General features: G+C 40.9%; 6 protein-coding genes, 1 long non-coding RNA gene and 1 other non-coding gene across 11 annotated transcripts; 4 read left to right on the forward strand and 4 right to left on the reverse strand.

Moving 5' to 3' along the window:
- Positions 1-1,928: 1,928 nt before the first annotated feature.
- LOC103177485 (lysosome membrane protein 2-like) lies at positions 1,929-17,915 on the reverse strand. 2 transcript variants are annotated; one of them, XM_007891662.2, is made up of 12 exons: positions 17,552-17,915; positions 15,193-15,356; positions 13,935-14,079; positions 12,903-13,103; positions 11,894-11,985; positions 9,959-10,078; positions 7,431-7,609; positions 6,515-6,633; positions 5,313-5,386; positions 3,443-3,494; positions 2,764-2,925; positions 1,929-2,453 (listed from the first exon to the last, which is right to left on the reverse strand). In XM_007891662.2, the coding sequence occupies exons 1-12, from the start codon at positions 17,672-17,674 to the stop codon at positions 2,412-2,414; spliced, it is 1,473 nt and encodes a 490-aa protein (XP_007889853.1). In that variant the 5' UTR covers positions 17,675-17,915; the 3' UTR covers positions 1,929-2,411.
- A 3,585-nt stretch (positions 17,916-21,500) lies between these two features.
- On the forward strand, positions 21,501-59,151 carry LOC103177487 (phosphorylase b kinase regulatory subunit alpha, liver isoform). Of its 3 annotated transcripts, none has more exons than XM_007891669.2 (34): positions 21,501-21,819; positions 22,532-22,736; positions 25,842-26,000; positions 27,569-27,616; positions 28,174-28,342; positions 30,454-30,536; positions 30,655-30,735; positions 32,992-33,090; positions 33,203-33,349; positions 34,698-34,751; positions 35,864-35,986; positions 37,810-37,905; positions 38,755-38,862; positions 39,511-39,589; positions 40,325-40,459; positions 40,778-40,887; positions 41,565-41,709; positions 41,823-41,901; positions 42,410-42,588; positions 43,171-43,350; positions 44,029-44,111; positions 44,351-44,484; positions 45,546-45,702; positions 46,563-46,642; positions 47,750-47,828; positions 47,940-48,069; positions 48,220-48,321; positions 48,515-48,633; positions 49,880-49,918; positions 51,751-51,804; positions 54,017-54,190; positions 55,001-55,054; positions 56,225-56,425; positions 57,144-59,151. In XM_007891669.2, the coding sequence occupies exons 2-34, from the start codon at positions 22,659-22,661 to the stop codon at positions 57,315-57,317; spliced, it is 3,732 nt and encodes a 1,243-aa protein (XP_007889860.2). In that variant the 5' UTR covers positions 21,501-21,819; positions 22,532-22,658; the 3' UTR covers positions 57,318-59,151. The 3 variants fall into 3 exon arrangements, with proteins under 3 accessions (XP_007889860.2, XP_007889863.2, XP_007889861.2); XM_007891670.2 differs by lacking the exon at positions 21,501-21,819 and adding an exon at positions 21,940-22,059; XM_007891672.2 differs by lacking the exon at positions 51,751-51,804.
- A 1,520-nt stretch (positions 59,152-60,671) lies between these two features.
- Positions 60,672-65,090, forward strand: LOC103177489. The gene is made up of 3 exons (XR_487734.2): positions 60,672-60,830; positions 61,419-61,478; positions 65,028-65,090. It is a non-coding gene; the product is annotated as an uncharacterized LOC103177489 (long non-coding RNA).
- On the reverse strand, positions 64,868-73,653 carry LOC103177488. The gene is made up of 6 exons (XM_007891674.2): positions 72,548-73,653; positions 70,786-70,908; positions 69,975-70,103; positions 68,944-69,150; positions 66,512-66,643; positions 64,868-65,291 (listed from the first exon to the last, which is right to left on the reverse strand). The coding sequence occupies exons 1-6, from the start codon at positions 73,632-73,634 to the stop codon at positions 65,152-65,154; spliced, it is 1,818 nt and encodes a 605-aa protein (XP_007889865.2). The 5' UTR covers positions 73,635-73,653; the 3' UTR covers positions 64,868-65,151.
- A 7,590-nt stretch (positions 73,654-81,243) lies between these two features.
- ppef1 (protein phosphatase, EF-hand calcium binding domain 1) lies at positions 81,244-101,308 on the reverse strand. Its single transcript, XM_042334367.1, is given in 16 exon segments — positions 81,244-81,573; positions 83,528-83,612; positions 84,570-84,733; positions 87,167-87,273; positions 87,922-88,064; positions 88,200-88,385; positions 88,942-89,346; positions 90,253-90,402; positions 91,995-92,031; positions 93,184-93,350; positions 94,210-94,256; positions 95,593-95,707; positions 96,158-96,333; positions 97,483-97,489; positions 97,606-97,826; positions 101,220-101,308. Coding segments are annotated over 16 exon segments (2,259 nt in total). The 5' UTR covers positions 101,275-101,308; the 3' UTR covers positions 81,244-81,379.
- Positions 101,309-112,510: 11,202 nt separating this feature from the next.
- Positions 112,511-112,583, forward strand: trnav-uac. The gene has a single exon. It is a non-coding gene; the product is annotated as a tRNA-Val (tRNA).
- A 618-nt stretch (positions 112,584-113,201) lies between these two features.
- Positions 113,202-125,562, forward strand: rs1a (retinoschisin 1a). Its single transcript, XM_007891831.1, has 7 exons — positions 113,202-113,321; positions 114,857-114,973; positions 116,311-116,354; positions 118,327-118,343; positions 120,673-120,814; positions 122,960-123,155; positions 125,407-125,562. Exons 1-7 carry the CDS (start codon positions 113,202-113,204, stop codon positions 125,560-125,562), a joined length of 792 nt encoding a protein of 263 aa, XP_007890022.1.
- An 8,734-nt stretch (positions 125,563-134,296) lies between these two features.
- On the reverse strand, positions 134,297-190,698 carry cdkl5 (cyclin-dependent kinase-like 5). The gene is made up of 19 exons (XM_042334363.1): positions 190,606-190,698; positions 179,681-179,914; positions 175,085-175,119; positions 154,867-154,912; positions 153,229-153,365; positions 152,272-152,392; positions 151,606-151,665; positions 150,742-150,832; positions 149,784-149,973; positions 148,913-148,993; positions 148,389-148,552; positions 146,183-147,200; positions 144,967-145,068; positions 144,242-144,353; positions 144,016-144,121; positions 140,083-140,185; positions 138,773-138,895; positions 136,878-136,988; positions 134,297-135,986 (listed from the first exon to the last, which is right to left on the reverse strand). Exons 2-19 carry the CDS (start codon positions 179,742-179,744, stop codon positions 135,603-135,605), a joined length of 3,048 nt encoding a protein of 1,015 aa, XP_042190297.1. The 5' UTR covers positions 179,745-179,914; positions 190,606-190,698; the 3' UTR covers positions 134,297-135,602.
- Positions 190,699-230,767: the final 40,069 nt, after the last annotated feature.

Consider the following 230,767-nt stretch of genomic DNA (forward strand, 5'->3'; position numbering starts at 1 on the left):
CAACAACAACAGCAGAATGACATCTGTAAAACGGCTTTCACGTTGGGAGGACGTCCCAAGGTCCGGGACAGGCAGTGTTGTTGTTGTTGTTGTGGCGGTGTTTGCTTTTTTGTTTGTTTATTTGTTAGTTGTTGTTTTTGTTTGTTGTTTTGTTCTTGTTGTTGTTTCGGACCCGAGCTGGGGGCCGGGGCCGGGCCGGGCCGGGCTTGGGGAGGGGTGGAGGGCAGTGGGGGGGGGGAGAGCAGGGAGATCGAAAGCACGGTCGAAGAGGAGGGTCTTGAGACAGGTCTTGAATGGTGGCGAGGAAGGGGGCGAGGCGGAGGGACTGCGGGATGGAGTTCCAGAGGGTGGGGGCAGAGTGGCAGAAGGCTCGCCCGCCGATAGTGGGGCAAGTGAGGCGGGGGACGTGAAAGGCGCTCTATAAATGCAATCTTGTTGTTGTTGTTCTTGTTGTTGTGAAGCAGGCCGGAGCCCGCTGAGCAAAGGGAGCGAGCAGGGTGGTAGGGGGTTTAGGAGGTGGGAGAGGTAGGGGGGAGCAAGACCATGGAGGGCTTTGAAGATGAGGACCAGGATCTTGAACTGTATCCTCTGTGTGATGGGAAGCCAGTGAAGTTGAGCGAGGATGGGGCTGATAGGGCCGCGGAGCCTGGTGCAGGAGAGGACACGGGCTAAGGGTTCTGGATGATCTGTGGAGGGAGGAGTTGGGGAGGCCGACAAGCAGGGAGTTTGTGTAGTCAAGCCTGGATGTTATGAGTCCATGTATGAGGGTTTCCGCAGCCTGCGGTGTGGGATAATGGTGGAGCCGGGCGATGTTGCGGAGGTGGGGGAAGGAAGAGCGAAGGCACAACAATAATTATTGCATTTGACATCAAGTCCAAGTGCTTCACAGGGAATTCTTGTAAAGTGTAGCAATTGTAGATTTTTAGACAAAGTTGACCACCAATCTGTCCACAGTAGGTTCCACAAAGAATCATCAAGTGAATGACCATTTTATCTGCAGAATTATTGGCTGGACAAAATTCCTTTCTTCTTTTCAAACAGTGTCATGGGATCTTTAACGCCTGTCAACACACGCAAACTGGAGTTCGGTTTAATATCATATCCAAGGAACATTTAATGTGGGTCTGAGAATGTTGTGCTCTCGCAGTCCTACACTGGAGTGCCAGTCTAGTCTGTAAACTTTCTGACTCAGAGGCAAATGTTGACAACTAAATCTGGTTGGCATGCCTGTTAATGCTCAACATTTTTACAGAACGAATGTCCATTTAGATAAGGATAGTCAGCACACTTGAATCTGAACACCAGCAAAATCAATACCTTCTTCAAATGATAACGATTATCAAATCATTTGACCTTAACATGATTATGGTGTTCTGAGAATGAGTACCTAATCCATAGTTTTTCTTGTACGTCCTGTATCACCGTTCCTATATTCACATGTGGGCTGCCACTCCACTCGTTGGTTATTTGGTTTTCTTGCGATTAAATTGAACTTTATTTCAAAATCTGATTCATTTTTATTTGACAATGTAAAACATTAAGCTTAAATTACCTTTCCTCTTTAAAAGTCCAACAGTCTCCACTAATGAAAAAAAGAAAACTCCCATATTTTTGGGGTTGGGCTTCATGTGGGTTTCATCATTAAGGAGTCTAATCCAGCACCAGCCACAGGACTGTAATTGTACTTTTCAGTCATTAACACCAAGACAACAACAAATTACACTTGTATAGCGCCCTTCACGTCGGAAAGACGTCGGTCAGGTGCTGGACAATCAGGGGTTTGGGACATGTTCACGTTGACAATGTTACCTCATGTGCCTTAAGGCAATGTTGAGAGCTGAAGAATGTTATGATAAAACTCCCCTAACAATGAATCTGTAGTTCATCATTGATCTTTAGATCAATAAACATATTCTCTTAAAGAAATGTAATGATAAATAATTTATTTTAAAAACACAAACATAAATCGAAAATAACTTGCACCATGGGGCATCAGTGAGAATAAGGTGAATTTACAAGGAATGATTCAAATAAAAAAATAAACATTTTGATTATCTTGCCAATGTTTTGCAACACTGTAGTCACAATGATCGCAATATTATTTTTCAGCCTTGACTGGATTGTACTTCTTGGTAGCTGGGTTGCCTCCCCTACTCCCTCCCACTACTGGTACATTTGAAAGATGACTTTACCTGATGTATCATTGACTAGAAAAGTCTTATTCAAAAATGATAAGAATTATATTTTAATATTGCTGGCAACACAAATCGTTTAGTAATTTTAGATCGCAGAGAGCTTTGTTATTACTTGTTACACTGTATGGCTATTCCGGACAACCACAGATGAAGAGAGAAAATTAATAAAATATGGTTTACGAAAGCAATGCCTGTGTCTGAAACACCTCTTTTGTATCAGTTTGTCTCTTTCAGTTTTGAAAGTATTGGTATGGATTCCTAAAGGAAAATGAGAAGAAATGACATTACTTTAAAAATAAATTCAGCAAACAAGAAATGCAGAAATGAGAACTTAATTGTTAATATTTAAATTAAAACGTTGCTAGCAAAATATAATATAAGACATTTGTATTCAATATAAATCAACAGTTCTAAACCAATGAAGATCACTCTTGTGAACTTTAACATTTTCTTTTACACCCAAACTGATAGTTACGCAATTGATTATTCAATAGTTTTCAAGTAAAATGCAGTGCATTGTTGAATTGCATCACATTCTGAAATAAGCACACAATAAATATAAACATACCTCACTCCTGTTGCATCTGACTGCGACAAAGAAAAGGATAATGCAAATCAGACAAAGTAGTCCTCCTATCGACAGGATAATATAAGGAACACTGAGCAGGATATTCATTTCATGAATTTTGGTTTTAAGTCTTGTTGCTGAATTGTCATCAATTAAGGCGCTCTAATAGAAATATGGGAGAAATACAGTCATTAAGATCCTTCGCCTTCTCCTGTCCTGGGGTAAATATATTTTGAATGAAAGAATTACAATAATAATAAACAGGAATTTCACAGTGTAGTTGCCAAAATAAAATCTTCACTAACACCATAAGAGCAATACCTTAACCATTATAGATGTTTGAAGTTTATTGGTTAATTTCTAAAGAACATGAGAAAGTAACTATTTATCTAAATCCAAATCAGATGTTACATAGCTTTACATAATGTAACTTGTGTGATACACACTGCAGTATGTGTCATATAGGTTACTGATACTTTTCATATACCGCTTTTTCCCCTAGATTTAGCAAGCGTTTGTTTTACCAGCTGTAGAGGTGTGGTGTGGAGAGCAACACGTGAAATGTTTTCACAAAATGAGTCACGTAATTTGAATTGAATATTGGGGGTCATTTCAAGTATTTGTTAGAGTCATATTCATAATGTTGGACATGCATAATCTAAACCAAAATGTGACCTACCTCATTTAAAAACAAAACTGGTAAAAACATTGTTCTAATTTTACCGGTTTGGCTGTAAAGAAATGAATTGAAGAAGATGACATTAGAATCCCTTCTATTAAACTGTTCAACTTTGCTACAAATAAAATGTTCACTTTCATTCAGAATTATTATTAATGAAATTCTCCTGATCACATCATGTTTGAGATTTGATCCCCATAATCATCTACTTTTTTCAAGATGTCCTGGCAATAATCCTTCTGATAAATTAGTCATTTACTTCATAGCTCTATGTGGGACCTCTTTGTGTACAAATTGGCATCTAAACTGCCTACAATACACAGTTACTACACATGGCAGCAATTATCTGTGGAGAACTTTGAGAAGTTTTCACTATTAAATGAAGACTGTTTATTTTTACAATATCAACTTACAATTATATAGCACCCTTCACGTGGGGTAGCGTCCCAGAGCACTTGACAGTCTCAGAGTCTGATGCCGTGTCTGGGGGAGTTTGAAGGTGACCATAAGAACAATCAAACAGGAAAGACGGGGTTTGAAAATGAGGAGGGAGGGGCAATGTGGAGAGATTGAGGGAGAGTTCCAGAGTTTTGGGGCGTAATGGCTGAAGGATGGCCACTAATGGTGGAGCGGAGGGGACGAGGGACAAACAGGAGGCCGGAGACAGCTGAGTGAAGGCAGTGGGGACAGGTAGGGAGCAAATCGGACAGGTAAGGAGGTGCGAGGGCATGAAGGGATTTGAAAATGAGTGAGAGGATCTTGAAATCAATCCATTTGGTAATTAGGGAGACAGTAGAGCCTGGCAAGGACTGGTGTTGTGATGATTTTTATTATTATAGAGGCCTGGGGCAGAGATTTAGTTTTTTATTGTAACATGGAGGCTTGCTTATAATGGCACAAATTTATTTGTTTGGGTGGGGGAGTGGGGGGCAGTCAGCGTCAATCAGTGTCAACTTTAAACATTCCCACGTCAGATGAAAGTGGGTCACCAATTTGACTCTAGACTTCCACTGCTGGACAGTGGAGCTGCAGCTTTTTTATTGTTTTATTGTTATTTACGAAAGCAATGATCCAGAAAACTAATGTGTGACCTGGCTTGGGAGTGCTGTGGAGGGGGGGGGGGGGGGAGAGGGAGAATGTTCCACCTATTACACATTCTCGTAATTCATATTCAGTATAAAAAATTGTGCCTTTATAAGGATATAAGGTGTAGTGTGGCCAGATGCAGAGTAAAATTGTTTTTACAATCATAATGTAAATTTATCGATTTGGGTTGACTGTCTGATTCTCATCATTAGCAGTGTAACCAGTCACTCTGCCTTGCCCCCTCCTTAGCCTCCTTCAAGTCCCGCCTCAAGACCCTCCTCTTCGACCATGCCATCGGCCGCCCCCCTTCTCCTCCACTCCCTTATCCCCCCCAAACCCAGCTCAGGTCTAAAATGCTGTAGTCTGTTCAACGCCTTGGGATGTCCTCTTGACATGAAAGGCGCTATACAAATGTAATCTTGTTGTTGTAAGGTTGAAAGAGGTCAGTATATTTGACATACAAGTCATAACACTTTGATAGGCATGGGGTTCAGTTCGGCATATTACAGTATGACTTGGAGGGGTATGGGCTTACAGCAGGGCAGTTGGTTTGATTGAACAGCTTGCTCTGAAAGTCAGTGCAGACATTTGTTTCAAAACAGTTGCAAGACATTATATCCATTTGACCGAAAAGCATCTCAGGATCAAAGCAGGAATTCAGGCAGCCTCAGTAACAAATCCTCAGACACACGACGCAAACCTAATCCTAAAAAAAGTGCGTACATTCATTCTAAACCAAGTGGCAACAGATCAACTATCTCCATGGATGAGGTGAGTAACTTACACAATGTTCGGCACAGTCTCGACATGAATATTGAGTTGAAGTCTTTTAGCTATTCTGACAGGTATTCCAGTCCTCTGTAATAACAAAGCGATAAGATAATCCAGTTGCTGTCATCTCTTTGTCCTGCACTCCCCCAGCCTCAAAGATATTCAAACATTCCTGTGAATTCCCACTCTTTTGTGTATGTAACCTGCTTCCTCCCCCCAGATCAGGCCCTCTTCAAGCCTGGTCTGGGACACTACCCTGCGCGAGGGGAACTATGTAAATGCAAGTTGTTGTTGTTGCTCCCCCAAAATTACAAAATGTACGTAAGTAGTATCATAATTTATGCATGGAATATCTACAGATTAATTATTTTCTAATTATTTTCAACACCCACCTGCAATTATCATTTACCATTGCATGGATGGTGTTAATTTAAGATGCAGAGAAGCAGTAAATCTCACATTAAAACTTTGGTAGCAATTGCAGGCAAATAGCCCAAACTACACAAAACGAATAGTTTTAGCAGCCACATGTACAATTCTTCCTTATGTGTTCTGAAGTTATCAATACTTGGTGTTGGAAGTAATTCTACTGCAGAACAGTTTGTACTTTTTAATCTGTGCGTCTCCCTCATATTATTGTTAGGCGTGCAAGTTTAAAAAAAATGCGAAGAGTCTAATGAGTATTATTTGTCAACCTACTAGACACAGGTTTAATTAAAAACCCATTGAAATGAAGATTACATTTTTGCATCAAAATTAATGACTGTTATTGCAAATGCAAATAACAGTGATGGCACATATTTATTGGTAAACTTAATCTTATTTACAAATACATAAATCAGGAAATTGATGAAAAGTATTTCCTGATGCATTGGAAAATATAAAGAACAAAGGTTCCAACGATTCAGTCAGCTGAAAGGATCTGGTTTCACTGAGTTTCTGTTACTTATTAACATGACCAAGTATAGATGTATTCAAGTAACAGCTACACTGGAAACTCTCAATTAAAGACAGTTGATTGACTCTTGTATTTTTCCCTTATTAGTAACGTGCACTTATTAGTGAGTTTGGGTTTTTGGTCACAGTTAGTTTGAAATGAAGAAAATCCAAGATTGTAAAAATGTGTCCATAAAGTGAGGTTGTACTGATTCTTCAATGGTAGGTTTCTAAGAGGTCATTTGTATAAAACAACACAGACTTTTCTTTTTTACTTACCGGCTCTATATCAAGAAAGGTCTGGTGAGCTTCCTTACTGGGGTTCAATCCATCTATGTCCTCTACCAGCTTCTGGTCCCCATTATAAAAATGAGGAGATGAAATGAAAATAGGAGCTCCTGTGGTACCAAATCAATAAAAGAAAGTTAAACACAAAATACCTCAGATGCTGGAAATATGAAAACAACATTTTTTTAAGAAAAAATAGCTGACGTTTAGAAGAAAGAAATGAATCAGATTCTTTTTTCAATGTCCACTCAGCAAGAATTTTATTTTGTCACTTATCAATGCCACAGATGTATCAGTTTGTGTCCAATTAACAACACGCTCACTGTCAATGCATGCATTAACTTTACCTTAAAGTCTGCAATGCAATAATGTGGCTTATTTTTAAATTATCTGGAAAGAAATGATGGAAAGCGGCCATTCAAAACTGCCAAAACCTGTATCCGCATAGATATTGACAACAAATGTAGCGATTATAATAATAACAATCCTTGCATTTGATATAGCGCCTTATCACATATTTGAGACGTCTCAAAGCGCTTCATAGAATATATTGTAAAGTGAATTGACTGTATATTTTGAGGAGCACAGCTATGTCACACAAACAGTGGGATTTAGTAACAAATTATTAGTTAATAAATCAATAATGCATCTGCTGTATTGACTAAATAAGAAATAGCTGATCAAACAGTTCACATCCATTGCAGCTTAAGAGCACTCAATTCCAGTTTCTGAATTTAACTAGAATAGAAATCCTGTGCAAAGTGACCTCAGCAGTGCTTCCTGAACATAGTGCAGGGAGTGATCTAATGGTCTTAGCCTTAAAACCATTGTCTTAGCATTTAAGATGATGCAGATAAATGATCTTAAGAGTGTTGTGGTAAGAAGTACAAGACTGTCTTTGCTTCACCTTGTTTGCAGATGCTGACATTCTGCACACCTCCTGGCTGGCAGTTCCCTGGTGGTGTGCAGAACCCTTTATTATCAGGATTTTCGGTGGCATTTGCAAAAATCTCTTTAGGAATAATAAATCGATAAGCACGGATCCCTTGAACTTCCAGCTCCTTTTCAAACACTGCGTACATAGATCTGTGTAAGAAGTAAAGTGAACGATTTAAATTAAACAGTTGTTTTTCTTTTTCTTTCCTGTTTCCCCAACCCACCCCAAGGCATTGACTCATGCTTGGATAAGGTCCTCAGGAATCAGGTGTCTGACACATTCTTTATACATGAGGTGAAGCATTGGTCAACCCTGCGCTCACATGCACACTATCTAGTGGGGGACACTGGGTAGTAATCATGGAAGGAAACCCTAACTATTATTTGCTATGACTAGCCTGAGAATGGATACTGAGGGCAATCATAAAGTTTTAACTATTAACTCAGGCACAAACTGAGGCTTTGTCCTCTCTCCAAATGGTACACCATTCCTTTCTTCAACAGAGGAGTCGAGAGGCAAGCAGTTTCTCCAAGCCTCTGTCAATCCACTCAATAACTGAACAACAGCTTACTTCCTTATCTTCTATGTCCCGCCCCCCCCACTCCCTTTAAAAACTGTTTCCTCATATCCCACTACTTGTTCCAAACTCAGTTTCATTTCTGTTGCAGTTCACAAACTCATCATTTGGGGGACAGATAGGATCAAATTTACATGCATCTATTCTACTGTGTGGAAACAATCTGTGGTTTACCCTGTAATTATTGAATTGGTTACATAAGCTTAGAGAAGCCAGACAGCCTGTGGTCTGTGAATTAACTGTTTCATCCACCTGACAAACCCATTTGCAATTTTGTACAAGTACAGCAGGTGCCTTCTGAATACAATTTGGTCAATCAATCCATAACTGTTTGTGGGACATCACTGTGTGCAATTGGCCAATGCATTTTGTCCCCAAATATACAGCCAATTCACTTTACAGTATATTCTGTGAAGTACTTTGAGATGTCTCGAAGACGTGACAAGGCACAATATCAAATGCAAGGATTGTTATTATTAATTTAACACCATCTAAACTTAAACTGCATTATAGCATTTTTACAAGTCACAGGAATGAATGTAGGAAACAGAGGATAATTCAAAGAGAGATGTTCTGCTCAATCATTAGGCCTTTCAATAAGCTCATTGCATAACAATAGTTTAAGCTGAAGCATTTGCTTGTTTCCATTGAGAAAACTAAGTGAAGTGTCAAGGTCATCAGTGGAGTACCAAGCTTGAAAGATAGCAGAGAAAAACGTTTTTAAAAAGCCTGTACGTTTTAGGGGGATTGGAAACCTGAGGAGTGTAAGAGTTTCACAATTTTGAATTCTTGGAAAAGAAGTAGTTAGATTAGGAAATAGTGCATTGAATTTCATTCACCAATGGAAAGAACAGTTGGGGAGGAATTTCATCGTTGTCTACAACTACTATGTAGCATTTCATAGCACTCAGAATTTGTTGAATTGACAAACTAAATCCATACCCAGGTGGATAAATGCCCCCACCCTGCCGACTCCACTATCAGTGGTTGGGCCATCAACCTTTCTACCCCTACCCTCTGGAACTCCATCCCGTGCCCCTCCGCCTCGCCCCCTCCCTTGCCTCCTTCAAGGCCAGTTTCAAGACCTTCTGTTGTGATCATGTCTTCAATCATCTTTCCTCCTCTACCCCCACTTGCTATCCACTTCTCGTTGATCCCAATCTGCAACTTGGGTGCAAACCCCTTAATGTTCAGCACCTTGGCATGTCCTCCTGACATGAAAGGCACTATAGAAATGCAATTTCTTGTTGTTGGCAATGGATTTGAAGCTTGAGAGGAAACAAGAGTGGAAGTTTGGGGAGGCAAAAGCCATAGTGATAGTAATAACCAAAAAAGGGAAGATGTGAAAAAGTACAATGAAGAAATAATGGAAACTAGAGGTGTAGAAAGAATCCCTATTAGATTTACCTTATAGCCTATAAGCCATAACACAACTAAATGCTCCATCTGAACTTTCACCAGAGTTCAGCGGCAGTGCTTTCTGACTAGTACCATTTTAAGTACCAGTGGCCAGCTTAATATTTATGGTAAGATGTGATATTTTGCGCTTATTTCCTATAATGTTAAATTCAATTATCCAATCTCGCTGAACTGAGTGGAGTCAAGATACTTCCTTGCAGCAAAAAGTGAATGAAAAGACAAAGTGAAGTAGCAAGGTACTATCGCATACCTCCTTAGAGATAACCATTGCAAATGGCAGTTAGCATTTGGTGGGGTGGGGGGGAGTGATACAGTGACTTAAAGGGAATAAGAGACAAAATAATCAAAGTAAGACTAAATGGGTCTGTTACAATTTACTGAAAAGATTTAATTTCTTCAACAGGACAAGCTATCCTAGATTACTGCATTGAATAAGATAACTTTTGTACAGGATAGATTATAAACTACAATTCATATGTTTCCTACTGCCATGTGAAATTACCTGCAAATATCAGATGTAAATAAATAGAGAATTTTGCTTTTGCTCAGCAGTGGGTGGAAGGATCCTCCATCTGTCCCATTTATCATATTACATGTATCTGATGTCCACCAGTTTAGGGATCTATCCAACGGAGAACATTGATCATGGTTACAATTATTGAATCAATACATTACAAATCACATTTGTATAGGGCCTTTCACATCAGGAGGAGGTGCCAAGGCGCAGGATAGTCAGGTATTTGGACCCCAGCTGGGGGTCGGGATTGGGGAGGGTGAGGGCAGGGAGGGTAGGAGGGCGGCTGAAGGCTCGTTCGAAGAAGAAGGTTTTGAGACACTGCTTGAAAGAGGCAAAGGAGGGAGCAAAGCAAAGGAAAGTGGGATGGAATTCCATAGGTTGGGGGCAGAAAGGCTGAAGGCTCTGCCACCGATAGTGGAGCAGGCCGGGGTGGGGGTGGCCAGAGCCTGCTGAGCGGAGGAACGGACAGGTTGATATGAGGTCAGCAGGTCGCAGAGGTAGGGAGGGGGCAAGGCTGTGGAGGGCCTTGATATGGGATAGAAACAACAGTTGAGGGTCAAACAAGGTTCCGGACTGGCTCAGAGAGGTGGAGTTTGATTCCTTGGATGGTGACGCTGTCAGTGCCTGAGGTGTGGAGGCACTGACGGAGAGCCTCAGTCTTGTTGACGTTCAGCTGTAGAAAGTTAGCTCTCATCCAGGCCTTGATGTCTGACAGACATTCTGTCAGGACAACAGTGGTCCTGGAGTTGAGGGTGGAGGCAGAGAGATAGAGTTGGATGTCATCTGCATACATATGGCAGTTGACCCCATGTCTCCAGATGATATAGATAAGTATAGTTATTTAATATAAGTATAGTTAAATATCTATACTTATAAATAAGTATAGATATTTAAGACGAGGGAAAAATATAAAGCAACATTAATCTTCCTGTTATTAAATACTCAGCACTACATTCAACATTGCTCCAACTGCAAATGCAAACTAAACCCCAAGTGTAGACCTGTTGGCAGAATATTGCTTTCAACTTTGCCAATAGGAGAGAAACTTTCCCAAAGTGGGGGGTATTACTCTGGGCTTGGTTTCTTGAGTCAGATGTAACAGGCAGAGCAGTAGCTTTGAATTAACTGTGCATCATCACAGCAAGACATGTCTCAATGCTGCCATTTATATTTTTACTGTATGAGCAGTGAAGACCCTTTACCAGTAATTACATTAAACGTCTTCAGAGTGCATATAACTGGGCCTCCACCAGTGCTGATCACCAGTGTGCACATATGTTGCTTGAGGCCACAATGCTCCACTTGTGTGTCAACGTGCTCACCCTGATGCCTTGAAGTATGCAAGAAAATGGAACTTGTCTTGTAAATTTGGCAACCATGACAGTGTAAATGTATAATACTGTAGTATGAGCTTACTGTGAAACTGTCAATATTAGATCATGTTACCAATGTTGTAAATTTACTGACTTATGGAAACTATAGACTCACTGAATCCCTAGATCAGTAAGTATTCTGGTCAATAAAGAATTACCCCTCCAGTGTGTGCATGATCAGCATTACCTGGCTGGCAGAACTCTTAGGTATTGAAAAATATAATTTTCTCCAGGAAATGAAACTCATGTTGCAAAGCAAGTATACTCAGTGTCAGCCTGCCTCAGTTGGTAGCACTCTTGCCTCTGAGTTAGAGATGTTGTAGGTTCAAGCCCTGCATTGGCACTTTGAACCGACATCGTGTAGGGCAGATGTCACACTCGTGGAGTAGTGGCCAATACTCGTTGGTCATTTCACATCTGACAAGCATAGGGTTCAGGCCCTCACTAAGTATCTAACAGGTAGCAGGAAATTACTGCAAGCCTCCCAATAAATTAGCATCAATATTCATCAGTGCAGATGTCTGAATAGTTCAGAAAAGTTACTTACTTCTGTCCTTTCCATAATATTATTTTGGTAAATTTCATGTAATCATTTTTGCCAGTGTTGAATAAATACTCTCCATCACTTGTTCCATTCACCTGAAAATAGAAAAAAAAACCTGTTAAAGCTTTTTTTTTGCAAAAACCCTGAGATAAAGGGCCAAGGACACAGTCCAGGACATCGTCAAAGTCAAGTCAATAAGCAGTAGATAGGCAATACCCAAATTGGTTTTTAAAATCCTGTAGAAGAACATTCAGAGAGGCAAGAAATTACAGCCGTGAGACCCTGGAAAATAATGAGTAAATAACAGCAATATATTGAGGATGAAGGAAAGGTGTGTAAGACATTATACTTGGAACTTAGAAAAAACAACAGAGCAATAACCACCACCACCACCACAACAAGAAAAACAGCAATAAATTACATTTGTATAACGACTTTCACGTCAGGAGGATGTCCCAACCCACAGTAATATTAATAAAATAAAAGAGTCTGCTTAGATATGTGAACAGTATTTAGGTCTTGAACAAATTACATTTCAGTGTAGCCTAGACTGAAGGATGGAGGCAATGCTCTCACACATTTAATGCTAAGTTGTGCTATAAAGGAGTAAGCTCCTGGGGAGTTCCTGATACCCACTGAGCAAGAGCTCAGACCTGCACAAATCTTTTCTTTCTATGGTATTTTGTTTGTGAATGTCAACTTTCTATTTTTGTTGCTCTCTGTTATCTGAAAAGAGAAACCTGCTGAGATTGAAAATTACCCTGCAGGAATCAACTTCACAATCTTAACTCTGAACAGGCAGACTCCAGAGTCCCACAAACCTTCACAGAGTATTTTGAAATATTTCTGTGGATATCAACTTCAAATATACACTGACATAGAATCACCTAATAGCCCACAGTCCACCCAAGGCTGCACTACACCAGGCTATACTATAATGGGATTCTCCTTTAACTGAGACTACTTAAATTCTCTTTCACATAAAAAATGCAATTCTGCGCACATTACTCACTCCGTAAAAAAGTCCAAATCGGCTGTGTGGGATAATGCTTGGGAAGAATTTGTGGCCAAGCTTCAGCAATGGATCCTCATAACCCCATAGTAATTCATCCACAGTGCGAGTCTGAAAGAGCATCTCACTCTTTAAGATAGAGATCAATGATGCAATGACATGTTCAGATGGTCCAGTGTACTTTAGCATTTGTAGTAGAGTCTGGAAAAAGAAATGAGTTAAGCTGTCAGAATTCTGCTCACAAACACACAGCACAAAAAACTTACAGAATTCATCTCAGATACAATGTAGTTCAATAAACCTTTATACGGTGCATTCACATTGGGAACATGTCCCAAAACTTTAAGATGCCACATCCAACAAATTTGAAAACAATGTAACAAATTTGAAAACAATGCTATGAAAACAAAATGTTTAAAATCAATAACAAGGCAAAGACTATTCTGTTCGTATCAGTAAATATGAGTCTAGGATTAGAAAGGTCACACGGACTGCACTTCAGTGTAGATTCACAACTTTATCCCTTCCCTACCTGATACGAAGGAAGTGACGTCAGCAGTGACACAACGACCCAGAAAGTTGTCATTTTTACATGCTTTATTTTAATGCAGGGTCTAAGTTTCCAGATCCAGACCACCATGTTATAACAGGGTCATCTTGTATTCAGATAACTTCTTCTATGTACCTGGTTCTTTCTTGAAGGTGTAAATCAACACAGCTTCAATTATTTTTTCTGTGTGACTTTGCAACACAAATAGTGCCTAGAGACATTCTGAAAATATGGCTACAAATTGCACTGCATTTCATAAGTTGAACAACACAGTACAAATTTACATTTATATATTGTCTTTCACGTCGGGAAGACTCCCCAAGTTAAACCGTACAGAGTCATGAAATAAACCTATAAAAATGACCAGTGCTTTTGTCCTGCCCATTCTCATCTTATTGCTTTGCCAAATTACCTACATGTAATATTAACATGTTAATATTCCATATGAAAAATGTCAAATATAGTTTAAGTATCTTACTTACAACAAAAGGGATGTTGATTGTTGTAATCCTGTCTTTTTTGGGGTCTCCTACTGACATTGTCAGGTCAAGTATATAGGTCCTGGATGTCGAAGCTGATATAGTTGCATTTTCAAACAATGAAATATTAACCCTGGGTCTGAGCTCTCTGTTTGCAATGAGATCAATTGAGGTGTATTAATATTAATATTTCTGATGCCAGAAATGGTAAAAACTGAGAATACAAGGAGAATATCACAACCAGTCAATGTTTTCCACTCATAGTCAAAAATGGTAGCAGTAACAGATCCACCAAACACATCTGAAAACCTTTTGTTCAAGAATATCTTTGTGATGCTCAATTGCTAAAGCCATTGCCCAGTATTAAACTGAACCATACCGACAAGAAGGTCTAGGGTTTGATCCCTGTATATGGTGAGGAGTAGGACATTGGAACATAACAAATGGCTTAGCTCCCTATAGTAGGGTGGAGAGAAAAAATAGTCAGGGCTTCCGCTCCTGATCATTGTCCAAAGACTCCTGCTAGAAACCTCACGTGCATTATCATCAGATGAGAATAGGATCAAGCTTGCCTGTCAGGCTGACACTTCCCCTTCCACTAGGTAAATGATGATATTCACAGTCTAGACTCACACAAAGAACGGTGATACACCAATTGAACAACAACTAGTTCTAGTGGATCAACAATTAGAATTAGTGGAACAACAACCAAACTTGTGGAATGACAGTTGACGCTTTAAAGAACTCATGTCACTATTCAAAAAGAGTAGGAAGTTTCTGGGGTATTACTGTCCACAAATTAGCTGCCTGGTTTGCCTACAAATATGCAATCACTGCCCTTAATAGCAAATATTTTGAGATATTTGACACAAGGCACTATATCAGAAGCAAGGATTATATTGTTATTATATTTGATCATTACCAAATTGCATGCAGTGTGTGTGATATAGAAATCATTACAAATGGAATTTAGTGAACTGTGAAATAAATGTCATAACTAGACATTGGGCATTAAGTTTGAAAGATACCAACAGAAAATCACATCTGTTCACCTATGAAGAAAAAAATGTTTTTCCAAAACAGCCAGAAATACAGCCCTGGATTTTTAAAAAATCATAGTCATATCTACCTTAAAATTATTCAAAAGACACATTAATTATATTAAGTATATTGAAATGAAATATTGGCCTATACTTAGGAATAGATTAAATTGACAGGTAATGAAATTATAGTCAAATAACATTAGAAATGCAGTCTTTACTTGTATGTGTACGGTCCAATTTGTCTCACATAGGGTCTTTCACCCTGAAGTACTTCTAGTCGGTTTTCAATGTGGAAAAAAAAGAACTGAATGTACACTGGAATGGGCGGTTCCTTCCAGTTCTGATAAACCTCATCGGGTTTTGAAAACTTTAGCACCATTTGCTGCAAAGAAAAGTTGGACACTTTTAAACAAAATTACAATTTCCTACAAAGTTGGAAAGAAAAACGATCTCCCATTTTTACACATTCTTTGTAGGTTCCATACACAAAGGTCAAAACTCCATGCATAGAGTGTGTGTATTACCAAAAGTCATTTAATTTGGGGAGTTCATATGCACGGTGTGCATAGTTATACATACCAAATTTCTCTGAACGTTTTGTTTCACTAATTTCGCGACTAACACCAAATCAATCAACTCCCCGTAGATAAGCCATGAGCCGGATGCAACATTTGTTCATATACCAAAGGTATATAACAAAGGTTCATATACCAAAGGTCCATCATTTTGACCACTACTGAGCAGTGCACATCTATGGCTGACAAGAAGCAGTATACACATTAGTTTTGGCGATAGGGAGATGAGGCACTGAGCTGCCTGCAAACACAAGCGTTGAGGAGTTTTCCTAGAGTTCATCATTTGGGGAAGCAAGGGTGGTACGAAATTGCAGAACTATGAAACTTAGAAAAATGCCTACAGGCACTCAAGATGTACAGTTTGCCTACAGAATACTTAGAATTCTGTGAAGTACTTTGAGACATTCTCCCAATGTGAGAAATGCCATATCAAAGGCAAAGATTTATTTCCTATTAGTAAAACCCCCAAGATCTTGGGCACATGAAATCCCATCCCTAATCACTTCTTCTCTGAGAAAGAGTTGGCAGTTGACAGGTGCCACAAGCAGTTTATGAGGTATTTGCATCAGTCCGCAATAGTCACAGAGGACACGTTTCGGACTCCCTTTTGAAACAGAATTTCTGTTGTTATTTTACAGTAACAGCTCGGGATGGCAGCAAACAATGTTATGGTCTGTAGCACTTTTTAAATAATAATAAATAATAATCTTTGGGTTTGATATAGCACATTTCAATTTGGGAGGATGTCTCAAAGTGTTTCACAGGGTTCACTGTAAAGTTTAATGACTGTGTATTTGCAAGCAACTGTAACAGTCAACTTGCACACAGCAATGTCCCACAAAGATGAAATGAGTGACTATTTTTTTCTGGAGGATTGTTGGCCAGGACATGAGGAGAAACTCCCTTCTCTTTCCAAATAGTACCATGGGATCTTTAATGTCTGTCTGAACAAGCAGACTGGAACTTGGTTTAACGTCTCATCCAAAGGTTGGCACCTCCAGCAAAGCAGCACGCCCTAGCACTGTATTGAAGTCTCAGCCTAGACTATGAGATTCCAAGTCCTGACATGGGGCCGAAACCCACCAACTTCTGATTCAAATGCAAGAGTGCAGCCAACTGAACCAGGCTGACATATTCTGATCATGTGGCAAAAAGGCTGAGTCATTCCTAATCCTCACAATGAGGAAGAATGTTGAGAGTTTGTGTCTCGGTGGATATAATAATATATCGTATGGTATAGCACCTTTCACATCAGAAGCATGTCCTAAGGTGCTTCACAGCTATAATGTAAAATTAGTCACTGTGTGTTTTGTGCAGCCAATTTGCGTGCAACAATGAGGGCAATTATTATGAATCTCCTGAGCAATCAGTGCACATCATTTGAGTGCACTGGACAAATACATTTTAAATAATTCTACATTTTAAATATTGTTCTCCCCTTCACCATGAAAAATCCATTCTACGTAAATACATACAATATAACAACAACTTGCATTTATATAATCATAATAATCTTTGCAATTGATATAGCTTTTTATCACGTCTTTGAAACGACTCAAAGCGCTTCACAGAATATATTGTAAAGTGAATTGATTGTATATTTTGTGGCAAAATGCAGCAGTCAATTGCGCACAGCAGTGTCCCACAGACAGTCGTGGATTGAGTGACCAAATTATTATTATTATTTATTTTTTTGGAAGGGATTATTACCCCAGGAATAGCAATCCACCAATCGACTAACAACCGTGTCCCTATTTACTGCTAGGCGAACAGAAGCATGTGGAGTACGGAAACTTGTGCAATGTTAGCCCTGCCAGGAATCGAACCAAGGTCCTCTCCCTTGCGAAGCGAGCGCTCTAACCACTAAGCTACAGGAACACCCTTCAAGCAGGGCAGCGTCTCGGAGCTCTTAGAAAAATACCCATTAACACAAACAATATTTTTAACAAAAGCAACATCTAGTATTTACAAAGAAAAACATCAAAGTAATGCTGTTTCTTACCTCTTTGATCTGGTCATCAACTAGCTTCTTAAAAAGATCTTTAACAATTGACACCACAAATACGATGAAGCAGCATAAACCAAGCACACCAACCAATTTGACTTTACATTGTAGATTCATCATAACTGCCTCAAAGATAACTAATAAAAGAACCCAATGAAAATGAGCAAATGACTCTTTTTTTTCCCCCCCAGATTGATTTGTTTGCTTGAAACTCTTTGAAAATTAAAATCTCCCTGAGATCCAATCTTAAATTCTGAGGAATTCCTGTTACCGAAGGAGGTTGTACTGAACACAATGTACTGCTGCAAAATGCTGTATCTGCCGCTGACTGATGTTGGTCAGGCGGACCAAAGTTCTAACTATCACATGCAGATAGACGTAACAGTCAAGAGAACACGCACAGACACACGCAATGAACCAACTTCCTCATTTCTCATGTAACCATTTGTAAACTGACTATTTGCTTACATCTCTATTTTGAGTTGGGGGAGGGGAGAGAACAGCACGGCAGTGTTCCTCCTTTGAAAGGGTCCCAAATGCCCACAGTCGTTTTGCCGGCATGTTGGAATGATAGGGTGTGGGAGGGAGAGAGTAAAAGAACAGCATGGAAAAGAAATATGCCATTTGCAAAGTACTGGTGTGACCGCATTTGGAATACTGTGTGCAGTTCTGTCACTGCAATATAAAAAGGATATTGTAGCGATTGAGAGGATACAGAGGAGGGCAACCAAAATGATTGAGGGGATGGAGGGACTGGACACCGGGAAGCAATTAGATAAACTGGGTATGTTTACACTGGAGAAGAGAAGATTGAGGGGCGAAATGATTACGGGCTTTACGATTCTGAAGGAACTTCATAATGTAGACCATGACAAGCTGCTTTATCTTCTACTCAACAGTAGAACCACATGGCCTATGACTGAAGGGGGTTAAGTTCAGAACAAATCTGCGGAAACACTATTTCAGTGAGTGAGTTGTAAACTTATGGAACAGGCTCCCTAGGGAGACAGTGGGAATCAGAAAATGTCATCTGTTTCAAGAACAAATTAGATATATTTCTGCTTGAAAATAATATCTCAGGATATAGTTTGGGAAATGACATGTCAAGCGCTTGCCAGAATGGTGGAACGTGAACTGGATGAACATAACATAACATGTAGGAGCAGGTGTAGGCCATTCGGCCCTTCGAACCTACCCGCCATTCAATCATGGCTGATCTTCTAATCTAACGCCACCTAATAACCCGATTCTGCCTTATCCCCATATCCCTTAATCCCTTTTGCAATAAGAAATCTATCTATCTCAGTCTTGAATATGTTCAAGGACTGACCATCAACAGCCCTTTGGGGTAGTGAGTTCCATACATTCACCACCCTTTGAGTGAAGAAGTTCTTCCTCAACTCAGTGCGAAAGGGCTGGCCTCTGATTTTAAGGTTGTGACCCCTGGTTTTAGTTTCTCCAACCAGGGGAAACAATCTCCCACTATCTACTCTATCATGCCCTTTGATGATCTTATAGGTTTCTATAAGATCCCCTCTAATTCTTCTATATTCTAGAGAATATAGGCCCAAATTGGTCAGCCTATCCTCGTAACTCATCCCCTTCATCCCTGGTACTAACCTCGTAAATCTACGCTGCACCCCCTCCAAGGAAAGTACATCCTTCCTTAAATAAGGAGACTGCACACAGTATTCCAGGTGTGGTCTCACCAGGGCCCTATACAGTTGCAGCAAGACTTCCCTACTCTTACACTCTAATCCTTTCATAATGAATGCTAACATACCGTTCGCCTTCCTAATTGCTGCTGCACCTGCAGACTAACTTTCTGTGATTGGTGTACAAGGACACCCAAGTCCCTCTGGACGCTAACACATTCCAATCTCTCCCCTTCTAAAAAATAACCCGCTCTACTGTTTTTGCTACCTAGGTGGATGACTTCACACTTCCCTACATTATACTTCATCTGCCACCTACCTGCCCAATCACCTAACCTATCTATGTCTCGCTGCATTTTTTTAATGTTGTCCTCTGTGTTGACGCTTCCTCCTAGTTTTGTGTCATCCGCGAATTTAGATATATTAGCTTCGATGTCCTCATCTAGATCGTTGACGTAGATAGTAAATAGCTCAGGCCCAAGGATTGATCCTTGTGGCACTCCACTAGTCACATCCCACCAATCTGAAAAGGACCCGTTTATCGCTACTCTTTGTTTCCTACCCGTTAACCATTCCCCAATCCACATTAATATGCTCCCCCCAATTCCATGGGCCCTTATCTTTGGACTAACCTTTTATGCAGCACCTTATCGAATGCCTTCTGGAAGTCCAAATAGACCACATCCACTGATTCACCCTTATCTAGTTTACTTGAAATATCCTCAAAAAATTCTATGAAATTTGTCAAACATGACTTTCCTTTTGTAAAACCACGTTAACGTGGCCTAATTATATTGTGCTCCTCTAAATACTGCACTACTACCAATGATTCTAAAATGTTTCCTTCTTTCGCTTAGCAAATTCTTATGTTCTTATGTACTGGCAGACGCCTGGTGCATATAACCCATTCAGTCACCCAGCAGGAAAGTTGCAGAGAATGAAAGAGAACTGCAGAAAATAGCATATCTTGTAGCAGTTATTCAGTGTAATTCACACAGTGACAAGTTTGGAGATATTTTATTCAGTGACTTGTGCAATTCACACTATATCATTTAGTTAGGTGGATATGTGAATCGGCTCCAAGCATAGTCTTGCCTTTCTTGAAATTCTGATAAAGAAAGAATTACGTGAATTCTAAAATTGAATAAATCTTTCCTGATAAAACAAATTCTAACCAATAATCGCACAAAATTGTTGGATCGCCTGCTTCTAGAACAAGTTCACTTATTGGATAAATATATCAAAAGGCTTCAACCATGTATCTTCTGTTGATACTTTGAAAGTATCTACTTTGATTTGACAAAATGTTTTATCTATTGTATCTCAAAACAGCAGCTAAGACTGTGAAAAAGTGTCACCTTGTGCTGTGTAATGAAACTACAGTCTCAATTTATGACTGGAAGCCCAGAACAAACAATGGATGTGTAAAAGGGCCGCAACTCATGTAATTTTACCTGTAGGCATGACTTCAATTCTAGCTTAAAATCGTATATTTTAAAAAACATCGGAGCCACTAAATCTAGTTTTGTTTGCTGTCTATCTGTCGCTGACTCCACCACGGCTGTTTGTGGAACATTGCCGTGGGCACACAGGCCGCCGCCTTTGCCGACAGAATGCACACGGTCGCAGCGCGTTGCAGTTTCTCCCGCGAAGCACCTTGAGACAAAATCCGACGCCGTGATAAGGCGCTGTATCAAACGCGAGGATTATTATTGTTTTCGCTTGTCGTCGAACGACTCGGTCCTTCCAACTCTGCATCTCCCCCTCCTGGAGCTTCACCCCCCAGCAGGTCCTGGTAGATGCAAACACTGACAATAATAATGCAATACTACAGATTGCCATCTTTGGGAAGATCGGAAGCGGTACAGATATAGGGATGAATACGTGCGTGGCTCTGGCTGCTCTATTCCTGTCTCTCTCTCTGTGTGTGTGTGTGTGTGTGTGAGTAAGAGCTGCAGAGAGAGGTATGTCCTGTCCAGGACCCATCGGTTCACTTGAGTCTCCATTGCTTTGGCTGCTGTTAGTGCTGCGCTGACAGTGAGAGCAGTGGAGGGAGGGAGGGGTTGGGGGGAGGGAGGGGTTGGGGAGAGGGGAGGGGTTGGGGAGGGGAGTTGGGGGGGAGGGGGGGGAGGGTTGGGGGGAGGGAGGGGGGGTTGAGGAGGGGGGGGAGGGGTTGGGGGAGGGGAGGGGGGGAGGGGTTGGGGGGGGTGAGGGGAGGGGTTGGGGGGGAGGGAGGGTTGGGGGGGAGGAGGGGTTGGGGGGGGGGGAGGGGTTGGGGGGGAGGGGAGGGGTTGGGGGGGAGGGGAGGGGGTGCAGCTCGGGGTCTGGCTGCTCCCATGTGAGGCTGGAAAGCAACTGAGTGAATAAGGAATCGGCGTTTATGTCTCCGGAACCCGACTGCACAACGCGCTGCGGAACGCAAACGCGCAGTGTTGCCGCAAACCGCAGCAACGTCAGAGGCAGTGAGTGCCGGAGCGGCGAGGACCCGCCGCAGTCCCGCTCCCACTGCAAAGCCTCGGGGGGGAGTTCCTCTCTTTCGCTCGTGGTTTGGGCTTTTACTTGTTGCTCGTTTGTTTGCGGAGTGACGGCTCTCTGACTGCGGAGACTGCAGTAAGTGGTGGGGGTGGGATTTCTGCTTTTGCTAACATGGACATGTTATTGTTAGCGGGTGGGGGTGGGGGTGAGTTGTTGACTCGTGTGTGTGTGTGTGTGTGTGTGAGAGAGAGAGAGAGAGAGAGTGTGTGGGGAGGGCTCTTTGCTGCAACACACTTACTTACAGCATCCGCTCCGCATAATGGCTGCGGGATCTCACTCAAGTCCATTGACTCCGCAAACTGGTGTTTGCAAACGGTGTGTGTGTGTGTTGGGGGAGGTGGGGGGGGGGGGGGGGTGCGTTTTGTTGGCTGGATAAAAGCAACGTGTGTGTAACATTTGATCAGGTTATTTACTACCTATTTATTTATGTATGTTTTTTTATGCATTTGTTTGTGTCTGCATTTGTTTGTGTCTGCATTTGTTTGTGTATGCATTTGTTTGTGTATGCATTTGTTTGTGCATGCATTTGTTTGTGTATGCATTTGTTTGTGCATGCATTTGTTTGTGCATGCATTTGTTTGTGTATGCATTTGTTTGTGTATGCATTTGTTTGTGTATGCATTTGTTTGTGCATGCATTTGTTTGTGCATGCATTTGTTTGTGTATGCATTTGTTTGTGCATGCATTTGTTTGTGTATGCATTTGTTTGTCTATGCATTTATTTATGTATGCATTTATTTTGTGTATGTATGCCTGTATTTATTTATTTATGTGTGCATTTTGACAGCTGAGCAATGACAGCCTGATCACAAGCGTCAGCTGCCCGAGTCAGTGGAAACTTTTGACTGCTGCTGGTCTGGGATCTCAATGAGCGGCTTCTCCATTCCGAACATAAACCAGATCCGATTAAAGCTATGAGGAGCAGAAGCAATTCCGGTGTTAGGTTAGATGGCTACGCCAATCTTGTGCAGAGAACAATTCTATGCCACCAGGTGGGTATTTCTCTTTGCTATTTACATTTGCGCTCAATTTTGCAGCCGCTGCGGTACGACTTTCGGCCGATCAGGGTCCGACATACATAATAGGGGCTTTGTTTCATTTGATCTTGGTCAGAGAGTCGTGTTCAGGGATGTGGAAAGGTTAAACCACTCTCTTCCGTGTACTGAGGACCCAGCTGTACATTTGCAACTTGTATTTTCTACGCCTTTTGATTCAGATTTCCAGCATTTGGAAGTTTATTTCTGACTTGTGGCATCTGATGTTTATTTCCCAGGCCCTAAACAGTTTGCAGTGTAAAGGGATACAGAATTGCCAATGTTGCTCAAAATGTAGAGAGTTGGCTCCAAATAAGGAACTAAAATTGACTTTATTTCCACCTCTAACTTCAGGCGTTTCCGCAAAATATTTATTAAAAAATATATAAAAAAATAAACTGTGCTAACGGTCTAGATTGGTGCGAATCAGTAGCTGAGAATTATTTTGGTTACTCACTTAAATGTAAAAAGTTAAAATAAGTTTGCACTTCCTCCTACAACTTCCCCGGTTGTTCACTCCAACTCAAGGAGACAATCAGGAACCTCTGTGTTTTGTTCATAGAAACATTGGAGAACAGCAACATGAGGTTGTCATTTCAACCTATCGAGCCTGCTCCATCAGTTTATTAGATCTTGTCAGATATTTTAACTAACTCTTGTATTTATGGTGCTATATAAGTGCAACAATTTACAGATTTAAAAAAATAACTTTCATTGATATTATGCATGTGGAGATTTGCAACAAATATGAGTGAGACTCGACAAAGTTTGGCAAGTAGGTTGGCGTATGTTTTTGACGATGAAAACACCTTTCTGAATAGCATCACAATAAAGATGTCTTCAATAACAGAGATGAGGGACAATGACTTATGTGCTGCAGGAGCTGGGCACTGTGAGTGGAAGAGGGGTGGAAGAGGAGGGATGTTGTCATTAGAACGTTTCAGACTAGGGCTGAGTAAGGGAGATGGTAAGGTCAAGTGCATCTGTTCCAGTTTTTCCTTGATCACCATTGTGGAACAGAGAGTGTATCTACAGATTATTACATCACCATCTCAATTTCACCCTGGCACCTGTTGGGTTGTAGCTGCCAATATGTTTTGCAGAGTTTAGAATTGAGTTTACTAAAACTGATTTCAAATACCACACAATTTTCCCTCCATTCACCACACCTTAGAGCACAGCGTATGTGTGTGCTGTGGATTGCAGATGAAGATCACGCAATTTATGCCAAATATGTTATAGTTATGTCGTGGAGAATCTGTGACTGTCCACTGCCTCTCAGTAATTTTGTCGGAGACAATGGTTCACATGAGTTGCATTCCTATTATGCTTAACCTGTATTCAGAGGAATGTGATATTGATCTGAAAATATCTGTGTTCCTGTTCAGTGCAGACACAGGGATGTATGCCAAGGAAAGAGAGAATGCAGAAGACCAGACTAGTAAAATTATCAGAACGTAATGCACAAGGGATTAAAATTCTGGTACCGAAGCAGATATTAGAATGATATATCTATTTGGGAGAACAGACACGTGCTAGGGGCTTGGAATTGGCTGCACACTCAACCTCACTAAGCCAGTCAGGAACCTGGGTATCTTGTTTGACCCTGAACTGTCCTTTCTTCCCCACATCCGTGCCATGACCGGCACTGCCTACCACCACCTCCGCAATATTGCCAGACTCCGCCACTGCCTCACCCCTCAGGCTACCGAAACCCTCACCCACGCATTCGTCACATCAAGGCTTGATTACGGTAACTCCCTCCTCATCGGCCTTTCCAACACTTCCCTTCACAACCTGCAGATCATCCAAAACTCTGCAGCTCGTGTACTCTCGTGCACCGGGCTCCGTGACCCCATCACTCCCACCCTCGCCCGACTCCACTGGCTCCCCATCCCCCAAAGGATCGAGTTCAAGATCCTCGTCCTCACCTTTAAAGCCATCCATGGCCTTACCCCCTCCTACCTCGCTGATCTGATCTGCTACCAACCTGCCCACTCCCTCAGTTCAGTGGGCTCCAGCCTGCACCATGTCTCCTGCCCAACCCACCCTACCATCAGTGGCCGGGCTTTCAGCCTCTCTGCCCCCACACACTGGAACTCCATCCCACGGTCCCTTCGCTTTGCTTCCTCTCTTGCCTCCTTCAAGCCGGTCTCAAGACCCTTCTCTACGATCATGCCTTTGGTCACCCTCCCACTTCTCTGCCTTCCCTCACCCCTACACCACCCCTCCCCCATGCTCAGACCCGACACCTGACTGTTCAGTGCTTTGGGACGTCCTCCCGACGTGAAAGGCGCTCTATAAATGTCAGTTTGTTGTTGTTGTTGATCAAGCAATGCCTATAGTGTGTTTAAGAGTGTTTGAAAGTAATAAAATAAATATAATTAGGTGCAGGATAATTTTGCAGTAATTGTCAAAAAGGATGTGAAGCTAATGAAATGGAAATATTTTCTCCCTGTGGATGTTGTTGGTAGATTTGAAATTTAACCCCTTTGTTGTTCTACCCTCCTACCATTAAATTATCGAGACTGCACTATAGTACCATGTGATCTTTAATGTTTTCCTGAAGAGGCATAGAGTACCTCAGTTCAATGTCTGATCTGAAGGATAGCAGAATGTGCTCCTTTGAGTGCATTGTAGTGTCAGCCTACATTATGAGCTTGAAGTCCTGGCTTGGGAGTCAAACCCACAACATTCTGACAGAGGCAAGAGTGGCAGCATCTAAACCAGCCTGGTACTTGTGCATCTAGAATCCACTGAATTGTTTTTGGTTTCTGTAAATCGATGAATTCAGTAGACCCAGGCTGCTTAGCAATGATGCCCAAATGAAACAGCACAACATAGCTGTGCAAGTAGTAATAAAAAGTGTAGGCTAATTCCAAAACCAAGCACTGAATGTGCACAAAATGTAAAATCTGACTGACCGTGTGTATTGCTTTGTGAAAAACAGGCACTTTTGTACATTGCTCAGGACAACAATGCAGTGCTCAAGGCCCTTTTTCCTTCATTTGGAGTTCACCAACTTATCAACCTTTCCAATTGATATTTTCATTTATCTTTCAGAACCCAGTCACGGGATTGCTGCCGGCAAGCACAGAGCAGACGGATGCTTGGGTGCGTGATAACGTCTATAGCATACTGGCTGTATGGGGTCTGGGATTAGCCTACCGTAAGAATGCAGACCGAGATGAAGACAAAGCAAAAGCGTATGAACTTGAGCAGGTCAGTAAATAGAAACACAATGGGATTGAAAAAGTGCTTGAAAAGATAAACCAGAACTTAAATAATACTTCACTTGGAAAAGCACTGTTGGACGTAAAGTGGTCTCCTGCACTAATTCTGCTCAGACTCAAGATTACCTCAGTGAAGAGATTTTTTAGGCCAACATGATGTACCCAATGGGTCACTGTACGAGTCTCACTTTACTTCCCAAGGTGCTTTTTCCGGCACTTAGTTTTTCCTTTCGAGAGCTTTTTCATGCCAAACCAAACGATTTTTTCACCTAATACCTGAACCCGGCGTTCACTAAAGGAACAAAAGGAACAGCAGGATTATTATCCAATTTTCCCTTATATTGTGTTACATTTGTTTTCAAATCACCAGGGAGGATATTCATTCAGCAAAACACATAATTGTCAAGAAACAAAAGGGAAGAAAAAAGCAAATTTTTTCACAGCACATATTTATGAGATACCTTTGCTGATATCAGGATTATATTTGTGGCATCCACTACAATGTTTCATTTGCTCAAATCGCACATGTTTCAAGAAATACAATATTCATTAGAGAAACATTGAAGGTGACTCTTTCTGCAACATAACAAATCAGCCACTTTTTACATTAGCTACTTCTGTAACTTTTTGATGATATTGGGTACTATATTTCATTGCAAAGTCACTATCCATTTCCCTTTTGAATTTGGTGACAGTTTGCTTCTACCGCTTCCCTAAGTAAGGTCCTCTACATATATTTACCTCTTTCTGATTTAGAGTCCTCGGGATAATTAGAAAGTTAGGCCATGGTAGATGATTTGAGCAATTTCTTATGATTAGTTTTCATATACAATATAAATAGAAGTATACCGGAGCACTAACTAAATCACATGGATACTAATGGTCTATCTACCAAAAATTACAATGATCGTGGAAGTGGTTCACTAGAAGCAATAGTGAAAGTGCAAGGAGCAGTAGTATGACAGCCTGGCGCAATTGGTAGTGTTCTCGCTCACTTTATGGCTGTTTGTGGGACATTGCTGTGCACAGAGTGTATTTGCTGCATTAGTCTACAGAATGCACACACCACTTTGCCATATAGCCTGTGAAGTGCTTTGTGATGTCTTGATGATGTGATAAGGGGCTGTGTCAATTATTATTATTATTAGAATTATTATTATTATTGAAGTGGACAAGGCTTAACATTTGTATATCACCCAGTAATATTAGAGAAGGAGATAAACAGAACACTGCAAACATAAAAGATACTCAAGATTTAGAAATGCAGATATTAAAGCAACTTTTTATAGGGATTAAGGAAGATAATAATCTAGAGACTTGTGAGCAGTGAAATTAATATCAGATGCAAGAATGCTTCAGAGACATTTTTAAGAGAAGCATATTATAAGAATATTTAGATAATTCAGATTCGATAATCAGAAGCCAAGGGAAATCATGCCTTGCAAACTTGCTGAACTCTTTCCAGAGTATTGAGAATTGAATTTATAGGTGAGAGTCAGGACCTTGAATGAGTGACTGATCTTAATTGTGAACTATTGAAAGTGTTTCTTTCCACAGAACGTTGTGAAGCTGATGAGGGGCCTTCTTCAGTGCATGATCAGACAGGTATAGTACACTTTGAAAATTGAGAAAATCACGGTATTGCCATGATGGTTAACAATTATTTAATATCAATTTGTGGTTTCTTTCTGTGATAATGACTGTTTAAAATGTATTGGTTAGGCCGCAACTGGAATATTATATACAGTTTTGAGCACCACGTTATGTGGAAAGCATAATCAAGTTACCAATGCATGTGAAGGCAGTGTATATATCACTCAAATTGGTCAACAATCCTGGCCCCCAAAAAATAATGGGTCAATTATTCCATGGCTGTTGTGGGACATTTCTCTGAGTAAACTGGCTGCTGCATCCGCCCGCAAAACACACACAGTCACAATACTTTACAGTAAATCCTGTAAAGTGCTTTGAGACTCCTTCACAATATGATCAGGCATATCAAATGCAAGGATTATTATTAAATTAACTGTCAAAAGGAAATCCAAAATAGTATTTCATGTAATTTTGCAATTGCTATAATTAACTGGTACTTTACTATTGTTGAAGTATTCTCAATATATCAATTCATGTTTAGTGACTTGTTGCATATAATTTATTTATAGATGGATAAGGTTGAAAGATTTAAACATACTCAGAGCACGAAGGACGCTCTCCATGCCAAATACAGCACCACCACATGCTGTACAGTTGTTGGTGATGACCAATGGGGTCACCTTCAGGTTGATGCTACTTCTCTCTACTTGTTGTTTTTGGCACAGATGACAGCTTCAGGTGAGAAAATTGTTGCATGTTATTATTTTCCAACCTGCATTTTTCCTCTCCGTATTTGAAGTGTAATATCTATCAGTTTGTCATTTTGATCATAATGGTGAAGAGTGTATTTCTGTAATTTCTGTAGGAGTCCTGTAATTAGTGGTTAGCACACTCACTTCGCAAGCGAGAGACCTGGGTTTGATTCCTGGCAGGGAAAAACCTTGGACAAGTTTCCTTATCCACACACCTGATAATAATCCCTCAAGAAAAAAAAACAATAATTTGGTCACTCAGTCCACGACTGTTTGTGGGACACTGCTGTGTGCAATTGGCTGCTGTGTTTTGCTCACAAATATATACAGTCAATTCACTTTACAGTATATTCTGTGAAGCGCTTTGAGACGTCTAGAAGACGTGAAAAGCGCTATATCAAATGCAAAGATTATAATTTCTCCTTGTAGAATCTTGGTGTCATCTTGGCACAGTTGGTAGTTGAATCAGATGGTTCTGGTTCAAGCCCCACATTGGACTTTGAATTCATAGGCTGGGGTAGCGCTATATTAACCTCATTTGAATCTTGATTCAAAGCACTAGAATTGCTGAGCAAGAATCAGATTGGAGTAAATGACAGTCTAGAAAGAAGACTGTTAAAGTGCGACAGTAATTAGCATGTCATTTTTAAAATCACTGTTGATAAGATAAAGTCGGTCTATTAATGTCAAAGAGAAGAAAATTGGACCAGTGACTTAACTAAATTGAGCACAAAAGTATACTTTGAACATGTATCAGGAACAACAACTTGCATTTATATAATGCCCTTCATCCAGGGTAGCATCCCGGAGCGCTTGACAGTGGGGGATTCTTGATGCCGAGCCAGGAGAAGAGGGAGTGGGGAGGAGACTGTAAGCATGATCAAAAAGGAGGTCTTTAGGCGGGATTTGAAGGTGGGGAGGGAGGAGGCAAAGTGGAAGGATTAAGCAAGAGAGTTCCAGAATTTCGGGCATAGTGGCTGAAGGCACGGCCACCGATGGTAGAACGGAGGGGACGAGGGACAACCAGGAAGCCGGAGCTAGCTGGGCAGAGGCAGAAGGTGGTGGAGTGGGGGGTAAGCAGGTCGGATAGGTAGGGAGGGCATTAAGGCATTTGAAAATGAGTGAGAGGAACTTGAAATCGATTTGTTCAATAATTGGGAGCTGGTGGAGCCTGGTGAGGACTGGTGTGATGAGGGTATGCAGTTTGGTGTGGGTGAGTATCGGGCGGCGGTGTTTTGGATTAATTGAATTCTGTGTATGGTGGAGCTGAGGAGACCAGTGAGGAGGGCATTGGAATAGTCCAGGCAGGAAGAGACAAAGGTGTGGGCAAGGATTTTGGCTGCATTGGTTGTGAGGTACGGATGGAGGTGGGCAATGTGACGTAGGTGGAAAAAAGGGGTCCTCGTCAGGGAATGGATGTGTGGTAGAAAGGAAAGCTGGGAATGAACCTGACGCCTAAGTTGTGCACAGGTTCGTTGAGTCTGAGGGAGAGCCTGGGGAGGTTGAGGATTTCAGACCAGCAGGGGAGAAGACGTTGACGGGAGCATGGCTTCTGTCTTGCAAACATACGACATATTCACTCAGAGCGATAAATATTTGGTAAAGTTTCCTAAAATTACTTAATATTTAAGTTATTTAATACTTATTTTATATGGCACCATATCACTTTCGAGACATGTTAAATACTTCACATGTGGCATTATTTGTTAGCATAGTGACTGGAAAGCAAATAGTCAAAAACATTAGCTATTTTAAAAAAAAGAGCTGCCAAATGTGACTGGAGGGTTAATTTTCTGGAGAGATGAGATCAATAACATTCTTTGCATTTGCAATTTTTACTGGGTAAAGGTTTTATTTTATGTTCTTGCCAGCTACTCAGTTGTAGATTCAATCAAGTTATTGGTCTTTCAAATGCAAGTTGTTGTTCCTGTGCACAACACAGTTTGTTCCATTGTACTTTTCGTAGCTAATGAACTTGCTGAAATCTCCATGACTGGCTGCAATGTCCTCATTTGTCTAACCGGCCAACAGACGTGCATGGAATTAGTTCAGTTTGGTTTCTCGGACTTTCATTAACTCAGTATTTTTTCTCCTTAGGTTTACGCATCATTTTCACCCTTGATGAAGTGTCGTTTATACAGAACCTTGTATTTTACATAGAAGCTGCTTATAAAGTTGCTGTGAGTATTCGCAGATTTAAGTACTATTAAGGAGGTAAAACTGAGAGGCATTTTTCTGTGTTCTACGTTTGAAACTAAATTGAAGAAGGCTGATTTCTCTTTCTCTGTTTGGGTTTAGGATTATGGTATGTGGGAGCGTGGAGACAAAACAAACCAGGGAATAGCAGAGCTTAATGCAAGTTCTGTGGGTATGGCTAAGGTAAATACACATAACGCATCACAAAATAATCAAAATTCTGTTTAAATCTGGATAACTAAACAATAAGTGATGCATTTAATATTTATCACCTTGGATGTGCCAGAGGATTCCTCTAACTGTATCATTGTCAGTGGGACATTTGTGAATATTGGATTTCTGGTTAAGGGATTGCAGTTTTCAACAGCTGGTGAGTGGCCTTTTACTAAAGAACGTCTGAGTAGCTGGCGTTCTCTAACCAGCAGTCGAAAGCTGTGTTTCATGTGCCAAGAGTTCAATTTATTGGCCTGGCTCCACATCCAGCACATCTGATAAGTACTGAATGTACTTTTAAATTGGCTCCACTATTATTCTTATGATCATAGTCACATATTCTGCAGTGAAGCTGGTTAGGGATGTGGAAATGCACCCTTCAGGCCAATGCCTGCCTCACTTCTTTCATTTTGGGAAAAAATCTTAATGGGTCAGTTATACAACAAGCATTGTACTGAACTAGTTCTTTAGCAGAACAATTTAAGTCAGCAGCCTAGAGCATTCTACTGCTGTGTTTGTATTGCTTCTGCTAAGAAGGGAGTTTCAAGAGGGATTTGGGTGATTAATGCCTTTCTGTTCGGGTGTAACACTGTGTCTCTAAATTAGAACTGGGTTGCTGATACTGCAATTGATATGAAAATTGCATTCGCTCACAAACTCTGTAGTGAAAAGCTGATTTATCAAATAATTTAGCCTTGTTGGTGTCCAGTCCAGTGATGACATGAGACAGAAACTGCAAGAGGTAAAGTCACATGATTATCTTGAGTGCTGTTACCTGCCTTGTTACAAAGCAGTTTACCCCAATCACTCCATTACTTTGGGAACATTATTGTTTGTTTAGAAATGCGTCAGAATTAAATGTTTGAAGCCAAATGCGTTCAGAGGTAAAGTGTAACCTTTTGTTCCCATTCACAGAAGATATGTGGCCCTAAACAACATGCCTTATTATCTCATATCCAATACTAATATGCCCATATCCCATGGAAAGGTATGACTGCCCATAAATCATGTAGTGATTGATATTGCAACAAACAATATTATATTAATTTGATTTATTAACAATAATTGATTTTATCAACCGCTCAGGATATTAAAACCCGACACATAGATTAGTTATGTTCGTAACATCCTAAGGATTACATACTGCAATGAAACCTATTCCTAAGGAATCTATATATAGTGACATCTTCCCCCTCCTGTTAGTCCTAAAATACATGCATGAATTCAGAATGGATCTATGTTGCAACAATATCTGTCCAATTGAGGTTATTGTAGCTTTTTTTCAGAGGATGTGTTGTGGGGGTAGCTATGAAATCTACGAAAGCAGTTTCCATAGCCTTCCAGGGATTCAGAAGTTAATCCAGTATGATACCAAAAATAGTAGTTCCTCTGCTCCTCAGCCCAAGTGAACCCATTGCATGAACTGTCAACAGGATAATGGAATAAACTGATTTGTAGTATCACAGCTGAGGCTGATCTTAGAACTATGGGGCAATAGATTTCTTGAACATCTCAAGTGGGTGGAGAAACAGGACAAGATATTTTGTATTTGGTTTGGCAAGTTACTTCCAGCTTTGGGCACTTCATTGATAGAAACATTATCACAGCCGTGGCAAAGGAACAGCGGAGGTTCACTCGGGTTATATATCAGGACTTGAGTTCATATTGCAAGCTGACACCCCAATGCAGTACTGGGAGAAACATTATATTATAGGTGCTGTCTTTTGAATTACACCTTAAGCTGAGGTCCCATCCGTCTGTTCAGGTGAAGTTAAAGAGAGTTCTACCAATGTCCTAGGCAACAATTCTCCAAATTAATTGGCCATTCACTTTATGATATTTTGTGAGTCCTTATACTTGATAGTCACTACACTTGATTTCTTGTGAAGCACTTTGAAACATTTCAGTGGGGTCTATTTCAATCTGATCACTAAAGAAAGATCGTTTTGCTACATCTTTATATTGAAATTCTCAATAATATAGAACATAGGGATATCTTCAGCTCCTCTCTCCCCCCACCACCCCCCCCCACCCCGCCATACACACACCAACATCAGTCCTGAAATGCATGAACGAATGCAGAATTCATACATACCTTTCCAACTGAGATTATTTTTGTGATCAGGATGAAATGGACTGTTTGATATTGAACACACTAGTCAAAGTTCAACAGAATTGTACTGCATGTTGATTTGATGGTTAATTAATGGTTAGATGTTATTGCAGGCAGCACTTGAAGCCATCGATGAACTTGATCTGTTTGGAGCACATGGAGGCCCAAAGTCAGTCATTCACGTTCTACCTGATGAAGTGGAACATTGTCAGGTAAACCAGAAATCCTAATGTTACATTATTAGGTGGAGATGCTATCAATTTTCACTGTTTCTCTGTAAAGAAGTTGGTTACTTTTGTAAAACGTTTGATTCATTTCTTTCAGTCTATTCTTCATTCCATGTTACCAAGAGCGTCAACATCCAAAGAAATTGATGCTGGCCTTCTTTCGGTTATCTCGTACCCCGCTTTTGCTGTGGAGGACATTGAGCTTGTGACTTTGACAAAGAATGAAATCATTACAAAATTGCAGGTATGTTTTTACAAAGAAGTTGATACCTCTGGTTACACAGTCATTACAATTTACAGTGAATCCAATGAAATGCTTTGCGGTGCCCTCCTGGCGTGAAAGGCGCTAAATCAAATGCAATGATTATTATATTATGTATACCTGACTGTCCAGTGCCTTGGGACTTCCTTCTGATGTGAAAGGCGCTGTACAAATGTAATTTGTCGTTGTTATCCAGTCAGTAAAAGTAACAGAAACTGATGAGCCTCCGTTAATGCGCTGCGAGTCCCATAGAAAGGGCAACAAAGAGATAACTGAGTAGTTATCGGCAGACAACAGCAATCTCACATTAGGAACCCTGATCTTCCCAAACCATTATTGTCGAATTGCAGGATTCCATAATTGTACTAAAGCATTTCTTACGTGTTCCTTTCCCTTTAACTGCTTTAATTGTTCTTTGGAGAATAGCTGAGTTGAAAGAGCTGAGTTGAATGCAGCAAAACATTTAGGACAATTACTCCCCCTCTTATATGTAATTAAACTCGCCCACAAAATATGCAGTCAATTCACTTTACAGTATATTCTGTGAAATGCTTTGAGACGTCTCGGAAGACTTGATAAGGCACTACATCAAATGGAAAGATGATTATATAACTGCTCAATAGAGGGGTATTCAGTCTTGCCAGATATCCTGAAATTAATGGTGCCTTAACTTTTAACACACCAGAGGCAGCAGTAATTCCTGACTCTTATTCCATGCTGCTGAAACATCTGGGTTTAACACAATTTCTTTCTTCATACTTTTCAGACGAACAATGGGACAACTTCCCCCAAAATCTTTGGATTGTAATCAATTGTAGTCTCATGACATTCCCTCGGCCTTTATCTGAGTGGATGTAGACTGCTCCATGGCCTTCGATACCACTATTAGATTCCATGTCGGAGCATTGATTTCACTAGGAACTCAAGGATTTTTATCAGCTTTACCTCCCTCCTAAGAAGGAATATATTACTATTTTGATCTGTTCTCTCTAGTAAACTGGCCAAGAGTTAGAAAATGGACCAGTGGCAAAGATTGGGAATTTGAGCTCATAGTCCAGTCATTGGCTAATTCTTCAATGCTGGCGGAAAGTTACATTGTTGGAGGTGCCGTCTTTTAAATGAGACATTAAATCAACTCCCATACGCCTGTTCAGGTGGACTTTAGAGATCTCACAGCAATATTCAACAGAGAAGGGAGTTTCCTCCATGCCTGAATTTAACATTGAATTATCCCAGTGCATTGAATTATCCCTTCATTTTATATTTTACTTGCAATTCTGTGATGTAGTTTTGCTTATGGGTATTAATGTAAAGTGTTTCTTCTGTATAGGGACGGTACGGCTGCTGTAGATTTTTGAGAGATGGCTACAAAACTCCAAAAGAGGTATTGACTTTGTTTCACATCTACATACAATCTAATCGACACAACACGTAATAATATCATAAATGTAATATCAGGCAGAAATAGAAGGCATCAGCCGCCTGGCTCAGCCGCATTAGCCTGGCTTAATTGGCAGTAGTCTTGATCTTGAGTCATACAGTTAAGGGTTAAAGACCCACATCAGGACTTTGAACTCTTGGCCTAGGCTGACACCCTCATGCAATGCTGGGGATTGCTGTATTGTCAGAGGTGCTGTCTTTCACCTCAGGTGATTCATTAACCTGAGGTCCTTTTGGCCTGTACAAGTGGACATTGAAAGATCTCACACCACTCTTTGAAAAAAGAATGTTTCTTGCCAACAGACCTTGCCGACAATCCTCCAGATAAAATTGGTCATCCATTTCATGGCTGTTTGTAGGACATTATGTGTACAATTAGCTGGTTCATTCACCTACAAATACACAGTCACAACACCTCTTAATAAATGGAAAACTAAAAGGTTGCTAGTATAGGCAAGTAATGAACAAGCGATAGACTTCAGTGAGCTTTTATCTTCTACAAATTGGAACAATATGTAGAAATTTCTCAAAGAGCTACATAATGAATTATCAAATAAGGTAATAGAGCATGATTCACCATCAACATCTCGTAAAAAGCTACAATAATAATTAACTTCAAAGTTTAGTTGTGTTTCTCTCATGCTGTTATCCTCAGTACATGGCCCAAACCTGTTCTTTAATGAGGTCACCAGTATTTAGAAATGTAAGCAAGTAATCAAGACGTCAGTAGAAATAGAAAAAATATAGTAGTTTTATGAGTAAAAAAAATCCATCCAACACTATGTGCAGCAATTTTGGCAATTTGCGACTATACTGGGAAATCTCATTGAAAGCAGACATCGCCAAATGCGGTGAATAGAACTTTTATCCCACAATTTTGAAATGTGTTTCGATGCTGAGAGCTTCTTCAAAACCAATGTCTTTTTTTTCTGTATTAATTGTAACTTTTTTTTGATGCAAGCCTCTGGGCATACTCAGTACTTTGTTCTCAATTTGGAAATTCTGACATTGAATAAATGTGAGTAATTGAGTAAAGTCGGTGCTTTCTGCTTTTAGGATCCCAATAGACTACATTATGATTCAGCTGAACTGAAATTGTTTGAGAACATTGAATGTGAATGGCCGGTATTTTGGACATACCTCATCATTGATGGGTTGTTTAAAGGAGACCATGCTCAGGTAGGATACTATTCTGGGTTTTATTGTATTTTACCATCCAATTTGAATTATGTTGTCCATTGTTTTTTAACCTTCTCTGTGCTGCTGGGAGACTCCACTGTGGATCTGATACACTTCCTGCACCATCTTGAACATTGGGCCACTCAGTGGGACTTGTTGGTTGGTGCCGTCAAATGTCAAATCATGGTTCTGCACAGTTCGAGGGTATATCAAGGGGATACAAAATACACGATGGAAGATACAAGGGGGATCGGTCCCAATTATTGATCCTTATTGGTATCTGGGGGGTTGTGTTGGACATCAGCTTCTGCATGGACACTATCCTGAGGGACTGTGCTGAGAAGGGATGAAGGACACTCTGGTCATGCTCATCTCTATGCAAGGAAAGCAAGGTCCTACTGCAGGTCAAGTTTATAGCATTCTGAGCTCCTGGGGATGCAGTGAAGAGGCTTCCTCTGACCCATTTACTAAGTTCAGAATCAAGCAGTGGCAAACATGTGAAGTGACTGCTGGGAAGAGTGCTCTGGCCTACACTGACCTGTCGCTCAGCACCTTGGAGCAGGAATCATTTTCACAGCCGTACAACTATTTGCCAAGTGCCCTCACAAGAGGACCTGGGTTAAGCAGCTTGTGGCTCATGTTAGAAGCTGTGCTGTAAAGGTCCTTCCACCATGCTGAAGGCAGATGTCAGATGGCTAATGAGGAATCTTTGAGGCTTACGGTGACAGCTGCTGGAAGGCACTAACTAGAGTTTGAGATCATGAGCATGTATTCATTCATCCAGGGCTTGGAATCCACATTGACTGGTATCTATAGATATAAACAACGACTGCTCATGCACTTCACCTCCAACTGGTGGCAGCATTGTCCATGTTTGTCCAATGTCAAATGCCCTACTAGTGACTTTCCTCGTGTGAAAAAAGGCTAAGTAGGTTCTCCTTGGAGCTGAACTGGCTCCAAGGTGACATGTTTGGCAATGGAATGTAAGAATCAAGTCAAACCTCTGTGGTAGTCTCGGGAATCTGGTTCCTGAGCCAGGTGGGTCCACAGTACTCTTAGCGCACTGCCGATGACACCACAGCCAGCCTGACTCATCAGTAAGACTTGGAGGGGCAGAGCAGTCACTGTTTCAAAAATCACTTTTATGAGAGAATCCAAACAAGGTGCTGATCAAAATAAACATAGTACTGTATATGCTGGTTTAGATTATCTGTCCAGCTTAAAGTGATTCTTCAAACAAAAATCTCTTGAAGTACTGGTAGTATCTCTTAGTACAATGTATCTGTGAGCAGTTCTCCTTTCGGGCAGCAAGTGGTGCTGCAGACCAGAGATGGACCTTCTTAAACCACTATTGACAACTGCAGAGACCTTTCCTGCATTAACTATATCTTTTATTTCAAACTGAAATCCGGAAATGTCGGTAATTATACTAATCACTCTCCCTCCATTGCACAGGGTGCCTTGACTACTTAGACTTTTAGAAGATGCACAGCAAGTCTTTATTGATTTCAGTAGACCGCAGAGAAATCAAAATAGTCGGGAAACAAATCACTAAGTCCTTCTGTTTAACTCGGTTCTGAACATGTTTGTCAATTGGTCAAGAGGATCCATTTGGAAAATCTGTTATTTTATGTGAGACTAGATTTTGGCTTAGAAAAAAACCTGTTTAATTGTGGGCCTATTTTGCCAGTGACCATGCAGCGGTTAAAGTGCTAGAGCCCCTCTTAGACGCCTTTATCAAGGAATCTAAGAGGAAAGTCACCATGTGTGACCATTTTTCAAAACTTACTCACCCATGTTATGTGTATTATGTGTTGTTCCAGGTTGAAGAGTACCGGGAGGCCTTGGAAGGAGTTCTTATTAGAGGAAAGAATGGAGTTCGACTGGTTCCAGAGCTTTATGCTGTTTCGATTGAAAAGGTCATTCAATGCATTCAGTTGATTAATGATCTGAAAACACATAGATCAATTTATGGTCGGATGTCATTGCCTTTATTCAATGAGATAATGTAGAATCCTAAAAGATAAATTATGTGGACAGACTTTGGTACCTAAATCACAAAATCTAAAGTAAGAGAACTGTAAATAATCCTAGTTACAGAATTTAAATCCTTTAAAACATTTTGATTTCTAAATACTGTAGTAACATTTCTATGTACAGTTGATCCCTGTTGGATCCATAGGGGGCGAGTGAAAAGAGTGATTTTATGGATCCAGACCACTGATTATAATGGGGTCTGACTCTAATCATTGATAATTCAATGTGTTGTCCTTTAATAATCTCACCCAATAGTATTGATGTTTCTGTCAACAGACCGATATCCAGCTGTTTGATGAATTTTAACCAAATTTGCCATATCAATTGATCCGATTGACAAAATTGTCACAAAATAAATCACTAGGTCTGCCAGTTTAACTTGGTTCTGAACATTTTGTCTCTTGATCAAATGGATCAATTTGGAAAATCTGTCATTTTACTTAAAAAATAAATACACGAGCTTGATATAAGCCTTTATTTTATTTGCAGTAAAATAAAATGGTGTGTTTGTCGTGAACATTCATGTTTTGCTGCTGCGTTGGATATTGCTATGTAAACAGTGATCTTTCCAATGGAGCTTATCCTTTATGATCCATTTATGAAGTACTGTAGGAAATCAGTTTCTATGGGAACCTTTCAACGTTGTTTTAAAATGCAGGCATCATTGGTGGATCACAGTTAACTGGTGAATTTGGGCCATTGATTAATAAATGTACACTGTTTATTACCAGGTGGATGAAGAGTATAAGAACCCTCATTCTGTGGACAGAATTCCGAAAGGAAAATTACCTCACATGTGGGGACAGTCTTTATACATCCTGGGGTCTCTGCTGGCTGAAGTAAGAACTGATCAGAGCCGCTTTCACATTACAACCCTGACTGCACTTGAGCAGGTGTTGATACTTTGAAGGTGGCCTTAGCGCAATCACAGCTTTTACATATACAAACCTGGAGGGGGGGTCAATTTTCTGATCCGTGGATGCACTGAAATGCTATCCAGCAGGAAGGGCACAATATAAATTCAAGCTGTTGCATGGAACATATGTTATCTTGTTTATGACATGAATGCATTATATGATTTGAGCATGTGTGGAAACTAGGATAGAATATTTTTCCTACTGTTGACGACCACCAGAAAAATGACAATTTCAGTAGCTATCAATAGCCTCAAAATGTTGCTGCAATCCTTTGTTACTGGTTCTCCTATTGTTGGTTAGATCAGGAAATGAAGTGTGCAAAGGTACTGCGCATATGTGAAAAAATAGAGGGTTGGGGAGTAAGGAGGATTCATGAAGCAAACGCTAGACATAGTGGATAGACTGGCCTGACACAGAGATTACTGTTTCCTGCAGTGCTGCTTTTGAAGTTGCAGAGCAAAGCACCTCCCTGGTCGAACTCTATGCAGTCAGCATTGCTGTAAGGTTAATGTGGCATGTCTTTTAAGAATTGTAGTATGCTTTCTGCAGTGATGACTGTTTCTCTTCCAGGGATTTCTTGCTCCTGGGGAAATTGACCCTATAAGCCGAAGATTTTCGACAATCAGAAGACCTGATGTCGTTGTACAAGGTTTGTTATGTAGACCTACTCTAATCTGCTATAGCTCACGGTAAATAATAATAATCCTTACATTTAAACTATAAATGCATTAAAATTAGCTTTCCCAAACTAAAATCCATTCTTCTGACACTTTTTTTCAAGAAATTTCACTGACATCTTGTCAGCAGTATTCACAAACTGAATTAATTCCAACATTTGTAGCTTCTGGTTTACAGTCTATGAATTGTAAATGCAAAGTCTGCAAAGCCCGAAAAAGATTTGCAAACAAAATGCCGTCTGGAAGTCAGAAATTGGAATTAATGGAACTAATGCAGATTGCAAATATTGTAATTTATACTGTAATATCTTTTGTTGCTGATGTTGCTGAAGATTTTATCAGTTTGCTTTTAAACTCTACATCAGACAAACTGGAAACCGGTGTTGGTTCCTTTAAATTAAAAGTCTGTATTGTGGGGAGGGTATTCACAGGTACTTCCTAATGATTAGTCTTTCACTTGTGATATAAACAACTTATTTCAATGGGGTGGTTCTCTGATGTCAGAAAATTCATGTTATTTTGTACTAAATTATTCAATTTGCTGGCCTTGGAAATGTGAACTTTCAAAGTGAAGTATTATTATAAATGCACACTGATCAATATTCAAGGAATCATCCCTATTGTTTTTAAGGAAGGGTTTAACACCCAGAAATTAAGATGACCCATTTCCATTATCAGAGGTAACGCTTCCTGTGTTTTCATTGCAGTGTCAATATTGGCAGAAACGGAAAAGATAAAGAAAATGTTAGCACACCACAACTTTGAAGTAGAAACTATTTGTGATGTTCTACCTATCAGGGTGCAACCAGCAAAGATTCTAAGCCACATATATGCAAAACTAGGTGAGTGTTTGCCATGTGTAAGTAAACATGTTCTTTAAAATAATAGATCAGTCAAAAAGAAAATGGCTCCCAGTCCCCTTGTAACTCCCCCTGCTGCCTTTTTCTCTCCCCGCTCTCTACTTTTATCGCACACAAATTGCTGCTGAAACCATCCCGTGTGAAGGTGCTGCGTAAATACAAGTTGGTGTTGGTAGTAATGGTGGTGGTGTGGTGGGTATCTACTGGATAAAGTTGCCATACAGTATCAAAGGCAAGTTGGGTGATAAGGTAATATATTGGGCTTTTTTAAAAATAAATTGTTCCTTTGCCTTTTCTCAGGATATAACAGTAGGCTGAAACTTAGTGGGCGGCCGTATAGGCACATTGGTGTTCTCGGCACATCCAAGTTGTACATGATAAGAAATCAAATCTTTACGTTCACTCCACAGGTAAGCAGTTTAAGCTTGTGTCCCAACTTTTGGAACTGATTTTAAACACATGCAGCAAAAGATCTATTCTAATATTAAGCCCAGCTAATAAAGGAGCGCATATTTCAGAACTTATTGACTTATCTACTCCCACTCTCTGGAACTCCATCCCAAAATCTCTCCGACTCCCTCCTTCCTTCACCTTTTTAAAGATCCATCTCAAAACTTACCTTTTCGATCGTGCCTTCGGTCACCTTTTCCTCCCCATCCCCCCCACCTCCAATTTGGAAGCCGAGCCAGGACTATTAAGCCCATTGGAACATCCTCCCTCCCTGAAGCTAAGATGACCCACTTCCATTATTAGAGGTAACTCTTCCCGTGTACATTTTTATTGTATTATTGTTGTTATGGTTACTTTAAAAACACATAGAAAACAAAAAATAATGTGTATTTTTCAGGACTGTTTGGCACTCAAATAGATGCCTCAAGCAGAGAGTACAGGATTTAATTGATGATATTTCTTTCTATTGGCCCCTGTTAGAAATTCCGTGGGAACTCTTATAGTGTTAGAAGCCGTTTCCGTGGGTCAGTGTGGTAAACTTGGCTTGGCTGTTACCATATTGAAAATGTAAACATGTGCGAGGAATTTCTGGAGTTCTGGTTAAGGGTCTTATTGTCTTCTGTTTTTTTTTGAATAGTTTCTTGATCAGCATCAGTTTTATTTGGCACTGGACAATCACATGATTGTGGAAATGCTCCGAACTGATGTTTCTTACCTCTTCTCACACTGGAAGATGACGGGACGTCCCACAGTCACATTTCCGATCACTACAAGCATGCTGTGTAAGAGCTCTCTCTGCTCATTCTGGGCTCCTGACGGAGACAGGAGATTGTGCATTGATTTCAACATCAGCCATAGAAAATCTGTTAGTACCTTGATCACTTGTCTTTTGCAGGCGAAGACGGATCAGACATCGATTCATCTATTCTGTCTACACTTCGAAAACTCCAGGATGGTTATTTTGGTGGAGCCAGGTACGCAGATTGATAAAGACGTGCATCTATATAGCACATGCAATTTCAATCCAGTATTTTTAATGTGGACACTTTAGATTCCTTCCTGATTAGATAGATGATTTGGGGGTAGATAAAGCTACTTCAGTGCAGGATCCAAGGTTGTCTGTATTGTCAGAAGTGCCATGCTTTGGGTAATAAGTTAAACCAAGATCCCGATTCCCTTTTGTTCAGGTGTACGTTAAAAATCTCATGACATTGTTCAAGTAGAGAAGGAAGTTTCCTCCCGGTGTCGTGGCAAATAATCCTGCATTTGAATTTGTTATTCACTTTACGGCAGTTTGTGTGACCTTGCTGTATGCCAATTGATTGCCGCATGAAAAACAGTCTACACTTGACAGCAGTTATTGTAAAACGCTTTGTGACATTTCGATGTAATAAGACATTATAAAAATGCAAGTTCTTTCTTTAAGTGTCAGGATTGGTGCTTGTAATTAATTGTGATCATGATACAATATTTATCTTTTAGGGTGAAAACAGGCAAAATATCAGACTTCCTGATCACCTCTTGCTACACACACCTGAGTTTCATGGACCGTGGATCTGATGGTGTACTGTTTGATGACTCTTTAAATGAAAGCGATTTTAGTCCCTGTAATGAGGTAGAGGAGGCTCCTTCTATGCCTGATTCATGCGATTGTAATGATGGTAAGAGTTTTCAACATTACTTAATTCAGTTTGTGGATGGGTTGTTCTTGTTAAGCTTGTACTTCATGTAATGAAATGCCAAAGTGATAGTGTAAGGAATTTCCCCAGTTACCTCTGGTAGTTTTGAGATATCAGCATCAAAGTGGACAAAATTTATAGAAAAACTGACCATTTCAGAACTTTTTAACTCCCATGACAAAAAAAGCTTGAACCATTTCTAAAAATATAATATATAAAACATGGTACCATTTTCCGTAAACTGTACAGCACAAAAATAGGCATTCAGCTCAACTCAACATGAACCCCAATCTCTCCTTTTCCCAAAACCCTGCTATTCTCTTCTCCCTTAAGGATGTATTGTGTTTCCTTTTAAGTACATTGAAGCTGTGGCTGAAGCAGAAAGTGATGCTTTCTGCCTCAGCCAAGCATCCGGTGGTGAGTTCCACATTCTCACCATTCTCTGCATAAAACATGTTCTTCCTAAACTCCCGTTTGGATCTGCTACTGGCTATCATGTAGTTGTGCCCCCTTGTAATACTTGTTTGAGATGCTGTCTGAAAGCAGCTTGTTATTGGCTTACAGTTGATGATCAAGATGAACTCGTACACTATATAAATCACCTGCTTCGAAGTACGACTCCAGTATCAAAGCGACTGCCTCCGACATCCCAGAATTCAGGAACGCATTCCATATTTGAGACTGAGCACACAACAAGGGATGTAATATCAATGATGGCCAAAGAAAAAGGCCTGGATTTACCAAGTAAGCAAACGTTTGTCTTTTGTAACTTTGCAATACTTTATTAAGATCGTTTTGGTAATGGGAACAGTTGGAAACTGGCAAATTAGGTAATTTGATTCAAAATGGTGTAATTTTAGTCAGAGCTCCAACCATCTTAATCTTTTGATATGAAAATTGCAGCAAGCCAGGAGTCATAAAGTAGCTAACTTGTATGTAGATTCCACAGAGAGATTAGGCCCTCATGAGCAAACTCATTCATGAAGCTTTTAAGCGTAAATTATTTCTAAATTTATAATAGTTTATTTTTGAAAATGATTTTGCCAATGGGAGACATTTGGAAATGACAAATGAAACAATTAGAATTAAAGTCAAATGGAATGAAGTACTATATATAGAAACATTTCAGTTTCACTGTCAATTAGTTAATTGCTAATGCAACAACTGTCATTCTTTTCTATAAGAATTATAATATGCATATGTGGTCCTCAATAGTGTTATGGAAAAAATTAATTTACAATGAATGAGAAAATCTCCTTAGTATTACACTATCTGAGTAGTGGATAGCATTAAAATCCATACGAGACACTTGAAATGTGCAACATAGTGGGTAATATATCAACATGGCATTAATATCACAGCACTAATGGTTAGGTATCACTTATCAATTACTTTCATTCTGACATTTATTTTTTCATGAAGGTTTTGCCATGTCTCTACCTACAAAAGTTCTGCTTACTCATCGAAAATCTCTGAACTTATTGGAAGGACCACTTCAAGTCAAGGTCAGTGTTACAAGGCACTAGTACAAAAGATCTTGAAGATGAAAGGTATGTTTTTGTTTCTCTGGACTCACCACCATCTCTGTTTATTATTTTTACAGGCTTTTTAAGATTTGTATTTAAATTGATTTGTAGTTGCAGTTCACGAAGGAGGACTATGTGCCTTGTGAGGTTGAAGTGCATCCTCTTTCAAGTACTAAAAACTTCTACAGGAAAATACTGATTTCTTTTTCAACAAGTAGGATAATGGAGTGGATCTCAGCTTACCCACGGATGACCAGGGAAATATTGACTGTGCTTCATTAGTTGAACGTCTAAAGGAATGTCACACTCTACAAGACCAAGCAGATATATTGTACATCTTGTATGTAATCAAGTAAGTATTAATCAATCACTGGAGATGACTCAGTTTAGATCATAGCACAAGCTACAAATGATTTTTATTTGCGTGAGCTTTAATTTGTGGTAGCTCTTAAAAGGATTACTTAATAAAGAAAACAAGTAGCACAAATGAGGAATCGTTTCAATAATTGCAAGTACAACATGATGATGTGCAGAAACTCTGCTTCAATGAAGAGTTTGCTTGGGCCAAATCTAATGGATAATTCTATTAAGAATTATCACTCATGAACAACTTTATTTTCAGTGGGGCAAGAGTAGCAAGGTATTTCTGTAGCCAAATTGTTCCCTCCCCAAATTTCATACCAGGTTGTGAAGCTCTTTCAAAAACTACAGCATTTTTGCTGTTGCGATGAAAGTAAATCTAGCCAGTGTCTTTTAAAAGAAAATTACTGTACTTTACAGTATTTTGTAACCTCAGGCAGATTGTTCCAGACCATATTATACCTGGTCTAATGCCAACATCTGTTCTCAGTCTTCGGTAACAATATAGTACACTTACTTTAGAGTGCAGTAACCTGTTACTATTATGTGAAGGTAATGATAATAATTATTCATGAAGATTTGTTAGTTCTTTGAAGTGGCTGATTTTGTGTTCTGTCAATGCTGAGGTATGTTGCTTAACTGGAGCAGTTATTTACAATTGAGCACGATCCTGTTCGCATCCAATGTCCACACACAGTTATTTTTTAGTCGTTACTGGATATCAGTTGGAGGCACAAAAATCTTTTGGTTCAGCCTTAAGACCACTCTCATGCAGAAGTTTGCAAATTTTTGAATTAAGTCTTCATTTGGAAGCTGCTTTTTCACAGTTCTTAAAAAGATCTGCACAATTTAAAATTTTAAGACTATGGTCTTAAGGCTTCAGGGGTGCAAACCCTTGACTTCTCAGTGCCTTGGGATGTTCTCCCATCATGAAAGGCACCATATAAATTCAATTTGATGTTGTTGTTCACCATATGAAGGAAATACTCCAGCTGAAGTGGTTGAAGTTTCCCTTAAGTGTTTATTTGATTCTTCTTCACTCTTGTAACATAGAGGCCCTGACTGGGATACCAATCTGGATGGACTGCAAGGTGCGCAGGTCTGTAGCCTCTTGAACGAACTATACAATAAGGCTGGCCAGAACTGTGACTGGGGATTGATTCGCTATATATCAGGCATGCTGAGAAAGAAAGTTGAAGTCCTTGCTGAGGTATGTAAAACAACCAATGCCGTTATTTTTGCTGGGGAGTGGGAGGAGGGAATAGTACAAGAACATCAATCTAGAATGATATACTTAAACGTCTAGGGACTGGAATAATAGCCATTCCAAAGAGGTAGAACAAACTGCATGGAAGTCATGTAACAGTAACCAGCCTCAATCCCAGAATCTACAAAGTCAATTCTCACAGGCTTCAAATCACTGGCACAAAACAGACTGGAATTGAATCAATCCGAGGTCTGAAACTCCAGTCGAATCAGTGTAGCACTTGGACGATGCTCGATTACAATGGGGAAATCCAATTTGAGGCTGATATCACCAAAATCGCTTAAACAGAATCCTGTTCGGAATTTCAGACTGCAATGGCATGTCTGACACAAGTCAATATCCAAATCTTCAAAAAAATATTCGTCCTCCCTCAATGGGTTATGGGGGTGGGAGGGGTAGAAGGTGATTTTTCCAGTCGATTATAATTCTGCACATGATCAGCTAAACACATCTTCAGAACTAGGATAAGGATGTTTGTGTTTTTAATATTAAAGAACTTGACAGGCTTTTTAATAAGATGAAAATTGATCCCTTGACAGTTCTTGGAAAAATATCAATATAACGTCTGCAATGTCTAAGTATTACTTAGGTCTGAGTTGAAATAACATCTCAGTTAACCATATTTTTAATCGTTTCACTTTGGATACCAGTAGTCCATCACCAAACGTAGAGGAAGCATACACAATTGTTTTAAACTGCTTTGATTTTCATCATATGAGACTTTTATTCATGCATTGATTTATATTTCCCATTTAAGACCAAGTTGTTTTTCTGAACATTAGTGGTATGTGTTTCATGTGTAGGCCTGCACAGACCTGTTATCACACCAAAAGCAACTAACAGTGGGTCTTCCCCCAGAACCACGTGAGAGGACCATCGTAACGTAAGTACGAGACAATACGATTCTGCATTTTCCAAATTGATATTAATTATAATTACTTTTCTTGGCGCTAAGATAACAGAACTTTTATATTGACCTGAATAATGAAATATCTTTTTCCAGTATGCTATTTTATACTTATCTTACCTACTGAATAGCTAATATTTAAGCATCGGTGGCCGGGCTTTCAGCCTCTTTGCCCCCACAGTCTGGAACTCCATCCCACGGTCCCTTCACCTCGCTTCCTCCCTTGCCTCCTTCAAGGCCAGTTTCAAGACCCTTCTCTTCGGCCGTGCCTTTGGTCTCCCTCCCACCTCTCTGCCTTCCCTCACCCCTACACCACCCCTCCCCCATGCTCGGGCCCCGACATCTGACTGTTCAATGCTTTGGGACGTCCTCCCGATATGAAAAGCGCTCTATAAATGTCATTGTTGTTGTATCGACTTAAGCTTGGCTCAGTTGGTAGCACCCATCTCTGAGTCAGAAGGATGTAGATTTTGATGATGCATTAAACCAAGGTCCCACCTGCGTGTTCAGATGGATGTTAAAGATCTTGTGCTACTATTTAAAAGGAGCATATTTTTCTCATTACTTCTATGACAAATCCCTCCAAATTAATTGGTCATTAATTTCCTTGTAGAATATTGCTGTCCTCAAATTTGTTTTGTTACCTACATAGTACAGTCCCCACACAACGGCAGTACCTCATGAATCGCTTTAAAGTGTTTTACTGTTTACAGGCGCTATAGCAAATGCAAGGATTATTTATTTATTGAAAAACTGTCCTTTTTTGTTCAAGACTGGGTATATTACATGGTGACTGATAATATTGGCAAACATCTTATTAAATTTCTAAATGTAGTAATCTCCGCCTGGATTTGAAAATAATGATATCCTGAAAGTAATCTGATTAACACCAACCTGCGGGAACTCCAGTCTGACTTGTCCAGAAGTAGATGACATCAGAGCAGAGTAGGCTTCCCGTTACTATTTACCAGGTTATGGCTCCCACCTTTTTGACTGTTGTCAAACAGTTTAGGATTTCGGGAGGTACAATATAGAAAAGTTATTTTTAAAAGTGACAATACGTCTACACCTTTCTTTTTCTAGTCCTTTGCCACCTGATGAACTAACACAGCTTATTTACGAAGCAAGTGGGCAAGACATAAGCATGGCAGTTCTTACCCAGGTAAAGCCCAGTCACTTAATACACCTGAATGTTTTAAATCAGAGTTAATACCAAGTTTCTAACAATTGTTTTACATTCTGTTTTTTCTGTGGCTTGTCTATTTTCTCTTAGGAAATCATGGTTTATCTTGCCATGTATGTGAGGACACAACCGAGCCTCTTTGCAGAAATGCTTAGGTTAAGAATTGGACTCATCATTCAGGTGATGGCCACGGAATTAGCTCGTAGTCTGAATTGCTCAGGTATAAATTTATAATGATACAGAGTGGAGAGTAGATCTTTGCATTCATTTCCATTGTAAAGACCATATTTACTCTCATCCTGTCTCACAGTCATTTAACACACTCGAACCTTCTGTTTTTCTCTCAGTGATGCATTTGTTCTTTAAACAGGGGAAGAAGCGTCAGAGAATTTGATGAATCTCAGCCCTTTTTATATGAAGAATCTCCTGCATCATATTCTAAGTGGAAAGGAGTTCGGTGTAGAAAAAAGTGGTCAGTATTACTCTTGCTTTCTCATATTAGCTGAGGGTATTTTGAAAAAAATGTGAATTCAATCATTATAACTCAATTGCAAATAAAATACTTATTTTTATGCATTTTGCTAATTTTTCTGATGTTGTGAAATAATTCCAACTTCAATCATTGTCGTGATTACAACTTCAATCAAAGCAGTGTATTTTTTTAGTTCGTTCCATTGATGACTCCAGTGGGAATCCAGTTGTTGCTATTCATGAAGTTGATCATGCAGGAGCAACAAAAACTGAGAGAACTGGTATCAGTAGACTGAAGAGTGAGATGAAGCAGGTATGTCACTCATAAATTACATTCACGTTAGCCCCTGCTGGGGTTACTGGGAAACAGTGATACCTGAAAGCCTCTAAACTGCCAAACAAGGCTGGAGAGTGAAACAGACATCATGGGGAGATCGCATATGACAATGAGAGATATATCATTGGTTGATACATTTTGCAAAGGCAGTATTATGTTGGATTATCACTAAAAGAATTAAGGGAGAGGTTAGAAGATTTTCTTTCATGGTCTTTTTTTAGTTTCACTTTTGCAACTATCCTGTTTGACTCCTAACTATCCTGAAATCTGGGCTCTCACTCGCTTGGCTTTCTTTCACTTCCACAACATTGCCCACCTCCACCACTACCTCTCCCTTCAGGCTTGACTATTTGATTGTCCTCACTGGATTCCCCAGCTCCGCCCTACACAAGCTGCAAACCATTCACAACTCTGTAGGCCATGACCTCTCCCGTATCAGGATCTAGAAACCATCATCTCACTCAGCTCTTCTGGCTCCCAATCCTCCAGTGGCAAGATTTTTGTTTTTAAATCCCTCCATTGCTTCACACCACCCAACCTCTGTGACTTCTTTTGGCCACATTGCCACTCCATCCACTCAGAAAACACCAGCCTGCTTCATGTCCCTCCCTGCCTGATCTGTTCCAGCATTGGTAGGTGAGCTTTCAGCTATTATACCCCCGTTCACTGGAACTCATTTGCCTTGCCCCTTCCATCCTGTCTTCAAAAGCCACCTTAAGATCTATCTTTTGGATCATGCTTTCAATTACCTCACACACGCACAGACACACACATATCATTAGCTTCTCCCTCCCCCAGCACCCAGCCCCCACGCCCCTGTGGCTTCAGTTCTCTCCCTAAAAGTAACATATTTGTGTTTGCAATCTGTTCACAGTCAGAGAGTGGGAGCCATTTTATGTTCACTTTACTGCCTAGTCCTGCACTGTTCTGCACTGGGAGAGAGTGATAGAAAATGTAAGTCTCTAGGGTGGGATTGGATAGAGTTTCCCACCATGTGAGAGGACCCCCTCTATTGGTAATGAGACACTCCACTGAGGAATCTCACTGGCAATATATCAAATGGATTTATTGGTCAGTTTCAATTCATCCCTGAAGAGAGAGAAATTTCTCTGCAGATAAATTTGACACTCTCTTTCTAAAACCATTTGGTAGCAGGAAGAACCTTAACAATGAGATGTTGTTCAAATACAGTATTTGTAATATTAAAAAAATCTTTTTTTAGATGGATAAAAGTGTGGCAGGAAGCTTCATTGATGATCAGGTGATGCATGCAGTTAATCCCCTCCTAAAGTTATCCTTTTTATTCTCTTCTAAAGTTATGCTTTTGCATGTTTGATTAAAAGCTCCAAACATTTAACAATCCTCAACTAAACACTAAAAGAAGGATTTAGATGATCGAAACCCAGAGAACTTTATTAACTTGAATAGAACTCTGTTCTGTATCTGCATTCCCAACTTTCTAACTCAACTCCTCCCTTTTTTTTCCTCTGAAATACTGGCATTGGCATAATTGTTTTAGATACGCAACATCAAATGGAATTTGGATTGTGGGGAGATTCAGTTAGCAGGTTAATTAATATGAAATATGATGCATCAAGGCAAAGCTTTGGTGTATGTTGGTTGGCTATGGGCTTTGTATTGCATTTACAACTAATTGAAGATTGATAAATCCTATAATCCTGGAATTTACAGTGGAAATTTCTTGGAAATTAATGTTAATTTTAGGTATTAATTTGATGTTTTCAAATCTATATGAAGTTGCAATTTTTGTCTTCTCTCTATTATCAACATCCTTATAAGAAATTTGCAACTTTCATGTCTATCCCTTATATTATCCCCTATTTTCCTTTCTCTATCTCATTTTTCTCCATATTTTTACGAGGCTGCTGTTACGTGCATTGTGTTCAATAATCATTTTCTTCCCTTTATCTCCCACCTTTTCTTTCCAAAAGGTTTACTCTCCTGCTGCTTGATGATGATCTAGTGGGTAAAAGCACCACCCAATACAGCGCTAGGCCATACAAATTGCAAGTTCCCATTCTGTACAGTGTTAACTGATTGCCGGCAGGGCACCAGTTGGGTGTTGCAGTTGTGCTTTGCCAACTGAGTCTTCTTGGGAGCAGGCATCACTATTTCAACACACCTGACTTCATATATTGACAGCCTTCCACACTATAGTAAGGCTCTTGTCACTGCACATCACAGAATATGAATATTCTTAACTTCCTTATTCTCTTTGTACCTCAAGTACTGAATTTAAGCTATTTAGTCGCTCTTCACTTTACCATTTTCAATACAAAGATGCCCTTACAGAAATATAGAAACCAAAGTAGACATCCAGTTATCTAGATAGGACCGAACCTGTGCTTCTTTGTAAGCTAATCGTCACATCTGTGGTTTACATTCTGTTTAGCTATTCATCTCTTAATCTCATTTACCCTCTTATCTGCTACCATGTTGCGATTATGAGATTCATGCATCAATCTGTCCACAAGTGCCTCTAAATCGGTCTGCGTTGTATTCTACAGAATAATATTTAGCTTGTATGCCCACTGTTTATTCTCTTTCTCCATACTCCTCTTTCTCCACTTTTCCTCATTAACTTTCATGTTGATAGTGACCTAACGAGCTGGAAATTGTTCATTTTACCACAAAAGCCAACCGGCGGCGTCCATTTGCAGAAAATGTGGTCCACATTGCAACAACGATAACACTGAATTGGGTCATAAAGATGTGTGTCAAAATGGGGCTGCACTGTACTTCCAGGATGGGATCAATAGCAAGCTTAGCTTTGTTTTTGTCAAGATTTGCAAATAATTTAAGTGTAAATAGCATTAGCCTGAGTACAGATCCTTGAGGCACCCCGCGAGTTACCTAGTTCCATACCATTGCAGCCACATATATAACTACCCATTGTTTCCTACAATTTAGCCAACTGGCTCATAAAAGAACGGCACCATCTGGTTTAGTGAATATGACTGTACTATTATCTTCATTTAAAAGCTATTACTCCTACCACATGCCATGATCTTGTTACTTTGATTGTTTTTTGTGGCATTATTTATGTCTGTTTTTCTTTTTATCCCCCGCTAGTTCTTTTTCAGTGTCCATTCATTAAGCAGCGGCTTTCTTTCTCCCCGATCCATGGTAAATACATGTTACAGTATAAACTAATATTCTAGCACATATGGGACTAATGTTTGTAGACATTACTACCGCTACTAGAATGAAAATCTTAAGGTTGAGAACTAAACATCTGCTGTTGAGTTGTTCCTAGCAGCCAAAGATAGTCAGGTTTTCTAATGTTACAGATGTTTTCTAAACTATTTACATGAAAGCAATGATTATATTGCTAAATTGAAACAGCTGGTGCTGGGATTCAAGTGTCTTCAGGCGTCACCCTGTTTAAATGTTCAAAATTTACTGCCTTAAAAATAAGGATGGAGGAATATATGAAACTGTCAGTTTAAATTTGATCTAGAATCATTTTTTTTTCTTAAAACCAAACATTGAAATCAAACATAAAGGTTCAATGTGCACGTGAATGAATTGAGCTTGACTGTATAATGTAATTTGCCACAGGTGTTGAAATGTTACCTTCTTGGAACATAAAGGGCAAAATGCATGTTACGCTCCATTTAACCATGCTTATCATGTGGTGTGTAGAAGACACTCACTAATACTGCTCTGGAAAACTATTTAAAATCCATCTGCTGACAGATTGTGTTGCTAAACACACCCCGATACAGCACCAACATTTGCAATTTTGTTCTTGATTTGGGTTAGATTGTATACCCATTTTTTAAAAAAAGTGCTATGTAATGAACAGCGATTGCTTAAAAAATATTTTTTGAGATGTCTTAACTTCATTCCTATTCCACTTAATATAGTATAATTCTCTGGTGATTTATAATTCATCATTTGCAATGCATTTTCCAGGTGTAAACCATTCTGCAATTGATTTGCTGTGTAGAACTAACTGCAAACAGTGGGTTTTGTATTCATCAACAAGAGCATATAATCTGTTTCAAAATTAAGAGCTGCTTCCTATGGACAGGAACTATTGAAGAATTTGGCAAATTCTGGGTCCTCTAAACGCAGTATAAATAGAGTAATTCTAGACCCATAGGGTGTTAACCACGGACTAGAGAAAAATAGCGTAAAACTACAGTTTGAGAAAAAGGACTAGCAGTGGGTCCTGCCTTAAAAGAGCTGATGCCCGATGCACTTTCTGTGAGGCATTGTTGGGAGGCCTCAGGATCATATATTATCAACCACAGTCCTGATTGCCTGAATGGGCATGATTTTTTTCTTCTAACTGGCTAGTAAGCTGACTTTAGAATGTAATTTTCCAATTGGACACAAGGCACTGTTGTATTATTCATGAACTGTTTTTTTCATTTACAAAGGGCCCGTTGTTGTTTTGGGTTCTGCTGTTATTGACTGATCTAATTGGTTTTTGGGTCCGAAACATGCAGAAACCCATCACCAGGGCTTAAGAGTTTCTGAACCAACTGACCACCAGAGAGGTTCAGATGAAGGTTCTTCAACTCATTAGATCTCAGCTTTCCAATATACCCACTGCACCAACTTCCCATGATAATTTTTTTTAAATGAGCCCAGTTGAAAATACTCTATGCTGTTTGTGGATATGTGCACAAGACTTTTTAATCAAAATGTTGGAATAAATTACTCTTCACAATGTTGGTGGAGAGGTCCCTATTACTTTTTGAACTGGGCAGCTGCAAATTGCTAGAAAAGCAGCATAATAATCTAACAATAATAATAATAATAATAATTTACAGTATTGTGACTGTTCAGGCGATCGCAGCATTGTCTCACAAACAGTCAGTAAGCGAGTGACCAATTTTATGTGAGTGTGGTGTACAACTGAGAACCAATGGTAATGAAATGACTCCCAAAAGGTCTGCAGCTTCTTGGATTGATTTCCCTGCCCTCAATTTCCTATTTGGGTTGGTGTGCACATTAATGATTCTCAACAGAACATTAAAGGTTACTGAACTGTCCTCTTTATGTTGAATTGAGGTTCCATCTACCTGTTCTTCAGTGGACATTCAAAATCCCATGAGACTATAAGAGAAAGGAGTTCTGGCCAGTTAATCACTTCATGACTGCTTTGCTTTGATCCTACCAGTGTTGAATGCCTGCTTTGTTTGCCGACAAAAATTGTTACATTTCATAGTAAATTTAAAGCACTTTAGGTCATTTTGATGCAAATTAAGGACACTATAAAACCTCTAAGGTCTTCCTTTTGCATTTCAAAGGAAACACAAATCTCACTATTAATAATGTAGTGTTTTTTGGTTTATAGTTTGATCTTTTCCTCTGATTTTTGCAGAGATGCAGTAGCCCTTCCTCTCCCATAAGGACTGTGTCTCCTGTTGGTTCTGTTTGTGGGCCTTTGGGTTGGGATGACCGCCAGGGTCAGTGGCTGCGCAGACGACGCCTAGATGGAGCCATTAACAGAGTGCCAGTGGGCTTCTATCAGAAAGTGTGGAATATTTTAGAGAAGGTGAGCATTCGACAGTGAAAAGGAAAATGATTTCATTCAAACAGAAATCGGTATTAATGTCAATTGCACATTCTTCTTCAGAATTGGAAACTGTCAGGCTTATATAAAGTTGCATTCTGTAGTCTTGAACGGAACAGTTGACGGAAAGTAGATGAATTTTGTGTTCTGATAAGCTGTACAAACTTTAATACCACTCCAGAAATTATAGCCCAAACTTGATATATAAAATGCATGATATTGGAAACAAGTCGACTGAAAGCATAAATGTATATATAGCCAATGAAGGTCTTCTTCTCTATTCTTAAAAAAAGACCTTGTAAAATGACATTTGAAAGCCACAATTGAACTATTATTTTGTGAATGTGGGTGGAGGTTGTGTGTAACTTTTGACCAATATAGGAAGAATGTATTTCAATGGCAGCACAGAGCAGCTACGCAAATAGTAAAGAGATTATTTGAATTAAAAGTTCACTTACTCCCTGACCCTGTCACTGAAATGCTGGGATCTGTGGAGTACTGGGACAAAAGCACAGTCGGCCACCCGAGTAGCTGCAGAAACCCGCTTTTGGGTAAAACAATTTACATGACATCTTTTATGTGCATGTGTGTTGGAATTCATCAGAATTTATTACCGAGAAACCTCTGGGAGCATAATATTCCATTTGTGATAATCACATCCAGCTGTTAATATGATACCGTTCGAATGAAACAGAATATTGCTTTGCGCTTTGATATAAATAAACATTTTGAAACCATTTGTGCATTTTCTGAATCCAAATCAACTGATTGTCCTGCTTTATTTATTTTTAGTGCCATGGACTTTCTGTTGATGGCTACGTTCTTCCTTCTTCAACCACAAAAGAGGTAAGCCACAAGCAATTAGTGAATTCAACAACTATTTAGCACTGGTTACCAAGTACTGTAGAGTCCTGTGTATAGGTTCCCCACATTCCACGATACAGTTTTTTTTAGTAAGTCGCAAGTCAGTAACTAATCTATACTTCTGTATATATAGGACTTCAAATACCTACAATGTTATTACTGTACCAGAATTTGATACAAACTTTTAAAATTTCAAAATATAATTTGCCTGGAAGTAATCAGGTTTGGGATGATAATTTTTGATGTCTGCATGTTACATTTTGAACATTTCTCTCAATTTAAGGGGTTTTAAATTCTTAGTGATTTACGTAGTTAATTGAGCTCAAGATTCTCATCCTCACTTTTAAATCCCTTCCTGGTCTTGTCCCGCCTTATCCCTGTGAGCTTCTTAAACACTCCGTCTGTTTGGCATACACTGGCCTACTACTCTTCCCTTGCTCATCCCGTCCCACCATCGACAGTCAGGCTTTCATACTTTCGTGCCCCCACTCTCTGCAACCGAATCCCAGAGTCCCTATTGCTCGTCCTTTCATTTATTTCCTTCAAGGTCCATCTCGAGACCTTACTCTTTGACCAGCTTGTGAAAGCCTTTGAATGTTTATTTTCATTTAGTCTTCCTTTAACCATTTGCCTCCTCAGCCCCACCTTTTGTTTCATTTCCCAGTTAAATAACACTTTTGAATTAATTTTAAATTCAGCAGATTATAAATTGTTCTCCAACTCTTTTTCTCATTAGGACACAGTTCCTGCTTCTCTTGCCCAGTCTTTTGCAAGACCTCAAAAAGTGAAATGTAACAACTAATATTTACTATAATTATAAGTTCTCTGGAGTAACTATGACCCCAGCAATTTTTATTTTCATTTTCCAGCCTGTGAATACCTTTGTGTATTTGGTTTAATTTCAACTTCCTGTAATCTAAAAATTCTTAAAACCCAATCTCCATCTCAGCTGAACACCTCTTGAATTATCTTTTTACATCTACGTTTTCTCTCCTCTTTTAAAACTGTGACTCATTGGTACCATTTTCATCTGAATCAGAAGATTGCCATTTTAAAACCCATGTTGGGATCTCAGCATGTTGAGACACAATATCAAATGCAAGGATTATTATTATTTATTATTGAATGAACCATTTCTTTCTTTCCTTTAAGATGACATCCCATGAGATTAAATTTGCTCTTCATGTGGAATCTGTTTTGAACCACATTCCTCAGCCCGAATACAGACAGTTAATGGTTGAAGCTATCGTGGTTCTGACTATATTAGCAGACGTGGAAGTTAACAGCATCGGTGGCATAATCTATGTGGACCGCATAGTGCATATGGCCAATGAGCTTTTCTTACAGGATCAGGTATTGATTCTTACGCACACTTCTCTTTTATATGGTGTAGATGAGCAAGTGCAGTATATTTTTGCAACAAAATAGCCAAATTTTAAATTCCACCCCCATCCTCTCCGATTTTATCAAAGCTTACAGTGAATGATCTGAGCACCACTCTTCCATTGTTTAAACTCACATCACACAGTGGAACTTGTCCATAATTTAATGCAAGTCACTCCTTGCAATGTTGAGACACTGAAGGGTTTATTTTTTGCTTATCAATCACATCTGGTGATGTGCTGATATAATAGGATTACCCTATTAATGCACCATGGCAAGTGAAAATACGGCATATCTGTCCATTAGAAATATAATTCCTACTCAACAGATTCCTGGACACAGACTTAAGGACATTGGGATGGATAAAGCACTGTAAGGACAGTGGTTATATTACTTGTTGCTCACCACCAGAAACAGTGCCTCTCAATGTAAACTGCGCTTTCTGCAGGGAAACCCCTGTACATCACGTCAACTTGTGAGATATTGTCTCTGACCCAATATATTCTCAGAGCCCAAATCAAATGACCTTCACCTACACCCCTTCACTGATCTTGTGATGCTGTTTATATTTTGAGATTATGCTGCAGTTGCCTTTGAAGTCAGAACCATATGTGCGTGCTTGCATGTATGTATGTGTGGCACTGGTTTTGTTCCAATGTTTCTGTAAGACTTCTATTTTTTGTTACAGAAATCATTAGGTGCAAGTGACACCTTTTTAGAACGGGATCCAGGCACAGGAATTTGCATTCTGTTCTATGACAGTGCACCAAGTGGCAGCTACGGAACCATTACTTATTTGTCTAAAGCTGTTTCAACTTACGTACAGGACTTCTTGCCAATTACTGGCTGTTTTGTTCAATAATGGCAAAAGCTGAGAAGCAGATCATAGAATGATGCAGCACATCGTCTTGATGTCATTCCTGTATTCTGAATCATTTTAAGACTGTTCAGTTGATATAATCATGATAACTGTGTGTTTCCCTGTCTGTGAAATGATAAATGTGTGTTAATCAAATTTTCCCACTATTGAAAATTGAGCTTAGTTTATTATTTATTTGAAACAGATTTATATCAAATTTCACATTAAATTATTGATCGTGGCATAGTCTAACCGCTTGGAATGGGAACTTTAAAACTTCACTCAAAATATATTTAACTTTTTGTTTGGAAGGCAAAATCATGTGGTCAAAAAAATAATAGTTCAGTAACACAGCTACAACATTAAATAATGTTGGTATTTAGTTCCCTTCCAGACCTTGTCAAACTTCCTATGTTGGCATAAACTACAAGTATATCTTATTTTTAGTGGTGAATAGTTATTACTGAAAGCACTTATTTGCTATTAGTATGTTTGATAAGTTGCATTTATGTGTTTATTTAGTGTTGCTTTATTGATATTTCCATAGTTTCAGTTTCACACTGGTCAAAATAGACAATTTGCACATCTGCGATGCTTGACAAATTCAATTTGTCTGTTATAATTCAGTTGTTTTTTGCTGTCTGCTATGGGTAATACTAAACTGATGTGGAGTGAGGGATAAAGGAAAAGAATATCTAGAATGTGTATGAGATGGGAATTGAGTTGACACTGTATGGGGCAAAAAGGAGGCTTTGCATTGTCTGGACTTAGAAGAGGGGAAACGTATTTGGAAAAATAATTAGGAAGTATAGATAAAGGCAGAGCTAATGGGGCAATACAGGGCAATCCCTGTTATATTACCCACAGTTTTAGCATGGCTTACAGTGTTTGTGTGGACCAGTGCTAACCCACATATCACATACTGGCTTCCAGAAACCACATTAGAAAATGGAACAAGATGGATGAGCTGACACCTTTTCCACCATCCTACATACTGACATATTTGCTTCTCGTAGGGCTCAGTTTCAGTGCAAAATTCCAGTACACATCAGCAACCGACAAACAGGGAAGTTGATGTGTACATTTCTGAATAGTGAACTGAGTATTTAAATTAGTGATGCTAAGCCTATGAAAATAGTGACTTAGTGCTTAAGATTCCTTTAAGCCTAAGTGCTCAAATCTTTCCTTGGTGTGAGCCAAGGATGCAGTATAATATTGTGTGTGTATCATTGAAAGCCACTTGTCAACATGGAACTAGAGAAGCTTTATGTTGGAAATAATTAGGCTGTTAACTCTCACTTTTTAAATCTATTGTTCCAAGTATTTAATTCACATTAGCAAATAAACCAATGGCATCAGACTGCTTAATATATTCTCTTCCTTCATTAATGAATGGTTTTAAATTATGTGTTGAAATACCCACTTCCAACTTCTGAATAATGGGAGTGCCCTAACCTGGCTGTGAGGAGTCCTGGATACCATATTCTTGGGTTCCCAAGCAGGGATCATTCTCAACTATCAAAATAGCCCTCTAGGTTTATTCATTGGATATCTGTCTAACTGAAATTGAGGTAGCTCAATACTCCTTGAATAAGTGCGGAGAGGTTGCTTTCTGTGCTGTGGCCCATCCCAATTTTGACTCCAGTGTAACGGTTTAAGCAATGTTTTTTTGTTCAAGTCAATGAACATTCAATATAACTATGAGGAAAATAAAATGCACTTAAGGAAGTAACTTTTAATGGAATCATATTGTGCCTACATGTACTCAGAATGTGTGCTAGTATCACCAATCACTGTGTTGTACTTATGTGTGAATAAATTCAGAAGTTCGATGAAATGAGTTTGGTAACAAAGGACATTAGTGTTATTTCATTCCAAAATGGTGTTCAGAATACATTTTTTAATATGTTTTTTTACTTGATGCATACTGTAGGTTAATAGAATATTCAACCAATGCTATTTTCTTGTAATCTTATTGAATTATACAACACAGAAGGAGGCCATTTGACCCATCGTGTCTCTGTCGGCTCTTTGAAAGAGCTGTCCAAATCAGTCCCACTCCTGTGCTCTTTCCCCATAGCCCTGCAAATTTGTCCTCCCCAAATATCTATCGATGCTGCAACTAAAATGATAGTTTGTTCTGAATCAGCAGAAAACTGTAGAAGAGGTGACAGGTGTGTCAGTCTGACGCAGTGGTTGCTCTCTTGCCTCTGAGTCAGTAGGTTGTGGGTTCAAGCCCCAAATGCAAAGATTATTATTTTATTATTAACTCAGTAGATGGCACGCTGCACTCTGGGTCATGAGGTTGTGGATTCAATCCCTGTGTGGGGACTTTGATTCCAGGCTCACACTCCAATGCGGTCGAAGGTGCCTCACAAGCTGGGACGATAACTTTCAGGTGGTGATCCTGTTATGTGTTCTTGATTAACACAACAAATGTCATTAAAAGGCAATTGGACATTGATCTGGCATAGCATCGACTGGCAAGTCAAACCTTGTTTGCCACCCTGTTTGGGCTGTACCACTTCATTAAAATGTTCATGGAGCTCTAGCCACCTGTCAGCACCTTATGGATAAAGGCAACATTCAACTGTATCTACAAAAGCTTGTGGAAGGCACCAATGTTAAAATTCTTCAGAGAGGAAGTGTTTTTTTGATGTTCCCCAGACAGGAAAGGTGCTCAGTAAATTGTTGCATCTTATTGGAGTTGGGTTAGCAACTGAGTGGTTCTTGGATAAAAGGCTATTTTATTCATAAATTGTATTGAGCTTTGAGACAATTGATGTTGTGGAGGGAGAGATAGGAGCATCTTAACACCACAAAACTCTAAATTTAATGAAAATTAAGATTTATGTGTTGAAGAGAGGCTCCTTAAAATCCACGTGGCTGTATGGCCAGTTCCACCTTCCATTATTTAGGAGCTGGCAATGCAGCCATGTGGGTTTGGATGAAGGAGCAGGAATTATAATTGGCTTTTATGCGCGTGAAGCCGCTGGTGCAGATTCTGAACCAATTCCCAAATTTGTTGAAGAAATGCAGAACAAGCTATTCTGCAACAGGAATTGATAGCTCATATCCTGTTTGCTCCCTCTGCTCAGTAGGTTCTGGCCTGTCCCGCCCCTCCATCTCTTTGCCCCTGTCCTACAGTTCCATTGCCTACCTTACCTCCTTCAAAACCACCTCAAGACTCTCCTCTTCAACTGTGCCTTTGGTGACCCTCCTACCTCTAGTCTCCCTGTCCTCCTGATCCCAATCCTAATTGTCCAGCGTGTTAGGATGTCCTCCACATGTGAAGGGCACCATACAAATGTAACTCGTTATTGTTGAAGTGAAGCTTGAAATGGAAAATGACCCAAGCTCAGGGCCGCTGAAGCCAATTGTGCTCTGCTTATAATTCTTATCTCATTGCAATCAGGAGGGTTATTTCCTGTCGCATCTTCTTAATTGGTGAAAACAAAGGCGATTATCGCTGGTGAAATGTCCAGGGAACCTACTGAAGACTATTTGAACATTCAGGTGCGTGACCCTTCATGTTCTCACTGGTATTAATGTTGTGAGTGTTTTTATTGACCAAAGGAGATTCTTATTCGTGCACTTTAGCTTTGAAATTATTGAGCAGCCACCAGACTGCAGCAGAAAACACAATACTGCAGATGCTGGAAATCTTTTGTTTCAGACTGCAGCAGAACACTAATTGAACATTAAGGTCATTGACTACATTCCCTTACTCTGCAATGTGGGCACAGGCCTGCAAAATACTGACAAAACTGTTGTGTGCAGCAGCGAGAGCTTGTTGCTGATGTGATTTAATGCTCCTGACTGAAACAGATCTTTACCCAAGTCCTGTGCACAAAAAGCTTCCAGGCATACAAGTTCTCTAGTCTTGTATTTAGAGCTGCCTCACTTCTTCCAATATTTTTTGTTCACTTTCAAATGCGCTCCTTGCTCAGCTCCCAGCTGGCCCTAACCTACAACTTCATGTGTAGAGTTCACTATTAAATGATGTTGGGAATAGACCTTGTCATTTTTTGCATGCATTCACTCAGACATGGAATACAAGGATGATTATTCACAATTCAGCCTATTTTATTTCTAATTATTCAGGGAATTAATCTCTGCAAGCTACTCTGGAAACGATCAAGTGGATGGAGAGGCAGCAAGGAGGTATGTGGAAGCTTTGGGAGGCATTTAAGGGTTCAAATATTTTTCCACTTTACAAAAAAGCAATAACATCTTGTTCAGTTGTGGGTTTGCAAGACAAATGCGGTGGATTTTTTGAAAGCATGTGAAGGTTTCCAACATGGTGGCTGGTGTCAAAAGCAGCTTCCACATTCCTGCTGCAAGTTAATTTGTACTTCTTCATGTAGGAATGTTTTTCTTTTTCAGTTTTGCAAATCCAAGGGACCCACCATTAATCTCAGCTGCTAGACATGAGGGGGATATATGTCTCTGCATTCAACTTGAAATATCCTGATCAATACAAACTAGCTTATGTTCATATTTTGTCACCCCATATGAGGCTAGCCACACTTAAGACAACCACCTTGGTGGTCATTTGTACTTTTTTCATCACTAGCCTTCCCTGAAGGCTAAACAAGACACACTTCAAGTTGCCTTCACAGAAAAAACATTTTTTNCCTCCTCATTTAGAGAGAACACACCCTTTCACCTGCAAGGAAACAAAAATCATGTAATGAAACATTGGAAGCAGTTTGAGCCATTAGCATGCTCAAACCTTTGGCTGCTGAGGGCCAGATTGATAAAACAGGCACATCATTTGTTTCCCTTCCAGAAATATAGCCTCTAAGAATCATAGAAATCCTGTTTTGGATGTTCGCATTAAAATTCATACCATTATTGGCAGCAGCATTCTCTCCTGTTGCTGATTTGAACATTCTACTGTTAATTTATTTCATAACAAATGAAATCAAGTTTGAGACACAACTGCCAGAGATGGTAGAAGGCAAACTGATGGATCTTGGTCGTCTTTAGCCTAGCAAATCCTATGTTCCAAGTGTGGGTTGTAGCCATATTACATTGCTCTAACTTACACACTTTCTCTGGCCTTTCCCCCAGCAATTAAACAAAAACATTTTCCTGGACAAATTTCTGGATGTCAGACACCTTGTACACCCAAAACACAAATCAGAAACATTACAAAAGCTGTCAAAACTATTTTCTTGTTACCTCCTAACTCAATCACTGCCAATTATTAAAAAAACAAACACCACAGGCACATTTTGGAACTGAACTCACCTGAAAAGACTTACAACCCAAATCTTACACAAAAATACTCCCACGTCACAACTTTAGCCCAAAACAGCAAACCTCTTATATTCTCAATTATCTACATTTCACCTGTCTGTCTATGTCCTCCTGCAGTCTGCTACCATCCTCCTCATGGTTTACCACATTCCCAAGTTTTGTGTCATCTACAAACTTTAAATTGTTGCTCTCTATACCTGTCCAAGTCATTCACATATATCAAAAAGTGCAGTGGACCTAATGACGACCCTTAGGGGACACCACTGTATACTTCCCTCCAGTCTGAAAAACAACCATTCACTGCTACCCTCTGTTTTCTATCTCCCAGCCAATTTTGTATCCTTGCTGCCACTGTCCCTTTTATCCCATGGGCTTTAATTTTGCTAACTAGTCCAGTATGTGGCACCTTATCAAACACCTTCTGAAAGTTCATACACAATACATCAATTGCACTACCTTCATCAATCCTCTCTGTTATATCATCAAAAAACTCAATTAAGTTTGTCAGACACGATTTGCCTTTAACAAATCCGTGTTGACTGTCATTAGTTAATTTACGTTTTTAAGTGAAAATTTATTTTGTCCCAGATTACAGTCTCTAGAAGTTTCCCCACCACCGATGTTAGGCTGACTAACCTGTAGTTGCCAGGTTATTCCCTCTCCCCTTTTTTGAACAGGGGTGTAACAACATTTGCAATGTAAATTCTGTTTTTTAAATCCGATTCAGTTCATCAAAATAATTAAATTTATTCTGATCTTCATTTAGAGCTTCTAAAAAGGTCTTCGACCATTTTAAATTAACACTGAAAATTAGAGTCTTTCAGAATCCAAAATTAAACTGAATTGCTCTGATATTGCAAGATTCAATATTCCAATTTTTCAATTTCATTAAGGTCCATTCATTGATTTCATTCAATTTCATCAATGCTCACAAAATAGACCACATTCACACTACCGAGTGGTGGTGGGGAGGGGGAAGGAAAAGTTATTTAAGAAAAATAATAACCAAAGAACTTGCATCTTGTATTCATAATTAAGTGACACTGTAAGAAGCAGCAGCCAAGAATGTTGATGCAGAGGTGAGAACAGTGACCATTCTTATAGGCGCACTTATTAACATCTGGCCAGGCATTGACTTCACTGATTTCAGTGTTGGGCAAGTGTACTGGAGTAGTCAATGTTAGTCTATAAATGGCTTTCAACAAAAGTTGAATATGTTGAATTGATTGTGATAAAATGCTTGTTAGTAATTTATGCATTGGATTTAACTGGAACCAGGTGTATAGGTGCTTTTAACCCTTTAAAACTCCTTCAAAACCACTGTAAAAACTGCATTTTCTCTGAAGACACGAAACTTAGAGGTTGAAGCAATGTTATTTTTGTGCACGTGTTGCTATTTACAGTACCTGAGGCACGCTAGAACATACTAAAACAGTTGGATATTCAAAGAGTGAAAAGAATTATATTATTTATTAAAATCCAAAGCAAAATGAAAGGGTCTTAAGTGCACAATGTCGAGGTACCACTAAAGGACATGAATAAAATCAAGGAATATGAAATTAAAATATTTTCTTACAGAAGCTTTCATTTGTGGCATGCTGGTGTCATAAGGTTTCATTCTCAGTTTGATTGTATTAATTGATTTTATTCACGTTTTCTACGAAAAGTGAAATTTTCATCAGGGCGAACTATTTTTCATTTTCATTGATTTTGATAGAAAAGAGTTATCAAATTATCCTCTTTTTCTTTAAAAAGTAATAATAATCCTTCCATTTGATATAGTACCTTTTACACGTCAGGAGGACATCTCAAAGCGCTTAAGGGGATTCACTGTAAAGTGTAGTAACTGTATATTTCTAGGTGAATGCAGCAGCCGATTTGCACCCAGCAATGTACCACAAACAACAATGAATTCCTTTCTCTCTATTTTTAATGTCTCATCCAAGGGACGCCACCTCGATAACAATGCAGCACGCCCCCAGCGCTGCACTGGAGTGTCAAGTTGGATGACTTGAGTCCAACATTAGATTAAAACAGAGGTATTAATAGAGTCATGTCTTCTGTTCTATTGTACTCCTAGCTTCTGCTTAGCTCCAAATTAAGTCAGCGTATTGGGATATGCTTTGTACAGTTAGCAAATAGAAAGTACAGATATGATCCTGAGCTTAAAAAAATGTTGGATCATTGCAGGAGTTCACTTTACAGATTAGGAATAATTATATTCCATTTTTATTGAGGAATTTGTGCAATACACCAAAATACAAATAGACTGTATATTGCACAAAATACTGATTTATTGTACATACAAAGTTGTGATTTGTTATCAAAAGAGTTCTTTACGATGTGTAAGCCATATGCAGTGAAAAAGATCATGTTAATTAAACAATTTTCATTCGAAAAACCCTAACCAATAGATTTGCATAATGTATCCATTTACACAATACAAAGGATCAATACAAAGGACACTGAAACTCCCTGAAAGTAGCACAGTTTCAACACAGCTACTGTGTGGATCGAGGAACTCCAGATTTGAAGGAAGATGTCTATGTGACTGTAAATGTCACTGAAAACTCTATATTCCAATTGCCTGACAAGTCTTCCTGCTATAAGGACTGAAGGAGTGACCTTCTGGACATTCACACCGGTATCCACCATTAGTGTTGATGCAGAGGTGAGAACAGCCACCATTCGTATAGCTGCACTCATTAACATCTGCAATTTTAACAGAAAACCATTACTTCAAAATAAAAACACTTTTCATGATGTGTAGAAAACATGAATTTCTATTATAATAATAATAATCCTTGGGTAGAGTCGGGGGTGGGGGGGTGGGGGAGAGTGTTGAGGGGTGAAAGAGTGTTGGGAGGAGGGAAGAGTGTGGGGGAAGAGCATCAGGAGGGGGAAAAAGTGTGTGGGGGGAAGAGTGTTGGGGGGTGAAAAAATGTTGTGAGAGGGGAAGAGTGTGGGGATGGGGAAAGAGTGTAGGGAAGGAAAGAGTGTCGGAGGAGGAAAGGTGTTGGGGGAGGGGGGGAAGGGAGGGTGGCGGGGAGGAGAAAAACATATCCCAGGTCAAGCCAGGCCACAATTTGTTGAAATCGAAATTCTGGCCAGGTTAGGCAACAATGACAACATCTTGTATTTATATAGCGCACCTCATTACAGGGTAGCATCCCAGAGCGCTTGACAGTGGTGGAGCATGATACCAAACCAGGGGGATGGGGAGGTAACCGTAGGCACGGTCAAAGAGGAAGGTCTTCAGGCACGATCTGAAGAAGGGGAAGGAAGAAGCAAGGCAGATGGATAGAGGAAAAGTGCTTCAGAGTTTCAGGGGCAAACATCACCTATTACATTCCCATTGGGATGGTAATAAGAAATATAGAGAACAGTTGGGCAATGGTGCTAAAAGATCTGACACAATCCAATAAACTGAATAAACTGGCGGATCAGGTTTGATGAACTGAGTGGTCCTAAGAGTCAGGATGTTAAAAGAGAGGAAACTTTAGAGCAGGAGAAAAAAAATAAAAAATTGGTGCAATAATGTCAAAAGAAAAGTGCCTGAAAGGGTGGTGGAAACAGATTCATTAATAACTTGCAAAAGGGAATTAGATAGGTAATTGAAAAGTAAACATTTGCAAAGATTTGGGGAAAGAGTGGGAGGGGAGTGGGACTGAGTGGGTAGCTCTTCCAAAGAGCATGATGGGCCAATTGGTCTCTCTCTGTGCTGCAATATTCTATGATTTTATGAAAAGTCTTTTTTCTTGGCAAATCCTTTGGCATTACAGGACAATTTTTTCAGCAATTCCTATTTTGAGCGGCTCAGAATATTTTTCTTCGAGCAACCTGAGATTTTTGTCCTGAGAAGTCGTCACTCATGATAAAGGTAATAAGGAGGACAGCGATAGAACAGTCATTAAACTAACCACTGTGCTCACCTTCACAGTGATGCTTATCGTCATTCAGCCTGTACCCACGAGGACAAATACAACGGTAAGAGCCTGGAAGATTCAAGCATTTCCATTCACAAGGACGATGTTCACTGAAACCATCAAGGCATTCATTAATATCTGTAGGAATAGAATCATAACAACTGCATGTGAGCAGATTGAGGCCTGGTGTAAACAAAGAACAACAACAACAACAAGATTCCATTTATAAAGCGCCTTTCACGTCAGGAGGACGTCCCAAGGCGCTGCACAGTTGGGTTATGACCCGAGCAGGGGGGAAATGGTCAGGGGAGGGGAGGGAGCGAGGAGGGGGGAAATGGTCAGGGTGAGGGGAGGGATGGGAGGGAGCGAGAAGGGGGAAGAGTCGAGAGGGGAGCTGAAGGCTCGGTCAAAGAGAAAGGTTTTGAGACCGGCCTTGAAGGAGGAAAGGGAGGAAGCAAGGCGAAGGCACTGGGGGATAGAGTTCCAGAGCCTCGGGGCTGAAGGCCCGACCACCAATGGTAGGGCGGTTGGGGCGGGGGACGTGGAGCAGACCGGAGCCAGAGGAACGGAGGGTACGGGCTGGTAGGTAGGGGGATAGTAGGTTGGAGAGGTAGGAGGGAGCAAGGCCGTGAATGGCCTTGTAGGTGAGGATGAGGATCTTGAAATCAAGAGGCCCCCCCAGTGGTCTAATAGTTAAAGGCATGGCTGTAGCACTAACCCATACAAACCTAAAACTAAGTGCTAAGTTACCTTATCCCTTATCTAGAAGAGCAATGGGGTTGCTGCAATTGCTAGTAATGCCACTAGTAACGCTATCCTCCTCCACCGCTTGTCCTCCCACCTCAACCTTCAAGGCCCTGTCCTTGAGTGATTTAGGTCGTACCGCTCCCACCGTCTTCATTTTCTTTCCACAAACGGCTTTTCCTCTGGCCCCCGCACTGTCTCGTGTGGTGTCCCTCAGGGCTCTGTCCTCGGTCCCCTCCTCTTCACCCTCTATATGCTCCCCCTTGGTGACATCATCCGCAGACATGGGGTTAACTTCCACATGTATGCGGATGACACCCAACTCTACCTTTCCTCCTCTACCCTCAACTCCATAACCACCGATGTCCTGACAGCTGCCTGTCCGACATCGAGTCCTGGATGAGAGACAACTTTCTTCAGCTCAACGTGCGCAAAACTGAGGCCCTCCTGATTGGCTCACGTCAGCGCCTCCGCACCTCAGGCGCTGACAGCATCAGCATCCAAGGCTGCACTCTCCACCTCTCAAAGCCAGTCAGGAACCTCGGGGTTCTGTTCGACCCTGAGCTGTCCTTCCTCATATCCGCGCCACAACTGGCACCGCCTTCCATCACCTCCGAAATATCGCCAGACTACGGCACTACCTCACCCCTCACGCTGCTGAAACTCTGGTCCACGCCTTTATCACCTCAAGGCTGGACTATGGGAACTCTCTCCTCGCCGGCCTTCCCGGCACCTCCCTCCACAAGCTGCAGGTCATTCAGAACTCTGCAGCTCGTGTACTGTCCCGCACCAGGCTTCGGGACCACATCACTTCCACCCTCGCTCGCCTCCACTGGCTCCCCATCCCCCAGAGGATCGAATTCAAGATCCTCATCCTCACCTACAAGGCCATTCACGGCCTTGCTCCCTCCTACCTCTCTGACCTACTATCCCCCTACTTACTTGCCCGTACCCTCCGTTCCTCTGGCTCCAGTCTGCTCCACGTCCCCCGCCCCAACCGCCCTACCATCGGTGGCCGGGCCTTCAGCCTCTCAGTCCCTAGGCTCTGGAACTCCATCCCCCAGTGCCTTCGTCGCCTCCTCCCTTTCCTCCTTCAAGGCCAGTCTCAAGACCTTTCTCTTTGACCGTGCCTTCAGCTCCCCTCTCGACTCTCTACCCCCTCCTCGCTCCCTCCCTTCCCTCCCCTCACCCTGACCATTTCCCCTCCTGATCGGGTCCCGACCCAACTGTCCAGCACCTTGGGACATCCTCCCGACGTGAAAGGCGCTCTATAAATGAAATCTTGTTGTTGTTGTTGTTGTTGTATGTTTGAGTAGCCTACCAGCATTCATTGTCAAGACTCAGCTTGAATAGTGCCCACTTGGGTCTCCAGAGGCTGACTTGCAATCATAGAACTGGACCTCAGTGCAAGAAAAAAGGAGTAAAGACGTCCAAAGGAGAGGAGGGGTGGAGGAAACGGAATGAAAAACACATTTTCTTTAATATCCTTGTTTATGCACAGTGGGAGATTGGAGCGAGTTATAATCACTGACCAGGCAATTCATTGAAGTGAGCATGTAGTTTGAAGCCTGGAGCTTGCAAAGAAATATTTCATCCAGTATGTCCTGCTGATTTTAAATATTGAAAATTGATTGAAGGAAGGACAGAGAATGCAATGGCAAACAGAAAGAACCCAGATAGCCTGAGATACGTACCCAAACATTGTTGAATCTCTCTGTGCCAGTTAGGTCTCTCTATGTGGTTCTCTTTCCTATAGCCAGAGGGACATTCTGCGATACAAGAGTGTCCATCCCCTGCTAGTTTATATCCATATGAGCAAGAACAGCTGAAGGAACCGGGAGTGTTCTGGCATTCCATGGCACAAGAGCCTCTCCCATTATTCTCTGCACATTCATCAATATCTACATGTTTCAAAAGAGAATCGAGACAGACATTTTCAATGTAATACACCAACAACAACTTACTTTCTTTTTGTATAGCGCCATTCACTGCTGGAGGACATCCCAGTGTTCGGCAGAGAAAAATTGAAAGTGAAAACAATCCAATTATTTGGGTTATATAAAACAGTTGCATTTTTGGTATGAATAAATATCACAAGTTTTTTGAGGGGGTGGGGGAAATTTCAGAGCTCACTAACACTGGTGCAGTTATATTGCACTTTAGGCAACGAATTGTAATTTTGACAGTGATTTAATGCATTACAAATAGGGATTGAGTCACCGTGAATCACACTTCAACCCTACTCTTGACACCACCTGGTGTTAAGTTTAAATGTTTGACAAATATTACAGGGTGATAACTACTAGCCTATTATCTAAAAAAATCATAATTTCTTTGAGACTTATTAAACATTGCAATGGTACCACAACTTTTTGGTCACTCTGTTTTAAAAGGTATTAGGGTCTGGGTTAAGTAAGATAATGGGATATTCAAGTTAACCTTTTTTTTAAAAAAATGATTTTTTGAAATGATGAGACAAAATATTTGCAAAAAAAAGTTGTGTTTTACATTTCCCAATTAAGAAATCCCATTAAGAAATACCACAAAATTGACAACAATCTTTTAAATTCCCCTAATGTTAACTCTATAAATGTGTAACTCCTGTCAGAACGTTAAGAAAATTATAAACAAACGATTGCACAATGCTGGTACATTACTTCTGCTCAATTTTCCAATTGTCCCTTTAAGAGCATTTAATAATATTTAAGTTGTGTCTGACACCCACCTTTGCAGTGCCCATTGTTGGTGCTCAACTGGTATCCCTCTGGGCAATGGCACATGAAACTCCCTGCAGTGTTGATGCAGCCAAACAGACAGCTGGCAATTCCAACTGGAAGGATACATTCATCAATATCTGCAAAAAAGATATCTCACATGTTAATGTTATCATGCTATTATTCCTATGTTGTCATATCCAAATACATGAATATTCAATCTCTGATGTACCAATTCCCAGTTTAGCCCTTATTTGTAAATGGTCCCAATTCCTAAAAAATCTATTTCTTAAACAAATATTTGCAGAATCACTGGAAAAGATATTCTAAAACAGATTTTTAAAAATAAATTCTGAACAGCTTTAGGAATATGGATCTCTGTCAGCACATTATTGCTTAGTGCAAGTCTATGTATTTGTAGGCAAATTGCAACAGCCAACGAACGGGTCCTTAAACAGATCCTATAAACAGTGATCCCACAAAATCCACATCATATTCCTTTAACGTATTCCCTGTGTAACATATTCCCTAATGTATTCCCTAACAAATTGCCCAACATATTCACTAATGAATTTGTTGAAATTAAGAATAACTTTGCAATCCTGAGCACTGGCAAAGTCTGACATTTATTTTTCCAATCTTCTGTTGGAATCTTTCAGCCCTTTTTCTCAGCTGAAAAATGTCTTGAAAGTAAATAAAACAGCCACGATCACAAATCAGAAGACACCATTTTTCCATGATTCTTTTTAGCAAATCCTGCAATCTTGCAAATGGTATATGTTTGACTATTGTTTAGTATCATTAGGACCATATATAAACTACCTGCACATGTCTTTCCATCATGTGAAAGGAGAAAGCCTGTCTGGCAGTTGCACTTGTAAGACCCAAAGGTGTTGACACAGATCTGCTGACAGTCATTCAGTCCAATGATGCATTCATTCACATCTTTAAAAAGAACAAGGCTCAAGTTAACAATGAATACCCAGACACTACTTTGGATTACGTTCTGCTACTATGATCAAAGTAGACTATTATTTTACCGCTTGTTTCTCATATCTCCTGTAACTGGATTCATATGTGACATTTTACTCCAAAATAAACAAGTGAAAAGTTATTGGTCCCCAACTAGAAACTGTATATTTGATGAAACATTTATAACAGACACGGGCAGGACAACTAAAGGTGATTCTTTCATGAAAAACAGTTTACAAAAATGCCGAGGTTCAATACCATTAAAAATAGTATATTTTAAGATCTGGGGCAACCTATTGGGCTGTCTGAGATATGTTAAGGGATAATTTCTGAATGGTGACTGAATCAATCGCACAGCATTTAGAATATGCATATGGCTCTGGGTCATGCTTCAGTCCTGTGAAACTGAGTCTGCACTGTACTGAGGATCAATGCCAACCATTCTGGTGGGGTCCAGTCTAAAGAGCACTGGTCAGACCTCATTTGGGGAATTGTGTTCAACTTTGGGCACCTAATCTGAGAATAGAATATTCCAGTCTAGGAGGATATCCAGCAACTGTTCACCAGATTAATACACGGATTAACATAGAATGCCACAGCACAGAAACGGGCCATTTAGCTCACTGAGTCCTTAAGGTATTTATACTCCATCCGTATGCTCAGGTTTTGTCTTAAATACATTTATACTTTATGCGTCAACCACAGCTTCTATTGAAGAGTTCCAAATTCTCATCACTCTCTGGTGAAGAAGCTACCCCTAAACTTTAAGATCTCTAAGATGTTATCCTATGTGAAGGGTGCTATGTAATGCAAGTATTGTAATAATAATAATAATAATCCTTGCATTATTGTTGTTCTAAACTCCCTTTTAGATTTCCTACGGGCTACCTTATAATTATGCCCCTCGTTTTCGGCAATACATAGCTGAAGGGGCTTAGCTATGATGAGAGGCTGGGTAGACTGAGTATTCTTAAGGATAAGTTGATCTTAAGGGGTGATTTGATTGAGGTATCTCTAATAATGAAAAGAACTAATAAATCAGAGAGTGGTCAACTCTTCCCCTCGGTAGTAAGCGATCATGGCCTTAAAAGTAGTGCCAAGTCAGTTAGATCTGAAGTCAGGAGACATTTTGTCACACAGAGTTGTGGAGGTACTATAAATACAATATACTTTACATTTATATAGCGCCTTTCACGTCAGGAGGACATCCAGATATGTAGATTTTGGAATGCTCTGCACCAGAAAGCTGAAGAGGCAGAATCAATAGGCATGCTTAAAAGAGATAGATAGGCAATTGGCTAGTAGAGGTTTAAGGCTTTGGTGCAAGGTCAGGGCATTGGAATGAAAAGAATGCCAAGAACCAGTACAACAGACACGATGGGCAAAATGGCCTCCTCCTGTTCCTACGTTCCAATATCTGTGGAATGTTACTGTGCACCAATTGGCTGCCACATTTGCCCACCAAACTTCATCTTACAGTATATCATGTGAAGCGCTTTGAGATGTCCTCCTGACACTATACCAAATGTAAGCATTATTAGCATTATTATTTAAAGAGTAATTGGGAGCCCAAGAAACTGTGGCTGGCTTTTTGGATTCCATGTACACTCACCAGCACAAGTGGGCACCTGCCCGCTCCATACTCCATTGTGTTGACAAAAGCTGAACTGATCTCCGTGGGTCAAAGTGTAACCAGAGTTACATGAATACTGCACATAGTATTTGTATTGTGAGGGTGAAGGCCCAACCAGGCCTCGGAAATTAAATATCCCGTGATCTGGTATGAGTGGTGAGGGGCAAGCATTTCTCCCTTCTAGATAAGTGTGTGTCATTTCCATTTCCTCCAAAGCAATTTCAACTAGGTTGCTTTGGGGTATTGGGGCAATTAGTCTATCACCAGGTCCATTAGATGGAGTATCACTGGTATCATTTGATCTGGTGCCTGAATCGCTTCCACTTAATACGATTTGACTGTCCTGTTGTTGGATAATTGCTTTAGCATTGGAAGCCTGTGGTTCTTTCCTGAGGTTTGATTCACTTTGTATCACTGTTAGCATGTTTACATGTTCTAAGCCAATTTCAGTTCCCTTTGATGAGTTGGCAGTCTGATGGTTAGTTCCTCTGTTTATTTTTTGGCCGGAAGTATCCCACAGCGAGAGGATATGATCTGTAGACATGCCCCATGACTTTATCGGAAGCTCAGTCTTATCATGTCTGTTTATATCCATCTTTGATTTATTTTCTTTACCAGTGGCAAAGCTCCTTGTACTAGCATCATGCACGGTAATATCTCTGTTTGTTTGGGAATGTGACGTGCCAGTGCTTGGTGACATCGTGGTGGTGATGGAATTTAACCAAGGATTTGGATTTGCCAATTTGAGGTCTCCATGGTTTTCTCTTGTTTGCGGTGACACAATTTTAGTCGCTGGAAAAGGAGCAATAGGGACGCTGGAAAAGGATATCTCCATATTAACATTCGGAAAAGTGTCCTTCTTATCATATTGCTCCAAAAGTGAATAGAAAGGAGAGGGCACGGTGCTGGTCTCATTTGCTGTAGTAAAGGTATATTTATCAGTCCGATCTTTGGAAGAAGAAAGTGACAACATATTGCTTGCTGAGCCTGTAGACATTAATGGGGTCAGCACAACTTCATCCAGTGAGGTTCCTGGCTTCGAATGACCCGCATTGGTTGTAACCATTTCAGGAAAACTCCAACGAAACAGTAGTTGCTTAGGATTATATTTGGAAGATAATTGCTTCCCCTGGGATTTTTCTGTAACTGTTTCGCCACCTTCATCTCCACCAGTAGAGCTGTGCTTTTCAGCTGCAAGCTTCTTTGTTTTTCTGAACCATTCATTTGGGTGGGGTCTGGCTGAAGCTAAATTGGCAGCACTTTGAGTAAAGGATGAGGTTGTCTGGTACTGCGCAAGGGCAAGATTTGTTTCTCAAGGAATGACAATGGTACCGATATCCCTAAGGAAGATATTTTGGTAGATGGATGTGCTGTTGGGGTTGAGTCCCTTAGAAAAGGAGTTGAAAGTTGTTGGAGTAAAGATGTTGGGGGTGAGAAGGATGTTGGTGATGATGAGGGCAGTTCTGTTACAATGGAGGGATTTGGCTGTAGTGATGATGTTGAAAGTTCTTGGAGTGAAGATCTGAGAGACAGAGGTAGCCCTGATGAAGGTGATAGTGATAATAACTCTGTTGTAGTGGAAGGTATTGGCATTGGGTTTGATGTTGATGATGATAGTGTCAATGGTGATGAGAAGGGTGTCAATATTGTTGGTACTAATGGGGAAGGTGGATTCCCTGATATGGAAAGCATTTGTGGCAGTCCTGGCATTACTGGGAATGATAAATATGAAGGAGAAGATGCTGATGGCAGCAAGGCTGGAGATTTCAGTTTTGTTTGAATTCGTACATGGTTAAATCTTTCCTTTGTTGATTCTTTGTTCAAAAACTTCTCCCTAGATGTAAAAAATGGAGTCTTTCCAGCCAAATTAGATTTTTCCTGCACCTCCCTCACTGGGCTATTTTTGCGAGTATTCTTGTTGACTACAAGGTGATATAAAGTGGCATTCTTTCTGCCCAGTATACTTCTTGTACCTGCATCAAACGCTTGCCCTGGCGGGAAGTCATGTTTAATAAAATTAGTTTGTGTAGCAGTGTCACCAAGCCGCCTTTTAAGTAGATTTTCCGATATTTTCTTCAAGGACGATGGTCTATTTCGGTTCGGCAAGAAAGTGGATCTAGTTGTTTCAAAACGTGTCTCCTGTTGGGACTGCAGATCAGATTCTGAAATGAAAAATGTAAGCATATTCATCAATCGCAAAAAATGCAGCTAATAATAAATGCAAGTTGTTGTTATAGTTGTATTACCGTGGAACTTTGGTAATCCGCCATAATATAGGGAGGCTGCAAATATATCATTGCAACTATTATAGAGTTTACATTTACATGCTTGCAGGAACATTAAGTGTAATATTATTTCTGGAGAAAGAAGACTGCATGTGAAGCCCATTCTTTTTTTAAAAAAATACAGTAATTAGATATAGCTGTAGTATAATCACCTACTGCTTCTATATTATAATATGCTGTGCCATTTCCCATCATAGATAAGAATCTAATACTCTATCATACATATAATATAACACGCCATCATAGACATGAGTCTAACACTCTTCAGGTAAAAAGGTTTGAATCACATAATTCTGGACCTCAGCAAAACAACATGTGAATGTCAAGAAATTGTTGCCACCTTTGCAACCAGGTTTGGTACCATTCCACCTTTTGCCATTGCAGTAGAGCATTGGCGTTCCAAACAGTTCAAATCCATAATCGCAAGTGAATCTGGCAACAGAGCTGTCTTTGTTCAAAGTTCTGCTTCCATGCAGAATAGTCCCAAGTTCTGGGCATCCAGAAGCTGCAATGAGATAAACATTCTATGGTTTTCAATGGAAAATTTCACAATGATCTGTAGCTCACAAATGTTGTGGGTACCCAGTTGGAGGCTGAATCACAATGCTTATCTCAGTTCTAACCTCTATGAGCTACAGTGCAGGCAAAGGAGGTTCCGAGCTCTCAGCAGGGTACTATCATCAGTCAATGTCTGAGACACGGTCCAGGGAGTCAGCCTCAAGTTCTGTAGCTCAGTGATTAGAACACTCGCTTTGCAAGCGAGAGACCTGGGTTCAATTCCCGGCAGGGTGAAACCTTGGGCAAGTTTCCTTACTCCACACGCCTGATAATAATCTCTCAAAGAAAAATTGGTCATTTCAATCCACAACTGTTTGTGGGACCTGCTGTGCGCAATAGGCTGCTGCATTTTGCCCACAAATATACAGTCTATTCACTTTACAGTCTATTCTGTGAAGCACTTTCAGACATCTAGAAGATGTGAAAAGCGCTATATCAAATGCAAGGGTTATTATTATTAGTGAGGTCTATTTAATAAAGATTCCACTGCCTTTGGCGATATCAGCCATCAATGGGATCTCCCATTATTATCATGGATTGTCAGAGGTGCTGCCATAATGCTCACTGGAATTTGTATTCCTTGATTTTGTGTGTTTAAGGGCTGTGGAGAGAAAGACTGAATTATCATTAGAACTCTTTGCAGTTGTTTTGGTTTAACACCAAACAACCACTAGGTGACAGCCCACCCTGGTAAATCTTTATTTTCATTCAGGCCCAAACACAAAAAATGAATGAAGGGAAGGATAATAGGAAGAAAAAGAAACAAATAAGTGTTAATGGAAAGTGAAAGCAGTTAGGAATAAAAGAACACTAAAACTTTTATTATCTCAAATGGAACGAGGTAGCCAAGGAAAATAGTCCACTTGGCAATGGAGGCTGAGGAAAGCAGCCTCTCTTTACTTACCTGCACATACTGGAGGAGCTCGGGTCCACCTGCCAGTCACACAACTGCTAGTCTGATATCCGTAGCGTTGAAAGCCAGGATTGCAAAAGTAGGTCACGTATATCCCACCATATCGAAAAAACAGACGGCCATTAGATAATTGCCGCAGTCCTGGGCAAGTGCGTAGAGGCAGCCCTGGGGAAGAATCAACTCATTTACAAAAACAACAAATTATAATATATAGCGCCCTTCGTGTCGGAAAGGCATCCCAGGGCACTGGACAGTGAGGGGATTTTGGACCCAAACTGGGAGTTGGGGTCAGGAGGGGTGAAGGGCAGGAGGGTTGGAGATGGAGGGTGGTCGAAGGCACGGTTGAAGAAGGAGGTCTTTAGATGGAGTTGAAGGAGGCAAGAGTGGGGGTGAGGCAGAGGGTTTGCAGGATAGGGTTCCAGAGTGGGGGCAGAGATGCTGAATGCCCGACCTTTTGCTTGACCCAACTGTCCAGCGCCTTGGGACGCCCTCCCGGCGTGAAAGGCGCTCTATAAATGGAATCTTGTTGTTGCTTGCGAGGCGAGTGCTTTAACCAATATGCTACAGGATTCCAGTAATTTACTAATTAATCACTGCAATTCAAATTCCATTTGAACAAGCCATCTAGGCAAATGTAACCCACCATACTGACGGCATCAAAACACCTTTAGCTTTTGCTCTGAACTGTATCACATACTTACTCAGATGCAGCCTCTTTGCACCTCCATCTATATTGGTTTAATTTAATTTGCCCATAGAAATTGTGAGATTAATGGAGGGAATTTTTTTTACCTAGATCTAGATTCCAGGCAGGGCGAAACCTTGGGCAAGTTTCCTTACTCCACACGCCTAATAATAATCCCTCCAAAAACAAAAAAAAAAAACAATAATAAATTGGTCATTTTCAATCTACGACTGTTTGTGGGACATTGCTGTGCGCAATTGGCTGCCGCGTTCGCCCACAAATATACAGTCAATTCACTTTACAGTCTATTCTGTGAAGCGCTTTGGGACGTCCTCCCGACGTGAAAAGCGCTATATCAAATGCAAGGATTATTATTATTATTATTATTATTATTATTTACTTTATTTTCTTAGTTTTTCAGAATAGGTTGAATTTAGCAAATTGTTGAATTCAATTTTACCTTTGAGACTGTGTTTTTGAACTTCTTAAAAAGTACTTACAGAAAACCATCTTAAAAATCAAGGTTGTATAGTAAGAACTTGCCAAATTCTGGTTAGCCTGAAATTCTACATAAATAGGGTAAATCTAGACTCAGGTGGAATATCTCTATTTCCCTAGATATCTCCATCAATGTTAAAATCTGTGGAACAAATTCTCTCAACCACTGTCCCAAGATCAGGAAGTCTTTTACGTCTAAGAGTTGTTTTTTNAATATTGCTTTTAACGGACATATATGTCAGAAATAGGGTTATCATATGTTCATGAAAAATGTATTATCCTCCTCGCTTCTGGCTGATGCGTAAAAAAAGGTTTAATGTAGTTTCAACATTTTAGGAGGGTACTTTTCAGCTGTGTTGGCAAACATTGTTATCCTGATCTTAAGCAGCTTTTAAAAACGTGCAGATTAAAACAAAGAGGACTTACCCCTGTCAAAGAAGAAAAAGATAAAAATCAACACAATTCGGATTGACCCCATCAGGGAAATTTGAGACCCGAATAATAGAGCAAATTCTTAGAGATGGAGGATTTTCTGTTGAAACAAAATCCGAAGAAGAGTTTGTACGTATTTGCAGGACATCAGGAGCACTCTGTAAAGGGTCAACACGCCTGGAGATCGCTTGCCTCCTTTCTGCTTGCAGATCTAAACCTTCAAGGTTCAAACCGCAGCGACCTTCACACAGCTGCTTTTGGTCTGTGCAGATGTGTCTGTGCAATAAAAGAAAACATGCCCAGCACCTCCCAGCACTCTCCCCCCTGGGTCGCATGTTTTTTTAGGAACCTCCTATGGTCATACTTATCTACGCAAGTACCATCCTTCTCGTCGATTGAAGATCCCGAGGCTTTATTACGTAACTGAGGCTGGGAGCAAAGTGATCTTTAACTTTTCCACCAAATTCAGAGAAGTTGCTAGATTTCAGTGCAATGCAGACCATCAACAGGGAAAAGGAGAAAGAGAGAGAGAGTGAACGAGGCAAATACAGACACAAAATAAGAGAGAAATGGGCAAAGACAAACAACAGATTAAAATAGAAACGGCCAGAGAATGTTACTATCAGAAAGAAGAACATAGAAGATAACACTAAGTAGTATTAACTGAAAGAGGGGAAAGGCAAATGTAATCAAAAACAAAATTGATATAGTTGATATATTAGCCTGGACGCATAGTCTAGCTGGAATACTTGGATGGCTGCATTAATGGATGTGTTGACCTTCAGGCAAATCTAGGCCTGAGATTCTAACCAACTTTCTGCCTGTAAGACCATTTTGTAGTAATATTTAAAATATTTATTTGCAGAACTGTGGAAAATTCTTCAATTCAGACTTAATTTGGAAGTCAATTTTCACAGTCCCGGGTTCTAAAATAACACTCAATTTAAGAGTTTTCTATAATTCTGCATAATTTTAATTGTTAAGACAAAATGGTGTTTGTGTGATAAAACTAAATGGAATTTCAGGCTAAAACCCTGAGGCTCCATCTGCCTGTTCAGATGGGTATTAAACATCTCATTTGAAGCTAAACGAAAGAAGAGCAAGGTGTTGCCTGATCTCCTGCTTGTTGGACCTCTGTGAACTGTTGTTACTCTGTGTTGTTAATAAAAAGTTGGTCACACTCCTGGCTATTTAATAATATTGAATAAAAATACAACAATTATAAAAAAAACTGGTCTTCAGGCCTATGTAGTGAAGCTCTGCACACGAATAGAACTCTCTAATACAGCTCACATATTTTTGATCGGCCAGCTGTCTAATACATGCATAAATCTACCATCACTCATGCTTAAGAGTATCCAACCAGACTGAGAGTTCCACATTATGGATGCCAAGTACAAGTGGAAAATTCCCTCTAAGTTCAACAACAGCGACTTGGCACAGCAAATATAAATCTGGCTTCCTGCTTTAGTCACTCTACCATAGGAAGGGGATGTCACATTAGCTCTAGGAGCTAATGAAAACCAAACTTGCCAGGCAGTACTCTCAATGGCAAACTGTGCTCCTTTAGATGGTTAACTGCCAGCAGTACCCCAACACACACTCTATGAGAAAATGTATTTAAATATTCACCAGTATTCAGATACCAGTGAGAAGAGCTATGCACAAGTATTTGAGTGCACATCTACTGCCCAGTTTTGACTGAGCATAGGGTAGTTCAGAGCTGACAGTATCACTGGTGCTACATGTTTGCACTGCTTTATAACTGAGGGATAATGAAAGAACAAACAGTACAGGGATAACCATGTCAGTGTAACTGAATTTTGGATTTTAAATAGAGCCTCCACTTAAAGGGTTAACACTGAACCAGTCTACAAGAGGAACTGACAACAAGTTACATTACATTACCAGCAAACCAGATTTATATTGCAACTGGAATAACTCATTAATGCAGCAAAGAAAAAAATGGACATTCATTGTATGACTGTGGGACATTTCTATGTACAAATTGGTTGCTGTGTTCACCCACAGTATCCACACAGTCATGCCACGTTACTGTATATCTTGTGAAGCGCTTTGGGACATCCTCCCGATGTGAAAGGTGAACTAGCAAATGTAGTGTTATCATTATTATTTTTATGTTATACACAAGTTCTAAATTTCTACCTTCTTCGGTGATTCACCAAAAGTCAGTATTTAAAATAAGAATTTAATTCCTTGCAGTCCTAATCTTGACTTTCCTTTGTAATATATTTTATTTTTAAATGTTATATAGTTCCCTTTGGTTTCAACAAAGTCAATTTCTCTGTCAGAAAGAGATGCCCACTTAACCTATGTGTTAAATCACACCACCTAATTTTTGCTTTCTCAGCACTGCAATTCACTGGATCCCTTGGTTGCAGCGCCTATTAATCTTTCTATTCATTATTTCCGATTGTGTTTATAGTTTCTTTCAGGTTCGTGTAACACCTTCTAATTAAGTGTGATCAGCATTGCCTGATCCATCTGGATTTTCGGTACCCATTACTGTAATATGTGAAAAACCTATCCTGAGTGAAAGGAGGAATAATAATGTATTTTTTATAGCACCTTGTCGTTTCAAAACATCTCAAAGTGCTTTACAGGTAATTACTGTGAAGTGAAGTGACCATTATTGAAGGCCAGCATTGGCATATATATATATATATGTTATATATATATATATATATTCTGTAAATAGTGCTATAAGCAAGTACATTATGTGAAATCACTCTGGTGGCAATGGATTCACTCAAGGCAAAGGAGTTTAGTATTTGCTCTGATGTCGTCAGCTTTGTGATGAGTCTCAACTCAATTGATCCTGAATGCACAGCATAAAACTGTCTTGAAGAGAACATGAGGATAGAGAGCGTTGGAAAGCAATGAAACTTTGTTGCAGTACTAACACTTCTCTGAGCTCAGAATCTATCACAGAAGTATATTCTTTACAGTGCATTCAGCCAATATCACTGAAAAATGTCAAGAGAAAATGTGGACAGTGGGATCTAATTTGGCATTTGTGTGAACAACTCGTGTAAAATTTGCGTGTTGGGCTAACTCATAAGATGCTTTTAATGATGTGATTAACCAATGGACAGGTAAACTTTTTCATTGGTTTTTAGTTATATTATTACAGTAGTTCCCTCTGTACATACTACACATGGCTTTTAATCTATTAATTAGGCTTCAATATTCTCTTATCCTGCAGTTGGTCTCTGCATCAATGAGCAAACAAGCAAAACAAATAACTTCAGAAAGAAATGAAACATATTTGATTGCTAGCTCCCCATTTATTACAAGAATATGTACATCACAGACAAGTTATTTTTCTTTAGCTTTCCTTAGCCTTAAAGAGTGATGTACTCTATGCAAAACAAACATGACTAATATTCACACTTTGTATATGATTTCTCTTTATAATATTAGTTATTATCCTTTTGGTCACACTTATATACCAAACGGAATGCCTCTAGAAATTCATTGAAATCTATGTTGCCGTCCTTGTTGAAGTCAATGCTCCGGGCAAAGTCGTCAATGGACTGATCGTTGGTGTTTATGTGCAAATGTGAACTGAAAAGTTTCCAGGTCTGGCGGAATTCTTCAATGGAGATCATCCCTGCAGAAAATGACAAAATCTTATTCAATATTGTGTATTGACTGATGCTAATGCCGCATTGAATCATAGAAATCACAACACAGAAGGAGGCCATCCAGCCCAACAAAGTTATTCTAGTCCTCGCTCCTCCGTGGCATTTACGTACTCTAATCCCAATTCCCTGCTCTTTCACTGAATGCTTTTGAATAGTTTTTTTTATTCTTAAAGATTTTGTATTTGCTTGCTTGTGCTTATAATAATAATAACATTTTATATTTATTTTATATTCATTTATATTACAATTTAATATTCAAATGTAATTTTACTCATCATTAAAGTGTAATTAGTTATTTGTAAGTACATCATGATACATTCATTACATTGGGATGAAGCGGAAGGCTGACCAGTGTACGGTTGACATAATGTACGGTTGACACAATTTTGGTTCAATGTTCTATCACACAGAAAGATATCTCGTTTTGGTCAAAAACTTCAATGCAAACTCTCAAAAGGACATTTTTGTTTTGGACATTGTTCCCTAAAAGTTTTTTTTTGCTCAGTGATTATTAGAAGCACGCTCAAAAACTACCTGCAATAATTTCAGACTTGGAACATTAGTGGAGTGGTCTTTAGACAAAACAGATGTTTAAAATATCTCAGCTGAAGATCTTTAACATGAAACAACTGTGGCAGGAGCAGCCCTGGATCTTAGCCCAGAGGAGTTTTAAAGAAGCAGTGCCAACTGGTATTTTTTGGCTTTCAAGGTCATCTGGCAGGTTGAGAGCTGTGTGTCTCCATCACTATGTTTGGAAGAGAAGACCCAAATGTTATTAAAGAAAGCTGGCATGTGGTGCAAGTATTAGGTGTGGAAGTGCTGTAAGTATTGTAAGTACTCAACTCATAAATAAATTAATAAATGCATTTATTAAAAACACATAGGGGGAACTGCATCGAGACAAGTCTCTCTAATGCATTCACACTGACTTCCAACAAAAGTGTCAGGTGCAAGAATCAGGCGACTTATTCCAATAATATTTTGCTTTAATAATTGGGATCCTATGACTCACAATAATCCTAAAATAAATAGCCTCTTTTGTAGTTGCAAAATGTTGCCATAGTTACTACTTTCGTAGTTCTCATCTGTTTCATTCTATTGCCCGTATAAGAGGATACTTACTGCCTTTTTCATGATTTGTAAGTAACATATATGTAAACCATTTTCATGTTACTGAAATATCTATGGCGTACAGTATTGTTTTCGCCATTATGCTGTCAGATAATTTTACTGCATATTTAACTCTATTAATTCACAGTGCTACCCTTTAAAACCAACTACCCTTTAAAACCAATGGGTGCAAATCAATCTCAGACTCCACTCTAAATTACTCCATTAAAACCTTTTAAGTAATCCTAACCAGCTCAAGAACTTTAAAGGCTTCATTATTACTGTTATTAAACAACAAGTTTTGTATCTGGTTTTATAATAACATTAAAAATACCTAACACCCAATATCACATTTCTGAACATGTGTTTAGTTCACCTACAAATACACAGTGAATGCACTTTACAGTAATTCCTTTGAAGTGCTTTGAGACTCTTTGGCAAGCCAATACATCAAATGCAATGATTATTATTATTATAATTATTTATCGTTGCTCTGTGCAGAACTCTAACACCTGTGTTAGTTTTAATGTTCCCAATCAATTAGATGTGGTGCAAGAAGTATAACTCTAGCTGCTGCTTTACCTTGTTCCAATCAAGCATAAAAGGTAATGATTGATGTTGCCATTTATTGGCACAACATTTTTAAATGAATCCAAATTTCATCATTTAGGGAGAACAATTTTGGATACAATTTGTTTCTCCTCCAATTGTCTATCCAGCATCAACTTTACCAACACAACCATTGAGAAGCTCTTAAATATTTTTTTAATACATATATCAATAGCAAATATAATCCAAGAAAAGAATTACCTGAATGATCTTTATCAATCATGCCAAAAATTATCTCCAGGTCTGCTCGATGCCTGTACATGGATTCTATTAAGCTTGGCTGAGCCTGCTGGGTTACAATGATAATTGGTCAACACAATTCAATCTTTTTTCATTTGAATGATAGATTATCATTACTGTGGATGTATATTTTTATATAATTCACTTTTGATAAATGTTCCCTGTTTCCACGATATTGCTAAATACAGTGACATATCTCATAAGATGACTATGGCATCCATCACTACACCCAGACAAAAGATAATATCGAGATTGGTGGGGCTGCTCAGCACATCACTGCCCTGACTGCTTTAAAGTAATAAGAACAAGAACAGGAAATAGCATAGAATGAGCTTGGCATTTTGGCCTATGATTGCTCTTTTCACAGACCACATACAATCTAACCGGTCTATTCCACTCATTTATTTCCCCTGATGAGAAGGGTTGTATAAATATTCCCTGATCCCAAAAGGTAATGAAGCAAAAGTCCGGAATACTCATTAAACCTCACAGGATCCATTATCCCTTTGAACTGGAAAAGTGTCCAATTGTCCATGAGTTTAGCGTCAGTGTCAAATCTCAAATCTGTTTTCCACCACCTCAATCCCCAAGGCTTTTGATGTTCATCGCCTCAATTTGGGATTGAGACTAATGTTGCAGTTGTCGACAAACGGACACATTTCTAGTTCAAAGGCAGACTACACTGCTTCATTATAACGTAACATACATTTCAACTAGACAAATACTAGGGTGCACAATTATGCGTTTTGAGCTTTGAACTGTGAACAAGGATATCATTTGTAATTCAGTCTGAGCATGTCGCAAACTGTTAATGGTTTTACAAGATTCTGATTGCAAGAATAATTATATGCAATTTAGTTCTTATTCAGTTCAGACACCCAGTAAAATTACTGCAAACAATGTGTACGGTTAGTTTAGTATTTCCCCCAAGGATGAGTTGTTACATATAATTACTTGTTGAATTAGAATCTTGCAAACCTATAATTTCGCAACATAATCTTACGTCTTTCATGGGCTGTTCAATCTGAAGGTCTTCGAAGCTCGAGAGGTATTGTACATTACCATCATCAGCTAATCGGACCATCCGAGGGCGAAGGGTCCTCCAAGGGAGGTCTAAGTGAAGCACAGATTCCACTGCTGTCGCCCACTCACTTGTCGTAATCTTCCCTGCGTGTTTGTTTTTGGGGGAATATTTTAAAAGGAATATTTTATCAGTCATCTCTGTACACACCTGTTTTATTTTTAAACCAAGCACCTTGGTTCCTTCAAAGATTCAGGTGGCAAGGGCACATCTTGCACACACAGTCACTACACTTTACAGTATATTCAACGTGATAAGGCGCTATGTCAAATGCAAGGATTATTATTATTATCTGATGAGATGAACTATTCAGAGCAGGAAGGCTGGTAGGATTAATTCCTGGTCTGTACTGTGTTAGCTGAGTTCAATCAGGTGCTCAGTCAGCAGTAGAAGTGCTATAGCATCCAGGGTTAAGGAGGAGAAAATCAACAAAGTTCACACAGCTCATTCCTATTCTGTGATTGGGAAGTACACCTATGTGTGGAGATCTCAAGGAGGACATGATGTGGAATGCTATTGCATATGATTTAATCACATTAATTTTAAAGGGAATGCACTCTTAATGAAGATGTAAAAGAGCAACTAAAAGAGCCAAGAAATGGGATTAGAGTAGGTAGCTAGTTGGAGTAGACAGCTAGATGGAGAAGATAGTGAAAAGTTACAGGCACAATGAGCCAAATGGCTGAGATATTCATGATCTATAATTCTGTGAATTTGGCTGGGATTTTTTATATGTTAAAGTGGTGTTGTGTCAACATAAAAATAAAATTCTGCAAAGGAAAGATTTCCAACTGCTCTGTGGCACAGCTAGCCATGCCAGCGTAATAGGCACTTAAAAATTGTTTTTGAAATCTCTTATCATTATTATTATTATCCTTAATAATAATAATAATCCTTGCATTTGATATAGCGCTTTTCACGTCGGGAGGACGTCCCAAAGCGCTTCACAGAACACACTGTAAAGTGAATTGACTGTATATTTGTGGGCGAAACATGGCAGCCAATTGCGGATTGAAGTGACCAATTTACTATTGTTATTTTTCTTGAGGGATTATTATTATTAATAATAATATAATATTATTATTATTCGTAGTAAAAACTCACATTAACAAAGATTATTATGATGGAAAAGACTCCTAGGTCTGAATTCCAATTTCACTCATCTTCTTTTTCATAGCAAAATATCTATTTTTAACTAAACAATCAAATCAAACAGTATGCCGTTGACACTGGAGCATTATTACACGATCATTGTTCCAGAATTCGCATGTGAAGAGCATTCAACAGCATCATCAGCTGAATATTTTACTGATTTAATGTGAACATTTGAAAGCTAAACAATTGCATGCTATTATTCAAAGGGAAGATGGATGACTCTTTTTCTAGGAGTTGAAAGCAAGTGGCTTTTGAAGAAAAGTCTTGAAGAATGAAGATATAAAATGGTTGGGGAAAAAAGGAGAGTGGAATTGGAGTAATATTACATTTAATATAGCGCCTTTCACATCAGGAGGATGTCTCAAAGCGTTTCACAGGATATACGGTATTTAGGAGTATAGGCATGATGGGCTAAATGACCTCCTATGCTGAGATTTCTATTCTTTAAGATCCATCGTTATGATTTTTCTGTTGCAAATTATGTCATTACATCAATTTAATTCTCAGAATGCTGGCGGCTCAATAGAAACTCTATTTCTAGGGTTCATCTATATGCATGTTATCAGCTCATAATAATGCAGTAATAACTACTAAAACAACAACAACTTGCAATTATATAACTCCTTTCATGTGGGTAGTGTCCCGGAGCGCTTCAACAACAAAAACAACAAAATTACATTTACAGAGCGCCTTTCACGTCGGGAGGATGTTCCAAAGCGCTGAACAATCAGGTGTCGGGGCCTGAGCATGGGGGAGGGGTGGTGGAGGGGTGAGGGAAGGCAGAGAGGTGGGAGGGAGACCAAAGACACAGTCGAAGAGAAGGGTCTTGAGACCGGCCTTGAAGGAGGCGAGGGAGGAAGCGAGGCAAAGGGACCGTGGGATGGAGTTCCAGAGTGTGGGGGCAGAGAGGCTGAAAGCCCGGCCACCGATGGTAGGGCGGGTCGGACGGGAGACATGGAGCAGACTGGAGCCCGCTGAACGGAGGGAGTGGGCAGGCTCGTAGGGAGTCAGCAGGTCAGAGAGGTAGGAGGGGGCAAGGCCATGGATGACCTTAAAGGTGAGGACGAGGATCTTGAACTCGATCCTCTGGGGGATGGGGAGCCAGTGGAGTCATGCGAGGGTGGGAGTGATGGGGTCACGGAGCCTGGTGGGTGAGAGTACACGAGCTGCAGAGCTTCATCAGGAATAGTACTTAATAAGTTCTACTGTCACTTCTTTCCTTATATTTTCTCCATTTTTTGGTCTTCCCTCTTCTTTGTCCAGTTTAGTACAGTATTATACCCCCCCACCTCACCCCATTTACCCCATTCAATCTTATTATTAGTGCAATCAGGCTGCAATTGAAAGGTCAACTTTGCTTTTACCTGTGTTATTCTCATCAAATTGTTTGAAGGCCGCAATAACCTCTGACCTGTGAGCGTAGAGCTTTTCCTGCAGAGACTTCAGAGCAGAAGCTTCAACCACGCCCACTCTTCAAATAAAAAAAACAAAATCATTCAGACTGGAGGTCTGTAAAGGTTACAGTACACAGGAAAAGGAGATAACACTAAAGGGCGCTCACTTTTCCCAAATACCTCCACTAGATTAGTGAAAATCTCCTCAACACCAAGATTTAAAAGAAGAATGCATACAAAATAAAGTGTGTTTAACTGGTTGAGGAAGGAAGAGAAGATTGAGGCAAGTGTGAAAATGTAATCTTCACAGACAGATTTGTTGCGTTAATTGTAACCTCTGGTTTGCGACCATCGGATTGTGAGATTTGTGAGAGGCAAACTGTGAATCCCAAGTCCAAACAGAGAGGAGCAAGCAAACCAGCTGGCATTTTGCTGACTGGCCTTATTCAAAACCGTGCTGTCTTGAGATTTGTGCCTCGCCATATAACAGAATATCTGCCGCTCAAGTTTCTTTTCCTTACCTTTTTAAAAGTATTGTCAAGAACCTTAAAGGCACCATTATTCCTGTTATTAAACAACAGGTTTTCTGGCTTAATGCTAATGTCACAGCTTTTCACATTTCCAATTTTGCTCACGACCTGAAAAAAGTTTCAATAAAAATCAGACAATCGTTTTATCTCTTTTCTCGGAAGAGAAACGTGTGTTTATTTTCCTGTTGCACACACCTTTGTCGGAGCGTCATCTTTCTTGTATATTTGCTGACTTGATACTGGACGAAACGAGGCACCAGATCAGGTCCGAGCTTGATGTAAGCCCCTCGATTGCTGCACTCTTCATAGTAATTGGAAGCAGAAAAAATAGTGATCACCTGCATTAAAAAGATTCATTCCATTTAACTCTTTGCCAATTCATCTGCTCTTTCTTCTCACATTTTTTTTAACCAGCAACAAAGCTACTGTGCAAGAGATTGTCTTACACGTGCAGAGGAAAAGCTCAGCTTTACCTTCCCATTATGGCACAGTTCATAGCCATCCTGTTTGCATTCATGGGATCTTATCAGAAGCTTCAAGTTGTACTTTTTTAGCATTCTTTCTGTGATGTCTGGTCCAAAGTAACATCCTCCCCCTCGGAAACTGTTTGGGAAACAACCATTTAGACTTTTCGGGTCGCTCCAAAGAATGTCTACAATCTACAGAGAGATGATTTATACATATGTGTTAATCATCCATGTTGTTGTTTCCAAGATCACAGAAGTTGCCACATCTCCAAAATAAATTCATCAACAGACATCATTGTGTTTACTATTGACTACTTCTTTATCATTACAATTGTCACTTACTCACAACATGCACATCATCTTGTTTCCAAAAAAGATTATGGGGTATAAAGGGCAGTATTCTGTAATAAAGAGTCTGAATAATCCATATGTCAATTCCTTCCCGTACCCAGAAGTCTATCAAACTGACTTGTGAGAGCTCCATTTCAACTTCTTCTACCAGAATGAAGTCAACGGATATTTCTAATGTTATCCTTCATCTTCCTTGTATTTAATAAATATTTACATTTTTATTTTTGTTTGCTTGTTTGTTTGATGGTTCTATTTGCTGGTAATATTGCTTTTTTCCCCCCAAAACAAAACTTCACTTTTGAGATTCACTGTCACTATTACTTTTTTTTAAAAAAGTATTTTTATAACTAGATGTTCAAGAGTAAAAGCAAAAGGTCAAAGTGCATTCTACACTCACCTGCTTCCAATCGCCATCTACTCTGGTTGCCTTTTTGGGGATCGGCACTTCACAGTCCAGGTGGGACACTTCCAAGATAGTAGTGGAGCAGTACTCATTGTGTTGGAGCCTCTCTCGCTCATTGCCATCCAATAGTTGCTTTTGTTTCTGATTCAAATGACTTGGGAGCAATTCATTTAAGTAGTGACTAGACAATGGGGAAGATGATGAAACTGATGACCCAGATGTCTGCCTCTCTAAGCAGAATGCATTGTTTCTTGAAGTTCTGCGTACTTTCAGTGGTTCTTGCACATTCCCATTGCTGTCCAATAGCTGTGAATATTGTTCCTCAAGGCCAGATCTTCCAAGGCACTTTTCATCCTTTCTTTCCAAACATGCTTTTGGTGGCCGGAGTGCTGACTTTAACTGTAAAATTAGAAATAGGTAATTAAACACTCAGTCCATTGTAAGTTTAACATATATAGCCTTACACAAAATTCAATGAAATATGCTTGATTTCAGTGGTTAGCCAGCACCTTCTCTTCAGGGTCAGATAATATTATTGATGTCTCAAAGTTTCAGGATAGGTTATTCGTGCTGTCAATCACAATGTTTTGGCAATGCAATGGAAAGTAACAAAGCAGATGCCCAGTATTATAAGAGTGTTTCATAAGAAACAATTAGATCAGCTAGGGCTTTATGGCCTTACGGGGATGGGGGGGAGGATACCTCAGAAGGGACGTCATGGAGGTAGTTGTGAATTGTGAAAGAATTGGGATTGTGAAAGAACAATACTTAAGTAAGGTACACATAGATAGCAGGACAAGACGTTACATGTTTGTGAAGGGCAATTTGAGGGCAACACCAGGAATCGCTTCTTAATTCAACTATAATCAACACGTGGAACCAGGAAGGGTGGTTGCTAGAACATTGGACTCATTTAAAAACAGATTGATGCTGTAATGGGAAGATGATAAGGCTGGGTATTCTGGAAGGTGAGATTAAAATCAACCAAAGGGTTCTCTTCACCTCAATCTTTTCTGTGACTTTCAAAAGCAGGATAACATGAGAACAATAGGCAACAGGCATCACATCAACTATAATTACAAAAGAGAAACTGAGTTCCAGGGAACACATTGCAGTTTTACTAAAAAAAATACTGTACAAGGGAAATATTGAATATTCTTTTCAGTTCCTCTGAGGTGCTATAGAATGGGAAGATCCCTGATTCATTGGGTCTCATACAATCACACATTGTCTTGACTGGAACTTGCATGTTATTTCATAAGGACAATACTGTGCCATGGGGTTTAAATTAACATCAGTACTTACCTTGCACCTCTCTATCGAAGCCAGAATATCCAAATCTGTTGCATCAGAGATACCTCCATGGAGAACCAGCACCTTATGGTCAATTATTGTTGCTAATGGCAGCCAACTAAAAACCTCTTGTATCAGTTGTAGAATCCTTCGGCTATGAAACTAAACAAAATCATAATTTTAGAACATAGTCTGGTATACATGATTAACTCATCTTATATCAAAAGACTTACTGACTGCAGGTACATGGAGCTGGAGGCTTCATCAAACAACTTTCCAGATAGCTTAGTAGGTGAGCTACAAGGGACTAGTGACATAAGGCTCTGGGATTGAATTCTGATGAATGCACACAGTCCTTCCATTTTAGTACTATGGCCTTAAAAAAATAGTATTTATACCCCTCTGAATTTGTAGAGTAGGACCATTGAATGGTGACAACTAATCTGGTTTCTTATTTTGAAAATCTAAACTGTTTACTGCAACAGATATAATCTGCTGTAGGCAAAAAGACTGCTGGGTTTGCCTACAAATTCTCCATCAATTATACTTCACCGGAAAATCCTGTGAAATGCTTTGAGACATCCTGACATGTTACAGCAACATCTTGCGTGTATGATAAGGTGCTATAACAAATGCAAGGATCATTATCAGAAACACAGGTAAAAAATTACTTGTGTTGTGATAAATATCACCAGTGATATCCCATATTGCCAAAGGATTGCAAACAAACTATTTGACAGTTACCAATCCATCCCCAATGTTGAGTTAAACTGGTATCTTGTAAACCAGCACTGATATACCTTTCTCCCAGTGTTTCAGACCCGCTTCGGGTCAAACTAATGTGCCAATGTTGAAGGGAGTTCATACTCATAGTCAAGTTGATAATTATCAAGTGGTTTGATTGTAATATTTGATGATGTTTTAATAAGTGAATTTAGCATGATTCACTCTGACAAAGTACCCCACCACTGGATAACAGCAATTCTTACATTTGGCATAGCGCCTTTCATATTGGGAGGATGTCTCAAAGCGCTTCACAGGATATACTATAAAGTGGATTGACTGTTTTGTGGGCAAATGCAACAGCCAAATTGTGCACTGTAATTTACCACAAACAGCCATGAAACAAATGATCAATTTCTTTTAGCCAGGAAACTGGAAGAAAGTCGCTTCCCTTTTTGAACAGTGCCATGGAATATTTAATGTCCATTTGAACAGGCATTTGTGCCTTGGTTTAACACCTCATACGAAGCATAGCACCTCAGACGATTCAACAAACCTCAAGCACTGCATTGGAGTCTCATCTTAGAGTATATGAGTTCTAAGTCGCAACATGAGCTTGAACCCACAACCTTCTGATTCAGAGACAAGAGCTCTAGCAAATGAGACAGACTGACACACAATCTAGATTAAGAAGGTCCATATGAGGAATACGGTAGGCTAGAGGGCATTGTATCTATTAATCAATGATCCATTGGATAATGGACTTTGACTGAACTTTTTGTGCTTGATAATGCCAGACTATATACAAATTTCCTATTTTTTTAAACCAGCAAGCAGCCAACACCAGTTTGGGAGGAATGTTTGGGTTGGAACAGAGGAACAACGCAGGGAGTACAGATGGTCTCATATTAAGGAACACAAGAGATATTTAAGTAACATGAACCAATTCACAGGTATTCCTTAACCCATTCCTTGGTGATAGTCACCTGAATTTCTGCCCCTAATATCTTTACAAAATGAAAACTCCTTACCTTATACTTTTGCACAACCTCTTTCTTAAAACCGTATCTGAAACAATTCAGAATAACAGGCAATGTTAGTTACACTGAGCAAAAAAAATAATTCTGCAAGAAACATTGTTCTGAAAATAACTGCTAGGCATTATTGTCCAATTGAAGGACACCATCACTATGGGTATAATTGTAGACACGGCATTTGTAATGATTGTTTTGCTTTTTCAGCAAGCTATGTCTAGTGCAAAATCTGTAGGCAACCAGTACATTATTTCCTGATTCAGTAATGCCCAACCATAAATGGCAAATTTATTTGAATGTCTTTGCATTCACTTATTAAACATAATTTTTTTTTAAAAAGACGAAAGAAGTTGTTGGTGCTAGTGAGTTAGCAACTCTGGCGAGAAACCCCTCTAATGGCTTGATTTTACAGCAGTACTCATCTCTAGAATTGCCTCTCCCAAGAAAATAATGATAATAATACTTGCATTCAATATAATGCCTTATCATGTCTTCTAGACGCCTCAAAGTGCTTCACAGAATATACTGTAAAGTGAACTGACTGTATATTTTGTGGGCGAATCGCGGCAGCCAATTGCACACAGCAGTGTCCCACAAACAGTCATGGATTGAGCGATCAAATTATTATTATTTTTATTTATTTAGTATTTTGAAGGGATTATTACCCCTGGAAAAGAGTTTCGCCAATCAACTAACAACTGAGTTCCTGCTTGCTGCTAGGTAAACAGGGGTGTGTGGAATAAGGAAACTTGCCCAACGTTTTGCCCTGCCGGGAATTGAACGCTTGCGAGGCGAGCGCTCTAACCACTTAGCTACAGGACTCCACATTTGCCAGTGATCCAGGTGTGAAAGAAAGAGACCGTTTCCCAGGAAGGTGCACTATTACATTGTAGCCTTTATGCTGGCGTAAAGTAACACAACCCAAGGCTTAAAACATTGTAACCTTTACTGATATTATTCTAATTTATATATAGGTGGAAGCAGAAAATATGCACCTGCTGTATATTTATTGCTGTACCATATAATTAATCATATCTATTCAGGTTTTAAAAAAAGAGTACTACAAATCTCTTGGGAGTAATCAGGTATTGTGACTGATTACTTACCATACTTTAAGTGAAACAGTATATTGAATGATTCTGGAGTCCTTTACCTTGATGACAGGAACCTCAAATACCATATTTACCTTAAATTCATAATATGATCCTCGTGATTTCCTCTGTTTAGATGTAAATCATTTGGATAGATCAGAAGAAATGCAAACAAAATTATTATAATTTCCATGGAATTTTTTCCTCTGTCAACAAAATCCCCATTAAATACGTAGGGTTTTTCAGGTGTAGGAAGACCATTCTGTAGAAAGAAATCAACAGTCCAGGTGGGAATGAGAAACTGAAACAAACTCATCCAGTCTTCTCTTCCTCATGCAACCAAATAGCTATTGAATGTCAAGCTTGGCATCAAAAAAACATTATTTCTTCAGATATTTCTTTTCAACTTTGCTGGTGATGAACAATGTGTGCCTTGATCCTTCAAATTGTCGATAAAATGACAATCAATATTATAATAATAAAAAAAATGTTTTATCATTAAAAAATAATAATTAAAAATAAGAATTGAGGGCAGCCAGGCAGGTAGTCCTCTGATTACACTGACATAGTGGAGGGAGGGAGCTTGTCAATTTCAGGTAAGTCTCTTTCCCAAAAGTTGCATTTAATGTAATAAATTTACGAACAAATGTCATACACTATCAAACAACTACAACTTGCATTTATAGAATCATGCAGGATAGTGTCTCAGAACGCTTGACAGTGGCAGAGCATGACGCCGAGCCGGTGGGGTGCGGGTGGGGGGTGTAAAGTGACTGTAGGCGCGGTCGAACAGGAAGGTTTTCGGGCGCGACCTGAAAATGGGGAAGCAAGGGGCAAGGTGGAGGGATGGAGGAAGGGTGTTCCAGAGTTTCGGGATGTACTGGCGTAGTGGCTTATCACATTCGTTTATTTGCATACATTAAATAAGATTGTGCGAACATGTCAACTCACTACCATCAACACATGAAGAGTGGCCACTTGGGCAAAGTATTGGAAGGTGGCTGGTGCCCAGGAAATTTCACCCTAGCATGAGCCAGTCACTTTCAGAGATGAGGGTGGAAAGTTGTAGCAAAGTTTTTTTTTGAAAAGTATTATTTCATTGATTACTGTGATTTTCTTACCTTGTAGAAAATTAACAAAAGGTCGTCCAGTTTCCCATGTAAATCTCCTGAAAAAAATTGTGAAATATAAAGTCCTGATCCTATCCTGCTATGTTTTGTCACACATTCCAGTATAAACTATACAATCTAATTTGGAAACTTATAGTTACGTTAACCATGTGCAAACACATATGGATGAAGGGAATTAAAGGAGCCCTAAATTCTATAATTATAAAACATAGAAGTTTACAGTGTAGAAGGAGGTCATTCTGGCCTTGAGTCTTGTACCAATGGATACTTTAATTCTGAAATTCTTTGTTAATTACATGTTAAAGGAATTTATATACCTTTCCACAACCCACAAATTTTCTACATGGGTTTTTAACATTAGATCCCGATGTAAACACTGGACAATGACTAGTCAAGCTAAGAGTACATACTTTTTAAAAACCTTTAGATGTCTGAAAATATAAAAATCTATGATTTTTATATTTTTAGATATCATTCAGTAGAAAAAAAATTGTTTAATTATCATTGGTCCAGTTTTGCCCTATTTTTCATTCTCCATCAATACGTCTGGGCTTGGGAATACAAAAGGTCAGAAACATCAAGATGATTGACAGAATGTTAGACCTGCACTTATTGTACTATCCCTGGCTGAGAGAGAAGTAACTATCCATGCCTGAGCCCCTGACTATTGTGTTCCAAAACAACCACAATAGAGTGTATAATGAACCCATAAATGTTTGTCCTGTAATTTCCCTATCAACAGCTTCCACTCAATACCACTGTGGTCATTGTTTGCCTGAATTTTTCTCTCTTATTCCTTCAAACACTTCCATTCTACACCCTCTTCCTTCCTCGATTGTCCTTGTTTTGGCATCAAACCTCAATGAATCATCTCCTTTTTCCCAGGACTTTAAATCTTTCTTCTAAAATTGGTAGACTTTGATAACTCAATAAGTCATGTAACCACCATTTCTTGATTTAATTCATAGTACCATAGAAATTTACAGCACAGAAAAAGGCCATTCGGCCCACTGTATCTGCACTGGCTTTTTTATGACTCTTCTAGTGGTTATTTCTTAGTTTACACTTTAATTACCTTCCTTCACTTGAGAAAGTGTGGCAGTATTGATCTGCTCACCCAAGTTACTCAATCTCACCATCACATGCTGTAAAGAATGAAGTTGCTGTATTCATTCTTATTATACGTGCAGAACAAAAAGTTCAATAGCCTTAGCAAACATGAAGGTACTGATAGGCCTTCTTAACTAAAGGATAATATTTAATTAGTGTAGTTTATTTCCTTATTTGCCAAACTATATCTCCAAAGGCATTTATCTAGCATGTGTCTACATTAGCATTTTGGAATGGACAGCTTTGGATTTGGACAAGCCTCACCGCAAACTGTTACCTCCTTGGAGAAGTGTGTTGACAAGTGGGTGATGTTTGGAATCTGTTTCAAGAACTTCTTGGTCTCATGCAGAAGCTGCAAGACGTAGCGAGGATGAAGCTGCTGAAACAAGGAGCCAAGGATCACAGTTAGCAACTTGAGGTCAAACTTCAAAACACAGTCGTTTTACTGCGATACAAGATTAGCAGAGAAGCATTTTTTTAAAAAAATCTTCATTTTCAAGAGGACCCTCATGTTAAAGTGTTGACCTCTCTCATTGGTCTCTGGGTAATGGTCTTCATCCTACGATAAAAAACATCTTCTAACCTCATGAAATTCTCCCCACCCACTCTATCTCGTGGGCCAACTTACAGTACAAGATACTCACTAATCTTCTAACATAATGGAGCCAAAACTCCAGACTACTTATTCAATGCCCATTATCACTGTTCAACCCTGGCCTCCTTCCCTCCACAGAATCCCCCCACCATTCCCATTTATATTCACAGTGTGCCCACATCTGAACTGATAATAAATAAGCTTTAATTTGCTTATGATGGCAAATTGTCTCACTTGTTGATGTTTAAATGCTTTAAGCAAAATATTGCCATCCACAGGCGTAAGAGGAAAAGACAGTCGTGGTCCAGTATATGAATCCGGAATTTCAATCCTTTCATATTCTGGTACTTCTTCTATCTCTGTGTTTTCAGCCATGTCCCCTGCTGGATTGAACAGTTGGCAAAGCAGGTCTGTAAAAACAAATAAAGTGCAAATTAGAAAGTGTTAACATTAAAACCAGGCACCGAATGGCACCAACACCCCAGTCACTTTTGTGAACAAACTCTAAATTGTTTTCACAGAACGATCTATATGCACTTGCCTCAGTTGATAGCACATTTCCAAGCCATTCATTATTGAGCGCACAAAATTCTAACCCTTCAGCGAAAACTTACAAACAAAAACTAGAATATAATGCTTTGACTATATTACAGCATCTGCCTCCTTAAACAATTTTGTGTAAGCAACCAAATCTTTCAGCTCACAATAGTGGAAAAAACCAGACATTCAACATGCCCAGTGCTGGTCCAAAGTCAAGCTCACTTTTATTTAACACTGGACTCATTGATACTGTGACAGGGCGGGTATTCTGGAGGGATGAGATCAGATTGGCCGAAGGACCTTCTTCTTCCAAACTAATCTTGCGATGTTATTTCTACCAGCAAAATTATTAATTCATTGAAAATTAAGCTTGTAATTAAGTCTCATGTAATACATTTTCAAAGTTGGGTTCACCCTGGCAAAAATTTCTGTGAAAAATAGTAACCATTTTGATGCATTTACAATCTCTTCATTCTCATTTCCAAACCCTTTGGGTTTTAGCTTCTTCCTTGACTATCTTCTTGCTGAAGTTTTGGAGCTAAGGTCACGTGTTTGAACTACTTTCACACCTTCTGAATTAATGTCAAGAACCAAGCTTAAGAGACAGATGTCCCTCGTGGACTCTGTGGGACACTGATCGAGGAAGCTATTAGGCACTACACTGGTAAACTCAGATTCCTTCCCATGGGATTCCCTGAGCCATATTGAGCCGGTTGAAGTCCCGAATCAGTGGAGTACTAAAAGTACTACCTTTCTTTTCTCAATTATGCTTCTAAAATTGCTGGATTGTCACAAGACCTTGGGCCTACTTTGGCCTTTCACCCTTTGATTTTAATAATGGAAAATAAACGGAAAATAAAAGTCCTCAACTGTAAAGTGCTTATTTTCCTCATTGTTTCGCCCATAAAACACAGTCACTCCCCTTTATAATATATCCTGTGAAGCACTTTAGAGCATTCTCCACATGTCAAAGGTGCTATACCAAATGTAAGTATTATTATTATCTTGATCTCAGTCACCTTTCTCCTCCCCATCAGCTCGGGCTCCCAGTTAGCTGTGTAAAGTGCTTTGAAATTTCCTCTTGATATGAAAGGCGCTGTATAAATGTAAATTGTTGTATCAAAAGGTAGGATCTGACTGACTGTTGAAGGCGGTGATATTTAAATATCATCGATATTGTCAAAGCAATATAAATGTGCAAACATTGTTGCACATTTAATCTGAATGAAATTCACCTGCAGTTGATCTTGTTCTCCAGAATACTCAATGGACTGAAAGATGCTCCAGGCGTAGCGACGTTTCATCTCCATTCGTGCCAAAAAGCGACGGTACCACCGTTGAATAAGTATGGCTGACTTAATAGCTACAGAGAAATTAAACAGAAATACATCACTGGCACATAGTTTGGGTGGTTTGGTATTATTTACTGTGCTATCAACTGTTGAAAATTTGTTGTTGTATATCTTTTCAGATAGAATGAGCATTGCAATGGCTTATCTATGAACGCCTCCTCAATGTTAAATGGGAGTGTTTGCTGTTAGTGGCTTTACTTGGATTTGACAAGATGCTAAAATGCTGTATGTTGATGCCAAGCAGATTGGAACAGTGGATTGGACTGCAATGTGCCATGCAACAGACTGGTACGCTGTGGGATTACACGGACAACACTAAGAATGAAGCTGCTCTTAAATTATGTATTCTTCATATAGAACAGTCAGCTAACGTTCCTAAAGGACACAACAACAACAATTTGCATTTGCATAGCACCCTTCAGGCAGTGTAGTGTATTGGAGTGCTTAACAGTGGTGGAGCCTGACGCTGAGCTCGGGGAGGTGACCGTAGGTACGGTGGAAGAGGAAGGTCTTAAGGTATGATCGGAAAATGAAGAAGGGTGGAGGATTTGAGGATGAGAGTTCCAGAGTTTTGGGTTGTAGTGGCTGAAAGCACAGTCGTCAATGGTGGAACGAAGGGGACAAGGAACATGCAGGAGGCCAGAGCCAGCCGAGCAGAGATGGTGGGTGGTTGCGTGGGGAATGGAATGGGTTAAGAAATGGCTGAAGACTTCTGTAAAGTATAAACTCCAGCACAGACTGGTTGGCCTGAGTGGCTTGTTTCTGTGCTATACATTCTTTGTAATCTTTGTAATCTCAGTCATGCCACTATGCAAAGGTGACAGAGCAGGAGAATCCTTGATCTTATCAAACCTCTGCCTTCCCTTTGCTGCAGCCTGGATTCTCCACATTGCTGCACTATTAATCATAAGGACACACATTCAATTAATGAAGCCTGATATTAAATGCTAGAGTGACGCTATAGCTGTGATCAGCTTTCTCGGACATCACGTATTCAACTTTATATTTTTTTAAAAAGTTCCACTTTGTAACCTTTGCAGAACGTGTGGTGTTGTGCTTTATTTTTGTGGATTATTCAGGTAAGATCCCATTTTTACTATATTAATCCAATTTTACTTGACTTGGTGCTTGGAAGAAAGAGAGAAAGTAGGCTGCTACCAGATTTGTTCCTGCACCTCACTATTCAGCCACCAGATGTTGAAAGAGATCAACCAGGGAGGACTCTTCCTCTCTGATTATCCTTCCTTCCTTCCACTGGAAGATGCTGTAGAGCTGCTCAGTGATTGATTGCTCAATTATATCACAGAGACTGAATAAGTGCCACTTATTCTAAAACTTTAAAAAATATATATTCAGAAGGTAAATGGTTGAGAAAATATCAATCGATAATATGAATTGTGGGCAAAAAATATTGTTGGCGACGGGATAAGCGCTAGTTCAAATGCAAGGATTATTATTACTTTTATCATACAGTATTTCAATCCTGATATTCCCAATGTTCTATAAAAATCTACTCTTTTGTTCTGAAGTGTTTAAAACATTAAAATCTATAATCTGTCGATACCACATCTCAAAGGGAGACAAGGCATTTGGCATCATTGGCTCACAAAGCTCAAGGTTTCACCTGATCCTTCACAAGGATGATGTGCAGTTGAATTTATTGATTGATAGTTAAAATTGATAAGTCTCATTTCATCAAGTTCACATTATAAAACTGACAGTCACTCTCGAAGCCTTACATTTCCGAATGTTGTCCCTGATACTTGGTTATATTACGTACAATTATCTGTGAGGAAATCTTAGATTTTTTTGTGCTAAGATGATTGTGAATTTGTTATTCTGTACAGCATGTGACTTGTCCAAACCGCCTTAAAGTGTTGAGAACATGTCAGTACTCCAAGTTTGCCTTGGATTTCTAAAAGCCTACATGTTTTTATCAGCTCAACTGCCAGAGTGACACTGATTACCTCTTTCCAGGAGAGCATATTATTAACCTCAAAATGTTAAAGTGCTGAGTCAACCCACCAGAACCCCGATGGTATTGATCAATCCCTCTGCCTCTCCGCTCTGCCGACCTTCAGATCACGCCAAAAGACTTTCCTCTTCAACCTTGCCTATGGCTCAGCGTTAATCTATGCCCTTGTTAACCATGACACTACATCGCGTGAAAGACAACATATACATTCAAGTTGCTGTTGTTGTTGTTGTTGTAAGGATTGCTGAAACAAGCCTTTTCTGAGCTTGCACTTTTTGTTGTATTCACATGTCCCATGATGAGAACGGAGGGAGTGAGGAACAAGGAGTACAGTTGGAAGATGTGATAAGCTGCTATATCAAATGCAAGGATTATTATTAAAATAATAATAAACGTTTCAAGACGCCATCCGGCATGAAGGGTGCTATATGAATGCAAGTTGTTGTTATTATTCTTATTGGTAGAGTGGAGGGTATTTGCCACAGAAAAGGGCTTGAGAATACTGCAGAGGAAGGGTAGAACATACCATCTGCTAACTAGTTAGTAGGTGCAATTACCAGATGTCTGGGAGCAGGTTAATTTCTGCTATCATGAGAAGCAGTATGAGTGTCTTGGGAAAAGGGGAGAGGCTGATGCATTTTTAAAAGGGAGGAAAAATTAATTAAAACAGAAAAATGATACCAATTTATTGTAAAGAAGAATACAGAGAAATATGATGCAGATTTGTTTGAAATGTCACTCTTGTTTTAAACTGCAAGAAGATGATTCACATTAGACAAAGACAGACAGGTCAAATTCTTACCTGCAAAGGCACGCGAAGTGTGAGTCAACTTGTCTGTGTGAGGAGTAACTGAACATAATCATTTGAAAGGGTGTAAAGTTAGACTTCAGTGAAGAGGGAAAAGGGAAATGAGTTAAAGCCAGTGGCAAACTGCCTTGTACTGAGAGGAGAAAAGCAGAAATAAAGTTAGAAAGATAAAATGGAGATTTTTTTGTCTACTGTATTTCTCCGTCTGTGGTGTTTTCTCCCCTTACCTGAAGTATTGTATCGTTGCACCTTTGGCCACTGGTGGTTGCTGAATAAGCTTATTTATAGAGAGTGAGTGTGTGCAGGCCATGGGGACGGCACAGATGAGCTGCCACTGTCCTCACAAGGCAAACACATACACTTCCGATCAGAGATCACTTTTACACTCTTGCACCGAAAGGCCAATCCTGAGGTCAATTGTAGCTGGGTAAACTCATTGAGTCAAAGAACCTGGTTACAGATTCTCTTTAGTGTTACAAAAGCAGTCGTATGAATCACCAGCCATTGTACTGTTAAAAGTACCGCTTTAAATTCACATGGTTTCAGCCTTAAGATTATTGCCTTAATATTTCAGATGGTGTATATGACTGGAGGCACAGAACCTTAACTCCATGTACTCACCTTTCTCAGATTTCTTGGCCTGTCTCTTAGTGTTGATTGACGTCCCACATCCCATGACTGCGGTTCAGTCCCCTTGCTCAGCAATTCACGTACACATCACAGGTACCGAAATCTCTCACTCAGGTCACGGGAAAATTCTTTGAAGATTTTTAAGATATAAAAGCATCTTCCCACTCCAAGGATTCTGTGTATGTAATGAATTATTTTTTAGAAAATAGAAAAAACAATTTACATGGAGCCTTTCATGTCATGAGGATGTCTCAAAGCACTTCACACACCTGAGTGGCATCCCAAGCTGTCTGTGGTGGGTGGGGTGGGGAGGGTGCAAGTGAGCTTGGCGGTGGGGGGCACAATTATACAGATATGGATTTTTTAAGGATCAGTCGGGTGCCCGACACAAGCAGGAACCCGTATTTAAAAGGGTTAGGATTAGGTAGCTTCAAACCAAGCTACGAAGAGTTCCACATATAAATTTCTCTTTGTCTGGTATGGAATGCACACCACACTCTTTTCCCAGAGGGATCAACACTGTTCACAGACTATCCCAGGGAGTTGAAGCACAGGTTGGGAAGTGCCAAGGCTTTGGGACCCCAGAGTGGCATTGAAGTACTGCCATCTTAACCATTGCAGAGCACTGGTAAACTTGCCACTGCTTATTTAGCGAAGGCCACCCTGTCTGCTAGGGCTTTCATATCATGACAGATACATTTATTATTAGGACATCATGTGACCTGAAAGCTGATCTGGGCTTCAGTCTCAATGACTGTGTGCACCATGCTTTTGCCGTTTCATATTTCATATTACGATGGTGACATATCCTGAGTCAGTAACAGTAAGCTTTTCATCAGCACCTCTCACCTACACTGACATAGAACCAGAGAAATTACAGCACTGGAACACCATTTAGCCCATTAAGTCGATGCTGTTTGCAGCATTTCCTGAACTGAAGTTAACTAGGTCTAATCCCAACTCCATGCTTATTATACACCATATGCTTTTGTTCTGTTTTTCTTCGATTATTTATCAAGTTCCCCCTTAAATGTTTTTTATGATCTTAGCTTCAATTCCCAAAGGTAGCATAATAATCCTTGCATTTGATCTAGCGTCTTATCATGTCTCCGAGACTTCTCAAAGCGCTTCACAGAATATACTGTAAAGTGGATTCACTATATATTTTGTGGGCAAAACCATGCCCTTGTTAACCGCCCATACTAACCCTCAGTGTGAAAAAATATAATTTCATTCTTCTCGTGATGGTGCTGAGTTTAAGTCCTTTTATAGCTCTAATGGAAAACTTAGTACTCTCCCTATTGCCCAGAAGTAACTTTGGACTTCAATGAAAACCTATACATCACACATGTGTGAACCATGACCTCCACTGAAACCATACACAGAACTTTCAACACCAGGGATCTATCAGGATTAACCTTTTCAATAACCATTACATCAACATCACACTGAAACCCAGTGGCAGATTTTTCTCCTTCCCATCCTAATGCACAGAGAGCAGTTGAATTTTATTGTTCTATGTTCCCATGGGAACAAACAAGAAACATTGTCTTATCAAATACTCTTTGTGCAAATCCTACATAGTCAAGAGTGAACACACCCCCTCAAAATGAACAATTTAATAAAGCTCTTCCAATGTCTTTCTTTATTCTCCCTCAGGTACATGCTTTTGGTGGCTAATCTCAATTTTCCTGATGCCCAATCCTCAATGGCCTTGATGTCCAATCCTCAACATCCTGCTTGGAGCCCCGTAGTGTAGTGGGTAGGAACATGGGAAGAGGAGGAGGCCATTCAGCCCTTTGAGCCTGTTCGGCTGTTTAATTAGATCAGAGCTGATCTGTACCTCAATTAATCCTTTCAATTCCAAATTCCCGCTTTCTCCCCATATCCCTTAATTCCTTGACCTGCCAAAAATCTATCAAGCTCACTTTTGAAGGTGTGGATGGATCCAGCATCCACGGCCTTTTGGGGGAGAGAATCAGATCTCTACCACCCTTTGAGTGAAAAAATGCTTCCTGATTTCACTCTTAAATGGCCTGGTTCTAATTTTAAGACTATGCCCCTTTTGGATTTCCCCACCAGAGGAAATAGCTTCTCTGTATCTACCCTATCAAATCCCTTTATCATCTTAAATACCTCAATCAAATCACCCCTTAATCTTCTAAACTCAAGGGAATACAATCCAAGTTTCCACAATCTTTCCTCGTAACTTAATCTTTTTAGGCCTAGTAACAGTCTGATGAAACTGCGCTGCACCCCCTCCAGGGCCAATATATCTTTCCTGAAGTGTGGTGCCCAAAACTGAATGCAGTCTCTGGATGGAATCTGACTAATGCTCTATACAACAACAACAACAACAAGATTCCATTTATAAAGCGCCTTTCACGTCAGGAGGACGTCCCAAGGCGCTGCACAGTTGGGTCATGACCCGAGCAGGGGGGAAATGGTCAGGGTGAGGGAAGGGAGGGAGCAAGGAGGGGGGAAATGGTCAGGGTGGGGGGAGGGAAGGGAGGGAGCGAGGAGGGGGAAGAGAGTCGAGAGGGGAGCTGAAGGCATCATACAGCTGATGCTTATCTCTATGACTGCCGTTTGCTCCTCCACCCCAGCATACGTTCCCACTTCAGATGCATTTTCTTAACACGAAAAAAGCCCTATATAAATGCAAGTTGTCATTGTTGTAGGATTCAGCACTGTACACATCCCCGTTAAGGAAGAGGCTTTCGAGAGCAGGCAATACACAGAGGAAAAGGTGTTAAATGGCAGAAAGCAGGGCTTTCTTATGCAATATTAAACCAGAAAATTCCACACATCACCTTTCAGTAATGTAATATCAGAAACTAGATACAGTAACTAATACAGGGTAACAAACTGTAACTAACATCACTGTTAGGTTTCTGAAAGTTATTTTGCTCCGGTACTTTTTCAATGACCTCACAAGACACTATGAATTTAAAGAATACAAAGCACAATAAAATGAGTGACAAGTCAGCAATGCAAATTTGCCCTTATTCCACTTAACTTAACACTTTAGATTATAAACACTGTACGTCTTCACACATGAAACACTATCTGATTTACAGCTGATACATATTTATCACACACCAAAGATACATAGATTCTCACCACTAAATAATGGTGTTTAAATGCCAGTTACAAGTAATGCAGAGTTATGAGATTGTTAAAAAAATAGTTGTAGTTAACATGGCCACAGGCTTTTCTATTACAAACCACAACTTGACTATGTGATTATGTGAGTTTTATTTTATGCTATTATTACATTTTCCCCTCTAAATACATCTGCCTCCAACCCCAAAATAATCTTTCAATATTTTTCTAATGGTGCAAAGAGAAAAGTTTTTATCCCCTTACTCTCAATAAAAAATTACTACTTCTTGCATTTGATATAACAATATAATAAGTCTGTATGATTTTTCTTCAGGATTTCTTTTAAATTGCTACAATTTGGACCATATCAGAGAACCAATGTCTTTAAAATTTTTGTCCTCACATTCAAATGCTCTGTTATAACTCTTACCTCAACCCCCACCCCGTGTCCCTCTCTGCTGCACCTTCAGCTACCTTGCTCCCTCCCACTGATCTCTCTCCCAACATCTCTCCACCTCGCCACTTCTCTTTCTGCTTTCAAATCTCCCCCTGGAGCCTATCTCATATCTCTTTGTCTGTGCTTTCGTGCATATTCCCTCCTCCTACCCCAGCTCCTTCCCTTCTCAGGCTCCCCACTCATTCTTTCTAAAGTGCTGGGAGATCTTCTCCCAATATGAAAGGGCTAGATAAGTGTAAATTATTCTTGCTTTTTTTTTAAATGATCGGAGTCTAATAACAATAATAACAATAATAATCCTTGCATTTGATACAGTGCCTCATCATGTCTTTGAAACTTCTCAAACCGCTTCACAGAATATACTGGAAAGTGAATTGACTATATTTTGTGGGTGAAACATGGCAGCCGATTGTGTATAGCAGTGTCCCACAAACAGACGTGGATTGAGTGACCAAATTATTATTATTATTTTTTTTTGGAAGGGATTATTACCCCCGGAAAAGCGATCCGCGAATCGATGGAACCCAAAATGGGTTCCTATCTACAGCTAAGTAAACAGAGGCATGTGGAGTAAGAAAACTTGCCCAACATTTCACCCTGCCCGGGAATCTAACCCATATCCTCTCCCTTGTGAGGCAAGTGCTCTAACCACTAAGCTACAGGACTCCCCTTAATCATTGTTCTGTTAGCTCTTGAAACTCTTTGAAAGATGTGGTCAGATATATAAGTATCAAGCATTGTATATTCGCTAGCACAAAATGCAAGAACAACGCATTTTAAACCTTTGGAGCGAAAATAAAATGTTGTTTGTTATCACTCATGTAAACACAGAATGCCCATGTATTTCCTAATAGCAACACATTGCACAACAAAATATTTCAAAAGATTGAAGAATGGCATGATATCTTTGAGAAACACCAATAATAATTTACATTTATATGGCGCTTTCATGTCAGGAGAATGGCTTAAACACTTAACGTAACAGAGTAGGGAAAGGGGGAGCTGAGAAAAAGAGGGGGGAGGTGGCTGAAAGCCTAAGCAAAGAGATAGGTTTTAAGGTGGAAAGGGAGGGGGGAAAGGTGGAGGGAGTCCAGGATGGAGTTCAAGGGAGTGAGTATAGAGCAGCTAAATACTCAGCTAGTGATGATGGGGGCAGAGCAAGTGGGGGATGTGAAGCAGACTGAACAAAAATAGAGCCAGCAAGTTTAATTATAAGATCACTAGACAGGTTCAACTGAAGAAGGAACAAGACTGAGCCCCTCCTGATTGGCTTGCGCCAGCGCCTCAGCACCTCAGGCTCTGCCAGCATCCACCTCCATGGTTGCACATTTCAACTCACCAAGCCAGTCAGGAACCCAGGTGTCTTGTTCGACCCTCAACTCTCACCTCCGTAACATCGCCCGACTCCGCCACTACCTCACCCCTCAGGCCACTGAAACTCTTGTTCATGCCTTCATCACCTCCAGGCTTGACTATGCAAATGCCCTGCTTGTCGGCCTTCCCTACTCCTCCCTCCACAGGCTGCAGATAATCCAGAACTCTGCAGCCCGTGTCCTCTCCCGCACCAAACTCCATGACCCCATCTCCCCCATTCTCGCCCAACTCCATTGGCTCCCTATCCTTCAGAGATCCAGTTCAAGATCCTGGTCCTCACCTACAAAGCCCTCAATGGTCTCACCCCACCCTACCTCTGTGATCTCCTAACCCCTTACCAACCCGCCTGCTCCCTGCGCTTAGCCTGCTCTGGCCTGTTCCACGTCCCCCGACCCCCAACCTCTGGAACTATATTCCCCAATCACTCCGCCTCGCCCCCTTCTTAGCCTCCTTCAAGTCCCACTCAAAACCCTCCTTTTCGACCATGCCATCGGCCACCCCCCTTCCCCTCCCCTTCCCTTCTCCCCCCCTGACCCCAGCTCGGGTCTGAAATGCTGTACACTGTCCAGCGCCTTGGGACGTCCTCCCGACATGAAAGACGCTATTCAAATGTAATCTTGTTGTTGTTGTTGTTGGTTGTCCTTCCAGAATACCTACTCTACCATCCTTCCAGTACAGATCGAGCTATTTCTTAAATAGTTCTAAAAGACAATTTTTAGTCAATCTAATACTTCAAATCAGCTTTGTTAAATTGCAATCATAAAAGGAAGTCTCTTGATTAAAATAAAGTTAATATGATTTGGCTCACAATTGTGTTAAAATTAGAACTAAGATCGTTGTAAATGAATCAGGAAACATTTGTTTACAAAGGGTTGAGAACATGGGATGTATAGCCTCAAAGATCAGATTCAGTTGAGATGTTTAAGAGGGAGAGAGATATGATATTTGGGAAATAATGGTTTATAAGGGATGTGGAGGAAAGAGAAATGGTTTGATAATTATAATAGTATAATAATCTTTATATTTGGAATAACACCTTGACCATCTTTTCTTATGCAAAAAAAAACACCTTTCACATCAGGAGGACCTCTCAAAGCGATTTACTTTGTAAAGTGTAGTGATTGTGTATTTTGTAGCCCAAGTGCCACGAACAGACTTTTCAAAGGTGTAGGCAGTATATACAAGGAAAATTATCCTGAACAGCCAAATAAGATTTTAGTGTGTGTAACTTCTCATCCATCAAGTGCTCTGAGACACTGCCCCATGTGAAGGGCATTATTATAAATGCAAGTTGTTGATATTGTTGTTTGGAGCCAGTCTACATTTACGTTTGTATAGTGCTTTTCACATCAGGGGGATGTCCGAAGGCACTGATAAAATGCTGGTTTGGAGTTGGAACCTAAAACCGTGTGACCCATAGGCAAGAGTATTACAAACTAATCAAACTAACACTACTCTCTTATCATTCTCTTGTTTCACTTCTCAAAGTGAAATCAATGCACTGTTTTAATCGTTCTGCTTTAAACAATTATTGACAGTGAAGTCTTATGCTAATGCATTTTCTTTCATAACTTTTCTTCTGAAAATGTTTGACTTTTCAGAATGGCAGGACAGCATGCGAAAAAAAAANTCAACATATCAACGTAGACACTGCAACCTGCCCATATCTCATGGAACCGTTCCATGGACACTGGTACTACAAGTGGAACTGTACATACAGACATAGGCATTCATTACCTGAGTGCTGGTATCCGGAACTAATCAATGGATTGTGTATATCCTTCCTAATGCCTACTACAAGTCAGCCAGCTGCCATTGTGAACCAGTCTTAAATCAGCAGCAGCCCACTGCCCTCCAGATATAGGCGTTCAGCGTTGTGGATCTCTCGCATTCTGCATCATTTATTAATTCACCAGCTTTGTGTGTGGTCTGACGTATCCCTCAATCCTGACAAAGATGCGGCTGATGCAGGTGCTGCCTCCTCAGGGAATTGGATTACTCCGGGCTGTTTTGCTTTGCCCCTTTCTTCTCTGTCCGGTTGTCTGGGATGAGCTCGCAGTCACAAATGTGCTGCTGCTCATTGCATCCCTATGTTCAGCCTGCACTGATATGCCAAGATGATCCAGTCCGAATGTCTGATCACATGATCCATATGATTAAAGAGCTGCTACCTCCTGTGAGGGAAAAAAACATGGATTTGTTGTCCTACAAATAAGGCTCCCGATGGACTGGCTGTATCTTTCTTTACACACACGTTGTTATGTGAAAAGAGACACTTGATAAAGTGAAACACTTGACATATTATAGGTGTTTTAACCCTCCTCCCCCCCCCCACTCCCACCTTCAAATGCATCTTGCTTTTGTAAATAAACTAATAGATAATATACCGATGAATGAAGATAAACACCTGAATTGTGACAAAACAGAGGTCAAAATAAGCAATGAAGCAACAAAATGTATTCTGACACTTGTTTTTCCACCCCCCACCCCCCACACCATCCTTTGTGAATTACAGTACATGCTGGAGAAAGAGATCCCATGAAGACAAGAGACATTATGAGACCAGAAACTGGTGGAGTGGGGGGGAAGGAGTAATATGGATATACTGGAAACAGAAAAACTGCTCACAAAAGAAAAAAAGCTAAGATAGCCATCTTAAAGTCGACAGCTCTTCACTAGATTTTCAATAATTCTTATTAATAGAACTTTTGCCTCTAAATCAGAAAGTTGTGGATTCAATACAATACAAAATTACATTTGTATAGCACCTTTCACGTCGGGAGGACGGCCCAAGGTGCTGTCTCACTTCAATATTTAAGCTCCTATTCTAGTAAACACTCCAGCACAGGATGCTGCTTTGTCAGAGTGGCTATCCTCAAAACTGATGATTTGTCAGCCTATTTAGTCAGACGTTAAAGATCCAATGATACTATTTCACACGAGAAGAGTTTCTCTTAGTGTCCAGAAAATATTGATCATTGCTCTGTGCAAAGTGGCTACCACATTTATCTACAAACACAGTCACTGGACTCGACAGCAATTCAGGGTGAAGTGCTTTGTGACATTTTAATGTTATCTCTACTATATCAAATGAAATTATTACCAAAGGTGTCATTTACAACAACGTCGTATGTCCACTATTATTGCACAATAATGATTCAGCTGTAAACATATTTTGCCTGACTATTTAGAGATAATACAGGAGAAAATGAGGCATGTGATGGAATTTCCCATCTATTTTTACTGCAATTGTAGTGGTTTGCAACCATACTTGTGATTTCTGCTGCAGTGCAGACTCTGTTATTGCAGTGCAGAACCATTCTGTAGAGATCTGCCACACTCCACACCCAGCAATAGCGCACACCGAGATACTAAGAGCAACATTAAAGCAGTTTAATCGAGCTTTTAATAATTTATAGAGGACCAGCTTGTACTCCTGTGATGCTCCTTATGTTGCCTCTGACTAGCGCATAATTGCTGGAAGCAGTGGGTTTCCTTATAAATACAGAAGGAGAATCAGCAGGCGAGATTCCTTGACTATCGGTGAGCCAGGAATACTTAATGTTAGGCTATGGCTATTAATAAGCAGTATCAAGCTCCTCAGTGTATATCTGTGCTGTGCAGTGTGGTAGTGAATCAGACAGACTATTTGGGCTGAAATTCTGACCAGCACTACATGTACTGCCTTTGGCAATGAGATTTCTCCCATTATAATCGTGTATTGTTAAAGTCTCCCCATGTAACCCAGACTAGAATTTTGGATGACATGAGAGTAGAATCCCCAGTCTGTATTGAGGCATCTAAACCTCAGGATTATGGCCAGTAGCATCCAACAACAACAATTTTCATTTATATGGCGCCCATCACGCAGGGTAGCAACTCAGAGCGTAACTACACTCGTTCAAGTAGTGCAGTAACACTAGGGCCCACAAGGTTATTGAGGCCAACCCATTGGTGCCGAATGTGTGGGGCAGAAACATACCTCCTACCACCCAAAAATATTTGAGCCATTTCTGAAATACTTACTTGACTCCTGGGCTTGGAATGGTGTGTAAGCAATATTTTAGATTTTGTAAACGGAAAGGGGGCTCCTAACCTATTCTTGCATCAGGACCCGTGTCTTGTTACGCCACTGAGTACGGCACTATTTTGGGGGGTTAGACGGGTGTCTGACACATGCTGAAATCCATCACCAAGACCATCAACTTGAATCCGACCTTCGTTGCTAAGCACCTCCGAATCAACTCAGCCCGATGGAGACCCTACTTATCTCCACACCAAGGAGAATAGTTGAAGCAATGAGGAATGCCAGTGCTTGTGGAACTGTACAGCCCAGAATGATCACTTTGAAGAGGGAAAGTAAGGTGTAAAATTGCACACTTTATTAAATTAAGGAAACCAGAAACAATTTAAGAAAAATTGTGCGTTTATGTGAAGTGGAAATGTTGGTTTGACTATTAACATTGCACCAAAATCAACAAATAAATACCAAAATCAATATGTTCCTTGAATGCTAGTTTCTATATTCAATAAAATATGCTGAAAATCTATTTTATGTCAAAGCAAATGCATAAAAAACAAGGTATTTTATTATTTTTATTGTATTTTTAACCCTAAGTGTGGCAATTATTTTTAGAATACGAATTAGAGGTTAGACAGCCAGGCCATACTGATCTTTGGCCAGAACATTTAAAACAACAATGTATTTTTTTAATTACCAAAACAAAAACCTCCAATGATACACAGCAAACAATAATTTGTAACAAAAAAAAAGACAACAAACGAACCGTAAGAGCGCAATAACATTAGGGAAATGCTGTGTTTAGAATAATCTCACCCATTTCATTTAGAATGGTAGATCTTGAAAGGATGGGTGGAAAATTAGTTTCCGTGGCAACGGGATGCAGGTTTGCTCCCAAAGCCGCTCTCCTTTTTGAGAGCTAATTTATGCCGTTCATCTCTAAAATAAGAACATTAATCATGGCAAAGCTTTTTGTTTTCAGCGTCTGACGCAGTATGACATTTCTCTTGAAAGAAAACCCTTGGAAACCCTAAAAAGTCAATTTGTAAATGAATCAGTAGGTTCATATTATAATTGATAAGCAGATTGAGTAAAATGTACTATTATTACTGATAGAAATAGAAAATATAATTATGAATTAAAACAGCCATTCCGACATTCCTTTGTCAACTACATCATCTCTTAACCAGTTCAGCTCCATGGAGACCACACTCACCGTCCCCTCCCACATGGCATTTTGAAACCCACCACCATGCTAAAGAGAATCTAAACCAGACAGAGTTCCACAAATGTGTGCCTCCTTTACATGGTAATTTCTCTGCATCTGAAATAAAATCCACACTCTCTCTTCCCCCTGGAGGGACACAATCTGCTTATCTAATTCGAGGTGCAGTTTGGCAAGAGCCAAGGCTTGGAGACCCCAGAGTCTGCGTTGGGTTACTGCTGGAGTCTAAACAGCAAACACTGTATACCTTGCCATTGATATCACTGCCTGGCAAGCTTTTCCCGCTGCTTGTCCAGCTAGGACCACCCTTACCCTTTAACGCTTCGGCTTGCGGGGTTAACAGGAGCTGAGTGGGATGACTCCCTGCCCCCAGTGACTGGTCTGCCCTTCCAGGTCCCGCTGTTGAGCCAGGCTGGGCTGTGCTGGTATCAGCAGTGCCCTGGAATACCTCGTACCCGCCTGGCTCAGGAACCAGACCCCAGACCGCCACGGAGGGCTGACCCAATTCCGACATTCCGTTACCAGGCAAGTCACCTTGGAGCCAGTTCTGCTCTCAGGAGCCCCCGCTTACAATGATGGAATATTTTACAATGCAATATAATAATAATAATATTAATATTTTATAAATAGACAGGTGCCCAAGGTGGACAGTACGATCAGCTCTCTTTCCTCATTTCCTTCCTTTCTTGTTTTATTGTGTAATTATATTACAATTATATCTTCTTTAATCCATAAACAATAGTATTCATAAATATGTAATACATTAAATATGTAATATAATATTAATGTGTGCAATAAAGAACATTATAACATGTTATAATATAATACGTAGTATATGATGATAATAATAATAATAATAATAATAATCATAATAATTTATACTGTAGTGTATCATTTGCTCAGTGTGGGACACACAGCCTGTCAGTCAGTGACATGTCCTTCCTGACACCGCCTGGGGAGGGCGCTGTCCTTCCATCCACCGCTTGGGGAGGAGGGCGCTGTCCTACCTGCCAGCGCCTGGGGGGGTCGCTGTGTCTCTGAGCGCGGCCTCGCCTGTGGCTTTGTCTTGGATGTTGATGGTGTATGGTCGGTTAATCGGTGGTTCCATAGTGTAGTGGTTATCACGTCTGCTTTACACGCAGAAGGTCCTGGGTTCGAGCCCCAGTGGAACCATTATATTGTTGCCTTTAAAAAAAATCGCAGAGTATTGTCTGCCCCAAAGAGTTTTGCTCTCTCCCATTCGTGCTCTCCGATTTCATGGTTTGGTCAGTGAGGAACTTGTTGTCAGTCCCTTTTGACAGTATATTGTGTCAGAGCAGAGCGGGAGCGGAGCAAGAGGAGCAGAGCGGGAGCGGAGCAAGAGGAGCAGAGTGGGAGCCAGAGAGGGAGCGGAGCAAGAGGAGCAGAGTGGGAGCGGAGCAAGAGGAGCAGAGCGGGAGCGGAGCAAGAGGAGCAGAGCGGGAGCGGAGCAAGAGTAGGAGCAGAGGAGCAGAGCAGGAGCAGAGCTCCCAGGACTCAGTCTGACATTCCTCCAGGCTCCCTGATTATTGAAGCCTAATAACAATCAGGGATATTACACCAGGACATTTTCTTGTGATTGCCAGCGAATTGCCATTTGACAAACCTGCTGTGATTACATGTACATTTTCAGTGTATGTTTCCACATTGTTTCATGTGTGAGGACAGGAGTATTGATAGGATATTGATAGGATGTTGATAGGAGTATTAAGCGCTCTGAGATGCTACACCGACTTGAAGGGTGCTACATAAATGCAAGTTGTTATATTAGCAATGTGGGAGCAGATGAACAAAGGTGGACTAGTAAACGAATCACTGAAAGCTAGTTTCCAGGTAGAGGCGATTGGGGAGAGGAGTAAGGTTCTTACGGGATATGGTGACGTAGGGATTAAGGTACTCTTTATGGATCAGCTGCGGCTACCCAGCTCATTGAGTGCATTACTCCTCAAAGGAGGTAAAGATGAAGACAGGAAAGGTGCTGCTCTCACTATGGTTCCTATCTGAAGGTATGTTGAATATGTGTGAATTTGGGAGTGCGCAACAAGAATATTTTAAACCAATCAACAAGGCGAGTAATTCATTTCTGTACTTAATACGTTTTACTGAAAAGATTTCCTTTGCTGAATTTCTTAGGGGCTACACTGTAATTTTAATGATTTCGTGACAATAGCACATCTCTGGGGAAGACACGTGCAATGTGCTACTCTGACAAAGTGCTTCAGAGACATAGCGGTGGTTGGCACGTAAGGTAGGAAGGGGGAGGTGGCTCTAGGTGTGGTTGAAAAGATATTGTTTTGGACAGGTAGACAACCATCACTCGTATTTGTAAGAGGTGATGCTATACACAGTATTCATCTAAGGTGAGTTAAATGACACGCTTTCTCACTAGTTATTAGATACAGTTTTTAATATGTCTATAAAAAAGACAGATTATGTTTGCGATGATTGAGAAAATAACCTTCAATCTGTTCTTTCTGTCTTTTTCAAATTCCCTTGCATATCATCTGGACAAGCTTTTGCATCTTTGACTGCAGCTGAGGTATGGACTCAGTGTACTATTACTGATACTATTAAATATTACAGAAATCTAGTGCAATCTGTGTAGAATCTCTATCTTGGCTTCATTCATGTGGATGTTAAGCTTTGTAAAAGGATCACTTTTTATAAAGTTTTGGTTGACTACTACTTGTCACTCCTGACAGAATTATCACCGTATAGCAAGATTATTTAATGCATGGGTTCAATGACCATGTTTTAAAATAGTGAAAGTGGATTCTAGTGTTGCAAATGTTTTCTCCAGATTTACAATTCTAAGTTCTTAAACTGCACTCAGGAATTCTTGCAGGATCTGCATTACTGAATGATGATACTTTCTTCTTGGCAATGGAGGGTTTTTCTTTTCAGCTATTCCACCATGGGTAGCGGTCATGTACAACCCAGGCAGTTTCATACAGGATAATCAGAAAAGCTACAGGACCAATAGTGTTTGCACTAATTTTGGTAGTGGTCTCATACATTTTATAGAACACTTTCACTTTTTAATACCTGCATTTGATTTAGCATTGAAGCATTTCACAAGTAATTGCTATCATATTTGTGGGCAAATACAAACAAACAATGTTCACTCAGCAATGTTACACAGTCATGAAGTGAATGACCAATTTTATCTGGAGGAGTTTTGGGAGGAACTCCCTTCTCAATTAGTGTCATCTTTCACATCCCAACAAACATCTCATCCAAAGCTCAGCAAAGCCAAAAAGCCAAATTCCACTGGAGTCTCAGTCTGCACAATGGGCTCAAAGTCTTGTACCTTCTGACCCCAAGGCAGGAGTTCTACCAACTGAGCCAGGCTGGCACCTTGCTCGTTGAATGCTGGGATAAACCTGCCACTTAATAGCATTCCCTTGTTTTCTTTCACTGGACAACAGAGAAAGGACAGTGCTGAAGCCCAGCTCTGGCAACATCCTGCAGCCGAACAGGCCACGGATGAAGGGCCAGAAGCACTTGAAGCAACAGGTGTACCACTGGTCACAGCTGAAGGGGAGGTGAGCTGCAAACAGTGTGTGACAAGAACCACTGATACAGTATAAGCATGTACATTTGGACCACAGCTTGGATTCACCAAGGGCTTGTAAATATTGAATTGTGCTCATAACTAGATGTGAATCACACCAACTCTGCTCCAATGGAATCTCCTTGGAGTTGTGTGGGAGTGGAGTTCTCACAGATCAGCGTGATATACATTTGGTTACTGACAGGATTTCATATTTAACTAAGCCAAGTTGCAGCTGCTGAGTTTTAGTCCTTGGTGTTACACAAAAGTTTCAACAATAGGAGAAAAATCTTAGAACTTGTTTGAAGCTATCATTTTTAGCAGATTAGTCATTTGAATAGATATGTGCCTGATATTGACACATAAATCTAGTGTCAATAATTTGCCTACAAATACACAATGACAACACATAATAGTACAATTCCTTGAAGTGCTTTGAGGTGTCCTCCCACTGTGAAAGTTTCTACATCAAATGGAAGGATTCATTATTATGATTATTATTACAAAATCTGGGAACATTTGGTGGTGCTCTGGTCTGTATGCTGGTGGCTGATCAAGTGTTTTATTTTTAGAGCTTGCATCTAGAAGAGCATATATGGGGTGAACTTTCTCACTCCCCCAGCCTAGGATGGATGAATTATGATGGGGACAAAGTGGAGAGAATAGAAAGGAAAAATAACAATGCAGTAAACTTCTGATAACTCATCACTCCAAGGGAAAGGGATTCAGTGACGAGTTAGCCAGAGTGGCGAGTTAAGCATATGTACAAAAAATAAATAACAAGGCCAGGATATTGACAGCAATTATGACTTACGTGGTAGTGATAAGAGAGGTTAAGACAGGGTCAAGTTATCTGAAGTTTACTGTAATTTTGTTGTATTAAAAATAAAACTTCTTTTGATCAATTGAGAGTAGTAACCATTCAACCAGATGAGTACCCGATTGAAGTTATTTGCAGTTGTTAGCATCGATTACTACTTTCTTATCCTGTAATTATATTTTCCTAGTACTAACATGGAAATACCTAGTTCAATAGAATTCAACAACAACACAATTACATTTGTATAGCGCCTTTCACATCGGGAGGACATCCCAAGGCGCTGGACAGACAGAGTTATGGACCCAAGCTGGGGTCGGGGTGGGGGAGAGAGAAGGGCAGGTGGGGAAGCAGGGAGATTGAAAGCACGGTCGAAGAGGAGGGTCTTGAGGTGGGTCCTGAAAGAGGCTGCACACTCAACCTCACTAAGCCAGTCAGGAACCTGGGTATCTTGTTTGATCCTGAACTGTCCTTTCTCCCCCACATCCGCACCGTGACCGGCACTGCCTACCACCACCTCCGTAACATTGCCAAACTTCGCCACTGCCTCACCCCTCAGGCTGCCGAAACCCTCACCCACGCATTCATCACATCAATGCTCAATTATGAAAACTCCCTCCTGATCGTCCTTCCCAACTCTTCCCTTCACAAGCTGCAGATCATCTAAAACTCCGCAGCTCGTGTACTCTCACACACCCGGATCCGTGACCCCATCACTCCCACCCTCGCCCGACTCCACTGGCTCCCCAATCCCTCGAGGATCGAATTCAAGATCCTCATCCTCACTTTTAAGGCCACCCGGGCCTTGTCCCCTCCTATCTCTCTCCTCTCTGACCTGCTGATACCCTACCTACCCGCCCGCTACCTCCGTTCCCTGGGCTCCGGCCTGCTCCACGTCTCCCGCCCGACCTGTCCTACCATCGGTGGCCAGGCTTTCAACCTCTTTGCCCCCACACTCTGGAACCCCATCCCACAATCCCTTCACCTCGTTTCCTCCCTTGCCTCCTTCAAGGCCGGTCTCAAGACCCTCCTCTTCTATCGTGCCTTCGGTCGGCCTCCCACCTCTCGCCTTCCCTCACCCCTACACCACCCCTCCCCATGCTTGGGTCCTGACCCGTGACTGTCCAGCACCTTGGACATCCTTCCGAAGTGAAAGGCGCTCTATAAATGTAATTTTGTTATTGTTGTGCCGAGGGAGGGGGCACGACAAAGGGACTGCAGGATGGAGTTCCAGAGGGTGGAAGGCCTGCCCACCAGTAGTGGGGCGAGCAAGGCAGGGGACGTGAAGCAGGCCGGAGCCCGCTGAGTGGAGGGAGCGAACAGGGTGGTAGGGGATTAGAAGGTCGGAGAGGTAGTGGGGAGTAAGACCATGGAGGGCTTTGAAGATGAGGACCAGGTCCTTGAACTGTATCCTCTGTGTGATGGGAAGCCAGTGGAGTTGGGCAAAGATGAGGGTGATAGGATTGCAGAGGCTAGTGCGGGAGAGGACACGGGCTGCAGAATTCTGGATGATCTGCAGCCTGTGGAAGGAGGAATTGGGGAGGCCGACAAGCAGTGAGTTTGCATAGTCGAGTCTCAATGTAATGAAGGCATGTATGAGGGTTTCGGAGGTCTGCAGTGTAAGACAAAGTTGGAGCCCAATGACGTTGCGGAGGTGGGGGAAGGCAGAGCGGGTCATGGCGCAGATGTGGGGTAGAAAGCACAGTTGAGGGTCAAACAAGACCCCAAGGCTCCGGACTGGCTCAGTGAGGTGGAGTGTGCAACCATGAATGGTGATGCTGTCAACGCTAGAGGTGAGGAGACGTTGACGGGAGCCAAACAAGAGAGCTTCGGTCTTGTTGATGTTCAACTGAAGAAAGTTAGCTCTCATCCAGGACTTGATGTCCGACAGACATTCTGTCAGGACAGCAATGGTCCTGGAGTCAAGGGTGGAAGCAGAGAGGTAGAGTTGAGTGTCATCCGTATACATGTGGAAGTTGACCTCCTGTCTGCGGATGATGTCACCAAGAGGGAGCATATAGATGTTGAAGAGGAGGGGACCAAGGACAGAGCCCTGAGGAATGCCGCACGAGACGGTCCGGGAATTCGTGAAGCAAAGGAGAATATAAAAATCAGGATCTGTGTAAAGCACTTTCCCATATGATATTCTGTTTACTATATTAGGAACAGGAGCTGATGAACTGAATTTTTTCACTTCTCTTGTCTTCTGAAATGACACTTATTTTCATTTGGTTATAACTTCATCTAACATGCTTTATATTAGACTGTCACAAATTTCACCAGCTACAAAGCAAAGTACTCATACACTGTTGAACGGAATCATCCAACAGTGATTCCAACCTTTCACTGAGCCAATTGTGTGATTGTAATAATAATAATAACAATAATAACAACAATGCAAGACAATCTTTCTATCTCAATCTTTTGTCTTAGGAGGATAGGTTGGATCAATGGCACAACAAGGTTTGCAAATGCAATTGCCAAGAAACATCCAACTCTGTTTGGGGAAAAGGGCCTGGAATGACAACACTAGACTGTATGCCAGGTAAGTGCAATGCTCCTCTGGAGGGTGTATTCCCGAACATCAGCCTCTAAGCTTGGCTAAGCATTTGCTTGTCACACCAGCAACCTGATAGAATAGATTCTCAGGATGAAGGGAAGTAAAGACGCCTATATAAAAGCTTATAAATAATTTCCTGCTTTACAAGCTTCTGAATGACTCAGTTGGTAAAGCCACTATCCAGTGTGAAATTGTGCCCATTGGATTAAAATGTCCGAGGCTCAAACCTTAGACTGTGCTGAGTTAGTTGATCTCAGTCAGCGCAGTAGCAGCACAGCACAACTGGCCTCAGCATCCCTAGCCTCGAATGGGCGAAAAATCAAACACAATTCCTTCTCCTAAATGCTGTCTGGTGAGCTCTTATGGAAAGTGTGAGTATGGACATCAATTGAGGACAAGATTGGATTCAGTTGGAATTCTTATCCATTCCAACCTGCCTAGACTTACATATGAAGAATAACTATTTGAGCAAGGTTCTGGGTTGGGGGTGGGAGTTAAACTGGTATTCTCATGAGTTAGAACCTTCCACTGAGAAATTTGGAGTGAAAAAAATCCAGTTTCAATTAAGTTGTTTTTTATGAAATTACCCCATTTTTATGAGTGTATTTATCCAGTTGGCTGGTGCCAAAACAGTAGCTTGAAAGTGACCACATCTTCCTGTACGAGCATATGTCATTTCATGTTGGTCATTAGGATTGCAATCATGTTAAGAGAAGCACCCAAGGTCACCAGCTAATGCTCTTAGCTCAGTGTCATGTTCAGATTATCAACAGCTTAATTGAAGGTGAAATAAATTGTCTTTCACATCATGCCTAAGGATGGAAAGGATATCAGTCACAATTAATAAGTGTCAGAGACCAATCCAACACTTCAGCTCAATTGTAATCAGGTTGACCATCAGAAGTCCAAGTCTGATATCAGTAGATGCTTGCATTCACAAGGTTGGACACGTTATAAATATAAATTAGAATTGTACATTTACTGTAAAATTGCACTAGTTAATTTATAGAAAAATGGGGAAAATTCACTAACTTTACCCAATGGAGCAGAACAGTGCTTATCCCACATCAATGAATTCACTTCATGTATATAGCAAAACATAGCGAGTTTAAATAATCCTTGTAGCACCTTATCGTGTCAAAAAGCAGTTAACGAGGTTTTCTATAAAATATAGTGACTATGTATTTGAAGGCAGCAACCAATTTGCAGCCAGGACTGTCCCAAAAAAATTCCCACCATTCTGAATGATGTTCTTCCAATGCTTGTTCCTATATACCAATATGCAATTCTATTGCTTATTTCCCCCCCCCAATCTTCAGTTACACTAAATCACAAGATTGGTTCAATTGAATAAGGTCCTTCAGCAACTTCCAGAATACCTACCCACCATCCTCCCAACACAGTATCAAGCTGTTTTTTTAAAATGTATCCAATGTCCTGGTCTCAACCAACATTTTTGGCAACCTGTTCCTGTTATTAATTACCCTCTGGGTAAAGAAAAACATCCTGGTATCTGTCCTGAGATTTCCCTTCGCAACTCTAAATCTGTGTTGTCTTCTTCTACTATTTTGGTGCTTCCTAAAGCGCTGTTTTGAGTTTACTTTTTCAATCCCATTAATATTTTTATACATCTCTTTTATACATCTCATCTAAATGAGACATATAATTGCGTATCATTGCATATCGATTATTATACGTCTGCATATTGCAGACATGTAATTGCATTGTTGGTATCTCCAACAATGCAAAGCACCTCTAGCATTATATTGGAGCCTGAACTGTGAGTTCAAAGTCCCAACGTAGGGCTTGAACCCACAACCTTTTGTGGGACATTGCTGTGCATAAATTAGTTGCCACATACCCCCGAGTTCTGATGAGGGGTTACACCCAAAACATTATAGAGGAACATAAGAAATTAGGAACAGGAGAAGGCCATTTGGCGCATCGAGCCAGATCCACAATAGACCATTCCATGGTTTATGTGTACAACAGTCCCGAATCCCACCTGCCATATCCCTTAATAATTTTATTCTAATTTTAACCAGTTCTTCTCCTTCAGATGCTGTTTGGCCTGTTGTGAAATTCCATTATCTCTTGTTTTATTTCCCCAATTTAATATTCCCCCTTTAATGATTAGATGTGAGCACACATTAAGTTGCATTGTACAGAAAAATCTTTGAAGATGTAGTTAACCCCAGAACTGAGGTGTTTTGCTTTGTTGCAAGTGAAGTATCTCATTACAATTTTATATCAGTACTGAATGGAGCTTAGGCACCTGCATATGAAATTAACTTGATTGGTTTTGATTTTGCAGAGTGCCCTTATCACAGAGCTCTGGGGTTTGAATCTGGAGCTATTGCACCAGACCAGATAACCTGTTCAAATCAAGATCAGTACACAGGTTGGTATGCCTCTTGGATGCCAGACAAAGCAAGAATATACAACCAGGGGTTTGGGTAAGTCTAGCATTGTATATATATCACAATATTACAATGCAATAATCAGTCCTACTGAGCCGCCTGCTCTCTTTGCTCAGTGAGCGCAGGAGTGCTTCATGTCCCCGGACTATCCACCCCACCATCAGTGGACAGGACTTCAGACATTTTACCCCACTCTCTTGAACACAATCCCAGAGACCCTCTGACTCACTTGCTACCTCCCTCTTCTCAAGGCACAACTCAAATCGTACCTCTTTGACTATGTTTTGTCATCTTTCACGCCCCTACCCTACCCCGCTCGGCCCCCACCGCCATTTTGGGCTCCATCCAGTACTGTGAATAAGATTTGGACCATCCTCTCAAATTGAATGGCGGAATATAAATGTAAATCATATTGTAATTGGCCAGGATTCCTCTACTTTTCTGGAGTTGGTTATTGAAGTAATAAGTCACAGATATGAGTGAGATTCACCCAACAAGTAAGTTCCTAATATTGAGATAACTGAGCTTCAGATGAGGAAATTCTTCAACTTCCAGAATCCAGCTCTATTACCTTCCCACTGTAGCATGAAGTCTTCCTTAAATAAATCCAGTGTCTTCTACCCTTCCCTGATCAACCAATCTAAATGTTAAATATCTTCTGTGTAAAGAAATATTTCAGTGTCTGTCCTAATAACCTTAACTTAGCTGATCATTTATCCTCACTCATCCTGATAACACTATTGGATCATTCTTATTAATTCTCCACTGTACTGGCTCCAAGAACTTGAGCTTTTATGTGATGAAGACCAGATGGGTACATTATACACAAGCTGTGGCCTGACCACAATCCTGTACAGCTTAAGCAGGATTTATTTTGCAGCAAAGGAAAGAAAATTAGTGGGCAACAGCTCCCTGAGCTGCTGCCATAGCCTCCTATACATCTGATATTTAATAATAATTATCCTTGCATTTGATCCTTGCGTCTTATCACATTGTTGCAATGTCTCAAAGCGCTTCACAGAATATATTATCAAGTGAATTGACTGTGTATTTTGTGGGCGAAATGCAGCAGCTAATTTTGCATAGCAATGTTCCACAAACATTGGTGAATTGAGTGACCAAATTTTCAATATAACTCCACTAGCAACAAGAGCAAGTTACACTTATAGAGCAAGAGAACATCTCAAACCACTTCATGCAACTTACTAGAAGCCTGAGCTGGTAGGGGTGTTGCTGAGGGAGGGGAAAGACCTAAAGCATAGTTGAAGAGACAGGTTTGAAGGATAGTTGGGGGTCAAACTGGGCAGAATCCTGAGAGCAATTCACTTGCCCATCCCTCATACCAATAATTGGGTGTGCAGGAGAACCTAAAGAAAGGGAAAAAGTAATTATGAAAGAGGATTTTAAAAAATATTGATTTGACTGAACTTTGAACACAGAAAAACAGTAAAATCCTATGACATGTTGATACTGTTGGGAGCTGTGTGAATGAAAAGTCTTCTACTGCACATTTGATAGCAGGTTACCAAAATTGTGCTGATTGACCACCAAACATACAGTATAAGCACAGCATTTAGTGAGTTTAAATCAGGCAATTGTGTTGGTGGGATGTACCCTACTTACCTACTTCTAGAACATATTAGGTGGAGGCCAAGACCTGGAAACCCAAGAGTGTGCTTGAGTTTAACCAGTTAAAACCACTTGGTTGCTGTTGAGAGCAATTGCTGCAAGCTTCCCATTGCTGATCCACCCTACTTGTTAGGGTTTGGGCTTGCAGTGTTAACCATACAAATTTACAGCAAAAAAGGCCATTCAGCCCATCATGACTGTGCTGGCTCATTTAAGAGCAATCCTTTCAGTCAGGTTTACCTGTTCATACCTCTGAAGTTTACTCCTTTATGGATATTTATCTCTTTCCCTTTTGAAACTTACCAGAAGCTGAATGAGAAAAATCTCTACCTCCATTGATTGCCTGCCTCTCCACATCCCACTATTAAGCTTGGCTGCTCTACCATCAGCAGTGACTTGGAGCACCGTGACTGTTGACCCACTTGGCTCAGGAACCAGACTACCAAGACCACCATAGAGCTTTCCATTCCTTTATGAAATCTCTGAACATTTCTTCTCTAAATGTGATGTCTTTTCACTACAACCATTTCATATAAACCAATCTAATTGCAGCTGTGCATGGCTTGCCCGATTTCAAGACAGCAACCAATGGCTACAGATTGACCTGAAGCAGATCAAAGTTATTTCTGGCGTCATAACTCAGGGACGTTGCGATGCGGACGAATGGATGACAAAGTACAGTCTGCAGTACCGATCCTATGAAAACCTTAAATGGGTTTACTATAAAGATCAGACAGGAAACAATCGAGTAAGTATTGGCTTCTGTCCAATAGTCACGAGCTGTAGTGAATGGAAAGTGGGCCTTCTAAAATAGCAATCCCTTTGTCATAAGCTCATGAGAAATTCTATTATAAAGACGCAATAAAAACATCACTACATTCAGTAACAGTCAACTTCACTCAGTTGGTGGAACTCTTATCTCTGGGTCAGAAGATTGTGGGTTTAAGCCCATATTTGAGACTTAAACCCCTGCCACGGCTGGCGATGACATCCTTTGGTTGAGGAATCCTCGGATGGATGTTAAAGACTCCATGACACTATTTAAAAGAGAAGGGATTTTCTCCCGGTGTCCGTTTTACTGCCAACCTACATTTTTTCATTTTATTGATAAAAACTAAACATGAGGAAATAACACATATTAGATTATTGCAAAACATTTTTATTAATTTCTTCTTTAACGAAAACTGGGAGGCCCATTGAGGGGTGGGGAGGGTGGAATACCAGTGCAGGCCCAAAGGGCCTGGAGATCCATCAAAACCACAAACACTCAGGACCAGTGTCACTGACTCAAGGCTACAGGACTTCACCACTTTCTGCCTCTCAGGGCACAGCACCATATACAGACACAGTGACCTAGAAAGAGACACACACAGACACCCAGAGAGAGATACACAGAGAGAGAGACGCACTGTGTCTAGGGCCAGAAACGTCATTTTTAGCGGTTTTATAGCAGAGGGCACTGTTTATAGTGAATTCTGCAGAAAAATTGCAGCCGCACTTTTCTATTAGCCCGATTATAAGAATTGCGAAAAACACGCTTCCAAATAAGCATAAATTAATGAAAGAATTTTGCAAAATTTACAAATGTTTGTTTTTAAATTCAGGGGGAATTAGAGCTAACATTTTGCAAAACCACACACTATTAAATTTTAAAACTATTGTCTTCTAGTTAAGACCATGAGAAATCTCAGAGCTCAGGTTTCCTGCTCCTAAAATGTTCTACTGCTAGAAGTGATGCACATCACCTCTGGAGCATAAACTGTGAACACGTATGGGGACAATTCAATGGAATTTAAATATATATAGCACTTCTCATGGGAGGGGGGTGTGTGGCGGTGGAGGGGGGGGGTGTCTCGAAGTGCTTCACACAGTTTACTGGACACCCAAAAATTAATAATGTACATTTAACCTTGGGTCAGTTGCCTTGTGGAGGGGCACGTATCTGTCTATATATCATAGTAGAATGTTTGGTCGGACATCAAGTCTTGGATGAGAGCTAACTTTCTTCATTTGAACATTAACAAGACTGAGGTCCTCTTGATTTGGCTCCCATCAGCACCTCCTCACCTCAGGTGCCGACAGAATCACCATCCATGGTTGCACACTTCACCTTGCTAAGCCAGTCGGAACCTTGGGGTCTTGTTTGACCTTCAACTATCCTTTCTACCCTACATCTGCGCCATGACCCGCTCTGCCTTCCCCCATCTCCGCAACGTCACTCGGCTTCGCCAGTCTCACTTCGCAGGCCGCCAAAACCCTCGTACACGCCTTCATTACATCGAGGCTCGATTATGCAAACTCACTGCTTGTCGGCCTCCCCACCTCCTCCCTCCACAGGCTGCAGATCATCCAGAACTCTGCAGCCTGTATCCTTTCCCACAGCAAGCTCCGCTGCCCTATCAACCCATCATTGCCCAAATTCCACTGGTTTCCCATCACAAGAGGATACAGTTCAAGATCCTGGTCCTCACCTTCAAAGCCCTCCATGGCCTTGCTCTCCCCTACCTCTGCGACCTCCTAACTCCCTACCATCCTGCTTGCTCTCTCAGCTCAACGGGCTGCTTCACGTCCCCTGCCTTGCTCGCCCCACTATTGGCGGGCAGGCCTTCTGCCATTCTGCCCCCACCCTCTGGAACTCCATCCCGCAGTCCCTCTGCCTCGCCACCTCCCTTACCACCTTCAAGACCCATCTCAAGACCCTCCTCTTCGACCGTGCTTTCGATCTCCCTGCTTCCCCTCCTGCCCTCCACCCTCCCCGACCCTGACCCCCAGCTCGGGTCCATAACTCTGTCTGTCCAGCGCCTTGTGATGTCCTCCCAACATGAAAGGCCTTTTACAAATGTAATTTTGTTGTTGTTGTTCTGATGATACATTTTACATTGTGTCAAAAATAGCTTATTCCCTTCATTTTAAAATAGATTTATAGCTGAAAAACAAAATATAGAATGCAATAGTTTCTTTCTTACAGTTTATCAGAATGGTTTTCTTTCCTCCCACAGGTGTTTTACGGGAATTCAGACAGATCATCCTCTGTGCAAAACTTTCTGCGCCCTCCGATTATAGCTCAATACATCAGGATGATCCCCTTGGGCTGGCATGTCCGTATTGCAATGAGGATTGAGCTACTTGAATGCATGAACAAATGCAAGTCATAAGCATGCTAAGGGGACAGGAGTTAGAGGGAGAATGGACAGCAGGTCAAACAGCATCTGAAAGGGAAAGACAGGTCAAGATTTTTGGGTTCCAATGAAAAATCACACCCAAAAGCGTGATCCGATTTTTCTCTTTCAGAGGTTGATGTAAGTGATGTTCGTTTACGGCATTGATGTTTCTTTGTTTTTACTGTACTAAGTAAAGGAGCAGTACGTCTAGTTTTAAAATAAAAATTACAGCCTAGAATTTATGGATTTAAAGAAAATAAAACATTTTAATAATGATATAACAAAATGAGTCATCACACTAGCATCTGCAAGGTTTGTCATTTTCAAATTCAGGGGCATAGTTTAACACAGTCCCTTATCACTTTAAACTCAAGCAGCTCACAGCGTCATGGAATAATTAACAAAGACTACAAGGACTGGGTGATACACTGGGTTAGCACGTTTTCTTTGCACCTCTGACGTCCAATTTGAATGTAGCCACACAAAGAGGTGAAGGGGTCTAAACTGCAGGATTTCTTAATTCTGGTTGACATGTGGAATTTGGCTCTGCCTCTAAAGGAGATCAGGAGATAACCTGATGTTCTTCTGGTGACCAGGAGTCACCATTTGCACACCTCACAATTACATATTGAGGAATCCCTTTAAAAAAATTGCGAATTAGATATTCTTGTCACCTATGCTGGATGTAAGCTAAGGTTCTATGTAAGAATGAAAGCCAATCCCAGCTCCATGTCAGCGCAAAACTTACACTGATCAACGTAAATGAGAAATTTCCCAGAAACAACAAGATTGCATTAATAGAGCGCCTTTCACGTCGGGAGGACGTCCCAAGGCGCTGGACAGTTGGGTCGGGACCCGAGCAGGGGGGAAATAGTCAGGGTGAGGGGAGGGAAGGGAGGGATGTGATTTTTCTCATACATCAAGGTGGGGATGTGAAAAAAGCCATAAGGGTGGTGAGTGCAGAGAAACTAATATCATGCTGGTGAAGGAGGCTGTTATTGATGTTGGGGCTAAGGCACATTATTGGGACACAGTAAAGGAACTCTAAGACTTTGCAGATGACAATGGAATACCTGACCCGAGTTTGTTCAGTGTTGTTAACTGGGTACCTTCCTTAGTTCTCACATCCCCACCTTGATGTATGAAAAAAATCACATCCATTTGCTAACAATTAGTCTTTCATAATTGTCAGTTGTGAAAAATGCAACAGTCTTGGTGACTGGCGTTGTGATTCTGATCAACTTCTCCGATCCATGTAAGATATTTTAAAGACTCCTCAACAATGATTGAACTACTGCTCATTATTTCAATAAGGTCAATGGTTTCTTTTCTAATCACTTATAAAAAATATTGCACATTGAAAAGACTGGAACAGATCTAATTGTTTCTCCTTGACTTCACATTGGTGTTATACTTCTTGGCCTGTAACTGTTGCTGTGTAGCACTGAGATGGATGCCATCTAGTGTTATAAATAATAATCCTTACATTTGATATTGCGCCTTAACGCTTCACAGGGTAAACCAGAACATGGTTTACTTGCCCCCACAAAATACACAAGTCAATCCTACGTTTAGACAGGAATAATATTTGCTGTTAGGTGACCATTGACAAAAGCTCTGTGCTCTTAGATGTCCTTTTGGTACAACAATCATTTCAATATAATTTGATATTTTGTACAATATCTTTCACATTATATTCAATTGCATGATTTTAAATAGGCAATTTGGGTAGTCAGAATGGGTTTGAAGAAGCAAAGAATATTCTAGTTTTTAAGTCATTTAGGTTGTTTAAGTTGCAGTTAAGGTTTACTTCAGCTTTAAAATGTACCAGAAATATAAACTTGCAATAGCCACCATTTTAAATAAGAGAATCTGCAACACCAGGGGATACCCGGATTAACATACCTCAATATACATTGCACCATCAAAAAATCTTCAAAGGGTTTTTGTTTATAATATTTGTATGATATCTATTTTTATACATAAAGGATACTTGACATTTTGAAACGTAATTTTGCTGTAAGTATATTGTAAATTAATCTAATAGCACCTTTACACATTTTGCAGTATAAAGATTTGTCCTGAACAATTTAAGAGCTACATTATAGTGATATTCTGACGTGAAAGGCGTTATACAAATGCAATTTATAGTTACCCCGGTAATGCATTCACTTGTGCCACAGCAAAAGGTGTTAAAAGTCATTTCTCCACACAATCCATTTCTCATCTCTCCAAGAGATGCCTTTCACGTCAGAAGGACGTCCCAAAGTCCTTGGCAGTGAAGGATTTTATGTGACCTGGGGGTTTACGATTTAATTCAAATAAATTATTTCATAATAAATAATATTTTAATAAGTTACAATATATATATATTTTTAAATGGTGTTGTGGTCTCATTCACATAATTACAGACGGACAACCATATAGAGGGATGCCATACAGAGACCAGCCAAACTCCATGAACCGGTGGGGTAAAATTTATGATGGTTTTTCAACCCTTTCCTTGATATTCAGCCAATATTCAAAGTGACTACTCAATACACAGGTTTTAATATTTACAACATAACTACAAGGAATACGTTAAGAAACATTCACAAATGTCTTTCAATTCTTGGATTAGAGCCAGCGATCTTAATGGGAGCTTAATATTAGTAATAATACAAGCTTACTTGCATTCAATGCACTACTCCCCCCTGATCTCCTATAGATAGCTGGCTGCTTGCCAATGGGGTGAAAAAGCTAACCAAATTTATATAGTCAATTTCCAGATGTAGGCTGGAACATGGTTGCAACTCCATATAAAAAGTTTTAACTCAAGATTCTACATGACAGTAAAACACTACTTTCAGTCTAAGTTCAACCAATCAATTAGATTGCATGACTTAATTCAAAGGACAACTCTGGTTTACCCTTTAATAAACCAATCAAGAATCTCAGAAAGAGCTAAACAATGTTATCCTTCAACGAGTAATGTTTAATCGTTTCTGGTCAATGGATAAGCATTAAAAAAAATTAAGATCACTCACATTTTAGTGCAAAATTTGCATTTTATAAAGACGTGTTTTACAAGATCCATTCAAAAATACATTGTGCTTAGTAAAAATTAAACAATTTCATGCCAATATTCAGAGTGACCACTCAATAAACATCATGTTCAATATTTACAACATAACTGTACAAAAGCCGATGGAAAACGTGCCATGAAGGTTGAATATACAAACATATGTTTTAGAAACACTTCACAAATTTTAGAACTTGTATCAATTCATTGTATCATTTAAAAGGAAAAATAAATGTTCATTGTGTTTTAGGGAAACAAAACCTAAACTCAACAATGCGATAAACACACACACCTGTAGTGAGAAGACCAAGAGAACCAAGGCTTCATGTGATCTCAGTCCTTAAAACATGAATACACTTTTTTTTTGTAAAATATAACTGGCTGAACTAAAATATAAATTGTGACTATAGGCATTTAACGTACTGAGAAATACATATACCTGTCCTCGATGGAACGTTTGCTTTCATCTTTTTGTACACCTGGGGTATTATCTGTCACTTTCTAACAACAGAAGTATAATAGTAAATAGCAAAGTACATTTATTGGTTTCCTGCCCCATCCATACTATAAGCTCCCAATAGCTATTTCTAACTCCTATACATATTTAGTATTAAGATTTAATAGATATTACACCTGTTTTACACACATACAAACATGTGTGATACATATATCTGCATGCATGTAACACAACTCTTCAGACATATATTGGAACGCAAATCACAGCTGCTGGTTTATATTCTGCTGAACTATCCAAACCCTGGGATTATAACTGCATTATATCAATGTATAAAAGTTGTTGATTTTGAAGAGTAAAAATCTCTGCATATCATTTACTTTGTGTTACAGCATTTTGTGTTTCATCAGTAATAGGTTTCAAGGAGCTCTGAACACTACTTATTCATATATGATGTATGTGAGGTGTGTAAATGTAAAATATATTTGTCACTAAAAGGTAACCGCCACTGTAAAACTATTAACTTAAAATTCTGCAGAATATAAGAGCAACTGATTTCTAGTTTCAAAGTGGATCTCAGTTTTACATTTTAGGAATATATATATATATATAGTATTTATAAAACATACAAAAGACAGCATTGGAGACAATGAAGGCCATAACTCATATGCATACCAATACTGAAACTGACTATCTGAGGCTTGTGTGCAATGTTATAAGAAAAACAGATAATAAAGCAGAAGTTCTACCTTTTAGTAATGCTTGTAGAGTAAGCTTGCTTTAAGATGGAAATTGGCTGAATGTTTGTCAATAAGGAATACAAATTTCCCATTAGCCCTAGTTTAAAAACTTCCATGCCAATTAATATCTGTTTACTGAACATTCCAGGAGCATGTTTCTGTGTAATAAATATTATGTATCTCTGAATTCACCATGCCAAGAGTATTGCCCAGTGCTTAACAGAAAATGTGCATCCGTCATACTAAACATGTAACTAATAATCTTGTGAACAATACAAGAAAATCTAAGCGAGATCCTATTAGCTTAAATAGTAATAACCTGGGAAGTGAGTCATTTGGGAAACTGTAGGTAGGAACATAAATATATACCATGATACATCACTACCTGAGCATGATTTACATTGGAAAGCATTCAGTTTCATCTCCAAGAATGAGTAATGCAAACATAAATAACTCTCCTTACAAAAGATGTTCCGAGAGGATGTTGTAGAAACTCAAATACAGTACAAGCAGAATGAAATTAAACAGTTAATTAAAAATCAAAAGAGCACAGGGTTTTGTGGAGAAATTGATTCCCCCCTCCCTCCCAGTGAACTTTGTTTTAATTGGGGAAACTACATTTGAAGACAATATCTTGTAGATGTTATGCCATTAAAATACATTATGCTAAGTATTCAGGCATTCTAAATCTGCTAAAATGCTTCATACAAATAATAAAGGTGTGCAACCTGATATTTTAAATCTAGTCTTTGATGAGAGGAAGTCACTTGGAACTTTGCTTAAAATATCATTTAACAGTCTTAAATTTGGTGCTTACATTTTTCTACAATGAATCAGGGGATAAAGTACTGAATATTTACATTCTTGTGTTATAAACACTCATAGTTATTAGAATGGCTGTATCCAAAAGAAACCCAAATCATGAGCAGGAAATAATTTAAGTCTGGTGAAAATTACAAAATACTACAATGGCACTTTACGTCTTACAATATCCTCAAACAAAAAATAGTCTTTCTTTTTCTCTTCTTTCATCCTCTGCTCCCCCCCAAAACACACACACACACACACACAAATATACCAATGTAACTATAATATTGCTCCCAGTTGGAAGTATTGCAAAATCCACCTAAATTATCTCAATGACTGTAATCCTTGATGGCCCTGCTGAGATTTCTGAAATGTAGAATGGATTATCAACAGACTCTCCAAACCATGGCCTCTATAGAAAATCTAAGCATAAACACATACGTATGCATGGGCATGTATATACAAGATTAGGTGAAATCCCAGTTAAAAACTGTTCAAAATCCCAGCAAAAAATCCATTGTTCCAGTGTTAGACAAGCACCGCCTGACTTCTATGCCCCCTTCCCATTTGTTCCCCTGATTAATTCTGTTATCTCATTCCACGGGTGTCAATAACCATCTGGCAACTCACCATTTACCACTTATTAGGTGTATTTCTGGACTGTGAATGCCACAGATTAATGAACCATGAGGGGCAACGTAACCCACAAAATATAAAGTCAATTTACTTTACAGTATATTCTGTGAAGCGCTCTGAGACGTCTGAAAGATGTAATGAGGCGCTATGTCAAATGCAATTATTGTTGTTGTTATATCTTGGCTCAACCCAATTCTGTCCTTACCAGACATCCACAAACACTTTTCAGTTGGTGTCCTGAAAGAATGAACTGATTTTCTTCTCCACTGATACTGTTAATTGTTGCTCTGCCACTGACCAAACAAATGAGATTGACTGACTCCTTTAGCCAAACTTTGGACCTTTCTGTTTCTGATCTTTTAATGAGATTATTTCCCAGCTTTTGCACATTAAAAATCCAACAAGAATTTAAGAAATTAAGAAAAGTATGGAAAGTGAAGCACTTTGAAGTACATGAAACAAATGCCTTGATACTAAACTGGATCAAACTTGTGGATCAAACTGTTTGAACTTTCTAAAAATGGCAAATCAAGGAAAATATTTGCATCTGGAGTAATGTTAACATGTTCTGGCAGTGGGTGGATGGTGACCTTTATAAATAATTGAGAACCAAAATATACAGACAATGATGCTAGAATGCAGTCACAACCGTTAATGTCACTTTCAAGACAACTTCCTTTGAGCAGCTCAACTATTATGTTTAAGTGAACCAATAATTTAACAGCCAAGGAGAATTGGTATTGTTGATGGACTGATGGTCATCATTTTGGTGATATTTACAAGGTGACCGGAGTCCACTGATAATCCAAAGCAACACAAAAGGTGTTTAGTTTGCAGGTTGTGCAATGTGCAAATGCATGGTATTTGTGTAAATAGTGAATTAGAGGTGCAGTTAATTATGTAAAAAAAATCACAGAAGTAATCTTTTTCATTTGGTTGCTAATTTCATCTGAGCACCTGTAATTCCCTCTTTACACCAACTTCGTAAGAACAACCCACAAATTATACCCCACCAGTGTCGTGTGAAATCGGATCTCTGGACAAGAAATTAAATGCCCTAAAATCTAAATAGTATTTTGTAATTCTGCCGTCAACAATTACTACTGTGTTTGTACATGTAATGGATTGTGAACGAACAAGCACAAGTTCCCAAACACTGTTCCACACAATTACACACAGGAACAGAGCTAATGTGTGACCCCATTACATCAGATTCATTCTTCAACTTCTTTTCCTAAAATATATCCATTAAGTTCTTTTTCATGAGATAACTGCACAAATTAAGATAAGAAAAAAGAATGAGCATATATCACAAATACAACAAATGAGTGTTTGAACTACAGAAAAATAACCTGCACAACCTGAGGCAACAGCAGTATATAATATATACAGGACAATTAAACCCAGTAAAAGTACTACTTTGATGTAAAATTATTTCTGTCATATAACACCACTACATCCTTTGTGTTTAAAAAACAAGTTTAGCATTACAACTCATCCGCTCCAATAAGGATTTTTTTATGGGGGCGGTTGGTCGGGTGTCCGATTCACGAGGAAACCCAGTACCATGCTTAAGTGCTCATTCCACTTCCAAACCAAACTGAGAATGCCATGCATCCCACCTACACATGGAAATACCAGAGATAAATTGTTGGAGGGAATGCACACACTCTTCCTGGAGGGACTGCTCATTCTGCTTACCTAACTCCGGAAACTATTAGGTGCAGATTGGCAAGAGCTTGAGGACCCCAGAGTGTGTGTTGGGGTACTACTGGAGTCTAATCCGTTAAAATAGCATAGCTTGCACTGTCTGGCAAGCTTTCCCGCTGCTTGCTACCCATTAAGGCTTTGGGGTGCAGGGTTAACAGGACCTGAGTGGGATTGACTCCCTGCCTTCTGTGACTGGTCTGCCCTTCCAAGTCCTGCTGATGAGCCAGGCTGGGCTGTGCTGTCATCAGCAGTGCCCTGGAATACTGCAAACTCGTCTGACTCAGGAACCGGACTAGAGACCGCCACAGAGGGCTGGCCCAGTTCCAGCATTCCATTCCCAAAACATGTTACCTCGGAGCCAGTTCAGCTCCAAGGAGACACCACCCACCTCGAGAGGAGAGTCACTAGTTGATTGTTTGACATTCGACAAGCCCTCACTGGGTGGATGGTGGCTACTAGGAAACCCTGCGAGGGTCCCGGTGAGCAGCACAGATCAGCATGACAAGTGTGAGAGCATTGCTACACTCTTCCTGTCCGCAGTTCGGGCACATGTCCCATTGAGCGATGTCTCCGCCAGTTGGAGGTACGGAGTTTAAGCAGCAGCTGCTTGCTTCTGCAAGCCAATCAAGGTGGACTCCAGGCTCTGGATGTACAAACGTGTGTTCACGAACTCCCGGTAATGCCTTCCAGCAACTGTTGCCTGAAACCTCAGTGTTTCCTCATCAGCTATCTGGTGGGCATCTGCCTTCAGCGAGCTGGGAAGACCTTTACAGGTCAGTGTGTGATGTGCCAGCCACCTTGATATTCTTGAGGTCCAAGTCCACTGCCGCCTACCAGGCTTCCACAGCTCCAGCTGCTAAATCCAGATCCTCATGTGAGGGACCTTGGCGAACAGACGTGCCGTGCCCATTGTGAAGCCACCTCCGCCTCTAGGGTCCTCAGTGTAGGCCAGAGCCCTCCCTCATTGTAACCACTTCCCCCATTGGCCATAAATCCACCTCACTGCTTGATCGCAGACTTTGCAAATGGTTCGGAGGAATCCTCTCTGCTGCATCCCCAGGAACTTGGATCCATAAAAGATGAGTTTGAGCATAGGTCTTATATGTCACGAGCTGGACCTACATTGGGACCTTGCTGTCCTTGAAGAAGGACGAGTATGACTAGAGAGCCCTTTGCCCCTATCTCAGCGCAGACCTTCAGGACAGTGTCCAGGCACGACCCAGAGGTACCGATAAGAATCAACAATTGGGACTGATGTCCCTTGTATCTTCCAATCAATAAGGACACTAATTAAAAATACAAACTACAAAACTAAAAATGGAAGGGCAGAGAAACCATAAATTTTATTTAAAAAGCTGCAATTGCATAAAAAATAATGCTCTTACAGGCTGCCAGACACTAGGGATCTGGATAACGGTTTAGACTTTCATGGCTATACTTGTAATGTCAAAGAGCCCCTAGAATATGGTACAGCCTTGTAAAACTCCCTGTCATCTGGTGCTCTCTAAAGAGTATAAACATGATCTGCTATTCCCCGTTAAGTACCATAAAAACCCTATAGTTTAAACCATAATACTTCGGTTCATATCACAATTCGATAGAATCCGGTTGTTCAACACAATCCAACATGATCAAACAGTAGATAGCCAAACACACTGCACTTGGTTGGTGGGTGCTTCAAGAATCTAACAGACCACACTGACTCCTTGATTTTGTTCTCTTTCAGTCTGCTAAACTGGTCCTAATCCCAGCACAATTTTTGAATGTGTTACAGTCCGACCTGCTTATGTCGACATCAGCGGAACTGCTGGAAACTTGTCGACATAAGTGGGATGTTGACATGAATGGACTCGTTGTTTAGAGGATCCAGCTCCAGTGTGCTCAGTGTGACGTAAGCTGCCAAAGTTTATGTCGACCTCGACATACGCAGTAAATTTAATGTGTTCCTATGTGGGGAAGGGGCAGGACTGCAATCTTTTTTTTCCAACATAAGCAGGATGTCAATATAAACAGGTTTGAAATAAGTGGGTAGGACTGTACAATCTTCCAGCAAGCCCCGGCCTACAAGCTATCCCATGTATATTATTTTTAGAGATTACTCTGTACTTATTCTGTATTAGATACAAAACATAAAATGGTTTCATTAACCTTGACAAACTTACTGCCCACTCATTAAACATAAATAACTACTAAAATTCTCTCGTGAAATTCTCATAATATGCTGAAATATAATGCACGTTATATAACATATATAACCAAGAAAGTGTGCCAAACATGTAAAAGCATCACCAGCTAGCAAATATACTGTGTACTGGTAGATAGCGACATTGTGCTCTATCAAAACATGGTACTTTGAACAACCCCCAATTGCTCTCCTAACAAATACTGTATACAAATAAAACATCTGCTATAACTACAAACTGCTAAACTGATCAGAATCCCAGCACAATATGCATTGTGAGTTTTGTTAGAAACTAATGTGGACATTTGTTATTTCTGTACAGCGATTAGGTACTAGAATTCAAATGTTTTAGACACTTCAAAACAATTCTGCATGTCTTGAACTGTTCAAACCATTTTGCACAGAGAAACTATTATACTTGAGAATGAAAATGTGGAAGTAGGACTACAGAGCTGTTTCTTTTAAATCATTTAGATTTGGCATTCTGAGGCGTGCTGTTCTGTTTAAATGTAGAGAATGATCATTCTGACTGGATTTAGATGTCATCGGGTCAGAATTCATAGTTCCATCATTTCCGGTCCTGCCGCTTGGCAGCACATGCCAGATAGGTTCCATTTGACCTGGTAGTTGGAAGGTTGATCTATGTTTTCCTTGAGAATCTTGTCTGAAACTGCTGTTATGAGTCTGTCCAGGATGGATGCGGCCCTCACCGAAGGAAGATTTGGCTAGCTGGTTTGGCAACGGCTGAAAGCGCACATCTGAGGGAGTAGAGTGGTTAGATGAAATAGGAAGCTGTAGAAACTTTCGCAGAGATCTCAAGGGGTGTTTCTGTGTAAAAATTTTAAAAAAAGTTCAAAACAATGAATACGTTACAGCAAAAATCTTACTCAACAATCACATTACATTCTTCTATAGAATGTGTCAAATTACACTGATTAAGCTACACCTTTCAATAATATTTGAGGTTTGACACATTTAAAATTCCAGTGGCTTTTTACTGGTTTTGCAAAGGCGGACCGGAAATGAAAATTTGTTGAACAAAATAATTTTCCCACTAACAATTAAATCATTAACGTTTTTAGTTGAACATACAGGAATATTGCTTGAACATTTCTCTCTGTCAAGAATACTACTACTGTACATTCATATCAAAATCAATTACCAAAAGGAGGAATCCTGGGGAGCAGCTAACGTTAACATGCCTATTGGGAAGTGGAGAATTTATAAATTAGGTCTGACCAATATTGAATTTTAATATCATCAATCCCTCATCCAACTAATATTCAAGACAGAAGCAGATACCAATCAAAAAAGATAGAGGGAGTACTTTACGCTCTTAAGCCCTTCCCTAATATTATTTCTCTTTAACTTCTTGCAGTTACAATTGTTTTCCTTTTCACTCCAATGTTATTTGGTACCTCCTTTACCACTATTTTATTGGCATTCAAATAGACCTTAGATATTTGGCAACCAGGAAAGCAAAAATAAGAAGGACAATTAAAGGCATTAATGCCCCTTTAAATTTTCCTGGAACGGTCCCACTCATACTATCAATTAAAGTAAGATAGATAGCAGGGTGATGCAAATTAAAAGAGGAATTTGGCTAGGAAATTGATGAGAACAAAAGTGAAAGTATCATTTTCTATATTATGCTCTTTGTATTGTTACTGCAGAATTTACAGAAAAATGACTACAAAAAATCAGGTACAATTTGGATACCTGAGACGGAACTTCCTCCATCTTGTCTGAAGGCCAATCTCTTTCTCTGTTCTGACGGGAATTTATAGCTTTTTGTAGCGCCAAGCGATCCTGACCGTCCCCGCTAGGCATCTAAAATGAAAAGATGTATATTAGTCAGCTAATCCAAATAAAATATATATGACAGTTGGATTTTAACTCCATCATGGTCATGCAGTCTTTAATCTTTAGCCGAATGACAGTCTTGGAAGCAAAGAATAGATAAATTCCACGTAATGTAGCAGATATATGTAGCTGGCAGTCAAAAAGGAACAATATTAGTCAAACTAAAATATTATGTGGTGTCCCCAAACACTGCATCATTCTCTATGGTGCCTATCAGAGGAGGAATTTTACAATTTGTTAAGCTTAATTGTAAAACTGCAGTTTCATTTGAATTCTGGCAACATTTATGCAAATATTAAATTCTGACTTTAATTGCAAATGGCTCCTGACTCAGAGTCACACTAATATTTTGATTTGGTGTATTTGAATGTGAGGTAGTTGGGGACGGGGAAGAGGGGGAAGGGTGGAAATTGAAGTAGTATGTCCATGTTTGGAAGGGAATGTTGACTGAAATATCAACCCATTACACTGTATACTTTTCCTACTGCTTCAATTGTCTCCCCTTCTCTTGGCCCTATAGTTAGATGCGTCACTATTGTCTAATGGTACCTCACACCTGAGTGTCCATCCTTCATGTGTGCGCCTCAACAACTAGAGTCAGATTATTCAGCTGCGGAGAGCATCATAGCCAAAACTAAACCCAATCTCATCTGACATCCCAATTCACTTCCTCCCATCTAGCCCAGTGATATTAAGGTCATTTGTAACATGCTGTCTTAGCTGAGATCAACACAGACTCTGAATCAAACCTGTGACTTTCTGGTCTGTATTGCTTAATGTTAATCAGATGGTGCATTTACTGACTGGGCCATGAGGATAAACCATAGATGCAGGTTCTATTCTGGAATAGATGGCTTTGATCCAACTGAAACAATCACCTTGTGGTTGGGTCAGTTTTTACTCTCCATTCAGAGACAATTTGTGTTGCTACACTATTAGCCATAATAAATCTAAACTGTGAATAAAACCATTCAAAAGAATGTTGTCGTACACATAGCTAACATGATATGCTCACTCACAATCTTCTATAAACTGACAACAATTCCTGCCAGTGACTAATAATTATATTAAATACTCTTTCCTGCAAAAGTATTGCCTCACAAACCCCATATTACTATTGCATCAAAAAATTAAAACAGAATGGTCAAGCAATAAAAATATGCAATTGTGTGCAAAAAACAATAAAATTTTACTGCATTATTCTGGTAAGCAAATGGGAAGTGTAATGGTTTTCAAAAGTTTGAAGAATTCCAATTGAGTTACTGTTAATACTGTCTAGATGGACCAACTGACAACATTTATGTCTAGATCCACTTATGAAGGTTAACTTAAAACAAACAGCTGATTTGTATGCAATTGCAACTCGCAATATACACTGGAGATCTGTTTTCCTCTAAAAAGCACCATAGCCAGCTACCATATAATTTAGCATCTCCTGACTGCATGCAGCTGTAACCTTCTGCTGCTTTCCAAACCTAGAACCTGCTGGTATTTTCGTGCATGCTGTTAGTTCAATGAGCTGCAAGAAAGGAAAGATTCTCTTAATCCAAAACAAAACAAATCAGAAATAATCACCGTTTACGTTCCTCAATGCATTCCCACATTCCATATTATTCATGAAGCATGGGAAAACCCAAGATGGAACCCATTTGAAAGAAATGTTATACCCATTTTACACATGCTCTAGCAATCAGTTAGCTGCATTGAAATAATAGATGTTTGTTAAGCAAACAGTATTTAAAAATGAATACCATGGGAAGATTGACTACAGGTAGTTTTCTTGAGGAAGAGATATTTTTTAAATGATTCTTTGCATTAAAAAGAGGAAAGAGGGATTTTCTGATACTTGGATTTTCTCCATCGTTGTTTTCAGTCTGTAATATAAGATACAAATATACCAATTGCACAGATATTGCAACAATGTTTGTGTAGCTTCTAATTAGGCAATGTTTTGAGTTCTTCAAATGTCTATCAGCAAGTCTAACCAGGGACCCTTCCCACCAAAATATTTTGCAGGAACAGTGTTAGTTTGCCTATTTTGGTTAAATAATCTTCTGTAACTTTGTTCTGAACCATATTCAGTTTAATCAGTCAGAAATGTTGAGTGTGTGTATAAAATAAGCATGTAAACTGAATAAACTAAAGCAAGCTCCATGTCACAAGTAAAATTGGACAGCTAGCTAGCTGTCAGATCTGTAACTAAAAGCTTCTACGCTATTAAAAGAACAATCAGTTGCTTGATAGCACTTAAACTTGAATTTAGAAATACATCAATTCCATTCCTCAAAATCTCAATTCATCTTAGTTTCCTACGAAGCAAAGTTGTAGCATAAGCTACAACACTCAAACACAGAGCAGAATTCATTTAGAGTATCAGTCTGGCACAAAGGTAGCACTCTCGTCTCTGAGTCAGAAGGTTGTGGGTTTAAGTCCCATGTCAGGACTGAAATCACATGGTCTAAGCTGACACTCCCAATGCAATGCTGGGGGTGTGTTTCAGTGTCCACCTTTGGATGAGATGTTAAATCGAGGTCCTGTCTGTGTCTGCCTGTTCAGGTGGATGTTAAAGATTCCATGACACTATTCAAAAAGACACTTCAGTGATTACCTTGAAAAATTAATACAGTGAGTCATATTCATATACCCAGCATGAATAGCCTGAAATTCTTGTTATTTGCTGGATCTGCCTATGCCTAAGTCAGTAGCCCGAACAAATCTAATCACATGTTTGTATTTCCTTCATCCAGAAAGTGGAATTCTCTTTCAAATTGAGATGCTTAGGGCATACAAAAAGATTGCCTCTCCTCGAAAATCATGCCTTCTTGTAACTTTTCGATTGTTCTTTGGGTTAAAAAGTTTTTGTATTCCTTTCATTATCCAGACAGTACGATTATTTTCTTACCTGGCAGACTGCAAGGAAACATTCTGATCCTGGCTCAAAACATTTTTTAATATTATAAATTAGAAAAAAATCTATGAACACCGCTCCAAAAAGCTTTCCCTTTTGGATTAGTGATGCAACGCTTCAGTGTTACAAATGCTCTTCGAAAGAGAGACTCACCGTTTGCGATTTCTTCTTTTTCTTTTTTATTGCTCTGAAGAAACCCTTTCCTTTTTCCTTAGTTGGTTCAGGAGGATTGATGTTAAGATTTTCTGTACTTTTCCTGAAAGTAATTGAAAGACAAAACATATGACATATCAATCTTCATAATACAGAGTACATAGTTCATAAAACAATACAATTATATCCAGCGTATACTTGGGAGTATTGTGTTCAGTTTGGGATGCCTCATTCTACGAAGAATAATAAAAGCAATGGAAAGGGTCAAGTTCAATCCCCAGCTTTCCTTTCTACCACATATCTATTCCTTGACCAAGACCACTTTTTTTTCTACCTCCATCACATTGTCCGCCTCCTTCTGTACACAACCAATGCAGCCAAAACCCTCGTCCACGTCTTTGTCACTTCCTAGCTGGACTATTCCAATGCCCTCCTCACTGGTCTCTTCAGCTTCACCATACACAATATTCAATTAATCCAAATCTCTGCTGCCCAGATACTCACCCCCACAAAACTCCGTACACCCATCACACCAGTCCTTGCCCGGCTTCACTGGCTCCCAATTACCAAACTGATTGATTTCAAGATCCTCTCACTCATTTTCAAATCACTTCATGCCCTCACACTACCCTACCTATCCGATCTGCTTTCCCCCTACTCCACCACCCGCTGGCTCCGGCCTCCTGTTGGTTCCTCATCCCCTCCACCGTCCGTGGCCGTGCCTTCTGCCACTATGCCCCGAAACTCTGGAACTCTCTCCTCAATCCTTCCACCTTGCCCCCTCCCTCCCCACTTTAAAATTCCGCCTAAAGACCTTCCTTTTTGATAGTGTTTATGGTCATCTCCCCCTCCCTCTCTCCCTGGCTCGGCATAGGACTCCGCCACTATCAAGCGCTAGCCCGCATAAAGGGCGCTGTATAAATGCGAGTTGTTGAAGGAAAGTCAAATGAAAATGTTGAAGTCGCATAGTTTCATTAACTATTACCAGGGTAAATGGTTTCAGTTATGAAGAGAGACTTGATAAGTTTGGACTTTTTCCACACAAGAGCTGTTAAGGTTTAAGAGTGACATAATAGAGGTCTTCAAAATCATAAAATGTCATGATAAAGTAAATAGATTATTTCCATTAATGAGAGGACACAAATTTAAGAATCATAAAATAAAACAAAGGAAAAGCTAAAATTTCTTTTAGACAGTGGGGATTGGAATATGGCATTGACTATCACAAACCAAGTTGAAGCAGAGTCCATAAATACTTTAAAAAATGAATCAGGTAAAAGATTGAAAAAGAGAAATATTAAAAGGTATGGTAGCAAACGAGAGTGGAATTATAATAGGTAGCTCATGTGGACAGAAACAGCAACACAGATGTGACAGACCAAATGGTCTGTTTCTATTCTGTAACATTCTGTGTCACAGAACAATTGTTTATTAATCTTCAGGTTAACAGCATAATATAAACTCAATAGGGTTAAGTGAGTGAACAAAATTTATTTAGAAAATACATTCCATGAATGGCTGATAACAGTTAAAAACAATCTCACCAATTACTTCTTGTAAGCCACTGGCAAGCTAAATAAGGAAACAGCACAGCGCTTTCTCTCACCAGTAGCAGCACTGACAAAGTTAGGCCCAGAGCATTCTCAGTATGTATCGGACAAAGTACTGGCCATAGACAGAACATCTGCAGAAACAGCCTTAAAAAATGTATCAAACCATATATACTCTCACCACCACTATAACCTGCATGAAACCGACCACCTGCTCCTACGACCCTATTGCTACCCCTCTTTATCTCTGAGCTCCACCTCCTTGCCCCTCTACTCACAGACATCATAAACTTCTCCCTGTCCACTTGCACTGTTCCCACCTCTTTAAAAAGGCTGTTATCACCCCAATCCTTAAAAAACCCTCCCTGGACCCATCCCTGCTCTCAAACTAGAGCCCAACTCCAACCTCCCTTTCCTCTCCAAGGTCCTGGAACGAGTCATTGCTTCTTAGCTTCGCTCCTTCCTCTCCCATCACTCCCTTCTCGAACCCCCTCCAATCGGGTTTCCGTGCCGCCCACAGCACAGAAACAGCGCTTTGGTCAAAATGACAAATGACATTTTGTCCATCTGTGACCATGACATTTTGTCCATCTCCTCATCCTTCTTGACCTCTCTGCTGTCTTCGATAATGTTGACCACTCTATCCTCCTCCACCGCCTCAGGGCTCTGTCCTTAGCCCCCTCCTCTTCAATATCTACATACTCCCTCTATATGTTTGAAAATGACATCATCTGCAAGCACGGGATCAACTTCCACATACATGTTGATGACACCCAACTCTATCTCTCTTCCTCCATCCTTGACTCCAGGACCACTGCTGTCCTGACAGAATGTCAGTCAGACATCAAGTCCTGGATGAGAGGTAACTTTCTTCAGTTGAACGTCAGCAAGACCGAGGCTCTCCTGATTGGCTCCCATCAGCGCCTCCACAACCCAGGCGCTGGCAGAATCACTATGCAAGGATGCACACTCCACCTTACTGAGCCAGTCCAGAACCTTGGCGTCTTGTTTGACCCTCAACTCTCCTTTCTACTCCACATCTGTGCCATGACCACCTCTACCTTTCCTCACCTCCACAACATTGCCCGGCTCCGCCACTGTCTCACACCTCACACTGCAGGCCGCCAAAACCCTCATACACACATTTATAACATAAATGATGCTGGTCCTCACCTTCAACATCAAGATCCTGGTCCTCACCTTCAAAGACCTCCACGGCCTTGCTCCCCCCTACCTCTGTGACCTCCTAACTCCCAACCAACCTGCCCGCTCCCTCTGCTCAGCGGCCTCCAGCCTGCACAATGTCACCCACCCCACCATTGGCGGGTGGGCCATCAGCCACTCTGCCCCCAGCTTCTCGAACTCCATCCCTAAATCCCTCCGCCTTGCCCCCTTCCTTGCCTCCTTCAAGACCCATCTCAAGACCCTCCTCTTCAACCGTGCCTTCGATCACCCACTTTGCACCCCTGCCCTCCACCCTCCCCGATCCCGACCCCCAGCTTGAGTCCGACACATTGATTGTCCAGCTCCTTGGGACGTCCTCCCAACGTGAAAGGCGCCATACAAATGTAATTTTGTTGTTGGTGTATACCTCCTGCTAATCTCATATGCACATAAACATCTACACCTTTTAACGACTAAAGTAAAATCGCAAGTAGTAATATGACAACTGTCCTCAAGATTTGTCCACATGTACATAATACTATGGAAGAGAAGCAACAATCCAACAACACTCTATACAACATGCAAGCTTAGATTTAACAATATCTTACATTATATAAATTGAATAGTAAATCTATTAATCAAGAAGCATATTGCACAAATGAGGGAAACCCACGTAATTTGCATTCAGCAATCATAATTGGAATAAATGTTCTGCTTGTGCTGTGCATTCACAGTAATGCTCAGTCATGGAGTGGGAGGATGCAGGTTCAGTTTTGCTTAGAACTCTGGTTTCTATTGTTGCTCTGCATTGGAAGCACATTGCCTTGAAAATTGACTCAATTGAAGCTCGAAATGTCAATGCATAAACAATTATCTGAAATGTCTCATTGTCTCAGCCTTAAAACCATTGTTTCACAATTTAAGATTGGATAAAATTTTGGAAATTCACCCTTAAAAAGATCTGTGAAAACTAGATTTCAAAGTAAGACTGAAGTTAAAAATTTTCAAAAATTCTGCATGATCTTAAATTTTAAGATAATAATTTTGTGACATTTTGGACTACTGCATTTCTTTATAAAAGACTGCACACACCCATACAGCAAAGATGTCAACATTGTAAAGGTCGAGTACTACTGGTGTGAACTTGTGCATGACTCTTCAAAAGATGTCATTCGGGTACAAAGAAATGAAAAAATAAAAGCGTTATCTGTTTACTTACCAAAGATCAAAAGCTGTATGTCTTTTTGAATGTTTTGACTTAGCATTACTGGCCATTGGTACATTGATTGGACCTCGCTCAAACGTTCCCTCCAATGAAGAATAGTCTGCACAAACAATATAAGCCAGGAAATAAAATGGAACATATACAGTATAATCAAATGTAAAAGGTATCTCACCAATCTATTATCTTCCAAACTTATCTGGTCATTAAGTTTTATACTTACCATCGTAATAACTCCTTACACGTCTGTCCCTGGGAACTGTTTCAGAAAACACATATTTATTTTCTTTTGTGGATAATCCATCTTCTGAATGCAAGTCATGATATCCTCCAGGCTAAAATGTAAACAGTAGAAAATTTCACTTAAAATTCATCATTTTGGAAACAATATATTAAAGCAGAAATTGATTAAGATGCTTAACAGAAAATGCAAGCATCATGAAATACCTTATAATAACCCTTGTATTATTTACAGCATCTTTAAAGTTGAAACATCTAAAAGCACTTCTCAGTTCATTCCTGCCAAATGTAGTGAATGTATATTTTTAGGTCATAGCAATTGACAATTTAGGCACAGCGAGGTCCCACAAACAGCCATGAAGTTAATGACCATTTTATCTTGAAAGTTTGTTGTCCTGGACACTTATCATTTCAGATAGTGTTACAGGATCCTTAAGATCCACTTGATGAACAGGCAGACAGGACGCTGGTTTAATTTCTCATTTGAAGGACGGTATTAGCGACACCAATTAAACTTCTAGACATTAAATAGTGTTTTATGTACTACACCTGCAACAGCAGTCAGACATTGCAAATGTGAAATTATATATGAAAGTTTTCAAATGCACAGATCAAGGCTCAGAATACAAAGTAATTAATGAAAGCTCATCAACGAGAAGCATATTCACAAGCTGTGGGTTACAGAAGAGAAAATAATTTAGGTCTGACCTCAATTTGATGCTGGTGGCTATGGAATGGCATTGCATTGTCCCGGGTAGAGTCTTTGATCAGTGGTCTGCTATGTTTGCCATCTGGAAAGGCCTGTTCAGTCTGAAACAGAAATGATCTAAAGATGAAAAAAAACATATTCCTGTGTACTGCAGGATCAGGGAGGCTGGAGGGCAGAGAGGGTAGGAGGGTGGCTGAAGGCACGGTCGATGAGGAGGGTCTTGAGGCGTGCCTTGAAGGAGGCAAGGGAGGGAGCGAGGTGAAGGAAATGTGGGATGGAGTTCCAGAAGGTGGGGGCAGGGAGGCTGAAGGCCTGACTACCGATGGTGCGGAGGGTCGGGCGGGGGCCATGGAGCAGGCCGGAGCCTGCTGAGTGGAGGGAGCGGACAGGTTGATAAGGGGTTAACAGGTCGGAGAGGTAGGAGGGGGCAAGGTCATGGAAGGCCTTGAAGGTGAGGACGAGAATTTTGAACTCGATCCTCTGAAGGATGGGGAGCCAGTGGAGCTGGGCGAGCGTGGGTGTGATGGAGTCACGGAGCTTGGTGCGGAAGAGGACACAAGTGCAGAGTTCTGGATGATCTGCAGCTTGTGGAGGGAAGAGATGGGAAGACTGACAAGCAGGGCATTTGCATAGTCAAGCAGGGAGTTGGCATAAACAAGCCCAAGATATATATTCACATGTTTAGAATAAAAGATGGAAGTTCTCATATCTAATGATCATTTCGATTCACTTCATAAATCAAATATACTTTACCAAGACATTTTAAATCCCCAAAAAATCAATGGAAAGCAGTCCTACAAATGCAGAGCTCTCTGCTACTGTATATTATGATCAGTGAAGGGTGATTCCATTGAGAAATCCGTGAACCCATATTGTATATGGAGTAGTGGGCACAATTTAAACTGCTCAAAACAGCTCGAATAATTCCAATAAACACAAAAACTAATTCAGTGCCTGAAAGTAAAAAATCTTATCATCAATAATGTTTAGACAGTATTGCTGAAAAATTAATGAGGGAATGTTTCTGATCATTACTTTTGTTACCAAGTAGAAAACCTCTTTACTTGCATCTTGGGTATGCAGAATGTAACCAAACTTTTCTACTTGTTATATTGAATTATGTCCAGCGTTTTGTGTCCCCTTATAGCTCTACTTAGAAAAGTGAATCAAAATGCTGTGCCGACTCAAAGGTTGCAGAGGAAAGTTAACACTGACCCCAGGGACATCTGCACAGTCTTCACGAGAGGAGCCAACAGAACCTCTGTTAAGAGCTGTCCGTGCATGTTGCATTTGAGGAGATAACATCTGCAGGCTATTTGTTCTGACAGGCACCTGCCCCATAACTCCAGAGCCACTCTCAGACCCTTGCTTCCGTGGTATATACAATGAACGTCTCTGGGAGCGTGGCTTAGAGGCATAAGGACTAGGATAGTTCAGGTCGTAAGGGAAAGATTCGTGTGGAGCTGATATTGAATGAGAATGGACTCCCTCAAGATGGCCAGAAGGGACCTTTAGCTCATCTTCATTTGTCGAGTGTCTTGTGATTGATCTGCGAGTTTCCAGTCCTTTACTAAGCGCTGCTGGATTTTGTGGTGACCTGTTTTCACTGGGTCCAGTTGGTGTAACATTGTTGGGGGCATTGAGCTCCAAGCAGCTAGAAGGGAAATATTTGGAGCTTGGGTCCTCCCCGTGCATTCTCATTTCACTAAGATTTCCGACTGACCGAGAGTCACTCAGTGTTCTGTAAGTTTTTGATGGTGTTAAAAGTGCTGAGTTCTTTGGCTGCTGAGTAACAGAGCCTTGTATTGGTTCTATGTAACTGTGTCGGTTTGGCTTTTCCATTGGCAAAGTTCCAGTTTTATTTGGGGGCATGTCTATGAATGAGTGCCTGTTCTTTTCAGATTTTGTATTCGCTTTTAAGTATTTTGCACCTGGGCCTTCTGCAGTCTTCTGTTCAGCCTTGAAATCAGTTTTGGATTTAGAATGTACTTCCTTGGAGGTTAGTCGTGGGCTGGGAATATGTGACAAATTATTGTTAGTTAATTCCTTGTTACCAGAGAGGTTCCGTTTGCTATGTTGATAGTCTTGATGGGGAATAAGGCTTGGACTGAGTGGAATTGAACTTCCATTAGAAAAACCATCATGGCTCTCATCTCCCCGTTTAAAACTAACACCTAGATTCTGTTGGTCTCTATTGTCTGCTCGAGTTGATGCATTTTTACTTCCGTGATTTCTGCAAAACAAAGAACATTTTCAAATGAATAAAGCAGAAATATTTTGCATCGAATTCTGACTGCATTTGTTGAGCCTTTAATGCAATTTTATATAAGTTGCATAACTACAAGTTCTAGCTTACACAATCAAAATATAATAAATATAATAAATAATAATATTTGCATTTGATATAGCGCTTTTCAGGTCATATTAATGTTAAAAACATTCTCCAGCACAAACATTCAAAATGATTTCCGGGGTCCATTCCCGCTCCAATAGATGGCAAACATTAATTTGTGTTGAGAGTATCTGGAGTTTTAAACAAAAAAGACACAGGTTCAAGGTGAATTAGAGTGAACCCCTCACCAAAATGTAATTGGTCTCCCAATTTTTCAACGAAGATAAATCAGTTAAAGCTGACTCAATAAACCTGTGGCAATAAGAAACAACACGCAACACCAGTTTAAATGTCAGCTTGTTGCCCAAACAGTAATCTGTCTTTTGGAACACATGGGACATACAAATTAATACTTGTATTTGAACTGGACCGATGCCAAGGACAACATGATTGTTACAGATTATCTGCAAATGTTGTCCCAGCAAATCTCATCAGCTTAGTCATTCATACTGTAGAAAAATACCTGTACTAATTTACTGCAATGTATAAAAAATGGAGGTAATGATGATAATGATCCTTGCATTTTTTTAAATGGGTACAAAATAACCTATTACTGGTGAAGTTGATTATATAATAATCCTTGCATTTGATATAGCACCTTATCATATCTTTGAGACATCTCGAAGCGCTTCACAGAATATACCGTAAAGTGTAGTGACTGTGTACTTTGTGGGCAAAATGCAACAACCAATTGCACATGTCCCACAAACAGAAGTGGATTGAGTAATATTATTTATTTTTGGAGGGACTATTACCCCTGAAAGCGATCCGCCAATCGACTAACAACCAGGTTCCTACTTACTGCTAGGTAAACAGAGGCATATGGAGTAAGGAAACTTGACTAAGGTTTCGCTCAGCCTGGCAATCAAATGCAGGTCCTCTCGCAAGGCGAGTTCTCTAACCACTAAACTACAGGACTCCACATGTATGTCACTAAGTAGGCCATGGAACTAGTTTTTGATACAGGAAAACAGAGCAATCCTCTTATGTTTTTCAGGACTCAGACAAGTGAAATTACTACACCAATACCTGTTTGATCCTCCGCTGCTGTCAGAATGATGAGGCTTCCTTTTACTTGACCGAGAAGGGGAAGTACCACCAGATCGGTATAACAGTCTCTGAGTCTGGAAAGCACTGTGGTTCAGAGACTGCTCTGTCAGATATCTTTCAGATGGGTCTAGTTTCAGCAAATTCTTTTTAAAAAACAGAATAAACATTATTGTCTTATCTACATATTACAAAGGCAATATACATAACAATGAAATAGAATACAAATTTACAGTTACATAGGGCCTTTCACATCAGAATGACATCTTAAGTCGCTTGCTTAACATGGGTCAGGTAGGATCATTTGATCTTCAATTAAAAAAAATTGCACATTGCTAAACAAAACCCACTTTGGAGCTTTCAAGTTTTTTTAATATTAGTTAGCTTTTAATGTTTAATATCCATTAATAAAGAACTGAATGAAACATAAAAAGAACCAGACTTAATTCGTAAATAAGTCTGAAAACGTATAAATAAATCAACACATTCAAATTATGGTTTGATACCTTCATAAGATCTAGTGTAACTCCATTAATAACCCCTAGGTATCTTCTCTCCAAAGTCTGAGGATGGTTGACAGCAGGAAACTATAAACGTGTAAAAGAGAAGGGTTAACTGATCAAATTAGCAGCAACAGTCAAAATATATCTGTGTAAGTAACTTAGTCTGTCTCATTTTTTGTAATAAAAACTAGAAAGTTCCTAAATAACTGGACAATACTAAAATATTTTATATAAAAAAACTAATAAATATTACAGATGTCCATGTAGTAAAAGATTTCATATTTCTTTCCAAAGTTGCATTGCTGCACATTTAGAGGTTTGAGTAAATGTTCTTGCTAATGACTTTCATGATATTTCAGGGTAAAGTAAAAACATTAACAAATATAAAACAGGTCTCTAAGAAGATTTTAATTATCACAGCTTTGGTTAATCATTTAATGCACCCTAATCTCAGTCCATCTGTGCCTTGTATTTGCACTGCTTACCTTCTCTACTGAAAGCACAGTAGATATTTATACTAGAGGATGGTTCCACATTACTATAGTACCTTGTCGAACTGGCCATTCTTCATGCATCAGCTGAGAAAGTTAGCGTAGGCAAGCTATTGTCCATCAGCGAATGAAAGCCAATCCAATGTCCACGCACAATTTAATTTCTCATAGGGATTTCTGGATAGCAATACCCAGTGAGACCCAGATGATATTCCCCTATCCCCCCCCCCTCCCCTCCGACTATCCCAAGCCACTGAAGCCAGTCATCATACTCTTTGTCACTCATGCTGAGATCAGCTAATTCAGAACAGACTAGAGAACAAGCCTGGAACTTCCATGGTCTATATAGCTGAATATTACACTATGAATTTAAAACAATATACCCGCAGTCCATGAAAACGTGGATTGCTATAAAAAAGCTTCATCTGCTCTGGTGGCAATGGTCCCAAGACTCTCTGGATTGTGTAAAGCTGATCTATTTCACTCTCCCCTGGAAATAGGGGCTGTCCATCACTTAGTTCACCAAGAATACAGCCCACAGACCACATGTCAACTGCTTTCCCATATGGAGCTCTGTATGGGAAGAAAAAACATGGAATGATTGATTTAAAGTTAGAAAGATTACAAAATGGCTTTTTTTTGGTTATAGGCATTTAAGAGTCAAAATACACCTCAGAAAAAATGTTCAAAAAGGAAAATTCTGAAATACATTCTACCAGTAAATATTGCAAATATTGTCCATTAAAATATTTTATGAGCTATAAAAGGTATGCCTATTTGGACTGTGACTGACATTGTAATAATAATAATCCTTACATTCGATATACCACCTTTCAAGTAAGGAAGCATCTCAAAGCTTTCACAGGATATATTGTAAAGTGTAGTGACTGTGTACCTTGAGGGTGAATTATACCAAATGAACAGTACGCAGCTTGATATATGTATATAGTATAACAGTCAGTGAAACCAACACAGTAAAGCCCAGCAAATTGAATCTTTGCAGAAAATGGGCACAGATTTCTAGTTGACAGTTCATTGTTGCATCATTACAACTATCTAACCAATGAGTTGAGTACAGAATTTTTCTTTGACATCCATTGAAACATGCAGTCCTCAATTTACAATAGGTGAGGTGAATATCCAACTGCATACCCAAATCAATTTAAACTGTGAGTCTTAACTGTCACAGTATGTTCCTATTCAATATACTGATGTATAAATTATATTTTATAGGTTGCAATTATTTAATTTTGTTTAAGTAAATCTTCAAAAACAATTCATTATGTTACAGCTTTCTCTACCAATTGAGATTGAATTGTATTAAATTGGCTGTCTACTTGCCCAAGCAATAGTTCAGGTGAACGATACCATCTAGTGGCCACATATTCTGTGTAGTTGGCATTGCTACCTTCTGACAAGTTCCTAGCAAATCCTGTAAATCCAAGAATTTATTTAAGTAACATAGTTTAATTGTGATTTCCAAATCATGAAAGTAGACATTTCCATTGCACTGAAGAAATCAAAAAATGCGTCAAAAAATATGCAAAAATATGCAAACATTCAGATTTAACATAGCATCTGTAACATAAGATGCACATGTTATTTTGTTAACTCATTCAAAACAATTTTAACAAGAAAATGTTCATGTACAACTTCCAAGGTTTCTCAAAGTCAATTTAATATTATCTACAAGTCAAAACCCTGAAATTAGAATCTTAATTTGATGATAATCCTTGCATTTGATATAGTGCACTTCACGTAAGGACATCTCTAAGCGCTTCACAGGATTTTACTATAAAGTGGAGTGCTTCTATGGGTAAATTAATTAGGTTATCCATTTGGTTCAGAAAAGTTGTTTGTACACCAATGCAAATCAGACGTCAAAATAAACATTTGAGTGTTTCCTTTGCTACACTGAGGCAAAGAAAGAGTCATGAATGAAAATTCCTCATTGAGGTTGATGAAAACAATATTGAACTCTTCAAGGACTAAGATGACAAGTGTCCACAGATAGCATGGCTGCATTATATCATATTGACTCTCTAGCAATACTGAAAAAAAACCTTTCGTAGATTTATTTCCAATAGCATCTGACAGAGGGTTACCATATCAGAGCTGTTTCTATTTAGGATATAGCATTAAAAACACCAATACTCTGAATATTAGATACATTTCTCAACAAGGGGAATGTCACAAGTGACTTACCAAAATCGCACAACTTTAACATATCTTTGTGGCTTATTAAAAGGTTTTCTGGTTTGATGTCTGTGGGAAAAAATACATATAGCAAGTCAAGTAATTTGGACTTCTAAAGAATTTTACTTACATTCAGTTCTGAAGGATAAAATCCTCCTCTCCCATAAAACAACTCAATAATAAACAATAGCTTTAATGATGACTAAGAATCATACGTTGAAGTCAAACCTGCAGGTCAGCCCTATCCCATAAAACCAAACGTTCCATTGGAAAACAGGACTAAGTGAGCAAATATAACATGTAAAACCAATTGTCTGATAAGTGAACATCGCTGTCATACACTCTAGTAATAATAATGGGAACAATTGAGTAGTGCTCTGTGAGCTGAAGAGAGAGCATGATCCATTGTTCACTCCTATGTCAATTTTGCCCTCAGTCATATTTGAGAACAGATTACTTTTATCAAACGTGCAATAACCTCTGTCTTCCCCATTTGCAACTAAGAAACAAAGAAAAGTGTCGGGAGCCAAGAATAAACCATTTGTACTTTGCAGGCAGTACTTTTGGGATTCCTGGGAGAGCTTACAAAGTTTTAATAAAAAAAAGTAGAAAATGAGGCAGATGTTATATCTGAAACAAACACCTCTTTACATTTGTTAATTTAGTCATGGTTACCTCTGTGGACAATATCATTCTTATGGCACCAATCAATTGCTTTGATTAGTTGGTAGATATAATTTTTCGCTTTCTCAGGTTGAACGCCATTTGGCATCTCTTCAAGTAATTCAAGCATGTTCTGAAAAAAGGATGAACAAGCATATTCTGAAAACTAACCATACTGTTCAACACATACAGAATGTTTCATTAAAGGCATAAGCATTATTTCAAATATATGGTTGACAAAGAAGCAAATTTAAATTCATAATAAAATAAATACAAATCAGGCACAATGCTTACTTGATTTCTACACAGGTACTGTCTAAAAGGTTCTGGATGGTGATCAGTAGCAAAATAAATGTAGTACTGGTTTATGTTTACCCTTCTCTTATTCAAAGGCACTGTGGCAACAGTAGTACCCAAATTAACCCCAATCCTAGCTGAGGTCAGCAAACTCAGCGCAGACCAGGAATCAATCAATATACATCTCCAAAGCATCATGCAATATTAAGCATTGTAATTTCTTCCATTTCATTTTATTTCCTCCCCTCATCAAGGCAGCTGGACACAATTCCATAGGTGCGGACAGCCACACATTAGACAAGTAATTATTCTTTACAGGTGAGACGGGAAACATCAGTGTACTCTACAGTGGAGTTCACTCAATCCAGTCCTCACACATGCACCTTCTAGCAGGTGTCAGTAGATAACAATCAGAAATGGCAACGTCAGGCTACTTTATTTTTCTCCCTCGTTGGGAAATTGAAAGGCCAATTGTAGAACTCCTGCGACTCATCTGCTTGACATTGTCTAATTCAATACAAACTACAGATAGAAAATGGGACCTTCTTGGTTTGAATGCTATGCATTTGCTCAATGAGCTTGCAAAGAAACTTGCCACATGAAATTTTGTCACCCATGAAATCAAGCAGGAAATCTCAGGTCCGGAAATCTGCTATTTGTATTAATACTCACCTTTTCCACATATTCAAAGACTAAATATAGTTTTCCTCTTCTTCGAAAAGCCTCTTTAAGCTCAACAATGTTTTCTTGCTTCAGAGTACGGAGCATTTTAAGCTCTCTCAATGTTGTCTCCTTAACTTCTTCATTTTCTGGGAATGAATGAAAAAATATTTGGTTACAATTTATTCTTAAAGTAACCAATTTCCGTCTAATAGACAAAATTGTAGAAAATATTATATCATCAATTACTCTGTAAATTCCATCATGTTATATTATGACTTGGTTACACTTTCATGAAGCAAGCAGAAAAGGCTGCACTTTTGCACTTTTTAAAATTTATTTCTCTCTATCTATAAAATTGCTCTTTATAGAACCACTCTTTCACTCAGCAGTCCAAGGGAAAAGGGCCTTGTGACAAGTTATCTGGAGTGGCAAGTTAGGTATATGTATAAATACAAATATATAAATAAATGCATCTGAGATACTGACAGCATGATGACTTAAGTGGCAGTGTAAAGTTAAGCCAAAGTCGAGTTTCAGGAGTTTACTGTATTTTCCCTAGATTTGCTCAAACAATTTTGCTTTAACTCTATAGCTAGACCCCAATACGTAAGACATGATGGCAGATTGCACTCCCACAGAGTAAGAGAACTAATTGATGTAATTTGTCGCTCTGCACAACAATCTTCATCAATCTTTAGGAGTGCATTAGCCTTGTTGTTGGAAATATTATAACCGTCAATCACAATGTGCTGTGCAAATGTACTCCCCCTGCCGAATGCAATGAATGCTGATGAGGAAAACTTCCATATTTTATCTATTTAATTGACTATGACTAGCACTGAAGTATGCACAAGAGAAGTGAAATAGGCACCCTCAGATTCTGCAAAGTTGACCTGCTGTGATCTGAACTGATGAAAAACTTTGACAAATCACCCAGAAACTAGGAAGGTGATGGTAAGAGAGAATCAGAAGCAAACAATATATAATCAAAATCTATGTTTAATCTTACCGTAGATTGAAATAACTTTCTGCACTCTATCAAAGAAGTATAATAACAATATGGGAGGACGTCCCAAAGCGCTTCACAGCACACACTGTAAAGTGAATTGACTGTATATTTGTGGGCGAACGTGGCAGCCAATTGCGCACAGCAATGTCCCACAAACAGTCGTAGATTGAAAATGACCAATTTATTATTGTTTTTGGTTTTGGAGGGATTATTATTAGGCGTGTGGAGTAAGGAAACTTGCCCAAGGTTTCGCCCTCTGCCTGGAATTGAACTCAGGTCTCTCGCTTGCAAAGCGAGTGCTCTAACCACTGAGCTACAGGACTCCACAAATATAAATACATAAAGGAGCAAAATCTTACCTCCTCCTCAAGATCAAGGTTATTATTCAAGTGATGGACCTTACAGAGGGGTTTGTCAATACATTGGTATGGGATAAAGGTCAAGTTACGATTCCAGGCTACTCATTAAATATAAAACTAGTTGTAGGAAATTATACAGAAAATATCCTTGTTCAAGAGAATTCTTCACTGAGAGTTACGATATGTGTATATCACAGTAACTAACATTTGCAATAATCGCAGCAGTTTACATGAACACAATCTATGGTCTGTGTGTCTGTTTCTATAATTTGTCCTTACCTTCACTGTCCTTGAACTTCTTGATGGCCACAATTTCATTTGTTTCCTGCAACAGCAAAGTAAATTCTAAGTTTCATGGAAAATTAGTTATTTCAAGGTACCAACATCTCATGTCATTGTTTCATTTCAATTTGTGGATTTGTAAGTACAAAAGATAATATCAAATATAGTTAATGTATTCAATAATGGAATCAAAATAATCATAAGACATGTAATCGCCAAACTAGATTACATAAGGAGCATTCCATGATATAATTCAAAAAGATAAGATATTCTCCCAGGATCCTCAGCACCAATTCTCTAAATAAATTGTTAATTCACTTTATAGTAATTTATAGCACCTTGCTGCATAAAAAATGTCTGCTATGTTGGCCTACAAACAATCACCACACTTAATTAATGGTGAAGCACGCTGAAATGCTTTGACATTGTAGGCAGGGATTTTTCTAAAAAATTATTTTTGTTGTTAGCTCTTTTTTTCTTTCATTTTCTGTACTTCTACTAAAGAATTGGTCATTTTGTGTGATTTCCAGTTGGTAGAAACAAACAGCAGATATTGTGCTGAGCAGCAATCGCACACATAATTCAGGATATAACTTGCCCTTCTGCTGGTAGAAAAATGGCCCTGCAAGTGTCCTCATTTTAATGACACAATCACAGGCCAACCCCACTATATCACACTTCAACATAGCACTGGTCCACGTATAGGAGTCACAGGGTAGATCTGTGCTATCTCAGAAATGTGACACACTTCCAGCGCTTACTGGCTGACTTCTGGGCACATGTCAAATGCACTGGAACTGCTGCTAATGCCAATTCCTTGGACTGCACGACACACAGGAAGTGTTAGGAACACATGAACAGGAGTAGGCCATTCTATTAGACTGTGTCACTGATGTCACTTTGTACAAGAAGGGACTTCAGTGAATGCACTGTACACTTATTGTGCAAGGCAGGAATTTTAAAAACAGTATGTATCTGTACTATATTTTTCCTTTGGAGCTCAGAAGGCTGATAAGAGATATGATAACAACAGCTTATATGGGGTTTTATCTGCCGTTCACACCCGACGGTGTCTCAGAGCGCTTAAATATTTGCGGGATATCAGATATTGGGAGGCTTGGATAGGGATAGATTATTTCTGGGGCTCAGAAGGTCTAGAACTAGAATTCTATGAATGTGTCTGTCCACTGTGAATATGTGTAAACCGGGTGTTTTCTGAAAAATTAAAAGGATCTTCATTTTGAGGATGTACAATATCATTTTCATCAGATATCTTGCCACAATGACACCCAGTTAACTAAGAATGAGGCTGATGCAAATTCTCATTTGTAGTTTTCTCATGGTAGCGCAGTCCATCACTCTCGAGACTTGGGTCACTTTCCAAATTCAATAGTGGCATCTGACGTCCAAATGCCCAACACTCACAGCTGAGTGGTGGCATTGCACGTGCAATTTGATAATCATCACGTTACATCACGTTTCTGTACCTGCAGTGAACTCTTTCCGAAGTGAAATAAAACTAGAGACGACCTAAGAAATAGGCCTGTATGGTCACTTAGAAACATAGAAACAGGCGTAGGCTATTCAGCTTGAGTCTGTTCCGTCACTCTATATATATGATCATGACTGATCTGTACCTCAAATCCATTTACCCATCCTTGCCCCATATCCCTTAATACCCTGACCTAACAAATAGCTGTTCCACCTCAGTCTTTTTCAGGTCTGCATGAATACAGATAACAGAAGCCGCTCAGGAACCAGTATTTCACAAAATCAATTCAGATGAAGAAAGTCCTTCTGCCTGTTTTATCTCATCCTTCCAGAATATCTATCTACCCACCAACCTCCCATCACAATATCAAGCTGTGTTTTTTTTAATGAATCAATGGTCTGGCCTTCTTCCTGGCAACCTGTTCCAGTCCTTAATTTTTCATATATTTAAAGAAAAACATTTTGGTATTTGTTCTGAGATTTCCCTTTGCAATTCTAATCCTCTGGCTTCTTCTGTCTTTGTGTATCCTAAAGTAGTGTTGGCGTTTACTTTTTCAATCCCTTTTAAAATGTTATACACCTCTGTAAGGTTGCCTCTGAATCATCTTCTCTCAAAACTGAAGAGCCTTTGCTTGTCTAATCATTGCTCATAGCCTGGGCCAATAGAAAAGTGAGGAATCCACTACAAACACTCCATCTGCTACAAACCCACGATCAAAGTAGTTTCTGGCTCATGGGCCTCCCGGCCGTTTACCTGGCGTTCTGTTGGCGGAGCGGTTCCGGACTCGCATGCGCGGTGCGGCACAAGCGGCAAGTAGGCTTCACTCGGAGGCCCCGCTGTTGTGCTTGTCTGCGTGTCTCTCTGTGTGCTTAAGTGTGTGTGAGATAGTGTGTGAGTGTGTATGATTGTCTGTGTGTATCTATCTATATGCATTTGAGTTTCTGTGTGTCTCTCTCTTTCTGTTTGTGTCTGTGTGAGTATGTCTGTGTCTTTCTCCCCTTTGTGTGTTTGTGGGTGTGCCTGTGTGAGTCTCTCTATGTGTTTGTGAATATCTTTATGTGAGTGTGCTTCTCTCTCTCTCTCTGAGAACGTGCCTCTCTGTGTCTGTGTCTGTCTCTCTCTCTGGGTTTGTGAGTGGTGCTGGGCCCTGAGAGCTCCTGTAGCCTCGCTGGTGTCTTGTTATTTCCTCATGTTTGGTTTTTATCAATAAAATGAAAAATGTAGTTTTACAGTAAAATGTACCTCAATAGGACCAATCAACTCCTCGCAATATTCTGCAAAAATTTCCCCCGCAATTTCCTGCGGAACAGCCAAATCTCCCCGCAATTTGGGGCAAACATTTTCACAATTTTCTATTGGCCCAGCTGATAACTCATACCTCTAACATTGGGGATCATACTGGTTGCTATCTTCTGCACTGCCACTGAGGCATTAAATGTTAAGGATTAAATCTTAATAAATTGTAAGGAAAAAACATTCAAAAGGTTTATGCATACAACATGTTAATAGCTACAATTCTTTTAAATTACAACAATTCTACTTGAATACATCGGATTACAGTTAACAGATATATTCCTTTCAATGAGGAGGTCCTCAGACATTAATGGATTTTTTCAATGCAAACATGTCAGATTTGATACAATCTACTTATTGAAACAAACTAACTGCAAACAAGAATTTCTGCCAGGATGATACAATTAACAAGCTTCAATGGTTTCTTTTTGGTCAGCCGAGATGTAATATGCATACAAATTAATGCCTCGTTGACAGAAAATGACCCATTTAAGCAAAAGATTTTATCAGGAGCAGAAATGCCTCACCGTTTGACCTTTAATGAAAGTAGACACTTTATATGCATGAATTCTACATGCAAATCAGTCAACTACAATTAACGAATCACATGGATGGCGCAATTTCTCAGTGGCAATAAATGACTCATAAATGCAAAATAAACATTATTTAAGGGAATCATATTCAGGATTTGTTAAAAATCTTCCGCTACAATTGTGGGGTTATTTCGAAAATTAATGAATGACCTCAGGTTTGCAGTTTACTTTTATTATTATAATATTGTTTTGGACATTTTGAATACGAGTGTTTTTTCTGGAACAAATAGTTAAAGCTTTATCAATTAGAGCAATGAATGATCTGCTTCAACAAGAGGAGGGAAAATATAACAGTGCCTTAATAAATGTTCTACGCTGAGATGATGGACTGTTGTTGGTAAGTATAATCAAGTTCACTAATTACTACACCAAGCATTCAGCCTCCATTATTAGTCATACACCAAATAGAAATTCAAATGACATTCAATCAGGGGTACTTCCACTGAGCAGACAGGAACTAAAAGACCATCAGTAATTATTTTTCAGGAAGCAAGCACGAGCAGCTGTAGGCTAAAATTATGTATTCGGTGTATGAATTTGAGTAATAAAAATAACCTTCAGCATCAAAAATACAAAAAAGATTAAAATCTCATCCAAATCTCCCTATTAAATCCCCAAATCTTAATAAACAATCTACAATAATACAGTAGCCTACGCAGAAAGTCTGGATCCCCCAGGAAACTGTCAGAGTGCTGGATGCACTATTCTGTGAATAGATCCATTATTCTGTGAAGAGCTTTGAGACGTCTCGAAGATCTAGCTCAACAACAGATTGCATTTGGAGTCGATTATTACAATGTAAAGCAGACTTTCCTAGTGAAATGTGTAGTTTACTTTGCTTCATAAAAATATTGTATTCATTATTTATAATGTTAAACTGTAACCATATTATAACTGTGCCTTGTTAAATATTCTATGCTGAAATGACTATTGTTGCTAAGTAAAATCAAGTTCACTAATTACTACACCAAGCATTCAGCCTCCATTGTTAGTCATACACCAGATAATAGAAAAACAGATGACATTCAATCAGGGATACTTCCACTGAGCAGACAGGAACAAAGACCATCAGTAATTAATAATAATAATAATAATCCTTGCATTTGATATAGCGCTTTTCACGTCGGGAGGACGTCCCAAAGCGCTTCACAGAACACAGTATAAAGTGAATTGACTGTATATTTTGGGCGAACGCGGCAGCCAATTGCACACAGCAATGTCCCACAAACAGTCATAGATTGAAAATGACCAATTTATTATTGTTTTTGGTTTGGGAGGGTTATTATTAGGCATTAGTACTTATTATTATTATTAAGTACTATAAAGCACATGTAGCTTCAATATTTATCAATATACCCACACAATTCAGGGACCACTCATTTCCAGTAAAATCTATGGTTCAGATTGTTGAAGAATTCATAAATCTAGTGTGTTCATATTTTTAAAAGTCACTATAAAGAGAAACTGTTACCAGCACTTTCAGAAGTTTATCTAGGTTAAGTTTCCAATCAGAGACAACAAGGTGTATTCCAAGGATTAAACAGGAGACAATAATTGCCTTGATGTATTCCAGTCCAGAGTCACGATCTGCCCTGACACAATCTCCTTTGATTCCTTTTCTGACATTAATCTATCCAATGGGAACTGTACAGAAGGCCAAACTCCCCAAAATGAACCATTTCCTGTTTGAGAATAAATTAAAAACACGCAAACCAACATGATGACTCTAAACAGCATTTCTCTTTAACATTTCAATAAACAGTGTTCTGTGATGAGGAAGAAACAGACAGAAGTGAGTTCAATTCTCCGAAGTTATCTTGTGTTACCATTCTAATGATGACTTTAAGTTTTCTTACAGATGTCTTAAATTATGAGATTCGTGCCTGGTTAAAAATACTCCTGTATAATAAACAAATTTACATATATAATATATTTATATAGTATATATATATATTTATAATTGCCATTCTTCCAGACAACTGGGGTTAAAAACAAAGCTGCAGAAACACTGACTGGCAGTTTGCTAGCAGCGACACTCCTCCCATCTTGGGCAAACCGTAACAAACAAGTAGTGATTTACCTCGAGCCTCCCATGGTTAGTTCCTTTCTAACACAAGGTCTATTTTGTACCTCTGCCAGAGTTGTTCATTTTGCATTCCACCTATGTAGTGTGAACTAATGAACCAGCCTCAAGCAAGATTAAAAATTGGAAGAAATAACATAATAATTCTTGCATTTGATATAGCTATCATGTCTTCTAGATGTCTCAAAGCGCTTGACAGAACATATTGTAAAGTGAACTGACTGTATTTTGGGAGTGAAAATGTCCCCATCCCTAGAATGGTAGATACATGAAGTAACTTTCTAGCAAAAGCAGCTGTTCCTATGCTGGTAAATATTTTATTTCATTTGGTTGCAAGGAACTGGATAAACATTTGGATCAGAAAGAAGTAATGACATTAAGGAATGGCATCATTTGAAATGATCAAAAGGTCCATGGACCACATAATTCATATACTGCAAGAGATATTTGTGAAGTGTAACAGGTCATAGCTGAATTGTGGAGATGTGGAATTGATGGAAAATCTGGAATTTCTCTTCACTTCATTTAAGTACCATAAATTGTACAGACAGGTACATGATAGCTTGAAAAGGATAGAATGCACACAAGCTGAAGAAAGTTTGTGTTGATGAGACAAATAAGCTTTTGACATTCGGTGCTTTCTGTTCAAGAATTTTCGTCCTACTTGAAAATGGATGCAACTGATTGAGGAAAAACTTCTTACTTCGATAAGGAGGAAAAAAAATGATGGAATGAAACTATTCACATATTTATATTGCCTGTTGGGAATAAAAGTTAAAAAACACTATACGGAAAACAAATGAAGTTTGGGTAAAATGCTTTTCTGTAGTCAAAGCCTTTGAAATACACCAGTATTCTTCCTTACCATAATTCACAAAGCAGCTACTATCCAAACAACAAACTGATCGTTATAATATATTCCTGAGAACTCGTCACTCCAAGGAAAATGAGCTCAGAGACGAGTCATCCGGAGTAGCGAATTAGGCATATGCTCAACTGGCTCCAGCCTTCTGCATGTCACTCGTGCCCTCCATTCCACCATCGGTGGCTGTGCTTTCAGCCACTACCCCCAAAGCTCTGGAACACTCTTCCTCTATCCTTCTGTCTTGTCCCTTCCTTCCTCATCTTCAGGTTGCACCTGAAGCCCTTCCTCTTCGACCATGTCCACGGTCACCTCCTCCACCCACCCCAGCTCAGCGTTGCACTCTGGGATGCTACCCTGCATGAGGGGTGCTATATGAATGCAAGTTGTTGTTGTAGTTGCCATTATGATATTCAGGGAAAAAACAGCATGAAACAGCACAATCATCCAGTAACAGCTGAAGGAGGATCCTCAGGGACTAAATAGACTGCTCCTTATGAAACCCATGTTTTTGCAGTAACACACAGTACCAGGGGAAACAAATACTGTAGACACTCTGTCAAGCTACACAGGACAGAACTTAAAATTCATAACACAACTGGTAAATCTAGGCTTGAAAATATGTCACGATTGTTCCAGGAAGTTTTATGTTAGTTACTACAAAGCAAAACCATCGTACAATACTGCAGTGTTTTCAAAAGAGAAAGAAAAGTATTCACAAGAGATTCAACAGAAAAGGGCCATTGGCCAGTTTTCTGTTAACCTTCCAGAATAATCACCCTCTCATCTGCTCATTACTGCATCAAGCAATTTCTTAAGAGTTCAGTGTCCTGGTCTCAACCATTCTTCCCATTAAACTATGATTTATGACGAGTTTATGATGTTGGTCAGACAAGATCTACATCCTCTGAAGTCATGTTGGTTGTCATTTATTCAGTTATTTTGTTGGGTAAGCTTCAATTTGCTTCCAGCTATTGACTCTGTTTGTCTTTGAATTATTAAGAACAATTGAAAGGGACAGCAGTTGCCAAATATGCGTTTTTTTGCTCATCCTTGTGTCCAATAATAACTGCAACAAATTACATTTGTATACCGCTTTTCATTTAGGAAGAACGTCTCAAGACGCTGGACAGTCAGGGATTTGGACCCGAGCAAAGGGTGGAGGACAGCGAGGGTAGGGGTAGGAGGGTCACTGAATGTGCGGTCGAAGAGGAGGGTCTTGAGAGTTTCCTTCAAGGAGGCAAGGGAAGAAGCAAGATGAAGGAGCTGAGGATTGGAGCTCCAAAGGGTTGGGGCAGAGAAGCTGAAGGCCCAACCTCTGATGGTGGGGAGGGCCGGGCAGGGGACGTAGAGCAGGCCGGAGGTTGCTGAGGGGAAGGAGTGGACAGGTTGATATGGGGTTAGCAGATCACAGAGGTAGGAAGGAGCAAGGCTGTGGAGGGCTTTGAAGGCGAGGACGAGTATTTTGAACTGTATCCTCTGGGGCATGGGGAGCCAGTGAAGTTGGGCGAGGCTGGTGGTGATAAGGTCACGGAGCCTGGTGCAGAAGAGAACACAAACTGCAAGAGTTCTGGATAATCTGCAGCTTGTGGAGGGAAGACTTGGAAAGGCCGACAAGCAGGGGGTTGGCGTAATCGAGCCTAGATGTAATAAATGCATGAATGAGGGTTCGGCAGCCTGAGGGGTGAGGCAGTGGCGGAGCCAGGCGATGTTGCAGAGGTGGGGGAAGGCAGAGCGGGTCGTGACACGGATGCGGGATAGAAAAGGTAGTTGAGGGTCAAACAAGACACCAAGGTTCTGGTCTGGCTCAGTGAGGTGGAGTGTGAATCCATGGATGGTGGTGCTGCCAGTGCCTGAGGTGTGGAGGTGCTGATGGGAGCCAATCAGGAGGGCCTCGGTCTTGTTAACTTTCAACTGGAGAAAGTTAGCTCTCATCCAGGACTTGATGTCTGACCCTGGAGTCGAGGGTGGAGGGAGAATTAGAATTGGGTACACTTGGAAGTTGACTCCATGTCTGCGGATGATGTAACCAAGAGGGAACATGTGCTTGTTTAAGAGGAGAGGACTAAGGATAGAGCCCTGAGGATCCTGAGAGTTCTACGTTTACATAAAGAAAACTTGGGTGCAATTGTCTGGAATGTAATGAGTGCTCTCTCTCTCTCAATAGGGATGAATTCTGCTGACCTAATTTCATATGATTTAGGGTTAGACTGGCAAGAGCCAAAGTTTGGGGATTCCAGAGTGTGCTTGGGGTACTGCTGGAGTTTAACCAGCTAAGTGCAGTTTGCATTGCTCCCCTTTCTCTTCATCATATTGAAAAAAACACCGTTCACAATGGTTAGGTTTAGAAATCTGCACTGGAAAATCCTAAATTGTCCAAATTCTTATTCTGTTACAAAAAATGACAAATCCGGAACAGAAAGTTCAAGTAAGTGCACAACCCATACAGAGCCACGGAGAACAAAAATGGCAGTTTCTGAAATTGTCTGAGAGTCAGCTGATCTCTGCAATAGCAGCAGAGGACTGAATTGGTGTCAACATTCATGAGCTAAGGAAGGAGAGAAAAGAAAATCACCTAGAATTGCTGCTCCCAATTGCTCCTGGAAAGTAAGCCTGTGTGTGATTCAACGCTAGTAGAGGTAAACACTACCTGAAAATACATCTACTCAATATAGATGGAGCCTTTCTTTAAGAAATAGTTGCACCATAGAAACAATAATTGATGCTATGCTGATAATCTCTTTCAGAAGGAACTGGATAAGTATTTGGCTCAGAAAAAAGATGCAAGGATAAGCAAAAACTGATCAAAAGATCCATGGGACATAATAATTTATGTGCTGCTACAGTTGAGAACAAATCTTCTTTGGGGAGAACCACAGGTCATAGCTGAATAGTGGAAACATGGGATGGAGTGAAAGTCTAGAATTTCTCTTCACTTCATTCTAATATCAGAGAATGCTTGCGCAGATGGGTGCTGTCATTAGCAGATCTAATAGGGAGTTTAGAAGGAACTTCTTTGCACAAAGGGTGGTGAGAATGTGAAGTTCACTGCCAGAAGCTGGGGTAAAGCAGAAAATATCCAAAACGTATTGTATGCATGAGGTAAAAAGGATAGAGGGCATGGGGTGGGGATTAGTAATGATGTAGGGTCATGTGGCGTATATATACTGGCATAGTCTAATTGGGCTGGATGACCTATTTCCATGCTGTAACATTCTCTGTTAAAAAATCGTACCATATAAGGGAATGAAAATCAAATAATAATCCTTGCATTTGAGATAGCACCTGATGACATCGCTGAGATGTCTCAAAGCGCTTCACAGAATATATTGTAAATTGGGGTTACTGTGTACTTTGTGAGCGAAACGTGGCAGCCAATTGCGCACAGCAGTGTCCCACAAACAGTCTTGGATTTAGTGATCAAATTATCTCTTTTTAAGGGATTATTACCCCCAGAAAAGCAATCCGTCAATCAACTAACAACTTACTGCTAGGTAAACAGAGGCGTGTGGATTAAGGTAACTTGCCTAATGTTTCACCTTGCCCGAGAATCAAACCCAGGCCCTCTTGTTTGCAAAGCGAATGCTCGAACCACTAAGTCACAGGACATATTTATGTGAACAAACTCGCCACTGCTCAATATACAGCAATATTGACAACAATACCCCAAATACCAAAATTATAAGTACAAAGAAAACGTTCCAACTAAGATTTGAAAGAGCACAAAATTCCACATAATCCACACCATTATATTTGAATGTTTGCAAACAATTCAGTTTGCACATAAACAACAACAAATTACACTTGTATAGTGTCTTATGTTCAATTCCACAAACAATCATTACTTACAAAAGCATCAGAGTATGTTTATTTACAAAACCATCTGTGAAAACACAGCTGAGTTACCCTTGAACCAATATTATGTCTCAAGTATAAACATCCGAAAGAAACCTCAGTGCCATAAACAATTTACTTGTGTCATAATCAGGTTTCCTAAAATGTGCATGAAATCCTTTGTACCTTATCAGTCTTTAAACATTTAGTCACACACACTCAAAACAAGCTGACAATTTGTGAAGTAAACAATTGGTGTTCTATGTTGTGCAACAATAAACAGACTATTTTCACAACTTGCAATTAAAAGAGATACACATTATACAGTGAAGTTTGTCTTTAAATATAAGCTTCAATTAGAATTAAGAGTGGATCTAAATGAAAAAACATAATACAATATTTTAATTTGTATTAAGTTCAATGTTTGCCCTTCTGCTTTTGAAGGCAAGACTGCTTTCCAATAATAATAATAATAATAATCCTTGCATTTGATATAGCGCTTTTCACGTCGGGAGGACGTCCCAAAGCGCTTCACAGAACACATTGCAAAGTGAATTGACTGTATATTTGTGGGCGAACGCGGCAGCCAATTGCGCACAGCAATCGTAGATTGAAAATGACCAATTTATTATTGTTTTGGGTTTTGGAGGGATTATTATTAGGCGTGTGGAGTAAGGAAACTTGCCAAGGCATTTTTCAGCCTCTGCAAAGAACATAATAGCCCCGATTGAGAGAACAGGCAAACATTGTGATTATATTGCTTCGCTCACCCCCACTCTAAACCATTTACAAGGAAGCACATAACAGCATGCTAGTAATTCTTCCTGCCCCTATGTGTAGAAGTCTGGCCTAAGCTCAACACTTGGCATGACTGAGATAATAAAGATTTTGTAAACTGCCCAAACCCCATATCATGTAGAATCAAATTCCAGGATATTCCCTTGGTAGTCAAACAAACACGAAGTAGACAGAACATTTTTCTTGATTAATTTTGAGAGAATTATGCAGGTTTTCTCAGGAAACAAAATGGGTGTGCATAGCCAACAGTCTACTGAAAGGAGGATACTTGGTGGGCATCACTCAATCCATGTTTTTTTTAAACTTATACACATTGGTTATATCCAATTCCACTAATTCACAATGCTGAAAGTTTAATAATTCTGCGCTACTTTCTAGGTTACAACTGTTCAATGTCCTATACACTGTGGTTGCTCCATTGAGGCCTGTTTATGACAAACGTGGATTCTCTTTTATACTCAATTTAGCAAACAACTGAGATTGTTGTGCCAAGATTAAGACAGCAAACAGAAGATCATTACATGAAGTACCAGATTTTATATTAAAAAAAATGAAAGAAAGGCAGTTTTCAATTACAATCGTATTTATGAACTACTGCAATGAAAACTCATCTATAAATTAATATCCATTCCTAAGTCGTATACATATTACTAAATGTGATGCAGGATGTTGTAGTGAGGCGCTCATTAATTAAAAATGCATCCACACAGCACAGAAATGAACAGTGTCCTTAGCCTGATAGATTTAAACAGACAGGGATCAAAATAACCTCTATAGTTCAGCAATTTAAAATATCCAGAACAATCAATCCTGACACCACAACATTGAATTTGCAATGTAAATCAATATCCATTACAAAGAAACGATAATCAAATGATCACCAGTGCATAAAAACAAACATCCTAAATACAGATGTGAACTGGAGATTGGTACCCTTTGTGACATCCTCCCGATGTAAAAGGCACTATTATAAATTTAAATTGTAATGCAGTACAGAATGTTGACTAAAAAACATTCAAAATACACCTGGACAAAAATTTGATTTTACCTTATTAAATTTAATAAAAAGATGGGAAGCTATCTAAAATGCAGCAACATTCAGTACTGTACTTTTGTTTGCCTCTGTTTAATTGAACTTTTCATCAGTTAACCGTTCAACCGGACACAAAACATTTGCTAATTATTTTTATTAAAAAAAGCACACTGTACTTCAAAGCCATCTGAAATTCCTACATTGTACTGAGTGCCAACACAAGATAGGAACAGGAGGCAAAGTACTGCAGATGTTGGAAATCTGGTATAAACACAGAAGTCGCTGGGAACACGCAGCAGGTCAGGCAGGTCCATGGATAGAGGAAACTGAGTTAACATTTCAGGTCACTTTCGTCAGAACTGATAGGAACAGAAATTGACTATTCAATCCTTCAAGCTTGTTCCGCCATTTTATTTGATCATGGGTTATCTGTAACTTAACACAATACCATGTCTTTGCCCTTTCATCACATCCCTTGTTGCCTCCGCTAACAAAATATTTATCTAGATCCCTCTTAAATATTTCTATTGACGCAGCATCTACAACCTTGTAAGGTAGTGAATTCTGCATTGCTACGATACTTTTGTATAAATAAATGTTTTCTGATTTAATTCTAAATTGGTTTCGCTCTAATGTTATGATTAAGCCATCTTGTTCCATATTTTCAGAAGAAAAAGTTTCTCTTTATTATCTTGTTTATCTTGTTAAATCCTTTTATCATTTTAAGCACTTCAACCTTCTTAGCTCGAAGAAAGTTCACCCAAGATTATCAACTTCTCCTCATAATTTACCCCTATCAGCCCAGTGCCTTTCTGGTGAGTCTACATAGTTGTCTTCTGAGGCCAGTGCAATTTGCCTGAGATGTGGAGCCCAAAATTGACAACAATTCAGATGAGGTCCGATAAAGACTGCGCAACTGAAGCTCATTACCTTGCTTTTGCATTCCAATCCTCGAGATAAAAGCCAACGTTCCATTAGCCTTTTTGATTGATGCCACCAAATTTTGTTTCAAATTGCCAACTCAATAACCTTGGCTTATCAAAGTTCCACTTTTTTGCTCCATATCAACTTCTGAATCAGGTTGAAGGCCCCAATGACAGAGATGCACAGACAAAACAAACGGTGTGTAAAGTTTCATTGGTGGTACTTCATACTGCCTTTATTAATTGTCAAGGTGAACTTTAGAGCAGCTCTTGCACTCCAGTCACACATGCTCAGAAATCTTGTTTTGCTCAAAAACAAAACAGAATAAACAGATTGATAGCCTGTCAGCACAGACTGATCACAATTATCTTGTCTTCATTGTTGGGTCCAGACTGGGTTTCCTCTGTAACCCTATAAATGAAACTGCAGATGATGACAAGATGGGTCCAATTTCTTTGAGGCATTTCAAACACTTTTAGTTCTCTAATTTATTCTTATTTGAAAGTGCACTGGTATCAATGATTGATAGAAAAAAAATGTTACGCTCTCCCACGGAGGATGTTAATTTGTGGTATTACAGTGGATACTTGTAATAACTCAGTGGTTGGGCTCCATAAAACCCACCTTACAAAAAGCCCATAATCGCAAGTTGCAGAGCTCATGCAAGCAGCTGGCTGGCGGTTCCCATGCCAAAATAAATTGGCTGTGTGCAAGACACAGGAGGTGATGTCAGTGCCAACTTGATTACCTAGAAGTCAGCCATTTTTAGCGGACAGAAACTGAAATTGATAATTTCCGGGTCCTCGGTCTCTGCTAACATTGCTTCCTGTGCATTGTGAATGTGCAGCTCACATGAAGTGACACCAGTGAAAACTTAAGAAACTGGAAGTTGACCATTTGTAGCACAAGAATCCAACCACAAAGTGAATGTGGTCCTCATGCATCCATGTTATAAATGAATCTATCCTGTAACAAAACACTTTACAACAGGGCAGCACTGTAATTAGTGGGTAGCACTTTCGTCTCTGAGTCAGAAGACTGTAAATTTAAGCGCAACCATGGGAGTATTGGTGTATTTTTGGTGTATTGGTGCCTGAGATTTTGGATGATGTCTGTGGTTGTAACAGCTAAAGATTCAATATTCCATGACAAAATGAAAAAGGAGTTTCTCTTGGCCATAAATCCTCCAAATGAATTGGCCATTTACCTCAGAGCTGTTTGTGGGATCTTTCTAGTACAATTGGCAGCTGCATTTGACAACAAAAACAGTAACTACATTTGATACTCTCGACACCTTTGAAGCACCTGAATGCAATCGTATTATAAAAATGCAAACTCTCTCTTCAATTACGAGTGTGATTGCTGACTAAACACTAAAAGTATTGCATCAATGTAAAGCTGTTACACAATCAATTATTAAGATCTCAAGGGCATTTCACAAGTTGAAATAAGTTAATAACAACCTTGTATTTACCTCAATCATGAAACTACAGCCAAAATACTGTGTACAAAGCTAAACACCCTACATTAAAAATAATGATTGTTGCTTTGAAGAGTGACAAAGTTGATACTGAGATGTAAACCTGATTTACAAACACTTCGATTTTTAACTGAGGTTTACACCATGGAACTTTCCATTTGAAAAAAATTGCAAGAATAATCTAGATCTAATAAAATGCTGAAATGCATGATAATGTATGGGTGGTGGGTATGTCATGTAAAATTGGCTGCTGAATTCAGAAAATGTTACAGCACAAAAAGACCATTCTGAATAAAATTCAGCCGATCATATCTATGCGGGTGTTTTTCTCCACAAGCAACCTAAATACCTTAAAGTTGTGCCCTCAAATTACTGAATTGCTGGCCCACGGAATTAATTTATTACTACATTAGAAACCATTGATATAACCCATCAATATAAGGTGCCCTGTGCCTTGATTACCTCCCACACTCTGAACAAATGGATATCTTCCGGGTCGTCAGTTCCTGCATGGTGATCATCTGAGATTATGAGCATGAAGTGCTGCTGTTATGTATTGCCATTCAAACCACGCACAATAATATTTTTTGGGGGGAATGGGGGCAATTCAGAGCACGGCATCACTGCAGCATTAATGGGCAACTGCCATTCAGCTTTTATTACAAAAGCAAATGTGAAATATTTTAATGGCACTTGCTCTCAACTGCACTATTACTTTCCAGATAAAATTAAGTAGAATTAAGTCCCATTTAGTTGTTATTTCAACACACTCTTCAGCATGGAAGAACCCAACAACCCCATAGACAAACTACAATATGCTGTTGATCTAATGGGATTTGTAATCTCACTTATAATGAGGATGAGATGCTGAGACTTGATGTCTGACAGAAAATTTGCCAGGACAGCAATGGTCCTGGAGTCGAGGGTGGAAGCAGCGAGATAGAGTTGGGGGTCATGTACATAATGTGGAAATTATCCCCATATCTGTAGATGACATGGGCAGCACAGAAACCCGATTGGAGAGGTTCATACAGAGTGTGGCAGGAGTGGAAAGTGCAAAGCTGGAAGCAATGACTTATAGCACTACTCAAAAAGAGTTATTCTCAGATCCCAGTTAACATTCTGCCAGACAAAACTAGCCATTCACTTCATGGCTATTTGTGGGACATTGCGTGCATAAATTGGCTGCTCTGTTCACCTACAAAATATACAGTAAATCCTGTGAAACATTTTTCAGACATCTTCCTAATGTGAAAGGCACTATATCAAATGCAAGGACTATCATAATCATTATTTTAATAATATGAAGCTTCATAACATTATAATACCACATATGCAGATTTTAACAAAATCATTTTCATGTTCCCTTCATCTCTTGAAGCATTCCATTTCTTTTTTCCTTAGGTTGGGATACAGCATCATAGCTGCCAGTCATCTTATAGTATCTCACCCCCCCTTGATGACCACAGAAAGCTGCAATTGGGTAAATAATTTGGAGAAATAGTAAATACTTTCCCTGTTTAAAAACACATCTGATGTATAGCTCCAGAGTACAGAAAATAAAAAGATCTTAAAAGAATCCTGCAAAGCATCGGGAGAATTATTCAATGCTTTTGTATCCATCACCACACAACACACATTCCTTGCTCAAAGCCTGGACAATCAACGTCTCCCAAGGTTTCTTAAACCACAGTAGCTCAAAGGACACGTGAATTGTGATTCCTTGTGTGAGTGGGTAAACCACTTGTACTCTAATTCCGCTTGGAAAAATATTTGGCTGCTGAGCAAACCTCTCCAGAGAACATGGTCAAGAATACAAGATTAATCCCATATGCAGAACCTCTTCTGCACCACAGTGCATTTTAACACAACATTACGGACCAACAAAGTTACATATTCATTATTTCTAGGCTACTATGATGCACAATAATTACTTCAGTATGGATAACATGAGCTCATTTTAGATTAGGTGAGCTCATTTATGAACCACAAAACCAATCAATGCATTCACACAATTAAATGCTAGCCAATATAATGGAAAATTTACCAACTTTCTAACTAATTGCAGTTAAAAAGGTGAATTAAAGCACATACAAGTTAGATGACAGATTAATTTTTCTATCTTTAGAGAAGGGTAAAGATATACCAATAAACAGAGCACTGTTAAAGCTTAAAATAGTCTGCCTTTGGCAAGAAAAACTGCTCTAAAATTGCAAGTCAAATGCTAATCATCTGCACAATTATAGAATTGGGTGTTTTATTTGGCCTAAGTATACAAATCATTTAAGAAAATAAATAGCAGAACAGTGGTCCGCCTCCAATGTATCTGGTCAGGCTGAATTGAGCAGCCGAGTGAAGCAACCCACAGTTGCACTCCTCATAATGGTCCATCACTATACAGGGCGTCCACAAAATCCTCTTATCTCCTGTTACAAAACAGCGATGTGAGACGATAGTGGAGCTGAAACAAGCTGTCAGAGATGCAATTCACTTCGTAATCTCATCCATGTCACGGAAGATGTCACACTGAACATGGCAATGGATCATTATCTGCCACGAAAATGATGGCACCCACACCGATCCTCTGGACGTCTAAATACAGTTAAACATTTGTACTGAATACAATTAAGTACTTCTGAATACAATATCATCATTCTCCCACATGTTTCAGTGCATTATAGAAACAAAACATGGTGGGTATCAGGATTTTCTGTACATCACTAGGTGCTAGCACTTGCTGGATTGAAGGGACCTAACACAACCTTTCAGTTTTTATTAAAATAAATAGGTAGGTTACCTTTTTTTAAAACCAGAAATTTTGCACAAACAATTGTATAATTTTCTGATCTTAAATGCTCGTTAAACATTTCTTATTGACAAATTAACAAAGATAACTAGACATGGATTGCTAAATTGTGAACCTTGATCACAGTTCCTAAGGGTGTTTCAAAAGAAGTATTTTTCTAGCAGGATTTTCAGATAATGCTGTGTACTAGAATACAATACATTCCTCTCCACCAAAATCAATTAACTGCAGACAAAAACAAGGTGAAATAAAATCAAAGTGAGTTGTGAACAAACAGCAATGTAAATTTGCAACATTGTAACCTTTAAGGACTATAGTCAATTCTGCCCTGAAACTGCGGTTTATTTGTGACACACAGAATTGTATCTCGAAACCAATTTCAAGGCTGACATAGGGGTAAATCAGCCTTGTCTGAAGTATGTGTTTCATCTTGTATATTAAGTATTTACATTTGTATTACCAATCTCAACTATGCTGCTGTGGACAGAAGGTATGTGCATGTCAAGTATTTCTGCACGGTAGGATAACTAAAATCAGATGGCAAATCCTCAATAGGCTGCTTTCTCATACTCTTTAGATGACAGAGGATCTGGATACATCCCACAAATATTGCATTGCTGAAGAATGCAATAAAGTAATGGAAAAAAAATTCCCTCTCCTTACTTGCTGAAATCCTTCCTAATGCTCTAAAAATCTGCTCTCTCACAGCAATAACATTTGGGAAATGTTGTTGGGAAAAGCAGGGCAGAACAATTCCAGCGATGTGCAACTTGCCTATTAATAATAATCTTTGCATTTGATGTAGCGTCTTATCATGAATTTGGGACGTCTCAAAGCGCTTAAACTACAGATCTGTCACCTTAACATCAGTTGTAGGGAAAATACTGGAATCCATCATCAGGGACAGAGTGAATGAACACTTGAGCAGGTATGAGCTTGTCAAAGAGAGTCAGCATCGGTTTGTGAAGGGTAGGTCGTGTCTGATTAAATCTAGTTGAATTTTTCTGAGGAGGTCATTAAATGGAAACGCATGGGGTTGGAGGTAACCTTGTGACGTGGCTTGGTAATTGGTTGGGAGTCAGGAAACATAGGGTAGGGATAAAGGGAACGTTCTGATTGGCGGGACGTGACAAGTAGTGTCCCCCTGGGGTTTGCACTGCGACCTCAGATATTCAAGATATATATATATACATAAATAAATGACTTGGATGAAGGAATCGAAAGTTTTATATCCAAGTTTGCAGACAAAACTAAGCTAGGAGGCTCAGTAAATTGTGTAGATGGGTGTAGGAAGTTACAAAGGGATTTAGACAGATTAAGTGAGTGGGCAAAGCTATGGCAGATGGAGTTTAATGTAGGGAAGTGCGAGGTCATCCACTATGGACTGAAAAAAGATAAAGCAGAATATTTGCTGAATGGGGAGAAATTAAGAATGGTTGAGGAGCAAACAGATTTGGGTGTCCATATACACAAATCACTAAAGACTAGTTCCCAAGTGCAAAAAGCAATCAAAAAGGCGAATGGAATTTTGGCCTTTATCTCAAGGGGCCTGGAATAGAAAGGGGAAGAAATGATGCTTCAACTGTATAGAGCGTTAATCAGATCCCATCCGGAGACTGCGTTCAGTTTTGGGCACCACACCTCAGGAAAGATATAGTGGCCCTGGAGGGGGTGCAACGCAGATTCACCAGACTGTTACTAGGCCTAAAAGGGTTAAGTTACGAGGAAAGGCTGAGGAAACTTGGGATTGTATTCCCTTGAGTTTAGAAGATTAAGGGGTGATTTGATTGAGGTATTTAAGATGATAAAGGGATTTGATAGAGTAGATACAGAGAAGCTATTTCCTCTGGTGGGGAAATCCAAAAGGGGCATAGTCTTAAAATTAGAACCAGGCCATTTAAGAGTGAAATCAGGAAGCATTTTTTCACTTGAAGGGTGGTAGAGATCTGGAATTCTCTCCCCCCATAAGGCCATGGATGCTGGATCCATCCACACCTTCAAGAGTAAGGTTGATAGATTTTTGGTCGGTCAGGGAATTAAGAGATATGGGGAGAAAGTGGGAAATTGGAATTGAAAGGATTAGTTGAGGGACAGATCAACCATGATCTAATTAAACAGCCAAACAGGCTCAAAGGGCTGAATGGCCTACTCCTGTTCCTATGTTCCTATGATTCACAGAATATACTGTGAAGTGAATTGACTACATTTTTTGGGTGAAACGAGGCAGCCAATTGTGCATAGTAGTGTCCCACAAACAGTCGTGGATTGAAGTGACCAATTTATTATTATTATTTTGTCTATTCTCGATAAACAGAACATACTGTCAAAGTACCTTCGACAGTCATTTCAACACACAATCAAGTAACTGGTTTTACTGTGCTGCTCAATATATACTGTACACAGTAGCTATTCCATTTGCTTAATTGTTAATGCAGTTGATGCAAATGTACTATCAATGAATCCTACTAAATTTGATAGATATGACTAGCAAACATTCATTGTGCTTTACAGGAAACAATTAAGAAATGTAATATAGAGGTACCAACATTTTGAATAAGCCCAAGTTTTCAGTGTGTGATCTGTCAATGTTGCAGTGCAGCTCAATTTCTTCTGAAAAATTAGATTCTGTCAATATATTCTGAGAGTACTTCCTCCTCCTTGAGTGTAAAGCAACATTGCCTGAAGCACCTGTGCAGGACTACTTATGAGTCAGATCTTTGTGACCTTCACTTGCATCTTTCCATTCACTCTTGCTCCCCCTCAAAGAAATACTGACAACGACATGTTATTCTACCATTAACATTCAAGGAGGTTAACAATGAATAGAATACAACTTTAAATGGGGCAAACCCAACCACGACAAATACAGCATAATTAAACATTTCCACATAAGCGCTGATCAAATGCAGGTTATTTAAGGATATATTTAATTCCTAAAAACAGGTAGTTCAAATATTTCAAGTACATTGCCTGAAAGGTTTGTGTGAAGAACCGTGAAACTCAAACAGTATACCAACCTTGTGCCTGCATTTTAGTACCACTCCATAGGCTCCTGTGGAAGAGAAAAAAAAGTACAATTTTATAGGCCTCAAAATACTAACAACAAATATCTTTTGCAACAATCCCAATAGTATTGCACAAAACTGAGGGAAAAAAACAAAAAGATTTTAGAAATAGTAAATAAATATTGACTTCTAAGTGCTGTTTGAATAGTTTGTCCCACATTATACCGAGTAATGGTTTGCAACCAAAATAAAATTCCTGACTCAGCTTCTGATGGAGGAAAACATAAATTAATTGAAGGGCGAGACAACTTAAACTGTCTCATGTGCCTCCTTGCAGGTAATTACTGACTACAGGCAAACCCATAGAAGTAGGTCATCTACCCAGCAACTTAGCTAGAAAATATGTCAAGCGAATCTCAAGACCAATTTAAAATATTTTAATGGAGAAAAAAATTAAGACACAATAGAAGAAACAGAATACAGTAGGTGTTGTCTAAAATTCAGTTCTGAAAACAATGACTAATGCACAAAACATATGATAAACGCATGCTGATTAGCTGCGTGACCACTTATCCACATCCTGAATGTCGGCAAATATTTCAGTTACATGCTTATTCCAGGTATGTGATTTTTTCCAACTTTAAAATGGGTGGCATGAGTTGGAGTTCAGATCCAGGTTAAGATTTGAGAGAAACACAAACCCACAATGACAGAACAGAGACAGACACCCAAAGATCATTAGAGACACTGACACAAAGCATTTGAGAGAAAGAAAGACATGCTTTGGGACATCCTCTGGACCTGAGTGACACTATATAAATGTAATTTTGATGTCAGCCCTGCTTCACGTCCCTCGACCCACCCGCCCCACCATTGGCGGGAGAGCCTTCAGCCACTCTGCCCCCAACCTCTGGAATTCCATCCCCCAATCACTCTGCCTCACCCCCTCCTTAGCCTCCTTCAAGTCCTGCCTCAAGACCCTCCTCTTCGACCATGCCATCGACCACCCCCTTCCCCTCCCTTCCCCCACCCCAACCCCAGCTCGGGTCTGAAATGCTGTACATTGTCCAGCGCCTTGGGACGTCCTCCCGACGTGAAAGGCGCTATACAAGTGTAATCTTGTTGTTGTTGTTGGTTGTTGCACACGCACATGGTTAGAAAGAGAGAGGAGCAGAGACAGAAAGAGACATTTTTTTCATACCCACAATTTGAACCAGTTTCAATTAGTGCAGATAACAGTCTCCCAACTCTACATGATTACATAATGACACAAGGGCAATTTAAAAAAAAATACTTTTTAAGATCAATCATACTGACCAGACACAAGTAATGCTGGGTTTAAGCTATGTTGCCCACAATAAGTAGCCCGTCTTTAGGTTTGAAATTTGCACTATTTTCCAGTTTCTACATGAGTGAAACTATTGTCATTACTTTATTTACAAGCAAATTTATTTATGTGACATTTATTTGTATGATCAGCATATGATACGGCTTCCATTTGACTTCTACAACTGCTTGCATTTTTATATTACCTTTATATCAAAGAATCTCTTGAAGTAGTGTACACCAAACAGGAAATTGAGAGATTTAAAATGTTTACCAAATACATGGTCGAAGAGATACGTTTTATGTTTGTGAATGCAGGGAGAGGTGTAGCAGAGTAAACAACAAACAACAAAATTACATTTACATAGTGCCTTTCACATCGGAACTATGTTGCAAGTGGTTTTGGAAGAGAATGCCAAAGGAAGAGGAGTGTTTGGCTGAACACTCAAGGGCATGGGAATAGAGAGTCAGAAGACTTGCTTGAAAAACGTTGCATAGGTAAGATGGGCTGAAAGTGTGGAGCGATTTTAAGAGCAGGACAAAGATCTTCAACTCAATTTTCTAAGGTACTGAGAGCCAACAAAGCTTGGCACGGAAGGGGGTAATGGCTGTATGGAGCTTTGTGTGGGAGAGAACTCGGGCTGCAGAATTCTGGATCAGCTGAAGCTTCTGGAAAGTGAAGTTACAGAGGCCGTTCCAAAGACAGCATTGTCAAATCTATCCTCAAGAAAGGCAAGGGCATGACTAAAGGTTTCAGCAGCAGTGGGATGAGGTAATCGAATAAGTGGGCAATGTTCCAAAGATTCCGTTGCTGATGGGTTGCAGTTTTAGGGATTACATAACTTGCAACGCAGGTATTATAGAGCGTAATAATAATAATCACTGTATTTGATATAGCGCCTTATCGGATCATTGAGACATCTCAAAGAGCTTCACAGAATATACTGTAAAGTGGATTGACTCTTGTGAGTGAAACGAGGCAGCCAATTGCACACAGCAGTGTCCTACAAACAGTCATAGGTTGAATGACTAATTTTTGGGGGGAGTGGGGGGAGAATTATTACACCAGAAAGTGATCTGCCAATCGACTATCAACCTGATTCCTACATCCTTCAAGGTAAAGAGAGGCATGTAGAGTAAGGGAACTTGCCTAAGGTTTCGCCCCGCCCAGGAATTGAACCCCGGTGCTCTTGTTTGTGCATTTTATTTTATTGCGAATTTTATTCACCATGAATCCTGTTTATCATATTCAAACAGAAAACAAAGAAAACAACATCCCCCATGCTAAGTTCTATGCCCTTGGTAGAGTACATGTGTCTCATATTTAAACTCACAGGAGGCAGTATCTGGGATTATTTGTATTGAACTATATTTGCCAGTGATCAGCCTCGGGGCGTAACCTGTCAAAATAAACTCTTGGCTGACTCCACTAATTCTATAGATACTTCCTCACCCTCTCCCCAACTAAATTCCACCTACAGATTAAACAACCTCATACTGAGTCGACAATTCAAGATCATTCATGAATATTTGGAACAGTAAGAATCTCTTCATGGTCTCCAAACATCAATATCTACCCCCACTTCAACCTGGCTCCTCTATGCTAACATACGGTTCTATCCCTTTAGCCAGATCTTGATCTACATCTATGTTTTATCATCTGTATTGACATACTTTAATTTATGAAAGAATCTTGTGTGAAATGTCATCAAAGGCAGTGAAGAATGAAAACAAACAGTATCATAACAAATCTCCCACCTCGCAGAGGGTGGCAGGCAGGCAGGCAGGCAGGCAGGCAGGCAGGGAAGGAGGGAGGGATTAATAACATATTGCTGCTATCAACGAGAAAGGAAAAGAAACTTTAAAAAGTACTCTAAACCTTTCACCATCTTTAATTAATTCCCTACATTCCTCATTCCTTCAGCATGATGCACCATCCTCCAAATAAAAATGTTAATCAGGCAGATGATCTGCTTTCAAGCTTCTATGAACAACTGGTACAATACAAGAATGCATTCACAAGGAATATTACCCTACAACTTTCCACTCTCATTCTGGAGGAAGGTTATGTCCACTACAATCATAATTTGCAATGCTAGGAATCATGGGTTCAATCCCTCATCATGTTACATTGCAGCAAGATTATCACAGCATCCTAGATTTAACGATATAAAATTGATTCCTGTTGAAATCGCAATCATAATAGTTTCTATCAAAGGAATAACAGTTTAACTGAATAAAAGCCTCTATTCTTGTCCTCAGAAAAGTCTACAATCCTCAATTGCAACTTATTGTTGCTTGAGTAGAAAGCTTCTATAATTAAATATGTTTAATTTCAAAATTTCTCTTGATACAGCACTATTTGAAAAAAAATCCACTTAAAGTTCAGAAAATCAAAAATAAACAAGCTTTTTTAAATTAAAATTCAAGGGTCCAGCCTGATCTTAAGAAATTACCTTGTTTTGAATGTTATACAATGCTCTACACAATATTTTCCACACTTAACTGAATGTTGAAAAAACAAAGTGGGAGAAGACAAATCCATGATTGATGACTACTTTTTAAACCGACAGAACACTACAGGGATTGTTGTGTTGGTTGTACATTGAGTTCTTGCTTCTCCATGAAGATAAAAGTTACTCATTAGGGCTTTGTCTTGTAGTAATAATCCTTGCATTTGAGATGGCACCTTATCATCGCTTCGAGACGTCTCAAAACACATCACAGAATATACTGTCAAGTGAATTGACTGTATATTTTGTGGGCAAAACGGGGCAATCAATTGCGCAAGGCAGTCAATTGCACACAGCAGTGTCCCACAAACAGTCCCACAATTGACTAACAAGCAGGTTCCCAGTATGCTGGTAAACAGAGGCAGTAAAGAAACTTGCCCAACGTTTCACCTTGCCTGGGAATCGAACACAGGTCCTCTTACTTGCGAGGTGAGTGTACCAACCACAAAACTACAGGACACCACAGGCTCCACAAGTTAAATATTTAAAAGATAGGAACAAGTGTTTTTTCAGCGAATCCCATTTGCTCTCTTACCAAGGTAGGTAGGTTCATTTAATAATTTGTAATGTTTAAACAATTTCAGCACTAGAAAAAAAAGCCAATACTCATGATGTTCAAAAGTCAAAAATATCCAATGAATAGGTTCTGGTAAAGTGACTGAGAACTTAAAATATGTTGAAGCAGTAAGGTCCATACCAGTATAGTTATAAACAAATCTGCAGAATTATACATTTCATAACATATATAACGTTTTTCCTCAAAACGTACCTTCACCTACAACTCCAAGGACTTCAAATTTATTCATCACATTACCAATGTCAGTAATCTTCATGAAGACAAATTTCTCTGACACAGTTGGCCACAAATCATAGCATGGTTATTGATGTTAAAAAGGAGCTTGCTGCAGGCAGGTACTGTACAGGGTCCATTACACCAGAAGGGCCAGCTAATCAGGTTCACATTCTTCATGCTTGTCATAACTTAGCCGCAATGTATCCCCACCTGAAAGAAAGAATTCATAATTACTAATTTGCAGTCAAATCTCAGCATAAACAAAATTTATTTTCTTGCAAGAATCATGCTGTTGAAATCCTGCTTTTAGACAAAAAATGAATCAATAGGTAGCTATTCAAAATGAAGTGGACAAAGATATAGCAAATATTTTTATATGTAGAATACAGTGCTAGTTTCCTAAAAAAAATCCAGCAAGCTCTAAAACTGTATTCCTGTACATTACCAAAACATTATTTTTATAATTTGCATTTACGGGGGTTGACTGAATATTTATCTCTCCCCACCCCCTCTGCATCATTACCTGATCACATTCTACTGATCCTTCACCACTGATGCTGGAATCATGATCTTAGCTACGACTCAGCATGGCATTTTTGGTGGGGGTTGAGGAAGAGGGAAGGGCAAACAATGAACTATCCCTATAATAATGATATAGATTATTATTGAGTTTTTTTTTAAAAAAACAGCATCAATACAACAACAACAACAAGATTCCATTTATAGAGCGCCTTTCACGTCGGGAGGACGTCCCAAGGCGCTGGGCAGTTGGGTCAGGACCCGAGCAAGGGGGGAAATGGTCAGGGTGAGGGGAGGGAACGAGGAGGGGGTAGAGAGTCGAAAGGGCAGCTGAAGGGATGGGGAGCCAGTAGAGGCGAGCAAGGGAGTGATGTGGTCCCGAAGCCTGGTGCGGGACAGTACACGAGCTGCAGAGTTCTGAATGACCTGTAGCTTGTGGAGGGAGGTGCCGGGAAGGCCGGCGAGGAGAGAGTTCCCATAGTCCAGCCTTGAGGTGATAAAGGGGTGGACCAGAGTTTCAGCAGCGTGAGGGGTGAGGTAGTGCCGTAGTCTGGCCATGTTCCGGAGGTGATGGAAGGCGGTGCCAGTTGTGGTGCGGATGTGAGGGAGAAAGGACAGCTCAGGGTCGAACAAAACGCCGAGGTTCCTGACTGGCTTTGAGAGGTGGAGAGTGCAGCCTTGGATGCTGATGGTGTCGGCGCCTGAGGTGCGGAGGCGCTGACGTGAGCCAATCAGGAGGGCCTCAGTTTTGCACACGTTGAGCTGAAAAAAGTTGTCTCTCGTCCAGGACTCGATGTCGGACAGGCAGCTGTCAGGACATCGGTGGTCGTGGAGTTGAGGTAGAGGAGGAAAGGTAGAGTTGGGTGTCATCCGCATACATGTGGAAGTTAACCCCATGTCTGCGGATGATGTCACCAAGGGGGAGCATATAGAGGGTGAAGAGGAGGGGACCGAGGACAGAGCCCTAAGGGACACCACACGAGACAGTGCGGGGGCTGGAGGAAAAGCCATTTGTGGAAACAAAATGAAGATGGTGGGAGCGGTACGACCTAAACCACTCAAGGACAGGGCCTTGAAGGTTGAGGTGGGAGGACAAGCGGTGGAGGAGGATAGCGTGGTCGACCCTATCGAATGCGACCGATAGGTCGAGGAGGACGAGGAGGCAGAGGGAGCCCTGGTCACAGATGGTCAGGATGTCATTGGTGACCTTGACCAGGGCAGTTTCTGTGCTATGGGCAGCACGGAAACCCGACTGAAGGGGTTCGAATAATGCATGGGTGGAGAGGAAAGAGCGCAGCTGGGAGGCGACAACTCTTTCAAGGACCTTGGACAGGAAGGGGAGGTTGGAGATGGGCCGGTAGCTTGATAGCTGCGACGCATCAAGGGAGGGTTTTTTNAAAGTGGGAGTGATGGTGGCAGTTTTTAGGGGAATGGGAATAGAGCCAGAGGAGAGGAACAGGTTGATGATGTCTGTGAGAATACCACCATGAACAGCCACTACGAGTATGGAGAGGTACCTTGCAGCAACTTGGGTCTATTCAGCAAACCTCAAGACCACAGATCTGGTTTTACAACATCCCCATGTCAACTGGAGGAACCAGTCAAGGACATGTTTTCAACACATAGTCTGCAAAGGCATTGGGATCTATATAGAGTTTCTTTTTATGTAAACTTGGCTATGTTTTGTTAAATGTAGAAAGTCACAAACGACAGCCTCTCTATCTGTGACCAGGGCTCCCTCTGCCTCCTCGTCCTCCTGGATTGCTCTGCCGCGTTCAACAGTCGACCTGCCATCCTCCTCCACCGCCTCTCCTCCCTCATCCACCTTAGTGGGACCAATCTTGCATGGTACGAGTCCTACTTTACCATCAGTCTCCCTCAATCCTTCTGCCTTCCCCTCCCTCTCCCCTTTTTCAAGTCCCGCCTGAAAACCTTCATTTTCGACCATAGTTACTGTCACCCCCAACCCCCTCCCCCCGGCTCCAAGTTAGGCTCCACCACTGTTAAGCGCTCCAAGACGCTACCCTACGATATAAGTGCAAGTTGTTGCTGTTGTTGTAAATCCAATGTTTGCCACATTTATTACCACAATACACAACAGTACATTTAAAATGGACTCACTGTTCTTTAGAAAATCCAAAAATATTACTGGCTCACTTTTTTTTATTTCCATTAATTGCATCTGGCATCCTTTACCCAAAATTGTGGTATTTCGACAAGTCAGTTTTAGTTTTTTATTTCAGGTGGATGGATAATCACCAGCCCATAGATGGCTTGTCTGCAAGCTTCTGTCTTTAATGCTTAGGAAAGCTAATAGAAGCTGTAGAGAAACAACATTTCCCCTCCCTCCTCATGCGTAAATGTTAAGGCTTTTCTAATCTCCCAATAGAACAGCCAGTATTAATAATAATATCAAGGAAATAAGATAATTGAATTTTGTAAACAATGCTGATAAATTTTGCGTCACATTCAAGTCAATTAACTTCAAGACTTCTTTTATGTATGAAAGAGCATGGTACTGTGCTCTTTGGAACCAGTTTATGAATTCATGTATTTTGGCAAAGGTCTCCAGCTTGCTGTGGTTCAATCTTTCAGCCAAGATGCCTCACAACATAATCAGCATTTATTACATCTGCTTACATAAAAACAGCCTTCAGAGCTGACATCTTCCACAAGGATCACAACTTCCCACCTATTTCAGCAGGGTGGCAGTATGCAGTAACCATCAACCGAATGTCATAGAACATCATAAGCTAACACACAATTTATAGATAGGGCCATTTCTAATTTCTGAAAAATCAGCAATGTGGGCAAATATAATTTTTAGTCAATTAACTCGGATGTTAGTCGTTTGGCGGATCACTTTCCAGGGGTAATAATCCCTTCATAAAATAATAGTAATTTGGTCACTCAATCCACGACTGTTTGTGGGACACTGCTGTGCGCAATTGGCAGCTGCGTTTCACCCACAAAATACACATTCACTACAATTTACAGTACATTCTGTGAAGGGCTTTGAGACGTCGCATCGGCATGATAATGCGCTATATCAAATGCAAGGATTATTATTTATTATTATTACAGGAAGGTAGTGGCAATGCTCTCACACATTTCACCAGAAAGCTCGCAGGGAGTTCCTAGTATCTACCATACACCTATCCAAATATCTCTGGAATTTCCACATATAGTTGGGATGCATGGAACTCTCTGTTTGGTTTGGATACTCTTAAGCATGGTTTCCGCATGTGTCAGATACCTGGCTGACCAAAAAAAAATTTCAGGGAATTAAGTAATGGATTGACCTCTGTATATTATATTATATTATATATGTATATTATATATATTATATTATTAATGCACGTTATGCGGGACTCCTTCAAGTCCCGCCTCAAGACCCTCCTCTTTGACCATGCCATCGGCCACCCCCCTTCCCCCCCCAACCCCACCTCGGGTCTGAAATGCTGTACTCTGTCCAGGGCCTTGGGACGTCCTCCCGACGTGAAAGGTGCTATACAAATGTAATCTTGTTGTTGTTATTCAATTAGTTGGATTTATATACAGTGGTTTTAAACGCTATGTTGACAATAGATTTGTTGCTTTTAAATGTTATCACTATTATCAACATGCATAAATTATGTTGCATTTATTTAAACCAAAATGGAAAAAAAACAAATGCTGGATATCTGGGGGAAGTACAGATAATAATGGAAATGCTGACAATGCATTAGGAGGTTAATCAGCTCCTGAAAGAGAAAGATATCTTGAGTTCTTTATCAGAATTGACTTTCAACACAATGTCAAAGCTATTACAATTGTGTGGGTTGTGGGAGTTATTTGAAGGATTACAAGCAAACAGTCTTTTAATTACTGATTGACTTGGTGACCATCTGCACCATTCCCCTGTTGGTCTGGGCCTCAAATGAAACAAAAATAATTGAGAAAATTCAATTTCACCTCCTACCGGTCCCTATTTTGAAACATTCTGCCCATCCAAGCGAAAGGGATTTTCTGCTCATCCAGACATAAAATGTTCATTTTCCCTTCAAGGAGAATTTCCTTCACGTTGTTAACAGTTGAGTGGAATTCTGCTCAAAAGCCTGACATAATGCAAACTTGCTACTTGCATCCAAACAAATCATATGCTTCTTAGTTTTCCTGCTGAACCTCGTATAAGTGAATGACCTTGTATAAGTGAATGAAGAATGCAAACTTGTTGTGACTTTTACGAAACTGACATTTCCCAGAATGTCACCCAGAAAATCCATTCCCCTTGACTCAATTTTTACCTGGATTGTTTTAAACAAATTGGAAATTTGTTTAAAAATTCCCAGTATATTTGACAAAACACTAAAATAAATCTTTTTAAAAAACCCTGAACATTAATAAATTGCTTCTAGAATAACCCCTACCACATCCTGATCCTGCCCCTGAATTGTACTTATTTTGGGAAAGGAAATGTATTACAGCAGTTGATCCATCATGCTGTAACTAGGTCATTCTTGTCAGGTAGGGTAAAAATAACAGAATACCTTTACAAGGGGACCTTTTTAAATTGATACTTCCATGAGAAATAACCTTCAGATACCAGCGTCTATTATTAGTTGCCGTTTCAACATGAAATGTCAGGTTCTTGTTGAGACTTATTTACGCAATCTCTTTCAAGTGCCCTCCTTCATCAATACCATTCGCTGAAGGTCAAACCTGATCCAGCTCTCCACCACTCCTTCATCAGTCACTGCAAGGGGCACAAGAGCACCTGGGGTTGTTCCTTCACCCTCCAGTTTCTCCCCCCTTTACAGAGTGCCTCAACTCACCACACTGCATGGGATGCGTGATGCCCTTATGAAACAACATTTTACTGAAACTGTCTTTATGAATATTGCTCTAAGAAGTGGAGCAAAGCAACATCTGCTCCATGATTAATGCACACTGGACAGTTCCATTCCCTGCAGGTCTTAATTAAAGTCCATCTGTTTTCATCGCTTAAAAACATGGTAGGGTTTATATTTTCTAGTTAAAAAATTAGTTTCTCTCCTTTTTTTTTGTTATTTTGAGTTTTTTTAAAATCTAAATGATTTAGAATCTAAAGAATATCTCCTCTGAGATCACCATCATCGTCCTTTTCCATTTTTGGATTACGCCTGAGGACCTTCCTCTTCAATCAAGCCAATGGTCACCTCCTCCCGGCTCAGCGTCAGGCTCCATCATGGCTTAGCACTCCGAGCCCCTACACTGCATGAAGGGCGCTATATATATGCAAGTTCTTCTTCATTTAATGCAGCATTTGCTATAAGTATCCAAAGACAGATTAAACAGAACACTTATGTGCAGAACGAGCGCAAAGGTAATAAATTCACTAGCGCACAACATTTCATCAGGTACATAAAAGCTCTATAAATATTAATTCAAGATCTTTAGAATGCTTTTTTTTTAAAATACCATAATTTTTTGGTTAGCTCACTTCTTAGGGAAAGTAGGCTTTATCAAAGAGCATTTTTATGGCACAGTCTTTGGAACAATTCAAATGTAGATGGAAAAAGATAGTTGTTTATGAAAGAAGTGGGGAAAAAGCTGAAATCATGAGGACATTTTACAATTCAATTCATCCATTCTTATATGGGGGGGGTGGGGATTAAACAGGGTGAGATGGGCTTCAAAGTGACACGTGCTTGGCAACGGAGTGTCGCAATCAAGTCGATCGTTTGTTGCGTGCGGTCTTGGTGATACTGTTCCTGAGCCAGGCGAGTCCGCTGTCCTGCAGGGCATTGCTAATGCCGGCACAGCCAACCTGGCTCATTGGCAAGGGGGCAGACTAATCACCAGGAACAGGGATTCTTCTCACTCAGCTCATATTAACCCTGCAATCTAAAGCCATAATACGTAGGCTGGTCCTAGATGGACAAGCAGCAGGAAGCTTGCCAGATAGGCAATATGCAATTTTAGCTGGTTAAACTTCAGTAACACCCTCAAGGCATTCTCTGAGGTCCCCAAACCTTGACTCTTGCCAACCTGCGGCTTATATTCTCCAGAATTTGGTAAACAGGGGTGTCCCTCTAGGACGAGAGTAAAAGGGAAAGGGTAATTTCAATGCGTATGCAGCATACATATGGTTTCCACATGTGGATAACCAAACAAATTATATTCATACAATCTTCTACAACAGGATGGCCCGCAGGCCAAGTTCATCCGCCCCCTCCGTGCCCCCCCACCCCTCCATTTCATCTGGCCCACCTGCTCCCTCCATGATCCGTAATTATGTTTCTGCAAGGGAAACACTAAGTTATTGATTTTGTGGCCTATGGACGCTTCTCAAATAGGGCACCCAGCCCTCAGCAGCTAAAAGTTGGATCACCCTGTTCTACAGAACACAAAAAAAAGTTGTGTGTTAGGTGGTCTCGCTCTTACTTTTGGTCTTACTGGGACATCCTCCCGACATGCAATGATCATTGCTCATCTGAACTTCCTTGAAATCCTAAGCCATCCTATGCACTCTTCTTTTTACCTGAATCCTCAATGCATTGAATTAATTATAGCATTGTTCCAACCGGAACTAATTATTATCCAAGATCAAAAACTATGAAACTCTGTACATCCCTCAAACTTCCCTTCCACCAACAATCTATCATGTGAAATTGAAGCCTGGGCTCACAACCATTGCTTCCCAAATCATTATCTTTTGAATCTTGGTGGTGTCCTCAACTATGGACCTTGGATTCACCTCGACTGCTCAATTTATTTAAAAAAGGAAAGAGGTTAATCATGAACAATACATCAACAAACGGAAATGTTGGTATTTCAATTAACATCCTACAGCAGTAAAGTACAGCTTTATGACAAGTTGAAATCAAATCTATAAATCACAAATACAAATCATAGAAACTTCAGCAGAAAAAGGAGAGTATTTGGTCCATCGTGCTTTTGCAGTGACAGCTCATCATTGGAGCTAACTACTCTTATCCCATTTCTCTGCTCATTTTCCATATTCCTTTGTATCTTCATCTTTCATGATTCTAATTCTTTTTTAAAGCCCCCTAGTTCCAGATGAGCAAAGATTTCTGACAGGATTCCTTAATAAGGAAAACAATTGATGGGAACTCCGCTTCGACACAATTTGGTTTCAGAGCAGACCTCCAAGTTAGTCGGACATTCTTGCAATTACTGAAAGGAGTCCAATCTTGGTTTCCTTACTAATGAATCCAATAAATTACCATTTGTGTTCTCACTACTGATTCAGCTTCACAATCCATACAACTATTTTTAACAGCCAACTCCCATTGCAACTATTTCTTGTTCAACCAGTTCAAGCACTGAAAAGTTTGCAGCAGGTGTCATCACTTTGTATGTCTTAATGTGAATAATCACAATTTTGCAACCATCAAGATTCAACCTTCTTTGAGATTCACTACATTGGTTGAAATCCAAGTTAAAAAGTACTTTAATTCTAAAGAATTCTATTCTTTTCTGTTGTAAATTCACCTGAAGTTATCATTATTATGGCACAGAATTTTGAGTTTATCAATCCATCTCTGTATCGTTTAACAGTGACGGAGTGTGATACCGAGCCAGGAGGCGGGAGTAGAAGACAATAAGCACGGTCGAAGAGGAGGGTCTTCAGCATGATAAAATTCTTGTCTCTAGTGTTTTCGGGTTAATTGCAATTTGTTGGTTTTATTGTAGCCACCAGTAAAACAAGGCATTTGAATACTTGTATGCTGCTGGATGAGTTTTAGTGCCTCAGAATTTTAGATCTGTCCTGTTAAACTTGTTCTATTGGGAGCTCCCCCCCCCACCCCCATAATGGCATAATGTACTTTCAAGGAGGCATTAAAGCAATAAGTTGTATCTTTCGTTTCAAACAGTATGACTTTAGTACCAGATTCATCATATAGCACAATTGATCTGTTGATTTTCTGCTTCTACATCTTTTCAGAATCCAGTCTTAAAATTCCATGGGTTTCTGAGGCCATATACTCTGGAGGAAACTTCTGTTAATAATTTAATTTGACAAAACACATCTGGTCCTTCCCTTTTTCTAAAACAAACAAAAACTACAAAGTGCCAATGTGCCAATATATTACAACATGAACTCTGCTTAAATGTACTATAGGATCCAATTTCCATTTCAAATTCTGAAGATAGGGATTCTGAATCTCTGGCACATTATCAGAGGAAGACTACAAAAAGTTCCAAACCGAAAGAGAAATATAGAATGCTTCAGCACACTTTAAAATTGTATAGTGACCCTGGAGTCTGATTTGCATCCCCAACTAGTCAGAGCAGTATTGACAAGGGCATCCAAGCAGGTTATCTTTTGGTCTGCTTTATCCAGAAATGTTTGATTAAAAACTACATTTAACAAAGATGAGGGCAAACATATGTATTGATAGCTACTAAACAAATCTGATGTCAAACAATTGTCACAATAAATAAATTGTATTTACATTAGTGTATAGATTATTCTGAAATTCCAATATTCAGTTCTGATCCTCTCCTTTAATAATAAATAATATTTTTATACTTGATATAGTGCCTTTTACGTCAAGAGTATATTTCAAAGCTCTACACAGGATTTACTGCAGTGTAGTGACTATAGATTATGTAGGTTAACATGACAGTCAATTTGCACACAGCAATAGCCCCAAAATGACTAATTTTTAAAATGATTTTGCTTGTTCCCCTGCACTGTATTCTGTCGATGCTGATCCAGGCTTGTTCCCCTGCACCGTGGACTGTCTGTGCTGAGATGGAAAAATGACTAATTTGCCAAAAATGATTTGGGGGATATTGTTGGCCACAATCCCAGGAGAAACTCCCTTGTCTTTTCAATTAGTGGCAGTGTATCTATAATATCCACTTAAACAGGCAGACGGGACCTCAGTTGAACATTTCATCTAAAGGACAGAAAGGAAGCCATAGTGCTCTCCATTTAAGAGGTTTGAAGTTTGAATCCGCAACAAGCAAATATAAAGATTATTAAATAGAATTACAAGGACACTTATTAGTCATTGATGATTGCCTGACCATTTCTATCTACTCTTAATTGTAGCCCCAGAAAATGTCACGCTATGCATAGAAACCAAATTAGACTCGATCCGGCGTTTTCAAAGACGATAATCGCAACCGCAAAGTTTGGGAAATTACACTTCAAAGCACGAGACCTCTTGTGCCCTGAACGATTTGCGCCGTGGTCTGGCGTGGCAAGTCAAACTCAAAACAGAAGCGATAACCTCCAAGCAACGTTGGAAGTCTGAACAGCGACGCGTCTGCCGACACGAAGCAAAAATCTCAAGACAGGTGAGGCAGTCCCACCCATCCATTGGATGACACCCCCCACACATGTGGCTTCAAATCAACTTGTCACAAAAGCAATGCAAAAACACTTTGAAGTTTCACCGACGCCCGAGAACCAAAGGCCACACACAATTGGCACAAACACAGCGTGTGTGGGGGTGGTGGGGTGGGTGGTTTTTTTTTTTTTTTGGTCGACTGGCAGTGAAACCAGTTCGGTCAAATTCGCTTTGGAGCAGTCGTTGCTTTTTCCAAACTCGGGGTGTGCCGGAATTCGGGAGTTGCCTCACGAACTGTGTGTGGGGGTCGCTCCCGACTTTCAGCACAACACTGAAAAGGACGATGCAAAAGCACGTCGTTTTGCGACCCCGGTTTCTGGAGAGCGGTGCCGTCTCACTCTCGCTGCCTCTCTGTCCCTCTGGAGGGCAACGGGGAAACAAAATAATAAATAAAAACACGGCGCCGGGGACTCCTCTTCAAGACGGTCCGTCCCATCAACAGGTAAACCCGAGACCAGTGAAGCACAGGGAAAGCGACACAAAAAAAAAAAACCCCCCGAGGAGGAAAATGTCAACAGGAATGCAAATCATTTTCTTAAATACATATATATATATACACATATTTAAAACACACAAACAACCCCCACTCCCCCCTACTCCCCCCCCCCCCGGGCACAGCTCAGCACAGCACAGCTCAGCCCCGGAGCCTCCAATGCCATCGTGTAAGTTGTTGTTGTTGTCGCCCACAGTGAAGCTCGAGGCTGGAGCCCATGTCAACACCGCCCGCCCTCCGGCCACGGCCACGGCAGCGGGTGCTGGGGAGGGAGCGCGGGGCCTGCGGGGGGCGGGTGGACCCGGTGCCCCGGTGCCGGGGGGGGGGGGGCGGCGCGGGGGCGCCGCGGCTCCTCTTCTCTCCGCTGTCGGGCTCCGCGGGCGGCAGAGCGGGGGGTCGAGCGGCCGCTGAAGCCGCCAACTCCCCGCGACCACCGGCCACCGCCTGACTGTCTGTGTGTGTGTGACTGTCTGTGTGTCTCCCCCTCCCCACCCCCCGCTCTCTCCTCCCCTCCTCCCCCCGGGCCTCAGACCCTCACTTACCGGTCGTGAGAGGCGCTAAAGCCGCTCCTCCGCAGCCGCCGACTCTCTACTGAGCCGCCATCTTCCCGCGTCACCGCGACCTCAGCTCCTCCCGCGCACGCGCCCTCCCTCCACCTCAGCACAGACAGTGCACAGAGCAGGGGAGCAAGTCTGGCTCAGCACAGACAGTGCACAGTGCTGGGGAGCAAGTCTGGCTCAGCACAGACAGTGCACAGTGCTGGGGAGCAAGTCTGGCTCAGCACAGACAGTGCACAGTGCTGGGGAGCAAGTCTGGCTCAGCACAGACAGTGCACAGTGCTGGGGAGCAGGTCTGGCTCAGCACAGACAGTGCACAGGGCAGGGGAGCAAGTCTGGCTCAGCACAGACAGTGCACAGTGCAGGGGAGCAAGTCTGGCTCAGCACAGACAGTGCACAGTGCTGGGGAGCAAGTCTGGCTCAGCACAGACAGTGCACAGTGCTGGGGAGCAGGTCTGGCTCAGCACAGACAGTGCACAGGGCAGGGGAGCAAGTCTGGCTCAGCACAGACAGTGCACAGTGCTGGGGAGCAAGTCTGGCTCAGCACACACAGTGCACAGTGCTGGGGAGCAAGTCTGGCTCAGCACAGACAGTGCACAGAGCAGGGGAGCAAGTCTGGCTCAGCACAGACAGTGCACAGTGCTGGGGAGCAAGCCTGGCTCAGCACAGACAGTGCACAGTGCTGGGGAGCAAGTCTGGCTGAGCACAGACAGTGCACAGTGCTGGGGAGCAAGTCTGGCTCAGCACAGACAGTGCACAGAGCAGGAGAGCAAGTCTGGCTCAGCACAGACAGTGCTCAAAGCAGGGGAACAAGTCTGGCGCAGCAGAAACAGTGCACAGAGCAGGGGAACAATCTCGCTCAGCACAGACAGTGCACAGTGCAGGGGAACAAGTCTGGCTCAGCATAGACAGTGCACAGAGCGGGGGAGCAAGTCTGGCTCAGCACAGACAGTGCACAGTGCTGGGGAGCAAGCCTGGCTCAGCACAGACAGTGCACAGAGCAAGGGAGCAAGTCTGGCTCAGCACAGACAGTGCTCAGAGCTGGGGAACAAGTCTGGCGCAGCACAGACAGTGCACAGTGCTGGGGAGCAAGTCTGGCTCAGCACAGACAGTGCACAGTGCTGGGGAACAAGCCTGGCTCAGCACAGACAGTGCACAGTGCTGGGGAGCAAGTCTGGCTCAGCACAGACAGTGCACAGAGCAGGGGAGCAAGTCTGGCTCAGCACAGACAGTGCACAGTGCAGGAGAGCAAGCCTGGCTCAGCACAGGCAGTGCACAGTGCATGGGAGCAAGCCTGGCTCAGCACAGTCAGTGCACAGTGCAGGGGAGCAAGCCTGGCTCAGCACAGTCAATGCACAGAGCAGGGGAGCAAGTCTGGCTCAGCACAGACAGTGCACAGGGCAGGGGAGCAAGTCTGGCTCAGCACAGACAGTGCACAGGGCAGGGGAGCAAGTCTGGCTCAGCACAGACAGTGCACAGTGCTGGGGAGCAAGTCTGGCTCAGCACACACAGTGCACAGAGCAGGGGAACAAGTCTGGCTCAGCACAGACAGTGCACAGTGCTGGGGAGCAAGTCTGGCTCAGCACACACAGTGCACAGTGCAGGAGAGCAAGTCTGGCTCAGCACAGACAGTGCACAGTGCAGGGGAGCAAGTCTGGCTCAGCACAGACAGTGCACAGTGCTGGGGAGCAAGTCTGGCTCAGCACAGACAGTGCACAGTGCTGGGGAGCAAGTCTGGCTCAGCACAGACAGTGCACAGTGCTGGGGAGCAATCTGGCTCAGCACAGACAGTGCACAGTGCTGGGGAGCAAGTCTGGCTCAGCACAGACAGTGCACAGTGCTGGGGAGCAAGTCTGGCTCAGCACAGACAGTGCACAGTGCAGGGGAGCAAGTCTGGCTCAGCACAGACAGTGCACAGGGCAGGGGAGCAAGTCTGGCTCAGCACAGACAGTGCACAGAGCAGGGGAGCAAGTCTGGCTCAGCACAGACAGTGCACAGTGCTGGGAAGCAAGTCTGGCTCAGCACAGACAGTGCACAGTGCAGGGGAGCAAGTCTGGCTCAGCAGACAGTGCACAGGGCAGGGGAGCAAGTCTGGCTCAGCACACACAGTGCACAGTGCTGGGGAGCAAGTCTGGCTCAGCACAGACAGTGCACAGGGCAGGGGAGCAAGTCTGGCTCAGCACAGACAGTGCACAGAGCAGGGGAGCAAGTCTGGCTCAGCACACACAGTGCACAGTGCTGGGGAGCAAGTCTTGCTCAGCACAGACAGTGCACAGAGCAGGGGAGCAAGTCTGGCTCAGCACAGACAGTGCACAGTGCTGGGGAGCAAGCCTGGCTCAGCACAGACAGTGCACAGTGCTGGGGAGCAAGTCTGCCTCAGCACAGACAGTGCACAGTGCTGGGGAGCAAGTCTGGCTCAGCACAGACAGTGCACAGAGCAGGAGAGCAAGTCTGGCTCAGCACAGACAGTGCTCAAAGCAGGGGAACAAGTCTGGCGCAGCAGAAACAGTGCACAGAGCAGGGGAACAAATCTCGCTCAGCACAGACAGTGCACAGTGCAGGGGAACAAGTCTGGCTCAGCATAGACAGTGCACAGAGCGGGGTAGCAAGTCTGGCTCAGCACAGACAGTGCACAGTGCTGGGGAGCAAGCCTGGCTCAGCACAGACAGTGCACAGAGCAAGGGAGCAAGTCTGGCTCAGCACAGACAGTGCTCAGAGCTGGGGAACAAGTCTGGCGCAGCACAGACAGTGCACAGTGCTGGGGAGCAAGCCTGGCTCAGCACAGACAGTGCACAGTGCTGGGGAACAAGCCTGGCTCAGCACAGACAGTGCACAGTGCTGGGGAGCAAGTCTGGCTCAGCACAGACAGTGCACAGAGCAGGGGAGCAAGTCTGGCTCAGCACAGACAGTGCACAGTGCAGGAGAGCAAGCCTGGCTCAGCACAGGCAGTGCACAGTGCAGGGGAGCAAGCCTGGCTCAGCACAGTCAGTGCACAGTGCAGGGGAGCAAGCCTGGCTCAGCACAGTCAATGCACAGAGCAGGGGAGCAAGTCTGGCTCAGCACAGACAGTGCACAGGGCAGGGGAGCAAGTCTGGCTCAGCACAGACAGTGCACAGGGCAGGGGAGCAAGTCTGGCTCAGCACAGACAGTGCACAGGGCAGGGGAGCAAGTCTGGCTCAGCACAGACAGTGCACAGTGCTGGGGAGCAAGTCTGGCTCAGCACAGACAGTGCACAGTGCTGGGGAGCAAGTCTGGCTCAGCACAGACAGTGCACAGTGCAGGGGAGCAAGTCTGGCTCAGCACACACAGTGCACAGTGCTGGGGAGCAAGTCTGGCTCAGCACAGACAGTGCACAGGGCAGGGGAGCAGGTCTGGCTCAGCACAGACAGTGCACGGAGCAGGGGAGCAAGTCTGGCTCAGCACAGACAGTGCACGGAGCAGGGGAGCAAGTCTGGCTCAGCACAGACAGTGCACAGAGCAGGGGAGCAAGTCTGGCTCAGCACAGACAGTGCACAGTGCTGGGGAGCAAGCCTGGCTCAGCACAGACAGTGCACAGTGCTGGGGAGCAAGTCTGGCTGAGCACAGACAGTGCACAGTGCTGGGGAGCAAGTCTGGCTCAGCACAGACAGTGCACAGAGCAGGAGAGCAAGTTTGGCTCAGCACAGACAGTGCTCAAAGCAGGGGAACAAGTCTGGCGCAGCAGAAACAGTGCACAGAGCAGGGGAACAAATCTCGCTCAGCACAGACAGTGCACAGTGCAGGGGAGCAAGTCTGGCTCAGCACAGACAGTGCACAGTGCAGGGGAGCAAGTCTGGCTCAGCACAGACAGTGCACAGTGCTGGGGAGCAAGTCTGGCTCAGCACAGACAGTGCACAGTGCTGGGGAGCAAGTCTGGCTCAGCACAGACAGTGCACAGTGCAGGGGAGCAAGTCTGGCTCAGCAGACAGTGCACAGGGCAGGGGAGCAAGTCTGGCTCAGCACACACAGTGCACAGTGCTGGGGAGCAGGTCTGGCTCAGCACAGACAGTGCACAGGGCAGGGGAGCAAGTCTGGCTCAGCACAGACAGTGCACAGAGCAGGGAGCAAGTCTGGCTCAGCACACACAGTGCACAGTGCTGGGGAGCAAGTCTGGCTCAGCACAGACAGTGCACAGAGCAGGGGAGCAAGTCTGGCTCAGCACAGACAGTGCACAGTGCTGGGGAGCAAGCCTGGCTCAGCACAGACAGTGCACAGTGCAGGGGAACAAGTCTGGCTCAGCATAGACAGTGCACAGAGCGGGGGAGCAAGTCTGGCTCAGCACAGACAGTGCACAGTGCTGGGGAGCAAGCCTGGCTCAGCACAGACAGTGCACAGAGCAAGGGAGCAAGTCTGGCTCAGCACAGACAGTGCTCAGAGCTGGGGAACAAGTCTGGCGCAGCACAGACAGTGCACAGTGCTGGGGAGCAAGTCTGGCTCAGCACAGACAGTGCACAGTGCTGGGGAACAAGCCTGGCTCAGCACAGACAGTGCACAGTGCTGGGGAGCAAGTCTGGCTCAGCACAGACAGTGCACAGAGCAGGGGAGCAAGTCTGGCTCAGCACAGACAGTGCACAGTGCAGGAGAGCAAGCCTGGCTCAGCACAGGCAGTGCACAGTGCAGGGGAGCAAGCCTGGCTCAGCACAGTCAGTGCACAGTGCAGGGGAGCAAGCCTGGCTCAGCACAGTCAATGCACAGAGCAGGGGAGCAAGTCTGGCTCAGCACAGACAGTGCACAGGGCAGGGGAGCAAGTCTGGCTCAGCACAGACAGTGCACAGGGCAGGGGAGCAAGTCTGGCTCAGCACAGACAGTGCACAGGGCAGGGGAGCAAGTCTGGCTCAGCACAGACAGTGCACAGTGCTGGGGAGCAAGTCTGGCTCAGCACAGACAGTGCACAGTGCAGGGGAGCAAGTCTGGCTCAGCAGACAGTGCACAGGGCAGGGGAGCAAGTCTGGCTCAGCACACACAGTGCACAGTGCTGGGGAGCAGGTCTGGCTCAGCACAGACAGTGCACAGGGCAGGGGAGCAAGTCTGGCTCAGCACAGACAGTGCACGGAGCAGGGGAGCAAGTCTGGCTCAGCACACACAGTGCACAGTGCTGGGGAGCAAGCCTGGCTCAGCACAGACAGTGCACAGTGCTGGGGAGCAAGTCTGGCTGAGCACAGACAGTGCACAGTGCTGGGGAGCAAGTCTGGCTCAGCACAGACAGTGCACAGAGCAGGAGAGCAAGTCTGGCTCAGCACAGACAGTGCTCAAAGCAGGGGAACAAGTCTGGCGCAGCAGAAACAGTGCACAGAGCAGGGGAACAAATCTCGCTCAGCACAGACAGTGCACAGTGCAGGGGAACAAGTCTGGCTCAGCATAGACAGTGCACAGAGCGGGGGAGCAAGTCTGGCTCAGCACAGACAGTGCACAGTGCTGGGGAGCAAGCCTGGCTCAGCACAGACAGTGCACAGAGCAAGGGAGCAAGTCTGGCTCAGCACAGACAGTGCTCAGAGCTGGGGAACAAGTCTGGCGCAGCACAGACAGTGCACAGTGCAGGGGAACAAATCTCGCTCAGCACAGACAGTGCACAGTGCTGGGGAGCAAGTCTGGCTCAGCACAGACAGTGCACAGTGCTGGGGAACAAGCCTGGCTCAGCACAGACAGTGCACAGTGCTGGGGAGCAAGTCTGGCTCAGCACAGACAGTGCACAGAGCAGGGGAGCAAGTCTGGCTCAGCACAGACAGTGCACAGTGCAGGAGAGCAAGCCTGGCTCAGCACAGGCAGTGCACAGTGCAGGGGAGCAAGCCTGGCTCAGCACAGACAGTGCCCAGTGTTGGGGAGCAAGCCTGGCTCAGCACAGACAGTGCTCAAAACAGGGGAACAAGTCTCGCTCAGCACAGACAGTGCACAGTGCAGGGGAACAAATCTCGCTCAGCACAGACAGTGCACAGTGCAGGGGAACAAGTCTGGCTCAGCACAGACAGTGCACAATGTAGGGGAGCAAGTCTGGCTCAGCACAGACAGTGCACAGTGCTGGGGAGCAAGTCTGGCTCAGCACAGACAGTACACAGTGCTGGGGAGCATGTCTGGCTCAGCACAGACAGTGCACAGTGCAGGGGAGCAAGTCTGGCTCAGCACAGACAGTGCACAGAGCAGGGGAACAAGTCTGGCTCAGCACAGACAGTGCACAGTGCTGGGGAGCAAGCCTGGCTCAGCACAGACAGTGCACAGAGCAGGAGAGCAAGTCTGGCTCAGCACAGACAGCGCACAGTGCAGGGGAGCAAGTCTGGCTCAGCACAGACAATGCTCAAAGCAGGGGCACAAGTCTGGCGTAGCAGAAACAGTGCACAGAGCAGGGGAACAAATCTCGCTCAGCACAGACAGTGCACAGTGCAGGGGAACAAGTCTGGCTCAGCATAGACAGTGCACAGAGCGGGGGAGCAAGTCTGGCTCAGCACAGACAGTGCACAGAGCAAGGGAGCAAGTCTGGCTCAGCACAGACAGTGCTCAGAGCTGGGGAACAAGTCTGGAGCAGCACAGACAGTGCACAGTGCTGGGGAGCAAGTCTGGCTCAGCACAGACAGTGTACAGTGCTGGGGAACAAGCCTGGCTCAGCACAGACAGTGCACAGTGCTGGGGAGCAAGTCTGGCTCAGCACAGACAGTGCACAGAGCAGGGGAGCAAGTCTGGCTCAGCACAGACAGTGCACAGAGCAGGGGAGCAAGTCTGGCTCAGCACAGACAGTGCACAGTGCTGGGGAGCAAGCCTGGCTCAGCACAGACAGTGCACAGAGCAAGGGAGCAAGTCTGGCTCAGCACAGACAGTGCTCAGAGCTGGGGAACAAGTCTGGCGCAGCACAGACAGTGCACAGTGCTGGGGAGCAAGTCTGGCTCAGCACAGACAGTGCACAGTGCTGGGGAACAAGCCTGGCTCAGCACAGACAGTGCACAGTGCTGGGGAGCAAGTCTGGCTCAGCACAGACGGTGCACAGAGCAGGGGAGCAAGTCTGGCTCAGCACAGACAGTGCACAGTGCAGGAGAGCAAGCCTGGCTCAGCACAGGCAGTGCACAGTGCAGGGGAGCAAGCCTGGCTCAGCACAGACAGTGCCCAGTGCTGAGGAGCAAGCCTGGCTCAGCACAGACAGTGCACAGTGCAGGGGAGCAAGCCTGGCTCAGCACAGACAGTGCTCAAAGCAGGGGAACAAGTCTCGCTCAGCACAGACAGTGCACAGTGCAGGGGAACAAATCTCGCTCAGCACAGCCATTGCACAGTGCAGGGGAACAAGTCTGGCTCAGCACAGACAGTGCACAATGTAGGGGAGCAAGTCTGGCTCAGCACAGACAGTGCACAGTGCTGGGGAGCAAGTCTGGCTCAGCACAGACAGTACACAGTGCTGGGGAGCATGTCTGGCTCAGCACAGACAGTGCACAGTGCAGGGGAGTAAGTCTGGCTCAGCACAGACAGTGCACAGAGCAGGGGAACAAGTCTGGCTCAGCACAGACAGTGCACAGTGCTGGGGAGCAAGCCTGGCTCAGCACAGACAGTGCACAGAGCAGGAGAGCAAGTCTGGCTCAGCACAGACAGCGCACAGTGCAGGGGAGCAAGTCTGGCTCAGCACAGACAATGCTCAAAGCAGGGGAACAAGTCTGGCGCAGCAGAAACAGTGCACAGAGCAGGGGAACAAGTCTGGCTCAGCACAGACAGTGCACAGAGCGGGGGAGCAAGTCTGGCTCAGCACAGACAGTGCACAGAGCGGGGGAGCAAGTCTGGCTCAGCACAGACAGTGCACAGAGCAGGGGAGCAAGCCTGGCTCAGCACAGACAGTGCACAGAGCGGGGGAGCAAGTCTGGCTCAGCACAGACAGTGCACAGAGCAGGGGAGCAAGCCTGGCTCAGTAGAGAGATATGCTGTAAAAGAATAACAACTTTTAGATTTGATATAGCACCTTTCATGCCCTAAAACACTTCACAGGATCTACTGTGAAGTGCAATGTCTGTATATTGTGTCAGCAAATGCAGCAGCCAATTGTCCCACACATAACCATGAAATGAACAATAACAACAACTTGCATTTATAAAACAGCCTTCATGCCAGACAGTGTAAGGCAGCACTTCATTTTGTTTGTGGATTGTTGGCCAGGACACTGGGAAAAACTCCCTTCGCTTTTTGAATAGCAGCATAGGACCTTTAAAGCTCACAAGAACAGGCAGATTTGATCTTGGTTTAATGTCTCATCCAAAGGACAGGACCTCCGAACAATGCAGCACTCCCCCAGCACTGTGTCCGCCAAGATCATGATTTCAAAGTTCCCATAATCTTCTGACTCAGAGAAGAGTGATATCAACTGATACAAGCTGTACAGTGCAGGGTAACAAGCCCAGCTGAGTATAGAAAGAGATACTGTAGAACAAATGCAATCTATGTTCACAATTTTATTCACCTTTAAATGGTTCAACCAGTGTTCTTGGTAAATTAGTATTTCCATTAGTGCTATTTTTATCCATCTCAGATCATCCATCTTATCTTTACTGTCTGTGTTGGTGTCGATACTCTCTATGAGCTTTCAACCCTCCTAATCACAAATTTTCTATGGTTATTGTCCCAAAGACAAAAGTCGAGTTCATTTCCACCTCAAATTGAATAAGCTCTTTGAAGTACAACCAAAACATGAAACAATGATTCATTAAACTTCAGTGGCCTTTTGGCTAGGTTAACGACAACTGAAACTGTTTATCTGTAGAAGTCTTTGACAAGGAGAACAGTGGGTTTGAATCTATTTTTGATGCCTGACGCTTGCGGAAACCCCATCTTAAGAGTATCCAAACCAAAACTGAGAATTCCATGCATCCCACCTACGCATGGAAATTCCAGAGATAGATTGTCAGAAGGGAATGCGCATTCTCTCCCTGGAGGGACACATCCTGCCTACCTAATTCTGGAAAGTATTAGGCGCAGGTTGGCAAGAGCCAAGGTTTGGGGACTCCAGAGTATGCTTTGGGGTAATGCGAGAGTCTAACAAGCTAAAACTGCATAGCTTGCCATTGATATCAGCAATTTTTCCTGTTGCTTGTCCAGCTAGGACCACCCTACCCATTAGAGCTTTGGCTTGCAGGATTAACAGCAAATCTGAATAAGAGGCAAGAAGCCGCAAGAGAAATGAGACTTGACCTGATTGTTCGTAATTGTTTGTGACTGCTTATATAATCAGTGCAAACTGCAGAATAAGCTCGAAAGGAGTGAAGCTGGGTGCAATGAAATTTATAGAAACCAAGAAAGGAGTTACTGAGATGTCATTCATAAATATAAGCCAGACAATTGTAAAGTCGGAGCACTCCACTTGAATCTTCACCTCTTCTAATCCTTTCTCTCCTTTATTCTCTTCTCCCTCATTTATGCATGATGTCTTCACAATCATACTGATAATTTGAGTTATCATTGGTGAAGAACACTGGGAGGAAATACAAACTGACTATAAATACATGATGAGCTAATCACAGAACACGTTAACACACATTACTAAATTATAAATGTTACGTCCAAAGATACCAGAATCCAAATCGATTTGGACAACCACTTATATTCTCATAGGAACATGCAGATTGGTAGCATTTGCCTGCAGTTATTGTCACTGAGATGGATGAAATAGTATTCCTGTGCAATCTCAATGGAATTAGAATTTAGGTCACCTCATTGAAAATGAGAATTGGCTGGAGATTTAAATCATATCTGTTACCTCTGGATCTGAAATAGGCTATGAGAGACAAAATTCTGAATTTTTCAATGAGCCTATCAAACCTTTCTGACTGCAATACCATATTTGCTTCCCCACACCCCCACCACCTCAGCATGTCTCAAAAGATATGCAAAGTATTTCTCACTATTTTACATGTTGGTGTTGTGCCCAAATAATCAAGTGATTTTATCTATTATCCTTTTAAGTTAGTCATCCATGCTCTGACCAAGTTTGCTTTTCTCCATCTCTGCAACATTTGCTCCCTATGTCATGACCTCACATCAAAGACAGTCCATCAGTCACATCCTTAATCTATAAAACCATTCAATCTTAAAATTGAAGATTATGCAGAATTGTGGAATTTCAAGTCGAATAAAGTTTTAAAAAAAATTGATCACAAGAGAAGCTTGAATAAATAAAGCATTTCAACCCATTTTATATCATCCTATTTGTCTCCAAAATTACACAGTCACTCTGTATTTTATAACCACTACCTCTTCCCTGAACTATTGAGACTCTCATTCATGCATTCATCACGTTCAGTTTAGACTATTCGAATGCTCTGCTCGCTGAACTTCCCAACTCCTGTGCAAGCTGCATACCACTCAGAATTCTGCTCCTCATACCTTCTCCTCCACCAGGTTTCATGAGCCTTTTACTTCCATCCTTGCTCAGTTGGTTCTTCTTTCCCAAGCAGATTAATTTAAATCTTAAAGGCGATGTGGGACTTTAATTATGTGGAGAGACTAGGGAAGCTGGATTGTTCGCCTTAGAGCAGAGAAGGCTAAGGGGAGATTCAATAAAGATGTTCAAAATTATGAGGGGTTTTGATAAAGAAGATAGGGAGAAACTGTTTTCACTGGCCAGTGGGTCGGTACCCAGAGGATGTAGATTTAGATAATTGACAAAAGAACCAGATGGGAGATCAAGAGAATTTTTTTTAACACAGAGAGTTATTATGGTCTGGAATGCATTGCCTGAAAAGGTGGTGGAAACAGATTCAATAATACCTTTCAAATGGGAATTGGATAGGTACTTGAAAAGGAAAAATTTTCAAGGATATGGGGAATAAGCGGGGAAGTGGGACTGATTAGGTAGTTCTTCCACAAAGTCGGCACAGGCACGATGGGCTGAATGGCCTCCTTCTGTGCTGTAATATTCTATGATTCTAAGTTATCCCTCAATGGCCTTGCCCCACCTTAGCTCTGTGACCTCCTGCAACATTACTCCAGCAGCTCCCTCCACTCACCAAGCATAGGCCTGCTTCATGCTCCCCATCTATTCCATTCCTCCCTAACATTGGTGGGTGAGCTTTCAGCCATTCTGTTTCCATTCTCACCTTCATGGTTCTGTCTTTGACTGGTTCAGATTGTAAGTTTCACACCGTCTCCACTTTGTCTCCACAAATGGCTTCTCCTCCAGCTCCCGCACCGGCTCGTGCGGTGTTCCTCAGGGCTCTTTCGTTGGCCTTCTCCTTTTCAACATGCTTTCTCTTGGTGACATCATCCACGGACATGGGTCAACTTCCACATGTATGCAGATGACACACAAGTCTATCTCGCTTGCTCCACCCTCGACTCCAGGACCACTGCTGTCCTGACAATATCTGTCAAACATCAAGTGCTGGATGAGAGCCAACTTTCTCCAGTTGAATGTCAACAAGACTGAGGAATCTCCACACCTCAGTCACTGCCTCACCCGCCCATCTTTTGGAACTGCATTCCATAGTCCCTTCGTCTTGCTCTCTCCCTTGCCTCCTTCATCCTCCTGATGTAAAAGATTATATTAAATGGAGGGATTATCATTATATTTGTATTGTTATCCTTTCAATTCTACTGTCTTCCTATAACAACTACACACATTTATATAGCCACCTTCACTCAACGTAGCAACCCGGAGTGCTTGACAGTGGCGGAGTATAACAACGAGCCAGGGGGAGAGGGAGGGGGAGGTGACCGTAGCACGATCAAAAAGGAAGGTCTTTAGGCAGGATTTGAAAGTTGGGAGAAAGTGGGCAAGGCAGAAGGATTGAGGGAGAGAGTTCCAACGTTTCAGGATGTAGTGTCTGAACGCATGGCCCCTAATGGTGGAGAGGAGCGGACGAGAGGCAAACAGAAGGCCAGAGCCAGCCGAGCAGACGCAGTGGGTGGTGGAGTAGGGAGTGGAGTGTTATAACAGCAACATAAATACTTAAGGCCCTATCTTAGGAAATAGCTAATCCCCTGGCATTTGTATTTCAATCATTTGTCTCCAGACGCCAATTTAAGTTGAAAGCAACAGATTAATACACAGGGAAGTTGATTCACAACCAATCAGGATGTATCACCAATTTGGCTTCAGAGTACAATAGGTAACATCGACCTGTGTCCCAGCTCATGGTTCAGAAATTGAATGCTTTTTTTATGCCAATTACGATGCTAAAGCAGTAATCTAAACACTCTGATTGCGTTGAGAATGCTGGCCTCTTGTGGTGTATCTGGGCAGCTGCTGAAGAGAAAATTCAACACCTTAATAAATAATCCTTGCATTTGATACAGCGCCTTATCACGTTGTCGAGACATCTCAAAGCGTTTCACAGAATTTCCGTAAATATGTATTGGGTCATTAGAAAGACTTATTGGTCTTCTTTTGTAATCAAAGTGAAATATTAAACACATTAACATAGAAAACATTCTCATTTTTTGGCATCTGGGGAAAGGACCCAAAACAAATGGCAAGTCAATTTCATAGTTGGATAAAGGTAAAAGGAAATGTTTCCTATATTTAGAGTTAACAGGATATCATGACCTCAATCTTGGAATAAGCACCACCTAATTACAAATACTCATAATTACTGATCTGGATAGAGATTTATTTTTGTACAATGTGTAACGTTTTGCCAAAAATAGAGAATCCCATCCTCCAAAAAAGAGACAAGATTGGTTATGATAATAACAATAATCCTTGCATTTGATATAGTGTCTTATCAAGTCTGCGGGTTGTCTCAAAGCGCTTCACAGAAGCGAATTAAAGTGAATTGACTGGACATTTTGAGGGCGAATAGCGGAAGCCAATTGAGCCCAGCAGTGTCCCACAAACAGTCGTGGATTATGCGACCCAATTTTTTTNCACAAAGGCTCAATGCGGTCTGAAAAAGCTGCTGATTCAATTCTGGCCTTGTAGGTATCCATTGACCTGTGTTCCAAATGCTAAATTGTTTCTGGAGGTGATGATGGCAGTTATAATGTGTCACATAAATATGCCATCTGGACAAGCAGAGCTCACCATTGTGTAATAGCTCTGCCATCTGCTATTGAAACACCTTTTGAAACACCCTTCTGGCCACAGTTGATGTGCCAAATATAGCAGGGGGTATTCTTTCACCAATTTGAAACGAACTGGAAACAGATTAGTAACAAGAGAACCAAAATGTTGTTTTGAAGGATGTTTGCAGCAGTTAAACTGTCTGATAATGGAAATGGGGAGAAACACAGGAAGGAAACCGAGGAAAAACACAAAGGTTACAGGAAGAGCTCAATGACCTGAGGTCCTTCTTTTTGTAAGAGTTTTTCTATGGTATCTTAATGATTTTTGCATTTGATATAGTGCCTTATCATGTTGTCAGATGGCTCAAAGTGTTTCACAGGATTTTACTGTCATGTGTAGTGACTGTGCATTTGTAGGTAAATCTTGATTATGCAAAGAAGCAGGGATATCTAGAGATCATATACATAGATCTTTAAAGGTGAAGTTCAGGCAGAAAAGACCATAAAAAGTTAAATGTGATTTATGCATAGAGATATTAAATTTATACCTTCAAGCCTAAATTAACTTTATACTAGCCTATGCTGTAATTAGAAAACTGCATCTTCCCTCTCCCTCTGCTCTGAACGCCTTCTTATCTTAGGCGACTTCAACTTCCACTTCACCCCCTCCTGCTCTACCTCTGCCGATTTCTCCTCCCTCCTCTCTTCCCTCAACTTCTCCGTCCTCATCCACTCCCCCACCCACGTCAGTGGCTACCCCCTTGACCTGGTGATAACCCGGGTCCTCACCATCTCGGATCACCACTTCATCGCCCTCAACACCTCCGCCCCATCTCTTACCTCCCATTCCTCTCCAAGGTCCTGGAACGGGTCATCGCATCCCAGCTCCGCTCCTTTCTCTCTCGCCATTCCCTCTTTGAACCCCTCCAATCTGACTTCCACGCTGTCCACAGTATGGAAACAGCCCTGGTCAAAGTCACTAATGCCATTCTGAACATCTGTGATCAGGACTCCCTCTGACTCCTTGTCCTCATCGACCTCTCTGCCGCCTTCGACACTGTCGACCATTCCATCCTCACACACTGCTTCTCCGCTTTATTCAATCTTCACGGATCTGCCCTTGCCTGGTTCGATTCCTATCTCTCTCACTGTCTCCACTTCTTTGCCTCTAATGGTTTCTCCTCCAGCCCTCGCACTGTCACATCTGGCGTCCCCCAGGGCTCTGTCCTTGGCCTTCTCATCTTTAATATCTGCATGCTCCCCCTTGGTGACATCATCCGCTGACGTGGGGTCAACTTCCATATATATGCGGATGACACCCAACTCTATCTTTCTGCCTCCATCCTCAACTCCAGGACCACTGCTATCCTGACAGACTCCCTGTCAGACATCAAGTCCTGGATGAGGGCAAATTTCCTACAGTTGAATGTGAACAAGACTGAGGTCCTCCTGATTGGCTCACGCCAGCGCCTCAGCACCTCAGGTTCTGGCAACATCAACCTCTATTGTTCCACACAATAACTCACAAAGCCAGTCGGGAACCTGGGTGTCTTGTTCGACTCTCAACTGTCTTTTTTCCCCCACATTCAAGCCATGACCTGCTCTGCCTTCCCTCACCTCCATAACATCGCCTGACTCCGCCACTACCTCACTGAAACTCTTGTTCATGCCTTCATCACCTCCAGGCTCGACTATGCAAACGCCCTGCTTGTCAGCCTTCCCAACTCCTCCTTCCACAGGCTGCAGATAATCCAGAACTCTGCAGCCCATGTCCTCTCCTGCATCAAAACTCCGTGACCCCCATCTCCTCAACTCTCGCCCAACTTCACTGACTCCCTATCCTTCAGAGGATCCAGTTCAAGATCCTGATCCTCACATACAAAGTCCTCCATGGCCTCGCCCCACCCTACCTCTGCGACCTCCTAACCCCCTACCAACCCACCCGTTCCCTCCGCTCAGCCGGCTCTGGCCTGCTTCACATCCTTAGACCCACCCGCCCCACCATTGGTGGTAGAGCCTTCAGACACTCTGCTCCCAACCTCTGGAATTCCATCCCCCAGTAACTCTGCCTCGCTCCCTCCTTATCCTCCTTCAAGTCCTGCCTCAAGACCCTCCTCTTCGACCATGCCATCGACCACCAACCTTCCCCTCCCCTCCCTTCCCCTACCAACCCCAGCTCGGGTCTGAAATGCTGTACTCTGTCCAGCGCCTTGAGATGTCCTCCCGACGTGAAAGGCGCTATACAAATGTAATCTTGTTGTTGTTGTTGTTGCATTGCAATTCTGGGCACCCCATTGCTGAACAAGCATTAAAGCCATGGAAAGGATACAACAGAGGTTCACATAAATATAGGGGATGAGGAGATATAGTTATAAGGATGGGCTCGAAAGATTGCATCTGTATTGACTAAAACAGAGAACGTTAATATGGGACCTCTTTAAAATTCTGAAACGTTTTGAGAAGATGGATAATGAAAAATGTTGGTTGGTAAATTGCCTCAAGGTTCCTGGGTTAGGAAGAAGAAAATCAAACAGGATATTTGCTCCAAATCAATATCTATAGTTTCTGGAAAGTTGGCAATTGTGGATGATAAAGAAGGATAAAATCAGGTTTGCAATTGTCGGCACTCACTATTTAAGAGTCACCTCTTGGGAAAGATACCAGAGGGTAATCAATGCCTGTGAAATTGTAAACCAATAGAAAGAAAGGGAAATCCAAGATCTTCAGGAGAGTAGAGCAGTTTCAACAGGTAGAGAAAATTTGCAGTGAAAATTGGTGAGTCAACAGAAAAATAGAAAGCCAATTAAAAAACACCCCAACAGTTTCAAGATTAATATATGATTCAATTGTGTTTTCTTATGAAGCTGACTAGGTGTACTTTCTATTGATATTGTGGGGGTGCATCCTTCTCCAGTACATACTCTGTGCACCTCAACAGCAGTTGAAATAATAAGTGAAGCCTAACATATTTGAATCCACAATAAATAATAAAATTTTCTACGTTGAGTGGAATAGTTTCTATTTCCTTCTCACACAGAATATGTAGATCACATTTAACCCCTGTATATCTTACACACATTCAAAGTGCCATTCCATCAAATAAACAAGAGTGAAATTTGTAGAATTATATAACCTGTTCTTTGTAATTATGCATTTATTTATATTGGGCCCTTCACATGGGATAGCATCTCGGAGCACTGATTTGACTACATATAGAGTTGACAATTTTGTAAAAGAGTCGACTTTTGGCCCCACAGTATCACAAGGTTAATGAGTTTTTCCTCTCTTAATTCTAGCAAGGGACTTTGGGACGAGGACATAGCCTAGTTCCATTTGGTGCTCTTTCCCTCCAAGTCGTAAGCAAGAGAAGAAAAAAATTACCTGTGGACTAGCTTCACTCTGAGTTCACCCTGAAGAGACATGCCTCCTTTCTGACATTTCCATCTCCCATCCCAAGGTCTTCCCTGACCTCTGAGCTCATCCCCCCTCCCCTAGCCCTCCCCCTCAGCCCACCAGTGTCTATAGAACTAAATTGATGTATATGTAACCATATTCTTAGACAATCATTATGCTTAGCGCTTTCATCACGTCTCGAAGAGGTGATAACGCGCTATATCAAATGCAATGATTATTATAATTTTATTAATATCATGATACCATTGCAATCAACAGATTTTAAAGAGGTCCCATGGCATGGTTGAAGAGGAGGGTCTTGAGGCGGGACTTGAAGGAGGCAAAGGAGGGGTTTGAGGCGAACTGATTAGGGGATGGAGTTCCATAGGCTGGGGGCAGAGTTGCTGAAGGCTCTCCCGCCAATGGTGGGGCGGGTGGGTTGGGGGACGTGGAGCAGGCCAGAGCCGGCTGAACGGAGGAAACGGGCAGGTTGGTAGGGGTTTAGGAGGTCGCAGTGGTAGGGTGGGGCGAGGCTATGGTGAACTTTATATGTGAGGAGCAGGATTTTGAACTGCATCCTCTGAAGGATAGGGAGCCAATGGAGTCGGGCAAGAGTGGGGGAGATGAGGTCATGGAGTTTGGTGCGGGAGAGGACACAGGTTCCAGAGTTCTGGATTATCTGCAGCCGGTGGAAGGAGGAGTTGGGATAGGACGACAAGCAGGGCGTTTGCATAGTCAAGCCTGGAGGTGATGAAGGCATGAACAAGAGTTTCAGCGGCCTGAGGGGTGAGGTGGTGGCGTAGTCGGGCGATGTTATGGAGGTGAGGGAAGGCAGAGCATGTCATGTCTTGAATGTGGGGGAGAAAAGACAGTTGAGGGTCAAACAAGACACTTGTTCCTGACTGGCTTGGTGATTTGTAGTGTGCAACCATGGAAGTTGATGTTGCCAGAGCCTGAGGTGCTGAGGCGCTGAGGCAGACTGTCAGGACAGCAATGGTCCTGGAGTTGAGGGTGGAAGCAGAAAGATAGAGTTGGGTGTCATCCGCATATATATGGAAGGTGACCCCATGTCTGCGGATGATGTCACCAAGGGGGAGCATGCAGATATTAAAGAGGAGAGGGCCAAGGACAGAGCCCTGGGGGACGCCAGATGTGACAGTGCGGGGGTTGGAGGAGAAACCATTAGAGGCAAAGAAGTGGAGACAGTGAGAGAGATAGGAATCGAACCAGGCAAGGGCAGATCCGTGAAGATTGAGTAAAGCGGAGAGGCGATGTATGAGGATGGAGTGGTCGACAGTGTGGAAGGCGGCAGAGAGTTCGAAGAGGACAAGGAGGCAGAGAGAGCCCTGATCACAGATGTTTAGAATGTCATTAGTGACTTTGACCAGGGCTGTTTCCATACTGTGGGGAGCGTGGAAGTCAGATTGGAGGGTCTCAAAGAGGAAATGGCGAGAGAGAAAGGAGCGGAGCTGGGATGCAATGACTCGTTCCAGGACCTTGGAGAGGAATGGGAGGTTAGAGATGGGACGGTAGCTGGAGAGGAGGGATGGATCCAGGGAAGGTTTTTCAGAATGGGGGTGATGACAGCTGTTTTTAGGGGGGTGGGAACTGAACCGGTAGACAAGGAGAGGTTGATGACATCGGACAGGAGGGGGGGCAGAAGGTGGAGCTGGGAGACGAGGAGAGAGGTGGGAATGGATTCAAGGGAGCAGGTGGTTGGTTTGAGTTTGCAGACAGTCGTGGTGAGGGAGGAGGGAGAGATAGGGTCGAAGGTGTATAGGAGGGGATGGGTGTGGGAGTGGTCATGAGGGAGAGGTGTTGTGGGGGTTGGCTGTGGACGGGACTGAGGTGGCTGAACGTATCCCCTTGATTTTAGATTTGAGGAAGTCCAGCATCTCCTCACAGTTCGAGTTTGAGGAGAGGATGGGCAAGGTATGGGAAGGTGGACGGAGGAGATGGTTAGTGGTGGAAAAGAGAAGCCGGGGGTTTTCCTTTGCCTCCAAGATAACCTTGGAGTGGAAGGAGGATTTGGCGGAGGCAAGAGCGCAGTGGTAAGTGTTGGTGTGGTGAAGCAAATCTGCCGATGGACCGTTAGTTTGGATTTGGTCCAAGCGAGTTCGGCAGCTCGCACTTGTGCCTTGAGGGAACGGAGATGGCTGGTGTACCAGGAGAATTTACGGGAGTATGAGGCAGTTCGGGAGGTGATGGGGGCAAGGGAGTCCAGAATGGAGGAGAGGGAGTTGTGGAGAAAGGAGAGTGAGGAGTGGAGATCGGTCAGTGAGGGCCAGAAGTGTAGGAGTTCAGATGACTCCAGGGCAGTGAAGAGGGAGGAATCTTTTTTCCATGGACGGTATGTAATGGTGAAGGGTTGGGAAAGGGGAAGAGGTACTGAGGTGTTGAGGGAGATGAAGTGGTGGTCCCAGATGGCTTTATCGACATGGCCCTCAACACGAGGGAGATGAAGTGTGAGAGGGAGAAACAATGTGTCCCTGCTAAGAATTCATGGAAGACTTACTCTTCCTTCTCACTCATTCACTTATTTCCACTCATTTAAAATGTCTTGATGATGCAATAGGATGCTATACCAAATGCAAGGATTATTTGTTATAAATGTGGCAGAAAATCAAACCATTGCTTAAAGATCATGTGTAGCAATAACATCATAATCTGCTGCCACTAGAGGGAAACGTTTTCTTTTGGGTTTCAGTAAGGGAGGGAGGGAATTCTGCTGTCTTCCAAATCATATACTGTATTTCTACCGTATTTATATTTCCAAATTAAGATTGAACGTTAGATTTTGTGAAAAGTGTCATATCTTAAATTTTAAGAAACTGGTCTTAAGGCTAAGAGAGTAACGGATAACTTTTTTGGTTTTAAAATGTGAAACCTGTGTGAAAGGCCAAAGCCGTGGTGCAGAGCAGGACCATTGAGGTTAAAAGAGAAGTAGTATTTAGATATTACCAAGCCTCAGTTTTATAACACTCAGAAACCCTACCTCGCGTGAAGGACATAAACCATCAGGTTTGAATGCCTAGAACCAGGTATAGTATAGTCTTGGTATCTCCTTCCCCTCCTCTGTCTTTTCTCTGCAAGAGTTGGGCAACCTGGTGGATAACACAATGAGTGCCCTCCAACCTCTGGGCCACCTCTAGCCCCCGCAGTCTCCATGCCTGTGGGCTGATCATGCCCTGCTAACCGCCTGCCTCAAGTCTCAGAGTGCGCATCTTGGCTGCTGCCCTCGCTACCCTGGAACTCTCCCACTCTGTCCTCCTCACCTCCGATCCCCAATTGCTGTCCCAGAGCCTCCCTCTGCTCCAGCCTGGGAATCCTCCGTTGGGCTCACCTGGTGTTGGATGTCCAGCAGCAACCACGATGACTGTCCCATTCCCCACTATCACTGCAAGCTCCCCCCAGACCCAGACCCCGGGGGCCAACCTCTCCTCCCTCATCCACATTCCCACCCACCCTGCCAATCCTCTCACCACACCCTCCTTTCTCACATACTCCTCTGCTAACTGTCCCCTCTGCATTGGCCTACAAAATGTCTACTCCCTTTCTAACAAGGGTCTCGCCATCAACAACATCATCATTGATGAAAACCTCGATATCCTAGCCCTCATTGAAACCTGGATCAGCCCAGGCGATACCTTCTTCCTGATTGTAGCCACGCCACCTCGCTATACCTACCACCAGACCCCAAGGGAGAGTGGCGGTGTGGCCCTCATCTCCAGGTGCTCACTTGCTTTATCCCTCTACTTCTCCAGCTCATTCCCCTCCTCCAAGCACCTTACTCTCTACCAGCCCTCCAATCTTTCCCTCACACTTCTCCTGATTGGTTGTCCACCCCCCCCAAACCCTCCCCCATCATCACCTCTGACATATCCGCCCTTCTAGCTTCCCTCTGCCTCTGTTCTGAATGCCTCCTCATCCTCGGAGACTTCAACCTGCACTTCATCCCCTCTTGCTCTATCTCCACCGACTTCTCCTCTCTCCTTTCCTCTCACAACTTCTCCCTCCAAGCCACCCACGCGCATGGCCACCCATTCAACCTGGTGATTACCCAGGGCCTCAGTGTCTCGGACCTCACGATCACCGATAAAGCCATCTCAGATCACCATTTCATCTCCCTTAACTCCTCAATCCCTCTCCCCACCATCACCCAATCCATCTCCATCTCCTACCACCCCTGGAAAAGAATCTCTCTGAACTCACTCTCCGCTGCCCTGGAGTCGTCTGAACTCCTCCCCCTCAGGTCTACCTATGTTCCTCCCAGTGTATTCTGTGAAGCGCTTTGAGACGTTTAAAAGACATGAAAAGCGCTGTATCAAATCCAAGGATTATTATTATTTTTATTATTACCTCCCACACCGACTTATCCTCCTCGGTCACTCTCCTTTGCAACTCCCTCTTCACCATTCTCGATGCCCTTGCCACCCGCACTTCCCAAACCACCTCCTACTCACAAAACTCACCCTGATACACCAGCCACCTCTGCTCACTCAAGAGTCAGGTGTGTGCCGCTGAACGCACCTGGCTCAAATCTGATTTAATGATCCACCAGCATATCTAGCTGGACCACATAAAAACTTACCGCCCTCGACTCAGGTAAATCATCCTCTTCTATTCCAAAATAATCTTGGAGGCCAAGGACAACCCCAGGCTCCTCTTCTCCACTACCAATCGGCTCCTCTGTCCACCTTCTCACACCTCGCCCATCCTCTCCTCCAACTCCAGCTGTGAGGAAATGCTGGCTTTCCTCAAGACCAAAATCGAGGGAATCCGTTCAGCCGCCTCCACCCTGTCAACCGAACCCCTCCCCATCACTCCTTCACAATCTGGCCCATACCCATCCCTCCCTCCACACTTTTGAACCTGTCTCTACCTCCTCTCTCACCACCACTATAACCCGCATGAAGCCCAACACCTGCTCTCTCGACTCCATCACTACCCCTCTCCTTACCTCCCAGCTTCACCTCCCTTGCCCCTTTACTCTCAGACCTCGTCAACCTCCCCCTATCAACTGGTACCTTTCCACCCCCCTAAAAACAGTTGTCATCATCCCTATCCTAAAGAAACCTTCCTTGGACCCATCCCTGCTCACTGACTACCGCCCCATCTCCAACTTCCCTTTCCCTTCCAAGGTCCTTGAAAGAGTAGTCACTTCCCAGTTTCACTCCTTCCTCTTCTGCCATTCCATTTACGAACCTTCCAATCAGGTTTCCGTGCTGCCCACAACATGGAAATGTTGGTGCTGCCCACTAACATGACAAATGACATGCTATCCATCTGTGACCAAGGCTCCCTGTATTGCCTCATTCCTCGACCTCTCTGCTGCCTTTGACACTGTGGTTCACTCTATCCTCCTCTACCCTCTCCTCTCACCTTAACCTTCAAGATTCTGCCTTGAATGGTTCAGATCCTGTCTCTCACATCGGCTCCACTTTGTCTACACAAATGGCTTCTGTCCTCGGTCCTCTCCTCTTCAACCTGTATGTGCTCCCTCTTGGTGACATCATCCACAGACATGGGGTCAGCTTACACATGTATGCGGATAACACCCAACTCTTACTCGCTGCCTCCATCTTTGACCCCAGGACTATTGATGTCCTGATAGACAGCCTGTCAGACATCAAGTCCTGGATGAGAGCCAACTTTCTACAGCTGAATGTCAGCAAGACCGAGGCCCTCCTGATTGGCTCGTGCCGGCGCCTCCGCACCTCTGGCACTGGCAGCATCAGCATCCACAGATGCACACTCCACCTCACCAAGCTAGTCAGAAACCTAGGCGTCTTGTTCTACCCTCAACTGTCTTTTCTCCCCCACATCCGTGCCATGACCCACTCTGCCTTCCCTCACCTCCGCAACATCGCACGACTCCGCCACTGCCTCACCCCTCAGGCCACCGAAACCCTCATACATGCATTCATCACCTCAAGATTCGACTCCAGAAACTCCCTCCTTGTCAGCCTCCCAAACTCTTCCCTCCACAAGCTCCAGATCATCCTGCAGCACCAGGCTCTGTGTCCCCCCATACCCATCCTCAGCCAGCTCCACTGGCTCCCCATCCATCAGAGGATCGAGTGCAAAATTCTCGAACCCACCATCAAGGCCCGTGGCATTGACCCCTCCTACCTCTCCGACCTGCTAACCCCTTATCAACCTGCTCGCTCCCTCCGCTCAGCAGGCTTTGGCTTGCTCCATGTCCTCTGCCCATCTCTGACTATCATCGGTGGTCAGGCCTTCAGGCTCCCTGCCCCCCCCCCTCTGGAACTCCATCCTACATTCCCTTCACTTCTCTCCCTCTCTTGCCTCCTTCAAGGCATGCCTCAAAACCCTCCTCTTCGACCTTGCCTTCGGCCTCCCTCCTACCCCCATCCTCCCCGCTCTCCGCTCTACCTGATTCCAACCCCCCACCCCGCTCGCCTCCTAATCCCGACTGTTCAGTGCCTTGGGATGTTCTCCCAACATGAAAGGAGCTTTACAAATGTAATTTAGTATTGTATATATGCAAGCTGTTGTTAGAACCCTGTAAATTGTGGGATGAAAGAAGAATGAGACTTGCCAAATTTCACAGTTTTAGAATCCTGGTCACGAATGAGTTAGAGTGAGAGGCAATAAGACATGTTTTGATGGTTCATCACCTTTGTTTCTTATCCCCTAAACAGTGGAATCCCACTATTCAGATCACTCAAGTGACTGGGCAAAAGTGACGTACGTAGTGAGGTGATATGATTACTGAAACTGGATTACATAGGATAAACATAGTGACCTTTAAAATTACAAGGAGGGAGTTTCCAGAGTTGAGACTTGAGGTGACGAATGCATATATGAGGGTTTTGTCAGCCTCTGGGGTGAGACAGTGGCGGAGTCGGGCAATGTTGCGGAGGTGGGGGAAGGCACTGATGTGGGGGAGAAAGGACAGATGAGGGTCAAACAAGGCACTTAGGTTCCTGACTGGCTTGGTCTTTAATTGGTCTTTAAAATTCAACAGCCATACTTTGCTATCTCATTAAAATAAAGGCATCATCACATTTAAAGCAGATCTTAGGTTTCATTATTCAAAGTTCACATGAGAAGTTAAAATCACACAAACTGTTCATTTCTTGAAGAAAGAGTCAAGTGTTGTTTAACCTGCACTGCCTTGGCCTGCAGCTGACCCTCAGCATCAGCCAAAGTTTGCCACATGTCAAGTTCATGATCAAGGCAAAACTCCTTCCCTTGTCCCAACATACCCAGTGCATGCTACATTGTGCGATGTTGATGTTATCAACTTGAATGTTTAGAATAAACTCATTTTAGCTTGGATTTGGCCATTATTTACACTTGTAGAGAGTGATACATCACTCATAAACCTCTCAACATGTGAAAAACAATTTACTTTGATGACTGCTGACCTAATCTGTGTGAATCTTGCGTCAAAGGTCTGTGTGTTGATTGTTATAGCAAAGGCAGGTGGCCAACTCACCGAGGCACGGAAATCATATCAGACTGCAATCAATGACCGTTGTTCTGAATCGTGAGATGTCCAGTTTACTGTAGCAGACAGCCTATATTTTAACGTAAACAATGAAAGAGACTGTGAAAAAATACCCGCAATTGTGAGGTGGTTGGATTACCAGGTGACCGCAAACCGGGTTTCTACTGTATTCAACAATCATTCACTTTTGCTTTTAAAAAGAACCAAATTACATCTATGCTAATTCATTTATGGGAAGCCCACACTTCCATAGTGCATTCCTTAAGTGATCACTCATTCAGTACTCCTACAATAAATCTTAATTTGTTTCAATCACACTAAAATCAACATTCCCATTGCACTGCAATACTCCAAAAAATCTTCTCAATTGTTATCAATGAGATAAAAATAGTACTTCAGGAGGACATCTCAAAGCGCTACACTGAATATACTGTAAAGCATAGTGGCTGAAAGAGGTAGGCAATTTGTGCACAACAATGTCCCACAGACAACCATGAAGTGAATGATTAATTTTATCAGGGAATTGGCCTCTTTTTCTCTTTTTGAATAGTGCTGTGGGATCTTTAGCGACCACCTGAACTGGCAGAGGGACCTCAGTTTAATGTCTCATCTGAAGGACATCAACTCCAACAAAGAAACACTCAACAGCACTGAACTGGAGTGTCACCCTGGACTGTGAATTCAGAGTCCTGAAATGGAGCTTGAAGCCAAAACCTTCTGACTCAAAGGCAAGAGTGCTACCAACTGAGCTTGGCTGAGTGATATTAGTGATATGAATAAAGTCTCAGACAGAGGATGATATGTGTTTTTAAATAAAATTTCAGTATCTCTGTAAGAGATTCTGGCCTTTCTCTTTGTTCAAGTGTAAGGTACAAGTAATCCACTCTTTACGAGGTATTTCCTGACTTCACAGAACCATTTTGCCCTCCTATAGCTTTATTCTCCTGCAATCTCCATCTTGATACAGATTAATTTAGTATAGGAAAGGAATGTTGATTTTGTATACTGATTTTGTTGAATACAAAGTCCCGTGGAGTCCTGTAGCTCAGTGGTTAGAGCATTTGCCTCACAAGCGAGAGACCTGGGTTTGATTCCCGGCAGGACGAAACCTTGGGCAAGTTTGTTTTTCCACTCACATGATAATAATCCCTCAAGAAAAAAAAGCAATAATAATTTGGTCACTTTAATCCACGACTGTCTGTGGGACACTACTGTGCGCAATTGGCTTCCGCATTTCGCCCACAAAAATGCAGTCAATTCACGTCACAGTATGTTCTGTGAAGCGCTTTGAGACGTCTAGAAGACTTGAAAAGTGCTATATCAAATTCAAGGATTATTATTATTATAAGTTGACATGGTCTGAACTAACCAAATATGTCCGGTCTTCAAATATACTTGAACACCCTATACAGCTGTCTGTCACATGTTACTACCCATTCTCCCCCTCCTATGGGCAGCTCACACCACCACAGTGTAGAGTTTCCTCCACATGCCATTACACAAGAATGTGCAGATCATGAAATTAACCCAAGGCAATTTCCAATATGTCTGTATTTGGCACTTCTGTGTAATGAGAAATTAAATGGTGCAAACTCAGACATCTTAGGCTAGTTTCCTGACTGCACACACCTCTGTTTACCTAGCAGTAAGTAGGATCCCAGGTGTCGATTGGCGGATCACTTTTCAGGGGTAATAATCCCCTAAAAAGAGTTGGTCACTGAAGCTACGACTGTTTGTGGGACACTGATGTGTGCAATTGGCTGCCGTGTTTCACCAACAAAATACATAGGCAATTCACTTTATAATATATTTTGTGAAGCCTTTGAGACGTCTCAATGGCGTGATAAGGCGCTAAATCAAATGCAAGGATTATTATTATTATAACTGAACACTGAAATCCTTCCCAGTGAGTTTATTACCTCACCCAGTTAAGATGATTCACTGAGCAGTCACTTTGCCATTCTTTTTCCAATGGCCCAGATTTTATTTTTAATAATGCTACTGATACCGCAGTTTGTTTAGATCTTTCATCTGTGCTTCAAAAATGGAGGCTTCTTTTTTTCTTTCTAAAGTTATAACTGAATTCCACCCTCCCTGCCCTCCACCCTCCCCCACCCCAACCCCCAGCTCGGGTCCGTAACTCTGCCTGTCCAGCGCCTTGGGATGTCCTCCCGACGTGAAAGGCGTTATACAAAATGTAATTTTGTTGTTGTTGTTGTTGAATTCCTCGTGTGACAGCTGGACCAGATAAGTGGTAAACTGGGCTTGCTCCAGTTTATCACTTATCTTCCTGACAAGCCTGAGAGTGCCTGGCATGTTTGAGATTCCAGTGTTCATAGGCATCATTGTTTTAGTGTCTGTTGTTATCAGTAATACAGGTGTCTCATTGCTTCAGGCATATTACAGATGGGAAATTCCTCGGATGAGCAGCCTCAGGCTGACTTTAGTAACAACAATTTGCACTTAGATAGCATTTTTCACATATGTGCTTGATCATCTCAAAGCATTTGATGACAACAAAAGAGATGACTGAGTAGAGAGGACAGAAGGAGAATATAAAAGATGTTAACCAAAGCACTCATCGAAGAGAAATAATTTCTCTTTTAGAAATCGCTCTTTTTTGAAAAGGTAAACCCAGGTCAATACTTTAATAAGACAGTAGAACAAGAGGACATAGGTTTAGAATTACCAGGAAGGGTGATTGTTTTTCGGGCGGTGGGGATCAGCCGGGTGAAGGAAATCCATTGCCATGCTTACGAATATCCAAACTAAACTGAAAGTTCCATGTATCCCACCTACACATGGAAATTCCTGAGATATTTTTTGGAATGAAATGTGCACTCTCCCTGGAGGCATGCATGCTGCTTACCTAATTAGGAGAGTATTAAGCAAGAGCCAAGGCTTGGGGACCCCAGAGGGTACTGCTGGAGTCTAACCAGCTAAAACCGCAATAGCTTGCAATTGAATGCACTGTCTGGCAAGCTTTCCCATTGCTTGTCCAGCTAGGAACACCCTAACCGTTTGAGCTTTGGCTTCCAGGGTTAACTAGAAGAGTCCCTGCCCCCAGTGAGTGGTCTGTCTGTCCAAGTCCTGTGGATGAGCTAGGGTGGGTGAGCTGTGATCAGCAGTGCCCTGGAATACCGCGGTTCGCTTGGCTCAGGAACTGGACTACCAAGACCTTCACAGAGGGTTGACTCAATTTTTGTGGTTGTTCCATCAATTGAAAATAAATTATGTGCAAAAAAAAGTCATGACCTTAACAGTATGGCCTCACCTAGAAAGAATGTAAAATAGACACATGTGAGTGAAATTGCAAATGATAATGAATTCCAAATGCTCCCTAATAAGTGATCATGAATTATGAAGGTCTTTATTACACGTGAAAGAACATTAGCCTCTTCAATTTTTTCAGTATGTTCTGAACATTTTTATAGCTAGCAATCTATGAGACAATTAACATGTGGATTATTGTGTGTGTACATTTTGCACTCAAGTAACATATATCTGATAATGTACAATTTGGGGAAATATCAGCCATTCCAGCAGAATAGACATCTTTGGGATTACTGTCAAAAGGGACTTAAATGTCACAAAACAGCTAATCAAAACTGAATGAGGTTTGAAGACTGAATTATGCTTATTTTCCATCTACCAAAGAGAAAGTCCACTGACAATTTATATTTATATATTGTCTTTCATGTCGGGAAGCCATCTCAAAGCGTTTTACACATAGCTGATGTGATGAAAATGATTCAAATAACGGTTTATGTAAACTGATGCTGATTATTACTGTACTTGATGCCTATTTTTAATCAACCAACTTGGGAGTAGGTCATTTATACATAATGTAATTTTAAACCAATGTAATTTAAAATTTGCCTCCATCAGAGGGGTGGAGATGACTGTATTACTGTATTCGCAGCTGCAATTTCTACTCAAATTCCTAGCATGTGCCTTCCCACAGACATCTGGATATCACATGTGGATTGCACTTACTTTCTTTTGGTAGCAATTAATACCTGCTTTGAAGATGAAAACATGAAATTGCTTATTCACCATTATATAGTATTTCAGAAATATAAGCTTTCCTAAAAAACACATGAATATGCAACTGTGCCTGAAGGATTAACTCCAGGATAAACAGTGTGTTGTAGCTGTGACTGATGAAAATCTTTCCATTGCTACTCAGACGGGTAGATCCAAATGAATCACACACTGTGTGTTCGTGTGTTCATTCAGATCAGGGTTATTTTGTTGATCTGCATCTTGATCTGCATATAAGCTGTCAAATGTGATCTACGTTGTGTTTGAAAGTTGTGTTTAAAAGTTACTCAGAGTTACTCAACCAAGTGTAAAAATGTTCTTTCCTTACCATAGACTTGCATTAGAACTGAGAATGTTCCCTTTTTTTGCTGCAATCATGGATAATCAGGTGGCTCAATTGGTAGCACTCTTACCTCTGAGTTACAAGGTTGTAGGTTCAAGTGCAGTGTCAGGGACTTTGAGTTTGAGGTCAAAGCTGAGACTTCAGTACAGTATTGTGGAGAAATGTTGTATTGTCAGAGATGCCATCCTTCAGAGAAGACGTGAAACTGAGTTCTTGGCTTCTTGGTCAGGCAGATGTTAAAGATCCCATTGCACTTTTTGAAATAAGAAGAGCATTTTCCCGATGTTCAATCCTGCAATTTAATTAATTATTCACATCCTAGCTCTTTATAGGGCATTGGTGTTCATAAATTGGCTGAAAATTCAAGTTTGCCTACAAAGACAGTCACTACACTTAGCAACAATTACTGTGAAGATGTAATACAACAGCTACAACAAAATTACATTTGTAGTTATTGTAAAGTAACAATGCGATAAGGCACTCTATCAAATATGAGGATTATAATTCATACCAGTATTGGCATATACTGAAATGCAGTGTGTTCACTTAATTTAAACTTCAAAGAATCCTTAACTGATGGGGTGGAAATAAGCTTACACTATGTGTGCTGCATTGACATCACTAGGTTCCTGGATACCAGCTGCACTGTTTCAAAATTCTGTCCCAAAACACCACTTTACCTAAAAATTAACAACTTTATGAAAGTCCTAAAAACATTTTTTAATTAATTGAACCTAACAATTAAGCTCAACACTATTTTTAAAATTTTGGAAAAGTTAAATATGTTTAGAAATGCTTTCTATATTCTACACAGATCAGCAAGGAATTTGAGATCCAGTGACAACTCTTAGCTTTTCATTTCCGCCATTTTTGAGAGTCAAAAATCTTGACATGTGATATGTTGCCCAAAAGCCCCTTGGGACATCCTCCCAACATGTTAATTATTACGAGTGATAGTCAACACATTGTTGACAGATGCAGTTGAAACAGTTGATAAGTAAGACTCCCACCTGCCAATGTTTGAATCTTTGCATATGAAGTGGTGGGTCAGCCTGGCCAGTGGTAGCACACTCACTTCTGCGTCAAAAGATTGTGGGTTCAAGCCCAACATCAGGACTTGGTATCACATAGTCTAAACTGATATTCCAATGCAATGCTGGGAGGAGTGTTGCATTGTTGGAGGTGCCGTTCTTCGAGTTGAGACGGTAAACCGAGGTCCTATCTGCCTGTTCAGAGGGACGTTAATAATAATAATAATAATCCTTGCATTTGATATAGTGCTTTTCACGTCTTCTAGACATCTCAAAGCGCTTCACAGAATATACTGTAAAGTGAATTGACTGTACATTTGTGGGCAAAATGCGGCAGCCAATTGCGCACAGCAATGTCTCACAAACAGTCTTGGGTTGAAATGACTAATTTATTATTGTAGTTTTTTTTGGAGGGATTATTATTAGGCGTGTGGAGTAAGGAAACTTGCCCAAGGTTTCACCCTGCTGGGAATCAAACCCAGGTCTCCCGCTTGCAAAGCAAGTGCTCTAACTACTGAGCTACAGGATTCCTCAATCCCATGGCACTACTCGAAAAGAGAAGAAAAACTTTCCAGTTGTCCTAGCCAAGAAATCCCCCAAATAAATGTAGTCATTCACTTCATGGCTATTTATGGGACTTTGCTGTGCATAAACAGAATCCGGCGTTTCAACCACAAAGTACACAGTTGTAACAACTTTAAGGTATATTATGTGATCAATAGGTTAATACTATGCTCCTTCTAACTCTAAGATTCCTATCATCCGAGCCAGGCTGACACTCTTCACTCTGTGAGCTGAAAGGGCAATTTTAGCTTGTTCTAATACTTTCAGTTTCAGGCTTAACAAGCAAATCAATACCACATTCTTGACACAAACAAATGTGACAGCCAGAAATAGAACACATTAACTTTACCAAGACGATCCATCTTGTGTTATTGTTAATGTATACCCGAGTATGTTACTGAAGCAAACAGAGATAATAATTTGTGAAGCAGTTATTGATTTTCACTCCAGAGTGCAGAGAAGCATTGCTTGACTGGATAATGAATGTGTATCTGCAGAGTGGAGATTGAATCACCTCAAGTGAGTAGAATGAGAAAAATCACACCAATTATATATTGTTTTTAAAAGATTTTGATTAACATGTCTAAGAGGAAGATACACACTCAATCTGATGAGAACAGAAGCAAACAACCCTTTCTCATCTGGAAAATAATTCCTCATAATTTATTTTGAGGTTTTACTTTTAGTTGAATTTAATGTTGCATCAATTCCTGTTTAAATACCCATCAACACAGACAATGTGCAATGGAACCCGCATTCATAAAGCACCAACAAATGCATTCACTTACTCAAGTCATAGTCCAGGCTTGTTCACCATCAGTATCTCAGAAGGAAATGGCAGATTACCTTTGTTTTCAGTTATTGCATGAGCTCTTTGACTTTCTTACATTTAAACCGTGGAACATAACACAGCTGATGAAGTAATGTTTCAATATTCAAACCGGAAAAATAAAATCTGCTGACCCCAGTCACATCAGACATCACATCAATGGAATGCACCGAGTCCACCCCAGGTCTCACTGAAACCATTCATTGGTATTGAATGTACCCAGTATTGTAATCATACTCCAACAAGATTCAGCTTCCAAATCCTTCAAAATCACTAAAACAACAATCTTTGGCTTTTGTAAAAAATCTGAATTGGCTTAGTAACTATTTTTTTAAGATTTGGTTTCTCACCTTAGGTTGTTCTGTCTACACCTTTCGTGAAGCTCAAAATTCCACATAGTTTTGAACATTTGGTCTTAAAATGTGGAGCCCTGTTGTTTAGTGGTTAGCGCACTTGCCTCGGAAGTGAGAGGATTTGGGTTTGATTCCTGTCAGGGTGAAACGTTGGGCAAGTTTCTTTACACCACACGTCTCTGTTTACCTATCAGTAGGTAGGGACCTGGTTGTTAGTTGATTGGCAGATTTTTTTTCCGGGGGTAATAATTTCTTCAAAATATATTTTAAAAATAATTTGGTCACTCAATACACAAATGTTTGTGGGACACTGCTGTGTGCAATTGGCTGCCATGTTTCACCCACAAAATATACAGTCAATTCACTTTACAGTATATCCTGTGAAGCTCTTTGAGACATCTTGAAGACATGATAACCCGCTATATCAAATGCAAGGATTATCATTAAATTCTTAAATTAAGTCTTAATTTCACAGTTGTTTCCTACAGTTCTTAAAGAGACCAGCTTCCAAATTAAGACTGAATTTTGTATTTTACACAATTCTGCATTATCTTTATAATAATAATAAAAATCCTTGCATTTGATATAGTGCTTTTCACGTCTTTTAGACTTCTCAAAGAGCTTCACAGAATACACTGTTATGTGAATTGACTGTATATATTTGTGGGCGAAACATTGGGCAAGTTTCTTTACTCAACACACCTCTGTTTTCCTAGCAGTAAGTAGGAACCCAGTTGCTACTCGATTGGCAGATTGCTTTTTCGATGGGGTGAGAGGGGTCGGAACAATTTCTCCAAAATTTTTTTTCAAAATTTGGCCACTGTTTGTGGGATCCGCAATTCACTTTACAGTATATTCTGTGAAGCGCTTTGAAACATCAAGAGCCTGCTAAGGCTCTATAGTAAATGCAAGGATTATAATTATATTATTATCTTAGATTTACAAAAATTATCTTACAATCGGTGAAAATTCTGCTTCTATCAGTGAGTTAAGGTATAGGCTACTTCCAAGCTTTATAGTTGTTTTCATGATACATAAATGGGTTAAAAAATAAAGCTCTTTAAAAATTACAAAAAAAAACCAGGGAAGCAACTACAAGGAAAACAAGGAATGACAGAATCAAAGCAATAACTTTTTTAAATTGATATTTAAATTACAATTTTTGTTCCTACACAGATAATATTATAATCAGAAAAATATTCCTGACATTTGAATAATTATCAATATAACATAAACATAATATTCATCAACATAACGAGTGACCTTAAAACATGAAAAATCATTTAATTGATACAGACAGGAATTTCCATGCATCTTCTGATAGCTTCAGAGCTATTTTACACGTACATTAGCCACTGCTCACAATGTAATTTATTCCTAACTGGTTGGCAGTAGCACGTGGTTTTCAAGAACATATTTAAAATGTTTAGGATTCTATCCAGAGATGCCTGATTGTAGAATAAACAGAATATTTCTGCACAGTGGCAGGGTCTTTCAACCCCTCAATTTGTCATGGAAAATAGCCATCTTCAGTCAGTCTCTCATGCAATACATGAGATTGAAATGATGTGATCTGTGCGATCATAACATACATTGGGTTTATTGTGGGAAACGAATAATTAGATGCATGAGAGCACAAATGGTACCAAATTCCTCAATGTTAGTTTCTGGCAAACCTAGATATGTGCATGCATATCTCAGCCTCAGGATAACCTTCAGGGAACATTTTGACAAGCACAGTGAAGTGCTAATTGTGTTCATGGCATGTCTGGAACATAAATTCTCCAGTTTCTGTGGAATATGGAATATGGCAGGAATATGGCAGGTTAGACATGGATGGACGAGGAGAGGAGGCTTCTAGGAAAAGGAAGAGTCATTTCAGCCATGCATCACAGGTCATATTAGAGATCTAAGAGCATTACCTCTTGGTGATCAAGACACTGGAAGAAACTCCCTTCGCTTTTCAAATAGTACCATGGGATCTTTAACATCCACTTGAACAGGCAGATGGGACTGTGGTTCAATTTCTCATCTGAAAGACGGCACCACCGACAATGCAATACACTGGGCTTGCATTGGATTGTCACCTTAGACGGTGTGATTCCAAGTCCCAATATGGGGCTTGAATCCACAACCTTCTGACTCAGAGGCGAGAGTGCTACCACTGCGCCAGGCTGACACACATGTATTCAAGTCACAAGATCTTTCCATCCCCGAGCCCGGCTCTCCATTACTCAGCCCCCACCATCTCTCCATTCCTCAGCCCACACCCACCTCTTTTTTTAACCACAGTAATGTATACATATAACAAACAACATTGACGATCTAATTGTGTCACCCAAAGTAGACCTCATTCAGATATTTATATTTAAATTGTAACAAAAACAATTTTAACCCTAATTATAGTTATGAATCATTCACAATTATTAAGGTTATAACTCACAGCCTCTAAGGAGAGAGCCTGCGTACCATAGTATATCAAATCTTGCACACAGTCAGATATCAATCTCATTATCTATTTGGAAGAACACTGCTGGATTCAGCAATACAGCATGGTGACTGTATACAGTACAATGAAATTATTATGCATTCAGGACATGTTGGGAGGTCCAGCTGGTTCAGTTTGAATTACTGAAGTTTAAATAAATGGTGTTGAACATACCTTCATTTTTTTTAACAGATCACTGCAATACAGTATAGTATATCAAAAAGCAACCTAATGAGAGTTTGCTTGTGAAGAACAAAAAAAGTAAAGCCTTTGATTTTCACAAATGTTTAAGGAATTTGACATCAGAGTCATTGCTGCAATGTTGGGCTTGTAGGGTTGGAAAGTGCCTCTCACAAACTAGCCTGGAGCAAGCCAGCTGAAAAATAAAGCCACTCAGCAGCTTTGAGGTAACATCAGCATGTTTATCCCACCATCTCCAATCTTTCACTGTATCTTTTCTTTCCTCTTGCATCTGGTCCTTAAAGTTCTGTTCAGGTTCTCCTTTCCGCAGAACTTAGCTTGTCATTAATACTATATTTTTTAAAAACTTTTTTTTGCTTTTTCCCCAAATCACATGTGGACAATGTATAAAATATCAGACATTCATGGCCCCAAATCAGCCTAGTTTTAGCTTACAAGACCATTTTACATTAAAAATTAAGATCACAGATTTTGCAAAAATTCTTCAAGTCAGTCTGAATTTGGAAGCCAGTTCATTTTAAGAACCTCAGAAAACCAGCTTCCAAATTCAAAATGATTCTATAAATGATTCATGTATTATGAGACCTTATCAATGCTCATAAACATAATGCTTTAGGAGCCACATTAACTAACTGGAGCAATCATTACATTTTGTGCTTTGCTGTACATAAGCATTGAATCCACCAATAATAATAAAATAGATGACACTAATGAAGTCATGAACAGTGATGATTTATTGACAAAACCTATATGTATGTGTATAAGTCATTTTCTCAACCTTGCAAGGCCTTTTGAACTGCACAGTTTGGGTGCTTACTCATTTTGACTGAGTAGTATAAAAATAGTTCTTTGAAGCATTGAGTGGGAATAATGCAGCTGAACACCAGACTTTGATTCAGTGATTACCGTCATTGTGTTAGCCATTGCTGCAGTAGCTTTATGAATAGTCACCATGATAGCTTGCATCTGTGTAACAGATGATAACAAGGCAATGAAAGCTCAGAGGGTGCGTTATAGGTCTTTTCAGTTAATTACAGATTAATGTTCTATGAAATTATTCACCAATAGATCTTCACTTCTTGTCTGTATTTGACATTTCCAGATTATTCCCCTTGATAACTCCAAGGAAACTGATCCACACAAATAAATGCTGTACATATTATGTAAAAATATAATATCTGATTGTTGGTTTTAAGAAGATAGGGTGGGTATTCCGAAAGGCTAAGATCAAACGGGCTGAAGGGATTTCTTCATGCTCTCTTGTAGATTTGTGATTACGCTCTTACATTTATGATTTATTAATTGCCTTACATTTATTATGGTTACAGTTATTTGTGTATTAGCCACCTGTGTTTTCCTATGTTCTTAGAACCTTACGAATCTCCCCTTTTCAAGAATATAGATTATTCCTCTCTGAGTTTGAACTCCTGGTTGATTCCAGTGATTTAAAGATCTTGAACCATCCAATGTGCATTGGAGGATAATAAACCTTACTTGTTGTAGTTTCAGGACTATGCTAAGAGACTACATGCAGGGTGCATGACTTGTCACCCCATTCATAGTAACAGACACTTGTAAATCAGTTAAGCCTTTTCTGAATTGGTTGTTAAATGGAAGCCTAACTCGTTTCAGGCTAATGTGAGAGATTTGCCAATTGTTGTGGAGCATCTGTATTTGTGACTCCCATTGAAGGTCTGAACTTCTTTTCTCCACCACTGTCTGGGTATCTATTGTTTTTCTTTGCTAAGGCAAATGATAAATTATTGTTCTCCCTCAGCAATGTTGATGAGCTTTCCAGGGATCTATTAGCATGTAAAAACATAATTGATGTACACGGACGAGTGGAAGGAATTTTGAGTTCCCCATGTCTGAGATATTCAACCACCGAATATTTGTTTTGGGTGAGGCCTATGTCTTGTACCACTTAAAGCTTACAGCTAGCAAACCAACAACATTAAGGATCCTATTTAATAGTTCCCTGCATTGGGGATTGGACTATACATTTTGGAGTAGTAAATTACTGGATTAGGATAAATAAGAGAATGGAAAATGAAGATTGCTGTTTTCAAGTTTATCTTCAGCTAAAATCTTTCAGATTATATTAGGTAGAAAGACTCAAAACATGAGAACACGAGGAAACACAAATATTGTACTATTCTTTTTGTTAAAATAGCTGTACTTGGTCCATAAGGAAAACCTACTCTACTGAATTTTACCACAAATGATCAAGAAAGCAAAAAATTCCATGCTTGACAATTTGCTCAAGCTGAAACAAGTAACCTTTTTCTCATCTGAAAAAACAATGTGTTCACAATTTATTTTGTTGCTTGCCTTTTTTTGCATTTGATTTGAGATTATATCAGTCCTTTTTTAAATACTTTTCAACATGATAGCTGGGCAAAGGAAGGGATCTCTGTGTAACAGTAACAGCTGCATTCACTTAATGATGGCCTGTAATTATTCACCACCAGAATTTCAGAGGCAAATGTCTGGTTCTTTTGGAAATCTTAAATTTGCTTTCAGTTGTTGTACAGGCTGTTTTTTGTGTGTGCTATTTAATTTGGTAACACAGACAACAAATGTTTCATTGTTAGAACTATGAAATAAAATTAGCTGCTCCTGTTTCAATCAGGACTGTGAGATATAATGATCCACTCCAATTCCTTTCCTACACAAGGCTGAATTTATAAGTAATTGCATCCGCAAATTGTTTCAGTGATACTAGCAACCCCTTCAAGTCAATAAAAGATCAATGCAAAGCTCTCAGGCATCATCAACAATTCCACAGAGGCCTCTCCCATTTCAGGAACTTACATTCCAATCCCAAATGTTGTCTGCAATAAAATAGGCTCCCTACTGGTCTGGGACAATGCTCAGTAACCTTTTTATGGTACATAGCCAGCTTTCACTATAAACAAAATAACAGAGGTGGAATAGGAATAACTCAATGTAATGTAATGGTGCATGCCTGCCGTTGTTATCATTGATGGGCTGTGGACGCTGTATAACATTGTTTTGGACACAGAATGGAAGAATAAGGAGGGTATTATGATCAATTCAGGAAAATAAATGGATAATTCTACTAATCCTAATCTAGGTCAACAGGAACAATTTTTCCCTAAATATTTTTAATGTGTTCCTTGGAAAAATAATAATTTCCTAGTTATGTTTCTTGTTCATAAAGACAAATTTGCCTTGTGTGCTTTCTGTTATATCCTGCACTGTTGAAGCTAGGTTTTGTATATTAAAACATTGTCTCCTTATTGCTTGAATAAAAAGTGGAAGATTTATGCTATTTTTACCCTATTTGTCTTGACTTTTCATGTTCCTTGTCACTAAGACAATCCTTTTACAGATATTTTGCCTTTATTTTCTTTCTTGAAGTATGAGAGAATAATATTTTCCTTTCAATAGGAAGGATGTCCAGGGAGATTATGTCATTGGGTCCAATATCATATTTCGTAACAAATTGCTCAATAGAACTGAAAAATATATTCTTCAGAAATTCAATGATTACAAATTTCTTATTGAGAATTCTATTAAATACATAGTGTTAAGAAATAATGCATATTAGACCCCATTGCTTGTTGTTAATGTAGAGAAACTGTACTTACTTTGCATAATTGTCCAATAAACAATTCTGGAATGAAACATAAGATGAACGAAAAAGCACAACAACAATTATCTACAATATTAAAACGTTATACATGTCAGTTTTGAAAGAAATTACATTGGGCAGCACTCGCCTTAAGTGTAGAACTTGTTTTTTGCAACAAAGCCATAACTATATTTATTTTCAAGGGCAAAGTCAAAGGCACATATGACAGTTCTATTTCTATCTGTGTTTTGTTCAGATAACAGACATTCCTAGATTGGTGCTGATGGTACACTAAGGTGATTATAATTCTTTTCTTCCTATGATTAATGGGGGCAATGACATCTAACTGTTTGTAAAGTTCTTTAAATTATCCTTTTTGTTGGTTTCAGTGATTAACATGAGTGAAAGGAGTTTGGAAATGCACTACGTAGATTGAGAATTAGCAGCCTCTGTGCAATAGAGCTCCAGAACATCCAATGTCTTTGTATAGTTCAAGACATTTCCCCAGGTTCCAATAATAAAAATGTGTTCTAGTCTTGCGAACCTGCTCCACTATGTGGCTTGGTCCAGTTAAAATCCTTAACTACCAAGTCAGAGCCCCCTCACATGTCAGGCTGTGATAGGTTGCGGGTCTTCCCACTTGCTGGACAGGTTATTGGCAACAAGTGATGCCTATTGAACCAGTGCTAAAAAGACTACAACTCTTTTTACTCTTTAATTATTTCATTACTGACATTTCTCCTGCAGGGCATTTAACAGTAGACACACTCTACAACCCATCTAATTGCACCTGCTCATCTAATAGTGCCATGTTGTCAGACTACAAATTATTTCGCTTTCTATCAGTAATCCATGTTGTGGCTTCCCTGTTTGCCAAGTAAATGAAGACACCACCAAATAGCACCAAATAGCTAACAAGGCTTCAATAACTGGTAGGTGGTGAATTAGGGGATGATAAAAACAGAATAGAATTGTTATAGAAACCTTTGGCGTCACACTACTATCTATAATTGATTCTAGAATTACTTATCATTTGAATATAAATTATTCACAATATTATTGTTAAAATTTAATGCCCTCAAATGCACTTGAACCATGGATCAAAATTTACAATGATGTGCTCTAACCTTTTGTGCAATTTTACAATTAGTGGTTTCTGTACAGTCAAATAATACATCATGTGAACTATTTCAAAATATAATTTTTAGTAATAATTACATTGATTTAGAGATAGTGAAATCAATCCAAAACTTGACTAATAGACAGGCATATGCCTGGGGAGGATATCTAATAACAAGAAAGTATTGGAATATGCTGGGGATCTTTATTGTGTTTACCCCTATCTTAGACTGTGATATAAAGGGTGCAGTGTGGCATTTATTGAAATGCAGTGTTGACAAATCAGCAATTCTACTAGAAATAATAAATGTATCCAGGATTTTTAAAAAAAGCTTAGTTTCCTTTTATTTAAGAGATATTTGTGCAAATATACTAACAATAGAATTGAAACTATTCAGTTACTAAACTGCTACATCCTATTCTACTCAAGAAAAACTGACAAGAAAATGTTTGCTTGAAGTATATAATCTTCCATTCATTAGTTTTTTTTCAGAAGCAACATATTGTATTTCTGTTGTAAAAACAGTAAGCCACATTAATCCAAGGATGTTTTTTTTTCCATGGTTGAGGTGTGCATTCAATTATGTACGTATAATCTTTAGATAGGCTTTGTACTCCAGACTTCAATGTGCTCACCTAAAAAAATGTAACCACAAGTTATGGTTATGTACATTGGTTTGCAACAATATGAGAAGAGGTTGCCATTATATATGTCTTTGTTTTTAAATCACATTGACACAATAAAGTGCTTTCATATCATTGTTTATTTTTCTACTCAGCTTTTGTTTAAATAATGAGTGCATTGACATTATTAAGTGAACTGGCAGAGAGTTTATTCACTCTCCCAATGGGACAATAATTCTTAAAATTGGTGTAGCGACGTTTAAGTGGGAGGACGTCTCAAAACGCCTCACAGGATGTACTGTAGTGAGCATGTGTTTTGTGAGTGTAGTAGCTAATTTGCGTACAGCAATGTCCCACAAACAGCTATGAGGTGAATGATCAATTTTATCTGGGGGATTGTTGGACAATACATGGGGAGAAACACTTCTCTTTTATAATCGTGCCCCTGGTTTGGACAGTCTTGGTTTAATGTCTGAACTGAAGGATGGTATTCACAACAATACAGCACACTCTCAGTACTCCACTGACGATATGAGTTTCAAGTCCTGATGGGAGCTTGAACCCATGACTTTCTCAGAAAGTCAGATTGACACACGAGTATCAAGTACAAATGATGGCCGGAAATTAACACGGTGGAATAAACTTATTTAAGAGCTATCGGTTACAACATGCATATTAATTCAAATATTGTACCATTTTCTTAATTTTTAAATTTTACATCAACTAAAAGTGCAATTTCCTGTTATGCCCAAAAGTGTATTTTTCTGCATTTAAAAGAATAATAACTGCGAGTGTTTCATGGTATTTTGACATTATATAGTCAGAGATATATCAAATGGAAGAATTATTACAATACATTTATGTACATATTAGGCAATGGAAAATAAAGTTATAATTGAAGTGTAGTTTAATATTGTATTCAACAATCTTTTGGATGATTAATAAATTAATATAAACCGCAACATTTAAAGTTTAAATTTGTTTAAAGAACATTTAGTCATCAAATATATTTTGCTTTTTATGCATCCTGAAATCAATTTGAACCATTTTTCAATGATTGCTCGGGTGTAATAATAATCCTTGCATTTGATATAGCGCCTTATCA

The sequence above is a fragment of the Callorhinchus milii genome, unplaced genomic scaffold (assembly GCF_018977255.1).
Source record: "Callorhinchus milii isolate IMCB2004 unplaced genomic scaffold, IMCB_Cmil_1.0 Scaffold4, whole genome shotgun sequence".
NCBI lineage: Eukaryota > Metazoa > Chordata > Chondrichthyes > Chimaeriformes > Callorhinchidae > Callorhinchus > Callorhinchus milii.

Bases quoted from the DNA above. Each gene is read 5' to 3' on its own strand.
- LOC103177485 (XM_007891662.2), bottom strand. From the start codon at position 17,674: ATGATGAATCTACAATGTAAAGTCAAATTGGTTGGTGTGCTTGGTTTA. The intron at 15,357-17,551 runs GTAAGAAACAGC...TTTTCTTTGCAG, and splicing joins TTGATGACCAGATCAAAGAG to CAAATGGTGCTAAAGTTTTC. The intron at 2,926-3,442 runs GTAGGTCACATT...TATTTCTATTAG, and splicing joins CAGTTTTGTTTTTAAATGAG to AGCGCCTTAATTGATGACAA.
- LOC103177487 (XM_007891669.2), top strand. From the start codon at position 22,659: ATGAGGAGCAGAAGCAATTCCGGTGTTAGGTTAGATGGCTACGCCAAT. The intron at 22,737-25,841 runs GTGGGTATTTCT...TTTATCTTTCAG, and splicing joins GAACAATTCTATGCCACCAG to AACCCAGTCACGGGATTGCT. The intron at 54,191-55,000 runs GTGAGCATTCGA...ATTTATTTTTAG, and splicing joins TGTGGAATATTTTAGAGAAG to TGCCATGGACTTTCTGTTGA.
- LOC103177488 (XM_007891674.2), bottom strand. From the start codon at position 73,634: ATGGTTACAACCAATGCGGGTCATTCGAAGCCAGGAACCTCACTGGAT. The intron at 70,104-70,785 runs GTAGTTTATATA...TCTTTTTTGCAG, and splicing joins TGATGGAAAGACATGTGCAG to ATATTGATGAATGTATCCTT. The intron at 69,151-69,974 runs GTGGGTGTCAGA...TGAAACATGTAG, and splicing joins CAACAATGGGCACTGCAAAG to ATATTGATGAATGTGCAGAG.
- rs1a (XM_007891831.1), top strand. From the start codon at position 113,202: ATGTGGGAGCAGATGAACAAAGGTGGACTAGTAAACGAATCACTGAAA. The intron at 114,974-116,310 runs GTGAGCTGCAAA...GCACTGCCTACC, and splicing joins TGGTCACAGCTGAAGGGGAG to ACCACCTCCGTAACATTGCC. The intron at 120,815-122,959 runs GTAAGTCTAGCA...ATCTAATTGCAG, and splicing joins ATATACAACCAGGGGTTTGG to CTGTGCATGGCTTGCCCGAT.
- cdkl5 (XM_042334363.1), bottom strand. From the start codon at position 179,744: ATGAAGATTACTGACATTGGTAATGTGATGAATAAATTTGAAGTCCTT. The intron at 152,393-153,228 runs GTGAGTATTAAT...TCCTTTTTTCAG, and splicing joins TCTTTGAATATGTGGAAAAG to AACATGCTTGAATTACTTGA. The intron at 145,069-146,182 runs GTCAGTGTTAAC...TTTCTGTTTCAG, and splicing joins ACTGTGCAGATGTCCCTGGG to ACTGAACAGGCCTTTCCAGA.